The sequence below is a fragment of the Anguilla anguilla genome, chromosome 2 (genome assembly GCF_013347855.1).
Source record: "Anguilla anguilla isolate fAngAng1 chromosome 2, fAngAng1.pri, whole genome shotgun sequence".
Classification (NCBI taxonomy): Eukaryota; Metazoa; Chordata; class Actinopteri; order Anguilliformes; family Anguillidae; genus Anguilla; species Anguilla anguilla.
Window position 1 is genome coordinate 809,124 of NC_049202.1, and position 288,358 is coordinate 1,097,481.

Consider the following 288,358-nt stretch of genomic DNA (forward strand, 5'->3'; position numbering starts at 1 on the left):
GCAACACCTGTATGACTGGCTCATTGGTCCATTGATTGGCTGAAAAGCAGAAACACTATTTTGAGTTCTGTAATCTGACTGGCTGTCTGAAACCTAGCATTTGCGTGTGGGGAAACCCAGAAGCTTTATAAAAAGCCAGTGCACCTCAGCCAAGCCTGTGTTCTGAGTAAATTAAAGAGAAGTCAGGGGAGTCGGTAAGTGCATGTTCTCTGTTACTGTAATAAATGAATGGCTGGGCTGGGACCAGCGCACGGCACACACAGGTCCCCAGGGCTGCGTTTGGGAGCCTCGCTGTACCCCTCGCTGTACCTGCGCACACAAACAGGCTGTTACCCTCGCCTGCCACCTGCTGAGAGGACAGACGGCCGTGCCCAGGTCCAGAACCCAGAGCTGTGCCAGGTCCAGAGCCCAGAGCTGTGCCAGGTCCAGAGCCCAGAGCTGTGCCAGGTCCAGAGCCCAGAGCTGTGCCAGGTCCAGAGCCCAGAGCCGTTCTCGGTACAGCAGAGCTGGGCATGGACGGCGTGTCTGTGTCCACTTCTCATGCCAATGTCTGGCCTAGTTACGTAATTAACCCTAACGCTTACTCAATCCGCCATTTTAGATGCTTTTCTGAGCCAAAGACTGTGCTTGGGTCCCTGTATGAAACGCTTTTTACACTGTTCTAATCTACGAGTGAACCAGTGTTGGTGTTTATAACCAGTTAGCTCATTTCGTCAGGGTAACGGAGCCCTGCAAACACCTCCGCCCCCCCCCCCCCCGGCCCAGAACTCTGCACCTCTGCTGTACAGAACCCTCCTGTGCTGCTCGTCCACACAGTTCAGGTTTTTCAGCTCCATGTGCTGAGAGAATGCACTCGCGGGTCTTCAGGGTGTGCTAGGAAGTGAACAAGAAGGGCTGCGTTGTCTGAAGATGATGGTCTATACAGAGGTGAGGTCTGTTTGTGAAGATGATGGTCTATACAGAGGTGAGGTCTGTTTGTGAAGATGATGGTCTATATAGAGGTGAGGTCTGTTTGTGAAGATGATGGTCTATATAGAGGTGAGGTCTGTTTGTGAAGATGATGGTCTATATAGAGGTGAGGTCTGTGAAGATGATGGTCTATACAGAGGTGAGGTCTGTTTGTGAAGATGATGGTCTATATAGAGGTGAGGTCTGTTTGTGAAGATGATGGTCTATACAGAGGTGAGGTCTGTTTGTGAAGATGATGGTCTATACAGAGGTGAGGTCTGTTTGTGAAGATGATGGTCTATATAGAGGTGAGGTCTGTTTGTGAAGATGATGGTCTATATAGAGGTGAGGTCTGTTTGTGAAGATGATGGTCTATATAGAGGTGAGGTCTGTGAAGATGATGGTCTATACAGAGGTGAGGTCTGTTTGTGAAGATGATGGTCTATATAGAGGTGAGGTCTGTTTGTGAAGATGATGGTCTATACAGAGGTGAGGTCTGTTTGTGAAGATGATGGTCTATACAGAGGTGAGGTCTGTTTGTGAAGATGACGGTCTATACAGAGGTGAGGTCTGTTTGTGAAGATGATGGTCTATACAGAGGTGAGGTCTGTTTGTGAAGATGATGGTCTATACAGAGGTGAGGTCTGTTTGTGAAGATGATGGTCTATACAGAGGTGAGGTCTGTTTGTGAAGATGACGGTCTATACAGAGGTGAGGTCTGTTTGTGAAGATGATGGTCTATACAGAGGTGAGGGCTGTTTGTGAAGATGATGGTCTATACAGAGGTGAGGTCTGTTTGTCGGTTACATGCTGCAAGGAGATAATCTTCAACGGGTTTAACATGGCGAAACTATTAACTGCAGTCACTGCTCCAGGAGGTATTGTTTATTGTCATGCATTTTACCAAATAACAGCTGCTTGCCAGGTTTTTCTTAAAATATTTTTTGGAGTCCAGGAAATAAACTTTCTAAGTGCTGTTCTGCTTTTGCTAACATGTTTTCTGATTCTCCGCCAGACTGTGCTTTTTTATGATTTTATAAATGACTGGGGATGATTGGTAGCAACTTGTAAAAACAAGCAGTTTGATTTCCTAACTTTCTGCGTGTCAGTCATCAGTATTCAGGAGATCAGAAACATAAATCGCATAATGATTCACATTAACTTTTAATGTGTATAATGTGTTAGATGGAGAAGATGCATTCCACTGACTGGAAATGGCAACAGAATTCAGTTCTGCCCGTGTTTTGATTTAACAAATGGCAGTGAGGATTATGTGTATTTATTTATTTATTAAAAGGTGGGTGGAGCGTAATTGATATACAGTCTTACTGAAGTAATTATGTTGATGAAAAGAACAGCTTGTTGTATGATTCACCACCAGCAGAGGGCAGTCTGAAACTGTAATGTGCTCTTATGGTAAGCAGCATGTATTCCTCCCTGTCCTTCACTATACTGTTGATTACAAGGAACAGCTTCTGTCTGGATTTTCCTTAACACACGCAGACACACGTATAGACACAGACTTACACATACACTCAAACAAACACACATACTTACACACACGTGTACACGCACACACCCACACACACACACACACACACACACACACTCATAACCCTGAATTAGTTGCCTTGTGCTCTGACATCAGAAGGCTGAAGTTCAGCCTCCAGTCAGATCTTACAGAAGGCCTTGGCACTGCACGCTTGTGGAGATGGATTGGGAGGACTTGCTCACTTCCTGTCCATGAGCTGTCCTTGTTACTCAAGACGCACCGCAGATTTTGGGCGGCCAGCCGTCTAGTCCCTGAACTGTGACTCCCCTGATGTGGCATCACATGTTTTGGCTTGGGATTAAAGAAAAGGAAATGTAAAGTGTGTGTTGCACACGTAATACCAATGTTACGTGCATCCTGTCGGCCCCCGTACCTCTGCGTGTGTGTGCGTGTGTGTGTATTCGTGCGCGTGGGTTTGTGTGTGTGTGCGTGCGGCATGTATGGAGCTGGCTGCTTGAATAAAACACTTATTTTCAGTGTTGCTCTTATCTTTGCAACTGTTTGAAGAGAGCTTAGGTGTGAGGTAGCTTAGCAACAGGGAGATATCAGTCCATTGCTGTGAAATGAGGTTTGCGGTTTATCAAAATAAACATCACAGCCCTGGGTCAGTCCACTCACAGGACCAGCTTAATGTGGCATGATACTCTCTGACTGTTCCCTTTACTTTGGACCTTGTTCATCTTAAATGATTTATAATTCAATGATCAGATTCCTGACCTGTTTGTTTGTTGATGGGTATTATTCAGTGACTTGTTCCTACATCGCCTTTCTGTCTCTAAATTAACCCTGTTCCTACTTCATGAGCTAAGAGAAAGAACTAAGGGTGAAATCAACTGACAAATTATAATTTCTGCTTCAACTCAGCAACAGTTGGGCACTTACAAATAGTTCTTTTATCACATTGTACCATATTTGGTGATTTGGCATGACCTGCATTCTAGCACAATGCTGCTGCCTACTGAACCAAACTTTTTATCTCTGAAACTTACAGCTAAAAACTACTTTGACCTGAGTGCTTTGCCTTGCTTGCGCAAGCTGCAATATGAAGTGGTTTGAGTTTTTTTCCCCCCATCGGCATTTCCTAAAAATGTTCACACCAGCCGCCCTGCAAAATGATCATCCCTGTTTGCTTCGCAGAGAACGCTAAACTGCTGTGTCTATTTGCATTTCAAAGTGATTCTGCTCCGTTCCGCGGAGGCCAGGATTAAGCACGGCGGCCGTGGAGTCGGTCTGACAGCTTCCGTTTGAAGATGTGAGGTGCCACCGTCTCCGGTAGCAGTAATGCGCTTTACGTAAGTGGATCCGTCCCAGCGTGGCTTTCGCTTTCTTATCCGCTGAAGAAAAAAAATTAATGCTAAAGTTACATTTTCAACACATTGACAGTGGTGCTGCAGTAAAGCAACAAGAGATGTGCTTGCTGCTAAAATAAAAATAATGTTCTCTATACAGAAACCGAATTCGCAATTCTAATATTCAGAAGACATTCCACTTTTGCCTCGTAATTTTGTGAAATCCCACAGAGGCCATTTTGTGGTGGTAACTGTCATCTAATTTACATCCTTCAATTACAGGTTGTCTCGGAGATTAATGCAGTCCAGATCTCGGCCAGACTGAAAGGAACGGCCTAACGAGCACTGTTCAATGGGTGCGACCTCTAGTGGCGACATTCTGTTAGTGCGGGAGATGCTTAGTCAGTTATCTGGAGATTAAGGGAGGGACACGGCCGTTTTTAGAGCCACATATTTCCGTTTCTGCGAGAATCCAAGCCAAAGGTAAAGAAAGTACGAGTGATCTTAGTGTGCTATTTGTAAATGGCAATGTGGCTGGTTCCGTGCGTGAGTATGATTCCATGTGATGTGGTCCATACTTTCAGGAATATGGATCAATGGAACATGAGAAATACTTGCCCAGCTGCCAAAAATAAAATTACAATAATACTGCAGTAGATTTTTTTGTCTCACACCCCTTACCCTAACCCTAAATCTAACCCTAACTGACAACAGGTCTTAATATTATGCTGTTTCATGTCCCTCTGCAAAATACCAGTTAACCTACAGATAAAAGTGTAAATGGTTATAAAACAACTAAAATACAACTATGTTTCTTTGCATGAATTTAAATGGGCTATTTTTTGTTGGGTGCAAGAAAGCATACTGATATCGGGACAGTATTTTAACCTAAGAAACATGTAATATGCCTTAGATATTTTGTAATAGATATGCAACATTGCATAAAACTGTAGTCCTGTCTTATGTCTTGCTTCATTCCAAGTGAATGGAATGCCAGTAGAAATCAAACTGACTCTATTATTTGAGAGAGAAAATTAGACATAACCCAACAGCCCCCCCCCCCCCCCCCCCCAAACTAAATCGAGTCATTTTTCATATTCTTAGCCACTTTGCGGTAGAATGGATCCATTCATAGTCAATGGTGCGATGAAGGAGACGTCGAGGCCTTTATTTTGGACACTCAGACATGAGCCAAGCTTCCACCGGAATGATACGCTGTGAAACGCAATCTGCTACAAAATGTCACCGGGGCGCTCCCTGCGGCGGCGGCGCCGAATGCGCCGGGTGAACCGCGCTGATCAATGACTTCCTTGGAGACGCGGACGACAGCAGAACTGATGACCGCGAGAGACTGACTCAGAGCGAGGCCCGGTCCGACACGTCTCGAGCCTCCTCCAGAGACACGCTCGTGCACACCGCGCGCCTACTAATCACCGCGCGACAGCCACAGAACAGAACATCCGCGAGCATCCGTCTGGATCCCGCCTTCTTTCCGTGGCTGAAGGGGGAAAGTCTGAGGATTTCAGACGGCTATGCCGACAGATGAGACAAGCATTTCGCCAATCAAGGAGATAAGCACTTGTCTTTTTAGACTGAAGCCAAAACGCATAGTTTTAAAAATAATTCCCAACAGTTACTATATTTATGATGTACCATAGGGTTGAGTTTGAAGGCTAACATCCAGAATGTAGGCATGCAACCACCGGTCTATATGTATGTGTTCTGTGAACACACAAAGATTTTTCCTTGCGTTGGTGTGAGCCGGTCTTTACAATGTAAAATAACTCTAGTGACAGTTGTTCACCATGGTTATAAGCCTCCTATAACCTTCCAGACTGCATAAAAGCAATTTTAAAACAAAGGATTATATGATTAATGTACAGCAAAAGCTCAGAGAATCAATCCGATTAGACGCTTGAGGCCTCAGCTTTTTCATACTCAGGGGTTCTGAGTGAAATTCATGTTCATTCATAACCAGATAAATGTGTTTTAACCAAAGTTCATTGTGTACCTCAGTGTGGGGAATATGGCCTCAGTGATCACCACTCATGCCCCTGCTGAGAGCTGGGAGCAACGCTGAGGCCTGGGGTTCGTTTTACTGGCCATTTTACTGGTCGTTTTACTGGTCATTTTACTGGTCATATCCCTTTAAATGTTCCTTTGCTTTCAGGACGGACATGACCATCCTCAACATGACGCTGTATTACAGTGGCTATGTATTTCCCTCATGCGGTATAATCTTGAAAATAAATTTCATGTCAAGAAATTATATATTTGTGTAAAAGATCACTTTCTGAAATTGCCTTAATATTGCTAAGAACCTAGTGGAAAGCACTAATTCACTGATGGTATGTTTCAATGGGAAAGGAAAATCAATAGGGGATGAATCACCAATGTGTCATATGAGTTACATTTCCCAGTTCATCTAGGATTCCTCTCGTACTTAAATCAATTCTACTGCAAATGGCAGTTCCCTTACAGACAATAAATACACCGCATGTATGAAATATAGACCTGTCTAGCCCACTGCAGGACCATATATCCAATCAAATTAACAGGTACTCAAAATAGAAAACACCCAGGGCCAAGTTCAGTTTACATGACATATTTGTGGATAGGGAATAATTAGCATTAAAATGCATGTTGTGGCACATGGCTTACTTTGCAGATGGTCACATCTCTAGTTTAAATTTTGAGTGGGAGAATGTGATTTCCTGCACTCAGTCCTGCCAAGAAACATTGCATTTTTTATAAGTGAGTGTGAACATGAAACACATGTTTAACAGCTAGCTGAACCAAATGGAGAGTGTGCTGTGAACCATAGCCTTAGCCTAATTAGAATATCTGCTCTTATTAAAGTATTCAGTCAGATTTTTCATAGATTAAGTTAATATACTCCATAAGATACCACAGATATAATTCTTGCTTGATTCGCCTGATACCCTAGAATCTCTATCAGCTTTTTGTCTGCAAAATTGTTCTTTCTCCTCAGAAATTGTGTGTAAACATTTTGGGAAATGATTTATTGATAGCTTGGCTGGTGTGTAGTTTTTGAGCACAAAAAGTATAATGTTCGGAAGATAATATAAATCTTTAGTTTCTATATCTTGTGCTGGTATTAGTTATTATTAACAGGATAGGTAATAGGCTTATGAAATCAAGGAGGTAATTGATGAATAAAATTAATTTATAGCTCTGGTGGACTGAAAGGCCAGCATGCATCCAAGTTGTATTTGCCAGATCTTGCTGTGCAAGTTTAAACATTTATGTTTAATGTCTTTTTTACCTTCCCCTTGTGACCAATATAATAAGAGTTTTTATTGGGGGTAAAAAAATGTAAGAATTAAAGTACATAAAAAAGTAGATGAGATTTTCCAGTGGAATGTAACTTCCAAAAATAGAATTCTGGCCTTCACATCAAAAAAAAAAAAAAAAAAAAAAAAACTGACTTTGGTGAAAACAATATTTTTTTCACTGCATACTTTCTGTTTCTCATTCTTGGATAAATTGTCCTTTGTGTATCTGAAGGTACCATTCAATGTGGCCTGTCCTTAATTTGCAAGAAATCTCACCAACTATGAATAGAATAGATTAACTTTAGTCTTACTAAAGGAAAGTTGATTGTGGAATTGACTGTGTGGCGACTGTGACTTTATTGACGGCAAAATCTCTGAAATTAACAAAATGAGTCCGAGCTGAAGGAAGGTCATCCTTGTATAAATGCGTTGCTCAGATTTACAGAATAAGATGAATGCAGTAAAAAAAAAAAAACTAGCCCTTGGACTGAAGTCCAGCAATGTCCACCACTACTGAACCAAGTGTGTTCGTGTAGTGACAGGGTCTTTTCTTGAAAACAAGTTACTTCGAACACCGAAAGCTTATCGTTTAATAGCTTGCATAGTAAACATGATGTGAAAATGGGTAACACAAAGGGGACTTATTTTGCACAAAGGTAATGTAATGGCTCTGAAACTCACATCTGTGCACGTGCTCTTTATTAAATCAAAACAAGACTTAGTCAACATTTCTGGACGATTCCAAAATCGTGGAAAAAAATACTAAGCACGAACAACGTGACGCCGGTGAAGTAATCTTCCTTCATAAACCTCTTGACTCACAACAAACGAATGTCGACCTTATTTCATAGCTCACCGGCTATTCATATTTTTCGACTGCCAAAAAACTCTCCAGAAAACCTACTTGAAACAGAATTTGCACTCGCTGTTTTTTTCCTATCCACTGCCTGGGTGTGTCGTTGGTGCAAGTGCCAACCAATAGTTAAAGCTTTTGTGCAGCGGGGCGGGACAAGTGGTTAAAGTGATCTCAGAATGGACCAAGAATGGGGAAAGCCACTACCAACAATGAAGTGGCGACATCCAGTCTGTGTGAACGTCTTTTCAGCGTGTGAAGCCTATTGCGATTATTTAGTTTGTCTATTCATCTGCACTAAAGCAGACAAACCGCATTTCTGACACTCTGTTAGATACCAGCAGCTGTATTGCCCACACACTAAAGTAATGCTGTATTTAACAGTAATAGACTAATAGTTATGTAGTTTTTCCCCCACCACCATAGCAGCCATTCCTCTACGGATGGCGGAAAAAGAATCGTTCGTATTCGCTGGGGGCCCATCTTCGGCTCGGAAGATCCGGACTCCGTGATTGTTGTCATACAGCTAAAGTTACAGGCACTGTGATGACCAGGTGTGTCTGTCGGAAGCTCCGCCTTGTTTTACCTTACATGGCTATTAGACGGCGACTTGATTGACAGCGAGCAGCAGCTGCTGGGCTGCTGAGACATGGCGGAGCTTGCAGTTTTGTGGGAGAGCTCTTGAAGAGTTGCGGTACTTTGTAGCAGTTCGGTCGGTGAAGGAACGACAAAAAATACTTCAGAAAAGGGCTAATGCAGTTGTAACTGCGTACGATGGAAGCGGTCAAGAAAATGGGGGAAATGTAGGACTTTCGGGACGGTGGGAAAATGTACTGCTGTTTCATAGTGCAGTCAACAGCCTTAGGCAACAAATATGGCTACTTGTGTCTCTTTCAATTTGCGATGAAAAGCTGCTCAACTCGGCCATTCATTACGATGGCTGCGGTGCCGATTTCCTAGAAGTCACCATCTAGAAGAAGTTCTTGCTTGATCGTTTTTACGGTTTTGAAGGTTTCGCTGAAGATAAGAGCGCAGAACGCAGCGAACAGCCATGGAACCTAAGCACAAAGAGTTGTTAGATCAATGCCACCAGAACTTATTGGAGTCCATTACAGATGCAGACCGGGTGGTAGAGTTGTTGGGGAAATCTGGCACCCTAAGCCCGCTGGAGAGGTATGAACTGGACAATAACTGCTCGACAAGCTCGGAGAAAGTGGACCTTCTCTTGAAGATGCTGATGAACAAGGAAAGAGACCATTTTCAGGACCTGTGTGTGGCCCTGGAAAAGACGCACCCACACCTGTGTTCAGCTCTCTTCTTGAACGGCGGGGGACCAGTGGACCATTCCTCCGGTAAGAACCGAATCCCGTAACCTCAGCAAGACCCGGTGCTGTCGAAACGGTGTCCGGGGACGGAGTGTTCATCACCACCGATTCGCGGACATGGCAGCACATCTCCACACAGCTTCTGCTAGGCACGAGAGTACGTGTTCATTCGACATGACTGTGGAGCCAGTGGAAAAAGAATACACGTATTTAACGCGGTCTGTGGTGATACGTAGAATTCCTAGGACGTCGGAAGTATTGAACTGTACGATAATGGCAGCAGCTAACATTACCTGCTAATGTAGGCTACGTGTGACCCCACCTTATATTTATTGACGTATAGGCCTGTGGTGCCTTTTAGGGTGCTTACTACGTTTCTTCCACGTCAAATGTAGATTATGGGAAACGTGTACGTGCAAAATCGTGTTTTCTGAAAGCCAGTACAAGTTTTAGGGCTAAGCCCTAACCTCTTGTGAAAGAATTCAGTGTCATCGTAGTAAGACAAAACTGGCACAATGTATTATTTGGCCAGTAAGTGTGACATGAAAAGCGAACAATACGCTCAGTGTAGCTTGCACAAAAGGCCGTTTTAACACCGATGCCTGGAACCGCTGGAACGTTTATCTGCGAATGATCCGACAGCACAACTGGCGAATAATGTGCCCGTGGAATCGATATCGGTTTGTTGATGCATATTCTGCAAAAGTTGTTTGGCTACTTAAAAAAAACAAAAACAACAAAAAACACGCCTGGAGTTGAAAAGCCTATGTTCCACGTCTTTAATTAGTCTAAAAACGTCTTGACGTGCGTAACGTAAGAATTTGGTATTCTGTTCACCTAGCTTGGGTTTATGCTGATGGAAGTGTAATCTTAAAAGACGTGTTGGTAGCTTACATCAGAGTTTGCTGATGCTAAAATGTATCAATGTGTGCATTGCTAGCTAAGCAATCGGGTTCTTAAAGTGTATTCTGATTTAATCATTTTCCTTTTGGATAAAAATAATACTGGACCCTGTACATCTGGATTTTCTTACTATTTTTCCATTTACCCCGTGGTTGTGCGGTACTGAGAGAGGAGATCATGCCGTCATAATTTCACCCAGGATGCGTGTCGGTCGCTGTGTAATTGCTGAAGCTTGTGAGTCATCCCCCAGAAAGATGTTCCCTGTTGTCTTGGCTTTCTTTGGGGTGTCTGGGAATGAGTCTGCTGGCGTGCAGTCGTTGTCTCTCGTTGGCCACTGGCATGGATAGTTCTGACAATTCAACAGGTCCAGTCTTTGCAAGTGATCATCCTCAGAAACCATCCTTATCTGCAGCTTCCTAAAATGAAACTCAAAGCACCCTAAATAAAAATAAAAAAACAGTTGGGATATGGACAGACATTTATTAGATCTTAAAAACAGCAATTTGTTGATAAATGGGCCAAGTGTGTTTTAAAACGGTAATGATCGAGCAACAAAAAGGTAGCCCGTCGAGATTTCTCCACATCTCCACACACGCATGGAGATGCGCTCACTCACACACACACACACACACACACACACACACACACACACACCCAATACAAAAGTTTATCTTGCTGGCACATTAGCATGGTGTGGTTGTCACTTGTTTTATTGATGCCCCATTTTGTTTCACCATTAATGGGCTAGGTTGGATAACTAAAGCTAGATGGCCATCGCAACCTTTTCGTTCCATTATTTTTTCAGTAAAAATAACTTGGGTTGAGGCCAGTACCTAAATCATGGGTACCGACTAGATTATACTGTGTGTTCATGGGGCTCATTTCTTAAAAGATGCTGCATAGTTGCTCTGATATTTATATTGTTTGCGGATGCATATGCACTGACTCAGTTTAGTGTCAGTGGAAAGCTTGCACTAATCAGATGACCCCTGAACACAAGAACATGGCCTGGCTAGCCATACTGAACACAAGAACATGGCCTGGCTGGCCATACTGAACACAAGAACATGGCCTGGCTGGCCATACTGAACACATAACTTAGTATGTACGAATGTAGTAATGTTACACAACAGCCAACGACAAGCCTTGCACCCTCTCTGTGTTTATTCAGCATTACCGATGGTGGCTCATAAATGAGCTTCTGTTAATTTACTGTTTCTGGATATTCCAGCAGGACTCTGCCTGTTTGTGACGCTGGTGCAGGGTGTTGGATGAGGGCTTAAACTTTCAGCCGTAAGAACCTCTTTGCAGGTCCCTGCTGTGTGTGAACACTACTATCCTCAGTGAATGGGATTAGTGCGGTTTGCCAGCTGAGGAGGCGATAAGTGTTCCCACTTCTCAAATCTTGCCCGTCTGACTCATTTTGTCTTGTCCTGATTTTGTTTTTTTGTGAGGGTCTTGGGGAGTTGATGCAGCCCATCTGTATTTGGTTTGGCAGTGTTTGTTGACACACTCTTCTCCTTCCTGGTCCCTGTGTCAGCAAGTTCCCTTTCAGGTCTGCATCCATTGTGATGCTAAAGTCCCTAATTACTGTCTCGAGATGTGCCAGGATGGACTTTGATAGTTACTGATATGGCGTTGGGCAGGAGTTGCCATAGTGACTAGAAATAACAATTCGTTGAATTGCTGGAATGGATTGTGAGAAGAGACTTTGGCTAATTTGACGATGACCTTTATATTTGACAAGAAATAAAATCATTTTGGATTGCAGTGCTTGGATTTAATTTTCAGTTATTGGGCACAAAGTAGTGAGCTGTTTAAAAGTGTCTGCCCAAGGCCTTACTTCAGTCATTTTTATGTGAAAGTTGCCATTTGTTAATTCGTAATTTGTCTGTGTTTTTGCTCTCCTGCAGTATTCCTGTTCAGAATGGCTGTCCCCTTTCGGCTGTTCCCTGGCCGAGGTGCAGACTCATTAGGGGTGCGGGACAGGGGTGGCAGGAGGCCGCTGTGAAATTTCAGAAGGGGGCTCTAAAATGGTGCGGTCCTCATGCTCGCCATAATGGCGCTCCCCGTGTTCGCGCTTGTCCTTGTCATCGTGCTCGCTTTCTGTTTGGTCAGAAAACGCCGACCGTGGTCGAGAGGATCCAGTGTGGTACCGTCTCAGTTTGGCGAGGGCCGATGTGATTGGCTGTGTCGGGCGGCGTGGAGTTCGGTCTGTGAGGACCCCCCCCCCCCCCCCCCCACCAGCTGGAAACAACATGGGCGTTTAGCGGGACAGGTGGCAGCTCCGTTAACGCTGTCAGTGCTGCGTCAGTACTGCGTCCCGTTAGCCTGGCGCGCTCTGTTTTCTTCTCTCTAAAAGCACAAGTGGAGAATGAACGGGAGAGTGAAGATTGCAGAATGGATTAAGATCGCGCAGGAGACGCGAGAGAGCGGCCAGCGGGCTCTGATCCAGAGAGTGCTCCTCCGCTCACTCAGAAGGGGCTGAAATCGATCGCTTTATAGCTGTGAAGTGTTTGTACTGTCTGTCTGTGTTGGCCTGTCTGTCTGTCTGTCTGTGTTGGCCTGTCTGTCTGTCTGTCTGTCTGTCTGTGTTGGCCTGACGCTTGTTCACGGGTTTAAGTCCTAATGTCGTGCATCCAGCTGGGCACAGGCTTAAACAGACACGTCTCTGCCACACAGACTCTGCCACACAGACTGGCACACAGACTCTGGCATGCGGACTGGCACGCAGACTGGCGCACAGACGGCTCCATGGCTGCAGGGTTAATCATGTGAAGGACTGCAAACCCTGTCCTTTAAATACAGCCTGATAAACTGCCCCCCCAATCGCCCACGACAACCGTGCCCCTCTCTACCAGTCTGAATGTAGTCTATGGTAAAGTAACAACACAGGCTGTGTTTGTGAAGACTTATGAATACGGCTGATGATGTAAAAATGCAGAAGTGCTTCGGTCGGGGTGGTTCAGGGGGGCTCCTGAGTGAAGGGCAGTGGGTTTGTTCGGAGGACTTTGTTTCCAAAGCCGCTGTAGTCTCCTTGGATACCGGTGCAGCAGGTTAAGCATTATTTAAAGACACGTTAAAACCTTTTATGCCCCTCAAAGTTGAGTGATACTGCAATATAAGGCAGTGCTTTTGCTTTTGTGGTGATATTCTTTCATGGAAAGTTTGTTTTTAAGGAACATGTGGTACACATGCCTGTTTTGCAGAAGACTGTTGCAAAATCCCAGGGATGAATTTGTCAGAGGCAATCTGCTTTGGTCAGTTGCCATGTAAATAGGTGTCTGTTTTAAATTTGCTGGATTGCTATCATTACTGTCCACACGCTTGCTTTACAGCGTCTGAGCATCTGGGGGTGCGTTCAGACTCCCTGTGCCTTTAACTGGCACATTGCTGTGGCACAATAACCCTTTTTCAAAGTGTAATTGTAATTTATTACTTTTAAAAATAGTCACACAAATATGTCTCTCTAGTGCAGCTTGTTTTGTTTAAAATGAATGGCCTAAAGTTTGTCCAAAGCCCAGTTTGAGTAAGAAAACTTTAATATTCGAGACGAGGGGGAGAGTCCTTCATTCAGTAATGACTAGTGAACATAACGCCAATAGTATTTGCACACAGAGCGAAACACATTTGCCCTTCATAGCCGAAATCGTCTGGCTAACAGATGATTGATGTGTTCGTACTGCACCATTCCTGGGTGTTCTCAGCATTTCTAGGTGTTCTCCAGACTCAGCACAAGCATTGGTGAACTGGCAGCCCGTCTTTACCCCTCTGCTGCTCCCGCTGTTGGAAGTCTGTTCCTAGTGTAGATTAGCACTGGTTTAGAAAGCAAGACACTCTGCACCAGGCTGTGCTAATGTGCAGAGAGAGTCTCAGCTGGTTCCCCTGCCCCTCGGTCTCTGATGTTCTCATTTGCTGTAACTTTATAGAGAGTGTATCACTTAACCGCTATTAATCTGGCAGGAGACGTAAGGGACTGATTCTTGTGCTCTAGACTGTTTTATAATCTGTCGCTTTTCGGGAATAAAGTTGCTTTGCTGATCAATATCAGTACATGCTAGAGGTACGGCTTTCAGTGACAAATCGAGATGATGCGCCAGGACTGGAATAGTGGTTTGCTCACTCATATGGCACACAGTTCTCACCCTCGTGAAAAGAGCGGGAAAAGGTCAGCTGACGGGATGAACGCTCATTCAGCTGAGTGTTCCGTTTGTGTGGTAAACACATGCAGCAGCGGACCAATCACGCGGTGCTTCAGTCTGCCATAATTATAACTGAGATGTTAATTACTCATATTAGAGCCTAATTAGACCCCATTTACAGGCCTGGGCATATTAGAAGTTGGCATATTGGTTTATTTAGAGGAATTAATGCTCTCTCCGGTGAAGCTTTAGCAGGGTTTGGTCCACAGTAGTGTGAAGGATCCATCAGGCCAATGCACATGCGTTTTAGTCTCAAATGGCCTGAAACTGTTAGCCTAACGTCTTGGGAAAAAAAATACGGGCATATTAACAGGAGAAAGGCCTGAACAAATAGGAAAAGCGCTCCTGTGCCAGTTTCCTGCTGGAGCGGGGCTTATTTGCAGGAGAGCCCTGCGCTGCAGCACAGTGAGCGCTTAGGAGAGACGGTTTGGATGGAAAGCTGTGTGAATATCTATTTCACCCACTTTAACCGAGCCTGTTTACACCCTCCCAGCGTCCCGTCGGAACAGCGCTTCTGCCCCCTTTCACTAGCGTTGGACCACACTGTGGGTCAGACAGTGACAGGTAAATCACCTGGCTGATCTTACTGGGTGGTGTGGTGACAGGTAAATCACCTGGATGATCTTTCTGGGTGGTGCGGTGACAGGTAAATCACCTGGCTGATCTTACTGGGTGGTGTGGTGACAGGTAAATCACCTGGCTGATCTTTCTGGGTGGTGCGGTGACAGGTAAATCACCTGGCTGATCTTACTGGGTGGTGCGGTGACAGGTAAATCACCTGGCTGATCTTACTGGGTGGTGCGGTGACAGGTAAATCACCTGGCTGATCTTACTGGGTGGTGCGGTGACAGGTAGATCACCTGGCTGATCCTGGCCCTGAATGAGCAGTGCTGCCCCATGTAAGCGTCCGCCGCTCGCTCATCACTACAACACCTGTGACTGGCAGGTGCACTTCCTGTGGATCTGCGGCAGGCAGATGCACTTCCTGTGAATCCACAGCTCCGGCCAATCCCGCGGCTCCCTGCCCCTCGGGCCGCCACTGCGCTGAGAAACGGCGCCTTAGCAGGATGTGCCGCCTGGCAGCTGCTGTTTGACCGAACGCTTTGCAAACAGAGAGCTGGCTTTCCGGTCATGACTGCATCACCTGCGCATGTAGGACAGAAGCAGTGCTGCAGCCGTACCCTCACTCTTCACCAGCAGCTGCGCAGCACAGCGTCTTCCCCTCAGATGGGGGAGAACCAGGCGCGTCATTCTGCAGAAGGTGTCACATCCACTGCAGCCTGTTTGTGTGGAAATATCCATCCAGCTCTGCACTCAGACTTCAGGACCAATGCAGGAGAACTAACGGTGGTGTAGCACACACAAGCAGCCTCACACACACACACACACACACAACCACTACCACTCTTCCACTCACATATGCGCAAACACACACTCACACACACACACACAACCACTACCACTCTTCCACTCTCACATGGCGAGCTGGTTGATCTGAGTGAAACCTGGGATAAATTGCTCTCAGAAGCTAAAGCAAGCGCATTACAGTAAAAGCTCTCATACAGTTCATGGCTGAGACGAGTGTATTGATCCATCAATACATCAAATTGGTGAGGAAAAGAATATTGACAGGAAGTGTTTGGTTTTGCCTGCTCAGCAAGATGGCGGTCCCTAGGGAGGAACAGGCAAACATTCTTCCTGACATGAGTATTAAACAAAAACAAAGCAATGCCTCTGTGATTAGTGTTAATTAATTAACTGTAAAAAAACTGTAATCCACAGTTTCTTATAAAAATCTTTTGGAGATTTTATCGCTGAAATTGATGCTGTCTGGGTTACAAAAGTCAAAATTGCCTTTGTGGTTTAGGCATGGCCTCAGGTTCTGGACAAATTTAGGTTCTTATCCCCCCAGAGTGTGTAACAGAGAGAGAAGCTCACAAGTCTGAGAACTGCAAGGCTGTGACCACTAGCTGAGGGAAATTCAGTCTGGGTGAAATGGTTAAGATTGAACTCTGCGGGACGTGTGGCAAATTGCTCCCTTTTATGAAGCTTTTAGTTGTAGGCTGTTGTTTTTCTCCTGTTCACTGCGCGATCCTGCTGAATTCATTAACTCCATTGCGTTAATGGCGGTGTGAGTGTGTTTAGCATAGCGGTGAGTTAAAGGCTGTTGTTTCCCTGGGTGAACACGGTCCCGGCCCAGCCTAGCCATCCACACAGAACTGTGAAAGCTCGCCAACTCGTTACTGATCCCCCCCCCCTTTCCCGATGACATCATCTACCGAGTAACTACCCTGTAGTGCAGACTGAGGCCTTCTTAAAGGGACAGTACCGCGCTAATATTAAAAGTCATCTGATTGGCCGTTTTATTGTATTTGGTTTTCCACAGGTGAAGAAGGTGCATATAATAAAAAGCCTGTGAATAACGATGTACAGACAGTAACATTTTAATACTAATTAAATTGTAATACTTTAATGTCAAGTCACCTCTCATTTCCCTCCCATTTCCATCCTGTAGGATTTTTTTGCTTTTATTTCCTTGTTAGTCGTTTCTCAGCGTGTCGCCTGTCCCTCGGAATCCCGTTTGCATCCTGGGAAGGTAGTCGGAAAAATATCCCCTGCTCTATCGGCAAGGGGGCGTGTCCCGGAGTGCCATGTAGCCCCGCCCCCCGGAGCGCAGTGTAGCCCCGCCCCCCGGAGTGCAGTGTAGCCCCGCCCCCCAGAGCGCAGCGTGGCCCCGCCCCCCGGAGCGCAGCGTAGCCCCGCCCCCCAGAGTGCCATGTAGCCCCGCCCCCTGGAGCGCAGCGTAGCCCCGCCCCCTGGAGCGCAGCGTAGCCCCGCCCCCCGGAGCGCAGCGTAGCCCCACCCCCCAGAGCGCAGCGTAGCCCCGCCCCCCAGAGCGCAGCGTAGCCCCGCCCCCCGGAGCGCCGGGCTGGCGTCGAGCGAGCGCTCCGCTCCCCTTGGCTCACGGCGGTCAGAGGGAAAAGCCTCGCTCGGCCGCTGAATAGATCTGCAGAGGACTTGGCTTCGCCTGCCGCTGGAACGTGGGAGGCCACACGTAGCCCGGCCTCTCTGTGCCGCTGGCGGAAATACTTTTCTGCTTCTTAGGCTGACACCCTCCATCGCTGGATCCAGGTCAAAGATTCTGGGCCGTTTATTCCCTGTTAAGTGTGTTTTATTTCCCCGAGTGAAAGTTTGTGTGTGTGTGCGCGGTGTGTTTGGTGTGAGGTCATGTGATACAGAGCAAGCTGATGCCCATAGGCGTGCACGTTTGCAAACTGAGTGTGTACACCCTGTACTTCATCACAAAATACTTCCCTGTTTTAAAATATTCCTTTGAACAGTGAAGAGCGAGCCAGGCCTGGTGCCAGAGGTGATTAAACTGTGCAGATCATTCCTGCAAATGCACTTCCTGACTGGCTTAACGTACCAGATGTGGGCGTTTCAGCCCACCAGACCAGGCCCCTCCTTCTCCTCTGATAAACGGGGTGACCCCCCCCCCCCCCCCAAACTTTTTCGGTCCTAGAATAAAGTTCAGTTTACACTAAATAAACGTAGCATTCATGGTGCGTCATGCTCAGCTGAATCCGTTGGGAAGGGGACATTAACGTGAAATGCAATGAGGATGGAAGCTTTGCAATATTAAAATATCCAAATGTACCGGAATCGCATTCGGTCTGGGAAGAACTCATAATTCGGGGGCATTTGAGCACAAATGCGATTACGGTCGTCCCGGATCTGACCGGCTGAACGCACAGCGACGGGGTCCCGTTAGCCCGGGGGCTCGCAGGTTAATCTCGCGCTAACCGCGGGGAAAGTGCGTTCGCTTCTGGCTCGGCGGAGCCGGGCTGGCTGCCTGCGGCTCCTGTCAGACTGTGGGAGGCAGCGCGGCTGTTTGCCCGCCGATTGATTCCTGTTCTGGCTGTCTCTCCCCGTGCCTTCGCTGCGTAAATCAGGTCCCGTATTTATCCTGCAAATGCGCGTCTGCCGCATCGTGCTTGGCTTGTCGTCTGAATTTCTTTTTCTTGATTTAGTGTTTTTCTGATTTAAAAAAAAAAAAAAGCTAATGACTAGATTGCGATGCAAAGTCAAAACAATACTTTTGAAAGAACACAATACTAATTAACGCAGCTGAGGAGGAAGACTAAGAGAGGACAAAGACATTGTTCAAGCCAAGATTACTGTATTAGGCTTCATGACAAAGAATATTTGTGTTGTGTTTTTGAATTCCTTTTTCTGATCGAATATTGATTTATGATTCTATGGTAAAATTTCCGTTCTGCAAAAAAAAAAAAAAAAAAGGTTTATATCTTCACACTTTGTGTCTTTGCACTTTTGTTTTTGAACTTTGTAGCTGGCTTGGTGGTGATGGGGGAAGTTGCAGATTTAAAGTTTTCAAATATCTGAGGCTGGGAAAGCCTGGCTTTTTGAATTGTGTGGGGGAAAAATATTTGGCAATCTTGCTTTGATAGTCACCGCATGAAGGAGGCGATCTGGTGTTCTTCCTGCCAAGCTTGGAGGTTTCTTGTTCCCTTTGTGGCTTCTGTCAGTCTTAATAAAGTCAATTTCATTCCTTGGCCAAAATAAGCAGTTGCTGAAATTTTTCTCAGATTATTTTGTGTGGCAGTTGGGCTACTGTTGGAGAGAGTGTTGTTGTAGTGTCGCTTGGTGCCATGTTTGAGTGGTTACAGACAGCTCAAGGCCGAATGTAGCCATTTTGTAAGAAAGCAGCAGATGTGTAGGCTTAGGTGTGTAAGGACACTAAGCTCGCTCTGGTTTTGGGCCCGGTTTGGATGTGTAAGGACACTAAGCTCGCTCTGGTTTTGGGCCTGGTTTGGATGTGTAAGGACACTAAGCTCGCTCTGGTTTTGGGCCTGGTTTGGATGTGTAAGGACACTAAGCTCGCTCTGGTTTTGGGCCCGGTTTGGATGTGTAAGGACACTAAGCTCGCTCTGGTTTTGGGCCCGGTTTGGATGTGTAAGGACACTAAGCTCGCTCTGGTTTTGGGCCCGGTTTGGATGTGCTGGGCCCAGCGTCTTTTGGGAAAGTCTGGCTGTCGGATGGCTTGTGTCTGCAGACTGGGGATTGAGAAGGATTGTAAGATGAGTGAAAAAATGGCGTACCCCTTTCATCTGCCCCCTCTGGTGGATCAGGGGACTGCACTCTGCCTGTGAGAAACTCCTCAGCCTTGCATTGGTAATCCTGATTGAGTTTTTAGTTTCTCCTCTTCTTCATGCACTCTGGCCACTGTGCTGGTCTTCTGTGATTCCAGGCCTAATTGGTGTTGAGCGTCTGGACGCGTGTTCTTGATAACACAGTTTTGTGTTGGTGCTCTGTGCCTAATGGGTGCTCTGATGTGATCAGACTCGGCTCACTTTAAAAAGCTTCAGCTCGCTGCAGGTTGACCTTCTTTTTTAGCGTTAGATTTTTCGCACCCCGGTCCGTCGCTGGGGAATGTATAGCGCACCGCTTTGGGTCACACTAAACGCAGAACTGGCACAGCTCTTTCTGAGATGAATGGCAGTAATAGATTACCCCTTCATATGGGACGGAGAGAGCAGAGGTGGATTTCCTCATTTTATATCCCTGTCCTCTCAATCTCTCACTGCACCTGGTGCTGCGCGGGTTCATATCGCTGTTCTCAATTCCCTCTTCAGACCCCCCCGTGAATTTACATTCCTACTGGAGCACACGCCACACGGAAGCCTTCCACCGTCATACGTGTGCGCGAGCGGATGTTCGGTCTCGCCGGCGGGGTCGGGCTGAATGGGTCGGATGTTTACCGCTCTTCGGGCCTGTGAATGCCGGCCCTTCGCCGCTCCTCCGAGAGCAGAATCCCGCTCTTTACTTCCTCAGTTTGCTCAACTTCTGAACCCTGGAGAACATGGCCGCCGCCAGACAAAGATGCTTTTGTCCCGCGGGGAACTGCGGAGCCAGTTGTGACTCACACATGGAACACACCTTGGTGAAGCTGCTTGTTTGATCCGCACAAACGCCTGTGAGAATCGCGAGGGACTCGCGCGTCCCCTTCAGCGCGCGTTTCAGCTGTTAGCGTAAGCGGAAGTGCTCCTTCACACGCCTCCACACCAGCCAGCTCTTCTTGCTGAAAAATGAGTGCAGTGCATTATGGGCCATGGTGTTTTCTGCACTCCCCACGTTGTGGCCATTAGACTCTCCTTGGAGGGATCAGCCAGCCCAGTGTAGTTCCTCCTCCTCTCTATCTCTCCCGCTGCTCGGTCTGGAACCCTGTCTTCAGGAGCACTACCTGGTCTGGAGAAACCAGGTGGCTCTAAGTAAATTCCTTCAGATGCTCTTTGGTTTGGGAAACATTTAGATTTTTGTCCTTCAGTTCCTAAGTCCTGTGACGCGGGCCTTGCAGAACTCAGCTGAACTTAAGAAGCTCCTTAATGAGTCCCGATCACGTCTCCGTCTCCACGTCGCGTTTCTGAGCCAGGAAGCGCGATGCCAGACCTCTCCATCTCCGTGCTGCTCTGAGAGTGATGACTGTTATAATTACATTACTGTATTATAATGCCTTATTATATGTAGACAGTAGTAATATAAGCAAAGCTTGCTTATGAACACCATGGTCTTGTAAATGCACTTTTTAAAATGCACCTAAAAATGATTTCCACCTTTCCGAAAGCCGGCCCTTAGTTTGGATGCGTGCATTAGCTGATTAGCAGAGCTCGAGTCATTTTCTGGAACACAAACATTTGGTTTTGCTAAGTTTGTGGAAAGTTAAAGGGAAGAAGAAGACTGTGCTGTTGATGATAATCGCTTGCAGTCAAACCGCTGCTCTGGAAGGGGAAATGATCTCATTCTGAGGGGCTAGCTTCGGCAACAGCTGTGTCAAAACACTATTTTTATATCCTTTACGAATTGTAGTTCCGGCTCATGGAATTATCTGAAGGATTACTGCAGTAAGAGTTCTGGAGGCGAAGCTGTTTTTTTGTGTAAAGCCGTAAAACTGCAGGCTTAGGCCCGAGTCATCTCCTGCAGCACAGGCATCGCACTGATATGAAGGGCCGTGGAAAGAACATCTAAAAACCCCTCGTGCCTCCCGCATCCTTACGGGCCCTCTGTGTATAAAGAGTTCACTCTTCTAAAGGTCCTGCCGGCGGCATGTGTACGCAGTGCAGTGTAATTATGATTTCCGGTCCAGATTGAATGACCGTGTCCAAAATTTACAAAGGTCCATGGAATGAGTTTTCCCTTTTCTGAGCTGAGTGACCCTGAACTGCTTTTTACGTTGATTCCTTTTTCAATGTCAAGAATTTGGTATGAACATGTGAACGGCAGAAAAACATAACTTTAGATACCCCTCCAAAAAGAATGGGCTCTGTCACCAGCTCTCCCGTGTGACTGCTGAGCCTTCTCCCCAGCACAGGTCCAGGTATATCACCTGCACCTTTATAAACCACAAACCCTGGTATATTGACATAACGTCAAAGCTCTTAACCTGTTCATTTGTGTGAATATAGTTATTCAAAAGCGACCTTTTGTTTCACAATGTTTCACAAAGTTTGGTTTGGTGTCGGTTAATGTCACAATTTTGTGATTGCTGCAGACGTACTTAAAATATCAGACTGCCAATGTCCTTGTTCTCCTTGCAGCTACTAATAATGAACTATTACATTATAGCCGTAATCTCAAAGCACTGGTGGAAATGGGAGGAACTCTCATGTGTAGCACCTGTGTTTAGAGACCCAACACAGAGGAACACTGGATGAAGAGGAGTGAGGACCTAGTTTTAACGTCTCGGGGTGTTTATACGTGTCACACACATGCTGATTTCTTACATTTAACTGTATGAAGTGACAGAAGGCTTGTTGTGCCTCTTATGAATATGATTTTTGTGTGCCGTGTGTATTTTATATAAATCACAAAAAAGTCACGTTCTGGGGCAGCCGTTGGTAGAAAATGTTGCAGATGCTGCTGCATGATCATATTTTATATTATTCTGGTTTCTGCCTGTGAATAACGCCTTTGGGGGGAAAAAGAAAAACATTCAAACAAGCTGGGAATTTGTGGGAATATAAAGCTGGATTTATCTGGTTTTCATTCACCCCAAGGACAAAAAAAATCGTTGAAGTGTGCTTATTTTATTGTGAACATCAGCAAGATCACTGAAGTCCTGTTGGGAAATGTACAAGTAATAAAGTACCATTATTGCTTTCTTTGGAATCTGGTTTAATGAATTGTTGCAAATTATTAGATTGCCTCTAAATTGAAATTGCTTTTGCATGGTGTATTTTAATGCAGTTTTAGGCAAAGACATGATCTTCTATGACTACCTCTGATAAGTGCTACTACATAGGCTAGGCTATTTCTTCTTAACACGTGTGGTTTGTCCCGACAAGAATCTTGGGAAGAGTACAATGTTAATACGGCCAAAGCTATGAAGCTTCGGAGTGGGCTGTTTCCTTGGGCAGTGTGACTTCACTGATGAACAAGAAGTTTTGGACAATATAACAGTTTCCTTTGAATGTAACACCCCCCTTTCCCCATGTGCCTATAATATGAGGACTTTGGGTCACCCGTATGATGCACCCGACCCATCCCTTTTCACAGTGATTCACGGCAGTGATAGCGGACGCTAAAGCAGCACTGTCCCACTGTAGCAGCACTGTCCCACTAAAGCAGCACTGTCCCACTGTAGCAGTACTGTCCCACTAAAGCAGTACTGCCCCCCTGTAGCAGCACTGTCCTGCTATAGCAGCACTGTCCCACTGTAGCAGTACTGTCCCGCTAAAGCAGCACTGTCCCACTAAAGCAGTGCTGTCCCACTAAAGCAGTGCTGTCCCGCTGTAGCAGTGCTGTCCCGCTGTACCCCGCTCAGGAGCGCTCGGACTGCGACCGCTGTGGGAGAGCTGCGTACAGCGCCAGGGTCACATGCCTTCCCAGAAGCAGCGTGTGGTCGGTTCCTGTGAACCTTGCCCATTGTGACGCTGTCTGGCCCAGCAGACTCATGGGAAACTGCGGGCAGTCGGAACAAAGAACGGCTGATCCATGGGATGCCTCCAGTCCAGAAGCACATCGCTCTCTCTTTCAGGAGCCTGATAGAAAAAAAGGGGGGGGGGGTTTGTAAACTGGGCTCGTTCCAGTTTTAATCAAACAGCAGGCGGGAGCCCTGCCAGCGTGGGTTTGATTTAAGGCAGAGAGATGTGGGTAAACAGAAGCGCTTTTGGGCTCCGTCCGTAGCCCGAGCGCTAGGCCAGCTACGTCAGGGACAGAGGCTGAAGCTGAATCATGGCCGGTCCCCACTACGGCGCTGAAGCTGATCTATACTGAAAAAAGCTTCAGGGTTTGAGGGCATGCGCTAGCCCACCTCCCACATCTGGATTTCCCCTTTTAAAGTGCTGTCCACATTCACGTGCGCGATTTTAATTGTTTCTCAAGATGGTCAAACACGTGTTGTGCTTTCTAAGAGAAAGCTAACATTGCCGGGAAAACCCAGCGGGTATGAGCACACTGCCTGGTGACTGATTTTAACAGAAAGGCCAGCGCGTGGGGAATTGTGTACAGCGTCAGAGCTGTGTGCGCTCATCCATGACCACCCAGAAACACGACAAGCAGGGCGTCGTACATCACGACAGTGTCAGGCTTTCCAAATGAACACAGAGTTGTAACCTCCAAACACGTTTATATCCGGTAACACCAAACGCTGTCAGATTTAAGACTGTAGCAGCTTCAAAGGGTTCAGCTGATTTCAGTGAAACCTTCGGCAACCACAGATTTATTTGAACATTGAAATTCTAACGGTTTACACACTTCATTAAAATTGGATTCTGAGATTGTAACGCTCTTCATTTCTGTTGTCCTCATTTTCCTTTGAAGTGTGAATTTTATCTCAAACGCGTATGAATGGAAGTATAAATGTAACCCACAGATGATATTTTACACAGTGCTTTCCTGTTTTAAACGCGTGTCTTTGAGTAATCATTACAGCCCGTCAGTGCACATTTCCGTTTGCTGCTTCTCTATCAGCGTTCAGTGGAAAGTCAAATAGGGTATAAAACGTGTGCGAGCGCTTCTCTCAAAGACCAAAGTTCACAACGACAAGTTAGGGTTCAGTCCTGCGTCGGCTGAGCGCAGCACTGTCAGCGTGTGACTGTAAGGCTGGGGGAGTGGCCTGATGCTCCACTGCTACCCGTGCTGTTCCAGAGCCATCCTAAATCGCCGTGCGTCTTTCCAGCGCGTCCAGCGGGCTCAAGTGCACAACGGTGGCCCCAGACAATCCACCGGCTGCATCCTGCTCCGATACTTTATTTAAACACGCTATGATTAATTTAGAGATGTGCTTTCAAGACCTGGTTGTTTGTGTAGCCTAAGTGAAGTAATCTCGGGTTTTAAAAATGAATGTGCTCATCTTCCATCCGGGGGATTATTGTATCTGAATGCGGGGGGGGGGGGGGTCGTTCCCTTGGTAACGCTGCTGCAGGTGGGTAAAATGGCTATGCGTCTTCACTGTTGGCCTGAGTAATATGGCTCTGTGTATTTAAGCGATCCCGTGTGACCCAAACGAACTGGTGAAAATTCCCATGCTGCCCTGCTGCCGCTGTAACCGTAGACGCTCAGATGTGATCTGATTTGCTCTGAGCTGATTGGCTGGTGATTAATTAGAGGGCATTATAAGACATCTGCAGCCGTGGAGGCTGTCTGGAGCTCAGCAGCGGTGAGTCTGAGCGCGAGTCTGAGCGTGAGTCTGAGCGTGCGTCTGAGCGTGAGTCACTGTTAGCGGGATGAGTCTAAGCTTGTTCCGGAGCCCCAGGTTTTACCCCCCCGCCCCCCCTGGCCCGGGGACCATGGGGCTTTGAGAGCGGGTCACTGCGGTGTTTCGGGAATGTTTCCCCGGGTGATGCTTCGCCCCGGCCCGGGGCTTACTGGGTGCCAGTTCCAATGCACAGAAGCGCAGACCGGCATATTGGCTGGCCTTGAAACGCCTGTGGGGGCCGGTGGGGGCCGGTGGGGGCCGGTGGGGGCCGGTGGGGGCCTGTGGGGGCCTGTGGGGGCCTGTGGGGGCCTGTGGGGGCCTGTGGGGGCCTGTGGGGGCCTGTGGGGGCCTGTGGGGGCCTGTGGGGGCCGGCGGGGGCCGGCGGGGGCCGGCGGGGGCCGGCGGGGGCCGAGTAGAGTCTGTGGGGGTCAGAGGAGAACCAGGTCTCCTGCTTGGTTTTACTGGATATTAAACAAATGGAGTTCCAGCCATGATATTTTCTCTCTGCTTTGGAGAATAGTTTTTTTTTCTTTATCTGGGCTCCATCCAGGATTCAGATGGAGTCTGCTGCTCCCTCCTCCGTCGCCTTAATCGTTTAATCGCCCTGCAATATGGCTGCTAATGTGTCTTCTCATTGAGCGGCACTGCGATTGGAACAGACTCCTGATCCCGTGCTCCTGTGGGGCTCCCCCTCCATGTCCACAGAGGGGGGGGGGGGGGGTGGGGGGTGGGGGGGTGGGGCAGTGGTGATCAGAGTATTTTAGGGAGGGGTACAGATTTTGCACTGCGTTTGTCTGCTCTTCCCGGTTCTCTGCGTGGGGATTGGTGGATGGGGACCCGTCTCCTAACAGGATAATGATGATCATTACCGGGCCTCTCAGTGCAGCCAGCCTGGCCCGACTCTCACACACCCCTCCGCGTCCCAAATGAGTCATTTTCAGCCTTTTCCCTTCTCTATTTTTACCCCTCACGCCCTCTAAGATGTGCCCTCATTGTTACTCCTGAGCGTCTTCATAGGAGACTGTCTTCGCTAAATAAATCAATGAAATAAATGAGTAGAACTGCTCAGTGGGTCCCAACCGTGTTCCTGGAGATCAGCCATCCTGTAGGGTTACACCACAAACCTAACCAAGCACCTCACTCAACAGCTGGAGGTCTCGTTGAGCTGCTACGGTGTCGGTGATGTGCCGTCAGTCTGATCCATCAGCTGGGCGAGTGACTGCCCTGCTTTAAGCCGCTCCAGAACACGCAGTTCAGTCACAGCGTTTCCAGTGACACGCAGTTCAGTAACAGTGCTTCCAGTGGCACGCTGTATAAAACTGTCCCTGCTGTGGTCCTGTGCGACTTTCTGAACTCCTGTTACTACAGCTCAGCCTCCTGCTCCTGCAGGTAAGCAGCCTGGGCCAGTCAGATATCGGCTGGAGTTAACTGGGCCTGTAGAACTCGCTGCAGAGCCGGGCGTGTTGGATGGGATGTGCAGTGGTTTGGATTAATGTGACTTGCCCGTCTGTAGTAGCGTAAGTACTTCATCCTCAGTGGATTTAAGACGCGTTTGTAACTGCCAGCGTTCATTTACAGAGCTTCAGAGTTTAATGTGCCGTTTCTGCTCTGCTGTGCGGTTTGTGTTTGAGCAGCGTGTCTGTGAGCAGCCTGGCTCCTCTCTTCAGAACCGCTGCTCAGATCCCCGACTGGGAATCCAGTCCTGGAGGGCCGCAGTGTCTGCAGGTTTGACTCCAGTCCTGGAGGGCCGCAGGTTTAACTCCAGTCCTGGAGGGCCGCAGCGTCTGCAGGTTTAACTCCAGTCCTGGAGGGCCGCAGCGTCTGCGGGTTTAACTCCAGTCCTGGAGGGCCGCAGTGTCTGCGGGTTTAACTCCAGTCCTGGAGGGCCCCAGTGTCTGCGGGTTTAACTCCAGTCCTGGAGGGCCACAGCGTCTGCAGGTTTAACTCCACTCCTGGAGGGCCGCAGCGTCTGCAGGTTTAACTCCAGTCCTGGAGTGCCGCAGTGTCTGCAGGTTTAACTCTGAAAACCAGAATTTTCATTTGATGTAACTGTGGAAATGTATAGAAGTTACACTTAACTAATTGTCGACCTGTTGGATTGATATGCTTTTCCCCTTTTGCATTTGTATGTTGAGGAATTCAGTTAATTTTGTCCAATTAATTGATGATGTTAAACGATACTGGAACATGAAAAACCTGAACAGAGAAATCACAAATCACAGTAAAAATTCATAATTTTAGGGGGTATTTTTAGAATGCTAGCATTCCGCTCCTTGTTGGAAACGCTGGTTTAGATGTGTGGGGGGGGGATGCCCTGAGGCCTAGCCTTGAGGCTCTCTTAGCCCGATTAGTGCTGATGCTGGGCAGGTCGTATTGGTGTGGTCAGCTGCACTGTCCTTGCTGAATTATTTATCTGCAGCTAATAGCTATTGATGATGCGCTGGATCTGAGATGTGACTCACAGTGCCGGCCAATGAGATTGCTCAGTTCTACATGCAGTTCATATAGCATAATGGATTCCTCCAGGCTTATTCTTAGATACGGTGGACTGCAGCCACAAGTCGGGTTACTGCAAATATACTTTCTGGCAGTAGAATAAAATATGAAAAGGAAGGATTTTGGTACATAAAGTGTCAAGTTGCATTGTGGGGTGGGGGGGGGGGGTGGCGGATGGAGCGCTTTCGCTTTTGATGTGTTGGGTGTGTTGGGCGTGTTGGGCATGGGCACTGGACATAGGAACGACAGCTCCACTGTGTGGTGGAGAGATGGGGGGCGGGGGGGGTTGTGTTCTTCATGGGGTTGGTTTCTCAGTGGGGTATGTGTGTGTGTGTGTGTGTGTTTGTTTGTGAATGTTTGTGTGAGAGGGTTTGTGCTCTTCACACTGATGTGACAGGCTCTTCCTCTTCCTCAGGGTCTACGTACAGCGTGTTGTCCACGATGCCGTCGGACTCTGAAAGCAGCAGCTCCCTCAGCAGCATAGGTACGTCTGGAGCTCCGCGCTCCGCTGTCATTATACACACACCGCTGTCATTATACACACACCGCTGTCATTATACACACACCGCTGGCTCAGCGTACACACCGCTGGCTCATCATACTCACCGCTGGCTCAGCGTACACACCGCTGGCTCAGCGTACACACACCGCTGGCTCATCGTACACACCGCTGGCTCGTAGTCCTGGCCTTTTAAAGGTCAGGGGAGGAATGACACAGAGAAGCACATGACCAATGACCTGCGTCTGATAACCTTGGTCCTTTATGTGTACTTTTGTTCAGTCAACTTTTCTCTCATCAAATGGCGTTAGTTCCACTTTCAGGAAGGTTTTTAAGCCAGATGAATACTCCTCACCATGGTTGGCATCGATTCTGAGCCACGGGCTCCGTGTCCTCAGGTTCCCTTGCATGCAGAAAGAAACTCTGAAATGCGTGTGTTTGTGCTAATATTTCTGGCCAAAAGAACACTTTAATTGTCCCAGAAAAACTAGCATTAGCAGGGTGGTTTCACGTTCAGCACAGAGAATGGTGAAAAACCACAGAAGAAGAGTACAGAACAGACACAGGATTGGTCAAAAACCACAGAAGAAGAGTACAGTATAGCCCCTGCACAAACAGTGGTGTGGCTTTGTGCCTGCTCTCCTGGGCCCCTGATTAAGCTTAAGGCTCCTATGGCTTCTGCTGGAGGCCCTTTTCAGGTGTCAGGCAAACTTTTAACCCTCTCCATAGCTAGCTGCACTGTTTTAGATTTATGGGTTTGATTAAACTCTTCCTCCTTTGGTGGCTTTAAGACTTTATTGTTGAAGCTCAGTGGCGATGTATCTGACCTTTTGATCCTCTGTCTCAGTAGAGTCTTTTTTGCTGGTTCTTCCTTTGACTTGCTTATCTTTAAATACAAGCTGCTAGAAGCGAATAAGAAATAAAAGGCCAGATGGAGAGAGAGGGACCTTTTTAGTGGAGATCCTTGGTAGATTATCTAATGCAGTGTCTGTGCATGAGTAGTGTGTTGTATAATGCCTGTGTCTTTCTCCGCATTGTCATGAATGTGCTGTGTGGGGGGGTCTGTGCTCTGATTGGCTGGGTGAAAGCGGCCCCGCCCCCTGCGTTCGGTGACATACTCACTGCCGCAGGTACGACCGGTAAAGCCTCGTCCCCGCCCCCGGCGCTGATTGACAACCGGCAGATGAGCGAGAAGCTGGAGACCATCCTGTTCCAGCTGCGCCAGGTGACCCGCGAACGGGACGACCTGCGCAAGAGGCTGGCCCTGTCGTCCCCGGGAACCACCTTCGACGACTGCCGGTACGCACGCGTGGCTCCGCCCCCGGACACGCCCCTGAACACGCCCCCACCCGACACGCCCACAGACACGCCCCCTTCAGCCGGGGCTCTCTTAACACTGCACAGGAACCCCCCGAAACAGGAGTTCTCAGGTGTATCCAACATGCTGTTCAGCTGAGCAAATACGAGCTGCCTGCACCAATATGGGCGTTCGGCTTGGGGCTGTTGGTTCCGGGTTTTGTACAAGCCATGCCCCCCAGGGTATGGTATCGGACAGCTGAATGGCTGCAGTGCTGCGCAGGTGGGAGTGGTCTCAGGTTGTGATTGGACGGGAGTGAGTGTGGAAATCACCGCCATATGCGCCGGGCTCTCCGAGCTCCCAGAATGCTTTAGGGTGTAGTCCTATACTGCCCGGTGTCCCAAACGGAGGGAAAGGGGAAGGGGTCCGGGTTTGGGATGGGACGCTCTGCAGTCGGGTGCTGGTGTCAGACTGGAATATGAATCAAAGCCCAGCAGTGGAAAAGCAGAAGAGCTGTTTATAGTGGGTGGCAGTGTGTGTGGGTATTAAGTGTTTTATGTGAACTGTGTGCACTAATGCCATCATAGAGGAATTTTCCCGCTCTGCGCGGGCTAGATGAGGGGATTATAAATAATGCATGTTTCTCATCCATTTTGCATGTGCAGTTTTTCAGTTTAGACGCCTCGCTTCCATGCCCCAGATACGCTGTGCGCTTTGATTGCTGGGGCTGCTGTCATTAACACTGCAGCTGAGAACAGGGTGGAGGCGCTCTGTCATTAACACTGTAGCTGAGAGCAGGGTGGAGGCGCTCTCATTAACACTGCAGCTGAGGAGGAGCAGGGTGGAGGCGCTCTGTCATTAACACTGCAGCTGAGAGCAGGGTGGAGGCGCTCTGTCATTAACACTGTAGCTGAGAGCAGGGTGGAGGCGCTCTCATTAACACTGCAGCTGAGGAGGAGCAGGGTGGAGGCGCTCTGTCATTAACACTGCAGCTGAGAGCAGGGTGGAGGCGCTCTGTCATTAACACTGCAGCTGAGGAGGAGCAGGGTGGAGGCGCTCTGTCATTAACACTGCAGCTGAGAGCAGGGTGGAGGCGCTCTGTCATTAACACTGCAGCTGAGAGCAGGGTGGAGGCGCTCTGTCATTAACACTGCAGCTGAGAGCAGGGTGGAGGCGCTCTGTCATTAACACTGCAGCTGAGAGCAGGGTGGAGGCGCTCTGTCATTAACACTGCAGCTGAGAGCAGGGTGGAGGCGCTCTGTCATTAACACTGCAGCTGAGGAGGAGCAGGGTGGAGGCGCTCTGTCATTAACACTGCAGCTGAGGAGGAGCAGGGTGGAGGCGCTCTGTCATTAACACTGCAGCTGAGGAGGAGCAGGGTGGAGGTGCTCTGTCATTAACACTGCAGCTGAGAGCAGGGTGGAGGTTGTGTGTGACAGGCCGCGTCGCGGTGTTGTTCTGTCTGCGGGGGCCGTGTCCGGTTCCCCCCCCCCCGTCACCCCCGCGGCCGTACTGACGTGCCCCCCCCTCGCCCCCCCCCCAGGCCGAACTCCAAGCCCAGCCACGATTACGAGCGTCTGAAGATGCAGTGCATGAAGGCGATGGCGGACCTGCAGTCGCTGCAGAACCAGCACACCAAGACGCTGCGGCGCTGCGAGGAGGCCGTGAAGGAGGCCGACTTCTACCAGTGAGTGACATCACCGGCCTTTCAGCTCTCATAGCTCTCACAGCGCGCTGCTACACACTACAGTACACGCTGCAGCACACGCTGCAGCACACTACTATACACGCCACAACATGTCTTAACACACGCCACATAATGCTAGAGCACACGCTACAGCACACGCCACAGCACAACACGCTACAGCACGCTACTATACACGCCACAGCATGCGCCACAGAACCCGACAGCACACGCCACAGCACACTACACTTTTTATTTGGGGACGGGGGGGGGGGACGGGGGGGAGTTGTGGGACGGCACTGAGGTGGGGAGAGCTGGGGTCGACTGAGTGAAATACCTACAGCGATACCGCCGAGCCACATAAACCCCAGACTGCCTTCTGCCCAGCTCCGTTTCCATGGCGAAACGCTGCCATCTTTCTGAGCGCTACACGCTGCAGACGGGCTCTCCCACATTAAGCTCCACAGAAAATTACATTCTGCCCCGAGCAGGGAAAAGCGATCGGAGGAACTTGTGTTTGTAATCCTCTGGTCTGAGGGAGCGCTGTGACCACCGCTCTGCAGTTAAAAATAGCGCCCTGAAGACGCCATATTTACGGGCTCACTTCCCTCCCTCCCTCCCGCCCTCCCGCGTATTAATTTCATAAAAGCTTGAGTGCTCACAACTCGATTTGAAATTCGTGAAATTAAATCAGTGCTGCATAAATTAAATTTTCGAGAGTTCAGAGCAGAAGGGGGAAAGTGCTGTTGGAGGCACAAACTCTTCTTTCTTCCTGCCTTTTGAACAAGGAGAAAAGCATCTGCAATTACCTCTAATCACTGGGCGACCTCTCAGGTGTTTAAAAAAATAAAACAGTTTTGGGTTTGCTTATCCTACACATAGCCAATATAAAACTGTATGTAAATGTGAGCTCATGCATTATGGATTTTTCATTTAGGAATTAAATGGTGTGCCAGAGTCCAGTCTCTCCCTGAAGGAATTCGCTGTTACCAGCAGCTTGTGCTGCTTATTAACTGTGCAGTGCTGCACTGTGGAGTGGAGTGTTCTGTCCACACATTGCCCTCTGTTCAACCACCACTGGTTTGTTTCCACTTTGACTTGAAAGTGGTGTGCAGTTCTTATTGATCGGTGAACTCGCCAAACTGTGCTCTTTCTTGTAATAAATTAGTCAAAGTTAAGGACACATTTTGATGGAATCCCAGCCGTGGCCCGCTGCGGGCCATCTGACTGGGTTTCTGCCGCAGAAGAGCCTGCTTTCCCAAAAATAGGATCGGCGCTTGTGTACTCTGAAGTCACTCAACTCAGGATCTTCACTCTGGAGTGATGTGCAAAATGACTGGATCATTCCAGGTGATCTCCATAGCAACAATGGAGGAGAGGGGCTCAGTTTGCCGACAGTAATACTGCAGGTCAGATGTGACATGGAAATGAGTGTGCTCCCGAGTGTGGTTCCCATTCAGCTGGAAGGTGTTTTAAGCTCAGCAGCAAAACGTCTTTTGAGCGAAATAACCAAATTAATCTGAATTCTAGTAAAGACAATTGCTTCTACCCCACGCACACGCGCACACACACACATTTTTTCACAACTGCAGTGGAGAATGTTTTAAGCAAGATTTAGCCGATGAAGGTAATTTGTTGTTTATTTTTGTTTACAAACAGGACGAGTGGATTTGTACCTGCATCCACACTCATTGTTCATTTTGTAGTTGTTTGGTGCTCTGAGTCAGAATGATTCGTTTTGTATATATATTTTTTTAATGCCCCCCACTGAGCCCATGTGAGGATAAAGAATGACAGTTTGTCTAATTCCACGGCCGCACGCTGTCCCCCTCAGTCTAAAAAAGCAACAGCTGGCTGCCCTGAGCAGGGAGAGCTGCTGGGGGGGATTCAGGAGCTGGTGGGGGGGCAGGGGCAGGGGCAGGGGCAGGGGCTGGGGCTGGGGGTGGGGGGTGGGGGCGAGGGGTGACAGATTATGACAGCATTTAAGCCACTTCCCCAGGCCTGCGTTTACTCTGCAGCACGCTCTAGAAATGCCCTTTATTATACCTCACCGGCTCTTTCACCGCTGGGCCCAAACTGGAGCAGCACTTCCTGTCCATCCGTCTGGGGAGAGGGGCTAGCCCTGGACTGCGCTCACCAGCAGGCCAGTCCTGGGGCAGAATGAGTGCAGTGAATTCATGGCTAAAATGTGAATCCGTAACCGTGGGAACAGTAGTGATCATTCTGTCTGAAAGCTGAAACTGCCCCGTCTGAAGGACGGGGACAGGAGGGTGTGTTTTGAAGTCGTTTTTAACGGCCCGACCCCGCCTCGCTCCACCCCACCCCCGCCCCTCCCCACAGCACGCTGCACAGCCGTCTCCTGAGCGACCAGTCCCAGCTGAAGGAGGAGATGGACGCCATGAAGAGGGACCACGCCCAGCTGGTGCGCGAGCAGAGCCACCTGCAGCAGGCCTGCGAGGACCTGGGGAGGCTGCACGAGGAGGACCAGAAGGAGCTGGCCGACATGAGGCTGCAGCAGCAGCAGGTACGCCTGTTACACCTGTTACACCTGTTACACCTGTATACCTGTACACCTGTTACACCTGTATACCTGTTACGCCTGTTGCACCTGTACGCCTGTTACACCTGTTACACCTGTACGCCTGTTACACCTGTTACACCTGTATACCTGTGCTCCTGTTACACCTGTACTCCTAATACACCTGTACTCCTGTTATACCTGTGCTCCTGTTACTCCTGTTACACCTGTGCTCCTGTTACACCTGTACTTCTGTTATACCTGTTACACCTGTTAAACCTGCATACCTGTTACACCTGTACTCCTAATACACCTGTTACCTGTGCTCCTGTTATACCTGTACTCCTGTTATACCTGTTATACCTGTACTCCTGTTACACCTGTACTCCTAATACACCTGTGCTCCTGTCCTCATATTACACCTGTGCTCCCGCTACACCTGTGCTCCTGCTACACCTGTGCTCCTGTTACCCCTGTCCTCCAGTTACACCTGTCCTCCTATACTGAGCTTAATTCCACCTGACCTCAAATAACTTAATTACCCATTTTTTAATTACACTGATTTGTCACCTTTCCTTAAACTTTACATCAGCAGTCATTTCATCTCATTAGTGAATAGTGGAATACGGCTGTTCAGTGTCTGAAGGGAAATGTGACCTTTGCAGTTGTGAATCCAAATAATAAATGAAGACACAGCCTTCTTCTGCACGTTTGTTCCGGGAAAATGAGTTTTTCATCTTTTGTGTCTTAGTGCTGTGACACCCGTTGTTTATCTTTGAAAATGATCTGCTTGATTTCACTGGGCCTGCTCCGCCCACTCGTTACAGCGTGAAGCCTGAGTCATGCCTCTGAAACATCTGCTCTGATATCTCCACTGATGCCTCTCTGCTCCCAGACACCCACCAGGCATCAGTGTGGCTCGCACATCCTAATTACTCAGTACCAACTGCTCTGCTCTCTGACTGTCAGTGACTGCCTAATATCCGTTATAGAAGAGTGCGCTAGAGTTTGCTAGCGCTCTGTGTGTGCTAGCGCCCTGCATGTGCTAGCGCTCTGTGTGTGCTAGCGCTCTGTGTGTGCTAGCGCCCTGTGTTTGCTAGCGCTCTGTGTATGCTAGCGCCCTGTGTTTCCTAGCACTCTGTGTATGCTAGCGCCCTGTGTTTGCTAGCGCTCTGTGTTTGCTAGTGCCCTGTGTATGCTAGCGCCCTGTGTTTGCTAGCGTTCTGTTTGCTAGTGCCCTGTGTATGCTAGCGCCCTGTGTTTGCTAGCGTTCTGTTTGCTAGCGCCCTGTGTTTGCTAGCGCCCTGTGTGTGCTAGCGCTCTGTTTGCTAGCGCCCTGTGTTTGCTAGCGCCCTGTGTATGCTAGCGCCCTGTGTGTGCTAGCGCTCTGTTTGCTAGCGCCCTGTGTTTGCTAGCGCCTTGTGTTTGCTAGTGCCCTGTGTATGCTAGCGATCTGTGTGTGCTAGCGATCTGTGTGTGCTAGCGCTCTGTTTGCTAGCGCCCTGTGTGTGCGTCTGCAGCAGACTGGCCTGTCAGAATCTGCCGGGGGGTCTGAAAACTCGCTGTCTGACTTACACAGAGACGTGCACGTTGGGTAGCTGGTCTGTGGGGGCCGTATGGTTTTATGGTCTCTTAATGCCAATAAATGCTGGAAATGCAACGCTGACGCCTCCTTTCCTGGATAAGCAGCCTCCATCCCTCTCCACATTCATTTCACACATCGCTGCTCCTCAGTCTGTTAATATTTTGCCATGAGTCATTAACAGATTTCTTTTTTAAAATTGTTATTTTTTTGATGTCACTGTTTGCATCCCTGAACGCGTTCAGTGTTTCTCAGGTTTGTTTGGGCACCTTGCAGCTTAACATTACCATGCTTTAGGGCTGCTTTGTGGAACTGAGGACCGCATCATGCTGAATGGATTCAGTTTGACATTTCACACTTCCACTGCGTAAATTACCCCTGGGGTCCTTTCATCCCCTGAGTATTTCTGAATGGAGTGCAGGTAAATGTGCACAGAGTGCTCAGTGTCACCACCTGCTGTCTAAAATGTGTAACTGCACTGGATAGACTCAAGTGAACAGAACTGCACTAATTTTTAGATGAAAGGTGACTTCACTGGTCTGGCAGCGTTGCTTTAGTTCCTGTGTAAAAAATTGGGTTACAGGGATCAATATAATTTAAACACCCCCCCCCTCCTGTTAGGTATTGAGGGAGAACGGGTCATCTGAGATTCTCAACAAGCTGTACGACACGGCCATGGACAAGCTGGAGGGGGTGAAGAAGGAGTACGACGCGCTGCGGAAACGCTACAACGAGAAGACATCCAATCACAACACGGACCTGAGCCGGCTGGAGCAGGCGGAGGAGGAGGGGCGGCGGCTGCAGAAGCAGATGGAGGTGCTGATGAAGCAGCGGGACACAGCCATCCACTACCAGCAGCAGTACTCTTCCTCACTGAGGAGGTAACCCCGCCCCTAAACCCGCCAATCACCCCCTACACCCTACCCCTAAACCCGCCAATCACCCCCTACACCCCGCCCCTAAACCCGCCAATCACCCCCTACACCCCGCCCCTAAACCCGCCAATCACCCCCTACACCCCGCCCCTAAACCCGCCAATCACCCCCTACACCCCGCCCCTAAACCCGCCAATCACACCCTAAACCCCGCCCCTAAACCTGCCAATCACTCCCTGTACCCCGCCCCTAAGCCTTCCAATCACCCCCCTATACCCCGCTCCTAAACCCACCAATCACCCCCTACACCCCACCCCTAAACCTGCCAATCACACCCTACACCCCGCCCCTAAACCTGCCAATCACACCCTGTGCCCCACCCCTAAACCCGCCAGTCACCCCCTACACTCCGCCCCTTTCATGTGTCCAAGTGTCTATGTCCCCAGCTGCCCGGCTCAAACCTGCATCCTTCATATTTTATTCACTCTTCCATTTCTGCTTTCTGCTTGCGTATGAAGGCCGTTATGTAAGGCCAGAAAGTATGATGATGTGATGTTTTTTGTTATTTTTAACCTTTGTGAAATCTCTGTGGTTTTCATCTGAGCAAGGTCAGGCTAACTTGAGTATTTTTGCTTTTTCAAATCTGGGACGCTGGTTTTTTTTTCTGCCTTAAACTTTTAGAATGTTGAGTCTCGTCCTCCAGGACCCCGGCACATTGGGGAATGTATGAATTATTTGTACGTTGATGGCTCAGCCGGAGATGGGCTGTGTTTGTCTGCTGAATTATTGAGGGTTTGCGTTTTTACCCCATACACCCCCTTCCCCTCCCCCCCCCTCAGGTTTGACTCGATGCAGCAGGAGCTGAACAAGACGACTGCGCAGAACAAGGAGCTGACGCGGGAGCTGGAGCGGCTGCAGACGGACGCCACGCGCTTCAAGACGCTGCAGCTGAAGGCCGTGAAGGACTCGGAGAAGTACAAGGAGGAGCGCGACTCGGTCTTCAACGAGTACCGGCTGATCATGAGCGAGCGAGACCAGGTCATCAAGGAGGTGGACAAGCTGCAGACCGGCCTGGAGGTGGCCGAGGCCAAGCTGAAGAACACCTCCTGCGAGAGGAAGGTGGCCGGGGAGGAGATGGAGGCGCTGCGACAGGTGGGTCACCTGAGCGCTCGGGACGGGATGGGCGGGACAGGTGGGACGGGCGAAAAGGTCCACAGTGTTTAAAATGAGAGCACCGTAGTCATGTGATGAGCCACACAAGAAAGGCCTTCACTCATGAGATTGCTGCTCATTCCACACTGGGAATCACACATTTTTAGCCACACCGACCCCCCTTCACCCCCCCCCCCCCCACGTATAATCACAGTGTGTGAGTCATGGTTTGGGAGCCTGGACCTCCAGCAGGGGTTTAACTGGCAAGTTAAAATCTCAGGTGGGGAATTGCTCCTGTACCCTGGAGGAAGGCTCTGCTTAATTATCTCTGACATTCAATTAATTTAGTGAGCTGCCGTCTGTATAAATCAGGGGTGTCAAACTCCAGTCCTGGAGGGCCGCAGTGTCTGTGGGTTTTCAGTCTTTCACCATGAAGTCATTGATTGGCTTAAGAGGCCACACATCTTGTTCTCTAGGCTTTAATTGGCTGCTTTGAAGGGAAACCACAAATACCTGCAGACTCTGCGACCCTCCAGGACTGGAGTTAAACCTGCAGGCTCTGCGACCCTCCAGGACTGCAGGCATACATTAATTATGGCGAATATGAAATGCTAAGCAATGTAATTTGCCCTATGAGGGCCGCTGTTGGAGGCCGTTGGAGGCCGTTGGAGGCTGTTAGAGGCTGGTAGAGGCTGTTGGAGGCTGTTGGAAGCTGGTAGAGGCTGCTGGAGGCTATTAGAGGCTGTTAGAGGCTGTTAGAGGCTGTCAGAGGCAGTTAGATGCTGTCAGAGGCTGATAGAGGCTGTTGGAGGTTGTCAGAGGCTGCTGGAGGCAGTTAGAAGCTGTTGGAGGCGGTTAGAAGCTGTTAGAAGCTGTTGGAGCCTCTTGGAGGCTGTTAGATGCCGGTAGAGGCTGCTGGAGGCAGTTAGAGGCTATTAGAGGCTGTTGGAGGCTGGTAGAGGCTGTTGGAGGCTGTTGGAGGCTATTAGAAGCTGGTAGAGGCTGCTGGAGGCAGTTAGAGGCTGTTGGAGGCTGGTAGAGGCTGTTGGAGGCAGTTAGAGGCTATTGGAGGCTGTTGGAGGCTGATAGAGGCTGATAGAGGCTGTTGGAGGCTGTTAGAGGCCGTTAGGGGCGGTTGGAGGCTGTTGGAGGCGGTTAGAAGCTGTTGGATGCTGTTGGCGGCTGATAGAGGCTGATAGAGGCTGTGAGAGGCGGTCAGTGACACAGGCCGCCCTGCTCTCCAGGAGCTGAGCTCGGCGCTGGTGGAGCGGGACCGGGCCATCTGCGAGCGGAACGAGCTGCTGGAGAAGTACTGCCACGAGGTGAAGGACAAGGCCGAGGCGCAGAAGGAGCTGAGCCAGGCCTGCAAGGACATCGAGACGGTGCGGGAGGAGCGGGACGTGGCACGCAAGGAGCGGACCGAGGCCATCATCCAGAGAGACCAGCTGCTGCGGGAGTACTACCAGGCCCGGCAGGTAGGGGGCGCCCCACGCACCCGGAACAGCAGGAGCGGGATTTATTTAATCCGTGGCACTGCCATCTTCTGGCCACGTGCTGCATTGCGCTGTGAGCTCCTGTGTGCTGAGGGAAGCTCTGCTTTGTTCTAGGCGGTGGTGATTCCAGCCTTACAATGCGCTCCTGTCTGTGCGCTCAGGGTGGGGGCTGTTTTGAGGGGGGGGGGGGTGCATTAGCCCTGCTTGTCTGACTGTCTGTCCCCGTCTCTGAGGCTCTACGAGCAGCACTTTACTCCTCCCCAAGGACTGCGTCACATCCTGTCCTTTCAGCTTCTCAGACCCACGACTGCCCATCAGCCACTGCAGCGAGCATTTTAAAATAACCCTGCGCTTCTTTACACGTCCTCAGAGCGACTAGGTAGTCGCACAGGCGTGTGACGCGCTGCTCTGTCTGTCCACTAGAGGGCTCTACTGAAAACTTTGTGCAGTTCTCATGTTTCCCAAAATACATTTTGGTACATTAGTTGTACTGTACCTGTATATGTTCTGGTTTGGCGAGGGCCTTGTTTTGAGGTTTGGTGAAGTTAAGTTTCCCCCTGTAACGTGTGAGATGGGGATTTGGGCTAGAAACCCAACCGGCAAAATGACAGAAACGCTATTGGCGGTAAAACAGGGCCGGTGTAAAGGGTCAGACTGAATTCCCCCCCCCTCTCAGAAACAGGACTCGGCCACACTGGACATGGAGCGGGCCACCAAGGAGATGGAGGTGCTGCGGAAGCAGTGTGAGGCGATGTCCCAGGAGCTGCAGGAGGCCGCGCAGGAGGCCGAGGTCGCCAAGTGCCGCCGCGACTGGGCCTTCCAGGAGCGCGACAAGATCGTGGCCGAGCGGGAGAGCATCAGGTACCCGCCCGCGCACCTCAGCACCTGCCCCCCGTCTCTACCTGTGCTGTACCACACACACCTGAGCACCTGAGAACACGAGCTGTACTGCTCCCCTGCTCCTTCTCCTCCATCTTTACCTGTGCTGTACCACACACACCTGAGCACCTGCCTCCTTCTGTACACAAGGTGCCCCACACACCTGAGAACTCTACTGAATGAGTGATTCTTTTCAGGGCGGTGCAGCCCCTGGTGGTTTGTTTATCAGGCAGAGGCGGGTCTCACAGCTGTGTTTTCCGTAAGCATGTCACACATGGTGACATCATAAAGATGGTGTTGCTCTGTTCCAAGACCTTCCACACGAATGATGGAGGCGTTTCTGGGAGCATCGCGGCGCAGTCGTTAGGACTGTGTGACGGGCGCCTGGTTGCTCTGGTGTTCCCCCCCTCACGCCCCCCCCCCCCCCCCCCCCCCCCCACGCCCGCCGTCTCTCCCCCCGCCCCCCCTCACGCCCGCCGTCTCCCCGTGCCCGCAGGACGCTGTGTGATAACCTACGCAGGGAGAGGGACCGGGCGGTCAGCGACCTCGCCGAAGCGCTGCGTAACCTGGACGACACGAGGAAGCAGAAGAACGAGGCGGCGCGGGAGCTCAAGGAGCTGAAGTAGGTCCCCTCCTCGCCCCCCCCGCCCCAGCGTAGCGCCACCTTCCCCTCTGCCAACACCTTCCTGCCAGCCTCAACATTACAGCCGCCGCTGCTGGCTGCTAATTTCATTCATTCTTTTTTACTGTTCCCAGAAGCTGTTACACCCCCCCCTTCATACACATTCATGGCCTGACAGTTTAATGTGCCTGTGAACTGAACTGAGGTCTTGTCTGCCACCCAGTGGTGAGATGATGAATAGCGTTACAGTTCCTCAGGTTGTTCTGTAAGAGTACATTCAGTCCCTTCCGTGCCTGAAACTGGATGCATTTCTGACTGGTGGGGAAAGAACCTTGCAGTCCTTTGGGACTATGCTAGACTCTTCTCATTATTAATGATGGCAGAATTAAACTTAATTGTATGTAAAGGTGTAAATCCATTTTATAAAGTTTATATATTGAGGTTACAAATTGACTGGTATTTAGGTGGATAATCATAATGCCTTCAAATGGCAAATTCATAATTGTGAGGGCAAGGTGCTGGAGCATGTGTAGTCTTGTTCAGGCAGCAGTGTCTGACAGAGACCACCTGTAGCTGAAACACAGGTACAGTCCAAACCTTTCCTGCCTTGCAGCCAATCAAAATGCTTGTTTTTCCTCGAGCCAAACTAAAGCCAAGCAGCGTGAATGGGCGGAGTCAGCTTTAGTTCTCATAATGAGAGCTTCTATTGGCTCGCTCTTCTTCAGCTTTCCTGTTTGTCCTTTCAGAGAGAAGATGGAGAACCAGCTGGAGAAGGAGGCCCGGTTTCGGCAGCTGATGGCGCACAACTCCCACGATTCGGCCATCGACACGGACTCCTTGGAGTGGGAGACGGAGGTGGTGGAGTTTGAGAAGGACCGGGTGAGCTCAGCCGCACTCTGCCGGGTCTTTCTCCGTTTGGGATGCGCTGGCTCAGCTATTAGCTAACGAAGCAGCTCACTTGACATTGACTCTTTAAGCATGTATGTTTATATGAGTGTGTGCATTAACCGCAGGTGTCTGTAATGATGGTTTCTCCGCTGCAGGAGGACATGGATCTGAAAGCGCTCGGGTTTGATGTAGCTGAGGGGGTAAATGATCCATATTTACCAGGCGATTGTGGAATTTTCGTTACCAAGGTGGACAAAGGAAGTATTGCAGAAGGAAGGTTAAGGTAAAGTGGAGAGCTTGCCAAACCCCAAATAAATAAATAAAATTAACTTTCATGGTTCATTAAAACTCCCTGTTTTTTACTCTCCCACAGAGTGAATGATGGGTTGTTTGAATATAAATGACTCTGCTGGTTCATTAAAGCTCAGTGTTTTTAATTCTCCCACAGAGTGAATGATTGGCTGTTGAAGATAAATGACGTTGACCTGACCAATAAGGACAGGAAGCAGGTGATCAAAGCCGTCCTCAGCGGCGGGGGGGTGATCAACATGGTGGTTCGCCGGAGGAAGTCGTTGGGCGGAAGGATCGTTACTCCCGTCCACTTAAATCTGCTGGGACACAAAGGTCAGAGACTTTCATAGTGTGAAGCTCTTCTTAAATGAATCATCTTATTTACTTTCTGCTCCACTGTTTAGCTCCAGCATTTACCTGTAGCGTTCAGCTCTGTGTTGAGCTCTGTGTTTGCCCTGCAGACTGTGGTGTTGGTCTGGAGAGCAGTGTGTTGAGCTGTAGTGTTGAGCTCTGTGTTGAGCTGTAGTGTTGAGCTCTGTGTTGAGCTGTAGTGTTGAGCTCTGTGTTTTCCCTGCAGACTGCAGTGTTGGGCTGGAGAGCGGTGTGTTGAGCTGTAGTGTTGAGCTCTGTGTTTGCCCTGCAGACTGTGGTGTTGGACTGGAGAGCGGTGTGTTGAGCTGTAGTGTTGAGCTCTGTGTTTGCCCTGCAGACTGCGGTGTTGGGCTGGAGAGCGGTGTGTTTGTGGCCTCTGTGGTTCCCGGGAGCCCAGCCGCGCGGGAGGGGTCCCTGACGGCAGGAGACCGGCTCATCGCCGTAAGTACCGCCATCCCGCGCCGCGACCCCACGGCACACCAGCGTCACACCAGCTGCGGTGGCCGTGCGGTACTGACCCTGTCTCCTTTGCAGATCAACGGAATTGCACTAGATAACAAGTCTCTGAGTGAGTGTGAGTCCCTGCTGAGGAACTGCCACGACTCTCTCAGCCTCTCGCTCATGAAGGTGAGCCCTGATCAACTCTCTGATCAACTCCCACAGTGTAGGCCTCTCATAAACACTCAGCTTCCTCAGGGACAGCTCTTTCCTGCTGCTAGGTTAAATGTTCAGCTACCTCATTATTGAGCTTCAGATTGTTTCTGTGCAGAACTTATCTACTTTTTAGACATGAATCACCTCATGGACCTGATAACTCACTCACTCACTCATACTGACTCATTGATTCACTGACTCACTCACTCCCTCGCTCACTCTCACAAGCTCTCTTGCTCATTCACTCACATTTAGCCAAATGAAGATTCTCCACAAGAGGGAGCTGTTGGCACTCTCATGGTACATCAGTGTCACTGTGTTCTTGTTTATGAGAATGTTCAGGCTGAGAGGTTTTTAACCCGATAGTCCTGATTAGAGTAAAGTGTGGGTAATGCTGAAGCTCACAGTCCCCGCCGGGTCTCTCTTGCCCCTCTCTCTGGGGCAGTTCTTCCCGCAGAGCTGCTCGGGGCAGAACCTGTATGAGAGCCTGCGGGACGCGGAGAGGAGCTCAAACTGCCGGCTGCACGCGTCCGAGGTGCACGTGCGGAACTGTCGAAACCTGAAGCACAACAGCTCCACGCAGACGGACATCTTCGACCCGGACGCCGGCGGGGAGGGCAAGAAGCCCCCCGAGGAGGCGCCCCTGTGCCTGCACCCCCTCCCCCTGCGGGCCCCCCCCGAGCAGCCCACCCCCGGGCCCTTCAGCGCCCCCGTCTTCCCCGAGCGCTGCTACGACAAGCGCCCATTCACCTTCGACCCCGCCGCCGCCGACTGCGTCACCGTGGAGACCACGCTGGACAAGGGCCACGCCCAGAAGCACAGCGGCGGCACCTGGCCCAAGATGGTGGTGGGCGGCGGCTCGGGGGCGGAGCCGGGCGCGCACCTGTCCATCTTCAAGGTGCCCAAGCAGAGGAAGTCCATCTTCGACGCCGAGGCCTTCAAGCGGCCGGACACGCCCTCCAAGCTGGACTACCGCCCCGCCCACTCCCCGCAGGCGTCCGCGGCGGAGGTGACGCAGGCCCCGCCCACTCCGCCCACGCGCAGCGACTCCTTCAAGTTCAAACACAAGCAGCAGAGCAGCTCCGCCTCTGACTCCACGGTGACGGCGGGGTCTCCGCCCCCCACCCCCGCCCCGGGGGCCAAGCCCGACGCCGTCGTCCTGGAGACCGGGCGCGACCGCAACGGAAACCACTACTTCCTGGAGGGCGGGGCCGACTGCAAGGGCCTGAGCGGCAGGAAGTCCTGCGAGGAGGACCTGAGCCGGCGGGGGGGGGACGAGCCCGAGGTGAAGAGGCAGAGGCCCAAATCGGCCCCCGCCCTGCGACGCAGGATGACCCCCCTGCAGATCCCCATTGCAGCGCTGCAGGTGCCTGACTGAGCGCTGCTCATATAACTCTGACTCTGACTATTTAACTCTGACTGCACTTATTTAACACTCTGATTATTTAACTCTGACTGCACTTATTTAACTGTGACTTCTGACAGGGGGCCTGACGGGGGTGTGGGTGTCTTTTTGGGCAGGTGCAGAGCTTCTCTAACGACGAGCAGTCCCCGGACCCCGCGGAGATGATGCGCTACTCGCCCAAACGGCCCCACCGCCACAGCGTGGGCTTCGCCCCCCCCGCCTACAACGGCTCCATGGCGGGACGTGAGTGCCCTTATGTCCCGTTAGCGCCCCCCTAATTTAAATCAGACGCCCTTTCTGACAGCCTCCGAGTTCCCCATCCGCTGGTGGTTTATTTACTGCTTGTGTATCTTTGGAGCTCTGTGTAATTACACTCTCTTTGCATTCTGCTGGTCTTTTGCAGTAGGGTTATGTGTGTAAATTACAATGAGCATCAGAGAGTGAGCTTCTTGCTCCTGACGCGGGCAAAGTCCGCATCTGTTTCGGCAGGGCTGGAGACAGTGGGTGGGTGCGTTTGGGCGGGGCTGGAGACGGTGGGTGGGTGAGCGTGAGCGTTAATGCTCTCATTTTGGATTTTTAATCTTCCCTGTCGCCACAGACTCAGCTCACCGTGGCCTGGCCCCGTGCCCGGCGGTTACCGCGGTGATGAGGAACCCCATCTACACGGCCTGGAGCCACCGGGTCCACACCAGTAACTGCCCCTCGGTCCCCAGCCAGATCTGCCACCCCCACTCCCACCCCAGGTATTCCCCCCGAGCACCGCAACCAGACACGGCCTCAAACTCTGATCTTACAGAGCTCTGCTCCACCAACTCCACAACCACACGACTCTGACTTTAAAAACCTTGGGCTGTTCGTTCTCTGTATGTGAAGTGCGTCAGAACTGGTGTTGTCTCTTTGTCCTGATAAAGGCCTTTCAGTCAGGAAAAAAACTGTAGAATTAAATTAAGCGTAACAGATTGGTCGCAGGCCCTTTCCCCAGCATGCGTAGACGCCCACGCGTTGTGTTGTTTCTCCCGTACATCTCTAACTCGGGGAGTAAAAGTGTGGCCACTTAGACCGAGATGCAGTCTAGCCTGCGTGCCTCTCTCTCAGATGAGCAACGCATTTAAAGAAGCGTCAGCTTTTATCCCATAACCTGCGTAATGCCCGTCGTGGAGGTCGATGATGCCAAGCTCACTGTTTTCTAAGAAAGACATTTCTGGTGGACATTGAAATTCTGAGTATTTGTTCAGCGCTTCGTAAAGCAAGTCCACGGAGGTGCAGGGCTGAGGGTTCAGCCTCTTTAGAGTGAAGCTGCAGAGTTCATACTCTCACTGACCCCCCCCCCCCCCCCCCCCCCCCCCTTCCCTAACACAGCCCCCAGCACCAGGGCCGTCTCAGCCTGGACCTCAGCCACAAGCGCTCCAGCGACTTCTCCGAGTCGTCCCGCAGCCGAACTCCGCACAACACCAACTCCCTGCCGTCCAGCGCCAGACTGGGTCAGTGCCCCGCCCGTCCACCCCCTCGCACGCACACACAACGCTCCAGCGCTTTACACACGTTAGAATGTGACCCACTGCTACGTGTCCCTGAGCATTTAGAGACTGTTACTAACCAGCATGTGCGATTGTGAACATATTTGGTCTCAGTATTGGCAAAATAGATTTTTTTAAAAATTTTTTACTGTCAATAATTTGCAGAAATGGTATCTAAAGGGTATTACTGGCATTTAAACAGTTGTTTTTCAAATGATTATTTGACACTGGACTACACGATACAGTGTGTGTTCTGTGAAGTGTGTGTGTGTGTGCATGTATGCATGTGTGTGTGGTCAGAGCCTGTTGTTTATTATGATTTTATTCCCACAGGTTCATCCAGTAATCTGCAGTACCGCACCGAGCGGATTAAGATCCCCTCCACCCCCCGGTACCCCCGGTCCATGCTGGGCTCTGACAGAGGTGCGCTCGCAGCCTGTCGTGTTTCGGCCTGACAGAGAGTGAATTGTACCGGTTCAGCGGTGCTTTTGTGCTGAATGGTTCTCCTGGTTCTACCCCGGTTCTCTGTGGAGTTGTACTGGTTCAGTGGTGCTTTTGTGCTGAATGGTTCTACCCTGGTTCTCCAGGTTCTCTGTGGAGTTGTAATGGTTCAGCGGTGCTTTTGTGCTGAATGGTTCTCCTGGTTCTACCCCGGTTCTCCAGGTTTTCTGTGGAGTTGTAATGGTTCAGCGGTGTTTTTGTGCTGAATGGTTCTCCTGGTTCTACCCCGGTTCTCCAGGTTCTCTGTCCCATTCGGAGTGCAGCAGCCCCAGCCTGATCACCCCTCCTCAGTCCCCCCTCAACCTGGAGACCTCCTCCTTCGCCAGCAGCCAATCGCAGAGCTCCATCTCCACCCTGCCCAGGATATCGGTCAGCCCGGTGCCCGTGGGCGAGCGGCGGAAGGACAGGTGCGCTGGAACACCGCCGGCGGGACGTTTAAATGCCGAAATGAACCGCCCCTCCCCCGCTCCGCTGTCTCTCACCCTGTGGGACACGCAGTCATGTGCCTGGAAGTCTTTCTGGCTGAAATGGCCCTTTGGGTCCTGTGTTATGTAATGCTTTCATTTACAGCAGCCATCTTCCTTCCTGGTCCTGGGGGGCCGCAGGGTCTTCTGGATTTTGTTTTTACTCGGCACTTGATTGGTCAGTTAAAGCAGTCGATTACACAGTTGACTCACCTCATCTGGTTTCTTGGGTCGGTTGCTGATATTGAGGCGAAAACAAAAACCAGCAGACCCTGCGGCCCCCCAGGACCAGGAATGGAGACCAGTGATTTAGAGTGGGGGGGGGGGGTGCACAACAGTCGTAGAGGGTTGGTCTGTGTGTTCTCTCTCTTTCTCTCTCTCTGTCTCTCTTTCTCTCTCTGTGGGGTTTCCTGTGCCACTCTGTTACTCTGATCTCTGCTGTTTTCTGACTCCATCATGTGTTCTCATCCCTCTCTCCTCCCTCACTCGTTCATTTCTGTCAACTGCCTGTCGTCTTTATTTGCACTCGTCCTCCAGCTTCTGTCTTCTCATTCCCTCTCTCCCTCTCTCCCTTCCTCCCTTTCTCTGGGCTCCTGTGAATCTTTCAGATATCTGTTCCGTAACAGATCCTTTCTGAGAATCCCCGTGGCTCCTAGGCCTAGATTCTCCTCTCTCAGAAGCCTGAGGTTTGTGCTCCGCTGGTGTCACAAAGGGGATGTCCCAAAAAAGAGCTTTGCTCACGTTTGCAGTGACCCATCCCGCCTGTGAGCGTTCCCCCAGCGTGTCCCTAACGCATCCGTAACGTCCCCGCAACGTCCCTGTAACGTCCCCGCCGCACGCTCGTCTGACCAGACTCCCCACGCCTGTGATTGGATCTCGTTTTTCCCAGAGGGGAGTTTGCGGTTGCGTCCGTGTGAAATGGATACGCACAAATCGATTTAATTTATGGATCATCCAATAAACATCCCCCAAGGAACTGGAGGAAAACTGCAGAGGAGGGAATTTGGGACATGCCCTTCTGTAAATTAATTTCATTCTTGTAGAAAAAAAAATGCATCCGTATTTTAGCTTTTAGCATTTAGGATGTTTAGTATGTTCGCGTATTAATTAGAAAATCGTATAAAGTGTCCCATTAGAAGTGTGCTGTGTTGTGGCATGTCTGTTCTGCTCAGAATGACTGCATGATACTGCATGGTGAAGTGAGGGATGAAATGAAGGTTTAAACGAGTAAAACCTCATAAAAAATGGCATTTAATGCAAGACTGAATGACTCACTCTGTTGCGTGAGTCGCCCTGTTTAAAATACTCTCTAAACTCAATATGATTGGCTTTCATATTTAACAATATTTGGCCATAAAAAGGACAACCTGCATGAAGGTACATAATGTGTCCTTTTCAGGTGCGTGTGTGTGTGCAAGCGTGTGTGCGCACGTGCGTGCATGTGCGTGCGTGTTACAGTACAGTAAAATGGCGCCTGATTGGCTGAGTGAAGTTGTGCGTGCGTGCGTGTTACAGTATAGTAAAATGGCGCCTGATTGGCTGAGTGAAGGTGTGCGTGTGTGCATGCATGATGCAGTACAGTAAAATGGCTCCTGATTGGCTGAGTGAAGGTGTGTTTCCTCCGGAAGGCCGTACCTGGAGGAGCCGCGTAACGTGATCGTGCACAAGGGCGCCGAGCCTCTGGGCATCTCCATCGTCAGCGGCGACAACGGCGGCATCTTCGTCTCCAAGGTGACGGGCGGCAGCATCGCCCACCAGGCCGGGCTGGAGTTTGGGGACCAGCTGCTGGAGGTACGACCTGCTCTGCTCAGTCTGCTCTGCTCACATTTGACATTTTCTGAAATGCCACGGTCGCAGAACTCTTTCTGTGCCTCTCTCTCTAAAGATTGGCGCAGCCTGTGGTTCTGTAGGTCAGCGGTATACTGCTGTGATTCCCACCTCCAATTGGGCCCAACCTGCGTGATGTTGATTGGTCAGAAGCAGTGACTGACAGTTGGTTTATTAGCAGAGCACATCCCCTGTCTCATAGTCCCTCTCATAGTGCTGTAGTGAGCTATAGAGCCAAATAAGGCTCCTGTACCCCTAGTGCAGTTTTAGCTCAGAGCAGATCTGTCACCCTGAGGTAAGGACAGGGTTAATGTCGGTCAGTTGTCCTGTGCAGTAAGGACAGGGTTAATGTCGGTCAGTTGTCCTGTACAGTAAGGACAGGGTTAATGTCGGCCTGTTGTCCTGTGCAGTAAGGACAGGGTTAATGTCGGTCAGTTGTCCTGTGCAGTAAGGACAGGGTTAATGTCGGTCAGTTGTCCTGTGCAGTAAGGACAGGGTTAATGTCGGCCTGTTGTCCTGTGCAGTAAGGACAGGGTTAATGTCGGTCAGTTGTCCTGTGCAGTAAGGACAGGGTTAATGAGCTCTCTAACGACCGCGTCTCGTTTCCTCAGTACAACGGGATCAACCTGCGCAACGCCACCGAGCAGCAAGCGCGGCTGATCATTGTGCAGCAGTGCGACACCATCACCATCTTGGCACAGTACAACCCACACATGTACCAGCTGGGCAACCACTCGCGGTCCAGGTGGGGCTCCTAGTCAAACCTTTTAAATGTGAACTGTGCTTTTATACATCAGACGTAACCATATGTGTTATTCTGAGGGGTTATTTTCCACGCTCCTGTAAGATAATTACAGTAAGTGGGCAGAGTGGTGTAGTTCATTCCTAACCGTTTCTGTGCTGTTCCTCTAGCTCCCGGATGGAACCAATCAGCAATCAGTCGACCCCCCAAGGCAGTGGGGCCACCACCCCCGACAATCACTCCACCATCGACACCCTGAGCGAGCAGGACGAGGGCACCATGACCCCCCCCTCCAAACAGACCACCCCCACCACCAGCCCCCGCAGCTCCATCAGGTGAGCCAGGCCCCCATTCCCCCCCCCCCCCCCCCCCCCAAACAGACCAGCCCCCGGTCCAAGCGCAGGCGATCCTGATTCGTTCCCGCCGTCCCCACAGGATGTCCTCTGAGGCGGCGCGGAAGGTTCCGGAGCCGCGGACGGTGACGCTGAGGAAGACGCAGGTGGAGCTGGGGGTGCAGATCTGCGGGGGGAACCTGCGCGGCATCTTCGTGGAGAAGCTGGAGGACGACAGCCCGGCCAAGATGGCCGACGGCCTGCTGCCCGGTGACATGATCCTGGAGGTAGGCCGGGAGCGCGGGTCCACCGACAAGAAGCCGGGCTGTGACTTCCTGTTCAGGCCGTCTGCGTTCTCCCATATCAATCATCACTCTCTCACATCTCCGCTCCCACACACTGGCAGGGCTGCATCTATCTATAGCAGGGCTGCCCAAACCTAACACCGCACACCTCATTCAACAGCTAGAGCTGGGCTGCCCAACCCTGCTCCTGGAGATCTACTGTCCTGTAGGTTTTCAGTACAACCCTAACATGGCGCACACCTCATTCAACAGCTAGAGATCTCATTGAGCTTCCAGTTAGTAGAAGGTGTGCCAGATGAGGCTTGGAATGAAAACCTACATGATGGCTGTAGAGTAAGACAGACAGATTCTCGATGCTTGGCTCGTGTGCACTTGGCTCAGCGCCTGTTAGCGTCTGTCCTGCGCAGTGCTGCAGCTGTGCACCCTGGGACAGCCACTCCTCCTGCACCATCTGTCCGCTCAGAAAATCGATGCGGGGGTGCCCAGCCAACCGTGTACTAACGTTAGTGTTTGTCAGTCGAGCTCGCTCTGAGGTGCGGTCGGGTGATGGTCATCTCCTCTTCTCCTGTTCCGCACGCGCTCACATCCCCTCTCCTCCTGTTCCGCACGCGCTCACATCCCCTCTCCTCCTGTTCCGCACGCGCTCACATCCCCTCTCCTCCTGTTCCCTTCGGCAGTACTGCTCGGCCTCCATGAGGAACAGGACCGCGGAGGAGGCCTACCTGGAGATGCTCAAGCCTGCAGAAACGGTCACTCTGAAGGTCCAGCACCGCATCGACGAGTTCACCGCGCTCAAGGACGCTCCTGGAGACGGGTTCTACATAAGGTACCAAACCCGTAGCCTCGTGCTAGTTTAACCCTGTGAAGAGTGGGGTTTTTAAATCTTAATGTTCTAGAACTGCACTGCTTTCAGTCACTAGTAGTGATTGTGACATCAGCATTAGAATGTTCAGCTCAGAACGTTCTAATCACACGTGTGATGTCACGCCTGAAAGGGTTAAAGCATACTCTGTTGTTCACAGCTGGTGAGTATCTCTGGGGAAAGGCTAATTGCTCTGCGTTCAGTGTGTGTTTACGTTGGTGTCGACCACGCGTTTGCCCGTGTCTTCATGTGTGTAGTAGCATGCTACGTGTAATACAAGATGGCTCATTACAAATGTTTTATCTTTTTATTTTTGTTTCTATATTTACTAAACTGCCCATACAACCCATGCTTGCCCCTAGCAGGCTAAGTAAACATTTCAGCATGCTTCACTGCACAGAAATAGCCTTGTGTGTTTGTTTTGGGTAAATGTCATTAATCACATCACAGCTGTCACTGTTCCCTAGTTCTCACTCTGAGGCAATCCATCGTAAATACGTGCTGCCAATCCAAACAGGGATGCCCAACCCTGTTCAGTCTGAGGAAATCCACCATAAATACGATCTGGCAAACCAAACAGTGCCTCCCAACCCTGTTCAGTCTGAGGCAATCCACCATAAATACGATCTGGAAACCCAAACAGTGCCTCCCAACCCTGCTCCTGGAGATCTACTGTCCTGTAGGTTTTCTCTCTAACCCTAACAAAGTGCACCTCATTCAGCAGCTAGAGGTCTCTTTGAACTGCTAATTAGTAGAGTCAGGTGTGCTAAATTAGGGTTAAAATGAAAACCTACAGGATGGTAGATCTCCAGGAACAGGGTTGGGAGCCACAGCTGTAAAAGCTACCTCAGCCTTTCCATTACCTTCCCAGTGCAGCAGTTCATCTCCTTCTCTCTCTCCGTCCCTCCCACGCTCTTTCTCCATCTCTCTCTCTTTCTCTCTCCCTCCCTCTTCCCCTCTCCAGAGCACTTTATGACCGAGTTGCAGAGATGGAGCTGGAGCTCAGTTTTAAGAAGGACGACATCCTGTACGTGGACGACACCCTGCCGAAGGGCAGCTTCGGGTTCTGGATGGCCTGGCAGCTGGACGAGAACGCCCAGAAGCTGGAGAGAGGGCAGATCCCCAGCAAATACATGTGGGTGATGCTTCCTCCTGACCTAGCGTAGCTAAGGGCTGATGTCACATGTACACGAGTCATCAACTTTAACATATGCTGCACATCATAGTCAAAAACCATATAAATGCCACTGTCTCCACCATATGCCACACTCATGACAGCTAAATAAATGGAGCGTGGATAGTCTTGGCTCTCAAGACTTATCATGCACACTCATGTAAATACCAGCTACTCTCTTCAATTTGTAAAAGTCTGTTAGTGCTTGTGGATTAGTTACAATGAGTACTCCTCACTGTTTGGTAAATGAATGACATATGTGATATACTGGCTAACTCGTGAGCGCCCTCTAGCACCGTGCAGTGACACTACAACGGCACTGGAAGGTGCTTGGTGATAGTGTTTGCTTGTGCCACAAACGCACAGCACTCGGCTAACCCTGTCTGGAGCTGAGACTCAACATCCTGATTTAGGCAACGTCCACAATGGTGCAACTGGCGATCAGGTCATACAAATCTTAGGCTGCGACGTAGGCCACACGAAGACTGTATATTTGTGCTTGTGACTCTGTGTACATGACTGTGCCTCTAACTCTACCTGTGACTCTGTGTCTGTGCCTCTGTGTCTGAGACCCAGTGCCTCTGACTCTGTGACTCCGCGCTCTGACGCTGCCCCCGTGCCTCTCTCCGCAGGATGGATCAGGAGTTCTACCGCAGGCACAGCATGTCGGAGCTGAAGGACGAGGGCGGCTCCAGTAAGACGCTGTCGGCCGCCGCCCGCCGCTCCTTCTTCCGCCGGAAGCACAAGCACAAGCGCAGCGGCTCCAAGGACGGCAAGGACCTGCTGGCGCTCGACGCCGTCAGCACCGACTCCATCCCGCTCCTGGACGGTAAGCCTTTCCTATCGCACCGACTCCATCCCGCTCCTGGACGGTAAGCCTCTCCTATCGCACCGATTCCATTCCGCTCCTGAAGCCTCTCCTATCGCACCGATTCCATTCCGCTCCTGAAGCCTCTCCTATCGCACCGACTCCATCCCGCTCCTGAAGCCTCTCCAATCACACCGACTCCATTCCGCTCCTGAAGCCTCTCCAATCACACCGACTCCATTCCGCTCCTGAAGCGTCTCCTATCACACCGACTCATTCAGTTAAAGTGGCGGAATGGCGAGAAGGTTACAGTGAGCTGATGCGTTTGTGTCTCGCTGCCCTATGATTGGACTTTCCACAGTTACCAGACTGGAAAGCTCCTGCTGCCTCTGTGAAAGATCTTGGCCTGAAATCGTCTTTATGGGCCTCTGTTTGCATTGGCGTCTCAAACGTGTCAGTCAAAAGTTTCCTGTTGTGCGGTTGGTTGCAGACTGTGTGAGCCTGGCCTATCAGAGAGTGCAGAAGGTGGAGTGCTCCGCCCCCAGGCCGGTCCTGGTTCTGGGTCCACTGGTGGACGCGGTCAAGGACATGCTGGTGAAGGAGTCTCCGGGGAAGTTCTGCCGATGTCTCCTCGGTGAGATTCCCCTCCTGAGCAAACACAGGGATTCTATTTTCTTTTTTCTGGCAGTCAAAGGATTTGATTATTTGCACATTTATGAATTATGCATTTTGTTGAATGTATTTGAAATGAGTGGTTGTGTGAGTTCAGAGAGGTGTTATTTCTGCGAGCGAAATCTCGAAGGCCCGTTCTCTGGCCCACTGGCTGAGCAGGACATGTTGAAATGTGATTTGGGAAATATAATAAAGTTTTCGCAGAGTGTCTTTGTGGAAGCTAATGTGTGTGTCCTCTGGGTTTGAATTTCAGAAGTGATGAAGGCCTCTCAGCAGGCGATTGAGCGCGGGGTGAAGGACTGCCTCTTCATCGACTACAAGAGGAGGAGCGGCCATTTCGACGTGACCACTGTGGCTTCAATTAAGGAAATAACAGAGAAGGTACACTCTGGCTTTCCACATCACCTTCACTACTCCTGTTTTTAATACTTTTTATAGGCAAGGGAAGGAAAAGTAAGGCTTATTCGTGTGTTAAGAGTACTCATTCACTTGGCCTTATTAGTATGGAAAGAGTACTCATTCTCTTGGCCTTATTAGTATGGAAAGAGTACTCATTCACTTGAACTGACATGTGGCTAAGAAAGTTTTGAAGTGAACCCTGTTGGAAATAAGTCCGCTTTAAATGTCATTTTAAGAATGTTCAAACTGTTATATTCTGTCAAAATGCCAGACCCCTTTGCAGTTAATTTCAGATGTGTGCGTTTTGGGGACACTCTGTGTGTGCTGTCACTCATTGCTCATTGACAGCGTGCTGGACACTGTGCTGTCGTTCTCTCTCATAGGACTGTCACTGTTTGCTTGACATTGCCCCTCACGCCATCGAAAGGCTTCACAGCGTTCACATTTACCCAATCGTCATTTTCATTCGCTACAAAAACGCAAAGCAGATAAAGTAAGTGGCCGCACTCCTTCTACAAAGACATTTGTTTCTGTAAGATGTCTTTTGCGTTTTAAGTGTGTTATTAACTGGCATATGAAAGCTTTCATGCATCATTGCACTGATTTTTTTCCCCCTCCATGCTAATGGAATTTTTTTTTTTTTTTGCTTTGCCAGTTTATGAAATTTTTATTTGTAAATCATTAACACATTATTTTTCCAAAACATCCCCCTTGAGAAAATCCATGTTTTTAAATGGAAATCGATTGACTCTAAAAGGAAGTTGAAAACCAAGATGGTAATGTGGATACCCAAGAACTTAAATTAAATGGTAACGTCTTCTGAGTGGCTATCGATCTGTCTCCAACCCGAAACTTTCTAGTTCCGAATTTATTTTGGACATTTAGGGAGATAACATTTTTTAAAAGTAAAAAGTATGAATAGTTCTACTGAAGCATCAAGCATGAGTGAATATAGCAGATTTTTAAAAAAACAACTTTTGTACTGTCAATTACTGGAACTGCGGCTGTAGCCTTAAACGACGTCCTCGCCAAGTTAATATCTGCTAAGGAAATACATTGTATTACAAATTTGGCAGCTGCTAAAATTTGGCATTGAAACGGGCCTAGAGGAATTGAGGTTTATCCAGTTATCCCCTCTTAGTCTCCCAAACTAATGAAAACAGTGAAACAAATCCGTTTTCCCTCCAAACACTTGAACGCAGTGCTCGTTCTGGAAAGCGCTCGTAGCTGTAGAGTGCTCTCTGCAGTGGTATCCGTTATAAAGCTCGGGCGGGAAAAAACACTGCCGCGCGCACATATCCGCTCCCCAGCCGCCGCGAACAGCATTAATTAAAAAGCAGAATCGGAATGAAATTCCACCACCCGTCTTCAGCCTTTACGGGATAATTGCGATTTAGCCGAAGGTAAACGCGAAGAGCTCCCGTTCTGACACTTTTCATCCGGGCGGGTGAAAAGATAACCGCGGCTAACTGAAAGCAGCTAATTGAAAGCCGCTCTGTCGCCCGAGACGTGCACGCCCTGCGCGTGATTGGTACTAAGCCCGGCTCATGTTCAGCTGAGTGCCGGCCACGCCCCTCTCGCCCTCGCGCTCCCGTGCGTGGGAGACTCGCGCCCCCAGGTCTCCGTTCCGTTTCACTAAAGAGAATCATGGCGTCACCACAGCTCCCAACTCTGTCCAGCTCTCTGAGTAATAATAATAATAACGACAATAACGGATGGTCATAGACAGCCATAAAATATTGATTCTGTTGAATTTATTAAATACTACATACGTGGTTTTTAAATCAATTATGTATTGCATTTCGATGGCGCCTTTGTAGCATTTTAAGGACGCGTGAATTAGTATGGTTGGCCACTGCGGTGAACCCTTAGCAATGCTAATCACCCAACAGTCACCGCTCATATCCGCTAAAGAGAGCATCCCACAAGCATGCGGTTCCACACCGCCAAAGGTCTTTTTTTAACCTTTCATTTTTCCATTTTTGTTTTTATTATGGATGGAGTGCTTTGGCTCTAGTGTCTGGGAGTGATTTATGTTCTGTGGAGTGCATGCTTCTGTGCAGTAGTACGTGTTGCTGTGCGAAGCTGTGCTGGGGTCGCAGAATGGAAAAGTGTTGGTAATTACGCAGTTTCACCGTAAGCTCCGCTCTGATCTGATCTGATCTTCTTTTCCCGCCAAACAGGGAACAGAAAGACCCCGTGTTCCTGCGGGATAAAGTTTCTCAAAAACATTCCAAGGAGCAATTTGAGATTGCACAGAAAACAGAAACGGAATACAGCAAATTCTTCACAGGTCGGATTTTTAAACATCCTTTTTACACACGCTTTACTGTGTGCATGCGGTGTCTGTATGTACTGTAATAAAGCAGTGCTGAGCTTCTTGGCACTTTATTTATTATTTATTAATTCATATTTTTTAAACCCTTTCCCAGGTATTGTCCAAGGCGGGAGTTTGTCCTACATTTGCACTCAGATTGTGACCATTGTTGATCAGGAGCAGAGTAAAGTCCTGTGGATTCCGGATGGATCGCCCTAGACCTGAACCCCGAACCCCGAACCCTGAACCCTGCAGCCTTGTGTCTGTGTACAAATAAAAACACTAAAACCTTAACTAAATGAAGGGGTACAATACACTGAACATACTCAAACCATGATCACTTTATTTACTGCGCTCGATATAACCTGTAACACAAAGCTTAAGTTCCACTTCTCTGCAGCGGTAGATATTCCTATAGCACTGACGTTTTCCTGTCTCTGGTTCTGTTCTTCCCCCCCACCTCCTTCCAGAGCGTATGACTTTGTTAGTGATGCTGCATTTGAAACACTCGTTTACAAAAACAGAATATTTTCAGAGTATTTTTACGTAACGCTTACTTGAATGTGTACTTTTCCCGTAGTGTCCCACCCGCACCCCGTCCCCGGCCCCGTCCCCACAGTCCGTCACCCCAAATAAAACTTTGTCATAGGGATGGAGCTGATGCATGTGCGTGAAGAGTTTACTGGCCACATGGAAGTGCCTTTTCAAACTGAGCGTGTGACAACAGGGTTATCTTGGGGGTTGGGATTAACAGAATAACGTAAAACCGTTCAGTTCAATCCTTTACAGGACAGACCACTGTGTTTTATTAATCTCTGTTTCTGTTTCTATCCACTTAATGTCTAATTAACTAATAACTGGGTCGTGGACCCAGTAAAGTGTAGCAGTTGGTAGTCAGCTCTTAGCAACGATTAGCATGTTTTTTTCTGTTATGTTTTTATTTGTTTGTTTTGTCTCTTTTAATGTATCTATTTAAAAAACATCATCCTGGTGCAATTTTGCATGACTCTAAAACTTTTCCTCGTTTAATCTGTGTTAGTGTTATAGATTTTTTTTTATTATTTAAGTGGGTTTTTTTTAATTCAAGTATGAGGCACAGTAAGTTAAATGTATAAATGGTGATTCAGTCGGTCTTCAATGCAATGCCCCCACCCCTGTATGTGGTGCCAAACTCCAGTATCTCCATTTGTTTTGCTTTTGTTTTGCACTTGTAAATCTGTGTGCCATTCTCACAGAGTTGCATTTAGATATCGGATAATTTTGTATCATGTTCTAGGTACTATAGTTGTACTGTACAAGCAAGTGTACATTTGAGTATATCACAACTGTTCCTAACATTTCATTATTGCCAGGCATACAATGGCCTTTTTGTTTTTACCTTTATTGGAGAAAGTAGATGCTCCTTGTTTGAAAAAGGGATGTGTTCTTGCACAGTTTTTCCAAGAAAAATATGTCCTAAAGTTTGACTTATTGGGTTAAAAAATTAAGAACCTTGTAATTAAAAGTAAATTTAATGTCAAACTGTGGCAGGATTGCTAGCGTCAGATTTTTCATGTGAGGGACGAAGCTTTTCCTAGGCCTGGCTGGATTGACAGGATATACGTGAAACAGACAGGTACTGTTCTGATTGGGATTTTCTTTATTAAAAATATGATTTGTATCAAATGTTAAGAAATTAATGAGAATAAAAGTCATTTTTCTGTACCACAAAACCTGGTTTAGGTATTTGTCTGTTTATTATTAATTTACTAAATCTCTTAGACCTCTCTTCCACTGCACCCGTAGAACACCAGCCTTCCTCTCACTGACGCCCAACAAGCCTCACCTTCTTCATCCTAGATCCTGTTATTTTACAAAGGGACGAAAACCTTGGTCTGCAGTAAATTCTGTCAGTGCATATGTGAATATGTACACACCTCTGTGCTCTCACAACCTTCAACAGCCTGTTTACTGCAGCAGGTAAAGATAAAATAAGTTGGACATTACTGTCAGGGCAGTAATGTTATTATTCTATATAATCTTATTGTTCTATATAATTATGATGAGTTATGATACACATCCACGTGGTGGTTTCATTTTTATTTTTTTCTTGAGACCTTTTCTGCTTTTTATAAAAGTGTCATTTGGATTTTTAAAAATTAAGCATGTTATACATATAACATCCACTAGAAGGAGTAAAGAGCCTAGTTGTTTTGTCAGTCCATCCCCAGCTCATCGACATTAAATATCATTAGGGAAATATGAAGTATTAAGATGATGGTGATGTAAGGATCATTCCTGTTAATTGTTCCATGTGAAATCGTACTTCCTTATGTGTTTATGGTCCATACCTAATGAATCCACATGAACAGTAAAATCATGGGAGATTTAGGAATCAATTTCCTTTCATCCCAGGCTCAATGCAATCCCTCCAAATAGGAATCATCTCCTTGCGTTTTGTTCCATATTTAATTGATTTTTCATATCTAATAAAAGTATAATTATCATTATTAATATTCACAGCATGTGACTGAATTACAATTAACATTTGCAGGCCAAGTGCTCCATCACTTACAGACCACCTGGTCTTGGTGACCTTCACACTACAACCAGGTCCAAGATGATTCGCACAGTTTCAAGGCTTAAAAGAATGGAACAGACACGTATTCTAAAAGCTGAGTGAATTTCAGATAACTGTATATAGCCTAGTTTCCAAAGTCTTTAATACAACCTCGAAGATTGCCAATTCTTATGTCTGAACCATAAAGGCTTAAATGTCGGTATAACTTTTCCTCATCTCTATGACAACCTTTGTGTGAGCATTCTAAACGAGCTCATTGTCCTGCGCGGCAGATCCGAGGCATGCGCGCGCTCATTAGCTCCAGGGGTCAATTTCATATTGGAACAGATGACGGCCCACCGGCAGGGCATTCCAAAAATTGCTGTGAAGTAGCAGGGCCAATTGCCTGGGGTTGGAATACACGGGGTGCTGGAGTGGATAGGCCACTAATGAAACAAATGTATTGCCATGAGTGGTACACACGTCGCCCCTTTCAAAGATCCCTGTTGTTTCCCGTAATTGGTACAATTATTTGTCAGAGTAAAATGTCCAACGAAAAATTAGTAAATCGTATTGCACCTTGTAAGTATCACATCCGTGTTTTTTCCCCCCAGTGATAATCCAAACGGCCATATCGGCGAATTGGCAATCCTGTTTCGGAATAAAAACAACCCAATTAGATTTATTTAACCTATCGTGTAAACCATATCATATGGCACAATTCTCGTTTTTAATAATAATTAGACTCGTTTTATTTTGCGTAATTACGCGCACAGCTGATATAACATTCTAACTGTGGTTTAGGACCGCCTTCAGTTCTAGTTCAATTTAGACTCAAACTTGCAGCTACTCAACAGGTTCCCAGTTTCTGTGCACAATCCCCGTTTCCTGCCTTTGGGTGGTGGGTGTTGACAGCCTGTTTCTTTTGCCTGTTTTCGTTGGCTGCGTCGGGAATAGCCCCACCGATATCACGTATTTTCCCCGAAAATAAGAAAAACATCTTCAGCACTTACGCTTTAAAATGAAAGGAAATATAGCAGGATTATTTCCTTTCAGAAAACACAACGTGCTAACGCATTGTTTACATGCCATTAAAAAACTGGAATTGTTTGGGGCGGCGGGGGAGGAGGAGGGGGGCGGGTGTTGAGCGGATTGTTTCATTATTAAAACCCCCATAAAAAGTGGGACGGTCGTCTTTTATTTTGTATTCTAGTCACTGAGACATGCTGTTAAAGTAGGCAGGAAAATATTTAATCCAGCCATATATGACGTTGTACTGGAACTTTGGCTGATTAAAAAGAGGAATACGGATAAAAAGCGACGCGTCATTTAATAATTATAAAAGTAAAAAGTAATGTAGTAATGCGCCCGCATAATCTGGATGCAATAACATACGAACAGATAGCGGTTCATTGGAATAAACAGATCCGCGCCGAATGCCCATTTTGCAGATAGGCTCCGCCTTCCTACCTGTAAATCTCCATGGCTATCTTTTGAGCAGATCTGACAGCCTCTATCAGCTGGCCGCTGTGGACGGGCAGACGGGACTGAACAGGAGCGCGCGACATTGACCAAAATAACAGTTATCGTTCCGGGGAATAAAAACAAAGCGCCTTATTTCCACCCGATGTGTCAAGAAAGCGGCGAACGCCCGATAGCGCGAGAGGTCTTCGCAGCTGAAAACCCTTTAGGTTATCGACAAGGTGGAGTTCGTGAGAGATAAATCGATTGCCGTTGCCTGACTGTGTGTCTCCCAGATGGAAGAAAGCTAGCTCGCCCAGTGGCTTCGGTTTAGTGTCTTTTGTCAACATTCAAACGCGACAGCAGCAGCCGCGGCTGCGAAATGAAGAGATCTCACAAATGGAATTGTACCTGAAGGTTTTGAAAATGCCTGATTTGACCTAAAATTAATTCCTACGGGCGTCGTTGTAGTGCGAGTTTTAATGCGTTTTGCTGTGGGCAACAGACTAGCTGTTCGGGCTTTGAAGTCAACCTCGCCAGTGCGTCACAGATTTTTTAGAAGCGATCGATCCGTATCGAAGAAAACGGGTTAAATATTATTGAAGGGAGGATATTTGAAGCAATATGGCTGATGCGTGGGGTAGGCGGCGCTGGCCGGAGCTCGCCGAAGCCTCTGGATTCTAGCTAAGGCAAATGGAAACATTTCAGAAGCTATCGGCAGCAGTATAATGAATAGTAATATCAATAATAACAGAAATCCGGAGCCGTCGTCTATATTTATATCTAAGATGGACGTGATCATCCCGTTCTCGCCCGACGTGCCCTGTGACAGCAGTGGCCAGCGCATGTGGTGGGCATTTCTGGCCTCGTCCATGGTCACTTTCTTCGGGGGTCTTTTCATTATTCTTCTCTGGAGAACTCTCAAATACCTGTGGACTGTGTGCTGCCACTGCAACATCAAAAGCAAGGTAATTTCTTTTGTTGTTTTTTTTTTTTTTTTAATAATCAATTTATGTTTTTTACACGATGAAATAATGCTACACTGCCACGTTATTTGTACGGGTGTTTAACTACAGCCCACGATCATTTCATAATTTTCTTGGCTACCACTCTGATATTGGATAGGCCCTCCTTGGATTCCTTTTCTACATAAACTGAATTAACAGGTCATGTTGGCACGTCGTTTTCAACGAGTCACCCTTCCATTTAAAGTAATCTCCCTGCCCAATCTCACGGTTTTTGCTCAGGAAAACACTGAATTAACACTGGCCAGGTTACAACATTCGCATTTGTTGATCATAATTATAACACAGACCATTTAAAATGATATTATAAAGTCATAGCTATATGAAATATTTGAAAACTAATAGGGTGGATTTGCAGTCTTTCGTGTGTGGCTATGGAGACTGAAGCAGCTGCTTCTGATTTTTAAATAGAGGTGCTTGTTTGCTTCTGACTTTGAATCTGCTGGAAAGCCCAACCTGTTGAGGACGGCGGTGATCTCCGCTGCCTGCGTCCGTGCACAGGCCTTATTGTGTATCCTGCCGTCTGCATCCGTACATTTCGTATTGTAGGCCAACATGTTGATGATGTAGATTCCTATTCATGAAAATTACTTCGGATTGTAAATATATTGGGTTACCGGACAAAAAAAAAAAAGGGAAAAAGATGTGAAGCATTTTCATTTGAGGTTATCAGAGGATTCGGTGTTATTGTAATCTGTCTACTGATCTTAACTGCGCACACTAAAGTCATTTCATATAGGGTGCTGTCATCCGTTGGTTACACACTCTAATTGGTGTGGTCTTGTTTTAAGTCAGATTTGTGCATCGTAGCTCTCTGTGTCTTGCACTATATTTTCCGTGGGAAGTTATGTGCTTGTTTTGTGTGAGATCTCTCATCAGATGTAGAATTAAGTCCTATCGTGCTCCCCCAGCGCGGCTCTTGGCTTTCCGGTGTTCTGCTCGAATGGCGTTCACTTCCATACGTCTTTTCCTGTCAGCTTGCTCCTTTCACACAAATGGAAATGAAAAGTGTATCGGTGACTCGCCTTGTTCGCACGGGGGGACTTAGTGCTACCATTACTGTCAATCTGAAACTGTTCAATGTCGCGCCAGATTCTCCGGCGACTGTCTTGAGAAGCGCACGTGCATAAGTGGTGAGATGTTAAGCGTTTCTCGGAGCTGGGTACTGTAGTTAAAACGAAAGGGCTTGGCCTCGACACACCTGTGATCTCCTGTGCTTCATTACCTAATTTAATTCTCAGGTTGAATGAGGTGCGTTTTTAACTAACTGAGCCGAACTGGTGTTGAATCCTGAATCCTAAAATTAGCATTTTGATTTTCTGATTACAGCACACTGCACGCTAATGTTCTCTTTTTAATCATTGCATTCTAAACAATATGTATGGATTAGAATATTTTCTCTGGACAGGAGTGTGTCTTGAATGAAATTATGGTAACAGTTCAAGATAAATGCACTGTTTTTGTCTCTAACATTAACTTTTGTTTTATTTATTTTTCACTTGTTAGCCCAACATTTGTTGCAAAATGGATCCTGGCAGCTGAATGATAAAGCAGTAGTTCTATGAATTTTTTTTACTGGTTTGTTGACTGGGAGGTACAGCAGACATGCTACCCAGGCCCCTCTATCAACACGGGGTCTGTCAACAAGACGAGCTGCTTTCTGGCCTCATACCCCAAAGTCCTTGTGTTACATGAGAGGCCGCTTCAGTCCCTAAAACACCAGTGTGTGTAGATACGTATGTACAGAATGCTAGCTTACAGACCAGCAGTGTAGATACGTATGTACAGAATGCTAGCTTACAGACCAGCATGTAAATATCCTTCTTCTTTGGTGTTGGGGAACATGGGGCTCGTGTGGAATGGTGTGTTCTGATGGTCAGCATTTCAGACCTGCGTACTCTCTCTCTGTCTCTCTCTATCTCTCTCTCTCTCTGTCTCTCTGTGCTGTTATTTCTCCTGAGCTGCGCTTTGGTTTATCAGCTTCTGAACTTGTTTGTATATGTCCTGGCGTTGGTTCTTTCAAGAGACAAATAAGAGGCTTGGAGCAGGAGGAGGAGGAGGAGGAGGAGGAGGAGGAGGGATTTGGTGCAGCTCGGCACGCTGCCTCCTTCATCAGGCCGAGCGCTGCTCCTGTTTGTCTCCATCGCCGTCCCCGACGGGCTCATTTCTGGTGACCAGGCCCCCAAACGAGCCTTGCGTGCTGCTAAAACTGGCTCTAAAAATCTAAGGCCGTCTTGTGCAGACCCGAATCGGCCGTGGGGTTCACACCTGGGCGTGGCTCGGTTTTCAGGTTATTCAGGACATTCCAAATTAGAAATTACGTTCAGTCTCATGCCATTAAAAAAAAAAAAAAAAAAAGAATTCCAATTTTTAGGTGAAGGTTTAATATACCCATAATTGTGAGCAGTAATATTGCTAATTCACTGATTGTGAGCAGTCAAGTTGCTAATTCACCCATAATTGTGAGCAGTAATGTTGCTAATTCACCCATAATTGTGAGCAATAATGTTGCTGACGATGTGTAGTTTTGGGATTTGTCTCATTCATATATCATTTCTTCCCCCAGTTCAGCAAAGTCTGTTTCTCTCTGAACGTATTGATATTCAAGTCATTACACTTCAATGCAACAACAAATTGCACTCCATTTTACTGGTGCTTTGCCTTTGATTCCTGCTAGAAAAAAAAAGCCAACTGGGAATCTTGAATCAATCCGCTCGGCTTTGTAATGCAGTTTATTACCGCATAACAACTTAAAGCGAGCATGGCCTTTAAGCAAGGCCTTTCATTCCTGCGTGACGCAGAATAAAACGAACGAGGAGGCGACTCCAGTTGAAATAGTTTGTTCAGTTGGGGATAAGCCGCCTGGCTGTGGGGGTGAAGTCCAGCCTCGTTGGCGATGCGCTGAGATTAAAGAGGGGTCTTGGGTGTGCCCGTACAGTGTGACGGGGGGGGGGGGGGAGGGTCTTGCTGAAGGGGGTGTATCGCAGGCTGGTGCCCCCCCCATGTTTGGCGTGGGGCCAGCGTGACGGGCGCAGGCCTGGCCGGGGGCTCATGTCCACCCCTCAGCTGTTGCTCTCATTAACAGGGCCCCCAGCTGCAGGCGGCCCCGTGCGGCGTGCCGTCCACACAGGAGGGGCGGCGGCCGGGCTCCTTATACGAGGCCTGCGCTGGGGGGGGGGTCTGGGTGGACACGCCGGGCATCAGGCCGGGGGGGTGGGGGGTGGGGGGTGGGGGTAATTGACATGCTCGTTTGCTGGAGTGCGCTTTCAAAGGCCTTTCTGCCTCTTATTGCGGGTGCTGTGGTGACACTGATCGAGCCTCTCGACTCATGCACGCCCACCTAATCTGTTTCTGAAATGGGAAACCTATTACATATGGGACTGACCTGCACAGTAAGTCAATATATGTTCTACAAGCCATATATTACTGTGTGTGTATTGTATTACACAGCACACATTACAGAAGGCTGCAGCTATATTAAATCTTGAATCCTGAATAACTTTGTTATGGACTCTCTGGCTACTGACTAGTCTCCTTCACAGACGGAAGACGCCGTATCTGACATTTTCAGATCTGGGTAACTCAACGACCCCCCAGTTCCTCCTGCAAGCCCAGAGCAGAGCTAGCAGTAGAACCAGGACGCTAATGGAGCTAGCAGTAGAACCGGGACGCTAATGGAGCTAGCTGTAGAACCGGGATGCTAATGGAGCTAGCTGTAGAACCGGGATGCTAATGGAGCTAGCTGTAGAACCGGGATGCTAATGGAGCTAGCTGTAGAACCGGGACGCTAATGGAGCTAGCAGTAGAACCGGACCTCTAATGGAGCTAGCAGTAGAACTGGACCTCTAATGGAGCTAGCTGTAGAACTGGGACGCTAATGGAGCTAGCGTCTTTCTGACGGCTCATCCGTGTGAATCCGCGAGCAGAGATGGATGCGGCTCTGGTGGTTTCACCTTCGGAGAGCGCAGAGTTAAGTGGCTGTTATGGGAGGTAATGGCGATGTGTTTAGTGGTGGGGGGGCCGCGGGCGGGCCGCGGGGGGGGGAGGGGGGCGGGGTGCTGCAGAGGACGTCCCTCTAACCTTCAGGGCTCTTCTGCACCATGGCGATGCTCGTCTGTCGCCGCGACGACGCTCTGTCCGGCACGTCTTTGTCTCGCTGCTGCTGTCTGTCAGCCGATTGGTCGCTCGGCGCAAAGCACGTCCGCCAAAGCGAGCCGGGGGGTCTGGGGGCTCCAGGACACCGTGCTGTGGACAGAATGCTTTTGGCTCTAATTCTGTAAACACATTGATGTACAGGTGCATACACACACACATGTATGCACACGCATGTACACACACACACGCGTGTCCACAGATGCAAGAACATTGTGTATGACTGCAGTCTTCTGTTGTTACTTTCGTCATCAATTATTAACACATTTTTAAGTAGCGCCATGTATCCCAATTAAGAGGCGAGGCAATGTTGGGGGTATCAAACATGCACCGTGTGTCTGAGGAGGTTTTAACCCTGTAGTGCTGTGGGTCCTACGCAGACATTTTCCATGAGAAATACACACAGTTTACCAGAGATGCCACTAATCATCTGGAGTCTTTCTCATTTAGAGACAAGACGAGCAATTTTATGAATGTCATTTTTCATTCAATCACTTCCATAATATGATGCACTTCAGTTTAGATGAAACATTCACACACAAAGCTTTGTTATGAAGTGTCAGAACAAATGATTTACAGTACCTGAAGAATGGCTGCCAGTCCTGGATAATGTATGGGCACATCTCCTTCCATATGTCACTGCCATTCTGCAATTATTACTTTGTGTCTGGTTTTACACAAATTGACAGTGAAATTTCTCTGTACATATTTGGCCGTAAGGAGTTGTTTGGGGAATTCCTGCTAACAGACTGAGGATGAATTGCTAAAGAAAACCACGGCCTTTAAATGGGTCGATGAACAGAGGAGGCCCTCTTTTGTTCTGAAGCGCCTGCGTTCAGATAAATCAAGGTGTGCAGAAGTGTCTTTACTTCTCACTCACACAGGACAGCCAGTCCTGCGGGTTTATGACGTGTGTCTTGATGTTAAATTGATGAGGATGTGATTTTCGATGTAAAGGTGTTTCCAATTAATGTCCCAGTTTGTCAGATGTGCCGTCACAGCGCAATTGATTTTCAATAATTTATATGTGGCGCGTATTATATATAGAAGTGATATTTTCAGATTGGTATTTCTTAATAATGCATCACAGTGGTTTGATCTGTTGTGTGACCTCACTTATAATGACTGGAGAGAAGGGATGTGGTTTTAGACGGGAGAAATTCTCTCTGCCGGAAATCATCGCACAAATGTCAGTCTGCATCCATCTTCTGAAATGTGTGCGATTAGAATGATCCATTCAGGTTTGTATGGATTAATTTGCTGAACTGACATCTTTAGCTTTGGTACCTTACAGAGGTTATCCATATATGCAGCTGGTCATTCAACCACATTGGGCTGTGCACCTTGTTACATGCAGGTGCTTGAACTGTCTCTCTCTTCACCTGTGCTCCACTTTAACGAGCTGCTGATTACCTGATTGGCTTCACCTGCCGGTGGCCCCACAATAGGCCTGCTGCAGCTGAAGAACAGGAGAGGCTTTTGAGGAGCAGTTTTGTGGCTGGACTGTTCACTTTGATGCAGGCTTGTGGTTTTGCAACAGGGTGCAACAGTAGCCTGGAACTGAACCAGTGAACCGAGCTTCCCTTGATACAGTAGATACAGTAGTGCATGTGCAGTGATGATTTTTATACTGGTGTCACTCGAGAGAGAGACAGAGAGTGCACCCACCCCAACACAAAAATAAATAATTGAACACCTTCACTCTTACCCCTCATGGGTTCCCGGCAAAAACAATAAACTAAGACAAACTAAAGTAATAAAGAACGCAAAACTTGGCGACAGCTTTTCAGCTCGCCGCTGGGATCCGCTGGGATCCGCTGGGATCCGCTGGGATCCGCTGGGATCCGCTGGTCACCTTGGCGTTGGCGTGTGCTGCGTCTCGTCATTTGACAGCGTTAATCGCGCGGGCTGCAGCTAGCTGTAGCTGAGCGCTAACGCTACCGTTCAGAACCACGGAGAGCTCACGCAAGCCCGCCGTTGCTAGCTCTATCGGCAGCGTTAGTTACGACCCTTCGCTCTGCCTCGTCGGCACTCTCTGCAGCAGAGTGGTCAGTGTGCAGTCAGGCCTGACGGGGTGTAAACTGCTGGTTCAGCAGCCCTGTGGGTCCTGGGCAGGTCACAGGTGGATGTGTGCTGAAGTGCTCCGGGTAAAAACATGGATGCAGGAGCCCTTCTGTGGAGCCCAGATCCTGACATCGGTGCCACCTGAGGCGTGTTCCCCACTCTCCTGTAAAGATAGTGAGAGGCAGAAGTCGTTATCTCACTTTGAAGTACAATAAAAGGCTCTAAAAATGCAATTATTTCTTCTTCTTATTATTATAGGGAGGCTTGAGGCAGGACTCTGGATGTCATGCTTTATTGATTTTGATGCACAGCTGTGCATGCCCAGTCTGTCTGTTGGCTATTTTTTCAATATTACTTCTATGTTATAGTGTTTTGTGTTGTGTTTAAGGTACATGTGCCGGTTAGTTTTGGTTATCCTTGTCCGATATAAATAAAGATAACACCCAGAATATGACCCATTGAAAAGGACAATTAATTGCACAATATGAGCCTTTTGAGTCACAAAGGCAGAGCCGCTTTAAGTCATAATGGGAATCGGAATGAATTAAATATTGCGCCAAACTATCATTGTAATATATGTTTTTAGCAGACATAATTTTCCTGGGCCAATTACTCTTAGGTGCTTTTTATCAATTTAGACCGCTAGATGTTTGAGGAACCCGTTTCATTTGAAGCTCAAAGCCACAGCTTCCTGGTTAATTCTAATTCCATGACCGTGACAGCACACTGATTAATGAACACTGATGGGTAATGAACTCATGGGAGGCGGGACGGGGTGATTCAGTGATCTCCTTCTCTTCCCTTCCTGCACGATGCCAAAAAATGACCCTTTCTTCTCCGATTGGCACGGAACAGGAAATGAAATGCAGTCTGAAATGCACGCGGCGACGACATGAAAGCTTAAACCGCGTCTCTGTAGGCTCCGGGTTTGCTGAATTACAAAGGGCTCGCCTTTCTGTGGATCTGAGATAAAAACAACAGCGGAGGAAGGCAGTTTGCATTTTCATCAATGGCGAATTGGGGGCAATTTTAGATAAGTGCGGACATATCCAAGACACTTGGAGGGCATTTATGTCAATCATAAAGGCTGGAATAAACCCGGTATTCTGTGTGTGGGCGGGCGTCCGTGCCTGCGTGTCTTCCAATGAACAGAATCAATGTAATGGTAGAAAACGTAGCCTTTTACGCGCATAAACTTACGTGTATTGTGTGCGCAAGCTGACATGTTTTGCGAGGTATGGCCTTGCATTTTAAACATGCTAAAGGATCACGTGTGAAAACCCCACAGTCACGACATCAGTGTGAGCCTCTGGGCGAGAATGGCACAGCTGTTCTGCTCCGCACGGTCTCCACTGAGCTCATTTCAGCGCGATCTGAGCTGGCGCGCGCGACAGGATGATGGCTCGCCTGTCAGTCACGTCTCCCGGCAGTAATGCCCTCAATCGCAGACCTTCAGATATCCTTCAAAACTCCGACGCTAACGGAAAAGGCGCGACTGAGACGAATCGGCGTTTATATTCGGACTTTTTTTTATTTAAATTAAAGCTGGTACCCCTTTAAGAACTCACTCAGTGTCTCCAGTAGGCCTATCCATAAATGGAGAACGATGAGGCGGGTCCAGGTCGGGGGACCTTGTCGTCTCTTTCGCCTCTGTGGAAACGGGGTTAGGGTTCAGAACTGTTTTAGCCCTCGGGAGAAATGAGCGCAGCGAAACAGCGGTGTTTTCCCCGCACGCGATCCTTACGCTCCTGGAACCAGCTGAGGAGCTGCAGCCTACAGCTGTTGTGGAGTTGCACTTACAAAAGCGATTTGTTTACACCGGTGATGCTTGCAATCCGTCAAGTCAAAATAAGTTGCGATATAATAATAATAATAATTATTATTATTACCATCTGCAAGGTTTTCTACTATTACATTGATTTTTATCCTTGCATGCTGACACGGTAAATTATTTTTCTTGAGTTACCTTTAGAGAGAGGTTGGTACTTGTTAAATAACTGAATACATTCTCAAAAAGGTCTCCTGTCTGCAGATGGTCGATAATGATTATTGTAATTTAATAATAGCGGTTTCTGTTTCGCCAGAGCGGTTTCTATTCCGCCAGAGCGGTTTCTGTTCCGCCAGCGCGGTTTCTGTTCCGCCGGAGTGGTTTCTGTTCAGCCGGAGTGGTTTCTGTTCCGCTGGAGCGGTTTCTGTTCCACCGGAGCGGTTTCTGTTCGGCCGGAGCGGTTTCTTTTCGGCCGAAGCGGTTTCTGTTCCACCGGAGCGGTTTCTGTTCCACCGGAGCGGTTTCTGTTCCGCCGGAGCGGTTTCTGTTCCACCGGAGCGGTTTCTGTTCCACCGGAGTGGTTTCTGTTCCGCCGGAGCGGTTTCTGTTCGGCCGGAGCGGTTTCTGTTCCACCGGAGCGGTTTCTGTTCCACCGGAGCGGTTTCTGTTCCACCGGAGTGGTTTCTGTTCCGCCGGAGCGGTTTCTGTTCGGTCGGAGCGGTTTCTGTTCCGCCGGAGCGGTTTCTGTTCCGCAGGAGCGGTTTCTGTTCCCCTCATTCTGTCGTCGCTCCCTTTTCCGCTGCCTCGTTGTGACAGAGTGCTCCAGCCCCGCTCGTCACCTGGAAGCTTAGCTCTTCACCTTCGCCGTCAGCAGCGAGCCAAGCCCTGTCAATCAAGCCCCTGAGTCGCGCCCTCGCTGTCAGTCACCGTGAGCGTTATAGATCGCTGTGGCAGGACGGGGGTTTCCTGCGCACTGTCGGGGGGGGGGGGGGGGGGGGGGTTTACTATGCAGGGTGAGGCTTTGTCAGTGCAGTTATTTACAGGATGAACTGTAACAGTAGGTAAGGATAGTTGTTGCGAGCAAACAAACTCTAGAAAGGACTTAAAAACTTTTAGGAAATGTTTTTTTCCCCCCAGTCTGCTTTTGCAGTTGGAATTGAATCACCATAGAATGGCTATTTTGGATGAGAAAATATGGATAGGGTATTTGTTTTTCTGCAGGAACATTAAATTTGGTTCTTGCATTGGCAAGTGTGTGTAGTCTCTGCAGAGCAAATGCAATAGTGTTTGATCCAAAAAACTGTAATCGACACATTGGGAGCACAATAATAAGTAAAAATTGATGTTCAACACTGAAAACAAAACACAAAATACTGAATGCTAGGTTGTACGAAAATGTCTCCTCCACACCAAATCACCCAGAGGACCCAATCAGTCCGTAAATGTTTTTATTGAATGCATAATGAGCATGAAGTCCTCTGTTAAATACTGTCAAAAATTCCAGTTCTGAGCAAGTTAGGCTGGAGGCACGGGGGATATTGAAAATGCGTGACAACATAAAGCTTATTGTATTTCAGGCTTGAACATACATCCAGTATTAGATGGGGGGAACTTTCTAGACTCGTAGCAAAGCTCTCTTTAGCCAGCCCAGTCTCGACCACGTACAGGAATCAGCCAGTGCAGCCTGGGGTTCTGTCCTCTGTGGCTCTGTCTGAGCTGTGATCTCATCTGTCTGTGACCCTCTGAGCTCATATCAGAAGGGCTGACTGTCTGCTCTCCTTTAAAGTAAAAATAAGAATTTCTGTGACACTGCGTTAAAAATTCCATCTCGTTATGGTGTGTGTGCTTGTGCGTGTATCTTAGGTGAACAGGGGGATTATGGGTGTATGTTCATGTACTGCAAGAGTCAAATCTGAACAGTGCTAACTGTGCTATGAACGTCAGTTGAGCATTTGTTTCGTCTTTTGATGTAAATTCTGCCAGAGAACTTATCTAAACTTGTAGAGTGAAAGTCACTTTATTCCACAAGTTAATGAAAACACTGCGTACGTGCGTGCGTGCGTGCGTGCGTGCGTGCGTGCGTGCGTGCGTGCGTGCGTGCGTGCGTGCGTGTGTGATGAAACGGAGACATCCAAGATGAAGATGTACTGCCCGGGGAATAATCACACATGAATAATTAATTGGTCAATACAATACTGTGATTTGTTATCTGGATATAGATACATCTGTCTGCATAATTTATGTGTGTAGTTTTTACAAGACCGTTTTGCATTTTGGGCTTGTATTTTTAAACAAATAGCTAAAAATACTTTGGGGGTGTCCAGTTGCACATGCTGGCTGTGGGTGAATTCGGAGAGTGATTTTGCTGATGGAGAACTCCCTCTGTGTCCATACGGACCAAGCTTGGGGAATTTCTCCTGTAAGTGGATGTATAATATTTTCATTGGACCTCATGTGTCCCTGGTGTTGGTCGGAGGGTTGGTGTATTGCAGCCAGTCGCTTGCTAGCAGCTCATAGGCGCGGTTGTGTTTGGTGTTGTGCTCACCTCAGCCTCAACTCAACTCTATGGCTCAGTGGCATTAAGCAGGATTTAAAGAAGCACAGTTTTTCAAATGAGCCACTTTATTTAATAATACTTGAGACTCTCATATGCCTCCATTAAATACTCCCAAATAGCTGATTAAACCCGTGTTTTGCTTTCTTGAGTATATGCCTGAGGGTCTTGTTATAAAAATTTTTTAAAAAAAAGGAAAATCTGCAGTTCCCCTATTAAAATGCATGTCTGATTGGTGCTGTCTAGTCTGGAAAGATGTCACATTTTACATCACATTTAGTCTCAGCAGCAGTAAACAACAGCTGCAAAGATACAGAATCTTGATTAAGAAAAAAAAACCCAACACGCATGTGCTCTGTGGCAGTGTCTCCTGCGAGAAGCACTTTATTTTTTCCTCTCTAGCCATCCTTACTTCTGTAGAGTTGCATTTTCATTACCTTCCTCGGGTGTTATTATCTGGCGTGTGGTCAAGATTGAAAGGAGGCTATTTGGATTGGATTTGAAGCGTTTTAATTTTAATATTTTTGGTTGATATTAGCACATTCATTCAAAAAAGCAGCTGTGAGGGACATTTCAGTGGCTCTTCTCCAACGGGCTTAATGAGTGACGGAAGTAAGAAAGAAAAATGTGCCAGACGGGCGACCTGGATGCTGTGTCACTGAGGGGAGGGAGTGTGCTCTGAGCAGATTCACGAGCTTCTGTGTGTTTTGTGCGGTTAGCGCTGTGGCACCTGATTGGCCGCGGAGGAGTTTTTCATCTCTTGCCTACTCGTCACACAGGGTTAGGGTTAGGGTTGAAGGCACGTTTCCCAGGTTAATGAGGTAGGCAAAAAAGAAGAAAAGTGATCACTGTTCCATTTTATCCAGGATAAATAATGGGAGAAACAAGTTGTACAACAAATCAGCCACCACCTTGACAACCATGGGAGGGAAACTGGACCAAATGTCTTGATGTGAACAGATTTGCAGTTATGGATAAGCATGCACACACACACACACACACACAAATGAAAATCTGTGACACTGGTCTTTAATAACACTTCCTATACTACAGTGTCCCCATACAACACTTCCTATGCTACAGTGTCTCCATTACTGCTGAGAAGCTGAAGTAAATTCGCGAGTTCATGAAGTTCATTTAGTGTTCTCCCAAAGCAAATGCGTGGAGTCAACAGCGTACGGGCGGAAGATGTTTCCAACTTCACTGCAGTGCACTTGTCTGAAGCTGCTGTTGTGAACTGTGAGGATGAGGTGATGATGACTTGCTCTTATCAAGTAGTTTTCAGCCAAGGAGCTCAAAGTGCTTTGGGCTGAAGAGGGGGAACTCATCTCCTCTCCTGCCCGTATGCAGAGCAGACTCACCTTGGTTACGCTCAGAGGCTGCTTTTACACCAGAATGGCGCTTCCACATCGGTTGATGTGTAGGAAATGTTTATTACCTAATTTGATTGAACTATGGCTAATTATGGCACCGAGATAATTATGCTGACAATGAAGTAACAATGTAATTATGATTTGGGTAAAACTGTCTGATTGCAAATGCAGCACCTCAAATAGGACAGTGTCCCTATCACTGCAGAGGGAAGGATTCTCCATATGGCTGCAGAATCTGTGTGCTCCCAGTGATCATAAAGTACAAGCCAGCCAGAGTGGTGTTGGTGACACAGGTAACTGGAGATGTGCAACTAGTGATTCTTATATGCAGAGAACGTTCTGGATAAAAATACATAATGTAAAAAAGGAAATTACATTTCACTCTACTTTATCATATTGTATATAGTCAACCAGATTGCTAAAATGTAGTTTTATATTATGAAATAATGAGATGGTAGGATTGAATTGAAAATGTAGAAATTGTAGGCTTTGGTTGATGTAATGCTATATGCAATATTTCAAAGCGGATTGTAAGCCTTAAATCTGTATTACCATAATGAAAAACGCGTATTTATGGAAGATCTGAAAATGGGGTACTACCTTTTCAGGTGATAGAATGTAAAAAAAAAAAAAAAAAAATTATTTATTTGCTGGTTTAAAAAAAATTCACATCATGGATAGTTTAAGCATTATCATTACTGTGGGCTGGTTCTAAAACTATTATATAAATTCTTGGAGGCAAGAATAGACGGGAATGATATCAACAGACCTGCAGCGCGGCCTACAAGCGCTCCTCATCATCGGCGTGCGTTACGGACAGCTGCAGATCCGCGCGCCAGAGATCATATAAAAGGTTGTAAATCACAGGGCTGTACGGCACTAACGCGTCGCACAATCAGTCATTCCACGCGTGTGCCACGTGGATTCATCGCAAACGGAGGGCTCATTCACTGGCTCTTTATTTCTGAAGATAAACTAATTAACTTGCCAAACTACATCTCTCTCTCTCTGTCTCTCTCTGATTTGCATCGTCAGACCGACACACTGTTTAAATCCGTAGAGGGTAATACACAGCAGATAATTGCTCTGTTCTTTTTTTTGTGTGACGTGTTCTCTACCTATTTATATACGATGTGTGCGCAGGTAGGGGACATTCGGGAACACGTCTGAGAAGCTTCTGTTTGCCGATGTCAGAGCGAGGCGGTAATGACCTTATGAAGCATTTATGAAGAGGCTTTTAGCCAATGACCTCAAAGTACTGCACAGTAAATCAAAACTCACCTACTCTACCTCCTGTATACTGAGCAACCCACTTTGTGATGCAAACAAGGCTATCCACCAATCAGGTGCAATCAAAGACTCTCTGATTACTTGATTATATTGTAGGGCGGAAATGAACTGTGGCAGAGGGCATACCATGCCATAACCCCTGGAGTTAGTCTCTTTACGCTAAAATTGCAATCGTTGGACGCTGAATCTATAATGACATCAGTGAAACAGATTCTTGCGTGAACCTCTTGGCCTGTAGGCGACCCCTCCTAAAGCAGTGTCTTCATCACTGCACTGGAGCCTGACCTGTATATCGGAGCAATATTTGCATACATTGTCATGGTAGACTAATCACAGCCGATAAACCATTGTAGTCTTTCACGCTTGTGCTGATGCAATCCTGACTCCGCCCCCCCTACTCTGTCCCCACCCCCTTCTTCCCCATCGAATGCCGTAGCCACCGCTGCCACCGACACAGTTTGAAAACATAACTGCCCTGTGCTGAAACCCCACAGAAGGCCTGGCATACGGGCTGCTTGCAGGCCTGGAGTCGGGGGGGGGGGGGGGGGGGGGGGGGGGGGGGGGGGGCAGTTCACTGGCTGCTTCTTCTCCGGCGGAGCGAACGATGCGATTCTGAAACAGGGTTTGACAGCACGCAAGTTCAGGGAGCGAACGTCACATCAGCGTGGACTCATTTAGTTCAGTTTGAACGCCTTGTTATTTAAGAAAGCAGCTTTCTGACTGCCTCTGCGTCGTCATATCAGCGGTGTATGATCCACTCAGAACGCTTTTCCTCATTTTATCCGGCTCAAAATTCACTATATCAGTCTTCGTATCGGTAATCGGTAAATTTTCCCTTCTTAAATCGATAACTTATCAGTCTCAAAATGCCATATCAGTCGGGTTGTACACTGCCCAGAATACATGTGTTTTAGTTTAAGGTCTGTTGGTCAAGGCCAACTCTCATAACACAAATGAACAGCAATGGCTGTGGCAGGAGGGTAAAATTACGTGTAATAGATGATTTTGAGTAATCCGTGAATAAGAATGAATAGGAACCACAGAGGAAACAGATTTAAAGGGAAAGCTGTAACGGGTTATTTTGTGTGTGTTGTGACTGAGCACACTCAAGCAGCCGGGGCTCCCTGTGGCTGGCATGGCTGAGGGGGAGGGGGGGGAGGGTGGTGTGTGGCCCGGGACGGCGTCTCCCATGTAGTCCCGCACGGTCCCAGAGGAGGGCTGTCGGAAAGATCTCTGAGTCCGCCCGGCCCGTCCCGCTCATTAGAGTCCCGCGCCTGACTGACGACAGTTAAAACCCGCTGAGCCGCTTAACGAGCCCCGGGCCTCCTCTCACCTGGCGTGAGAGTCACCTGTCCCAGGAGCTCCCCTCCTCCTCCACCCGCCTTCATCATCCCTTACTCATCATCCCTCACTCCTCCAGCCGGCCTTCATCATCCCTTACTCATCATCCCTCACTCCTCCACCCGCCTTCATCATCCCTTACTCATCATCCCTCACTCCTCCAGCCGGCCTTCATCATCCCTCACTCCTCCACCCCGCCTTCATCATCCCTCCTTCATTATCCCTCCATCCTCCACCCCGCCTTCATCATCCCTCACTCCCACCTTCATCATCCTTCGCTCATCATCCCTCCCTCATCATCCCTCACTCATTATCCCTCGCTCATTATCCCTCCCTCCTCCACCCCGCCTTCATCATCCCTCGCTCATCATCCCGCCTTCATCATCCCTCGCTCATCATCCCTCACTCCTCCAGCCCGCCTGAGCTCCAGTCTGTATGAGCTCCAGTCTGTATGAGCTCCAGTGTGTGTGAGCTCCAGTCTGCGTGAGCTCCAGTCTGTATGAGCTCCAGTCTATATGAGCTCCAGTCTGCATGAGCTCCAGTCTATATGAGCTCCAGTCTGTATGAGCTCCAGTCTGTATGAGCTCCAGTGTGTATGAGCTCCAGTCTGTATGAGCTCCAGTCTATATGAGCTCCAGTCTGTATGAGCTCCAGTCTGTATGAGCTCCAGTCTGTATGAGCTCCAGTCTGTATGAGCTCCAGTCTATATGAGCTCCAGTCTATATGAGCTCCAGTCTGTATGAGCTCCAGTCTGCATGACCTTCAGTCTGTATGAGCTCCAGTCTGTATGAGCTCCAGTCTGTATGAGCTCCAGTCTATATGAGCTCCAGTCTATATGAGCTCCAGTCTATATGAGCTCCAGTCTGCATGAGCTCCAGTCTGTATGAGCTCCAGTCTATATGAGCTCCAGTCTATATGAGCTCCAGTCTGTGTGAGCTCCAGTCTGTGTGTAAAAGTCTGTACTCCGCTCCGTTGGGGCACTGGAGTCGGGGGGCTGCTGGCATTAATGGTCTGTGCTGCCGTTTAGGGCCACAATCGCGACTGGGCCTCACAATTCAGCTTTTAGACGTTACTCATTTTAATCGTGTTGTAATCGACCTGTTGTTTTTGCACCGGTTTTATGTGACTACTGACAAATCCCCGCCACCCGGCCCTCCCCCAGTTCACGATTGTTTAGGGCCACCAAAATCCTAGCCCCGGGCCTGTGGTCTGTGGGGTACAGCGTTTAGAGCTGGGGGGGGGGGGGGGGGGTTGGGAGGGTAACATATAAAACCCCCAGCCGTAGGTTTGCGGTTTGAAAGAGTTAGGCGGAATGGCGGAGTGTGTGTGACAGAGGCATCGAGTGTCCGAGCCTCAGGCCGGCTCTACACCATACCAGAGTGTCCTGTTACTCAACTCCTGCATGATGTTTTTTTCAGTCACACCAGGGTCCCATCTCCTCCCCCCCCCCCCCCTCCCCCAAACCAGGGTCACTGCATTGTTGCGTTCCAAATAGAAGGGGGGTATTTTGAACCCGGAGAATGAGGAGTAACTGAACACGCCAGTATCCACGCAGCCTGATTAAGACACGCTGGTATAGCACAGCGCTAACACTGGTATAGCACAGCACTAACGCTGGTATAGCACAGCGCTAACGCTGTAATCGTGCTGTAAATGGGGGGAGAGGGGGACCTGCGGAATAAATGTTCAGTTTGCCAATTACCGATGTACGGGTTTCCATCTCAATGTACACTCTATATCTAAGTCTGTGTTCTACTCAAGCCTCAGGAAGTTTGACTTGATTTATACACACAGTAACAGGACCCTTCCAAAACATAGCTAGCCTGAATTATTTAACAGAATTCTAGTTCATCATATGGCAGTCTCTCTCTGAAGTTAAAGGAAGTACAAATTTGGTTTGTACATTTGGGTTATATTTACTTGTATTTCTTGTATCATAGTCATAATGTATTTTAATGTCCCTTGTGAAGAAATTTTTTTACTATAATATCACATGTAAAACCACACTTTTAAATGATAATTCCCCATTTAGCACAATATATACTTGACACCTGTTGTCAAACAATGTTTGTTACTGTGGTAACATATCTGTTGGTGTGTAATAGTAGTCGAAGGCTCCCAACAAGTTTCCATGGTTGCACTGTGGTCCCAGGGGTCCTCATGAAATCTCTGGTTACTATAATGGCAGACTCATAACACCATTTCCCTCCCAGTGAACACATAACTTCACACCACCGCCGCAGTCACAAGCGTCCACATATCCCCGTTATTCTGCTCCTCTGAAATGTTCCACCAGCCCTAATCTTGGGGAAGGCTTAAAATCACCTGTACGATTCCAGTCCAGAGTGATTTCTCAGCACAGCTGTGCTTTTATGAGGCGAGTGCTTCTCATTGGCTGCCCCTGTACCCATTCTGTCAGATTTATACTTTACTGCCGATATGATCTGATTTCTAATATATTCTCATCAGAGTCACATGAATAGTCCTTTGGAGGGGCAGTATTTGTAGACCATTTATATGATGATGATATACAGGGCATTGCATAAGTATTTTGGGGGGACTGTGTATAAAAAGTGCTGTAATTCCTACACAGATCACCCAATATACCCTCAAATAAAAGCTGACAGTCTGTGCTTTAACCTCATTCATACCGTTCATACTGTTTCCTTTAAAATGTGCTCCTGTAGAGAGCCAAAACAACAAAAATCATATCACTGTCCAAATACTTATGGAGCACACTGTGTATCACAATATTCTTTATGTTTTATTTTTCCGCATAATAAAATTGAATGATTAAGCCAGCACTATTGTCATGTAACATAACCTTGATTATGTTTACATTACATCAGCATGTGAAAGATCAGCACCATGAAACAAAATCAAAACGGCCATTTGCAGAAAATAGTGTGGGGAAAACTGGGAGTCTAAAGCCAAAACTGAGCTGAAGCCAGGACCGATATACTTTGATCCAAACGGATTCCAATATGCGTGATGTACTTAAAAGCTTACCTCTAGTTGGAAGGACATAAAATAGATATTAAGATGGATAAATAGATATTCACTGTTATATAGATGGATTATAGATGGACATAGATGAGTATGCAAAAACGGTTGTGGATTGCTAAAAATAAATCAATGGATAAAAGTCAGTAGCAGTGTTTCGCAATACAGCCATGATGTCAAAGTCCTAGTAAACACTAATAAAGACGATATTGGAAAAAACCACAAAAAAACACAGGAAATGGGGAACAAACAGCAACAGGTAAAGAACAGGAGCAGGTGTGTGGACGCAGGTAAATAACAGGAGCAGGTGTGTGGCCAGTGAAGCAGGTGTGGGGATGGTCATTAGACTCAGAGCTGAACACCCCCCCCCCCCCCAGGTCTGTGTGGCATCTCTCCAGCTTCCTTAACTCCACTGGGGCCACATTTGTTTTGCTTGCAATAAAAAAAGAAAAAAAAAAAAGCTCCAGCATTGGCCAGTCCTGTCGACGGACGTGTAATGGGAACCGTCACTCCTGATTAATCACTGGATGGGACGGGACCCAAAGAGCTGTATCATGTCCCTCGGCCCGAAGCTCCGTCTCTGGACTGAACGATTTTGATCTGCAGCACTGCGGCATGTTTGGGCTGCACAGACTCCTATCAATAATACCTCAGCACAGCACACTTTAATGAGCTATTACATAATTATTATTATTGTTGTTGTTATTATTATTGTTCTTATTGTTAGTAGTTAGTAGTAGTAATATATTATTGTTGTCGTTGTTGTTATTCAAATTATTATTCATATTATTGTTATTGTTGTTGTTGTTATTGTTATGGTGATTATGCTGATTTATAATGCCTATGAGATGCTCATTGAAGCAGCGCTCACAGGCCAGTCATTCTGAGGGATGGATTCATGGTGGCTGAATCTGGTTTCCATGCCTGGTTCTCCATGCGGAGACTAATCGCCCTGTGAGAAAGGCGTTTTGGCTGTGTGTACACAGAGCGCCCGTTTCCCATCTGAGGATGACGGGACTCCACTGCTCACTGGGGTAGTTTTCTGACCAAAATGGCAGCTGGTGCTGAAACCTGACCTTTAATGTAGCAGTCTATTGCGTTATTTTATTTATCATTAGAGAGAGAGGTGTGTGTTATTGTTTTTTAATATTGATGAGGCTTTGCTTTACTGCTTTGTGACAGCTCTCGAGTTATTCCTCTGTAAATGTGACCGCTGTTGCTTCTGCTCTGCTGAATTAAAATGATGTTGCGGAGCACAATAGCAGAGTCCTCCTTAGAGCTGCACACTGCTCCACTGACAGGCGATGCTAGCTCATCTCTTTTGTTTATCTGCCGTGCCTCTGTAAAGAAAATGTGCTGCTTCTTTTCTGTGTAGCTCCTGCTGTCTATCTGTCTCCATCTCCCATTCTCTCTCTCTCTCTTAGTCTCTCTCTCAGTCTCTCTCTCATTCTCTTCCTCTCTGTTTTCCCAGAGTCACACCCACACACAGACGCAGAGTCACGCACACACACACAGTGTATGAATCAGGCTTCTGTTGCTAAGCAACAGGCAAAGTATTTCATTTTAAGAGAAAATCTCCCTTATGCAATTGTCTAGGCTCTGGCTGGTGTGCCATGCGAACCCCTTGTCCCCCCCCCCCCCCCCCAGTCTGTGCGTGTGATTACCGGCACAAACGCATTTTCATTTCTTCGTAGATGAGGGGCGGTAATCTGTTGACCCGCCGGTTGTGCCGCTGCCTCTGCAGATTCCCCGGCTGTTGCTTAGCGGTGGCTGCGCGGGTGCAGGGGTCCACATCCGCCACTTGATCCCGTTTTCACTGTAATTGGTTCCCAAGACCAAGTCCTCTCAGGCTAATTGGCTAGTCTGGGAAAAATGAGCTTACTGCACTACAGGTAGATTAATAACAGCAGTTATCCTCCTGGGAAAAATACACACTAACACTAAGCTTCCAGTAAGCACTTACCTCAGGGCATATACAGAAAAGTGTATTGTATTTCATAATAATAATAATCATAATTACCTTTTTGAAATGTACTTATAATAATAGTAATAATAATAATAATTATTCAATATTTGTTCGTAGTAGTCTAGCAAATGAGGTGAAAATCAAAGCTCAAGATTAGTCTTATACAGTATGTTCAAACATTCAAAATATTCAAATTTTTCTAATCATTCCACTGGAGAGTTAGAGCGCTCTGTGCTGTAACTCTTCGCTCCACAGCGTTCCCCTCTCCCCCTGGCGCTCTGACTGGGCCCTGATCTCCCCCTGGCGCTCTGACTGGGCCCTGATCTCCCCCTGGCGCTCTGACTGGGCCCTGATCTCCCCCTGGCGCTCTGACTGGGCCCTGATCTCCCCCTGGCGCTCTGACTGGGTCCTGATCTCCCCCTGGCGCTCTGACTGGGCCCTGATCTCCCCCTGGCGCTCTGACTGGGCCCTGATCTCCCCCTGGCGCTCTGACTGGGCCCTGATCTCCCCCTGGCGCTCTGACTGGGCCCTGATCTCCCCCTGGCGCTCTGACTGGGCCCTGATCTCTGCACGGCCGAGAGGATTCGGGTCTGCGGTGGACCTCCCTGTCGGGTTCCGCTTGGCTCGAGCCATGCACCCCGTTTCCTGTTCACTTTAAGGGGGCGGGTCCTGGGGAGGAGCCCGCTGAGTGGTCAGGAGGCTGGTCATTTGTACAGCCTGACAGGGGATTGGTTCCCACTGGAGACCTGACAGGTGATTGGTCACCACTGGTTACCATTGGCCTGCTGAGTGATGCCTGTGTCCCCCGATCAGGAGAACATCCCCCGGCCCAGCTGTGGGACTCTGGGAAATCGGTAGGTTAGATCGGTAGGTTAGATTGGTAGATTTTTCAAGTTTTGCTTGAAATATATTGCCTGAGGTTTAGACTCTCTTCATTTAATCCCTGTTCTTTGTTATGTACACAGGAGGCACATAATCTTTGCTGTTGGCTCAGCTGTTTTTGACTTTGACGTGCTATAAGATGTAAACAGTATAACCTTCTCAGCCATTAATAAGGCTGAGTCACATTTGCCTAATCGAATTGGACAGGAAGTATGCCGTATTTGTGTAACAAATGAGATCTTGATAAAAAGCAGGGGTGACAGAAGTCATTTGCAGCTATTTCCTTTCACCTTGATTTGCTGCGTGAGACGTGTCTGGTACTGTGTGGAAGCAAATCCTGCTGAAACCCACTCTTACTGTAGTGCAGTAACACATGAAGAATACACACCTCACAGGACAATGGAACATTCCTCAAAACCAGGGCCCTCTGGAGTGGCCGACTGTTTGCAACCTGAAACGATTACGAAGATAAGTGCTGCACTGTAAGGAATGACTGTGGTCATGTTGACCAGCTCCTTTGATTCTTTAAAAGAAACCACAGGTAGGCCGATGCATTTAATGAGCAGTCCGCTAACGTCTAGCGCGGTTCTTTGTCTTTAATACATAATGCGATGGGACGTTGAGCTTGCCGTTCTGGGCTAATTAACATGCCTTTGCCTGGAGGGGATATACGGAGTATCTGCCGCTGTTATTAATACTTGTTCTAGACAGTTGATGATCATTTGTGGCACGAGAGGGGCAGGGGTTGGCTGTGTGTGTGATCTGTTGTTTTAAAATACTGAAAATGTCCTAGTTTACTCGGCTAATTTTAAGTGTTAGCCATTGGCGATGGAGCCATATGTATGGTCAGAAAGGCGGGTGGTTTAGATTTTTTTTAAAAAGCAAAACCAAAGGGCGCGAAGCTGTGCTGTAAATAGTGCACAATGGCCACAGACATTTATTTTTCCATCGGGAGGGAATGTTAATCATTATTACATAGTTGGCAATGTTGTGCACTTTATAAATATCCTTGTGTGAATATTAATATGCCGTATAATATCATGAACTCAGACCCACGACACCAGCAGTCTTCAGAATCTCACAGAAGCCCAATTTACCCTGTTGATGTGTTTCAGTTTAACGCACAATCTTTGATTTAACTTTAGATTGGATCCATTTGGAATGACAGCTTAAGTAATTATTGAGCACTTTTCATTAGTAGTCAGCAAAATCTTATTTCAGTGAAAGCGTAGTATCATCCATTAATGAAAAATTGGAGAGCACTGTGTATGTTTAACAAATTTAATGTGCTGCTGCTTTTTGCTGTTTTGCTCTGCTTTGTGCTATAACTGGTCTGCTTTATGGAATTCATTGAATGGAAAGTAAGGCGGTTCAATTTCAATCGGAGGATAAGGATTTAGTAGGCCAGTTATTCTCAAAACGCAAAAACACCCTCAGCAGAAGTGTACCAGCTGCTCTGGCTCTTTTTCAGTGGTGTTGAAACCTGTGCTTACTACAAAGAAAGTACTGAAGTGTACACGTTTTTTACCGAGTTTTACAAAAATACCCTTGCGCTGCATGGCAGTACTGCATGCTCCATGGGAATTTGAATCTCGAATTCTCTACGATGACATGATTTTTGTCTGAGTCACAGTTTCTCTTCAAATAAACTGTTCTCCTACTCTTAATGCAGTCTGAAACCCTGTCATGGTTTTGTACCCTATTCTCAGTGGGGATGTCTGTGATTGGCTGATGGCATATGAATGATTAGCCAAACACCAATGGAAACATAATTATCTTTTCCAGATCAATCTTTTCCCATGATGCTTGGTGTGAATATCCTAACAATCTGAGTGCCTGATGGATTGAGTCATTCCATTACTTTTTGCTGTGTTTACAAATCATATATTATTGAAAGAGGCATAGTAATAAAATATTTAGACTGTTTAGACCGTTACGATTGTGCCTTTTAACTTGGCAGCTTCACGTATCCATTATCTCTTAATACAAAGGCTAAGTATTTTTAATCTAAACATCAAATGAATTCTGTTCTATAAGAACAAAACTACCTGCTAGATCAAACGGTCATAAGTATACACATCACACAGCTTTTTCTAAAAAGAAAAAAGCAACAAAAAGGCATTAAAAATTTGACCATGAATAACGCTGATCCCTTCAGTATTATTTTATTGCATCCCATGGCAAAAATGTGGTCCCTATGGGCAAAACATATACGCATCACTTCAGAAGATATAAAAACAAAAAGATCAACACTCTGTTTTTGATTTTACAGAAATTTGTGTCCGTCCTTTCTTTAATCAGACTAATTTTCTGTGAAGTTGCATGAATCTAGCCTCCAGCTGATATTAGCAGACGAAGGGTTCGGTTCACAGATACACATACTCTGTGAACAAGGTCAATGACAACCATCAGGCGCATACTGAACTGAATCAACCATGTTAAATAAAATATTTTAGGCAGCGATCCACTTATACCCCTAAAACACCCCTCAAAACAATGCAAACATGTTGCACTACCTCTGAACCTTATCGAATGGGTGACTGCATTGTGAAAATGCATTTTTGGCGTGTGCCTATCAGAATGACACGCCATGGTGGGGCAAAACTGAGCCAGCTCCAAACCTAATGGGTCCCGCTTTTAGAGTAATTGGCGAACACTTGCAGGCAACTCCTGCACCCTGGAAAACTTTTGAAGCTCCATTTGCATAATGCTTGACAAAAAAATTTGGCTGATTTTGAAAGATTGCAAATGAAGTGCTATTACAGAATTGTTCATCCATTTATTTTATGAAAGCAGCATTGCATTATACAAAGAGCTGTTAATTTAGCTATTTAGGCCCCTCTGCTTTTGCAAGTGGTTGAGATTGATAATCAGTGTCATCATCTTCTGGGAAAAGTAGTCGACTCAATCAAAGCAGAGGCATACATACATATATATATACACAGTAATATGCATTCTACATTCGGTTCTGAAGCAGACTGTTCCTGTCCTGTTGTGATTATGCAAATCAGCACTTTGATTTGTTCAGGTGTCACTGAAATTATATGCCCCCTGTTTTCATTGTACTATTAAAATATCGAAAGTTTATGTTTAATCTTTCTGGTCGTCGATGACTTCTTGGTCTGTTTCCATAACTTCAGTGTCCCCAGGCTATTTGTATTTTTGGCAGTTACACAAGGTATGACCAGCTTTGAAACCTAACTACACATTTGACTGAAATTTAGCATCTTTGTTTTGGATAATGTGCTGTGACATTGCAGAAATTGCAACAGAATTTGACTTGAAAATATGCATAAAATATCAGTATCAGACGAACTATGTGCCGTGCAGCATTCTTAACTTTAAACAACAAGCTTTAAGGATCTGATATATTCTTTATGAACATTTTTGTAAAAAAAAAAAAAAAAAAGAAAGATTTTAATAAATAATAATAAAAAGTTAAAATACATAATAAGCAGCTCAATAAAAAGGAAACCTTGTGATCTATACTTGCTTAAATTGAGGAATTGGCTGCATTTTTGAGATGCATTCCGGTGAGACATGCATTGGGAAATGGCTCTCAAACGCTGAACGGCTGGCTAAGGAATGAACAACATCATTCTGTTAAAGCCACTATAGAGAATTAAAGTTACCATTGAGATCCAAAGCTGAATGATGTCACCTCTAGAGCTGGTTTTGCTGAAGCTTTTGATATTCATGCCATCCATCTCGTTATTTCACTGTAAAAATCAAGAAATTACTGTTAGAATAAATAAAGAAATAAAATTTAAAAAAAAAACACTACAGAAGGACAACTGCCACAGGAAATAAGACCAGAAAGATAACAGCGAGAAGACAAAGTAATCAGGACTAGATTTGCATTGCCATAATTAAGACTTCAAAACAAATTAATTTGAGAATTGTCAAGTCAGTCGAGCGAGCGGATTGTGTTCCTGTTTAAACACATGCTGGCATCACGGCAGAGCTAACATCATGCCTTCATGTGGTCCTTTAACCTCACAGGGCCGGGGCTGGCCTCTGTACGCTGCCTGGGGTGAGTGGAAATTCACTGGATGACAGGGTGAGGGTTTGGTTGGCTGGACCGGCCGTGAGCAGACACACATTTCAGCTTCTGAGTGAATTACTGCAGAGCAGATGGCTGCTTTCTTTTCTAAAGGGAATGTCTCTTTTTTTTCTCTCTTGTGTTCTTGTTTTCTTAGAAATAATAAACTGCATTTTCTCAAGGTGTATTAAACCTTACAGCCTGAATGAAACTGCAAGTTGCTGGATTTGTAAAAAATATCCCTCATGTATGGATGCACTGCAGTAATACACCAATATATATATTTTAAAGCAGCTCGTTTTGTGAATGTACCTCACCGCCCGCCCCCCCCCCCAGTGAACTTGCCATCAAATGAATTCATGAATTAATCATATGGTCTTCGATTATGACAGTGCATGAGATATAAAACCTGCCCAAATGGTTGGAGGCGGAGACACTGTTCTATGTTCTTTGCTGCTGAAGTGTGTGTTGATACATGCGAAAGGTTCACCAACATCAATTGGGCTGAGTTGTCTGGTACCCCTGCAAGCCGTTTATCTTTGAACTTTGCTTTCTCTCAAATTAAATATTTATATGAAAAGTGTTTTTTTTATTTATTAGTACAGACTTTTAAACGTGGCTATTACCGTCTGTAGGACCACTGTAGGGAGCCAATTAGGCATCCTTTAAGAGCACCCACACCTCTCTTACCGTAATCCCCATTCACAGCTATTTTACCGTAATCTCTGTTCACAGCTATTTTACCGTAATCTCTGTTCACAGCTATTTTACCGTAATCTCTGTTCACAGCTATTTTACCGTAATAGTGAAACTATTTGATACAAAAAGTGATTTAACTGACATAATAATCTTTACATGAAACACAGTATTTCACAGAGGACAGTAGACCTCTCTAATCTTAGTTCCTATATGACTTGAAGAGAACATATAACCACTTGTTACTTTGTACTTTGTACAGGTGTCTACATATTTATCATTTTGGCAGGCATAATACATTGTTTAAATGTATTATGATTATGTCCCTATTAGTCTGGCCAAAATGTATTGACTGAACGCTTAGTTAATTATTGACATCACAACGTTGCTCAAAGAGAGTCAATAGTCAATATAAACTAAAAAAAAAAAGATATCTAACAGCAAATGAGTCTTACATCTGCTGGGTGGGAAGGTGATCTTTGATCTGGATTATGGTAGCGATAACAAACAAATGCTGACAGCTGAACGCCAGAACCTGTAGGTTACAGTCTGTCCACTGTTAGTGTGTTTCTGTGGAGTACTCCCACTCTACGGCGTACTCCGCCCACAGTTTGGCGGGCTTTGTGTTGCCTCTGGAGCCGTGCGAACTCGGCAAATCGCTCCCGCTCGAACGCGCGGCCACGGAACGCGCGGCTGAGGAGTTTAGCGAGTTAGCGCACCTCGAACCCGAGCTCGCGCCAGCGATTCAGCGGGCCTGCGCTGTCCTGACGATACCTCCCGGTCTCGCAAACGTGTCACTTTTCACGAGCAACGGCAGCAGCGACAACAACAGGATCCAACCGGTGCCAGGGAGGAGACGCCGGGGGCTATGCTCAGTGCTAGCCTCGCTAGCCTCGTTAGCCCGTTTCATTCGCGGGGTAGAAACAAAGCACGAGAGATGAAAAATGCGTTTTGCGTTAAAACAAATGCACACACCAAAACAACAAAACTAAATTAAGAGCGTCAAAAGAGCTTTGGAAATACAGAGAGGAGGGGATCTTTAAACTCTCTTTGACTGCTGCCGTCTGGAAATAATTATTTTCAAACTGTTTTCTGGGTTTGTGTGTTCACAGTAATTAAATATCTGGCTAGCAGTTAGATCTGGTCGTGCCATCTCATTGGAGAGAGTCTGTGTTCAAGCCTCGCTTGGACCAAATTGAGAACGTTCAGAATGTAGCCTGTGCTCAAGGTATGCTAACACAGGCCTGCCATTTTAATTTCTGAAACTGAATTTTCATTTGCCAGGAGCGCAAAACCAGCTGGAATTTGTGGTCTGGAGATGGAACTCTGACAACCGCTATTAGTTCCTGATTCATGGAAACGGCGACCAAAGCCGACGCTGGTCTCGGCTGGAACAAGTGAAAATCAGTCGCACCCGAAAGGCTCGCATTCGGTAGTCTCTGTCCTTGAAATGAAACCCAGTTTGCTAATAGAAAATTGAGCCATGGCTGCCACATAGTTGTCCTGTGCTTTTCTCAAGCCAAAGGCATCAGAAGCAGAAGGACTTTGCTTGTGGTAGTTTGAGATCTCATTTAGATGCTGTGTGAGGGTACTTGCATCAGAAATAAAGAGTTTTTGGGATATAATCTCAGTTTTTAACAAATTGCAGAATCAAAGCAATAACGTGGTAATATTGGTGTGTTTTCAGCAACACTGGAAATTAAGAGTAGTGTCATGTCATTTTCCGAAGAGCAGACCATCCTACGGGCCAGCTTGGCTGATTTTCTGGTGGTGTATTTCTTGTGGCCAATGGTGGAACGGTGCTTGTGCTAATGTGTGTCTGAGTTGTGGGTAATAATGTTGGTGGTAATATGGCTTTGCGCTGCCTTAGGTGTTTGATGTGCAGACGGATTGTATGGAGCGTGTGCAGAACGTGTGCTCTGTATTGTCACTCTCTAGGCCCCACAGTCTCTGATGTTAAATTTCTTCTTCTGTTGCGGCGGGTACGTGACATTTTGGTTCTGTTTCCTGTGCTAACTAGCGTTCCACCCAGAACTGGGCTGACCTTTACGTCCCATTTGATGTGAAATCACCAGTGCTCTGGCTCAATGGGTTTTATTAGCAAGTCTTTTTCACAGGGAATATGACTTTTTTTTCTCCCTTTCATGTCACAGCGAGTCCGTGAGGTCTCCTGCTCCTCTCATCATCTCGGCTATTTATTTATTTTTTTGTGGAAAAATACCTCAGAGCCAGAATGGGGGAGTGGGGGGTATCAGAATGGGGAGAGGGGGGATTAGAGTTCTTGATACGTGTGCCCTCCAGTGCCTGTTACCGCAGGAGAAAGGCTCTCCCATAAGTGCATTTACAATGCGCCACCATTCAGACCGTTCTCCGGCCATGGCTTGAAAAAGACTTGCTAACGAACCCCCATTGAGCTGGAGTACCGTGACCTTCCCTTAGAGAGTCTTCCCTCACAACGGGAAGTTTATATTTAGCCTAAACCAGTGGAGCTTGAAATCGAGCGTCAATGGTCGCGCTGGTATGAATGAAAATTCTCTAGAAAGCAGCGGTACATTAAGCCGTTCGGTCTCGCAAAAGCAACGGCACTCACGCGCATCCGACTAACTGCCGGTTATTTGTTAGCGGCCGCATCTTAACGGATGTTAGTCTGAAAGTACGTTTGTGCGGTCTTTCGGTACAGTACCCCATTCGTGTTAATATTCATTGTGTTAACGTATATTGTGTGCCGGTACACAAAGACAGGCTTGCGCTAGAAGCGTCTTTGAAAGCGGGCTTTCCAGGAATCACCAGGAAGGGGGTCCTTAGAAAATGAGTCTTATTTACAAGGAAGCAAACGTACGGCTTTGACTGCTTTAGTGGATTAATCTCACATGGCCGATGTCATCTACGATCTTCATCTATGGTCAAATAATCCAATCCTCTTTAGACTAGCGGCTCACAGCGTAGATGGCACATGCAGACTCTGGGGCGAATGTGATCTTGCAGATTGATAAACCTCCTGTGTCGTCGACAGCCTGACGCATTTCAGTGCTTACAGCTAAAAGCGACACTTCGCAAGGGGGTCGCGAGAACAAACCTCCCTCGTTATTACCCGCTTTTTAAAAGATGTTCGGCCTCTTTATTGCTTGTGTGTGCATATCTGCTCATTGGTTTTTCATTCCTGATCTGATCTTCCCACTTCGATGCCCTCAGGATTACTCACGTGCATAGGGTTAATCCACTGCGTCCCAAGGCCCAGTGTCTTATTCACTGTCACGGTTCTGATATTTAGTCAGTGCTTCATGCAAATTGGTCATTGGTTTGACTAAAGAGCCAAATTGGTCATTGGTTTTGACTGTAGAAGAGAGTGTCTCTAATATACCGCAGTTACAAGGTTAACTTCTGAAATGTCAAGGCGGTTATACAATCTTACTGTGACGTGCTTTGTTCCTAACATTGAGTATACTGTATTGTTTTCTGTAAGAAATCTCTTATGCAAAAAATGCTGTTCGTTTCAGCTCCAGAAGAACCCACATCATATTTTGCCGTTAGTCTTTCATTACCAGTGAGACCATTCTATAAATGCATCACAATTAATAGAACTGCACTGTTCTTAATGTTGAACAGCTTAGTTTATTTTCCTTCCGTGAGGGAAAACAGCAGATTCTAGCTATGATTTCCAGAGTGGCTTGAAAGATTTTATTATTATTATTATTATTATTATTATTATTATTATTATTATTAGCGACTGAGCGGAGAATGCAGACAGGAGGCGTGCTGTTCAGAATCGACTCGTTATCTTTTTTTAAAATAACACTGCGATGTTTTATTGGAACAATTTTCCCTGTTGCGCGTCTTGCTACCTTGAACCAGAGTTGAACTGCCAAGCTGCATCGCCCTGTAACCTGACCAGCGGTTAAACGGTAATCCTTCTTTACGAGGAGGCGGGACCGCTGCCACTGAGCCATATGTGCGCCGCGCGCTGTTATCAGATCGACTCGTTTCCCCGTCTCCCTGGTAATGGTTAAAAATAAAAGTCGCGGTGGAATAGGGTATTCCCCGATGGCGTAAAATGAAAGTCGAAGGAACAGCTGCAACAGAGCCAGCTAGCCTGTGTTTTCCTAGCCGGGTACGGCTGGCCTCGTCCCTGTCATTCACATCATGAGCTGCTGCTGCTGCTGCTGGCACTTTAACAAGCCATGCCCAAACCAGGCAGACATTTATTTGTCAGTGCTTTATTTATCATTTGTATTTTTAACATCGAATATACAGTTACGTTAATTACGATAATTGTGTATAATCGCCATTCCCTGTAGAGTCATTATTGCTGATAAATACGTTTATATCAAAATTCAATGTGCAATTCTGTAAGTAGATCATTAATTTTTCTGCAATACACAAAGTACTGTTTTGGTGCCCATATATGAATGAGAGAAGGCAAAAGGCTTCATTGTCGATATGAACAGTGGAAGGGACCCAAATTAATGCTGCAGTTTTTCCTCCCCTGTGTTTTTAAAATGGGTGATGAATGAAGTGGATTTAACTCCCTTCTGCCGAAGCAGGAGACAGCCGCTCGGTCAGAGCCACTCAGCGAAGCGGGATTAACCAGCTACTGCTGGGACACGCGCGCGCACACGCATACGCACGTTCACACACGCTCACACAGGCACGCACACGCATACGCACGCTCACACACGCACAAACACACACAATCTCTCTCACACACGCACTCACACTCAAACAAACGTACACACACTCTCACACACACACACTGTCACTTACTCACACGCACGTGCACACACACACACATGCACACACACTTCAGCTGGCTTCAAACCACTGCAGTAATCCCACAAATGCCTGCCCCTGTGTTCTCGTCCTGCGCTGCCTGCTCAGCCATTCTGAATGATCCTTGCCCAGAGGCTCCCGTGTGTTTGTTAGCGGGAGCTGAGTACGGTTACTCTGCGCATACTCAGATGAAATACTGCCACTTTGCTTTTGCTCACTCAACTTGGAGTATGTCTACCAATGAAGTGTGTGTGTGTGTGTGTGTGATTCATTGTACTAAAACAATAAAAGATAGCAAGATGATGGCAGCATCCAATATTCAGAAAGGACTTTAGTGCTGATTATAGAGGGATGGCGGTGTCATGTGGCAGGTGGAACTCTGTGACATAACAGACCCACTTCCTGTGATGACGCTGAGCTGTGGTGTGGGGTGTGGACAGCGCTCTCTTGGCTGGAGGAGTCCCGTACAGAGAGGGCCGTGTCCGGCCCCACGTGTTTGGACCGCTGCGCTGGAACATGTCCGCACCAACGCCTGTTTTGAAACTTCACTCCCGGTTTGACACGGGCGGGGGGGAGGATGGGGGGGGTGTAAAAATAGCCGATAGTGTCCCACGGCGTGCCGGAGTGCCCGGCTCCTGTCTTGTGCCGGCGGTGAACAGGCCGTCCGCGGCGTGCGACGAATCGGAGAGGAAATGGTTCCCGTTTACGTCGTCTTCTCCGATCCGTTCAGCCGTCCATTTTGGACCCCGTAAATAATTCATATCCTGTTGTGATGCATCTTTTTTCCTTTCTCACTCTTTCTTTCTCTCTCTCCCTCTCAACCTGTACTCTTTCTCTCTTGCTTTTGTACAGTAAGGCTGTACTGCCCCCCCCCCCCCCCCCCCCCCCAAACTTTCACTGTCGCTCCACGCCACGGTCCCCCTCAGCTGTTCCTCAGATGCCCTTTTGAGTGCTCAGTTATGACGGCCTCGTGGAGGTCAAGGGTGAAGAGTTCACGCTGTGGAAAAGAACCGTCTCCCACAGACGGGATGCGCAGGAGTACTAATCGGCCCGGTGGTTACGATCCGCTCACAGCACATTAACCTTAATTTAGCCCTTTTGGACGGGGCTGACAGATTAGTGAAATCCAATACAGACGCATACGTCATTCGATCGCATTCTGGAATTTGATTTGGGCAACACATTGACCTGCGCAATTTGAATGGCACTAAAATGTATTGGCACATTGTGATGTTTGGACTGTGTTTTCAGAGTGTCCGATAGCTTGAATAGCGAGCCTCCCCGGGTTGTTTTGACGGTTTTGTCCCAGAAGGCCGTGCTTCTGTGACGGGGGCTGCGTTCATTCATGTCCTGTTCCGTGGTGTGCGGGCGCATCCTTGCCCCCTGGCTGAGATTTACTGCCAGGCCAAGGCAGAGCACATGCTGCATAGCTGCATTCCAGGACTTCTTTGAAGCAGGGCATCCAATCAGAACGCAAGGAAATTTCCCCCCCCTCCCCCCACTCCACCACCCTCCGACAACATTGTGTGCGGGGTCCGCAGAACACGGCATGTGAACCATGGAGCTGAGTGAGACCACATCTGGTATTCAGCAGGTGCAGAGTACAGGTATTTGAAGGGGGGCGGTTTTTGGTAGTGTGTCTCTGTTATACCCGCCAACAGTTAGAAATGAACCCATTGGTGAAGTACTTTCAGCTCTGTGTGTGTAGAACATTTGATGTCCATCAACTACAAAGTTATTTAATAGTTTATTAAGGGTTTTTCTTTTAAACTGAAGAATCCAATCATCAAAATACCATCCATTTCCAAGTATAAAACATAATTATATATTACATTGTTCATTCTTCAGAGAATTTTTCTGTGAAAGTCTTATAGACAGCAACACCCCATTTACTGGAAAAGTATATCTAGGGACCCAGGGACCTCTCCTGAGTGCAGTTGTAATTTTACAGTAGCAGTAATGCAGGTCCCGTGTACAATATATCCGCTGTTGCACGTTAGTTTGAGTACGCTGCTAAAACCTGCTGTTTATTCAGCTGCTAAACTGCCTCAGTGATGCTCAGCCAGTGTGTCCTACCTTCTGTCGTAAATGAAATCGAAGGCATCTACAAAATAAATCTGAACAAAATGGAGGGCAGAAGATCTGGATCATGGCCTCCTTCCGCTGCTCTCCTGTTCGAGTTCTCGGGCACCGTTGTGCGGAGGAGACGAAACTGGGGCAGAGAATGCCGTTCTCCACTTAACTCGCGGCCCGAGTATGGGACGGAACGTCTTGATCTACCCGAATCCCAAACGGTGACAGGAGAGCCGCGCTCGCGTCGATACTGAAACGGCCGCGCTGCTGAAGCTCGCTGTGCCCGTGCGCTCGGGGGGCGCTCCGCCCCGGGCCCTGGGGCCGAAATGGAAGCGGAGATGCAGTCGAGCCGCCGGCCCGTCGGTCGGGAGGTGTGGGGATTGGTTTAATGAGATAAAGGCCCCGTCGGGGTCTGGGTTCAGCGGAGAAGGAGCTCGCCTCTGCCACCCGTCCCACAGGAAGCCGTTCTGTGAGCGGGCAGACGCGACCTTTGACCCGGCCTTGATTTCCTGTGCAGTGAGTCGTGGCGGTTCTGTCTGACGCACAGCGGGGCCCCCTCGCCAAGCCTGGGAGCCGCCGTTACACACACACACACACACACACACACACACACACACACAGCTTCACACACATCACTTGGACATGTGGTCTGTCTGAGCTGGCGCTAATGACATCCTTCTCTCTCTCCCTCTCTCTCTGTTTCTTTTTTATCATGAGGTTTTATTGTGTTTGTGAATTGGAGATGAATGAATTTAAAAAATCTCCCTCTCCTTTCTCTCCCCCCCCCTCTCTCTCCCCCTCCCTCCCTCTCCCCCTCCCTCCCTCTATCTCTCTCCCCCCCTCCCCCTCTCTCCCTCCCCCTCCTCTGTCTCTCTGTATTGTAGGAAGCACATAAGGTGAGCCACCCAGGAGGTAATAAGGCAGATGGGACGGCTAAGGGCTCGGAGGAGAAGCCCCCGGAGGCGGCCAGCGAGGTGGGCTGGATGACGTCGGTGAAGGACTGGGCCGGGGTCATGATATCCGCGCAGACGCTGACGGGCCGCGTCCTGGTGAGTGCTTCTGCGGTTCTGTGGTTCTGTGGTTCTGTGGTCCTGCGGTTCTACGCTTCTGCAGTTCTGCGGTTCTGTGGTCCTGCGGTTCTACGGTTCTGAGGTTCTGAGGTTCCCCCTCTGTCGCCCACGCGTCTCCCCCGCTCCTCGGTGAGGAAGACTATTCTGTGCTCACGCCCGTCAGACACTGAGACGTTCTGCAGCTCAGGCGCTCAGGCCCTGCTGGGCTACATGGACTCACTGTGGGTTAGACCTCCACTACCAATCCCCCTTTGACTTATAACCCTCAACTCATCTGACCAGTCAGGCCATATCTCTGATTTGGGAATTTAAACTGCAGCTCTCCTACGCTGTAAAGGGACGTTGCATCAAATAACATCAGTGCTCTTTCTCCTTAACTTTGATTAAGGTTTGTAGTGGTTTCATCTTTTCAATTCTTACACTAAATTTTCCTCTTGGATCTTGTGATTTCAGTAGGACTGTGTGAATATAAGACCAATCTTATCCATAGTCAAAAGTAATGTGGCAGTTGGGTCAGCACACCTGCTTGTGATGAAGGGGTCTACTGAACATTGATTGCGGTAAAGACCGGTTTGCCATAGCGGGAGCATGCAGGGGTGTTGAGTAACTGCTGCCTGAGTGATTTATGTGCCTGGGGCTGAGGAGAGGGGCTGAGGATGTGAAGGGGACCTACTGTAGGCTGTGTTTGTGCTGTAGGCCCCTTCAACAGGTTCTGTCTCCAGTGTGGATGCACACAGTCTCATACTGTTAAACTATGGAGGGAATGTTTATCATTATCATTGTTTTCTTATTTAACTAAATTGCTTTTGTAATTGCGCATGAAGCCAATTTGGGTTTTAATGGAGGCCGCATTTTCAGATGTGCAGTGGGAATTGTAGTTTAATGGGCTGAAACGGTGTAGTCCACTCGATGAACGCTGGTTTAACTGTGCTTCATATGGTCCGGAGGAGCACTCTCTCTCTCCCATCCCTGTTTCACAGCAGCTCGCCCGAGGCACGTGTTGTTTTACTCTAAGTCTGTTTGAGTGGGAGCACATGGTTCACACTCCGCAGTGTGTGTGTGTGTGTGTGTGTAAGGGGGGTGCTGGTGTGTATATTTCAACGTGTGACCTGCTCTAGCAGTCAGGACTGTAATTACTTTTGATGAAACTGAATATGCATGTATGTTGTCTTGTTATGGCTCAAGACGTGTTTTCCTTGTTTTTCGCCAGCCGCTCTCGGTCTGTAAATTGCTGTTAAATGCGCAGTCGTTTAGCTTGCTTCTGTCTGTCAGATCACCCCTGGAGGATGCTGGTCACGTTTAGGACAGTTCCGTTATTGTTTCCGGTTCATTGGGTTTAACTCATCTCTCCTCGTCTCGTCACGTCAAATGAAGTGAAAATTGAAACCCTTTCCGTTCAAGGTCTCCACAAGGGGGAGCCTCGGCAGAGATTTAGTGGCACCGCCCCTGTCCTCACCCCCCCGCCCCCACCCTCATCCTCACCCCCACCCTCATCCTCACCCTCACCCTCTCCCCCACCCTCATCCTCATCCTCACCCCCCCCCTCATCCTCACCCCCACCCCCACCCTCATCCTCACCCCCACCCTCACCCTCTCCCCCACCCTCACCCCCACCCCTGCTGTGTGCGTGTGTGCGTGTGCGTGCGCGTGTGCACGTGCGTGTGTGTGTGTGTGTGCGTGCGCGTGTGCGTGCGCGTGTGTGTGTGTCCGTGTGTGTCCGTGCGTGTACGTGCGTGTGCGTGCGTGTGTGTGTGTGTGTGTGTGTGTGCGTGGGCGGGCGTGTGTGTGTGTGTGTGTGTGTGTGTCCGTGGGCGGGGAGTCTTCTGCCCTCTGTGTGGGCTCTTCTGCTGCTTGGCACACAGGAGCCCGCATTCAGTGAGCCGGGCTCGTAACCATAGCAACTGCAGCTTACCTAAGCGCAGCAGATGTGTGTTCCGTGTCCGCTTTGGGGGGGGGGGGGGGGGATTAAAACCTGTCTTCATGGCATCCCCAGGCCTTTTCGGCCCTGTGCTACCAAACGAACCGGGTGAACCCGAAAGGGTCTGAAGGCAGAGGCTGAAGACGGTGTTTATTTATGTTCGGTTTTGTTGTTTTGCGTGCAGTGCGCGCAGGGGTGCAGGGGGCCTCCCGGTCGGCTGCGCTCCTCATTCATCGCTCGGGCTCAGTGACGGCCGCTGAAAGATCACGCAGCGCCTGAAGGTGCTTTAATTACCGAGCTTTCCAAACACACGCCGCTCCAGCCTCATCTCCACAGAGGCTCCACTTACCCGCACAGCACAATGGCAGTTGCATCATGGGTTATTTTTAGCCATTTTTACAAGATGGCAGGCATGGGGGGGGGGGGGGCTTTGGCAAATAGATGCCCATGCAGGGCCTCCCCAGCTGGGGTAAAGCATGACTTCATCTGTCACTCTATAAATGGTAGACGATGACCCCACCCGCCCCCCCCCCCCACCTCCCGTAACCACGTTGGACCAGAATAATACGATGCCTTATTTTGCCAGAGGCCTCCATTCAGTTACCCTGTGTCACTGGAGCCCTGCCCCTGGTGCCGGCCGCATGCCTCTGAAGCAGGTGGGCAGCCGGGCTCATTACAGGCCGTGTGTTCAAGGGAAAGAGCAGGATTTTATTAGCCTACTGCGGCCTTTTGAGAACGTGGAAGTACATGATGCATTATTCACACAATTAAAGATTTAAGAACAGACATTATTTAAAACATCTCACTCTCTCTATCCCCATCTCTCATTCTCTCTTTCTCTCTCTCTCATTCTCTCTCTCTCCCCGTCTTTCTCTCTCTCTCTCTCTCCCCGTCTTTCTCTCTCTCCCTCCCTCTCTCTACCCCTTGTTTTGTAATAGTGATGATAGAGAGGATCCGTGGTCACATGTTTGTCTGGTTGCCTTAGTCTCTTAATTCTGCTGCATATGTATATATATATATATATATATATTTCCCCATTCAGTGGGAAATCCGTCCCAGGGTTCCCCTCTTTTCCTTGCGATGACAGGTGAGCTGATGTCATCGACCCGCCCGCGCCCCGGCCTGCGTGCCTGTAGGGGGTGCTTTCATGTTGCCGTGTTGTAAAGGAAGTTCTATTTATGACACTGAGCCAAAACGGGACCTCCCGCTTGGCCTCTGACCCTTGGCCTCGTAGGCCTGACCTCTGACCTCGTAGGCCTGGCGTCTGCGTTTCACGGAGACGGTAGACACAACGGCTAGAGAAGGGGCGCTGATCCGGGGACTGAGGATTTAATGAGCGGAGTGAGCTTGTGTCAGAACCTGTTCTGTGCATGAAGGGAACATTTAAGATGAGCTGTGCGTGAAAATGTCCCCGTTCAGCTCAGTGGAAATAAATACCCTGTTCAGCGTGTGGTACGCTGGTAGTACTTGCTGAATGGCCATGCTGACCGTTTATTCCTCAAGGTCAGTGCCTGAAATTTAATTCATGTATCAGTTATTTGTAAAGCATGAATTTGTGATTCCATCCAGGACACAAGGAGGAGGAATTCTGAAGGGAACAGCTCACCTCTGGCTTTAACGGAGAGGAAATCTTTCTCTGCGTCGGGTTTAGTCTCAGAGGATCCAGGATGGTCTGTAAGATCTGCTTCCCAGCAGGCCGCTGCGTGCGTCTGTGCGTCCCTGTGAGAAGATGTTTCCTGGGGGCTGACAGTAATTCAGATTTACGCTGCACACGTTTTATAGCCCATCTCTCTGGCTGAAAGGCACAGGAGCGTGCAGTGCACTCGCGGGTAAGACTGCGATGCCCCCGGCTGGGGTTTGAGTTGTGTTTCTAAAGTTTGGAGACCAGTTCCAGGGGCGCTGATGAGCACCCCCCCCCCCCCCGGCGAGGTGTTTTCCACTGATTTTAGCACCGGTGGCGGGCTGAGGAGGAGGCGCATCCAAACAAACCACAGGAAACAGAAAATCTAATCAAACAAAAAACGTGTTGTGATGGCCGTCCGTTAGCAGGGCATTGTGGTTAATATGTAACCTTCTCTCAATCGCTGTCCTAATGCTTCACATCCGTGGGGTGAACTCTGCAGATCAGAGCGTAAGTGTGGCTTAACGCAGCAGGACCAGGCCGTTACATACGCAGAATCATCTCTGAATCTCTGTCCCGATTTCTCTGATTACCCTACACGGGGGAGTGAACTCCACACATAAGCACATGAGTGTGGTGTAAAGCAGCCTGATCAGGCCATTCAGCCCATTTCCCCCGTTAGCCTGCAGTGTAGAGTGAGTCTACTCTCTCACTCATTCTGTAGAGCCAATCTACCCTCTCACTCATTCTGTAGAGCCAATCTACCCTCTCACTGTGTCCGATGGTACCGTAAAGGATTCGGCGTGCTAGCTGTGTGTTCTGTGGCTGGCTCAGACTGGCGTCGTCTCCAGCCTGGCACCACAAGGGGTCTCCCGCGCCATCGCTGGCGACACCCGGTCTCCCGCCATCTTCTGTGGCACCGCCGCGTCTGCCACCTTCTGTCGGTGGAGATGGGGGTTGGGGGGGTCAGGGGATGGGGTGGGGGGGGCGGTCGGGCGATGTGGCGCCTGTGGGCCCCAGTGCCCGCCGTGCCCGCTGTACCACGCATGCCGTGATGCCCGCTGTACCACGCATGCCGTGATGCCCGCTGTACCGCGCATGCCGTGATGCCCGCTGTACCACGCATGCCGTGATGCCCGCTGTACCACGCATGCTCGTGTGCTCCGCTCTCCCGCTGATCCCGACACGCCCGGGGTGACCCGCGAGCTCGCCAAGCCCCCGTCGCCCGCCTGTTTTAGCGGGAGAGCAGCTGCTCGCCACGCTGTCCTGGGGGCGTACAGGGGCACGTGAGCGGGCGGGGAGGGGGGGCACTATGACCACGACCCCCCCCTCCCCCCGCAAGGAAGCGCTTTCATTTCCTGTCACACATGGTGCAAATGCCGTATCAAATGCATGTCATAAATGACTTCTTGTTTATGTCTTATGAACGGCCACATGGGTCACTTTTCTGCTTGTGCTGTCTGGGAGGGGTTTTCTTCCCGCAGTGCAGCCAAGATGTCCTCTCTGTGCTCCTGGAACACGCTGTTCATGTGTTCTGTCTCACGAACAATACATATTATATTGGGTGTCCCTTTATAGGATTTCAGATTTCAAGATAATCTACCAATGAAATCTCCTGGCTGTTTGTTACATGAACAAAGCGTTACCATAAAAGTAATTACCTGCTTTTAAGCTACGTCGTTTGCACTTTCAGATCTCTTGGTTCAAAGTTGAGCAGTGTCTCAAAAGCACAGTACTGAAAGGCTTAAATACACGCTGTACCTTTATTTTTGGCCCTACGCGGAGCGATGTTCGCTGTGCCACTGAAAGATTTTCCATTTTGAGCCCTCCAGATGATTACTGTTCTGTGTTTTAAAGACTCTGGTGAAAATGGCAGCTCTGCTTGTGTAACGGCTTCCTGTTGGCCGCTTTTCGGATGCTGTGCTGTGAGTGGGTTTCGTTTCTCTGCTCGAGAGGGCAGAGGCACCCCAGGGCTTTACCTTAGCCAGCGGCAGAATTTGTAAAATGTCAGTTTGACAGCTGGACAGACATCCTGCTGGTTTCAGGAAGAATGCTCACCGTTTACGAGGTTCGTAGCTGCTCGGGCTGCTCTGTGCTGGAGTGTTTTTGTGCACCTGCAATCCTCCCCATTACTGCACATGGACCTGGCTGCAACCTGTAGGCTCTGGGGGGGGGGGGGTTATTAACATTTCCCATGGGGGGGGGGGGCGCTTATAATTTGAAGTTAATCTGTTGCTGTCAGCAAAATTGTCAACAGCAACACTGCTGCCATAAATCTGGTTTTGAGAGAGGATGACACAATGACTAATTGGCACACTGTGAAGAGACCTGGGGTCCATGCCACAGCACTGCGTCCACAGCACTGCGTCTCAGCGTTAACTGCTGCCCGTTTTCCTGCCTGTCTGTCTCATATCAACCAGCAGTCCATGTGAGCGGCTTTTCTGTGCAGTGGGTTATTTATCCTGTCTTAGAAAGACACCCCAAAACACTGCATTTAATAACAGGGAAGCCTCAGCAGGTAGTATTGCAGGCGTATATAACAGGTCTTTTTGGAACAGGTAATGGATTAGTTCTGACTCTGCACCTTTTTGTGTTTTAGCCGAGCTCCTGTGATTACAGGAAAAGGGCTAATCTGGAGTGATTAGCCCTGGGACTGCGGCCTGCCCTGGAGCGCGTTTCCCCATAGCGGTGACATTCACGAGCTGTTCTCCAGCTAGCCGTTGCGCTGCTGCGTTCTGCTGAGGCTGGTTAGCTAGCCTCTTCGCTATGACAATGATGAGTAGCAGTATGAATACTATTATTAAAATAGAATCATATTATTAATGTCTTTTTTTTAAAATGGCTGTGAAGTATTACGAGTTGCATTCCATACCTACAGACACAGACCTTCACACACTGAATATGGTATACCGGTAATATCAGCGCTAAAGATGTTTCTCTCTTTTTTTTTAAATTGTATTATGTTGTGAATGGAATTGTCAGTTATCTCTGCGTAGCCTAACGCGATTATCTCTGCGCGTCCTCGTCCTCTTCACGCACGTCTCAACCCTAAAACCTTACCCTAACCCTAACCCTAACCCTAACCCTAACCGGCTCCCGTTCAGCGAGCCGACGGCCCTGCTGTGTGCGGCGTAACGTAAAGGCGCCGACGCCGCTGGAACCCGGAGGCGCGGGTAGCGCGAGTCTCGCAGTGGGCGTGGCCCCAGTGCGGTCACATGACCGGGGCGTTGTGGAAGATGAGCCGCGTGGCGCAGCTGACTGAAGCCCGTCGCTCCGTGTAGCCGCAGCTGGCCTCCTCCTCAGATCTGAGCATCGGAACTGCCGTTTCCGAAGCATACGAACCGCTCCGATGCGCTTGGCAAGGAGCCGCCGGCTTCTTTTCTGACACGATAAGCCCTGCAGAATGCCGCTGGAACGCTTGCTGTAGCCCTCCGGTCGTCTCCCATGGATACGGTAGCCTGGGATACGTTACGGGTGACTGGCCGGTCACCAGGAGGGAGCTGACGTGGTGACCTCTGACCTGCTTTGTCCTTGGAGGGAGAAGGCCGGTTGGGCTGATGACGTAGCGCGCTAGCCATGTCCAGGCTAGTGGGGCCGGCCCGGTTTTGTCGGGAGGGACCTGTGCGAATGGAGCCGATTTGGAGGCTTGTGGTTTTTGCTGAAATTTGTCACTCGAAATAAAGATGTGGTTTAGGAGGAGTCCGGGGCGCGCGGGCTATGCGACCCCTGCGCTTACGGCCTTTCCCTCTGAACCCGATACGGCGGTACGAGGGCGGGCGCATGCTTGGCTGCGCGGGTGAAATGTTAGATGGTGGGGGGGCGGGGGGGCAGGGGGCGGGGGGTGCGGAAAATGTGGCGGTAGAGGGGGGTTGTGGCCCTCCCCTCCCCTCTGACTCGACCCGTAGGCCCTCAAGGCTGACGGGGACGTGACAGCACGCCACTGTTTACCCGAAAACAGCACGCGCCCCTCAAACGAAGCAGATCGGTTTCGCACAAATGGGACTGGGCTGCCCCTTCTGACCATGTGACCACCGGCGACGCGACAGCGCTTCCTGATTCTGCGTGTCGGGGAAACGGCGAGCAGGCCCAGGCGTTTATTTAGGAAATATGTCCCGATGAGGACTACTGTTCCAGTAATGAGCTCAGAGGGGGAGGAGCTCTCCATAACATGAGCGGTCTGATGAGCAGCGATGCTCAGAAAATATGTCTCTCTAGCTTCAACAGAATCTTTAATAGGAAGAATATGAAATCCACAGACTTTTTAGTCTGGTGTATTGACATGTTGAAAAATAATGAATTTTAGAAAGGACGTGCAATGAATGGTAGGTCACAGTCGTGTCTGACAGTGCAGCAATATGGAAACATTACAGTAGGTTACTGTAAAGAAATAACAGACTATCATTTTCTGGTGCAGTAAACTAGATGGAATTTTTGTTGCTGGACATATTATAAAGCATACAGTATAGTTCTGCGTTTATGATTTAAAATATTTGAATCTTGCGTTATATGGAGCGCATGTTTAGAATAAGTTTGAAGGGCAGTTGTAACGATACCTAATGCATTTTTATTAGCCCATGGCGAATTCACTGATAGGAGATTTGCGTTGACCGATGTGGGATTGCCTCCTGAATCAAATGTGCACATTTTAATATGCAAACAGACATTCACCTGCAATTTACTGCAGCCCCCCCCCCCTCATTTTGTCTCTCTTCATGAAAGGTCTTTAATTACAATGCCTCATTGACGGTGACACGTTCTTAAACGTTCCATCATTTAAAGACTAATTAGAGCAGACCCAGTGACATTGAGCCACTTGGCAATCTCCCACAAGGTCATAGGACCAGACGGGAAGGTTTTATTTTATAGGCAACATACAGGTAGATTACCTATAACCCTAATTAGATATTGTGTCATAACTAAGCACGCTCCTCATAGTGACCTTGTGGTTGTTTGCCTATGCAGAAAGGGTTGCAAAGAGAGGTTTTTTTTTCACAGGTATTTCCCATTACTACAATAGGTAATTATATCCTGAAGCATTTTATTGTACAAAAGCCTACAAAAGTCTTGCGCTGTGTTATCCCAGGTTTAAAGTCAATTCCAGTGAGGAAATGAATTGAAATGTAATTCATTCATGTAAAAGTTTCCACAGGAAATGATTGGATGCAAGGTATTGCGGCAGAGAGCGCCTGCCAGTCTGTTTGACTTTATTCAGCAGAATATTGTGACTTAAATTCATCATCAGAGGACAGCCGTTCTCCCCTAAAAGGCCTCCATCCAGCGGGCTTTTACAGCTCGCTGCAGTCATCCAAGCCCACTTAGCTAATTACAAGCAAGCCAGACTTCAACGAGCTCAAAACCTTCCAGCCCGTTAAGTAATTAAAAGATTTCCTTGAGTTCCTGGGAAAGACTCTAAAATAATGAGTCTCCATTTTTTTAATGGAGATTGATACACTGCTACATGCTCAGGTTAAAAAAAACCAGCAGGCGTATAAATCAGTGGAATTACACTCACTGTGGCAGGTGGCATCCGCTCGACAGGTGAAGTCGCACAAGACGCATTTTGCGGAGTTCAGTTTGTTCGGTTGCTGAAGTCGTCGGCATGTCTTCCTGGCCATGCTGTTTCCCTGTGAAGCAGTTGTGTGGAAATGTGATGCAACTTAATGACATCAAATCCACTCTCTTCGCTTTATTCATTCTCTGCAGACTTTATTTATGTATTTATATATTTTTGCCACATACGGCCAAACTGCAGTGAGAGAACGTTGATCTGCAGGCTAACACTCTCCAGCAGTGACTGAGCACTTTTTTCGATGTTGGTCTGAATTCTAAGCCAGTGTTAGGGGTGGGCTGTTGGAGCCTGAGGAGTCTGTGCTTGCCAACTAATCTATTGTAAGACACGGTTATCTGCCCTTGGTGCTGTGGGTCTGTAAAAAGTGATGTTGGCTGGTAAGAGAGGCTTGGTTCTGACTCACAGAGAGCAATGGCTGATCTATAAAATATATATTTTCAATTCCAAAACAGTTCAGACTTTTGTTTTTATCATTAGCAGCCATCCCTGTGGCTAACTGTTCTATGTTTGTGATTTCCCTGTCCTGCTTAATTTTGATTCATTTAGAATTTTGAGCAAACACAATGTTCTGCCAAAAAATCCATTTTCAGTGTAGTTGCCATCTGCCATCTCCTCTATATATTCCAGAGCAGTTCTCCCTGTATTATGACAGTCTGAATGGCAGTTAAACCTGGTCCTGAATCAGCTGTATAAGCTGGATGAGCTTTGGATGTGTCCGTGTCTTTGTGTCCTGTGATTGGCTGAGCCTCGTCTCTGTGCTGGGAGGTGTTTGTGTCCTGTGATTGGCTGAGCCCCGTCTCTGTGCTGGGAGGTGTTTGTGTCCTGTGATTGGCTGAGCCGCGTCTCTGTGCTGGGAGGTGTTTGTGTCCTGTGATTGGCTGAGCCCCGTCTCTGTGCTGGGAGGTGTTTGTGTCCTGTGATTGGCTGAGCCGCATCTCTGTGCTGGGAGGTGTTTGTGTCCTGTGATTGGCTGAGCCCCGTCTCTGTGCTGGGAGGTGTTTGTGTCCTGTGATTGGCTGAGCCGCGTCTCCGTGCTGGGAGGTGTTTGTGTCCTGTGATTGGCTGAGCCCCGTGTCTGTGCTGTGAGGTGTTTGTGTCCTGTGATTGGCTGAGCCCCGTCTCTGTGCTGGGAGGTGTTTGTGTCCTGATTGGCTGAGCCCCGTGTCTGTGCTGTGAGGTGTTTTCAGACGGTGGTTGGTGTTGATTACTCTGGTTCAGAGCTCTTCTGAGCGCTCTGACAGCAGGAGCAGGTGACGCTGACTGACCCTCCTGTCTGAGCAGCGCCGGTACAGGAAGAGTTTTAATGGGACGCGGTGCAGTGACACACTGTGTGTGTGAAGTCATTCTCATTTCAGCAGAAATGGTAGCAAAGCTGTCAGATCAAGGTCACAACCTGTGTACACACACACATACACACACAGGCTCACACACACACGCACATGCGCCACACACACACACACACGGGCTCACACACACACGCGCCACATACACACACACACATGCACCACACACTCACTCACACACACACACACACGCATGCAACACACACACGCACACACACACACGCATGCACCACACACACACACACACACACTATTGTGATATTCAGCATCACACACTGATGGAAGGGTCACCACTGTGACAGTCTATATCACACTGTCGCACTGCAGGCATAATCTCAGACTGGTTTTTCTTCTCTTAAGGGAAGGGGGTTAAGGATCAAGTTAGTGTCATATTACACAGATTAAATTGGATTCCAGCCTTTGGGACTCTCTGTGGTGTAATAGCATTAATGCACTGTAGTGACTACCGATGACTGTGTTTCTCCTGAGAGAGTCTGTTGAAATATAGTGACACCTCATGAATACTTTTTACATTTTTTTATTGCTGCAGATACAGATGCCAAAGCAGTTTAATTATTTGAGAGGTCGCCACTGATGCATTTCATTTGATTTTTTTTCAATTGGCAGAGCCCAGCTTCAGAACAGAGTCGCCTAATTAGGAGTACAACTTCTGCAATATCACAGGCGGTTCATTTGCCGTTGGATAAATATGAGGTATCATGCGAATTAATGACTTCAAATATCGAATACTCAATAGTTAGATTTTAAAAATAAACTGTCATTTCAGAACACAAACTATCAACAGCTACTTTTGTTTGGGAATCGGTCTCATATTCAGATTAAGCAGGCTCAGTTCAGTCTGAAACTTGCTTCTTACGTTATGTTTATTTGGCAGACGCTTTTATCTGAAGCTTCTTGGGAAAACTGCGCTCTCATATGATAGTGACTCATTGTCCCAGAGCTTTGATTATGGGCAGTATTCGCATATTTCAGACTGCTGAACAAAATAATTTTGTAACAGTGTTATGCTGAACATGAATGCAGGTAAGCACAGTGACACTGTAGTAGTTATTATTGTACTAAACCATGTCTTTATCGGTCCATATTTTTTTTTAAACGTGCTCTGGCAACATGAAGGCACGTATGTCATGTGAATAACGGAAACTTATTTGAGAGTAATTACAGTAAACACCAGAAGCAACATGATATCAATATCACAAAATATTTCATCATGCATAGCACACCACGTCTTGCCTGCTTCCTCCTGGCTGGACAGGGTGTACGATATACACACAGATATCAGCCGCTGTCATCGCCAGCACCAGTGAAATGCGAGACATGACTGCACATGCTCATTTTATTTGGCACACGTTTAATTTTCTGCAACCAATAAGGGCGCATTAATAGCCTTAAACCCAGTTGTAATGGCACTGTCAGTCAAACGGCGAGTGTGCTTACAGCAGCATCATAATGGGCGTACAGACATTACGGGGCTAAGTGATTTGAGTAGCAATAAGCACATATTTATCCAGGGGTTACTGGAGCGTATCCGATGTCCACCATTACGCAGCTCGTTCTGGAGGGAGTCTGGGCAGTGGGTCAGGGGTCTTGGGTTTCTGATGAGCTGCTCCTCTGGTCTTGGCTCTGTGGGCTGGCCCTGCTGGGTAACCTGTCCTCCAGTGTTGACTCTGCCCCTCTCAGTCTGACCGTTCCCACATGAACAGCTCCTAAAGACTGTTTTTTTTGTTGTTTTTCTGTGTCCGTGGAAACCCACGAGTTCTAAGAAGTGGAGGGCCGACCTTAAAATCGACCTTGCCCAACCCAGGCCTTTTGTTAGCAGTTTTTTTAAATAATTAACCAATTTGTGCATTAATTATTACCCATAACTGTCTATTTGCCATTTACATAACTGCACAAAGTGCATTCAGAGCAACCTGATGTTTTTTTTTTTCAATTAGAAAATAATTTCAGTTGAACATGCAGTCTTGTGAAGTGTATCAGTTGATATTATGTGGACCTTGTTTAAGCTGGCATACTTGCAAACACTACAAATCAACCAGAAGAAAGTTCATTGGAGATTATTGATTTAATGTTATTCCACTTCCTCCTCTATTTGTGGCTTCTCTGGCATCGATTGTCTGTGTTCAGTATATTTAATTTAATATTTAATTACATTTAATAAGCGATTGTGCGGTGCTGGTAGTTTCTCCTGTGTATGTATGCTGGGGGACGGTCCGTGAGGTTATGTTTGTCAGTGCCGGTGGAGAGGTTTAAAGGGCTTTGACCTTGTTTAAGTTGCCACCGTGGCGAATATCGAACGGATATCTGAAGGTCATCATCCTTTCATCCTTGTTCCGCCCCCCCCCCCCCCCCCCCCCCCCCCCCCCCCTCCGTCCTTCTAAAACTGACGAAACGGAGCGTGAAGGTGCGTCTGTTTGAGAGTGAAAAGTGCGTTTAGGTAATTAGCCGTGTGGAGAGAGCCGGGCCCAGCCGGATCTGCACCAGTTCAGCGGTTTGTTCCGCTGCTTGGCCTCGTCTGAAGTTGCATTAATATCGACTTCAAAGTGTTATAATGCATCAAAGGCTGAGCGAGCTGAGGCCCCGCCCCACCCCGCTCCATTAGAGACCGCTGGGCTGCCCTCGCTCGCCCCGCCCCACTCCATTAGAGACCGCTGTGCTGCTGAGGCGCTAGGCTGCTCGCCCCGCCCCGCTCCATTAGAGACCGCTGGGCTGCCCCGCCCCGCCCCGCCCCGCTCCATTAGAGACCGCTGAGGCGCTAGGCTGCCCTCGCTCGCCCCGCCCCGCTCCATTAGAGACCGCTGGGCTGCCCTCGCTCGCCCCGCCCCGCTCCATTAGAGACCGCTGGGCTGCCCTCGCTCGCCCCGCCCCGCTCCATTAGAGCCCGCTGGGCTGCCCTCGCTCGCCCCGCCCCGCCCCGCTCCATTAGAGACCGCTGGGCTGCCCTCGCTCACCCCACCCCGCTCCATTAGAGACCGCTGGGCTGCCCCGCCCCGCCCCGCCCCACTCCATTAGAGACCGCTGAGGCGCTAGGCCGCCCTCGCTCGCCCCGCCCCGCTCCATTAGAGACCGCTGGGCTGCCCTCGCTCGCCCCGCCCCGCTCCATTAGAGACCGCTGGGCTGCCCTCGCTCGCCCCGCCCCGCTCCATTAGAGACCGCTGGGCTGCCCTCGCTCGCCCCGCCCCGCTCCATTAGAGCCCGCTGGGCTGCCCTCGCTCGCCCCGCCCCGCTCCATTAGAGACCGCTGGGCTGCCCTCGCTCACCCCACCCCGCTCCATTAGAGACCGCTGAGGCGCTAGGCTGCCCCGCCCCGCCCCGCTCCATTAGAGACCGCTGGGCTGCCCTCGCTCACCCCACCCCGCTCCATTAGAGACCGCTGGGCTGCCCTCGCTCGCCCCGCCCCGCTCCATTAGAGACCGCTGAGGCGCTAGGCTGCCCCGCCCCGCCCCGCCCCGCTCCATTAGAGACCGCTGAGGCGCTAGGCCGCCCTCGCTCGCCCCGCCCCGCTCCATTAGAGACCGCTGGGCTGCCCTCGCTCGCCCCGCCCCACTCCATTAGAGACCGCTGAGGCGCTAGGCTGCCCCGCCCCGCCCCGCCCCGCTCCATTAGAGACCGCTGAGGCGCTAGGCTGCCCTCGCTCGCCCCGCCCCGCTCCATTAGAGACCGCTGGGCCGCCCTCGCTCGCCCCGCCCCGCTCAATTAGAGACCGCTGGGCCGCCCTCGCTCGCCCCGCCCCGCTCCATTAGAGCCCGCTGGGCTGCCCTCGCTCGCTCCGCCCCGCTCCATTAGAGACCGCTGAGCGACTCGGGGTGTAATTAGCCGGGTCAACGGGAACATCTCGGTGGTTTTTGTTGCGTGAGGTCCTGTAACTCGAGGACAGGCTGTATCACCCAGGAAGAGCTTTGATGTGGGCGGTTTCTCGATTTTAAGATTTTTTTTCTCTCTTTAAAATGTTTCCCTCTTTGGTTGGAGATGGTTACGGTTGTCAGGTCAGAACGAGAGGTGTGTGTTCAGCTGCTGATCTGTTGTGAGCATCTCTGTTATTACAAACAGACACGCACCTACCGTACTATATGTTTAATAATTTAATATTGTGACCACAAAAATAACTAGTCCGCAGTAGAATTGAAAACAGTGGAATAAATAAATATTAGTAATGTGGTCTAGATCTGCGATTAAAGCTCAGGTTGACTGAAGGAGGAGACCGGTTCTGTCGGACGTCCTCATTTAAGCTCGTATTGTGCCTATGGGCCCCACATGATGGACAGTGTCACACATCACGCGCGTATGATTTCCCAGCAGCCACCTGTCTCCTTTCCGCCTGGTCGATCGCTCTTAGTTTGACGTGAGCTCAGAAGCGGGGCATTTATTTAGAAGGCTCCTGTGACTGATTTGTCTGGCTGCCTTCACTGGCTCTGGTCCTTCACAGGGTCTTGTCCTTGACAGGGTCTAGTGCTTCTGAGACCCGTAAGAACACGTCCTCTGCAGTAACTGTGATAGATAAAGTGATAAAATCTTGGGCACTTATAATACTGTACATAATTCAGCAATATATTTCTGTACTGTCTTCAGCACTGGGGCACAGATATTTGTACTTACAGGCCTGCATACAGTATGATGAATTATATGTTTTATTTTCTCATGTTTCTTTCCATGACGTGAATGGTAAACACACTGGAAATATTTCCATTTACCCGTGTTTTATATTGTATAACGATTAGATATACGAGCATGTTGAGCAGATGCTGTAGTCACATTGGTTTCTCGTTTTTGTATATTATTGTATTTCGTTAAATCAGCACAGATTCCCAGTCATGGGGGTTATGTAATGCTTCATGTCTCTTTGTTATGTGGCCTTTGTTGGATCCCGGATGGCATTACCTGTATCAGTGCTGTGCTGTGAAACATTGCTTCTAATGATTTACATTTTTTAAATGGGTGCCTGCGTTGTATCAGTATTTCATTATGGACTTGCGCGCTGCGGTAAAATCCATGCTTAACATGCAAATGAGAAGCACTAGCTGCCAGGTTATTATAACCTACGCGGTTATCATAATTCAAGCTGCTCATTTCTGGGAGAAAATTGAATCGCAGGGTTTCTGTGTGGAGCTGAGAGCCGTTGAGGTTAGTCAGCCGTGGCTGTTATTCGGTCCGGGGCCTCCTGCTTTTCATTCCGAACATTCACTGGATGATCGTGCACTCGCATCACACACGTGTGATCTGTAACAGTGTGGTGGTGTAGAACAGTGGGTAGTGAATAGTGTGCAGCCGTAAGGTCGTGTGTTCGATTCCTAGATAAGGCACAGCCGTCGTACTCTTGAGCGAGGCTTCTGATCAGAACCGTTTCACTGAATTTTCAGCCCTGAAGATTTTAAAGCATCGGGCAGATTGTGATCTGTGTCAGGTGCTCTGCTAAAAACCTAGAATGTTCTGTATTTAGGGCAGCAGTGTAGCATAACGGCTAGGGAACTGGGCTCATAACTCCGTGGGTTTAGGTTTGAGTCCCCAGGGGCCCTGTCAGTGCACCCCTGAGCACGGGATAATCTCATTGGCTACAGGATATATCCAGCTTTATATCGCAAAAAGAATGTAAACTGTGTCACGCTCTCACTCTGGATAAAAGCGTCTGCTAAGGGTCTGAGTTTTAGCTGTAATGTAAACAGGTGATACAGCTGTGAGCTCAGACAACTGTAGGCCCCAACTGTGACTTCCTCAGGGCTTTTGAAGCTGAAAATTTAAATTGGAGATTTAGATTAGAAGTCATTTTTGACGTTGATTAATAGGCGTCCATTTATATATTTATGCATTTCTCCCGAATTTGGAATTCACCAGCTGTGCCTCTCGTTACCATGGTGCCAGTCCTGTCTGTGCATTGCAGCCGGGGAGGGGGGAGGTGGGGGGGGAGTAGGAGAGGAGAGGGGGGGGGAGGTGGGGAGGGGAGGGGAGGGGAGAGGAGAGGAGAGGAGGGGGGAGGTGGGGTGGGGAGGGGAGAGGAGAGGAGAGGAGGGGAGAGGAGAGGAGGAGAGAAGAAAGGAGGAGAGGAGAGGAGAGGAGGGGGGAGGTGGGGAGGGGAGGGGAGAGGAGAGGAGGGGGGAGGTGGGGAGGGGAGAGGAGGGGGGGGTGCTTTTTTGATGTTCCTTCCTGCGAGCCAGCAACCAGTGATCTTCCATTTCAAAGCCACAAAGTGCTACGCTAGCTGTTCCTAACGGGCCTAAGTGTCACCCTCAGATTGTTCTAATAACACTTGAATGTGTTCACACTGAGAATAAAAGTGAAAATAAAGCTTAGTTCTAGAAATGTCCTAGTTTCTATAATTGGGGACTTCTGTGAAGGGGGAAAAAAATATATCTATCATTCATCGTTCTAAAATCTTTCCAATTTGCTTAAAATAGTCAAGCCGCACGAACGGAATTGTTAAATAAAGCGTCAAATGTTGAAAGGGGGGGGAAAGAGGAATAAAAGGAGTGAAATGAAGCCACGCGCTGTTCTCCTCGGTGCTTCCTAAACTCGTTTGATGCTGTGCCCCACTCTGCTGGAGTGCCTGGAACACTTCCAGAGAGGCTGTGAGTCTCGTCTGGGCGAATCGCGGGACTTAAGAGTTTTGTTTCTGTAATGGAAGCCTTTGCATCTCTCTGTGGTCCTGAGCTGTTTGTGTCGCGACTTTGACCTTGCCCCCCCCTCCCCCCGCCCCCGCTTCTCAGCTGGGCAGTGTCTGCTTCCAGCTTTGGGCTGTGATGCGTGTACTGCCCCACTGCATTGTGGGTACATTATCTGATATCATCATATTCAGGTTGAAATGCTATGCGGAGTCTGAAAAGAGTCACTCAAGATGACTGTTATAAAAAGGCTTTTACGTCATAAATAAATGCAGGCCTGAATCTCCAACATCGTTCTGCTGGAGGACAATATAACATCCTATCCTAGCTTTCTGTTACGCAAAGCTCATCCAGATTAAAATGTAACATCATGAACAGTTGCGCATCTTGTTGTACATGTTGTCCGGGTATTAAAGTGAAGTTCTGGAGAGATACTGAGTAAATGCCAGCATGTTCATATCTGCACATTACGTGCTGCACAGCTCAGTGCTGAAACGGCTCACATCCTATTGAGTACTTGCGATTCTGTATGGATTCATATAATTAATGGATCCATATAATTACTCTATCACTGAGCATTTTCCTGCGCGTGGTTTCAAACTGCTACACTCTCTGCAGCCCTGTGGAGCGCGTGGAGCTCAATGAAGCTACGAGTCTGGTGACACCATGGCCTGTTAGCCCCTCCCTCCCCGGTGACACCATGGCCTGTTAGCCCCTCCCTCCCCGGTGACAGCATGGCCGATTAGCCCCTCCCTCCCCTGTGACACCATGGCCGGTTAGCCCCTCCCTCCCCTGTGACACCATGGCCTATTAGCCCCTCCCTCCCCTGTGACACCATGGCCGGTTAGCCCCTCCCTCCCTCCCCTGTGACACCATGGCCTATTAGCCCCTCCCTCCCCTGTGACACCATGGCCGGTTAGCCCCTCCCTCCCCTGTGACACCATGGCCGGTTAGCCCCTCCCTCCCTCCCCTGTGACATCATGGCTGATTAGCCCCTCCCTCCCCGGTGACACAATGGCCGATTAGCCCCTCCCTCCCAGGTGACACCATGGCCGATTAGCCCTCACCCCCAGAGCTGCTGTGGTCAGCAGCTGCATTCATAAACAGTCTCAGAACTGGAGACTCCCCTGCCTGTCTCCTGACCTCCTCCATTATGCGCTGAAAGACCAAACCGGGCCTGGACCAGCACTCCCGCTCCTGGGTCCATGATTCCAGTCCAGGTGCTGCGGAATGCCGCTAGTGAGGAAAACCCCCAGCTGGACGGTTAACCGACCCCCCCCCCCCCCCCCCCCATGTTCCGCCTTTTCATATATTTCAGTCTAAACTGAACATGATTTTTCGTGCTGCTAATTGCTGTGACCTTTCAAAACAAATCAAAACATATTTAACCATGTTTCATTTCTCCAGTTTTAAAAACTCATTCTCTGGGATAGCCTGTTTGTTTATATCTTACTTTCTGTTTCTCCTGTATAGTATTTAATTACCGGAAATGAATCCACAAAACCTCATTAGTACTTTCCACCTTAATTATATATTATATAAAAGTTAATTTCTGGTTACTGAAATATGAGCAGAAGCAATAACACGGGTTATTAGGTATAGAGTGTAACAGACGTTCATGTTTCGCCATTTGGGCAGGGATTCCTTAAACATTTAACAGTACCGTATTTTGGGACGAGGCCTGTCTGTTCTGAAAACACATTAATCCATTTATAGAGAGGACGGTGATGTCATAATGCAGTGTGTGGAGCGGAACACTCAGCCCACAGTGTTCTCTTTGTTCCGGAGATTTCCCAGAGGCCCTCTGACCGACACCAGCAGTGGGAGATTCCACTTCCCCTCCAGCGTGCGGTTCCTTACGTTGCTGTACGTACTTACACTCATTACCTGAACTGGAAGAAAACAGTGATCATACAAACAAATAAAGAATGTTGACGGTGTGCAATCGATGCACTCAATGTGAGAAGACAATACAGCAGTGATGAATCCACATCACACCATCAGAAACACAGGGGAGAAATGCAGATGAAGTCCAGGAGAATCCGAGGAGCTTGTGGGCTGAAAGGGAGCGGGGGGGTGGTTGGGGGGGAGGGGTTTAGGTGACACGTTGCCTGATCAGTTAGGTCAGAGTATAGGGTTATGCTTAATGTGAGGAATATTACCCAGCTCAACTGCTCGACCGGGGTCATCCAAGTCTTCAAATTACCTAAAGACGTGAGGTACACCATTCCCCACTCCTAGAGCTGCCCAACCCATGTGAGGTAGGCCAGCCCCGACCCACCCCCACCCCCACCCAACCCATGGCACAAACCTTTGACTCGTTAAGAACACCTACACTTAGAGCAAGCCTCTGAGGGCGACTACACAAAATCCCCAATGCAGTAATACTAACCCTAACCCTAACCCTAACCCTAACCGCACATGCAGTAATACTACCCCTAACCCTAACCCTAACCACACATGCAGTGTACTGGGCTTTTGCCAGCTGCTTTGGGAAACCCCACCTGTCTTTGGCACAAGGTCTGGAGTGTGGACGTAAACAAACAATGTTCAACATGACATTTACACCTAAGTGCAGGAGCAGTGTGGAATATCAGACACCGAGCTACTTGAGTGATTATTATGCGTGGAAGATAACCTGACGTAAGATTGGGTTTCTGCCGGGGCTTCCACCCCAGTGTTTGGTTTCTCTGTGGATTGGCCTCTGTTAGGACTTTGTTAGTAAACTGAATGAAAATCTAATCCTGCTTTGTTGTTTTACGCTATTACATAGGTGCATGTATTCAGTGAAGCTGAGTTACATTACATTATATTGTAGGCATCTTATCCAGAGCGACTTACACATCTTCTCACACAGCATTCACATTGCATCCATTTATACGATAGGATATATACTGAAACAATTAAGTACCTTGCTCAAGGGTACAATGGCAGTGTCCTACCTGGAAATCGAACCTGTGACTTTTAGGTTACAAGACCAGCTCCTTACCCATTATACTACTGTAAAGGGCAAACCATCTTTAAAAATGCTGTTTGTTTTCTTGTTGATATTTTGCTCACTGTGACTCAGAGAGTCTGTACCCGCTCTTGTGCTGCTGTGCTGTGTACCGCAGACCACAGCTTCTTTAGCTGCTCTGTACCGCAGACCACAGCTTCTTTAGCTGCTCTGTACCGCAGACCACAGCTTCTTTAGCTGCTCTGTACCGCAGACCCCAGCTTCTTTAGCTGCTCTGTACCGCAGACCACAGCTTCTTTAGCTGCTCTGTACCGCAGACCACAGCTTCTTTAGCTGCTCTGTACCGCAGACCACAGCTTCTTTAGCTGCGGCTGCACGGCGGCTCAGAGTGGAAGGGCATCACCACAGCGGCTGACTCTTAATCCCCAGAATTAAACGCTTAATGGCGGGAACTGAATTAGCGGTCATTGTGACGATGAGGATGACCGTGTTTCCCCCTAATCCTCACAGAGGACATTTTGATGTTTTGTTCCTGATGGCACCAGGGACGCGCTGTGGCTATATTGTTCAGTCCCCTTTTGGGGGGGCGGGGAGCGTGATGCTGTAGGCTGTGTGGTTCAGTCCCGTTTTGGGGGGCGGGGAGCGTGATGCTGTAGGCTGTGTGGTTCAGTCCCCTTTTGGGGGGCGGGGAGTGTGATGCTGTAGGCTGTGTGACGTGGTGGTGAACCTCCAGCAGTGATCCTCCCCGACGCAAACACGGAATCCGTCTGTCATCTGCGGCAGTTTCTCCCACCTCCCGCTACGCGTGACCAGGGCCCTGGTTTTCTGGCGGGAAGAATTCGCTTTGTGTGAAGACGAGCGGGAAACTTTGCTCCTCTGAGCTTCCTGTCGTTTTTATCGTGCGTCTGCTCCGGCGTGCCAACCATGATTCGCAAGAAGAGAGAAGAAAGATCTGGAAATCTCTTAAGAGAGAGACTGAGAGAGAGGTAGAGACAGAGAGAGAGAAAGAGAGAGCGCATTTATTTATTTGTAAGGATTCCATTCTGCCATAGAGGAGGCTGTAGCTGTTGGAAATCGAATGTTCACTGTAGTAACAAGCGGACTGTCCTTGAGCTCTGAGCACTAATGTAGAGTCACACAATGAGGATGAAATGGCGAAATGTCTGTCCATACAAGCCACTGTTCCTTCATGTCCTTGTGTTCTTCAGTCAATATGAGGATCCTATAGCTGGCCAAGTCATTATTGCGGTGTATTGATGCACATAAGGTTTGATAGAGTGCAGCTCTTAGTGTAGACAGTAGGCAACAAGCTTAGCTGTGCTGAATAGCTTGAATAGGCCAAACATGCTTCTTTCTCTAATTCATTCTGTGTGTGCTTAGTACCAAAGTCTTGATATATATGTACCGTACAGCCAATGAGAGGCCATCCGGTGACATTCGTGGGCTCATGGCGTATTGAAGAGAACCTTGCGCACTGTTAAACAGAAACAAAAGTGCTATTGCTGAGGGGAGAAATTATGAAGTTTCTCAACTTGTTTCTTTGTTCAGGAGTTTTAAATGCACATGCATTCCTTGTTTTTTGGTTATCAACTGTCACAACTGTCATTGAGAAATTTGACAAAGTATATTTTAATCTAATACCCGAGGGATGTGACCGTTTTCAGCGTCTGTGGCAGAAAGCTGATGTTCTGAACGTGTTCTTCAGTGGGGAAGGGCTGGGAATAGCAGACGTTTTAAGGGCCCAACTGGCTGGCGGGGTCGGGGTCGGGGGGAAGGGCAGGCTGGTGGGCGGGTGGGCTGGAAGGGGGCGGGTTGGGGGAGTGGCGGGCGGGTGGGCTGGCAGGGGGCGGGGTCGGGGGGAAGGGCAGGCTGATGGGCTGGCAGGGGGCGGGTTGGGGGGAGGGGCGGGCGGGCGGGCTGGCAGGGGGCGGGTTGGGGGGAGGGGCGGGCGGGCGGGCTGGCAGGGGGCGGGGTCGGGGGGAGGAACTGGGCATGTTTTGGACATAGCCGCCGCAGTGCTGCTGTGAGAAACGGCTCTTTCTGAGAACGCTCTTCTGCCGCGGTGTTTATTCCAGTTTGAGTGCTTTCTCCACAGTTCTGATTAACCGGCGCGTGACTGTGCTGTGTGATTAGACGGGGTGTTAATAATCCCCGGTCGCGCGCGTGTAGTGTACATTACTCTCCCAGCTGAAACTGGAGTGTGTTGTTTGACAACACGCCGCATGCCTGCTTAAGTCCATTATGGATCTCGCTGTTGTGGAAAATACACAATATCTCACTGTTAAGTGAACGCTATATTAGTGTGACACGGACGTTGCACAGTCTCACACGTAACTGCTTTGTATAAATCATACAGACACCAGAGGCCCAAATCCTATTTGGTGAGAAATAATTTACAATTGCTGTATATAACTCTGATTTTCAACAGAGCGTGAAATATGATTACAAACTTGTCAAAATGGCCGACTAGCAGGGGGAAGCAACAGCACTGTACACTGTGACTGATGCTCAGCAGGTTAACAGCTCAGGGAGAGATGCATACTTTTTTGAAAACCCCGTTATCATATCACCTCCATATGATAACTATAAGCAGATGAGTTTTAGGTACTTGTTCAATTCAGATGGAATTATCTGAATATCATTACAGAATCTCAGTATTTTTAAAAAATACAGACACGATACTGTGGTAAGTTTTAGCGTCCTTCATTGTAACAAGATGTCGTCTGCCGAGCAACCTCAGTTCCATAAATCTTAAAAGTGTCAAAAATAATCCTACCCCATTGACAAAATGAAACAAAAATCCTTCATTCAGATTTTTAATGCGTGCACACAGCATGGGGACAGAGCCAAAAAGACCTGCCAAACTGCCCAGAACAAAAAACACACCGTACTTAATTATAATGGTAATAGAATATTTCAGAATTCTGCACTGCATTGCAAACCACGTGGTTTATAAGGTGTGAGGACACACAGGCTTGTCTGGTCAGAGTAGGCATGGCAGGCGTCTCCTGCGTTCTACAAATATCACAGAAATAAAATGATTACATTAAATGCTAAATTAATTTCACTCTTCACAGAGTGTTCAGGTACATCATAACTGTGAATGTGTTACATATTAATATTTTTCGCAGAAGATGCATTTGGCATACCAATTTTTTTCCCCCCGAAAAACCTCTTGTTACTCAATAATTATCCACTTGGAAAATGAAATAATGGCCATTTGTGTTGTAATCCTGGTCTTCAGTTCACTGTTAGAACTTCAGTGCCAGTTCCATTTTTATTTGACTCGCGGGGGGAAGGGGGGGGGGGGGGGCGAGACTTCCTAAAAGCCTCAGGAAGAACGTCACTGTCTTCTGCCTGACACCAGTGAAGGAACAAGGAAGCGCATATGCTTTCCAACACTAAGGGCCAGATTTAACAGCGTGCAGAGCTTAATCAAACTGGCAGCTAACCCCAAGCCGCTTCCAGTGCCGTGCTTAGAGACTGCATCGTGGAGCCTGTCCCAAGTCATACTGCATCAGTGGTGAATCCTGTACCAATTTAAAGTTCATTTTCTCCTTTATGTGTGCACAGGGGTGCCACCAGGAATTTTGGGCTAACTCCACACCTAACCCTGCCCTAACCCTAACCCTAACCTTTAAACCTAATGCCCCCCCTCCCCATACGGCACCCCCGTGCGTGCCTGTTTAAATTAAAAACTCAGGAAAGGCAAATGACTAACGCAGGGGACAGCCTACACCCCTGCCTCAGCGTGAGCTGAGCTGGGGGGGGGGGGGCGATATGGTGACGCTGTGCACCACCCTGATGCTGATTGGCTCTGGCAGTCAGACACTTCCCCCCAGGCCCCGCCCCCGCCTCGTTCGCCCCTGCGTATCTCTCCTGGCCCGTCGCTCGGCCTGTCAGCGCCGCTGTTCGTTCAGGTTTTCCCAGGGAGCGGGGAGGCGTGTCACTCACTCCCTCTTCATCCGCCTCATTGGACGGGAGGGGAGGGGAGGGGAGGGGCGGGGCCACGCATCTCCGCCTGACCCATCGCTCACACACTAAACGGCTCACACACTAAACGGCTCACACACTAAACGGCTCACACACGTTCCGTAGCGCCAGGCGCTTTGCGTCGTTCCCATTGGCCGTGCGGCTCGGGCGCGGTGGCGGCATCGATCGGCTGGGGCGGGCTGCTCATAACCAGAGTGGGCACGCTGTAAATAATTGATCGCGCTTCCATAAATGATGCATTCGCCAGGCAACACCTGTCTGTGTGTGCGCAGGGAATATAGCGCTGAGCCACTGTGAAACTGGGACTGCGTCTGTGAAGGGTTCCTCAGGGATCCTTATCTGAAGGCCAGCACACACACACGCGCACACGCACGCAGACACACACACACACACACACACACACACATGCACAAACACACGCACGCAGACACACACACACACACACACACACACACTCACATACACACACACATCCACGCAGACACACACACACACGCATACACACGCACGCAGACACACACACACACACACACATGCACTCTCACACACAGCACCAACAAGCTGCCTTCTCCAATATAGGAATGAATGAGAGCGGCCTGCTCACTAAAGTATCTGGAACTCTCAATTTCATTTTCAGCTTGTCTGCGATTTCAAGTAACACGTTTATGGAAAGGTTCCCTTTTCTCTTGCATTATGCATCGGGCGATGGAAGACTTGAATGACAAACGCTGCGACCTATGTGTGGGTAATGAATGCCGTGTTTAATTCAGTTCCCAAACCTTAAAGACATATTGAATAGCGGAAGGACGGAAAGGCCCTGCCGTGTCTTCACAGTGCCCGTTTACGCGCATTGGCACAGTGCCAGTTTACGCACATCGACGCAGTGCCGTTCGGGTTTCAAAGCAGTTTCACCTCACGTGCCGTCATGTGATGTGCAATTCAGTACATGTTTGGAACAAGGGACCGTGACATAAATCAACAGCCCCCTTACATGCTTTGTTAGTTTAATTATTGTGAAAGATGAATTTAGATTGACTAGCAGAGCACTGGTGTTCCGCCATCTGTTGTCCTCCCAGCTCATGACATCGTTCGAGGACCACGATTAGAGGAAAATGTGCCATGACAAATGCAGAGCTCGGTCGTGATTGATGCATCTGTGGCAGCTTCAGTCACAGAGCCGAGGGGCGACGCCGGAATGTTATCTCAGAGACGTGATGTGTGTGTCGTCGTTCCTCTCGGTGAGAAGCGCCTCAAAGCGCGTCAGAATATCCCATGGTGCAGCAGGGCTGCTGGATAGGCACGGCGGAGCTGGTAGGTACGGGGTGAAAGAGCTGCTCCGTGCCCTTGCTCTTTTTGCTCTTTATTACGTGACGCAGTAAAACCGTTGACGGCAGGCTTTAGAAGTCCCGACTTACGTGCTGTTGGTTCAGAGATTCCCGCGGTGCGCGAGCGAACATAAATCGCGAAAAGCGGACAGATGCGCCGATGTGGGAAGCCATAATGGCGTGTGATTACTGATGTGAATTCACGAAAAAGTAATAAAATCCACTTCAATATTTTTATGAAACAAGCATCATTTTTAATTGTCCTACCTCAGTTACAGGCCATTACTGATTCATTTGCTCACCTGTTGCTTTTGTTCAGGGTGAATTGTATGAACTATTCCGTTTTTTCAACGCCCATTTATGTGACTGAACATTCACTGCAGCGTTTCAGGCTACCCTAGCCCAGCGTTCCACTGCTGTACCCCACCCAGTATTCGATCCCGCAGGCCCCACAGTAAAATGGTTATTGTAAAAGGGATAGAGTACACAACCCCATTAAAGTACATGCGGTCCCCACTGGGCTCGTATAAACTCTATTAGTGTTGAGTTAGCACTGAGAACTTGGATGCCTAGTTCCCTTGATTCCAACCAGCTCATGAGTAGCCAGGAGAGAATCAACCATGATTTGGTCTTTGCCGGTTTCTTTAATAGCGGCTGTATTTGTGTGGTACAGTTGGTGACATCTCTAGCAGCAGGAGGTTGTTATGTCGCTGGCATTCTGGATAGCCAGGGTAACGTTCAGATTGTGGCTTTAGCGAGTCGGTTGCCCGGGCTAGCTGGCTAAACCAGTGCCCCTCCAGGCTCGGGCACTACGTGTGCCAGACTCTCCGCGCAGGAAGGATTCATGAACAAGCCTTCCTCCGGAACAGCAATTTATAATGTCCTCTCAGCGCCTGACAGCTGAACGGATAGCCATTTCTACCCACATATAAAACCTGATGTACTAGCTAATGAAATGTGGCATCAAATGTTTTATTTATAAGGCGCTAACGACACTGCGCAAAGTTTCAGCGGCTCATTTGAATGACAAATGGATCTTAATTAGCCCACGGTTTAAAATTGGGGTGGTTTGGGCCATATTTCTCTCAAACAGCCCCGCGCGAGTGGATTCTGCCTGTCTAATTACAGCACCGCTTCATCTGAGGGCGGCTCGCTCTCTCGCTGGCTGGCGGGTCTGTGGCTTATTTCCGCGGACGTGAGGTCGTTTACTCGTTACCTGTTTTGGCAGATCTCCAGACAGCCAACTGCTAGAAACACAAACCGCCCCCCCCCCCCCCCCCTCTACTCTGTTCCCAGAAAGTGAGAAATCTGCAGTTTGTGCGACATCCTTTTGAAGGGCGCCAGACAGAAAGATGCTGTTTTCTTGTACAGAGGTGCGATCCTGGCAGCTGTGACGGCCCTGCTACGCTGTGCTGTAGGATTACGCCGGTTTCCCTCGAAGCTCCTTTTAATCAAACCCCCAATAAGTCACGCGGGTCATCCTGTATCAGATCCATGGCGTTTGAAGCCCGTTGCCTATTTTCCACTGCTCCACTGTAGTATTTTCCTCTGTGTTTATAAATAGGTTATCAGTGTAGCCCGTGCTCGCTGCTTTAATAAAACCTGCACGACAGCGTGCTGCTCTGTCATCGTTTTAAACCCTTTTCCATCTCCGTGCCGAAGATAAATGAGAAATGGAGATGGCATGTATCAACCTGACAGTTTTCTCATTAAGTGGAATGCAAAGCATTAAGACAGATAATGTATTGGCGAACAACACGCTGCTCCAAGTAAGATGTGCGGGGAATTTGAATAAGCTGCCATCTCCTATTCGAGGCATCCTTTAAAATGGATCATGTGGAATAATGATATAATTTCAAACAGGAAATGGACAACATCAGAAAAACTGGAGTTAAATCATTCCTTCAATTACTCCTTAATTTATGGATGGGAAGGCGTCTTTGGAATGACTGCATGTGCTCCATCTTGGAAACCGTGTTTATTTGTTTGGTTAGGAAAGATGTGTGAGAGGAATGACTTTTGGGCCTCCGGGCCTTACAGTATCTCTTAAAAATACAGAAACGGGGATAAAGTAAACAAAAGATTCATCTTTATATGCACCATGTTTGTCTCTGCGTCGGTTTGGTTTAGCCTGGTGCCTAATATAATATTAACACTGGCAGACAGTAGCGAAATAATAAGAGAGACAAATTTAATTCCAGTGCATCATTAATTTGGCTTGTCTGCTTCCAGTAAAATCCTTCTCTGGATTCTACTCAGCTACAAATTCCACTTGACTGGATTTTATGGGCTGTGTTGCCCATTGGCTGTGAATTAAAGTTTCTGAATCAAATGATTTTCACGTCTACAATTCCTCTGCATGTCCAAGTCCAAATTCCATTTAGAGAGCTTCACAATCGGCAAACCCTTATTTTGGTGTATATTACACATCGTGCTGATTGCTTTCTTACTAATATTTCTGTTTTTACATGGTTATTTGTGATCGATGGCCGGTCATTTTTGTTATTTTTATTTTTTGCCTTGAACACCCTTTCCTTGCTCTCTAAGACCGCCATTTTGTGTGGGCCTGTGGGGTAGAAACCCCACCCTGACCAGCACTGCGTCAGCATCCCAACTCCTCGACGGGAAAAGAAAAATGAATAAACGAAACTGCGTTTTCTGTTCTATCGTCAGGTTGTTTGCTCCAGCCGAGATCAATAACTGGCACAGCTGTAAACACAAGCCCTCCAGTTCTAATCATTGCTCACAGTCTGAAGGACGAAACCTTATGGAGGTTTATAGGCAGGCCGTTGTGTCTGTAGCGCGTGGATGGTCTGGCTTGCACAGCGGCCTTGGTGTGAGCGTGTTGCACGGCGCTGAAGCCTGTGGAGACGTCCAGCACTTCAGCGGGTGCCTTTTCTCAATCTTTTACATCAGCTCCGGGACGGTAATAATATAATATCTATATAATAATATTATATATTATCCCTTTAAATCTGTGCGTTTCAGAAGGTTGGCGGCTGCAGGGTGCTCTGGGTGTCTGATTATTGTGCACTGCAGGCTTCCTGGCGAGGCATGGAACACAGACAGATGATTCTGTACACCAGCGGCTCTGGAAGTGACAGTGCCCTTCATTATATTCCCAGGCTCATCTCTGTTTTGTGTTTAGTCATTCAGAGCAGCGTCTCGGTGCACGACAGCGGGGCTTCCACGCATCTCGCATAGTTACGTTTTGTCGCTTTGGATTATTCAGTGGTCTCTAGTGCACTATGCATAGCTACATGCACAAGTGCTCGTTTACTCCCGCACACACACACACGCACACACACACACACACACACACACACACACACACACACACACACGCATACACCTGCACATGCACACGCACACACACGCATACACCTGCACATGCACACGCACACACACACACACACGCATACACCTGCACATGCACACGCACACACACACATACGTATACACATGCACACACACACTCACACGCAGGTGCATTCGCGCACATGCACGCACACACACACACACGCGCATACACATGCACACGCACACTCACACGCAGGTGCATTCGCGCACATGCACGCGCACACACACACACACACGCCGTGCATACACATGCACACGCACCACCCAGGTACTGCAGGCGTAGCTTCTGCTTAAAGATGCTAATAGCGATGTGTCATGCTCACTAATGATGTAATTCATTAATATTTCCCAGAATGCACTCTGTCTTAATTTCCTACTACCACTGTTAAGTATTTGAAATGTTAACAGATGTGTCCTAGCGCGTGTGGTGGGCGCACTTTTAAAAGTTGGTCGCGGTCCAATCAGTGCGGAGTTAATGATGATAGCTGCCAGTTTAATGGTGGGTACAGAATACAGATATCTGTTTCAGCAGCTCCATATATTTTGGAAAAAAAAAAAATTTTTCTTGCAGATTTTTTCCTCCCTGACATTTCAGAATATATGTTGACAATCTGTTTTCCCTGAACATTGTCACAAATGTTGTCACAAGCTTCCCAATATAACATTGGCTTTAAATCATCAGTATAAATGAGTGGGTATGTTGATAAATTTATAATGCTGAACTGTTGATATATGACTCGAGCCTGGGCTGGAAGAATATTTAGACTTTTAAATAAAAGTGCTTCTTCACAGACATAGTTTGGTGATTTCAGACATCGGCAAAACTGACTCCGTAAACTGCATCGCTGAAAGGAAGGATTACGCCTACATTCATTTGTGAATTAAAGACAAAGAGGAATATTCAATCTCTCCTCTGAGAAGCTTATGCCATAAATCTTATGCCATATTTTTAATTAGCTGGCTTTGACAATATTATACAACAGTTTCTTATATGTATTAATGCCCTTTTTTGATGTGGAGTAAGAAGGAGATGTAGATAGGGAGTCAGTAAGAAGGGGTTTCACGATTGGTGACCACATCTTCTAAGCCATTTGAAGTGCTTGAGCACTTTCCAGTCTGCTTCCTCAGCCAAGACAGAGCACTTCTGCTGCCAAAAACCTACTTTTGTGAATGAAAAGTTGGGCGAGGGACTTTTATTGATTTTTCAGAAAATAGCATAGCTGAGGCAAGGTTTTAAAGTTAAAAAAAGAAAGAAAGGTTTTGAAGTTAAGTTTGAAACTTGCTCAATGCTCTGTTATTCTTTAATTAGCCTTTTATGGATTTGGGGCATGTACGATTAGAATTTTTTTATTGGTGCTTTCTAGTTTTCTATCCCTGCAATAGATTGGCAGCTCATCCAGGATGTATTCCTGCCTCTCGCCCAATGAACACTGGGATAGGCTCTGGCAAACCCCGCAACCCTGTCCAGGATAAGTGGGTATAGATAATAGATGGATGTAATATAATAGATAATAATATAATAATAGATAGTTTTCTGTTCTTTCAGAGTAAAACTGAAATGTGTGCCCTCTTTGGCTCTACAACTGATTCACAGCATATTCATTCACAGCACAAAACAGGAAATATCTACATGCTAAGCGAAGTACTGACAGAAAACCCCCACATCTCAGCATTTTAACCGAGTTTAAAAGACAAATTAATCCTCTTAAACTTTTATATCCTGGCCTTTTCCCTGGATTAAACTGATCTGAAGTATAAAAGGGAGCTTACTTAACAAGAGAGAGGGAAAGGGATTTTGTGGGTAAGTGACTTGATAATTGCACACTGTACCAGAAGGTTGCAAGTTCCTATCCCAAATTAAGCCTTATGTAAGTGAAAAATATTGTGATTCAGGGTAAATTTTTAATCTGTAACAGGCACAGACCAGGATCCGTTCACCATTTGTCAATAATTCGACTTGCGATTAGATTTAAGGGCTAAGCCCCTACTTCACAAATGCAGTTTGGTGAGTTCATTGATGATCAGATTAACTCAAACAGACTGTATTTACGGGGGGGTGGGGGGGTGGGGGGAGCCCAGGCCGCAGCGTCCGAATCCTCCAGCCCGCGTATGGGCCCGGCTTGTGGCGCTCTCGGCGATGATGTCACTCAGGAAGCGGCGATGGGCGCACTTCCTCCTCGGCGAGATGGCGTCTGTGGAGATGCCCTTCAGAGGGGAGCCCGCTGCCGCCAGCCCCCCGTCCCCAGACCGCAGATGCCCCTCAGAGGGGAGCCCACTGCCGCCAGCCCCCCGTCCCCAGACCGCAGATGCCCCGGCCGCGCGCGGGATGTGATTACAGGGGCATATTAGATTGGGAGGCTTCCAGACGCGGGTAATGCAGTTACGATCTCTATTGAAATGGATTTCGCTGGCGAGGTAGAGCACGCGAGCGGCGTCGAGGATGTGAGCGTCTCCTTTGGCTGGCAGTCGCACCTGGCTGTCGGAACGACGCTGTTGACCTCCTGTGGATATCTACAGGGGTAGCTTTAGAAGGAACAGACTGGGGTGGGTGGGGTGGGTGGGGTGGGGTGGGGGTGTACTTCAGAAAGCGCTCGCATCGGGGGGCGAACACGTACGCTTTTGGCAGAACAGAAGTGCTTCTGAGGCCCTCAGTAGGAAAGGGGAGACTGTCTGACTGTCTGTCCTGGATGTCAGTTTAAAACTCAAAAGAGCACTTAAGTAAATTAACTTTTAACTCTAAATTTGACGGTTGGACACGCTGATGTCCTCAGGGGCATGAATGAAAGGATTTGCGCTGGCTGAGCTTCCCTCTGTACACGCCCTTTTTAAACAGAGCGACTAAGGGCAGGCCTGCCCCACACAGACATGAGTGGGAGGACGATGCTTCCACGTGTGACGTGAACCACACAGTTACACATCTGACATGCAGATTTCTTTGTGGATTTGTGAACATTTATGAGGTAGCTACACTGCAGTTTGCCTCTCGGGTGCAACAGGCTGTAGACATGAAGCCACTCTTAACACTAATGTGGCCAATGCTGAGGCCTTGGCAGTGTTAAGGCTTGTTTATTACAGTTCTGACATACTGTAGCAGGCAAGTTTGCTAACCTGATCTAATCAGCGAGCTGCTGTACTGGGAAGCCTGTCTAACTAGCTATAGGCTATAATAAAGGCAACATTTTCAAGTTCTGGCTGTCTGATTCCAATAGTTTCAAGTATATAGTGTCCCACTATATGGAAAAGGTTGCATTTTATGTCTTTGCTCTTGTTTTGTGGAACAACAAGGCCTTCCCTGTCAGCACTATGTTCTTTGTTTTCTGTATTTTCTTTGTGGTTATTTTACTTCAGCAAGCTCATCTTGGAATACCAGTTCCATAACAGGAGATGAAATGGCCTTCAAATTGATTTCCGCACACTGTTCATCTGATGATGGACCTATCACTGAGAACAGCGGCCACAAATGTGATCAAAAAATCTTCTGCTGCAGTCCCAGCGGCTGATCTCCGCGGGCGTGCTACGACTGAACGTCCCTTTTGATTTATTTTGTTTTACAGTGAAATCTACCTGGTCAGTCTGGAGAGGGCGGAGCCTGGATCCAGATCTGTGAACGTGTGTTTTCACGGGCGTGGTGTTCGTTCGGCTGTGTAGCGCGTGCGCTAACCGGAGGTGTGCCGCGTAGGATATATTAAGAATCTCATTGCGGAGCGCGATGCAGCCGTAAGGATGTTCTCCCGGCCTAATTAGCATTCAGACTGGGTGTGCTGCAGCGGCGGCAGGCCCAGAACATCAGCCGATAGTAAATACCTCACAGCTGTAATTGGAATGCAGCTGTCTGTTTAGAAATATTCTCTCGTTTGTTTTTAATTTCACCGAGAGGGAAACATTTGGGAACAGCAAGAAGGTGAATCGAGTCTGCTTTGATATTCCCCCACCTAATTTCTCCGTCTTTAATGCACATTTTTAAAAACTTGTTTCTTTTTCCTCAACTGAAACAAAACAGCTTTTTCCCCTTCATTGCAATCTAATGAGCTTTTTTTAGGCATCACAGAGATAGATATCGGTCAAAGAAAGCAATTAAGAAAAGGAAGGCAATTGAAAGTAAATTATGTTGCTTCGATTTCACAGGTTTTGAAATTGGAAGCTTTTTCAGAACAAAATAATGCAAATGGGAAATGGCAAAAATTTGTGATCTAATCGTTTAAAAGAAAAACTTTCCTCATGAGAAGAGTAGCAACAATTTAATGGGTGTTGACCCTAAATCCCCCCCCCCCCCCCTCGTATGAACACTGATTCAGACGCTGTGGCGGAGATGCGTGCTGGTGCTGGTGCTGGTGCTGGTGCTGGTGCTGGTGCTGGTGCTGGTGCTGGTGCTGGTGCTGGTGCTGGTGCTGGTGCTGGTGGTGCTGGGCTGGTGCTCGTGCTCGTGCTCGTGCTGGTGCTGGTGCTCGCACCGTGCTGGTGCTCGTGCTGGTGCTCGTGCTGGTGCTCGTGCTGGTGCTCGTGCTGGTGCTCGTGCTGGTGCTCGTACTCACACCGTGCAGAGAATGACACCTCGCAGAGCTGAGGTGCAGCGATGGAGGTGAAGTCTGCGTGAGAAAAAGTGTTTTAATTTGCAGTCAGAGCTGTGGGTTGTGGAAGTGTTACTGAGTCTTTTTGTACTCCAGAGCCCTGCAGTGATGGTATATTTTTGTATATTTCTGTATGTGCTCCTTTCTTACTACTGGAATGGCTTGGATTGTTTCTTGTCCTGTCTCTCTGGTTTTTAATTTATTTATCATTCATATTATTAATAAAATATATTTCTGATGAGACATTTAGCTTAATTTCTGGAAACCTGCTTATAGCTTCCCTAGACTGTAGATAGCCCCATAACTTTTATCTTATGCTAAAATCCAGGAATGTGCCAGCATTATTATCAAAACTATTTTTTTAAAATTTATAACAATGGTACTTTTAATGAAACTGCAAAAATACAGAGTGAAATCATACTCTGTTTTGGAAACAACAACAAAAGGCATCTAATTCCCTTTTGCTATTACGCTGTTGACACAAAGCTAAGACCCGAACACTAGATTATGGTAATCATTATAACTTGCATAATGTGAGATATGCTGGTGTTGTGTTCTCGCAGAGCAAGGTTGAAGATGAAAAAAGCAATCAGGTAATTAGCTTTTTTCTGCTTGAAAGCCTTTTTATTTACCTCCTGACAATCCACAGTCCCTGGCCCGTACTGCATTCTAAGAAAGCAAATTGTACAGCTGTTTGCTCGGTGATAAGCCTGACTCTGCTCTTCACGTGTGGCTTTTCCACGTGAACGCACACACACACACACACACACCTTACTCAGGTAGCTCTGCTCCTCAGGCTCAGTCCAGGTCCCTGGGTAATTAAAGGCCCTGAATGAAATGTAAGTAGTGCAGTGTCCTGTGGGACTAGGGGTGGGCATGCGTCCAGTAACTGTGCCCAGGGCCTGCAGAGAGCTTAGAGCCCCTCTTGTACACTTGTGGTCATAAAGAAGAAGCTTACAGATAATGGTGGGAACATTGGTTCCATGTTGTGTCACACAAAATGTTTTTTTTTTTGTTTTTCTACATCAACAGCATTTATACTGATATGACTGTGGTCTGTGTGGGAAAGCCTGTTTAACTGTCTGCGTAATCAAGCGGACATTTTCAGGTCCTGACGGTCTGTGTTTAATCTAGTTTTTAAATTACGCAAAAGCTGTTAAGTGGCAGTGTTGGGCTAATGGGGTAGGGAGCTGTCTTCTAACTTCAGGGTTGCAGGTTTGATTCCCTGGTGAGGCATTGCTGGTGCACCCTTGAGGATGTTACTCAAATGAAATTGCTTCAGTAAATATCCGGCTATGTAAATGATTTGTGTTTTTAAAAAGAAATAGCACCGTAGAAGCGCTTTCCAGACACCACTGTAGCTCCTTGTACTGTAAGTTGGTTTTTTATTATACTTGGAAAAAGACACAGACAGCCACTGATGACCTTATAGCAGGATAGAAAAGGCCGTAGAATGGTGTGTGAACACAATGCCTCTTCCAGCCTGGGGGGTCTTTGCGTCCTTTCCTTGTGTGCTGCTGCGCTGCGTGAAGCAGGGCGTGAAGCAGGGCGTGAAGCAGGGCGTGAAGCAGGGAGTGAAGCAGGGCGTGAAGCAGGGCGTGAAGCAGGGCGTGAAGCAGGGAGTGAAGCAGGACGTGAAGCAGGGCGTGAAGCAGGGCGTGAACAGTGACTCTGAACTCTTCGGGTGTGATTACGCTGGTCTCACTTTAGGTGTTGATAAAACGGATCTGTCTGGCTTCCTTATGTCACTGCTACTCTCCCGCGGGCAGTGTTTAATAACAGAGACACACGAGTGCTGAAAATAGCACACAAGGCTGCATTAACATCGTATCGCCTCCCATAAGTCTCTCTCCCCCCGAGATGAATTACCTGATTTTAACCCTTTTAAACTGTAATGTGCAGTGATTCAAAACCGGGAAGGCAGGAAAACATATTTTGGGTTGCGTCACTGTGTTCCAAAAAAAATCCCCTCTGACTTTTATTTTAGGAATTCGAAAATGAATAGCATCCTTGACTGGTCATGATTCTTTTTAATGGATCTGAATGGTGAAAGGATGATAAATATTCCTTAAATCAGAATCTGCAGATATTTAAGAGGAATTGAAGCTACTTCTAGTTTTTTTCCTATCCTTTTTTCAGCTGTCAATCTGTGCGTCTATAAGATTTAGCTTAATTGGTTGCAATCATATTGCTTTCAAATGCATAATCTTAAAAGCAGTTTTAATGAACATGGATAGTGGAGGCAAATTGCTTATTTACTGGAGTGACAGGCTTTTGCATGGTGGGTGTGTAAGAGGAGGTTTCATTTTTTCCACTTGGATTGAGAACTGTGTCGACAGTCCTCTGACTAGGACCAATTTCCAGAGCACAAAGTGACCTTTGGCTGGAACTGCTTAAATTCTGACTCAGACACGGCCATGCTTCAGTTCTGCTCTTTTATAGTTCACGCAGGGCTCACCTTTCATTAAAAAAAAATCTCCACAGAATTGCTGGGCGGGAAAAAAAAAACCGAAATGACTTTGGCTCGAGCTCCCTTAGCTTTGATCCATAATGGCTCTGACTTGTCACTTATTTTGTATGAATGTCTCAGTTTCTTCTACAAGGAATTATTAGTTGAGGATGAATATGTGCAGTTGCATTTGTGGCTTTGGGTGATCTGAAATGCCCCAAGGTGTTTTTATTTGCCATTTTCATTTCCGTCCGTGCATGAGCTCCACGAGAGCTTATGTTGTAATGCAATAATTAGAAATGCAAAAAAACTCTTGGATGGTTTCTGAAATTTTTTTCCCAAATAATAATAATTTAAAAAAACATTTAGTGTATAAATATTAGGAACCACAACAGGACCGAAGGGGAGGGGGGCGTGCTAGCCCCTTGTGGTCAGATGGCAAAGGCTGCTGTGAGCGAGCAGCTTGTCTGGAAACGAAGAGGGCGCACGGAGAGAGGGAGAGAGGGACTGGACAGAGGGAGAGAGGGAGAGAGGGAACAGAGAGAAGGAGAGAGGGAATAGAGAGAGGGAGAGGGTGAACGGAGAGAGGGAATGGAATGAGGGAGAGGGCAAGCAGAGAGAGGTAATGGAGAGAGGGAGGAGGCAAACAGAGAGGGAGAGGGTGAATGGAGAGAGGGCAAACAGAGAGGGAGAGAGGGAGAGGGTGAACGGAGAGAGGGAGAGAGGGAACAGGCGAGTGGAAACAGTGGCAGCTGCTCTCGGCAGGAAGCAGACTTTACGCTGTGGTGATAACAGAGCGGAGTGTGGAGACTGCGCTGCGCTGGTCAGACAGCGTTAAAGCTCTCTGCGTTCAGCGCTAGCTTCTGGGGTTTTACTTTCATACCCATTAGAAGCAATTGGTCAAATTCTTATTATATCCAGGTCACAGTTATTGTTTACGAGTTAGCAACCCAGTTCGGCCTCACCCACCTGCCCACCTACCACCCACCCCACCCCACTCCCCAGATGAAGAACACACACATGCAGACACACAGGATATCAATCACTGGGACCCCGGCCCTAAAATGGGTCATTCCCGGGTCAGACTTGGCCTCGGCACCAAGACGGCTAGGCCAGGTTGTAAAAATGGAGACTGCAGATTAACCCTGGGCTCAGGAATCCCTGACGTGGCTTAAAACTGGCAACCCCCATTCCTCCTCCACAATGGCCAAGCCTCTACAAATGACACGGTCCCAACTCAGTGACCTGTCCTCTGTAAAGTACATTCAATGTTTTTTTTTTACTGGGACAGAGTTGCTCTGTGGAATGTGGAATGTCAGCTATTATGACATCACAGCCTTCTTGGCTGGCCTCGGTAGCTGCTTGAAACTCACAACATGCTGCTGAGAGGACGGAATTCCCTTCAGCGACACACATGACACACATCCGTGTCACCAATATGGCAGCCGTCATAACCCAGGCCTGTCCCTCCACGCAGAATGGTATTTTTCATCTATTACGACGTGGTCTAAATATCCCCTTACCCACAATGTTGATTTTTGTCTCCCAGAAATTCTATAATTGTTACTTTTAAAAAAAACTGAAGACTCCGTTGTTACGTACAGTAAAGATCAAGAAAAAACTTTGAGGGAATCCCTTATGTCACGAACACGCTACATTTGTTTAATAAAAAAGGAATGCCGTATTTCACTACGCATTCAATATAATTCAATTAAAATATAAATTTTAATAATATAGCAGATTGAGGCGGTAACCTTTCCTCTGTTGAAATATCATGCATGCAGTAATATAAAGGATCTTGAGGCAATTCATAAAGTCTTTCATTTCATAATTGTTAACACTTGAAAACTATGAGACATAAGACATGTCAGGATAGGATTATTACTACGTGGCAGTGGAATTAGTGCTTTACAGTGAAGAACTGCCTGCTGTGTTCTTTGACATTTGCTGAAAAATCAATTATTGCACTGAAAGTGGGCTTTTCAGAGGCGCGAACGTTTTCAATAGTCTGATCAGAAACTTCCCCTGAACGTCCATGATGGAGGACTGTCAGTGAGCTGTGTCGAAGGACGCCCTGTGATTGCACGATTCTCTATGGCAGCAGAATGATGTGAATTTGCCGTTAGACCTTTGCATTTACGGACTGGAACCTCACCTGCAGTAAACAGAAATGAGATTGCTGGGTGTGCTGAAGGGATTCATCCCAGGCAGAGTGTGAAATGTGTCTGGGGTTTAGGGACTTTCGATTTTTCTGACAGTGACTCGAATTTGTCCTCGCAAGATGTAATCTTCATTGTGTTCATATCGCCCTGACAACTTGCTCCCGACATATGGATAAGACATTTGTGAGCCTCTGAACGTGCTTTGTGCTGTTTGTAATGCCAGACGGTGACTTTCACAGCTTGGCGTCTCAGAACTCATTCTGCCAGTCCTTGTAAAGGATTTAAAGCCACAATAAAAGAGAGAAAATGTTATAGAATTTAAAATATGTGCTGTGGACTTCAGTGGGTGCAATCTTACATTCTTTAGACTTTAATGTTAAACAGGCTTCACTTTTGCAAGAATCATGACCAATTTATTGTGTCTTTCAGGATAATAAAACTCATTGACAATAACAAGTGAATAAAGGAGGATTAATATCAGTATTTGTTTTCTTTAATACTATTTACTTTATGATTTTGATTGCACTGGGCCTACTGTTTTTCTGTTTGACTTTAAGGCAGGGGTCCTCAATCTTACCCAGAAAGGGCCGGTGTGGGTGCAGGCTTTCGTTCCAACTAATCCAGTTACACACCTGATTCTGCTAATCAACCACTACAGTCTTTGCTAAGGGTCTTGATTAGTAGGATCAGCTGTGTAACTGCTTGGTTGGAACAGAAACCTGCTCCCACACACCGGCCCTTTCTGGGTAAGATTGAGGACCCCTGCGGTAAGGGTAACACACTGGCAGGGATTTCAGGTCCACTCTGATTGCTGAACCATGGTTACGTTTTCTTGCCATCGGCAGGAATTTCCACGTCCATCATAACCGCAATCGTACAGGAAGTCAGCGGTAGCTGCGGTGCTGCGGCTGTATGGAGAGGTTGCTTGAGAAACGCTAACATAGCCTCAGTGAGCGTAGCGCACGGGTAACGAGAACACGTTAGCGGACGGAGTCCCGCCTCAAATGCGCCGCGGTGTCGGTTTTCTGCATTCCGCTTGTTTCAGCGTCGTCTCGGTGACCAGGGGAAGCCCCTGCGCGTGCCCTGGGGGTTTCGCTCTGCCGCGTGCGTGCTTCTGTGAGTGTGGGTGAGTCAGCCACTCATGGAGAGGGCCCCGGGGAAGGGGGGCTGCAGGAGGGGAGGGCCCCTGGGGGTGGGGGCTGCACGAGTGCGCTGCCCGGCGTGGGGCTGGGGGAGATCTCCAGGCCGAGGGGGGCGGTTAAACATGGCTCAGTGCACCCCTCCCTCCCCCGCACCATGCAGGCAGGGGAAACCCGAGTCACCGGCCTGCACCTAGCAACACCGATCTTCACCTAGCAACGCCGAACATGTATGTTCCACTGTCACTGCCCATTACAGGAACGAAATGCCTTGTCATACAAGGAGAAACTGGACTGAATCAAATAGATTGGGACTGTGATTGGGATTGCGATCTCTTTTAACGAATTTGTCGAACCAAAGCTGACACTCTTCGTTTGTCCCCATGCAAAAGGCGTCTACCCGAATCCACTTTGGTTCGATACATTTGAATGGACTTGCTGTCCTAAGGTGCTTGTTCGATCTTGTGTTCGTTCCAGTCGCTATTTCCCGGAATTTGTCTGGTCAGTGACGATAATTTAAGTCCTATAATGTCCTCACCCTGTCGGGTGTGCCGTCTGGCCACTTTGCAGCAGGCACAATGAGGTGATTTTCCTGTGTCTAGCCGTAGAAATGAGGGAACACAGCCTGCTCTGACGCATGTGACGGCGGAGAGAGAGCTGTTCTCTGCTAGCAGGACGGACACACAGTTTGGGTAGCGACGTGTTGTTGGTTAAAATTGGAGCGAACGTGGCAGTTTGGTGTTTGGCGGAAGCCGTGGACCTGCACGTTGTGCCCGCTCTGATCCCGTGCCGGTGAGTCGTTAGGCCAGCGCATGTAAACACTTACCGCCAGTCTGCCTTGATTTCTGGGCGGCCGTGTCGCAATTCCAGCTTCCCCCCGCGGTCCGGTGGAGTCGGCCCGCGGGCGTCGGCTCGCATCAGAGCATCGCCGCTGAGTCTGTAGCGGGAAGATCTGAAATTACTGCAGTCGACTCCACAGCCATTGTTCACTGGCCATGAAGCAGGCCGCTGCTCCCTTACAGACCCGAGTTCAAAGCAAGGGCGCTGGTGTGCTCAGAATTCACAGATGAATGACCAAACCTGGGTCAGGCCAAGATTGCGATTTTAATCACTCCGTCCCCTGTGTAGAGGATCCGGCCTTCTTTGCCTTTTAGAATCTACGCCTGAGAACATCGTGGATAATAAGAGGTGATGGGCAAGAGTGCCTTCATTTTACTCTGATGCCATGCCATGATGTACCATGTCTTTGCGCATAGCCCTCTGATCTCAGAGGCCATCTGTAGATTGATGCAGCTGTACGTTATCGTGATTGAATGCAGACTGTGTGCTGTCGGCAAAGTGTTTGGGTATCCCCTGGCTTTACAGGTTATTTGGAACTAGGGAACAACAGATCGATGTACTTTGTGATGTGAGTAATGTCGCCTTAAACAATCTATATGAGCTAATCACGCCCCCTTGTGGACGCAAACGGTAGAAAAACAAAACCCGTTAGAAAATTGTTCATGCAATAGAAAATATTTCCGTGCTGATGCGCGTACGTGCGGTAATTAAAACAAACGATGCGAGGAGTTTTGTGGATAATCACTTAATGGCTTATCACAATCTATGATGGGAGTATAAATAGATGTTTCCAATGCTTGCCTGCGCTCATAAGTCATGGCGTCTCGTGTAAATGTTAAAGGGGAGGTCGCCGCTGCTACCGGAGACGCGCAGGCACGCTGTCATTCTGACAGAGATGCGCGGGGTTAAGGCTCGCAGTCTGGATGCCCGCGCATACCCGGAGAACCTCCGGCCTGAAATGGAAAGGCCACTGATTAAAAATGCATCGCGGGATTTGCACGGTGGCGGCGGGACGACAATGCGCAGCAACGGTCCAAATAGACCGCCTTGGAAAAAGTAATCAGCTGGCCGCCATCCATTATGCATGTGGTGGACTGGCTGTTCAGGACATCCATTGTGTAATGTCTAAATAGCAAAGACAGGCAGGGTCACGGTGGTGTTCTTTAACAAATTGTGAAATGTTTTTTATGCCCCGTGTGTGCAACCTTTTTTGATCCTGTCTTTATCGCTCTTGTCTTTCTGTCTTTTTTTGTATATGCAGGTGTCGTGGTCATGTACTCAGGGAGAATGGCATTGTATCTGCAATTGGCTCCCTTTGACATTTTGTAATGTGGGAGGAATAATTAAAATATGATATATTTAGTGGCCACAGTGTGACTATATACTATGGCTATAAGTCTTATTTTCTTCTCAGCATGTACAAATTATGATTAAAAAAGAAACATATTTTCAGTATTTCAGATTGAGAAGGTTTCTCGCCCACAAGGAATTGAAAGACAAAGAACTCTTAGTTTAGTGTTTGTGTGTCTTACCTGTTTGTGAACTTTAATCTTAAGGTTAAGGTTCAGCATTTCTGTGTATATTTTTAAAACACATTTTTTCCTTCTTCTCACTTATTATGTAAAATAGGACATCCCACTAAGCACTGTGTTATGATAATGTAGAGTTATGTCTACAAGTGTGATATTGTCCTGGATTCAGACTGTTTATCTCTGTGGCAGTGATGTGTTGCTCGTACCCTTTTAATCACAGAGGTATCCATGCGATGTCTGAAGCCACAATGAGCAAACTTTGTTCTTCTAGTTTTTAGCTGATTCATGAACTGGCCAACTGTCCATTTGTGAGGGAGAGAAAAACTTATTTTTTTTAAATTGTGAGTTAAACTCAAGGACATATGTTTACTGAATTCAGACCAGAGTTTAACAAGTTATGGTGTGGTTCTTTAAAAGCAGCATTATCAGTGTAGAACATAAAGGTAAGAAGAACTTATCAAGATAAGTCGGGCCATTAAATATGTAATTCCGTTTATTAAATTTGTATGTGTGCTTGAATAAGTGAATAAAGTAATAATCATATTGCTTCTCTACAATCAATGTCTAAATGCCATGAATGAATATGATTTTAATATGTCGATTATGTTTGTGAGTGTGTACTTGCACATCAGGTTATAATACCTTTTTGTTATTTTCTGGTGAATATTAAAGTGAAAAAATAAACATCATGGACATATACTGCACACTTTTGTGTTGTCCTGCTGTTACATGTGATTAAGTGAGAAATTATCTGACATGTTCATAACTTATGTTCATAACTTTTGTCATCAGTGTTTCGCACTACAGTACAATAGTAGCTAATGTTTAAGTAGCGAAGCACCAAACGGACTTGCGTTCAGTGTTGAGCGATGTACGCTTCACAGACAGAGCTGGACTGAATGTTCAGTGAAATCAGAGAAGTGTGAGCACTGTGTTCCCAGGAGAGGGGACAAACGGATTACTGAGCATAAGACGGGTCGCTAAGTCTGTGGGTCTCCGTGGTGACCCAGCTCCACCTGTTACCTGCTCCAGTTTCCGGAATCGAACTCTGGTGACGGCGGGCCTCGGGTTGGGTTTCGCTGAGACCCTGCGGCTTGAACCCTCCGACCGGCAGTGAACGCTTTGTCCTCCTGACACCTCTGCCTCTGACCCTGAGTGTGTCCATTCAGCTCTCAGCTGTGGACACGGGTTTGAACACGGCACGGGGTTCGATGGGACAGGCACAACTTTTCACCAAGGGGGGATTTGCACTGAATTTGAAATAATTTTTTTCCTGTTATTAGACAGCATACGCAGATGAAAATAAACATTTGTGCTTTGAGCGTGCCATAATTTAGGACAGAAGAATTCAGGTCTTAATTATTCACTGTCAGCCATTTTGAAATCCGAGCGGGGATGACCAAATGGCAACCAAGAGGAACCCTCTTAATGAAATGACTGTTTTTCCCTCTGAATGACAGCTCTTTAAAAGGGTTGATATTATGTCACCTGTCGTCCGTATGTAATGTATACCGTAGACGGTGTATACAATGCACTGTGATGTACCAGCAGCCTATAGTGTGAGTGCCTGTGTGGCTGGAGGGCTTGAGGGTCCAGGCGTCTCTTGGTTTTTACGGCGTGAAGGTGCTTAATGTTATTAAACCCCCTGGAAAGATCAGTAGCTTATCCTTGGGTCCTTATCACAGCTAACCTCTTTAAGATGGAGAACCTCGCCGACAGCAAGCCAATATGAAATAAAAATAAAAGCAGCAGCAATGAGAGCTTTTGCACAAGCTGCCCGAGGACCCGGACCTTCCCACCTTCAGCGTAATATTCATCATCATTTAGAAGATGATTTAATGCTTTCATAATACCGTAGAGCAAATTGTGTCACATTTTGTATTTATTTTTCTGGAAATTCACGGTAGAAAGTTGTTCTGTGAAATGGCCGTCCTTCGCCATGGATTTGAACCTGCTTTGTCATTTGGGAAGCAGGCCCAAGGTCGAACCACCTCTACGCCACTGAACCAATAATTGCAAACACTTTACTTGAAGTAGGTTTTCATAAAATTTTCATGATCTCTAAGTAAGGACCATAACTCTTTGCAGCTTGTCATATGTGTACAGTACAAAAACCTTATAACAATAGACAGGGCCTACGATTATACAACATGAAAGGCTTATTGCAGTAGTGACGTAATACCTGTAGCTGTACTGAGCTGGGTGTAATATCCATGCGTGTTTCGGATAGCTGTAGCTGTAAGAAGCTGGGTATAATATCCATGCGTGTTTCGGACGTTTCAGAGGCTTGCTATGTACTGCTATGTAACACCAGAGAACTATGACTGCAAGAAAGCTGCTTGACCCACTTCAGGTAGAGTGTTACCCATTGTATTTTACAGGTTTTTTAATCATATATTTTACCCAAGATCAGATTTGACCCAGTGATCACAACTGATACATGTGGTAATTGAGCAATCATGATGCAGTATCCTTTTGCAGATCTCTCTAGAAATCTAAATGACAGTTTGTTTAAGAAGATGTTTTTTTTTGGCTGGACTGCAACAGTGCAACCAGCCCTACAAACGCAAATGTCTGTGACTGAGTGACTGAGTGATCTGACTGAGTGATGAAGTTACACCACTGGTTGGCCGGATCACGTGTGTTAGGTGCAGCCATATACTAGGTTTTGACCTGGTCTGGGTTAGAGCTGAGCTGGGTTGGAGAGCTGAGCTGGGTTCGAGCTGTGCTGGGTCTGCGGACGAGCTGAGCTGGGTTGGAGCTGAGCTGGGTTTGAGCTGAGCCGGGTTGGAGCTGAGCTGGGTTGGAGCGGCGCTGGGTTTGAGCTGAGCTGGGTTGGAGCTGAGCTGGGTTTTCGCTGAGCTGGGTTTGAGCTGAGCTGGGTTGGAGCTGAGCTGGGTTTGCGCTGAGCTGGGTTTGAGCTGAGCTGGGTTTGAGCTGAGCTGGGTTGGAGCTGAGCTGGGTTGGAGCTGAGCTGGGTTCGCGCTGAGCTGGGTTTGAGCTGAGCTGGGTTTGCAGACGCGTGCGTTTCCTGTTTCCTGCGCTGTGAGCGGTAGCTGGGTTTGTGGACGCGTGCGCTTCCTGTTTCCTGCGCTGTGAGCGGTAGCTGGGTCTGCGGACGCGTGCGCTTCCTGTTTCCTGCGCTGTGAGAGGTACCTGCCTCGCCGTGCTCCGTAACGGTCGGTGGTGAATTATTAATCCTGGGCTTTGAGAGAGAGTCCGTCCCCGACAGGTATTGAGTGACTCCAGCCTAATTACAGATTAGAGAACAGAGCCCTCAGTCCTCTGCTCCCAGGCCCGGCTGCATTTCCTCCTTTCTCAGGTTTTATGCAGCTCGTAATGAGGCTTGTACCTTATTTAAAGTCTTCGCAATTCATGCTTTTTTTGTGTTAAGGCAGTGGCTGGAATTCAATCAACTTTGGTCCTTAAATCCGACTGACAATTAAAAGTATTAATTTATGCCAATAAACACCGATCGATGTGTTCAGAAATCAGTAAAACTATGTCCCCCTCCCCCATGAAGTATAATACTTGCATTTTCGGTAAGCCAGATTTAAGAACAAGGGTTGATTGAATACAGTTCAGTGACTGTGTACAAAAAATAAAAAATGTACCAACTTTAAAATTAGTAACGCAAGTCTCTGGTAGAATCTGGACAGTGAACGGATAATGTATTATAAAAGGAAGTGATTATCATGACTGTGTGAGCGATGTACATGTTGGCATGACTGTGTGAGTGACGTACATGTTGGCATGACTGTGTGAGCGATGTACATGTTGGCATGACTGTGTGAGTGACGTACATGTTGGCATGACTGTGTGAGCGATGTACATGTTGGCATGACTGTGTGAGTGATCTACATGTTGACATGACTGTGTGAGCGATGTACATGTTGGCATGACTGTGTGAGTGATGTACATGTTGGCATGACTGTGTGAGCGATGTACATGTTGGCATGACTGTGTGAGTGATGTACATGTTGGCATGACTGTGTGAGCGATGTACATGTTGGCATGACTGTGTGAGTGATCATGTTGGCCGTTCGTGTTCTGATGTGCATGTTGTTCTGATGTGCATGTTGTTCTGATGTGTATGTTGTTCTGATGTGTATGGTGTTCTGATGTGCATGTTGTTCTGATGTGTACTCTTTCTCCTTGCAGGTGGTACTAGTCTTTGCTCTCAGCATCGGAGCTCTTGTAATATACTTCATAGACTCTTCTGAGTAAGTACTTCCCTCTCTGATAATCCATGTTGTTATCAAGGATGTCATTTTACTCTTTACCACTGTTATTGAATACCGTTTCCGTATTGAATACTCTACTAGATTGTCAAGTATATCGTAAACAGACTTTAAAAAAACATGTATATGATTACCTTTTTTTAATATTTGGAAAATGGACTCCTCTTGTAAAGTTGCCATATCGTTGTATGACCATTACATTAATGCTTGACTTGAAAGGGGCCTTAAACAGACACATGTACTGTAATGTTTGCACAAATGCAACTCTGCTTAAGATGACAACCACGTTTTAACCCTTCATAACCCCTGTAAGTCCATATAACCACACTCAGAAGTGCTGGTAGCTTCTTATTACGACTTACAGCATCATAGAGATTTCAGAATCGCAGAGTTTACATCTCTTTGACCTGTTGCGGTAATAAGTGACTAAGCACGTTATGAATTATTGTTAACGTAATCTGAAATTCTGTTTATGGGGTATCATGTATCTTAATGTCATTACTCTTGAAATGCCCATAATAAATTGACTTAACATGATAAAGTGTACTAACGGCTTTGCCATTGGTTTGAAATAAACCACTAGTAAATCTATTTAACCGGAGTGCCTGGTGTTTTCACACGCATAGTCTGCTGTTGGCTTTGTACATTATTAGTGCACTCAATCATGTGCCTGTATTATAAGGACAGAGTATTATATTTATTTTAATATTGTACCGTATGCCAATATAGACGACACGCCAGTATGATCTTCAAGATAACGTGTACAAACTATTGTATAATAGTGCCAATGTGTCAGCTGGAGAATACTGTGCTGGTGTAACAGAATTTTACTCCTCACTGTACTGCGCTCCTCCGCTTGGCTGCATAATTATGACTTTTTTTTTTTCAATGGAGCCCAAGCAACATGAAGCAGTTTCCATGGCAACCGCCACCAGCAAATCACCTTTGGTTTTGTCACCCTCCTCTCCCTCTTTCCTCTCTCTCTCTCTGTCTCTCTCTTTCTTTCTTTCCTCTCTCTCTCTCTCTGTCTTTCTTTCCTCTCTCTCTTTCTTTCTTCTCTCTCTCTCTCTCTCTCTTTCTTTCCTCTCTCTCTCTCTGTCTTTCTTTCCTCCCTCTCTCTCTCTCTCTCTCTCTCTCTCTCTCTCTCTCTCTCTCTCTCTCTCTCTCTCTCTCTCTCTCTCTCTCTCTCTCTCTCTCTCTCTCTCTCTCTCTCTCTCTCTCTCTCTCTCTCTCTCTCTCTCTCTCTCTCTCTCTCTCTCTCTCTCTCTCTCTCTCTCTCTCTCTCTCTCTCTCTCTCTCTCTCTCTGACCGGTGGTCAGTTCCCCCTGAACTGTGCGTCCCGTGGGTTTTTACCGTGTCAGCGGTACACCCACGTTCACATGTGAAATGGGAAGCCCTGTGGCTGGCTGCTGAGGATGCTTTTTGTTGTGTTGTTTGTTTTGTTTTGTTTTTTCTCCCCAGTGATATCAAAAAATTAAAAACGGTGTGCATTCGTGCAAGTCTGCTGTAAGGGGTTGTGCCTATTAAATTGCAATGGCGTGTGCAAAGTGTAAACAATATAACGCGTGCTCCTTTTTATCATTTCACCGCACACTGTGCAGCCCAGGGTAAAAACAGAATGTCCCTTTTTTTATTTTCTTCAGTTGAAATCGCCAGAGACACTGTCAGAATGTAACATCTTTTTCCAAAATGAACACCTGAAACTCAAATTTCTCCAATGGCTTGACTGTATTCATATGTAACCAACCTCAGATGGTGTAATACGTGTGTATTAGGACGTCTGTGTAACATGCTAGCACGTACAGAAATGTTTCACGATGATGCTTCTCGCCCTGCCCTAGACTGCAGGTTTGTGTTCAGAGTTAACCCCAACCTGGGAGGTCATGTGACCTCATCACCACTGTCTCTAATGACCACATAAAATGTTTATGCAGAGAAATGAAGATAAATGACCTAATTCACTGCTTAAATATTGTATGGTGATATATTTCATTGTTCATATATCATTTTAATGATGCCTGACTTGTCCTCTGGTGCATTTTTTTTAAGTATGGAAAAAAAGTCACCATCCTGTGAAATGAATCCATTCATGAGAAATATTCACACCATTTTGGCTCCATAGGTCATTTGACAGCAGCAACTATATTTAAAAGCTAAAAAGAATTTCTATTCCTGGTTCTTTTTCCAATCATGCGTCATAAATACATATTTTAGTCCATCAAGGTAAGATTTGCATGAGCTATTTTTTAGCTTTATTACCCAGTTCTCTATTTTTATTTATGTATTTTTTATATTTGGAGAAAAACAGGATGGATGATGAACCCAAGACTGAAGTGCAAAGCTGGCTTGGCCGTTATTCACACTGTGTTTTTTATTTTTAATTTCACCTGCAGTTGATGCTTTAACTAAATCTACAGTATGATTGCGGACTGGAGAATGCTTTTCATAGATTCATCGATATTAATGCATGGACTGATATGGCTGCCATGTTTGATTTTGTTAGTGAAGTCAGGGCAGTTTTTATTAAATCAAATCAGAATATATCTAGAAAATAATGTCATTGCTTTCTCTCAAAAATGTGATGTCCACCTGTTGACTTTTAAATATTTTGTTACGGGTGATTGTAGGACTTGTGTTCTACACAACGGCTTTCCGTTTCGCTGGCATTAGTGGGCTTCAGGTTAGTCATTCTGATGATCAGCTGTAACCGAGAGGCACTCTAGATTTTTTTTTCTGTGGTATTTATTTTTTCATTGAGCATATTGTTAGCAGATAGCGTAGATCATGTACAGGGCTGTGAACGCCTTTGGCGTGCGTTGCTGATTAAGCACAACGCAGAGAGCTGTGAAATGGTGTTTTGACGCTTGGGGTCTGGGAGGAAATAGCAGCTCTTTTATGGAAGTCCATCTCCTCTCAGTTTCGCCCGCGATACGCTCACCCTGATATACTCGGCTTTCTGGGTAGAAGCTATCGCTGGAAGGGCGTTTGTATTCATCTGCATTCATCCGCATGGCAGAATTTAGGCGATGAAATGTAATAGAACTTCAATGAGGATTCATGCGTCATTAGAGGGTTAGCGCTGTAGGGCTGGGAGTCGGATACACGGCATTACTCAGAGCATAGTATCTGCTTCTCTATTGATGAAACTGAGGCGTGTCATCTTTTATGACTTGTGTGTCTCACATTTATTACATGGGCCTGTCGTATAATTCATATTTAAAATGGAGTCTGTGGGAGAGACATTATTGAATGTTCTGTCACTGTGCAGAATAGCTATCTCTATAAACATGATTTGACTGTATTCAGAATTTTTTATTTATTTTGGCAGCGGGGTGGTGGGGGTGGGGGGTGGGGGGGGGATTGCCTAATTCCAGAACACAAGTTTGGTGGGTGTTTGGCGCCCAAGTACAGATGACTGGTCTGGCACTCAGAGATAGCGCTCAGGGTTTCAACACCTAATTCACATGCAAGCTACCGTTAGCTTAATGTGCTTAATTAAATTTTCAATTTATCTGCATTTTCAAATGAATTTTAATCAGATATAGGCTGAAACGGACACTAATTTAATGCAGAATCTCAACCGCTCACTGTACTATGGCCAATATGAATGAGTAGAATCAGGTGTGCCAGATCAGGGTTGGAATGAAAGACCAGGAGCAGGCTTGGTTTCCACTGCTGTTCATTCTTCACGAAAAATGCACTGTGTCTGAGGTTTTAATTTACCGGAACCAAGTGGCGTTTTTTTGTGTCCACGTGCGGATTACTGCTTCCTGACCCCCTGTTCATTTCACAGGTAAATCTGTCAGGTTAGCAGGGCACTGCTGAGGCTTTCTGTACATCGCATCGGGCCGGAAAATCCCATCGCATGGATGAGATGGTTTAATCTCCATAATGCATTGGGTCAGGCGATGTGTGGAGGAGCAGGAAGGCGCCCGGTTCCTGTCTGTCACCATCAGTCATTATGCTGCAGGAAGTGGCCGGGCCTGTAAATTAGGCCGCGTGCATTAGCAGCGAGTATGGGAATCTCTGCTGGTTTAGGCCAGCGCCCCTGTTTATCGTTGCCTGCATCCTGTAAGTTGAATGGGGGAAAGAAAAAACATTTATCAGTGCATTTAGCAGCTAGTAACAGTGTGAGCCTGGCCGGTGGGGTGGGGTTGGGCGGTGGGGTCAGTAATGAGGCCCAGAAGCTTCTTTCCGGGGTGTGGCTGGCCCCGGCGCTCACGGTTGCACTTCTGTTGCCTCCCCTGCCCACCGGCGCGGCCGCACTCTCTCCGTGAGCGGTCCCACAGCGCCCTGACGAGCTCGTTACAGCCCAGAGCGCCCTGACGAGCTCGTTACAGCCCAGAGCGCCCTGACGAGCTCGTTACAGCCCAGAGCGCCCTGACGAGCTCGCTACAGCCGGATGTGTTAATGCCCCTCGTCCCGCGCGGCCTCTTCCTCTGCTGCATTATTAAAGCGCTGAGCTTCAGCAGGAAGCCAGCGCCACGGCCTCAGCCCGCCCCGTCTGCCATGGCCTCAGCCACGCCCGCGGCCCGCCCCTGCGCCGATGTGGCTCTTAACCGTCGGCCTTGCCTAACACTTTCTCTGATGTTAATAAGTTGGGGGATAATCCTCATTTTCGCCTTTTTCTGTTGCAAGACCGGTAGCACATGCAGGTCCCGAACCCAGCCTTTTCTTAAGCATCAAACATTTTATTGTTCATTTTTTACGATGCATTTTATTATTCGTTTTTATGATACAAAACAACCAAACTCAACAAAAACCCAAAGGAAGAAAAAAAGGCTCATAGAAGTTTCTTTAATCTCTCCCTCATGTTTAAGAAGAAAATCCCAAGAAGCATAAATCTGTCTCCTTCTCCATTTTCAAAAATTATTCTGCACTAATAAGTATAATAAAATTCTTAACTTCATGTAATAAGCTTCAAAAACACTGTTGGTCTGACAGATAATTATACTGGTTCACCCGCATGCTTTCTTACCCATAAAAAGTAAAAAGTTCATATGAATGCATTACTTGAATGAAAACATGAGTTTATATGAGCCAAAGCACACATTCTCTGTCAGATTAAAGTATACTCTGTTAGCATTGATTTCACGCTGAAATGAACACTATGATTATTACAGTCTTTGTACTGCAAACCCGGTTAAACAGGTCATGTGTGCAGGTTTAACCAATGGCATTGTACAGAGTTCTGTGTAGGCTGCGGCATGAAAATCAGTATTATGAGCCAATAACAGTCTGGCATGGACTGCTGTTAGCATCACTGGGAAATTTCAAATTGTCTGGAAAACTTTGTGTCAGTGACACATCCATCTTCCTTTCCCGAGTGAAGGTGGGTCGGCCATTTTGCCTCAGGCAATACGAAATTTGAAAAGCTATTCAGAGTAGGGCATCCGCGGTTTAAAGGGGTCATTTTTAATAACTTTAAAAAAAAAACTTTTTCTCAGGATTGCTCTTGGCTTTTCATTTGGTAATGTGATGCAACCCAGCAGTCAGGAGTCCTAAATAAAGACGTCTCCTGTGGACTGGTATTCGCTGGCAGCACTTAGTCTAGAGCAGGGGATTTTATTATGCCTGAAGACTAAGCTATTGCCTCCTCCAGAACATTCCTCTTATGCATTTTTAGGGCTTAGTAAATTGTTGCGGACCCATTTTTCTCCACACAAAGTCTGAGGAGCTTCCCAGCCATTCATACTCATTCTAGATTGTTCTTGGGCACCACATTTTTGTGTGCCAAAATTGTGAAATGGAGACCTTTCCCTCGTGATTAGTGTTTCCATATTTCAGAATGTCCTAGACTGGAACATTCTGGAGGACCTGGGAATGTAAATTGATCAGGTCTCCGTGAACGAGCCATGACTTCCCAAAGAAAGCAGTCAGTATGGCAGATGAGGAACATTATTAAGTGTTGGATGTAACAAGTAAAACTCTTGCATTTATTTGGACTGATCATGGCTAAACTCTTGCTGCATTTCTTTTCTTCTGAATCGGAATGTCACTGTATTCTGGTCATTAAACGTTTGTGAGATGAAAGTGCTTTATTTGGAATGGAGAATTTCACACATTGTGCTATTATTCTTATACACCGATGGCTCTCTAGTTCGGGAGGAAAGCTTTGCTTATGTTTTATTTTTCTTCTAGCGCCCAGCAGTTTTGCAGTTTTTGACTTTCTTCCAGGATAAAGTGTTTAATTTGTTTGACTGAAACCACGCCACACACCCTACTCACCCTCTAGCACTGATGATTAAAGCTGTACACAGTACCAGCCTGTTCATCTGGCTTTGAAATCAGCTGTGCTGCCCTCCCTCATCAGTACACAAGGCATCCACAGTCAGTCTTGTTTTAAATTACTCATCCAGCAGAGTGACTTGATTCTGTTCAGTGCTGTCTCTCTAGTCACATTACTAAGATGGAATAACAGAAGAGGGCTATCTTATGATGGCAGAAGTTATGTATTAGCTGTGTAGTATACTGCACCATTAATGTCTGCAAACAGGAAACATATTTTTTTGTGTTTACTGGATGAACCAGTCAAAGTACAGTATTTATGTTACTGCACAAGTGTATGTTGTTGATTCATGTAGTATATTTGAGTCATGTGCATTGTGCATTGCAACTGTAAATATTCATAAGCAATATTTCAGTGTTTTCTTTCCCTCTTGACTGAATAAAAAGTGAAATATGCTAATAGCATTGGTCAGAAATTCATTTTGTGAGCATCAATAGATACTTGGATTTATGCTATGATTATCCTGGTGATCTGTGCCTTCTGAGGATAGTAATTTAATACACTGCCTTACAGTGCATGATGTGAGTGCTTTTAATATAAGAGGTAAGATGGAGGAGATTTCTGCATAATGTATGACGGTCTAAGAGGGACACTGACAAAACCTCTACCTCATTACAGTGGTCTTTGCAAAAAAAGTGACACGCCATTATACCGAGAAAAGCACCTCAAATATGAAGACAAAAAATGTTAAGGATATTTTAGTCCCTCCACTCCCTCTTATTTGTCCAGATTCCTAGCAGGTGCTAAATCATTCTTTTTATAGCAGTAGTGTTTTGGCCCAAATCTATCATTGATGTATTAACCAGGCCCTGTTTCACGCCATCGCTTGCCCAGGGGACATACCGCAGGCTCGTTGATGTAGGTTTTTACTGCATGGCAGCCAAGCCACGACCAGTTGCATGCCCTCTCAACTTCCTGTTACCCATCAACACTGACCGCATCGCCTCCGCCTGCTAATACGGCTAACCGAGCTCATGTCTTGCGCAGTGAATGATTATGCATGCGTCGATTACAGAATGTGAAACTGTTTTGTTTGAGATCACCCTTTCCGAAACTGTCCTCTACGTTTTTTTTTTTTTTTTTTTTTACCAAGCGGAGAACATGCTCAAACGGAACTAGCATTAGCATTATATTTGCCGTCATTCGTCAAATATAATACGAACCAAAATGCAGAAGCGAGCATTTTCGTTATTTGACAGAACTGAACTGACTGGTGCTACACCTGATTTCTCGGTTGGCCTATTATGTTCACGAATATGTTTTGTGTGGGAATTTTCTGCAAAATTCCACAGCGAGACACAAAACATAAATATAAAGCTGTCTTATGTGTGTCAGAAGAATATCACATTTCATCTTCGCTTAATTTTTATTTCTTTCTATATTCTACTTACAATCAACATTGTGTTGATTTAAGTGAGAATCAGGAACTACAGTTTGTTTCTATTTTGTTTGTTGATTAGCATGGATATAATTAGATGTGGATGATTAGCATGAACATAAATTGATATCATTTTAAGGTATCATTTAAAAGGTGGGTAATACACTATCTGGTAGATTTTTAATAATATCAAAACTGTATACTGGTTTAGTGTCCATCATATCAGATTGAGGAAGACATATTGGAGAGGAAGGTCCCTGTCCTCTTCTATAAAGAAATAAGAATGTTAGAACTGGCTTTGGAATAATAGTGTAGTTTTATTATACAGTTTTAAACTACCAGTACTGTGTATAAATGTAGTCTGTTCAACTTAATGTAACATCATTTTATTTTTAATTTAGTGTATACCTTTAATAAATGAAAGTATATTACAGCACATAAAAAATCCACCACATGATCAGACACGCACTTACTTCCACCCCAGAAGACATGGAAATAAATGGCTCTGCTGGTAGATCCCTTTCTTTCTGTTAATTAAAAATGCTGTTTTTGCCGTTTTTCTTTAATGGCCAGGTGGTTGTGTGCTCTCGCAAGGTGTAGCTGTTTTCACAATTTTTCTTATGCATAAATATGTTTAAAGTTTATTAAGTTTATTTTTGTAAGGCACAACATTTTAACTGAAAACTGGGTGGTGTTTCACGAAGCAGGATTACTGAGTTATCTGGATTACTGAGTTAGCTGGATAACTGCGCTGAGTAAAACCCGGAACGGCTCTTTTTACTTCAGTCCATGTTCCACGTTCGGGAGCTTTCCGGGTTTTAGCCCCGTTAGTTATCCAGCTAACTCAGTAATCCTGCTTCTTGAAACAGGGCCCTGGATGAATTTAAGGGCTGCTGCCAATCTCCGTTCATCCTCACTCTCTATATTAATAAATTATGTTTTCCATTAAGTGTACAGCATGATGTGCCTACTCCCATATTAGTAATGAATCAGAATTTATAAATAATAACTAGGTTTTCGCCAATCAATAGCAGTCATTTCATTTCTATTGCTGTTTGTATTTTTTTATTTTCCTTTTAATGAATGCTGTTTTCGTTTTTCGATCTATTGTCCTGTCACGTCTTGTTACTGTCGCTTCTGTTGGCTGTTCTGAAGGACTGCATACATCACGAGAAAACAGGAAGTCGATATACATCAACTGATTACATCCGAGAAATTCCATGGGCACTGTATAAATATGCTATCCGTGTATTCTGTGGTATCTGTGAAGTTTTTGTGATTTGCTCTATGTATTGTACTGCATATTGTATATGTATCAGTGTTTTTTTTTTATTTTTTACAAAAGTTATGCATTGCAATGGCTGCTATTCGTTTCTAGTGTGTGGAAGTGTTATCAGTGTGGATTATGTATAAGATCAAAAATGAAATGGATGACTATATGTGACGGTACGGGTGCTGGGACCCAGGCGCAGAGTGGAAAAAACACGAAACTCAAAGGGGAGAAAATTAACAAAGACTTTACTTACAGAAAGGCAAACACACGGAACAGAAAAGGACACGAAGGGCAAAAACACAAACTCAAAAAATATAAATAAGGCAAACAAACAGGGAACAGAAAGGACACGAAGGGCAAAAACACAAACTCAAAAAATATCTAAATAAAACAGAAAACAAGAGGAACTCACAAACATGGGCAGGGCAGAACACAGGCAGGTAGCAGACAAGGGCAGGTCAAACAAAACACAAGTCAGAACAAACACAGGCAGGTACATACGCTTGAAACCAACAGATATCGGGAACAAACACAAGGAACCAGCACCCGAGTCAAGGGAACAGAGAACTTAAATAGACAGGGGTAACAAGACACAGGTGAACTCAAAAAACAATCAAACCAGAAGGAGGGGATAAGACAGGTGGGAACAATGATGGGATAACGAGACAACCAATAATACAATTAACAGGGGGGAACAGGACACAAAACAGAAGTGCCGCCATCTGGCGGCCCAACAGGGGAAACACAGACAGGAAAACAGGACCATGACAGTACCCCCCCCCCAAGGGACGGCTCCTGACGTCCCAGGAGGCCGACCCGGGGAGGGAGTCAACAGAGGGTGGGGGCTAGAGACAGGACTAGGGACTGGACACAGAACTGGGGCAGGAACAGGACTGGACTGGACAGGACAAGACTCAGGGCTGGACTGGACAGGACAGGAACAAGACAAGAACAAGACTCGGGTCTGGACTGGGAAGGACAGGAACAAAACAAGAACAAGACTCGGGGCTGGAGGGGAACTCGGGGCTGGACGGGAACTCGGGGCTGGACGGGAACTCGGGGCTGGAAACAGACTCAGGGCAGAAACAGGACTGGACAGGAACAGGACTGGACACAGGACTCAGGGCAGAAACAGGACTGGACAGGAACAGGACGGGACACAGGACTGGAACGGGACGCAGGACTCGGGACTGGAACGGGACGCAGGACTCGGGACTGGAACGGGACGCAGGACTCGGGACTGGACTAGGACGGGGGAACAGGACTCGGGACTGGGCAGGACCCGGGCAACACGGGGAGACTCAGGGCTGGGCAGGACCCGGGCGACACGGGGAGACTCAGGGCTGGGCAGGACTCGGGGAAACTCAGGGCCCGCACATCGGGCGACACGGGGAAATTCAGGGCCCGCACATCGGGCGACAAGGGGGAAACTCAGGACCCGCACTTCTCGGGCGACACGGGGAAATTCAGGGCCCGCACTCGGGCGACAGGGGGACTCAGGAAACCAGGGGGACTCAGGAAACCAGGGGGACTCAGACAGGGGCAAGGCAGACACACAGGACTGGACTGGGGCGAGGTAGACACAGGACTGGACTGGGGCCAGGTAGACAAAGGACAGCAACGAGACGGGGCACGACAACACTGGACTGGGATGGACAAGACTGAGGGGGAAAGACTGACAGACACTGGCACAATAGGGAGACCTACAAAGACAGACACAGGGACAAGCAGGCGGGGAGGCACACGGCGACACCGACGGACACACAAAGGGACAGGCAGACAGGGAAGGCGAGGGGGGAGCCCAACAACTGACATAGGGTCTGACACACAGGCAAACAAGACAAAACACACGCAGACTGGCACACTGACAGACAGGCAGACAGGCGGGCAAACACGTTGGCTGATGGGCTGACGGCCTGGGGGGCAGACAAACAGGCCAACAAACTGGCTGACACACATACGGGTAGACCAACAGACAAACAGGCGGGCAGACAATTAGACAGGGGGGCCGGGGAACACACGGACACACGGTTGGGAGGACGAACACCAAAGGGAGAATGGACACCAGGGGGAGCGACGAGACCGGGGGAGGGACGACCACTGGGGGGAGGACCGACACCGGGGGAGAGACGACCACTGGGGGGAGCGACGAGACCGGGGGAGGGACGACCACTGGGGGGAGGACAGACTCCGGGGAAGAGGCGACCACTGGGGGAAGCGACCACACCGGGGGAGAGACGATCACTGGGGGAAGGGCGAACACTAGGGGGAGCGAGAACACTAGGGGAAGCACGAACGCCAGGGGAAGCACGAACGCCAGGGGGCAAGGTGTGGACACTAGGGGGAGCGATAACACTAGGGAAAGAACGGACACTGGGGGGCGTGAGAACACTAGGGGAAGCACGAACGCCAGGGGAAGCACGAACGCCAGGGGAAGCACGAACGCTAGGGGGCAAGGCAGGCGGCTTAGCCTGCGGGGCGGCCAGAGCAGTCTGCGGCGGCCCCTGCGGGACAACACATGGGACCGTTGTCCTCTCCGGGGCTCTGGACGGCTCTGGAGGCCTCTCCGGAGCTCTGGACGGCTCCGGAGGCCCCCCCGGGACTCGAGGCGGCTGCGGAGGCTCCCCTGGGGCTTGAGGCGGCTCCGGAGGCCCCCCCGGGGCTCGAGGCACAAGTACAGCCCGAAACTTGGGTGTAGCAGGCGGCCTCTGCGGAAGGGTCAGAGCAGGCGAGGCCTCCGGGGCTGGAGGCTGCTCTGGGGGCCTCTCCGGGGCTCGAGGCGGCTCTGGGGGCCTCTCCGGGGCTCGAGGCGGCTCTGGGGGCCTCTCCGGGGCTCGAGGCGGCTCTGGGGGCCTCTCCGGGGCTCAAGGCGGCTCTGGGGGCCTCTCCGGGACTCGAGGCGGATCTGGGAGCCTCTCCGGGGCTCGAGGCGGATCTGGGGGCCTCTCCGGGGCTCGAGGCGGTTCTGGGGGCCCCTCCGGGACTTGAGGCAGAGCAGGCCGTGAAGGCCGCTCCGGGACTTGAGGCAGAGCAGGCCGTGAAGGCCGCTCCGGGACTTGAGGCAGAGCAGGCCGTGAAGGCCGCTCCGGGACTTGAGGCAGAGCAGGCCGTGAAGGCCGCTCCGGGACTTGAGGCAGAGCAGGCCGTGAAGGCCGCTCCGGGACTTGAGGCAGAGCAGGCCGTGAAGGCCGCTCCGGGACTTGAGGCAGAGCAGGCCGTGAAGGCCGCTCCGGGACTTGAGGCAGAGCAGGTCGTGAAGGCCGCTCCGGGACTCGAGGCAGAGCAGGCCGTGAAGGCCCCTCCGGCACTCGGGGCAGAGCAGGCCGTGAAGGCCCCTCCGGCACTCGGGGCAGAGCAGGCCGTGAAGGTCCCTCTGGCACTCGGGGCAGAGCAGGCCGTGAAGGTCCCTCCGGCACTCGGGGCCGAGCAGGCCGTGAAGGTCCCTCCGGCACTCGGGGCAGAGCAGGCCGTGAAGGTCCCTCTGGGACTTGGGGTGGAGCAGGCCGAGGGCCCTGCCATCTGGGCTGGGCAGGGGACAGGAACACAGACCACAGCTGTAGGGAACCCGGCTGGGCAGCCGGACGGGACCGGCGGGACCCCCGCGGGCCGGACCCTGGGAAGATTGCAAGCCGCGACCCCTCAAAAGGGTCAGGATCCGCCGGCTGATCAGCTGGAGGTCTGGCTGACCGGGAGGCAGCCCGACCACGGCGCCTCCGCGACCGCCCGCCCCGGGCACTGGGAGGTTGAAGCTCCCACCACCCCGATGGCATTTTAAACAAAAAAAAAAAAAAAAAAAAAAAAAACCTCTGCTGGGTCCCAAACTGGCTGGTTCCTTCTGTGACGGTACGGGTGCTGGGACCCAGGCGCAGAGTGGAAAAAACACGAAACTCAAAGGGGAGAAAATTAACAAAGACTTTACTTACAGAAAGGCAAACACACGGAACAGAAAAGGACACGAAGGGCAAAAACACAAACTCAAAAAATATAAATAAGGCAAACAAACAGGGAACAGAAAGGACACGAAGGGCAAAAACACAAACTCAAAAAATATCTAAATAAAACAGAAAACAAGAGGAACTCACAAACATGGGCAGGGCAGAACACAGGCAGGTAGCAGACAAGGGCAGGTCAAACAAAACACAAGTCAGAACAAACACAGGCAGGTACATACGCTTGAAACCAACAGATATCGGGAACAAACACAAGGAACCAGCACCCGAGTCAAGGGAACAGAGAACTTAAATAGACAGGGGTAACAAGACACAGGTGAACTCAAAAAACAATCAAACCAGAAGGAGGGGATAAGACAGGTGGGAACAATGATGGGATAACGAGACAACCAATAATACAATTAACAGGGGGGAACAGGACACAAAACAGAAGTGCCGCCATCTGGCGGCCCAACAGGGGAAACACAGACAGGAAAACAGGACCATGACACTATAGACTTTTAAAAATGTGCAATTATATTTGAATATGCATTATTAATGCCGACTTCTAGAAGCAAACTTATATATTGCATGTGTTCTTACTGGAAATATTTATGTTAATATCATATGGTTTTGGTTACGCTGATATACTCCACACTTGATAGTCTTGCATGCCTAATTACAAATTGGACTGCAAACAGGAAGTTCAATTCTCTGTTAAGGATTCCATGTCATTGCATGGGGCACTATTAACAACTCACAATATTACACTTTCTTCCTCAACTGCATGTTGTGAACATTTCTGACTGTACAAAGATTTTTGGGACAAACAAGTGCTACTTGGGATACTGAAGCAGCTTAACTTTAGACAGAAGTAAAACATATTTTCCATAGCATTCCTTTGGCTGTAAAATTCATGATTTCTACTGTTTATTCAATACACAGATCGGCAAATATGCATTTGATGTCTTCAAGAATACATCTTATCTCTACTTGCCTCTACTGCACAACAAGTTCCAATGGCTGTTTGTTGTCTTTCCATTTGATCTTGAAAATTCAAAATGAGCTCTTAGAAAGGACTTCATAAATGTTCGAGTGTGAATTTCACCAGTAGATGAATCACACATAATGCTCGGAGATGAGTAGGTTTGATTGAATACTCTGAATTCTTTTTGTGCTAGCGCCATTCAGAAGAAAATAATTTTTCAGACACAAAACTAAAAACGCTGTGGGGGCTGTTCAGCCTCCTGCTTTGTGTCTTAAACTTGTTTTAAAAAGTGCTCACCCTTCGACCAGCACTCAGAACATTGTTGTTAATGTCTGCAACCATCAAATTGAATAAAGCATTGCCATTAGTGAAGGACATACGCAGACACTGTGGAGAACCTGCTGTCTTTATTTAATTTGTGGAGGGAAAAAAAGGAATACTGGATGTCTGCAGTCTGATTTCCAAGAAAGTTTTTTTTTTTTTGAAAGCTCTTCTTGGTAGATGCTTCAGCATGTCTACATTTTAATTTTGTCAGCTATATGTGCCATTTACTGTTTTCATGTCACATGCTCTGTTCTTAAGCTGCTCTCACCTCATAAATATGTACAGGATATTATATTATATCATAGCTTCAGTGTAGCATGATGTTGCTGCTGTTGTTTCTGTCAAAAAATACAATATTGGAAAAAGAGAAAGTATATTATCTACCGCAGTGTATGGGATAATATTGTCTGATATCCTTCATTGTCTTCCAAATACAAGCCACTAGGTAAACTAATTTCAATTCATTTACAATATCCTCCAGCACAGTAAGTTCACGTACATTTACTTATGAATGTTTAAAAACACGCATAATGCATATTTACATTTCATCAAATTTCTGAGCATTTAGGTTCTTGTTTCAATGTGCATTTCTGCATAAGGAGTTTAAGTTCGGTCCATGGAAGGGTAAATAAATGAAGCATTTTTTATCACAGTCATTTTATTGGGCTGAATTAAACTGTCAATGTATTACGATTTGGCAATGTACTGCAAACGGAACCTGTGTGTGCTAAATGAGTTTTGTTTGTCTTACGTCTCAAATCTAACAGTATGTAAGAAGGCATTATAATCGGCCTGTCTGAAATCTGTACCTCGCCCATATCTTTTTGTGTCCTGTGACACTTTTAGGTGACCATTTGAAATTTATGGAAACAAAAAAGGGGACTTTTGGAACCTCCTAAAACACGGCGTAAATCTTGGCGTAAAAACGCTGCCCGTGTGCTTACAGCGACACCTCTGTGTTTTGCCAAATGTTTGTAATACAGGGAATTCCTTCAGTTTAATTATTTTCATTTTTGTGCATTTGCAAAAAAAATCCTTGGGTGTATCGTGGACCTGGGTGTGTTGCAATGCTTCTTCAAGCCAGCAAGCTTGTCAACAAATTGCATGTGTAATGACCTGATAGTGGAGCCCTTTCCTGCGTCTGTCACACCTGAAGACCTGTGGTGTAAAAGCAGGAAACCGTTTGAAGACTCTGGCAGGCCTGGGTCAGCTGCTTTCTTCAGTTCCATTGTGGTTATCTACCAAGTCATTACATTTCTTCCATTGTGGTTCTTAGTGCCAGGCACGGGCATTAAGGATGGGACTGCACTAAATGCTAGTATTTGCTATGGCTGCCTGAACAAAGACAATGAACATATACCCTGCATGCTTCAGTTAACCCTTAAAGTACTGCCCCCTCCCTGTGGATAATCAGGCTTGCTTCCTCCTTATAATTATAACTTTTATTCACGCTTCAGATATTGAAAGTGTCACTTCAATATCGGATCTCAAATTGGTAGCTTCTCATCTTGGGCGCAGAATTCGAAATACAATAACTTGCTTACATCCCATCTCATTCGATTTTGTAAATATTGTTCCATATTCCTTTCTGGTAAAGATATGTAATGAAAGCGGAGGCCTGACACTCTGGGGCCTGTTCTTTAAGGGTTAATCAGGGGTATCCAAATGTATTAAAACAACTTGCCTGTACGATGAGTTATGCATGTCCTTTTTTCCTACAGAAAACCGTCTTGATAATAACAATGCACCTCTTATGAAATGTTTCTTAGTTGAAAGGTTTTTTTTTTTCATAAAAAGCATTTCCAGGAATGAAGGATGCATCTATGCAGGTTATTAGTGAGACATTAAGTAAAGTGCCTGGTTTCATTGTGGAAGAAAATGTACAGTATTTAGATGATGACATATACTGTATGTTAAAACATCTTTTCTCCTGTTGTTTCAATAGCCCCATTGAATCCTGTCAGAATTTCTACAAAGATTTCACATTACAGATTGACATGGCTTTCAACGTCTTCTTCTTGTTGTACTTTGGTCTGCGCGTAAGTACATAAAATTCACGATTCCTCACATGGTTAGAAATGTCTTATGGAAAATGGGTCTAAGTAATGTTTGGCCAATTTTGACTTATTTGTTAAAAGTTTTGCTACCCACAACCTCCAGTACCAGACGTTAATCTGGTGACTATTGACAGTTAATTTAACCAGCTCTCCTAACTGTATGTCGGCACTGCATTGCGAATGAAACGCTCCCTCTCTTTCTCCAGTTCATCGCAGCCAATGATAAGCTGTGGTTCTGGTTGGAAGTAAACTCCGTGGTGGACTTCTTCACGGTGCCCCCGGTGTTTGTTTCTGTGTATTTAAACAGAAGCTGGCTCGGTGAGTCTCCTCCTCTGTATTATCTGTGCCCCTCCTCCTCAGTATTATCTGTGCCCCTGTTTGAGTGAGTTTGTGTCCTCAGGCGTGAGTCAGCGTTCCCTTGTCCTTCAGTGTGGCACTTAGTCACTCTGTGTAGACAGTCTGAACGGATAACCGACAGTCTCAGAAAGTGTAAAGAGAAAAAAAAAATCTTAAGTTTCATGTGCTGTTTTAACAAGGAATTATATATTGGAAAAAACACTATGGTGCCACCTAGTGGCTATGAAGTGCGTAACTAACAGAAGCTAAAAATATGTATCTGTAACCTGGCTGTCTGCGTTTTAGAACGACTGAAATTAAAAGAATATCTTTTTATTTTATTTTATTTTATTTACAGTAAATGTAAATGTTTGCTCTTTGTGAGAGATCTTTATGATCACTTCTTAAATCTTAAAAAAAATAAAGGAGAAATTAATCTCTTTGCGTTCATTTATTTGCTTTTGAGCGCGTGGAGCCAGATACTTGCATAGGCTACTCAGGCGTGAAATATAACATCCGCAGAAAGTCAGAGAGACGGATCTTACAGCTCTTTATATATGATTAAAAACCTCAAACCTGTTGGTCGGTTTAATTCAGTCAGTAAATAAATGCAGGGCTTAAGTGTCTCTTTTAAGGTGGTAAATAATTTAATTAAGTTCTTAAGTGCCCCGGTGGAAAGGGAAGACGCTGGACTCCGGCCCCGATCTTCAGCAGCGGCACGTGACTGCATGAGGTTCACGTGACGGCGGAGTCTTTGTTTACCGTTGGCTTTCCAGAAGCTGCAGAGCTTCTGATTTTATTATGCGGCGCAGTGATCATATCTGTTGTTTTCTTGTTCAGAAAAGTACGTTGTTTTGTAAGTGGCTCGGGCCAGTGATTAAAATTTTAAGGGATTTAGCTCCATTTTTGTAAGATTGTTTTCCGTTCTTGTGTAATATAACAACACAAAATTATAGTTTTAGAACAGAAATATTGTGGTATAGAGAGCATTTAACACGTTTACGTTCATGTTTACGAAGAGCACCTGCAACGCCCCATGCTAGTCATTTGAAATGAACATAAAACGGACTTGGCCACACCTGTTGATCGCGTGCCCTACGCATTGCGCCGCGGAATGTTCCGGATGTTCGGCGGCTGCGCTCCTCTCTGGCTAAGAGCGAGTTTCTGCTGTGTTACCCGCGGGGATGCCATTAATGGGTTTGTGCTGTACCGTCGTGGCAGGACAGTGGCGTCTGAGCCGTGTCTTCTCCTGATTGTAACGATTTTCAGTCACTCTCTGTCTGCATCAGCCCCGGCCGTGGCGCTGATGGGGCGCGGCGGTAGTGCGCCATCAGGGGCGGCGGCCCCGGTCGCTCGGTCCGGCGGGAGCAGCGACGTAAAAAGCTTTGGTAATGCACACTGACGCGCGTGTCGGTTCGACAGCATCATACGGCTCCCGCTCGCCGCGGTGCTATGGACTGGAAGCGTTAGCTGCGGTCCCGCACCAGGGGCAATACAAAGGGCCGGGACTCTTTGCTCTGGGAGAGCGTGAGCCCGAGCCCGTCTGTCACTGGAATTAGAGACCTAAGTAGGTGGTTAAATTAGATTTTCATTAAAGGACAGCGGAATTCCACATGAATGTGGTCCTCATGGAAATGATCTTGGGGAAATTGTTTGTTTGTTACCTTGACAGAAGGGCCGGACATTTAACGGCAGGCCCAGCTCGTGCTGTTAAAGATGGGGATTGCATTGTTCTTTTGAAGGCCGTGTTGCTGTTGTGCGTTTTCCCCGTTAGTGGCACTCTGCGATATTGTTGTTATATTTACACTCCGGGGTCATCCTAGTGCCTGGTGTGAACATTACCTGTGATTAACCTAATCCACCTGCACTTTCAATCAATCTCTTCTAAGTCCCAGTCCTGTGTACACACACACACTCACGCACACATGCACACACACTCACACATGGACACACACAAACACACATGCATGCACGCACACACACACATACACACACATGCACGCACACACATTCACACACACATGCACATTCTGTGTCTCTGTCTCTGTCGCTCTCTCTCTAAATCTCTCCATCAGCTTAGCAAATGAGAAACAGGGATTTGTGATTTTAGCTGAAGTGGGAATTAGTCACAGACAGATTCGTCTGAAATCCCCCACCATTGTTTAAATGGATTTTCTGATTGGTTTCTGGCTAAATGTAGCTCAGAGCCCCTGTCCCCCTGTCCCCTCCGCACAGTCATGTGACCTCATACAGACCCAGATTAACAGACCCCTGTCCCCTCCGCACAGTCATGTGACCTCATGCAGACCCCTGTCCCCTCCACACAGTCATGTGACCTCATACAGACCCCTGTCCCCTCCGCACAGTCATGTGTCCTCATACAGACCCAGATTAACAGACCCCTGTCCCCTCTGCACAGTCATGTGACCTCATACAGACCCAGATTAACAGACCCCTGTCCCCTCCACACAGTCATGTGACCTCATACAGACTCAAGTCCTCTGGCTGCGGTGCAGGGGAAAGTGTGGGCGGAGTCAGTGCGTGGGGGGGGGGGGTTAATGATACACCACAGGTTTGGTGGCTTGGTTCCCGCTGAGATTAACTCTGCTGCGGGTTATTGGATGAGCCACACTCTGCATTATACGCGGTGAGAATTTCACAGCTGCTCTGTTCCAGGTGTATGTGAATGAGAGAGCCGCGGGCGACACTGTGCTCACCTGTACGCTGGGGGACTAGCGCAGTCAGAGAGCACTTCAGGCTGCAAGGTGCTTCTCAGGATAGGCTAACAGCAGTGCTGCTGCCCCCTGCACGTTTACCTGAATGGGCTGTAGCTCTGATCATGTCTTACAAAGTGCACAGATTTGCATCGCTGTCTGTGTTAATCAGGGGCTGCACTTTGGAATGCAGCCACAGGTTCGAAACATAGCTTCTCTCTCTCTTCCTTCTCTCTTAATTTCTCATATGAAGAAACTGAGGAAAGTACTGTTGGAACATGAGTCTTTGCCCCCGTCCACTTAACACCCCCTAAAGTTTCTGAAAAAACAGGCTTGTCCTCCATGTTGTACATTTTTATCACAGACCCCTCTGCTGATAACTATATCTGAACCATATTAATGGTTTCTTAACAAAGTTAAGAATCCTCCTGAGTAATTCTTCTGAGAGTCATCAAATATTTATTTCTTCTTATTTAGCTGCTGTCAGCCAGTTTCTGCTCATAAAAAGGGGCTTGATAGGGGGGAAAAGGAATTGAGGAATGAACTGTTGAAGCTGCTCACTTCAAATAGAGATTCATCACCTGAATGACTTGGGCTGCAAATCACCTCTGAGAGGCTGTTGAGGATCTGAACCATGACCTGAGAATGAGGATCCACTACCCAGGTTCAGCTGCCTCATGTTTCTCTTCGCTCAGGGTTTGGATCTGCAGCCAGGCAATGCTGTACAATACCATACAATACAATAAAATGTGATACAGTACAGAACAGAACAGATTAACCATCAAGCCTGTATGCGAATGAATTACTGGTCACGATGACTGGGAGTGAAGCCACTTGGATGCGACTTTGTTTGTCCTTAATATGGGTTCCTTTTGAATAAAAAGCACATAAATCATGAATCAGCTTCAGCTATCATGCATTTACTGGACTGTTCTGGTGTAAACCACGGTTCTCGAAAAATATTGCGCATACTGTATGTGCGAGCTCAGCTGCGCAGTATGTTTGCGTACTACTGTCGCCATCTAGTGGTTATATTAATGTAGTGCTCTTTTATTCCTGCAGCTACCCAGTTATTCGATACCTTCAATAAATCCCATTTAAGGATGCTTTCTGAGCAAAATGTATATTATCTGCACCCTAGTGCATTTTCGAAAAGAACATATTTTTAAAATTCAATTTATGTTTCAGAACAGGAACTTAAAGTTGATCCGGAATATGTTTGCAGACAAATGAAAGTTTGTTTGGTCCAATTACAGCTGCATCAGCACTAGAATTTGATTTGGTTTCACATTTGAACTCTTCCATTGCGCTCCTCCGTAGGATACTCAGACATCACAAACATCAGACACCTCACCGTGATGTCGTTGTTATTGTGTGGTTTGGTACCGATGATTTAAACAACATTTTCTATGTATGTGTGTCTCTCCTTTCATACAGAATCCACACAGGTAGGCCTACACAGTAAAACACCCAGTGTGAAATCATTACGTTACATTACATTTCCAGCATTTACCAGACGCTCTTATCCAGAGCGATTTACCAAAAATTTTAGCATTTTTTTCCCATGGCGAAAGTATCAGTTTATACTGCTGGATAGCAATTCAGGTTAAGTACTTTGCTGTGTCCTCCCTGGGAATCTAAACTATGTACTATAAGGGCCACATGTACTCTGTAAGAGTTCATTAACACTGGACATTTTATGGACATCATACTTCAGGAGATGGCTCCAGCACAGTTTGGTGCTGTGGTTCCCTTTGGCTCTGGTTCTGGTTCTGGTTCATTCCACATGTGTTAGGCCACAGCATCAACAAATTTAACAATGATAAGCTTTACAGTGCAGCATGCACATTCAGAAAATGGCTGAAAATACAGATTTATACTTTAACACGCACATACTGTAGAAACATGTACTGTTAAGTCAAAGCTTCCTGAGCAGGAAGTCTCTCTGACTAGAACGTATTCATCGGTTTACAGACCACGGTTTAATCCGTTTTCATACATTACTTCCCTTCACAAAGACGTGATCCGGCAACAACAAAAAAAAAAAAGCTCTTGTGCATGTAAGTCATGGCAGCAGCGAAAATCTGTGAAAACAGTCCGCAGCTGGGAGTAATCCCGGCTGTGGACACGCGGCACATCGTTCCGGCTGTCGGACGCTTATCCCGTTGATTGAGAAAAGCCGTGAGCACGCGCGCGTGCGAGCGCAGCCGGTTTTTACAGAGCACGTGACCCTCTGCGCCGCTCCGTGGCTGAGAATAACCTTCTGAATGAACTCGCGATATGAGCGCTGTCAGGCTCAGAATGGGCGAACACTCTGCTCCAACACAGCCGACCTGGTCCAGCTCTGTGGAATAACGTGGCTCTCTGCGTTCTACTGTTTGATTCTTGTATACATTCCAAAAGCAAAGCTTATTTTAGAAAAAAAAAATATTTTGTATTCATACTTACCCACAATCTTTCAGAACCACATACCAATTTGTTTTTTATCATAATTGCATAGCTTTGTTGGAACAGGAACTTTAAAAAAGTGATATGCATTGTTAAGTTCAAACAGACACTCACTGTTAGTGGTTATAATTGGTGTTTTTAAAACAAGGCCTTCATGATTTACGGTGTGTGTCACTGGGGGCTAATCTGAATGCCTGCTTTTTGCAAGATAAAAGCAAAATGCTTAATACACTCAGTAATACCCAAAACATTAAAAAGGCCTGTTGTAACTCTCCATGCACTTTAACTGGCTGTTATACACATAATGGTGCCTCATACATGCAATGATTACATCCTTCACAGTTTTCAATTTACTTTTTTTCAAATAAATTTTTATCCCTTAGTTTAAAAAAATATTTTCTCTTGATTTAAAATGTCTTGCAATGCTCATAGACTTGTCCCAATGCAATTTCTAATTGGGAGAATTCAGACATAGCTACTGGAGAGACAGGGACATTTAATAGTAATGAACACATATTAATAAATCCCTTTCATTAAAATGATGCTATATATTGAGGTTTTAATTACTCATATTTAGGTGACATCTTTGGGATTTGTTTCTGGAGCGCATTTTCAGCTACTAAAAAGAAAAGCAATCAGAATTCAGTCGTGATTAATTGTGTATTATTTATACTGAGAATAGTTCAATAATTGCAATAGTGCTTCCGCTCTAAGTCGTACTTTGCTGGCGGTTGTAAAACGTGTGATTAGCTTTTTTTTTTTACTAAATGGAAAGAGGGAAAATCTGCGGGAGGAACGGTCCACAGATTACAAAAATAAAACGAGAAAGAAAAGCCCTGATTGTGTGGCAGTAGATGAGGTGTGTGGAGCCTGTGGCTGCTTGTCTGGCCCGCCGCTCTGTGGGCGAGTCCTAAAGGAGCTTAGGCTGTAATATCCTGATGGAAAAGGGCTTTTTAAGCTGCAGTAGATGAATGATCAGGCCCGGGACTGCACGCGTGTCCCCGTTACCTCCGCTGCGGACGCTGGCGGCTGAGCCCGCCGTCTCATTTCGCCGCTGCGCTCCGGCATGATCACCCCGCCACTCGCGCGATCGCGGGCGGAGAGCGCCCCGCTTGGGGATACCGTCCCGCTTGGGGATACCGTCCCGCTCGGGGATACCGTCCCGCTCGGGGATACCGTCCCGCTCGGGGATACCGTCCCGCTCGGGGATACCGCCGTTCAGCTGGCCGCCGCGGACGCCGTCGGGACGTCCCGCTGAGCGTGTCCGGAGCGCGCGCCGCCGTCTCCACGGTAACAGCGCGGGACGCGGGAGTCGCTGGTAGGAGTTCTGTGGCCGAACGTGCCGGGACAGGGGGGGTCCTGGCGTAGGACGGGCGAGGCATGATCCCCACCAAGATGCTGGTGTACCGCGGGCCGGACGGCGGCACTCACACGGAGGTCGTCCGGACCACCAGGAGGCGCAAGAAGTCCTGCGGGGAGCTGTTTCATAACGGGTACCGGGTCAAGGCCGGGCACCGGCAGGGGCAGGGGCAAGGGCAGGGGGCGGACAGGGAGGACCAGGACAGCTTCCAATCCAGCCTCTCCTCCTGCTGCCGCCTGGTCTCGTACTGGGGTAAGGACCCTGGGTTTGAGGCACTGGGGCTGCGGTGTGTGTGCGGGGAGCAGTACCTCTCTCTCCACCCACTGGGCTCTCTGCAGCCACCTGCGGGCGTGGCTCTACCTGCGGGCGTGGCTCTACCTGTGGGTGTGGCTCTACCTGCCGGTCCTGGCTCTACCTGGTGGCATTGCCAGCGTGTGTGAAGAGCAGGCGCTCAAATCTTTCCTGACGCAGCGAGGGTTACAAACTAGAGTGTGTTTGTTTCATTTCAAAGCCTTCACTGCTTTACTGCGTCTCTTTTATCTCGATAAATAGTCACAAACTTAACAGCTAAGCTGCTCGCTTGCTGTCTGTTTGCACCAGCGGACCCAGTGCAGAAAGTGGGTTTGGTTTTAGTTAATTTTTTCAAGGGATGCCTTGGAACAATAGACGCTCCGGCACAATTTATGAGACTGGCAGTGTGACGTGGTCGTGTGTGTGATCCTGTGCAGTGGGCACGTGTTTGTGTGTTCATACAATGTTGTCTCAGCGCGTAAGAAGTAGGCCACGGGGGAAGAAAGTCGAATTTGCACTTTATTTTACCTGTGGATGGGAACGTTGTGCATTTGTAAGTCTTAGCTTGTGTTCTGCTTAAAGTGGGGAAGCTAATGGCATAGAGGCTGTACTAGCAATACCACACCAGGATCCAGGGAATGTGTCCAGAAATGTGAGTTTTAATTATGATGTGATTCATTAAAAGGCCCAGACAGTTTCCTGCCCTTTCGGCAGAACCTACCGATCTTTGTCTGAGAGACAGAAATCATTAGAAATGGGCTGAGCGGCACAGGCTGATGTGGACAGGGACAAATTGGGTCTTACGCAACCTCTTCCTTTGATAAGCCAGGTTTTGGTGAATCATTAAATCCACAATCTTTTCTTCTGCATGCATTCAGAAACAACAATAATAACATTGTGTGCAGGTTTTTGAGCACTGTTTTGTCACTCCCACATTTTCATCACACCCACATTTTTTTATTCTGACACCCTCCTTTATCGCGAGTAAAAAGCTGCTTTGTGTGCTTTTTTCAGTCTGAACATTTCTGGGCTGAAGAAGATGTTTTGCTCAAGCTGCAAGGTGGACTGGCTCAGAACATATGCTTTGTTAATCAGAGAGCACCGGTGCTTTGTGAACTGAGTTGTTAATGAGATTAAAGTAAAAGGCACTCCAACACAAATGAGCAAGACTGGTGCTGTGAAGTGATGTGTGTGTAATCGTGTGCAGTGGCACATGTTTGTGTATTAACACAACACTGATGCCTTTTCTCAGTGCGTAAGAGCTGGCCACAGGTACATGCTTTAATAGAGGAAAGTCGATCAGCGTTTTATCAGGTATCATGCGCCTGATGAATGGACTTGGAAATCTGTGCACTGCGCGGATCACGGTTGAGTTGTTTTGATTGGTGCAGCAGGGTCATGTGACAACGCCAAGCTCTTCGTGCCCGTGGCTTGTCACACATGGGCCCGTGAACCTGTGACGCCAGTTTTTCTGTTCTAACATTTTCCAAATAGGTACAATTTTTGGGTATTACGTCACTGAAGTTGCCCATCCAGTTGTGTCTACCCCCCTGCATGCAGTCCAGTCCAGGTTTCAATTTTCTACTCTTAAAATGAAATCGAGGCGGTGCAGTGGGTAGCACTGTCACCACGCTCGGGTTCGAATCCCGGCTGGGGCCTTTCTGTGTGGAGTTTGCATGTTCTCCCCGTGTTCGTGTGGGTTTCCTCCGGGTGCTCCGGTTTCCTCACACACTGCCTCTCGCCCGATGCATGCTGGGATAGGCTCCAGCACCCCTTGCGACCCCGCCCAGGATAAGCGGGTATAGCTAATGGGTGGATGGACACGGTCTCTCTTAATTGTGATGTTTCTCCTAACCTTAGTGCTTTTTATTGTGAAGTTTAGGTTCCTTTTAAACTATTTTTGAAGCTTCTTCTGGTGGGGCTGTGTATTTTTTTTTCAAGAGAAACAAAATCAATGAAACTGTTAAAGATGGATGAAAATATGATGTTTAGCTCTATGTAGTTGATTTGCTTCTGAAGGATTGACACGCTTCTTCATAATATTCATATTGTAAAATTATTGTTGTTTCTGTTTGTTTCCTTCCCCACAGGTTTAAGGTTTCTAAGGGCCTTAAGACTGATACAGTTTTCAGAAATTTTACAGTTTTTGAATATCTTAAAAACAAGGTAAGTGTGTTCCCGTGTCTCTAGTATGTCTTCACATTCATCTATGTCTTATTTATTTATTTATTTATTTATTTATATTCTTTGCCATTTTTCTTCCATTTTCTCCTCCAATTTAGTCGTTATACCAATTCCCCGTGTGTATCAGTCCTGGTCGATGCGTATAGAATATGAGCTGTGTTCAGATTTGTTCAGAATAGAATGAGTTCATTCTTTTTTTGCTTTTAATCAACAATATTGCTTGAAAGCAGGGACACCATCGTAGCCTAGCGCACTGCCACAGCTGCTTGTGCCAAATCAGTTCCTCTGCCTATTTAATAACAGAATCAAGGGGCAGGAAATACAATTATTTTAAATTTTAATTTGGCTTGAATCAGTTGGCTTCTTATGCCATGGAGGGCAGTCAAGCAAAAGCTCTTTATCCCCTTTGGGCTTATTTTGGCACTTAATCTTGGAAATAATATCCTGATAAAAGAAAGATTAAATGCATTCTTATCTTACAGCGTAATAAACCTATAATGGCATAGACTGAGTGACTTATGTGTTTGACACTGATGTCTTACCTTTTGTGTGCACAGTTTATATTGTAAAAAATATTTTGTCGTTTTTACATCATCAACAATCTCTGCAAACATTTTTAATTTAATGATTTACGTTTTTAACGTTTTTTATTTAACATTTTTTTTGATTGTATACCTTACAATGGAAGCGTCATTATAGAGTTAGAGGTGATCACAAGAGAGATAAGCAGCTTAATATTGTGTAATACACTAATTAATGTACTTACAGACCAGACTACACTGTGCTGATTCTTAAGTGTAAATAGTACAGTCTCCGTTTTCGCTTTCAAACAGCAAATTTCTCGAAGGTCTGGCAGATCCCCATGACAGAGGCTTTCTGCAGTCTAGATTAAATCAAGGATTCTTCTATAAATAAACAGCTAAAGAGTAGATCACACTTGATTTTTATTTTGTGTGTTTTTCTTTGTGAAAAGCTGTGCTCATCATGTGTCAGTCCTCTACCCACAGTCCTCGCTGCCTGGAATTAAACCTTCGGCACAGATGTCAGGAAGAGCTTATAGCTCAACAAAATGTTTCAGAATAATCCTTTACTCAATTTAGTCTGATGGCAGTGAGGACAGAGATAGCCTGCAATGAATGAATGAGTGAATGAATGAATGCATGAATGAATGAAATGCTGTAAATGGATCTAGAAATGATGCAGAGGTTTGTTATTAAGGACAGTGTCTTGAATTCATGTGTTGAAGCATAACAACCAAGCCAACATGAAAAAAATGCCTAACAATGAATATTCATGCATCCCCTTTGCCACCCAATAACTTTAAGCAAAGATGGACTAGAGTTTTTGTTTTAAAAGATACCCCCTTCTCTGCTCTTATACAATATCTTTATGTAGGTGGATACAGTCGTTCATCTTTTTATTTAGAGAGTGAGTGTCCTCTGTCCAAGAGGAAATTATAAAAAGAAAATCCTGTGCTTTAGCCACTATTACAAATGCCTAAAAATCCAAGAAATCCCCTTTTCGGTTACTAGTGAAGAAATGAAAATATGTCCTTGGGTCTGTGTACAAATCTGCAGTAATCCACCATTTCTGTCCTTTTCCTCACCTCACCTAGTGTCACACTCGTGACCCATTCCTCCGGTGCAGATTTAAAATGAATAATCATGTGAATCTTAGAGCGGGACGTGTGATCATTCAGAGCTCGTAGTGAGGCTGTGTGTACCCCGTACCTGGGCACTGATCAGCTCGGGATGTGTGCTGCTCGCGACCTCATCACTGCTGCTCAAACGGGCTGCTCTGTGTCTGCCGTACTGATGGAGGAACGTGCTCTTCTCCCATCTCTCCTACAGCAACTCCATCAAGCTGGTGAACCTGTGTTCCATCTTCATCAGCACATGGCTTACGGCAGCGGGCTTCATTCATTTGGTAAGTTGACACTGCGGGAGAAGAACAGAAAAAAAAAAAAAAAAAAAAAAACGACAACATGCACTTCCAGTCTGTGAGAAGCCATTTTGTGACCGCTGTGTTGGAGTTTTTGGTAGGCTCTTATTAAGGCATTGGACTTGGTGACCGGTGTGCTGTGGATTTGTGTCTTACACTAGATGCTTCTTCTGCAAGTGTATGTAAATTTTATGCATTGTAAAATTAAAGTTCAGTTTGAAATTATGTGCAGAAGGGCATTTTGCGGAGAAGAAATCTGCCACTAGATGGTAGCATAGCCATTTTGGTCAAGCAATCCTATGTTTTGGTTTTTAGCAAAGGGTATTTCATGCCACAGACCAACCAGGAGTTTTCAGTACACCTCATTGCAGTCTTTCAAAATAAATACATGTTGGTAATATACCAATGTGAGTTTGTACCATATGGACTCATCGAATGACCTGGTTAGAATTTTTAATAAACTGATTTTTTCCCCGCCGTGTGACAGTATTGATTACCCTCCAGGTAAATACTGTACCTTTTAAATACTGTCTGTTCCAGGTGGAAAACTCAGGGGACCCTTGGGAAAACTTCCAGAATTCCCAAGCCCTTTCCTACTGGGAGTGTGTGTACTTGCTCATGGTCACCATGTCCACTGTGGGATACGGAGACGTTTATGCAAAAACCACCCTGGGGCGCCTTTTCATGGTCTTCTTCATCCTCGGCGGTTTGGTAAAATGAGTTCGCTACCCCCTCCCCCCGTGGCCCTCCTGACCCCCCTACCCCCCTCAAACCCCCCCTCCCCCCATCTCTCCTCACCTACGTTTCCACACCTGCAGTCACTGTAACTGTAGGCCACACACACACACTCACACACCTGCTAATGTAAAGCACATTTACTCAGAGAGCTCTGAAATTTCTCTGAAATACACACACAAACCCAGGGAAAAGCGTTTATAAAACACTACTTGGTATAATGCTTGCTGTGCATGGCCATGATGTACTTTAAAATTCCCTGGTATGCTTTTCCAAATATGTATTTAACAGTTCCAGATAATTTGACATTTTAATACCCTCTACAGATATCTAAATGCCCTCTACAGATATATAAATGTTAAAAATGATACGAATTTCACATATGCATCCAGGGTGCTTTGTTACTGTACTCCCTGTTTAGTAAAAGCACTCTGGCACTTATTATATACTATCCATGTCTCGCCATCTTGCTGATGCTACTGAATCACATGACTTGTCATGCACGGTACACCCCCTATAGGTTCAGCCAATGTTATGCGCATTCCCTGCAGATTTCCTGTTATGATGTCAGCACTGGGGGAGGGATAAGTGGGATTATGTTTGTTACAGTTTTGGGATAAATGCTGTTGCTGTTTCTTTAAAGCAGTGTGCGATTTCAGGAAACCCCGCCCCCTCAGGAAACCCCGCCCCTTCTGTGTTCCTTTCCCAAATTCCAACAAACACAGCGTCGGGGAGATGTGCCATAGCCCAGTCTGACCGTCACCGTGGCGACCGCCCACCTTCAGGCCTTTGAACTGTCTTTACGCTTTCTTGAGGTTGAAGCTGAACTTGCAGTCCATGAAAAAAAAACAGAAACTATGTTTTAGGTCTATTTAATTAAATCCATCTTAGACATGGTGGGTTCAAACATGTAGGCCTACCAACTGGAAATATGTCCTTATTCATCACCGTTTCCATAACAACAGCACTGTATGTTTTTTTTTGTGTGTGGTAAGGCTTCTTGCTAATGTCAGTTAGTTACTTGACATTATTTTTTATTCTGTATTTATTTACTTAGCATCGAGAGCGCAGTTAATTTAGCTGAGCGTGAAAATGTCGTAAATCACCCGTCTTAAGCACATTAAAGTCAGGATTAAATATTGTGCTTGGAAACAATGGGGGACTACGTATGCCAGGCCTTTGCTGTGTTCTGCGTAATGAAGCTCGCATTTGCTTATTTGTGCAGTGAGGTGAACACTGAAGCAGAGAGAGAGAGACAGAGAGAGAGAGAGACAGAGAGAGAGAGAGAGAGAGAGAGAGACAGACAGACAGACAGACAGAGAGAGAGAGAGAGAGAGAGAGAGAGAGAGAGAGAGAGAGAGAGAGAGAGAGAGAGAGAGAGAGAGAGAGAGAGAGAGAGAGAGAGAGAGAGAGAGAGAGAGAGAGAGAGAGAGAGAGAGAGAGAGAGAGAGAGAGAGAGAGAGCTGAGCACAGATTTCAGTGGGTTATTTAATCAAGCTGCAAAACGCATCCGGCTCCTCTTTACAGAGTCTTAACGCCTTCAGCGCTGTGCACGGTCAGACTGCGCTGCCCACATCAACCCGACACGCGCGTTTGTTGGACAAAACATGGCACATAGGGTTTTTTCTCCCCCTCTTCATAACTTTTCTTTTTTCTGTCACAGAATGACAAGAAGTCAGCTGTGGGAAAAGTGTTTATCTGCTTTCTCCCCCCCAAAACGAATATCTGAAAAACTGGGGCCTTTTTTTCTAGGAAAACATTTTTGGATATAATTTGTTGAAAATTCAGTTTCCACTTGTTAACGTTAATGGACACCTTTTATTATTATTTTTTTGCATTTAAGCTCTATGTAGCATAACACAAAACACATTCACACGGCACCTCTTTAATTCCCCAGTTTTTTTATTTATATATTTAAAATATATTTAATTATATTAACACATAAAAAAAATTTCTTTATCAATCTCATACTTTTTTTTCTCCAGATCTTACGGGTATATATTCTAAGAATGACAGGCTCCCCTTTGGCTGATCTTTTTTCAGTCTTCTCTTCTGTCTCCTGTCTTCTCCTTAGGCCATGTTTGCCAGCTACGTCCCTGAAATCATAGAGTTAATAGGAAACCGCAAGAAATACGGCGGTTCCTATAGCGCGGTAAACGGACGAAAGTAAGTACTCCGCGGGCGGGGCTGTCTCGGTCGCGGCAGAGCGCAGTCTGCATGCCGTTTCTTCTCTCTCTGTCTTCACGCATGTAGGCCATGTTCGCTCGCTACGTGCCCGAAATCGCCGCGCTCATCCTTAACCGGAAGAAATATGGCGGGGGCTATAACTCCACTCGCGGCAGAAAGTAAGTCAAAAAGAAAACCCCCCCCCCCCCAAAAAAAACGAGGTGTGGTTGTGTGACCCAGTGACATCCTCTCCGCAGGGAGGCTAAACTCTGACCTCACAGGAACGTCCTTTTTGTTTGCTGTGATGTCAGAGTTTAATATATAAATATAAGTCACACTGTGACTGGAGACCTTGGCCATGAATAATGTGTACATGTCATGCTGCTGCTACATGTTTTGTGTACGAGCCGTCATTGTGCTTTTTTTTTTTTTTAATTTAACGCATATATACGACTGCTGCTTTTTTAAATTTCACGTGAAACTTCAGTTCTCACGAATATTTGCTGTTCTCTGTGCTGCTTTGATTTAATGTGCTTATTCATTTGTGTATTGTGTGCTGCAGTCCTTTGCAAAGCTATGACATTCTCGCGTCTATGATAGCCATTGTGACATCATTAGTGTCGGCCCAAGATGAACACGTAGATTGGCTGTTCAGTCCTTGCCTGGGTGAATTCTGAAGATTTAATAGCAACTTTAATCATTGACACCATTTTGTTCATAGGTCGCTCTGGATAAGAGTGTCTGCCAAATGCCTGTAATGTAATAGGTAATAATCACAGTAAAATATCCAGTGTTAAATCAACTCTTACAGAGTACGTATGTTCCCTACTGGACTCTGTTGGAGTTGAATGAACATTGGACATTTTATTTTGGATTTTTAAATAATATTGAAGTATTTTATTCTTTCAAACTGGCCTTTTCAGTGAATTTGCCCTGTACACGTGTAATATCAACTCTGATAGTTGTGGTATCTCTCAGTTCTGTCCCTGTTGGAGTCACAGTAACACCGATAGAGCTGGAGATTTGCTGTGCGTTGTGTCTGCTTCAGTTTGCTTGGTGTATGATTTCCTGCACGCTCGTTGTGTCGTAAGCTCCTGCAGCTTTTGCATCTGCATGCGGCTTCGCTGGTGCTCTATCTTCACCCCGATCGCACCCCCCCCTCGCTGCTTTCCCTCCTCACATCTGGCCCTGATCTTCAGTCAGCCCCCCCCACACCCTCGACGTCGGGACGCCTCGCAGACCTGGCGACCCTCTTAGCGCACACCTGGCGACTCTCTCTTAGCGAACACCTGGATCGCGCGCGGCCCGCCTTCCTGCATGTCTCCCTTCTCCGTGTCTCCTCTCTGTCGACGGTGTCTGTCCATCCGGTCCGGTTCATTCTAAACATCTCTGTCACTGCTCTGACCTTCCACCTGCTTTCTCACATGAACCCTGCGTCAGTGCACACATACACACAAACTCGCACACACACGCATACACACACACACACACACACGCACTCACGCACTCACACACACACTCACGCACTCACACGCGCACACACATGCACACACACACACACACACACACACGCACTCACGCACTCACACACACACTCACGCACTCACACGCGCACACGCATGCACTCACACAGGCACACACACACACACGCGCACACATACACACACACTCACACACACACACACTGCACTGACTGATTAGCATCCAAACTCCTGCAGCTGGTGCGGAGTCGCTGCATTAATGGCTCGGCAGACGGGCCCTTTGGTCACGAAGCAGCTTTCATCGTGTGGCGTAAGAAGGGCGCGGGGAGTGCGAGCGGCCATTAGCGCCCTTTTGTTTGAGGCTGTTTGCCTGTCAGCGGAGGAAGATTGATGAGATGTTATGCTTGGCCCGAGTCGTGCTTCGGGATGTGCGGTTCGGCGTCGAGCGAGCGTGCCGTCCGGGCGGCCGAACGTCACTCCCCCGTCGCATGTGATTGCAATTAGAGGAACGCAAACCTGCAAGTCTGCAAGCCAGGCCGACACAGGCCGCATCCACACATAACTTACCCGCAGCTCGCAGTCTCTGAGCTAGAAAGGGCTAGTGTACTGCAGCGAGCGACTGAAATGGAAGAATAAAAAGAAGTCTGTCCGGTCAAAAAAATGTCCTGTTGAATCTTTGCTTCAGCTCTGTAGGGAGTATACATACTGTGCACTGCTGAACAGCTCGTACAGCTACATTACAGTCCTGAATATAAATATACACCACACCACAAGCATTCTGAGGTATAAACTGTGTCTTCACTCTAGGTAGAATTATGCATGCATATCATTATTGATATGGAGTATCTGCTTTTGCAGTGTATAATTTCTATTTTTATGTATTTCTACCAAAGTTAAGTTAAATGTGGACAAAAAAGTTGAAAAAACAAAAATCAGCCTGAATTGTTTATTGGAGATCACATATAATGTCATTGAGGATGCATGTATACATTTCAGTATTTGTAGAAATTTAATATTATACATATTCTTCACGATATTTAATTTAAGCTACTGAAATCTATGTATGCATCATGGATAGAGGTGCAGTGAATAATAAATAAGTAATTCAGCTAGTTTTTCTCAATATTGTGACTTGTAAAAGCTTGACTATCAAGTTTCATTGTTATTTCATTCGTGTATATTACCCTCATTGACCAGAATGGTCATATGAGGTACAGATCTGGGTCCCCCGCGGTGTCACGTTTGGTGATGTCTGCAGGTTGAAGCATCTGGACTATCTCACTAGTAAAGGTCAAAAACATGGTTTGTAAAAACCGTCATTTTTTCTGTGAAAAGGTCTCTGATAACTACAGACACAAACCAGGTTGCTGATATTTCTCAAGAGAATATGAATGTGTTCCTCTATGGAAACAATTTTAAACACAAAAAAATTGTGACTCCTTGCCAACTTTTTGCAGTCTGAGTTCCTTCATACTGTTCCCGACATACAAGTATTTCTCCTGTTCCGAGTTCACCAAGATAAAATATTATGAACTGAAACCGGACAAGAGAATGATTAATTCATTCCCCGTATGAAAATGAGCGTGTGCATATTGTTAATTTAATTAAAAATGAGGCAGAGGAAAGCAGGCTTTCATCATCTCTCTGAAGCTGTCACACAGCACAGGCATGTGAAACACACAAGGTGCTATCCGTGGCTAACACATACTCAGGCCGCTTAGAATCCTGGCCCAGCTTCCCACACATCCAGGCCTGGAACCAGGCTCTTAGGGCCACACTAATCACAGCAGTGCAGATACTTTTTATACCTTTGAGGATCTTATTTTCTGGCTCTTTCTTCTCGTATTAGGAAATTGCTTTTACATACATCAGCTACAGCACTTATATCAGCCTGGTGCCAGGATTTTACTATTACCAGATATTGCCTTGGCTATTATCAGATACATCAGATATGTACCTTAGCTACAAGTATGGGTTAGGAATTCACCAAACTTCTCACCTCTTTAATGCAATAGTGTACATTTATGAGGGGCAGCTTGCTACAGCAAAAAGCCAAATATCATTCAGAATTATGTGAATATAATATGGCACAAAATACACATATACAACTCTATATTAATACACTGATATTAGTCAATTAAAAGAGAACATTAACTATAATATATAGTGATGACATCTTTCATCTTGCAGGCTAATGATTCTACAACTCATAGTATGAAAGTGTATATACTTTCAAAGCCAAGGGAAACAGAAGTACAAAAAGGATAGACTGTGAATCAAATAATAATATCTCCTGCTTTGTGGAGGCTATTAAATGAGAAAATCATGATTTGTACAGAATGTTTTATGATATCCATTCACTGCGCTATTTGGGCTTTCCACTGTGTTCTGAAAACTAGATGCCTTAAGCTAGGGGTATTTGTGTAATTTTGTTTTATTATTTCTTTTTTTTAAGCATTTAATATGGGCATACCCAAGCACATACCCAAGCATACTGCTACAGGAATTTAGTAGAATATATTAGACAAGATAACTTATTGTGCAATTTAAATTAGACATGTGATTATTTCCTTTGGCAAATTATTTTTTTAAAGTCACTTTGGATAAGAGCAAGTGCTGAATGAATGTAATAAGTTTTCTCTCAGTTTCTAAATGTATTTAAAAGCGCCCAATTCAGTATATGTAATCTGAGGGTTCTATTATTCCATGACGCCGTTTGGAAAGTTAATTTTGTCCATTGCTAAACCGTGAGGGGATAAAATGAACACTAGCGTTTAATTGGGAATCAAAGTTAAGGGCATGTGTTGATTTAATGTGGGCCTAGAACATACCCAGCCTAATGCTGAGAAATGCATTCATTTCCCTTCAGCCTGATTTGCTGTACTGTTTTAATGGATTCCATGAATAGTTTAGACTACAGCTACGTGTGAGTGTAATTAAGAAAAATAGTAATCGCTAAATTTAAAAAGGGATTCATAAAGCGGATTGCAGAGGCTTTTTCGGATTGATTTTCTTTAGCCGGACAAAGAAGCACAGAGGGCTTTGTAGGGTTCAGAAGGGGGTGTTGATGTGGTCATACATGGAGTTGGCTCTGACTTTAACAGAATGAATCATTGAAAAATGTATCATTCCAGTAAGGTTTACTTTGACAATGGCACAAATCCAGAAGTTTGAACCACACATTTTATGATTGTTTTGATTGCGCATGGTTTTTTAATGTTGGTGCTTACTTACATGATGTACTTAGGTCATAGGCAGACATAAATAAATGCAAATAAATTGCTACAATAATGACTATTGACTGGAGTGGCTAAATAATTTATTAATCTTAAAGAGAAAATTATTTTCTTATGTTGAAATTGAATGAAGAGTTTTGGTTTTGCAAATGCTGAACTATCCATAAACATTTCAAGCTGGGCCGGAGAATGGCTCTCCAGGGCTAGAAGTAGAGACCCTCTACATGTTTAAGACTAGTCTTGACACAGTGCGGACACATATGAGAAATGATGATGAACCTAGATGTGCTGAAGGGCCTGTAGTCTATTTCTAAGATGATGCCACTGACTGTATTCTCACTTTGCAAGCTTTTCGATTCCTTGCGTTTTTGCTGGTTACTTTTGTGTTATCGTATCACTGTGTCGTTGGGATACAGTGTGTAAATAGTTTTGTGTGCTATTGTTATTGTGTGATGGTGCTGTTATAAAATAATGTGTCAGATGTATTTTGACAAGTACCCGTCTAGTTATGTAAGGAAATGCATGAAGGACACACACAAAAGAAAGAAAGAAAGCCTCCTTGCGTACAAAGAAAAAGAGACAAATAAAATAAATTAACCACAGAAAAACAAAAAGTTTGTGGTGAAGAAATTTGAGCAGTAGCGCAGTCGCGCTTCAGCCATGAACATGGACGCGATGTCTTTGAGCTACGCTGCAGGACCGAGCGAGCGTGCAGCCGCGGCACCTCCAATCCTGGGACGGATCGCCTCTTGTCACACCCGGTTGTAATTGTTTTCTCTCTAAAGACACCCTTTTAAATTTGAAATAATACACGCGGCTCTTCGGGGTGAAACGTGCTCTTCTTCGGTAGCCGCGGATACGTCAGCCGTGCGCACTCACACCGTCTGCTCTTCTTCAGAAGCCGAAGGTTCCGCAGTCTCCGGGTCATCAAAAGAGGAATCTGTGAGAGGCTCTGCAGCCGATAGCGCCTGACGGCAGCCCGCAGACGCTCAGCGTTTACCCTCTCAGCAGAAAACCGACCGCTTCTGCCGCTTGGCTCCTTTCCTAATGATCTGTTCGCTATTCAGAGCCAAAATAGCCCCCATTATGTTTTGACACACACCTGAGAAATAACAAACTTACTCTCACTGCCGTGGCTGCCAAACAATACGGAATGGGTATTTTCCTAAGAGAGTGAGAGAGAGAGAGAGAGAGAGAGAGCGAGGCTTCTGGGAGCGAGCTGATGTTTCAACAGAAACGTGATTGATTTCTTCTCGGGAACATAGTCATCAAAATCAGCCGCAGTAGTTCATCAGTAATCCAGCATGGAGATGTTTAATATTCTGCACGCCCAGACGGCTGGATGTCAGGCTGGTAATTGCCTGTTGGCGTCGTGCTTTGGCTCCCATGCAAAGCACAGTGCTGTTGTTTTGCAGATTGTCTTACGAGTTTTCTGGAGCCATTTGAGCACTCGCCTCAAAGACCAGTTCAGTTCCCCTCAGTGGAGCTCTAGCGTTGCCCCCCCCCCCCCTTTCTTTAAACTTTGGCCTGCAGAAACACACTTGAGGCAGTACTGTAGAACGTTGTTTCTGTATGATTATCTTACTGGACCACAGGCAAAATTCTTAAAGTAGTCGTTTTTAGAATATACTGTAGTTCAATAAACCATTGTGAAAACTAAGCAATGAAAGGTAATGAAGATTGGAACTTCTTCTTACATGTTAAAGTATAAACTGTAGCATGAGGGGGAAAGAAAAGCCTCCCTGAAAAGGCCAATTAAATAAAATGGCCGCTGCCTTCTCTCTGGTTAATTACCTTAAAGTATATGCTGTGTGTAATGTTGCTTTAGCAGAATGTTTTACAGTTCTTTAAATTATTGGGATAGATTTTTTTTTTGAGCAGAGGCACTCTTGCATTTTATGCGATTGTCTTCTTCGTTAGGGAGGACGACTCTTGATAGCATTACCACAATTTTAGAGAGCATTTAGAAAAATGCACAAATGACGTTAAAACACAAGACTTTCCATTTTCAGTTATCTGATAATTGCAGATAACAGATGACTGCGGAAACATTGGGCTGATGTTGTAAAAATGTTTTTTTAAATTTTTTATATGGGAGCATTAATCGCACACAGAATGGAATGGCTGGAATTGTATTCTACGACCTGACCCCTGACCCCTGACCCCTGACCTGCGGCATTGCTTTTCACATGAACATCAAAATCATTGTGGTATGCTTTTTTGACTAAACGGTAGACTGAACCTGAAGAGGCCCATTTGGTGATAACACACCATGAGACAGGGAATAGCCTGTTGACCAGTACTCTTCCTCCCTAGGTGGTATTATGGAACCCTGGGACACAGTTGGCTCTGTCACACAGTCATGATTGGATTGTCAGGCCACCATCGCCAGGTCATATATCTAGCCGTGTGTACCACACCAGAGGCCTTCTGTTGTTCATTCCTGAAGCCTTTGAAATGAGCAGAGGTCACAACCTGCACTGTACGCTGGTATAAAACCTGTTTATTCAGGGCTGCAGTTGTTAACCACTTGAATAGGCTTTGACGGCAAACACAACAGGCCTTTCTGTTTGGACTGGCCCAAGACCAGGTGCCCGAGGAGAACTCTCTCTGTGTTCCACTGCGAAGCCCAGCTCTGAGCTTCACCTCTGTTAGTAAATCAAACCGAGGCCGTGATCAGAGGACAAATGTGGGGTCACAAACTCTGTCCAGAAATACACCGTTCTGAATCATCTGAATATTGAAAGAAAAAAAGAAAAGTCTAAAAAGTGACTTCTGAGAAATCCTGGGACATTACGGGTGGGGGGTTGGGGGTTGAGGGGGTTGGAGGCTGTAGGAGGCTGTAGGCCTCTGCCAACACCATGTGCAAACGATCTGAGAGCGGATTGAAGTGTGTACTATGCGGGCGAATGTAATTCAGACAGCTCTGATTTGAGTGCTGAGACAATGCCAGTAATGTCTTTCACTGTTAACCACGGCTGACATTTCCTATTTGCAATTTCACATAAGAGCTGCGTGCTGAGAAAATACGTGCTTTCAACAGAGCGCTGGAAAAGAACTGTCACGCAAAACCAAGACACGGTTTGCATTCAAAAGCCATTTGTTGACATATATATTTCTGACTTTGCAGTGAGACAGGGTTTTATTACTTTCTCTGCTAAGAAGGCTGCTATTGTTTTGTGTATGTCAATCACAACGTATTTAATTTATCTTATAGGCACATTGTGGTCTGTGGTCATATAACACTCGAAAGTGTATCCAACTTCCTGAAAGACTTCCTACACAAGGACAGGGATGATGTCAATGTAGAAATTGTTTTTCTCCATAAGTAAGTAATTATTTTTTTATCCCAAGATTTAACTGTCAATAACCACATTGTTTTTTAAGAGATAAAGAAAATTGAATAATGCAACTGTAACAATAGAGAGCAGAGCTTTGAAACCTATATTTGCTATTGTGAATTCCTATGATACATTTGATGAATGATTAAATGTATAGTTCATGTTGAAAAACTTTTGAAAAGTGAAATTACATGTCGTAAAAATTCAGTTTTACATAAAGGAAAGCTCATTTCTTCACCTGAGCAAAACTGATTGCCAAAAAAATAAATCCTTATCCTCTGTTTTTCTCTCCCTCTTTGGCAGTATTTCCCCTAATCTTGAGCTGGAAGCCTTATTCAAGCGCCACTTCACTCAGGTGGAGTTTTACCAGGGATCTGTCCTGAATCCGCACGACCTGGCCAGAGTGAAGGTAACGGTGCGATCACCGCCTCCGTCACACGTGTCCGTCACACGCGTCCGTCACCGCGCTCGTCTGCCGTGAGCGCGCTCGTCACAGGGGCGCTCCGGAGAGAGAGCGGGGTGAAGCACGGGCCTCCGTGGCCTCAGGCCCCGAGAGAGACACGGTCCCTAGCGCTGTGTGAGCGCGGGAGGAGGGAGGAGGAAGAGGACGGCTGCTCTTCTTCGGCCGACAGGTTGTGTCCGTGCCGTTGACCCTCTCTCTCCTTGTCTCTCTCTCTCTCCCTCTCCCTCCGTTCTCCACCCTCAGATAGAGTCGGCCGACGCCTGCCTGATCCTGGCCAATAAGTACTGTGCAGACCCCGATGCCGAGGACGCGTCCAACATCATGAGGTACGGCGTCTCCACGCACCTTCTCTCAGCTCGGTCCGTATGAAACGCCGCCGCGCGTTACTGTGCTATACGCCATATACTATAAGCGCTATACGCCATACTATACGCGCTATACGCCATATACTATACCCGCTATACGCCATACTATACGCGCTATACGCCATATACTATACCCGCTATACGCCATACTATACGCGCTATACGCCATATACTATACGCGCTATATGCCATACTATACGCGCTATACGCCATATACTATACCCGCTATACGCCATACTATACGCGCTATACGCCATATACTATACCCGCTATACGCCATACTATACGCGCTATACGCCATATACTATACGCGCTATATGCCATATACTATACGCGCTATACGCCATACTATACGCGCTATACGCCATAGCGCTATACGCCATACTATACGCGCTATACACCATATACTATACGCCATATACTATACGCGCTATATGCCATATACTATATGCGCTATACGCCATATACTATACACGCTATAAGCCGTACTGTGCTATATGCCATATGCTATACGCGCTATACACCGTGCTGTCAGCATCGCTGCACTGTGGCTGTACTGAAGGTGAAACCGGCTCCTGTCCTTATTATAGTTTCTATAACGATGAATAAAAGAGTGAAGGATGGTTGGGCTCCCTTTAGGCCTGAAGGAGGAAATGATGCGTGGCTTTCACAGGAAACCAATACGAACAGAGTGAGCCAAGGAAACAGCCAATCAGATGTACACACTGAACACTAAATATAATTGCGACAACTGATGTGCTTTTCACCAGAATGGCAGCATTTGCCCTTTGACCCTTCGGTTAAGTTGCATGGGAGCTGAACTGCACAGCTGCAGGGAAACCTATCCGTGTGGATTTGCCGACGTCAGCTAAAAGCACATGAATAGCAAGTAATAGGCCAAATGTTCCACAGTAATGCTGTCAGTGGATAATATATCAACTGCTGGAGTGCGGGCCCACGGTGGATGTTTGGAGAGCTGATTCTTGTCATCTCCTTCAGATGGGAAAATGAAGTGTGAATGAGGTTTGCCAGGGCTAGGCTACGTGGCCCGCTAAGCGTTTCCAATCACAGATGTTTAACTTGGAAGTCAGCGAGAAAAACAAAAAAGGAAAGAAAAAAAACCTCCCCAACCCCCCTAGCCCTGAAGGAAGGAATTAGTTTCAGTTTCCTTCAAGACACATGAGAAGTGAAGAAATGCGTTTCAAAAGTTTGTTAAGATGTAATTGAAACAACGCTGTATTGTGAATTTCCAGGGCAACACACCAGTCGGCATTTGGAAAAGTTTATAGCATTTTCTCAGAGTAACGCACTGTTGATTCTTATCAGGGCTGGGGGGTGATTCAGCACTGCTGTGGGCTGCTGTTTATATGGCCTGCTTCACAGTCTCATTTTATAACACTGCGCTCTGGTTTTATAGAGTAATCTCCATCAAGAATTACCATCCAAAGATACGAATCATCACGCAGATGCTGCAGTATCATAACAAGGTAAGAACAAGGGCCATACTCCATAACCACTTTCATTATGATGATCTCACTGCATTAAATCATTTTTTAATGTTCTTTCTGGTCATTATCTTTATTCAAGGCAACAAAATAAACATGACCCAACACTTACTTTAAGAGTCTATATATACAAGCAAAATACATTTCTGTTTTGTACAAATTCCTTTTTTTATGTGTGTATGAACAGATACAAACCTCAGATTGCCAAGCAGCAAGCATTGAGTGTTTTTGATTATGTATTATTGTGTGATGATACTTTCTACTGTAAATATCTAATGCGTGACATTAATTCATAAAGCCAAACTCAAATGTACCACTGGTACTTTTACAGAACACACACATTGGGTGTTTAACGATTAACAAAAAAAAAAAAACTACTAATCAGCTAATCAGTTGTTTTATTTATGAGTGCTTTTCAGCAGTATAGATGATGGACCTTGACCAGTGAAGTCTGACCCATGATGTTGAGGTGTACATCTCATAATCCCCACTTCTCATTCTTTAGGCCCATCTGCTGAACATTCCGAGCTGGAACTGGAAGGAGGGGGACGATGCCATCTGCCTGGCCGAGCTGAAACTGGGCTTCATCGCCCAGAGCTGCCTGGCCCAGGGCCTCTCCACCATGCTGGCCAACCTCTTCTCCATGAGGTCCTACATCAAGGTGAGTTCATCCTCAGTGCACAACCTCTTCTCCATGAGGTCCTACATCAAGGGGAGGTCACCCTTCATTAAGACCGTTCTGCTGCTGGCCGCCGGTTCGCTGGGCCTGCTGGTTTGGTTTAAACCGCACCGAACCGGGGAAAGACAGCCGTGCCGTTGTGTGGTTCTTCCTTTAGCTGGGTTCCAGCGCGCATATCTCCAGCCAAATTCTTTAACTTGGAGTCACTCGAACCTCGAACAGCGTTTGACATGAGACCCCCTGTTAAATCAGGACCTGGTGTTCTGTCATCATCCCCACCGCACGCATCTCCGTAGGCAGTTTTTTTTTGCGGTATTATGATGCAATTTAGCGTATGGCTCAGCACCGCCAAAGAAGAGAGAAATTAGTGGTCTTGGTCTTTGACGTTTGCCACCCGAGAGCACTCTAATGTAGCGGTGAAATCTGAACCATGTGTCCGTTTCTACGGTCGCAAACCAGCGTCTCAGCCCGCTTGAATTTTTAACTTATGGCACATATTTACTCGGTCATGTTCTGAAGTAAAAGCAGTTGGGGAAAATTCACTTCAATTTAAATAACAAGAGCATACACATTTAGGGAACACACACAACATTTGTTGCGAATGCAAAACATTTCCCGAACGGTCAGCATTCATTGCGAATCAAAAGAGAACTGCCGTGTTTATTAAAACATCTTTTTAGATAGAGGCATTGCCTTTATTGACACCGAGCCATTTATATTAATAAGTCACATGTCATATTCTGTTATTGTTTATCCACTTGTGTGTATGTGTCATAGTTGATCAGGAAACGTTTAAAACAGCACCCAGACCTCCTGGTCTCGGTAGTGTTCCCATGACTGAGAGACACAGTACTAAGATGATGAAGACGATGATGGTTAAGCGTACAGGACCGGCCTCGGGCTGAGGAAGGGGGAATAGATTTTACACATATGTACTGTATCAGCACGCTTTTCAGAAACCCAGTCTACAAAAAAACACTGTTTCCAGGCATAGCCATCCTGGAGAAAACAGTATTTTAGGCAGTAGAGCATTTGTGTGGGAATATGCTCATTTCAGTTTTAGCTCTGGAACACGTGTATTATCCGCAGTAGTTATCCTTTTTATTTAGAGCTATTTCCTATGGTGCATGAAACCTGGGTCTGTTGCACTCAAGGAGAGAAGTGTTCATATTGCCAGCTTCTGGAAACACAACATCACTTTACAGGCTGCTTTGGAGTTACTTGAAGTGTGTTTTACTGACCGTGAACCCCCAGACACCCGGATACCAATCGGTGCAAAGCCGGCTAGTTATCAGAACTATAAAATATTCTTCAATGCATGTGAAACTGTCCTGGCCAATCAAAAACATACGCTAGATCTGAAATTTTATCAACATCTCCAGAAAATGAGCAGTACTTTTTAAGAATGTGAGAGCTACCTAATTTTATCGAATTTTGTAGTTCTTTGGTCAGAATTTTGAATTTCTTTGCCCCGTTGAATATAAGACACATTGTGAAGCAAAGTAACTGGAATTCATTACATGTTTGACTGACATTTTACTTGCAGTGCAATGGTTTATTTAGACTGCATGTACAATGGTTAATTTAGAACAAAAACGTGACATTTCAAGAATCCAGTCATTGTATTTTTCAGTACGAATAATACACGCATGGAAACTTTCACATAACTTCTGGCGAGACATTAAACAGATGCATGATGCCAATATGAATTATAGCATGCAGCTTTGATGAAAATGTTCTAGAGGGAGCCATTTGGTAGGGTTACATTTGATAAATTACACAGTAATTAAAAAGTCCTGTAATCATCTTGTCTTTTCCCATTTATTTTTGTGCACCATCTTCAGAACTTTAAACAGTTCCTAGAACAGGGAATCCCCTTGTGCATATCGCTATAACAGTCTTGGGGAATTTTATAAATAAAGAAATGAGATTTCACGCTCTGTAATACACTGGCTGTCTGACATGAATGGGCTATTTATCCTGGGTATTCGGAATAGAGGTCGCATTTAAACGTAGGGTTGGAGAAGTCGTTGAAAATTGGGTCAGCGGGATATCTTTAACACATAACGGCATGCCGTACATTAAGGACACATGCAGTAGCCTAGATGTGTGATCTTGAGTCGCCGTAGAGTGAGGCCATGTGACAGCTTTTCACGGATGATCTGAGCGGGCTCACGGGAAGTCGACCAGAAGGCCACTCGGGGGTGTTAATGAGATGAACTTGAAACGGGCAAGCGGTTGTTAGATCTCAATAGCCATCCCAACGAACCGACGTTGCAGTCGGCGGATGATAACGGAAATGTGCGTTGATGGAGTTGGCAGCGGTGTCAGCGGCGGCTTTTGTGCGGCGCGATAATTGCCTCACATTCTTGTTAACCTCTCTGCTGCGCTTTTACTCAACATTTCCTACGCGGCATAAAGTCTTAATTCCTCCGCTCACAGTCCTGAGAATAAATGAATCGAGAGAGTGTATGAATGCGGGTGTGTCGTGTATACATAGCATATGTGCAGCCGTCTTTGTTTTTGAGGCGCCGAGCAAGTACGATCACGAGAAAGATTGGCTACTACATAAAAAGTAGCTTTCCATCCCTGGTTTTTTTTTATTTCTCAGTAAGTGAATCAGAGCGTGTTACCGTTCGGATTGTCTCAAATTCGAAATAAATGAGCGCAATAAAACGTAACAGGATTAAATAAAAGTGTATGCTGTGGTAGTCATCAGTCCAGAGGAACTGGGAGAAATAATTGTTTAGAGAGACAGGCTAAGGAGAACGCGACTCAAGTGCAGAATACAGATCTGCACTGACAGGAAGTACACATTTGTACGGCATAATTTGCCCGAAATAAGTAAATGCCATTTCCTTAGCAATAAATGACAAGCCTCCTCCATCTATTAGAGCACTCTCAAGATGCTTCAGAAAGGAAAAAAACTGCTTGCTCGTGTGCAATTGCTTTATTTCAAGACGAAACAGCAACCTTTTGAAGAGTTCAAGTCTCTATAATAGGGTGTTTCTGAAACGCGTTAGAGCAGGGCTGTCAGTGTGAGCACGAGCACTGGCAATGCTATAGAGCTTAATGGGATTTCGCCTTATCAAAGAATTTCATTCCCCCCACGGTAAGTATTCAAATGCCGGCAATGTGAACTGGCATCACCCCATATGCAATTAAACATGTCGCGCGCCTGCCGTATCCAGGGTGTCTACATTCTCCAAGTACTCAAATAAGCGTCCTGCGTCTCTCAGCACTAACGCATTTGTACATATTTGCATTGAAGTGAAATCTTGTTACCTGGTAATTCGTAGTGCTTTAGGTATTTTAACAGCCAGATTATTTATTTATTTTGTTTTATTTTTTGTATGTGAGTTAAAGTGCATTGGATGAACATTTGATTATATTTGACACTGTCACGTGAAATTGAGAAATGAACCTGTTCACCCTTGCATAGGTAAGGCTTTGTGGCAATACCTTAGGCAGGGTTTGACACTTTCAGAAATATTTTAACGACATCCTGACACACTTATATAAGTTGACAAAATTTAAGATAGCGTTGACCTTTTACATGTTTACTTGGCACCACTGAGTGTAATTTCATTATTTTGATTATCAGTGTTTTGCCCTGAATCTATGAACAGGCACTGACATATAGAAATCAGAATATTTCAGCACATGGAATACTCAGTTATGTAGGTATTAATTAGTGGCCGAGGATGATGTCACCTTTGTTGTTTTAGCATTTAAAAATATAACGTTTTTCAGATTGAAGAGGACACGTGGCAGAAGTACTACCTGGAAGGAGTAGCCAATGAAATGTACACAGAGTACCTGTCCAGTGCTTTTGTGGGCCTTTCATTTCCTATGGTTTGTGAGTAAGTACACCTGTTTTACACCTATTACTCTGCTAATCTCGCTCTCTCTAAAGCACGCACACGCAAACTCAGAAAACACACTGATTTACACAATATAGGCCTACATATGGGCATACACACACACATTTACAAGCACTGTTCACACACACACACACACACACACACACACACACACACTCATTCACACACAGACACGGCTAAAAGTAAACATAGTATAGTGAGGAGGTTAAGCTATGATTAAGCGATCACACTATGATCTGGGCTCAATCATTTGTCCTTAACTTTGAAATAAGTGTGGAGTCTTTGGTTACAGGACGTCACCCTGGTTAGATGAACACATGGTTCCACATTTTAACATGTGCCATTGTCTCTTCCCCAGACTGTGCTATGTGAAGCTCAAGCTCTTGCTGATTGCCATCGAGTACAAGTCAGATCAGAGAGAGAGCAGGTGAGGGTTTCTGTGTGTTCCCACATGAGCTGCGGAAATGGACACGCGTTCATTTCCACGGTAATTTTAGTGTCAGCCTTTATTTATTTTACAGATTTCCTGATCATTATTACTTCTTATAAACACAACACCATTTCATTGTTAATGATATGCGTGCCGCTTCTTGTAAACCGTGCAAGCTGCAGTTTGGTGCTGTGAGCCTTATCTGTGTTGTTGGTTTTGAGATGCAGTACGTATTCCTGTAGGGCAGCTCTAGCTGGCATCTGCAGTGTTTATTCTGTGATGGTGGTAGCTCTTCTTTTAGATATAGTCTTTCCACACGCTTGGCGACAGCATGCTCGACTGTGTGGTCATGTGATAACCGTGTGCCCTGTCTGATTTCCCACAATGTGAGGTTTTGAAGCAACATTGGCGAACTCTAAAAACAATCTAATGTTCTGCTCCTATTTTATAGAGCACTCTGTTTTAATTGGTTAATGGGAAGCCATGGAAATCTCAGTTTTGGGGGATCAGCATGTGTTGATTTGCAGTGTGGTCTCAGTTTTTCTAAGCATGCACGTTATATGACTGCTTTTCTTCTGTTTTCATAACAATGATGCCATTGCTGAGCCCAGAGGAAAGTGTAGATGTGCATGTGTTAGGGTTCTCTGTGATAGTCTTCTGTGGCGTGTGTGTGTGTGTGTGTGTGTGTGTGTGTGTGCGCTTGTTTTGGCTTGCCTTGTCTTCTACAGTATGACTGCAGTACATACTGAAAATCCTCGCATGATCCACAAGCTGACCTGCTCACAGAGCTCTCTGTGTGACTTTTATCTGGGCTCTATGACAGTTACAGCTGCAGACGTGACCAGCTGTTCCGTTTCATACGTGCCACGGTCTCCACGGATACGGTCATTGATGATTCCTTCTCGTGGGGGAGCATTAATGAGCAGGGTCCTGTCCTGTCTCCGTCTAATTAATGGGGACTGATACAGCGCTCCTCTACGGCCCTTTCTGCACTGGCTTTTCTATCTTCAATCTGATTGGCTGGCAAATCCCCTGTTAGTTTTATTGTAGAATGTTCAAAATCACTACCTTTGCCATGGCATTTGTGTTGCTTTAACATTTTGATTCATGCAATATGTCTAATATTCAATATTCATGATGAAGTGTATTTAAATTAAAAAAAAAACATTTGCAAAAACATTTTTTAAACACATGTGCAGGTGTTAACATGCTGTGCATGTGCAGGTATTTAAAAATGCTGGTATGTTTACTTTGGTTTTTCTTTCTTCCAAAGCACACAATAAGTCAGAGTTCACACATATATAAAAATTGAGACTATACATTCAGAGAGAAGGAATTCAGGAAAGTTATCCCGTATACAGGACTTTTGAAATGAGCACCTCAGGTTTTTCCCGATTGAGTAGGAACTGTTCATTCCCTTGCATTTCATCAAGTACTAACATACTTTAGGGACCTGGAGGCCAGACTAACAGTTAAGCACAACTCATCTGTTTGATTCATTTGTGTCTTTGACTGCTTCAACCTAAACCCACTCCATGAGAGAAATTTTAATTACTCCACACCGGGAAAATTAAAATGTGACCTATCCCGCTGTTGTGCATTCTGTCTGTTCCTTATTGAGGCTGAAAAGCCAGAACTGTTCTGCAGTGATACAGCTGGACGAGTTTTCAGACCAGTAGTAGTAAACTGTACCTTATATTAGCGTAAAAATTACAGCACACCAACATGTCACACCATGTTTGTGCGTATCATTCCTCTTGATTAGAGACTGGAGTGTGGGTGGTGAAAAGGGACTGAATTAAACTCACGGGAACTCTTCTCTTTTTCAATTGAGCAGCACCCTCATAAACCCTGGAAACCATGTCAAGATGCAGGAGGGAACTCTGGGATTCTTTATCGCCAGTGATGCCAAAGAAGTCAAGAGGTAACCCCTTCCTCGTTCAGAGAGAGAGCCTAAAGAAATGCACAAAATGGCCGATTTGGCGGAATGACTTCAGTGGGGGGTTTTATTTTGTCTTGCTACATGCTTCTGGTCTACTTGCTCTGCTTCCTCTCGATGTGGAGGATGTGTGTGTACCGTATGAATAAAAAACAATGCTGAAAAGTGCCTTTTGGTGTATGCCAACCAACACATTAGTGCACAGTGTGTGACTTCACAGCAGATGAACTCTCAGAATTAGACTTGTGTTTTTGTAGATTGCCGCACAAGGCCCATTGCATGAATACGGTTGAGATGGAAGGGTTTGTTCATCTGCGTACTAGTTTTTTCATGCAGAAAATCCATATACACACGCAAATGAATAATTAAATTTGGCAGATTTCATTAGGATCGGATCTTTTGGCTCCGATATTGTGAGGGCTAATCCAATTTGTGTGAATTAAGGCAATTGTCAGTTTTTTTGCAATGTCTTTCTTCAGGGCGTTTTTTTACTGCAAAGCTTGTCACGATGACATCACAGACCCCAAACGGATTAAAAAATGTGGCTGCAAACGGTGTAAGTACATATTCCTGCCTAACACTTCACCATCATCTGTTTCATGCAGAAAGCATATATGCATTTTTTAGTAGTTCAAAGTGCACATAGATGTACACATTTTAGGAAGACAAATATTTTTTCTTTTAAAAGAAGTGCATTTATTTGTCACATTTGCCACCTAAAGTATCAGGTACACTGTGATTTGCATCATTCTGTAATTGTTTTCAGTTTCAATTTCACATTCAGTGCAAGTCCCCGAATGATTTAAAAAAAAAAATATTCTGGCTGTGACATTTGTTGGCTAAAAAAATTCACAGTTTAGGTAAACAAAGTTGAATGAGCCTTAAAAATATAATGGCCTGGCCTTTAAAAGTGATTGTGTAAACTGTAAAGGAATAAGACGGGATATTTCTCCTGAGGAAGCACGGGAGGCTCGCGCGCTAACGGCAGTGAGACCGCGGCGCTCTCGTGGCTGGGGAGAGCGGTCCTAAGACAAAGCAGCCTCGCGTCAGCATGCTAATGACGCCACGTCAAGCAGACGCAGAAGCGAAATGACGTGATTAGCCAGGCTGAAGAAGGAGTCTGTCAGAACCCGACAGCTTCTGTTTGAAACGGGCGGCGCTAATGCTCCCAGTCAGGTGGAAAAACAAAGGCGCGTCTCCCGCTCAAGCTCTCCCCGCTTCCCGGAGCCGCCGAATCGCAGGGGCAAACACCCCATTGGCCCTATCATTGTACCGATAACATCAACCGCGCGAGCGCTAACTCCACGCGCCTCTGTTCTGTACTGCAGATTTGTCGCTGTTCTGATCAAACGCTGCAGTATGCGCAAGCTGGTTGGACAGAAATATACTAAGCACTCGCAATTTCCCAAATTCCTTTAGTACAGCGTGGTTAGGCAACTTTGGGAACAAATTGGGGAAAATTACATAGGATAAAACTGTATTTACTAGGAAACCAGCTGTCTCTATTTAAAATATGAGTGAATTTCATTGAGGACTATAATTATGTTATTTATTCTCCTAAAACATATAACACGATCTATCCCTCTAGTTATGCTCAGGCTATTTTCAGTTTAAAAATGTTGTATCATTTTAGGAATTAGACCAAGTGAAATAACTTATTAAATGAAAATTTATTAAAAGCCATTTTATTTTGGATTAAAAAGGGCAGCATTTTTCTGTATTCATTCCTAGCAAAGCTACCTTTAACTGTAACACAGGAATATCACGTTGTTGTTACCTGACCTACATAGGCAGTTGTCCAGACCAGTTAGGCCCAATATTAATAATTCAGTTTATGAAACTCAGTGCATCCTTAAAGGTCACATAATTACTTTAAGCAGCCTACTCATAAACAGTTTCAGACAACCTGAAAACTCACCACCTTTTTTTCATTTTGCTTTCAATTATTTATAAAGAATATTGTCATTTTAAACATGTATGCTAAATATTTCTTGGAGAAGTTTCATCCCTCCAGTACATGTGGGGGAAAAAATATGTGAATGTCTCCAGTATAATGTTTAGCCTAATTGTATTTTTGTATAATCCCACACTTCTCTTGTGATGTGATGTTCTTGTTCAAATTTAATTTGTTTTACTGATGTTAATTTTGTTGTTGTTTTTTCACTGAAGTTTCAACAGCTTGGCAAAATGGAGAGAAGTGACAAGCCCATCACTGTTGTGAAAATTTATGTTTTATGACCATTGACCTTTTTTTTGATGTATTTTTTTTCCTTGCTGCCTTGGAACACAAAACTATGTATTTAACCTCTCACTGATAGTGATAACTTGTGAGTAAAAACGGGTTCCCTTTCGCCCAGTCCAGTCCAACTGTCTTCCTCCAGCAGATAGTTTATATCTATGTTGCATGTAACCGATGTAGCTACTGCATCCTTCCCACACCTCATCTCTGTGCGGCCCTCAGGTCAGAAATAATAGTTATAGTACATAAATAATACCAACAGAAACCAGAATTTCATAACTCAAAACCTGAATATTAATAAACCGTCTGCGCGTTAAATCTCAAACGACGGGCACTCTTTATTCACGGCATAAGGGGACGGTGCTGTACATAAAAATTGGCCTTGAAACTTATGTGCTCATGCAAGTTAATTTTCCTCTTTAGCCGGTTTAGGTTGAAATCATGTTGCTGGTGCTGCTTGTGAGTGGTAAACCACGTAAACGCGGGGGTGGAGGGGGGGGAAGAAAAAAGAATAAAGGAAACTGGTGACAGTCTAAAATGTCATACACAGAGATTGATATTGCTAACATTAGTCACGGGTTCAAGGGAGCCAAGGGGAAAAGCGAGCGACTTGGGCCGTTTCGATTCATCTGCCTGCTGTCAGAACCCATTTTGCACGCTGCCGTATTCGCAGAGAGTGGAAAGTGTTCTGTGGGAAGTTTCTCAAACTCGTGAGCTTAATGAAGAGCGTCGCCAAAACACAATCAAAACAATCTGGTCCCCACTTTCGCGTTGAGCCTCTCCCAGCCTTGGTATTTTGCATAGCTTCTTTCTTGTATATAGGATCATCAGAACTTGGCGAATTGAAATGACAACGTCCCCATTTCAATTCTCGACAGTAGCTGGGCCCTTTTTTTTTACTTCTCAGATTAACCCATGCTGTTGAAGTAGCGCCTTTACAGTAACCTGCCACTAGATGTCCTCATAGTTCTATTGTTTTCTTACGTGAATTATGAACACAAAAAAATACAATAAAATAAACTTGTGGGAATGCTACCAGCAGTAGCATGTTTATTTCATTGAATAGGAGAACATTTCTGATTTTCCCAACCAAGTGTCTAATTACAAGGCTTGACCCAACATTTGAATTTTATATGACTTTTTCTGGGTAATGTATTTTTGTTTACAAAAACAAATGTCCTATGTAGACATTAAAAAATGAAACAAATTGAATAATCCCATGTAATTTATTTGATACGTTTAAATATGACCATATCATAACTAGATGTATACTGCCAGAATCTTGGGAGCAGTACTGCTTTTGTACCCATCAGCAAGGGTTCCCAGCTTTATAAATGGATAACAGGTAAAATATTGTGTCAGACACCATGGAGAAGAGCACCTCCCAGGCATATAATTTATTGCAGTATTATTCCTCTAATTTGTTTTTTTAAATTTATTTTTAAACTTTTATTTAGGTATATATATGCGGATATTCATATTGTAACATTAATTATTCGGCACTAGTATGTAAAAAGGAAAATAAAATAACGACATTAAATTTGGCACTTGTATGTATTTAGCAAAGGGAGAATGTAACTGCTGGTAGCATTCTGTATATGTGAGGTTTATTAAGAACCATTAATCTCTGAGGATTTAGGGTTGGGTTGCGTGTGACATCATTTCAGTCATGTGACATCATTCAGTCTTGTGTCTCATTCCCTTATGTGTTATCTCTGACTAGCATTACAACATCCTGTGCTGTTTCAGAATGTCCAATGAAAAATATGCACAGTAATGGAATCCAGCATGATCTTGAATATATCACAGTTTCACTGCTCTTGTGTGTGATTGCTTATACTGTTTCACCCCTGACAACAGCTGAAACGGTTCCTTATTAAGGGTCAAACCACTCTGCTGCATGCTAACGATCGCTAATTCCAAAAAAAAAAGAAAAAAAAAGAATTATGCATGGTCTTGTACGAACAACAGTCCCTGAGGTCTTTGTTTTAAAGTCATGTCTTGTGCCCTTTTCCCTCCTGAGAAGGGAGCTTAAATTGGCCACTTAATTTGAGTTCATTTCTGCAAATGAAATTCAAAAAGCCCCCTTTCCCCCAAAGATTGTATTTCTTTATAAAGTGCCAGAGCTGATTACGGTCGGTTTGTGAATCGGCACCATGAGAATGAATACCAGAGACTGTTCCTCCCGAGCCTCTGGCTGTTTCACAAAAGTGTCCCTGTGTTTCCCAGGCATAGCCGTCCTGTTTCCTCTCAGCTGCGCTGAAAACACGCAGTATCTCAGAAATACGAGGGAGTCTGCTCAGTGCTCAGATTATTCCGTTATTCTTTGATTAAATAACGCCTGGATTTTTGTCCTTAACTTTGACTCAGTTAAATGTAAGATGTCTGCCCATCTTCACGGGTTGCAGAACTCTTAGAAATTATGGACATCTGCACTCAGCTGTGTATTAAGGGTAAATGTAAATGGCAAATTGCATCCAGGAAAAAAGCATCTTCAAGGACTAATGGTGATTGAATCTAGGAAAAAAGTATATTTGAGGAGAAGTGTTGCTTTAATCCAGGAATAAGTATCATAGTCTACAGAAATACTGATAAAGTCTTTGTATGCAAGAATGTGCAACTCATTAGCATATCGTTTTAAGAATTCTGTCTAGATTTATGATTTCATATGAAAGCAATCGATATCAAAGGTACGATAAGCTGCATATAATGTGTAGATAAAAACATATATGTCAATAAAAAAAAGACATGTTGGAGTAGCCAAAGGGGACACTGTTGTGAAACAACAGTGATAAAGGTCTCTTCAATCAGGACGTAATGCAGACTTGTCCTTCATTTTGTATGAGCCAGTGTTTTTTTTCCTAATGACGCATCACGTGTAGACTTAGTCAGTTGATCGAATGAGCCAAAAGTAAAAGGCCTGAGTGAAAAGGCCTAAGACACGAGCACTTTGTTCATAGAGGAGAAGGACAAGAGCACTGCGATCTGGGTTGAGAGCGGGCCTTTGTGTAGAACGGAATGTATAGCGCCATGCCATGGACGGGGCTGCTGCATGATGGGAAACAGGTGTGTGCTCCAGGAGGAGCCGAAGGAGAGATCCTGAGAATGGGGTTTTCTGCTGAAGACATCACCCATCCATCCCCCCCTGAATGTGCCCCCCCCCCCCCCACCCCCCCCCACTCTCATGTTTTCAGCTCTTGACCTGTCGGTATTAACATGAATGGCCTTAGAGCAGAGCTTGACCCTGGAGACCCTATTTATTTCCGAGCCATGAGGTGCAATGGAGAAAAAAATCCTTGCCAATTAACAACTTTCTTAGTATTGTTATTTTCTGAGACTGTTCTTGTCATAGTGCTACTGTAACATGCATTTTTCTGTCTTCTGAGAAAAAGATCAGGCATTCAAAAATGTGCATTTAAAAAAATATTCTAACAGTGCTTTTGCAATGGAAATGAATCCCACTGCGTTAGAGGATGCAGGGTCCCCCTGACATTTGACCTCTTAAAAAAAGAAAAAGAAAAAAAGAAGTGATTCTCCCAGCAGGGGTCAAGCCTGTGAAAGGCCTCTTCTAAGGCCTGCACTTTCTCCCCTCTGAAGAACATCCCGACTTCCCCTGGTCCAGCTTTTCCTTCTGCCATTAACCAGCTTTTCCTCTCCTCTCATCCCAAACCCCCGACTGTAGCCAAGATGTCCATCTACAAAAGAATGAGGCTGGCATGTTGTTTTGATTGCGGCCGTTGCGATCGAGACTGCGCGTGCATGTCAGGCAGTGTACATAGTAACGTGGACACCCCCCCGAGAGCCTACCCGCTTTCCTCTGTCTCTGTAAATGACTACTCAGCCAGTTTACGTGCCTGTAAGTCCCGACACCCAACACATGCCGTTCCGTGTCTGTGGCGTGTTGCGTGACATGTGACGTCCTTCATGTGCTGTGCGTTGTGAGCTGAGCATCCACAGTTTTTGTGTTAATTTGGCAATTTCAAACGGGTTTATTTAACTACGATTTGTTTTTTAGTGCTGTTGTTTTTTTGGGATATTTTTATTTGGGTGCCAGTGGTGTGGCTTCGTGCTGCTTAAGTAGGTCTTAGATTCGGCTGAAGCATGCTCTGTCAGTGTTGTGCTGGTGATGTTTGGTGTATAAAGTATATTGCCTAATGTTTGGTAAAAATGTTGTTCCTTGAAAAGAAAATGCATATATTTATTTTTCTTGCTTTGGTTTGAGTATTGGGACTTTTTTCTTGCTCCACGTTTGATCTCTTACAGTTTACTGGATTTGCTATCATTTATTTATTTATTTATTTATTTAACATGTCAGTGCGTTCTTTGTTTATGGATTTCCTTCTAAGTCCTCTTTGAATGTTGTTGGGAATAGAAGATTTTAGGATGTCCATTCAAACAGTAAGTTATTCTGTTATTATTCTACAATATAATCATTTGAAACAGCAGTGCAAGTTGAATTAATTTAGTATCTAGCATTATATTTGTTTTATTGGCATTTTTGATGCTTGAATTGTAACAATAGCCAGCTAACTTGTATCTAGCCAAATAACGTATTTGGAATATTGTGTCAGGTCGATAGATTTATCTGAAATTGTGGTATAGCATTGTTGGCAGAGTTGTCATTGCTCAGTGTGAGAATGTGTGGTAGACACTGGTTTCTTATTGGCACACAGTACAGATTTATAAGGATGAATAAAATGTGTCACCGGATTAGTTGGTCAGGACTACAAGCTGGTTTGCATTCTCTTTCCCAAAGACGGTATCCACTATGTTGCCAGTTTAGCAACTTTATTCATCTTTTTCAGGTATCCCAAGCAACATTTACTCAGAGTAGCAATAAAATGCTATGACCTTTCAGGGTTTACCTGGTGACTGTGTCTCTGAGAAGCTAGAGGGTAGCTTTTTCATATGGCAGGCCTAGCTTTTAACCGTAGGCCGACACTCTCCTGCAGTGCTCAGATAATGTTGTCAGACCTCTCGTTTAATTGATTCTGCCATTATACTGTAAGGCCATTTATATGGGAGGCTGCAGCTCACAGATTTTAAACTCTTATTTTTTGCTTACAGTGAGCGAAGTGTATTTTCTCTAAGCGACCTTCTGAAAAAAAAATTTAAATGAAACGCGTGCAGTTTGGTTTTTTACACGATAACATCCTGTACACAGAGAATATATTTTGCAAGAGCCAAATAAAAGGGTAATTTGTAACGAAGTTCGCCAGTTGAATTTTAATATATTTGCTTTTAATTTTATTGGGAAGCTTCTTCCACAAGGCATGAAATCAGACTTGAGCATGACAGATTCTGATGCAATCGCGATTATACTGCAATGCTATGACACTACCTGCTGTAGTTTTATTACCCCCGGTGTGAATTTAAAAGATAGGCCATTGTTTTTCTCTTTGTAGTGTCACAAAGTGAGATCACAGGTCCTGTGTTCTTGCACTTGGCTTATGCCCATTTGAGAATCCAGCGCGTGTAAAAAAAATCTTTTTGTCTCCGGATCAAAATGTTGAGTCACAGAGATGGAAAAGTAGACATTCTCATGGAAAAGCAGGTCTGTGTATATTTTTATTTTATTTTCCTTTTTATTTTGAATCTCCATGGACTTTGTCCCGCCCCCCAGCCCCTCCGGGGTTTTCCGCCGGGGTCAAGCGGAAGTGACTACTGCGGCAGGCCGGGAATGTTTGGAGCAAACTGGAGAAGACGCCATTTTAGTGGTGCGGAGGGAGTCGAGCGTTGTGCCTTATGCGGGCTGACATGGAAATTATGTTTTCGTTTTCATTTCTTGAGTGCTACTGGTTGTCACGAAACTCGGGCTGACAGTTCCTTACCACCAGGCAGCCGAGTCTCCCTCTCCCCTCCGCGGTGCGGGACAGATGCTAGCCAGTTAGTCCTCCGACTCGTTCCGTGCCCCGCGATCGCAAGCGACAGATGCCAGGGCCAGCGTGGGTCCTGTTTGAACATTTCTGTCACCATCGCAGCCCTGAGCTCCGGCTGTGACCTTTATCGTATGAACTGGGATGAGAGAGCGCACTAATGAACAGGCCAGCTCTTGATCCTGAGCAGGCTCGGAGCAAATTCCGCTAACTCTGACTCCCCTTTCCCCAAGCCCGTCTGCATCAGAAACACGCCCGCCATTTCCCTGTTCAGAGCCTGTGTCGTTAGGCCTTTTCATTCCGAATATTTGGCCTGTTGGAGAATCTTTCGTCTAAAAAGTAAAGGTTTACACTTTTGAGGATTACATTTTGGTAGAATAATTGGATCATGTGTGGTGATGTTAAAAAATAAAATCATTCTTATCTTGAGTTGTGTATGTTCAATTAATTATAATTTCCAAATAACTATACTATATGTGGAAACATGCTCATTTAAACAAATAAATACCTTTCTTTTGGCAGTCCAAATGAAGGCAGCCAGTGCGTTTTTGGTACTATAATGAAGCAGGTTTTAGGTTTGTAGGTTGTGTTGAGGATTCGGCCTCTGCAGTTCGTTCTCCCTCTGCGTGTGTTAATTAAAGCATTCATTTATTAACCCTCATTCTTTCTGGCATATTTTCCTGTCTTGCAGGCACCCTTCTCAGAAGTGTTTTAATACTAACAGGTTTTTTTTTCTCCCCACGTTGCCAACTTTGCGTTTGCTATTTGTCTGCAACATTTTCCTCCCTGTAACCAGTCATTTTTTTTTTTTTTTTTGCATTTTTCTCAGCTAAAAATAATTATAATGGATATATCAGATCAAGTAAGTTATTCATTTGTTTCTCTTTCCTTTCTTGTGGTGTGTGTTTACTTTCCTTATGATCCCCTTTCTGTTTTTATCATATCATGCTTTTATTTATTTATTTATTTTTGCTTGAAATCCACTGTTATTCACAAGTAATAACAATGGGCTCTTGGTGCAAATGTGCCTTAGCATTGGCTACATGCAATGCTATGTATTGTTCCTGGATTCAGGTTTATATTGTGTGGTGGTGTTTTGAGCAGTAGGTGGTGCTGAAACTCCAGGGAGAAATGTGTGTAGGTACAGTGTGAGGTCTAAATAAAACGTGTGTAATAAAGATTTCAGTTTGAGTAGCTTCAGCATCACTCACTTTTCACTCTACCGTGGCCATACAGTAAGTTTATGTTTACATCATTATGCAGGTAGAATCTTTGTCAAGAAAAAGATCTTGGTTATTTTTGACATGCAGTGCAATTTTTATTTTTCTCAGATTAAAGATTTCCCCTAATGCATTGCTTAATATGTTCTTAAAGTACTCAATTATGTATTTGTTATTCATATCTATACATTTGTGTTTGCATTCGTGCAATACACTTAATCTCTTTTTGTTATTGTATAGTTAATTGTATTTGTTAACTTTTTTGGCAATAGTGCATGAAAGAAACTCTAGAATTATTTTTTTTTTTAGAAGAAAGGTTATGGTATAAAACACATTGCATGCTCTCTTCATATTTGAAAACCTATTTTCATAATGCAGTTGTAAAAATAAAAAAAAGCTATTCCACAGAAGCATTCATGGGCGATACAGGAAAGATGTACAGATCTAAATGATGTTATTATATATTTAATTATATTATTCTCCCGGTGTACAGCCCTGCTAGATAGGAATCGCATTACAAACATGTCATTAGATGTTGGGAGCAGGAGGAGACAGTTGCCGTCTGGATTACTGTAGATCCGCGGTAGAGCTGCCACACTGCATGCTGCTGAAGTAGCGCTGTGTATCTCTGACAAGGGCCAGATGAACCCCAAAGTTATCAGCACGGGGGTTTAAATCTGTGCGGCAGCTGACGGGGCCCATAATCATCTTTATATTGCTCAGAGCTAGTTTTGGGAAAGGGGGGGGAAACAGATTTCTTTTTTTTTTTTTTCCCTCGATGCACGGGCCAACAGCCTCTTACCTTTCATGCAGCCACCAGATTTGAATTACAGTGGCAGTAAACCTATGCAATTTGCTATGAGGTGTGGAGCTGGGCTGGTGGTTGTTGTTTTTGGATCAGATACTACCTATACATTGTGCCTGCTAGTGCACTAAGGAGCTTCTGTATGTCACTGTGTGCTCACAACACAGGTGTCTTTTGTGAGCTTGTTGTCTTGGTTTAACTAAGGGGCACTCCAGGCTGGATTCACCAGCCTCCCAATCTGCAGCCTTCCATAGGTAAACAGGTGAATGGAATAAGTAACCATAGAGACTTGTACCCCCAGTGCACAGCCCTGTAGCATCAAGCCTACTGTACTATTCGCCCTGTTTACACAACCTTGCGTGATTTTACGTCAATATTGTTTTTATGGGACCAAGTTTTAACAGGGTCGTGGCTTGTGTGATAGAATGTGTTCTCGCGTCTTTTGTGATGAAGGGAGAAATGGTTCTTTCTCAGTTCTGTACTCTTCCTTTTTTTTCTTTTTTCTGACAATGCGCGGTGACTTCTGTTCTGTCATGACTGTTTTTCTTTGTGGGGAGAAGAATAGGGAAGGAACGGGAGCAGTCTTTTAATTAATTCATGGTTATTATGAATAGCAAAGTACGTGTCATATCCAACATTTCAGTTTAAGTGTACACCAAGTGGTTAAGTGGTGTTTAATAAAAATGAGATGTCTTACTTGATTATTAAAAAGTGACAGTATCTTTTATGACACAACTAAGTAACTTTCAGACCGTAAATAATGGTTGAAAAGGAAAATAAACCGCAGTAAAGTGAAATTGACATTATTTTGCATTTAATCGCATGAATTGTTGGTCTACCTTATAGAATTTTTTTTTTTTTTTTTTTTTTTTTAAGAATCAAAGGTACAGCTCAGGCCCTTTAATGTTTTGGCAGAACGTCCCAAGAGCAGCGTGCTACATTAGCGCCCGTTACTGAGTAAAAATGTTTTCACGTTGGCAGGATCTGTGATCGGACAGTTTTGTGGCGGCGCACTTCCTAGTGAGCCAAAATATGGCTGCGTGTGTTCTCTTGTTTATATTTTTTATTATATATATATATATATATATATATTTATTTCATTTGTGTTTTGTTGTTTGGCAGTTAAGGATGAAGCTAGGCCGACTGATCAGAACTGCTTGGTTAAAGTGGGCGTGGCTAACGCTAGCGCTGGCGTGGCTAACGCTAACGCGAGCGCGGCTAACGCTAACGCGGTGCACAGAGCCAGGCCCTGCGGTGCGGCGGGCGAGCCGGTGCCCCTGGTCAATAACCGCAAGGGGAGCCTGCTGCTGCCCGCGGAGCCCCCGCTGCGGCTCGGCTTCACCAGGCCCCGGGAGGCCGGCCGTCTACTCAGGGCCTGCAGCCTGCCCGTCAAATACCGCTACCCCGCGCGCGGTCACGGCACACGTAGGTCCCCCCTCAGCTGGCCGCGGTGGCGCCGCTGAGCATGCGTGTGGCGGAGCATGCGTGTGGCGGTATGCTGCAGTTGGGGAAGGTGCCGCATGCGCACGCAGTTACTCACTAACGACCCCCCCACGTGTGTGACTGTGACCCCCCGCCTTCCTGACCAACCTAAATATGCTACAGAGCGCACTGGGGGAGGACAGGCCCCACTGCAGGTACTGTTTCCCCCGGAATGTCGGTGTTAAGTTGGGGGCAGAGTTTACGTGTGTTCACACTAAAACCAAAGCATGACTCTTATTTTACATGGCGTATCACTAGTCCTGTAAGCTTAGTGTTTGTGTCTGGCGTGCCCTCTCTCTAATGGCCCTTTCTCCTGGTTGGAGTCACAGTCTCTCCTTGCACACAGGGCAGCGTTGTGATTCGCTGTGCTGTAGGTATAATGGCTGGTGGTTGGAAAGTGCTGTACTGGCTCTCCAGGATGTCAAACGCTCCCCGTTTTGTGTGGCCGCGGAAGTTGTTCCGCCGTAGAGTAACTGACTGAAGGGTCAGTGGGCCGTCCATAAATCACCCCCCGCCCCCCGCCCCCCGCGCGCGTGGACCGGGCCTCATTTACAGAGCCAAGGGCAGCAGGCGTGAGATTAAGCAGGTCCAGCAGCCTGAATGCGTTTATGGAGCAGAGCGGAGGACACAGGTTTCACACCGACACGTTTATGGCCTTGTGTGCAGTTTCATTTCAGAAAAATAAATAAATAAAGGGTTATATTTCAGTGTATTGAAAGTACTGAAAGATTAGAATGTGTTTATACTTAGCCTATTTAATGTGAATTTATATACAGTATGAAATAGGTACTTAAAATAATAAAACAACTGCATGTTGACTAATTGTTTGTTGAACACGTGCCTGTATGTTCACTAATACCAGAGTTTTAAGTGCGAATTAATGTGATTTTAAAAATAAGAGTCATTTCTTCTGTAAATCTGTTTTATCAGTATAGAAATGTGCAGGGATGTTACTAGGTGTTTTTAAGGATGTTAGTTTTTTTTGGAAAATGAGTTGCTGATACTACGGCAGAATATTCTGAAAACCTTGTGTATAAATTCTATTCTCCATGGTCTGAAGTCTGTTTTTATTTGAATATTTGTGGAGCCTTCTAGTTTTGAGTGTAATTTCTGTGGTTTGCTCAATGACAAATTGATTGTTCTCTTACCATAAACGTGGATGTTGCCGACAGCGTTTTGGATAAAGTTTTGAAACTCAGTAATGGGAAGAATTGGTAATGCAAAAGAAAGGGGCTTTGTATCAGGTGGAAAGAGTGTGATGCTTTGCAGGGAAACACATGAATAATACATTATATTATTTGATTTTGGAATAGTGTTGTGCTGTAAGTTTGGATGCTGATTGCGCAGTCAGGTGACACATTGGACTGGAAGACCAGAGCGGGTTTATTTTTCCACCTGATTGAATTACTTGTCTGAGCGTATTATTTGGCAGACATAGTGTAACTGACCTTCTCAGCATGTTTGGCGAATTAACTAATAATATATGTGGTTTTTATTAGTAAGCTGGCGTTTTTTTCCTGTGCTGTTTCAGCATGAGCTGGGCATCCTGGGTAAGGCCTGTGTGTGCAAACAGGCCCTAAACAGAGTGATTTTTGGGTTTGTGATAAAGGCCTCTATTCATTTCACTCAACCCAAACCCATTAGGTCATCAGCGTACGATAACAAACTTTACTGAGTTACTTTCTCCTTTATTTTTTCTGCAACGCTTTTGGTTGTGCTGTTGCTGCCAGTAGCCAGAAATGTTGTGTAAAGATGAAGGAGGGGAAAAACCAGCACGGGCAGAGAGTTTAATCAAAGCCTACGGACAAACCTTAAGTTTAATACTGTGTTTGAATAGAGGCCGTTTGAGTAATTTTGCATTTTAAGAGAAAGCCGAAATGTCAGTTTATGCTGTCAGTAACTTTCTGCGTCAGACCATGTCTACTGACAGTGGGGGCCTGCCATATTTGAAGTTGGCATGGCGATGGCATCTCAGAACACAAATGCACTAGGGCACCCTCTCATTCTGATGGAACAGCACTTAGGTACCTGTAAAAAAATTTTTTTTAAATAGTTTGTGGATGGTGTGGCCAGGCACAAATGGCACTCCATGTTCCCGTCTTGCCCAAATTAATCCATTTCCCTACTAACGTGATTTGAGAGTGTTTTTGGAGGGTTCAGGGGTGGGGCTGGGGGGCGGGGCGGGGCAGGGCCTTAGGCTTTTCCATGTCAGGTTTGAGTTTTGGTTTCGGTGTTCTTTAATGTGTGATCTCCGTTCCACGCTGCAGTCCCGGCCGTTGACCATGTGACCTTTGCGTGTGTTTGCAGTCGAGGAAGAGCATCCATCAGCGCTCTCGCCCAAAAAAAAGCAACGCAACGGCGGCATGAGGAACTCCCCAAACTGCTCGCCCAAAATGATGAGGTAAGGAGACTGCTTTGAGGAACTCTCACAGGCTTCAAAATGAGACACGGAGAATGGGTTGTGTGTGTTTGTATGTGCGCGTGTGTGTGTGCAATGGTGTGTGTGTGTGCACGTACGTGCATATGTGTGTGTTTGTGTGTGCATGGGCGTGTGTGTGTGTGCATGGGCATGTGTGTGTGTGTGTGTGCACGTACGTGCATATGTGTGTGTTTGTGTGTGCACGTGTGTGTGTGTGTGTGTGTGTATGTCTTGGGTAGAGGCGGGTATGGGTGGAGAGAGAGACAAGGGAGAGCCCCTTTAAGGCTGAAGCGTTTATTCTGTCAGCCTGTCAGCAGTTAATGACAGAGCTGAGATATTTCTGTCACGAGGAAGACGATGAAAAGCTGTTTGAGAAAAATACTCTGGCTGTAAAGCCTCGGCCGCCACCCCGGTCCCGTCCGCGTGTCCTCCTTAAGCAGCAGTGGCACTAATGACAGCGGCAGCCAATCAGAGCGGCTCCTGCAGCCACAGCGCCCCGGGTCATTCCTCTATTGTGGGAGTCCCAGAGAGTGCCGCGCCCGGTACTTAGGACCGCCGCGCGCGACGTAGCGTCCCAATCAAAAACGAACTCAGATATTACCTTCCTCTTATCCTGTCCCGCGGAATCAGGCTGCCGCTAATTGATTCTGACTGATAAAAGGAAGGGAAATGCAACACATGTGGCCGCGATGTGAAGTATAATAAGCACGGATATAAAAAATGCATTTGAGAAGTTGCGCTCGGAAAATACGGGGCTGCAGGCAGCGTGTTCTGTAGGGCCGTCGACAGCCGAGCCCCTTCCTCTGGAAACAGACCCGTGTGTTTACGCCATGACCTCTCTGCGTATAAATACGTTGTTTATTGAAATCCCAACCACTATATAGCATGAATACAGTGATCAGTGGTAAACACAAACTGAAATTCATTTAAGATATTGTTTTGAATGAATTTAAGTACATGTAAAGGAGGCAGTTAAATTTTATGATACTGTACGCAGATCTGTATCTGATTGTTTTAAATATGAAACCAGGGATTGTTTGGATATCTTTAATTTGTCCGATTACTGTAGTGGTTTTTAAGAAAAAGCGATACACAAACTAGTTTGAAAAAATGTCTGGATTTATCATATTGCCCAGGCAGTTATGATACAACAAAGTTTTTCTATTTTTGTAATTGAACTGGAACATTCAAATACATATAACATAGATAACATAGCATGTTATTGTCTTGCTTTAGTCTTTTTTGATTTTAGGCCAGTCTTCTTGGGGGTTTTTGAAGTAAATTGATTATTAAACCATTCCTTAAACGGACATGTTTTTATGTTTTCTGTGTTTTATGTACGTTGGGGGAATAATGACATGGCGAGCCTCACACCAGTGTAGTCATATATATTATTTAAGGCTCCACAGATGTGATAAAGGACTTGAAATAATCCCTTTCATAAGATATATTGTTTTACCAACCTCCAGGGGTTCCAAACCATTAACCATATAAAGGTTTCTTGCCTCTTGAAATATATTACACCAGAGAGCTTTGTGCAGAATGCCCATGGTAAAACTCAAAGGAAACAGCCATCTTCTCAAACCAAATATGTGTGTGTATGTGTGACTGTGAGAGAGAGTATGTGTGTGTGCATGTGTACGTATGTTTTCGTGTGAGTGTGTGTGTGTGTGCGCGCTGTGTTTCCAGCTATCTGAATGTTTGTAAAGATATTAAGTGTCATCCCTAAACTTTAAGGAGAAAATCTGTTTTGTGCAAAGGGGACCATCCCCACTTGCCATGTAATGAATGCATCTTGTCTTTGATCTCTGAGTTATAATAATTATTGGGAGTTATTTACAGTTTTGGTGTGCTTCAAAGCGGTGTCAGAGTTTCACTGCTTTAGGGCACTTCTGTATTCTGAGGGCTCTTGGGTACTGAGATGACAGGTCCTCTGTACGAGGTGTAGGATGTTTTTTTTTTCTTTTTTCCAAGTCATAGCCCTCAGCTAAACATCAAATTACCAAACATAGACCTGCCTGCTTCTACACAAATACATTTCCTGTAGATATATTATACCATATATATTAAATACTTCAGTGTTACAAGGTGCATTTTATGCACGATAGAAAGTGATTGTTTGAGGTAGCCTTAGGGATACTTTATTCTACAAGCAGGGGAGGAGAAAAACAGTGTATATTGTATCAAGTAAGGTTTTCACAGGCCGCGGAGCCTCAAGGCCTTTGTAAATAAGTAATGATCAACAGATTGGCTGTGGGTTTTTGAAAAGCATGCCTTTGTCAGTTTGCATGATGGGGGAAATTTTCAAAGCGAAGCCCGCTTTCATTGCCTGCCGAAGAGGGATTGAGGGAGCGGGCCCGTCCCAGGCCGGCCCGTCTGCCGAGCCGCGCGCGGGAAGAGCTAAACGTCTTTTGAAAAATCAACCGAAAGCAGAGCAGCTTTGAGGGGAATTTTTTACCCAGAATTCAGCTGCTTCTCTGAGCCTTGCTGTGTGAATTTGTGCATAGAGCAGCTTCACACGTATTCACTGTAAACATGAATCAGAAAGTGTGTGTGTATTCTGTAAAATGCATGTGCTACGTACACACAAAATAGGAAATAAATAAATAATAGTGATTTTATTTAGCAATTCTGATGCATGAATACTAATACAAAGGTGATATATTCATGTAATGTTTTAGATAAATATTTAGATAAATTAGGTTTCTTCAGTCATTTTGGAGTCTGGTGGTGTTGGTTGTGTAAACACAAATAGTGTGGGACCTGAAAACAAAAGACTGCACAACTAGGAAGACTGGCTGTTTGTGTGTGTGTGTGTGTGTGTGTATGTGTCTGTGTGTGTGTGTGTGTGTGTGTGTATGTGTATGGGTGTGTGCGTGCGTGCGCGTACATGTGTGGGAGGAGGGTGCGGGGGCAGGGGTGAGGTGAATAAACAGCCCAATAAAACAAGCCGCTACATAAATAAAGCGATTCCCCCCGCCCCCGCCCCGCCAGAGCAGCGGGTCCCGTCTCGTTCCCGCGCACAAAGAGGAACTCTTCTCCTGAAATTAACTCTGTTCCCCGGGCCCCTGCGCCGGGCCCTGGGACGCGTCTAATTGCGGGACGTCGCAGCGCATTAGCTCAGATCCCCGCGCCGCCGCCGCGGCACACGCGTGTCACGTCCGCTTCCCCGGAGCGCGTGCGATCCGCGGCGGCGGCGGCGGCGGGTGACAGCCCGTCACGGCTGACAGTCTGTGAAAGATAGCTGCGCTGGCAGGAGCGCCCAGCGCCCGTCTCCGCGCTGACGGGATATGGAAGTGACAGAGGTCCTGGGAGTGAGTGCGGAAACACGGAGCTCATAATGAAATATTCAGCCGGGGTGTAAAAGCACTAAATGCTCGAGCTGTTATTAGCACCTGCGCCTGCTGATTTTTTTTTTGACGCGGTTTAAAAGAAACAAAACCAAAAAAAAAACTTGATATTTGGTCATTTAAAAGGAAAGTGAAATGCACACGGGTAGGTGGGGGAGCAGTAGGGGTGTGTGTGTGTGCGTGAGCATGTGTGTGTGTATGTGTGTGTGTGTGTATCATTATTTTGTATTTGTCAGGTAGCAGAGCAGTAGTAATCAAATTAAATGTGTCTTTTCTCAAATTCTGTAGTTCTTTCGTGCATTTGTCCACTATTGATAAATATTACACAAAATGGTAAAAACGTGCTTCTTTAAAGTTAATTCACGATACGTTATGTTTTATATAATACATACAGTAGTAAGGACTTTGCTGAACCAATTGGTAAAAGACACCATTGTGCAGAGTACAGTATATACAACATATCAGGGATATATTAATCGGTGTGGATTTTCTTCAAGTTTGTGTAGCATTATACACTGGAGATCAACATAGACTCAGGAATAATTATCCAGCAGAACTGGATAAATAAATACATCCACATAACCCAGTATCCAGACATATAGCACAGTCACGCGGCCCTCGTGGATGTGTGCAGAATAACGCACTTAACAGCAGACGCGAAACGCCGTTGTTCCACTTCAGGAAGCAGCCAAAGCACTTCCTGTTAACCGTTATGGATTGTAAAGGGTGTGCATACATATTCCACACACTGTAAGAACCCCTGATAGACTGAGGAGGAGGCCCCAGTTTGTCTGCTTTTGGCTCAGGTGACAACATCCGTCACCTCTGGAAAAAACAGTGCATCGGAGCCAGGGTCATTAAAAGACTTAATCAGAGTTAAAACAGGCGCTGGCCTTCCACACAGCCCATTAAAAGCCTGGCTTTGTTGTGCTTCTCGTTGATATCCAGGTCATTAGCGCTGACGCTTTTGTTTCTGTGTGGGGTGGGGTTGGGGGGAGGTGGGGGGCGGGGGGGGTGGGGGGTGGAGTACGGGGCATGCTAAAGGAGGGAGACGGTTCCCTGAAGCCACTTTACTGAAAGCGGGCTTCACAGTCTAGCCTTAGGCTATATTACCTTAAAGGCAGCCATTTTGACCTGCTCTTCTCTGAGCCTGAGGTGATGCAGCTTTCCCTGACACCATCATACATACTTAAACTGCTTCTTTAGGTATAATTCAGAGAGCGCCTGTGTGGGTCAAAGAGATTCATTATTGATGGACAGAGGAAGATAAGAAACGCATTTTGTTTCTGGGTCTGTTTTCTACAGTTCAGATAATCGTATTGATTATGGAAAAGGAATACAGAACATTTGTTTAGATACTTTTTAATATCTACTCTATGCCAAATACAATGAATGTGATATTATGTGAGGATAACTCCATGATACAAATAGTGCACATATTTTGCAATGTTCAGTTAAATGAAGATTGCCTTTTGGCATAAGACATCATATTAACACTGTGTATGCTATGCATTTAACTGTCCTCAACATGAATAGTATTTAACCACAACCTAAAATAAAAATAGTGCATTGTTATGGTTTATTGAAGGGTTGTGTCCTGCTTAAAGACCTAGCCTGGTAACCCCGAGGTCATAGGCTAAATTCCATGGTACTTAACCAACACGGTTTCAGTAGAAACCCAGCTGTGTGACGTTCAGCTGTATGGGAAGCATGTTGGTATCCATGTGGAAATGTACAGCATATCAATTGTGATGATTTGCATTTAAATTAAATGGGGAACTTAATAAAAGTAAAGACAAAGAATAAAGATATAGAATGAGAATAACAAAAGAATGGGACTGTGAAATAGAGAAAGAAATAAAGTGCTTATTTGCATAAATTAGAAAGGCTTTGTCTTAAGGTTTCACACCTACAATCTTCTGTATCTTTCAGACAAAGTGGAAAATGTAAACTGTATAAACCATGCCTGTGGTAATAATGCAGTAATGTTCAATAATGTATGTATGATAGATTGTTCCACCCCCCCATTGCTTCTGGATCATTGTTTACATGTTAACATGAGGTATACAATTAGTTGTTCTTTAATGAACAGCCAAAATTGTCCTGTGGGATCATTGTATTGTATTTGCTTTTGGATTTAGTTACAGAGAATTGGCGTTTTGTATTGCTGTATGTGTGCTGTTAGGCTTTAAATAACAGAACCCTGGGCATAAAGGTGTACCTGGTGAAGCCGCCATCACCCTCGCTGGTGGGGCCTTCTTTATGGTCAGAACCAGACCGCGCTGCTCCTGCCTCTGACATAAATGAGCCTGTTTGGTCTGTGCCTCAGAACCAGACCGGGCTGCTCCTGCCTCTGACATAAATGAGCCTGTTTGGTCTGTGCCTCATAACCAGATCGCGCTGCTCCTGCCTCTGACATAAATGAGCCTGTTTGGTCTGTGCCTCAGAACCAGACCGCGCTGCTCCTGCCTCTGACATAAAGGAGCCTGTTTGGTCTGTGCCTCAGAACCAGACTGGGCCGCTCCTGGCTCTGACATAAACGAGCCTGTTTGGTCCTGACGCAGCACTGAAACTTTAATGGCCCTCAGTTTGGAGAGCAAAATGCGATTGGGCAAATCGCTGAAATATTTACAGTGCGGCCTGTTAGAGCCTTTATGGCGGAGAGCGTGGCGTCAGGAGCTGTACGCGGTGAAGGCGCGTGATTGGCCCTCTGTTCTCGTGCCGGTCAGTCGCCGTGGCGCGGGGCGCTTTCCGTCCCGTCCTGTCCGCTTCGCTGCTGATGCTGATGTCAGCGTTCTGATGACTCCGTGTTTGTGGCAGTCTGAGAGATGGATAGTGACAGGAGGGAAAAAAACAGAAGGAGCCGTTTCATTTCATTTCTTCAGTAACTGAAGCGATTTGTTTACATCTCACACATTTTTAATATCATTACAACAATAACATGTGTAAATATTGCAGCTTGTTTTAAAGTATTTGGTCTTTTTGTTTAAAAGTCAGTGATTACAGTATTTACAAAGGCAGTATTTTAAGTGTTTTGTTGTAGTAAAGTTGTTCTTTGCTGTGATTTTACTGGATAAGTCTTGGAGATATTGAACTATCAAATGAATATGAAAAATGAAAACGAAAGAAATATATAAATATATTTGACACTACAATACAGATTTTTCTTTTTTTTGTCTGAACAGGCACGACCCCTTGCTCATTCCAGGAAACGAGCAAATCGAAAACATGGACGTGAACGTGAAGAAGTACGACTCCACAGGGATGTTCCACTGGTGTCCCTCCAAAGACATCGAGAAGGTTATCCTGGTGGGTACGGGGTCAGGGGTCATGGGAATTGTGCCAGTCTTCACACACTGCCACGGAGAAACACAGCACAGTACGGCAAATGCTGACATGTGGCGATGTGACATTTAAGAACATAATCGCTCATCTCCTGCCCTGTTTCTACAATCCGCCGTGCTTCTTCCATTGTTTATCAGGAGCCTGAAACCACGCTTGCTGTTAGTTTCGTTGTATTGTGCATGTATTTTATTTTATCCAGTTCACACAAAATAATTAATTTACTTTAATTAGCAAAGTCCCTCATTATCATTTCGTCCCGTTTCACTGTTTTCTTTTTTTTCCCTCCTTCCCTCCTCCAGACGAGGAGCGAGGCGGCCATGACGGTTCTGAGCGGCCACGTGGTGGTCTGCATATTCGGGGACGTGAAGGCGGCGCTGGTGGGCCTGCGGAACCTGGTGATGCCCTTGAGGGCGAGCAACTTCCACTACCACGAGCTGAAGCCCATCGTGTTCGTGGGCTCCCTGGAGTACCTGAAGAGGGAGTGGGAAACGCTCCACAACTTCCCCAAGGTGTCCATCTTACCTGTGAGTACCTGCCACGGGGTCACCTGACCTGCGCCTTTTCATTCTGAAACCAACCTGAGATCAGAGGTCATATGGTAGGGGACACAGATGCTGATGTATGGTCATACTAGTATGATTTAATGCAAATTCCAGTGCTACAGTGCTAGAACCTCAGAAAGTAAGTGATTTATTTTAAGGTGAAAGTGTTTGTCTGTATTATGTACACCTGTTTTATCATGGTGTAGTATGTGTTCTTCGGTTCAGTGCACGGCTATCTTCTATGTAGATTTGATCATTTTGTTTTGAAAGCAGGCCTTGTTTGGCAGTTTGGAATATTTATCTTAAAATGCCTTAACTTTACTCCCAGCTGTAAAGTCTGTTCCCTGGAGATGTCTTCTTTCATTTACAGAACTTTTCAGATTCCAAACATACAGAATAAAATAAAAATGAATGAAATTGTGAACTACAGTAGCTAATGCCTGGCCTGTCTGTTAAACATTCCACTTTACACATATATGAAACGGTGTCAGTAGCCCACAGTCTGTGACAGAGTCTGTATATGTGTGTGTGTGTGTGTGTGTGTGTGTGTGTATATATATGTGTGTGTGTGTGTGTGTGTGTGTGTGTATATATATGTGTGTGTGTGTGTGTGTGTGTGTTTATATGTGTGTGCCTTCCATGTAATTGATTGGCAGAATCATTTTGTCTCCCCCTTTTCTGCGATATTTTATAGCAATATAAATGAATTCCAGTCTGTTTATGGAAGCAGCCAAATCCACATCTATAGATTTTCAATCATGTTTGCCAAGTGCGTGGCTGCTTGTGTTTAAATATCTATTAAATATATCAACAGCCCATTATCCACGAGCATTCTGTGTAGCTGGGGGAAAATGTAGACGGTTTTATCCGACATATTTGCCTGCATGTGTGTGTTTGGTCTTAAATGAAACTGATGGAGATGTTACTGATATCTGTCTATTTCTGAGTCACAGTCATGTAGCTGTCTAACTCTGAATATATTATTTTTACAATCTGATGGAACAGCACGTCAGGCTAACTGGCTCTGCTAGTCAAAGCACAGCCTCAAATGTGCGTATGTGGGGGGAGAAATTCTTAAAAGAATTGTTTTTGTTCATCTCTATTGGATGCACATTCATTAAAAAAAAAAAAAAAAAAAAGGCAGTAAATCTAAAGCTTGAAACTAAATCTTCACAAACACACTCCTTTTTTGGATTTTAATCTGTGCCGGGGATGGTTTGTGTCGCTGAAGTGAAGCTTGTGTAATGTAAATAAATGGCTTGGCGTGTGCACGGCGAGATGTGAAGTGCTGGCAGTGTGCCTGCTCTCCCCCCCCGTTAGGACGAGCGCGGCTGAATATTAAAAACAAACCCGAAACGCTGCCGTCAGCACCGTCTACCCTTTAGATTAGTGCCCGTCTCCCGTTTCCCAGCGCGGACTGAGATCTGCTGAATGTCACACCGTGAAAAAAAGAAAAGGAATACTCGTTAACTAATTTCCCAAAGCTCTGTTCTCAATATTTAATTTGTTTTCCTTTTTTTTCTTTTTTTTGTGCTGAAGGGGACGCCATTAAGCCGGGCTGATTTGAGGGCTGTCAACATCAACCTCTGCGACATGTGCGTTATCCTGTCAGCCAATCAGAACAATATCGACGATGCCTCACTGCAGGACAAGGAATGCATCCTGGCATCACTCAACATCAAGTCTATGCAGTTTGATGACAGCATCGGGGTCTTGCAGGCTAATTCCCAAGGTAAGAACTGGCCTATCATACTTCACTGCACTGCCTACAGGGGACAGGACCTGGCAAGAAGAATATCCCTCATTGGGTGATTTAAAATACCTCGCATCAGCTTGACAGTTAAAGCTGCTGATTACTCCTCAGGTTTTTTACAGACAGCCAGCCTTCCCTGTTTTTTTCCCCTCTGTGCCGTCATTATGAATAAATATTATCATAAAGCATAACTGCAGCTGGCAGCTGGTTTAACCCAAATTGAAGGGGAGGGTGGGAAAGTGATCCATTTACATGCAACGCCTCTTAGATCTCCCAGCCTGGCTTTGCGCATAGACAATGGGAGCTGAACACACACTGTAGCCATGCTACGCTGTCACCATGCTACGCTGTCACCATGCTACGCTGTCTCCATGCTACGCTGTCACTATGCTACGCTGTCACCATGCAACGCTGTCGCCACGCTACGCTGTCACCATGCTACGCTGTCACTATGCTACGCTGTCACCATGCTACGCTGTCACCATGCTACGCTGTCACCATGCTATGCTGTCACCATGCTACGCTGTCACCATGCTACAGTGTCGCCATGCTACGCTATGGTGTAGCCATGCTACTCTGTCGCTGTGCAACACTGTTGCCATGCTACGCTGTCGCCATGCTACGCTGTCTCCATGCTACACTGTCGCCATGCTACACTGTCGCTGTGCAACACTGTTGCCATGCTATGCTGTCTCCATGCTACGCTATGGTGTTGCCATGCTACACTGTCGCCATGCTACGCTATGGTGTTGCCATGCTACGCTGTCGCCGCGCTACACTGTCGCCATGCTACGCTGTCGCGTGCTACACTGTTATATGGCGGTCTTTAGCGTATAGCGCTGCCGTGTGCTCAGCTTCCTCTGTAACTGAAATACGACCCTGAAATAACAGTCGTTATGATCTATGCTACTCTGAGCCATTAGCATCTGCAGCCACAGCCTTGTTCCAGACAAATTGAGCTGAGCAGATTGTTTATAAACTCAGATAAACACGCAGCCTCTTGTGCCCGTCAGGGTGTGTCATCATTAGCCCAACGCTGTAATCCGTTAGCACCCCGTTCCCCTGCGCCATTCATTAAGAAAATTTCCCTTCCTGTAGCTTTCTCCCCTAATGCCCTTAAGACTTTGATACTCGTTTGAAAAAAATTAATCAAAAGTGTTCAATGGAAAGCCTCATAGTCATTTTCTTACAATGTTTCTTTGTTTTGTTTTTAAAGTGTAATGCTTTTTTACAGTTATGTTTTTCCCATTTTAAAACTATGACTGAAGATGATTGCTATTATCTAACTATGTAACTATTATTATGTAACCTATTGCAATTTAAATTATAATTTGATTTGTTTTAATATAGAAGGAAGCATTTTAACTGTTCTCACCTCAGGGGCAGTCTATATGCCTTTCCTCCTTTCAAATAAGAATCTTTACGGCCATCTTAAGTAAATGTTACCCTCTGAGAGATGCACTTGCTATGTGATGAATCTGATCGTAGGCGATTGATCACCGTGTCTCAACAAAGGTGTTCAATCGATGCTTAAATCCCAGGAGCTCCAGTAACAGGGCGAGATCCGGAGCAACAGGTGCGGATGAATCCGATGCACAGCCTGGTCACTGGGGGCAGATTCGCTGGGGTTGGGGAAGTGTGGGCCTCAGAATGGCCTGGGGGGGGGAGCGTTTCCACGGTGCCTGCGTTTGGAGCGCAGGAATATCTCTGTGAATCAATCGCTTGATAAACGCTCGAGGTTACTGGACAAAAGCTCTGTAGTTTTTTTTGTTGCTCTGGCAAGAGAGCCTTGGGCAGCCCGAGCCCCCTTTACCAGACCGAGCATTTTTAAATAACCCTCACTACCCAGACCTATCTGGAGTGCTTCTTCTTCAAGTTCACGTTTTTCCAGTTCTTCATTCAGAAGAAGTGCTGAAATAGTTAGCGCTAGTTAGCGCTAGTTAGCGCTAGTTAGTGCTAGTTAGTCCAAGGCTGTCCAGCCATGCTGTGCTGCTGCCAAATGTCCTGACAGAAAATGACTCTTTACAGCCTTTTCAAAACTTTGTGACCTGAATCCATTCCCCGCAACGCGCTTGTCACCGTAAAACTACAAGCTTGCGTTTTCCCCAAGTCAGCATTAAATGACGGATGTCAAAACAGAGGCTATGTATTATGCATTTACAGTACCGCAGCATTACTGATTTAAGGTGTTTACTTGTCAGCTTGGAGAAATGCAAAAATGTCAGGTTGTGTGTGTGGGTCCCCGTGTCGCTGGTGTGTGTTCCTCACAGAGCGTGTCGTGCGTCCGAGTGGCACTTTTTCCGATAAAAGGTTTGCGCGGTTGCACTTTACCACTTTTATGGGAACAAAATGACCAGCATGTAAAATTTATACGGGGTGGTTGATGGAAGGCTATAAATGCTAAATAAGCTTCTGCTGGCCCTAAAAGCAGAATGCACGTCCCTATTGCAATATTTAGGCAAGTATCTGAATAATTTCTACCTTTCTGCCCATTCTGTACCTCAAACTGGCCACCTGAAAATGTACACATTTCCGTTAATTAAATGCACACTACGTGTGTTCAGTGGTGTGCAATGGCTGTTCATCGTGTTGCCAGCCACGAGGCTGTGTGTGTTCATCTTGTTGTGAATGGACACAGGCGCAGAAAACGAACGGGTTGCTGGTCCCTGTTTGCAAATTCAGCAGCAGCATTGCGGTCTTTCAAGTCTTATCGACTTCGGCGTCTTTCAAGACTTTCACAGACACAAAGCTGCCGAACATAGCCTTACGTTTAAAGGTCAATAGAGAATTACAGCAGTTTTTATTTTTTGATGGTTTACAGGGCCTATTGTGATCTCTTTGTCTATACTGAAAAGCTGTACAGTTTGTGGTAACAATTGATTTCCATTGTGCCTTTGAGCTCTGGGGTTTAAAGACTTTTTGACATCCATGTCGAGCATCTGATGGATCTGTAATGGGATTAGTTAGGGAAAATGACTGTTTTCAGTTTTTCTCCTTAATTACAGCATTAGGGCGTTTCAAGTAAATGTTATTTATTTAAACCTGTTTGACCTTTTGCCCCTAGAAGTGTAATAATTTGTGGACTATTTGAAATCCATATTTAATTTGAAATCCAGCAAAACTATCATATTGTTGATGTGCAGGCATCTAAGCATGACTTTCTTTCCTTCTTTACATTTTTTTAACAAAGGTTTCACTCCTCCTGGGATGGACAGGTCGTCCCCAGACAACAGTCCGGTTCATGGGCTGGTGAGACAGGCTTCCATTACGACAGGAGCGAACATCCCCATAATAACTGAGCTAGGTACGCTAACGACCGCCTCGCCTCACACTTATTTCAGCCTCAAACACCGGGGGTTCGGTCCTCCTTTAGGTTGGCTTTAATGTTTGTTTTTAAACTTTTGTCTGATGCATTATGTTTTCTGTGTAACCACACTTTTTCAACCCAGCTTGATGATCCCTGCCAACCTCTCTTAGTGCAGAAAACAGAAAAAACAGTTTCATTGAGCTGCAGTTATGAACGAAATGTTGGTTGAATCCTTTTGTCTTAAAACAAAGTGTATCTATTGGTCTGTATCTGTATTAATACCTGCTTGTTGCTTAATACAGTGGCCAAATGTGTCATGTGTGGTATGTGCTAACTGACTACATTTTGAAACTGTTGCGTGAAGTTCTGGTTATGAATACGAAAATACAAAATACGAAAAAGGAAGAAATGTCATTTAGGGGCAAAGAGGAGTAAAAAAGCTGCCTTAACAAAAAAATAAATAAAATGGAGTAGCAAAGTGGGTCCCTTTATTAATAACAATGCGTGTGACAGTAATCCCAGGGCAGGAGGACTCATGAAAGTTTCAGGTCTCAGCGGGCATGAAAAGCGCTGGAGACTGGTCTCTGTAGCTCTCCCCTGACCCAATTACAGCACATCGTACAGAGAGGGACTCTGAGAACAGGGAGAGCAGGGTCTCATCTGTCCTCCCCCTCTGGGGGGGCTATGCTATCAAACCACGGGAGGGACAGCGGTGCCCGATTCACAAGTTCAACTGTGAATTTAGCCTCTGTTTTTAACATTCGCATTTTCTTTGAATTGTGCCAGAGCTCCAAGCGTCAAAGAAACTGAGTTCGCAAAGCATTGTAGGAAAAGAAAAAATGGAAAATGCATACGGACAATAAATGCTGTAGAGAATCTGGGAACGCTAACAGCCTTGTGTGTTCTGGAGGTTCCACAGAAGCTGCTCATCAGTTGTACTGGGTGAACCCTTTCAGTGTGAGCGGTGTATAAACGTCAAGTTGGAGACAACTGAGAGAGAAAAGGAAAGGCTTCTTTCTAAGAATTAACTTTCTTAAACGGATAAAATCATTGTATTTTTCCAATAAAAGAGCTGGAAGTAGCAACTTTGATTGTGTAGGAAAGCAGGACTTAGGTTTTCTTTTTATGTAGCTTTTAGTCATACTCAAAGGCTTGCAGTCCCTACATGAATTCTGGTGGGGTTTTTTGTTCTAATACTGTAGTTCTCCAATCAACTCTACAGTCTTCGGCATGGTTAACTTTTATTCACCTGTATCAATAACTATTCCCCCTGCCTCCCTTCCCTGTGCCAACACTGCATCGTTAGCCAAACCCGGCAAACAGCCTTTGGTTTCATTCAGTCAGGACAAAAACGTTGGAACCAACATTCAAATGATAACCGAACTGGGTAAGCCTGCCTCCGCGGCCTTGTTCTGCAGTGTCTTATTCTCTCTCTCCTTCATCGGCTTCTCTTGATTTATCTGGCATCTGGCTGCAGTAGAGACCCGATTCCATGACATCACTTTGAACACATTTTATTCTCCGTTCTGGTTGAAATTGACTGTCTTGTTTTGGCCTTTTTTTTTTTAATGATTTTTTTTATTATTTATAAATTTTTTTATTTTTTGAGCATTGCTAGGCCTTTGATCACGTCAGTCTGTCCTCGTGGCTGTTTCCATAGCACCTCCTCCCAGCACCTCCTCTCAGTTCCTCCTCTGGCCCTGGTCCTTTTCATCAGCACCGCCGTGTCAGTATGACAGACGCCTCATCCTGGCTGCTCGCAGGAAGTCTCGGAAGAAATAAAATTTCAAAAACAAAAACTCCAGATCAAAACCTTCCTTTAAGCTGTTTATTTTTATTGTTTTCCGAGATTCCTTGCGAAGCGTAGATGCTCTATTGAAGCCATAGCACACAAAGAAAGCTTTATTTTTTGACGTGCTTTTCAAAATGAAATAGGATTTTGGTGTTTTATTGGAGAATAATGTCCATTGGTGCCAGAAGTTGCTGGAAACAACATTGAGGTAGACCGTGCCACGGGCTCACGAAACAGTCTAGAATGTTAATTTGTTCTTTTTATTTGAAATAAGTATGGGGTGAAATAAAAGAAATACATTCATTCTTTTCTTGAGTCAATCATCTGGGCTTCATACCCCTTTGTAATAAAGCAGCTCGAATCTGCATGCAGGGCATTATGCTGACTGACAAAAGAGCTTCAGTTCTCAATAAACGCCCTCACCATTAATTAATGTAATTATTCAATATAATTTTATATATTTTATATAATTTAATAGAATTATTAATGTGTGTGCTATATGTCCTTGCGAAGTATGGTACAACCTCAAAATATGGAATGCTGTTTTTTAAAAGGATATACCCTGAAACGCCAGTAAAGATATATACTTTATAAAGAGTGTATTCGCAATATAAACACTGAATAGCAAGCAGATATTCAGTAGCATATCCCAGCTGGTGAAAAGTGGAGCTCATTTCCTTCCTTTAGTTTCAGCTGCAAGCTGTGGTAATGCATGGCCGTGCACCAGCATGATTTACACGAACGTGGGATGTAACTTTCAGCAACACAAACTGATTATGGTTGGCAACCAAATCCTGACTAAATATGCCAGTTTTTCCTCATGTGTTGCCTAGACCAACAATTGATAACAGGCAGAAAAGAAGAAAAAAATACTCATGACAATTTATTCAAAAGCCAGATTATTAACGGTTGCTGTCATGTTTTGACAAACTCCCCGAAAATTCCACGTTTAGTGTAAGCATACCTCTTCCACTCTTTCAGTGCTTGATAATAACATTCCATACATCATTAAAACGAAACGTGCACGGGAGTGCGGGTAAGGATCCCTGTTCAACCTCCAAAGTCAGACTCCTCTGCTCATTTTACTGGCGTCGTTCCCAGCCACGCTGGGACTTCCTGTTGATTTTGCTGTGCAGTTTTGTGACTCAGATGAAGGACCTGGAGCAGGTTCGCCTCCTGCTGTCACTGGAGGAGTTCTTGCTGAGTGTTTGCTGGTTTTTCGGACTCCTCTGCCGTGTTCAGACCCCAGTAACCGCAGCGTTGCCTTCTCGTGCCCTCTGCAGTGAACGACTCCAACGTTCAGTTCCTGGACCAAGACGATGACGACGACCCGGACACGGAGCTGTACCTCACACAGCCCTTCGCCTGCGGGACGGCGTTCGCCGTCAGCGTGCTGGACTCCTTAATGAGCGCGGTAGGTTACAGAAACAAAGATATGGGACATTTCTGTGAGCTTAACGTAACAACAAGCTATACCGTTCATTGATGTGCACAGAGTTGAAATAAAATACCATGGCAATATGTCATTTTTATTATTTACATATAAAGAAAGACATCAATTTCTAATTTATATGGAAGTAGTACTCAACAAACCTTTTCACTCTGGCTGTATTACATTAATGTAGAGAATATATACATGATATTAAGAAAGGGAATAGCTTATTAGAATACAATACATTTATTTAAAAAAATATTTTTTAAACAAATGTGGCAGGAGGTCATCTGAGTGTGAGAGGAGGGAATTCCTGATCTTATGAACATTACACAGTATGATTCTGGACTTTGATGGTGATGTTTGTGATTGAGACGGGTGGAGTTGTGATGCATATCAGGAAGTGCCACTGCATTTGACATTTAGAAAAATAATACGGAAAAAAGAAAGGATTTCTGTTTCATTAACAAAAGATTCATCAATACTAATTATTTGTTTAGCCGTTATTAAATCAGTTCTTTGTGGTACTGGTGCTGTATTTTTCAGCTCACTGTGCTCTGGCCCTTGGGTAATGAACTCATGTGTTTTAAGAGCGCTTTCTAAAGCTGGAATAAAGGAATGTAGGCAGTGACCTCACCAGTGCCCTGCTCTCAGCCTGGGGATATAAACATCGACAGCCAAGATCACGTGCAGTACTGTAGCGCAAGAAAAAACTCTAATGTTATTGAACATATTCAGTACATGGACAGAACAGATCTCGTTCTTGCACAGTTAATCGCCATAAGTATGATTCCCCCATTCAGCTAAAATGTGATTTTTGAAAACGTGCAAAATCTCATTCACACATTTTGAACAGAGCCACATTATCCTTGGTATTCGGTGTATTGTTTTGAATGAAAGAGTCACTTGGACACACACACACACACACGCCACAGTTTTGAAACCTTAGCTTTACAATCCTATTCACTTAACGTCACACGGAAAAGGGTATATACTTTTTCCAAAACCACCGAAAATGGGTGCAGCTCTTGCAACAGATGATCTTTGTTCATTCAGTTTTTGCAATGCTGAAAAATGTATAAAGAAGTGCTGGGATACCCATGGCGATAAGTCTTACTCTGTGACAGAGCTTTCATTCCTGTACTTGTGCGCATCACTGCAGGAGTAAGAGAGAGCTCAGTCATTATATCCAGTGATGAGAGCAGTCTGCTGCTTGGCTTCTGTGAAATCTCAAGTGAATGTGAGAGGAGAGATGACTTATAAATGTTTATGAGATCAATTTATGTCTGCAATGCCAGTCTGAGTCATGCGTCCCCGAAGTGTGTCTCTCAGCCAGCTTAAATGTGTGTTTGGAGAGGGAGCGCCACATTCACACTGGCAACTGCAGCCAGCCAGCTGACATTGTGGATTATAGTCAAGTCTCTTAAGATGAAGGATGGCCCATGTCTGTTGAATTAAAGCTCCCTCGGTAGCCAGTAGCTAGTTAACAGCTGTAAATCCACTGAATAACACCTAGTAGTTAGCAAGATGTCATTGGTAGCACATTGGTCAATTTTAAGTATGGTTCTGGTATATTGACATTAAAGTGTCTGACCTGGAGGAGAGAGCCTGGATGTTCAGCTGAGACTAGTTATTTGCCTCTCTGTTGTTTGTCTGCGGAAGAAACAATAGCAAGAACTCTTGTACACGTCTACAAATTTTTTTCACCTGCTTGGAAATCTGTTTATCATCCTACGAAGGCGCACACACACGTTATGCAGATAGAGCCCTTGGCTTGCTGTTCGTATTGAGCAGGTGAGATGGGGACTCCGTGTCCTCGAAGGTCAAACAGCCTCTGGGCTGGTCCGCCCGGCTGGTCTGCCCGGCTGGTCCGCTCGGCTGGTCCTGCTCGGCTGGTCCGCTCGGCTGGTCCGCTCGGCTGGTCCGCCCGGCTGGTCCGCTCGGCTGGTCCGCTCGGCTGGTCCGCCCGGCTGGTCCGCCCGGCTGGTCCGCTCGGCTGGTCCGCTCGGCTGGTCCGCTCGGCTGGTCCGCTCGGCTGGTCCGCTCGGCTGGTCCGCTCGGCTGGTCTGCCTGGCTGGTCCGCTCGGCTGGTCCCGCCCGGCTGGTCCGCTCGGCTGGTCCGCTCGGCTGGTCCGCTCGGCTGGTCCGCTCGGCTGGTCCGCCCGGCTGGTCCGCTCGGCTGGTCCGCTCGGCTGGTCCGCTCGGCTGGTCCGCCCGGCTGGTCCGCCCGGCTGGTCCGCTCAGGTTCCACCGGCAGACAGAAGTTGGGAAATGTGACGCTGCACTGATCAGACAGACCTGCTGGACATCCTGTCATCCCGGGGGGGGGGGGGGGGGGGTTAGTTTCATGAGCCCGTCCTCATAAAACGTGTCATCAGATGGATTTTCGAGTTTTCGAGTGTCACACTCGATGCTTTAACAAGGCGAGCGCTGAGCGGGGCTCCTTCTAATGATTAGTCTGACGTGTAAAGGGGGGGGGGGGCACCAGGCCTTTCATCTGGAGGAGATGTTAGCCGGGTTTGAGATGGGGGGGCGGAAGGGGGGGGGAGGGGGAGACAAAGAGCGCTTCTCCCCCTGTGATGGCTTCATTTGTCCAGCTTCCAGTCTGGGTGAGGTTAGAACAAAGCGGCCTTCAGGTGCCGCGCCCGCACGCTGGACGCAGGTATTGGCTCCTAACAGCCGCCACTCATCCATCATCCCGCCAGGTCGTCCTGTCAGCCTCCCTGTCGCCGTGGAGACGTGGCTGCACGACGTGGAGATACATAAATACATCTAAAATGCCATTCTATAAGCTACAGAAAACTGGAGCTGCTAGCACTCATTGATTCCCATTCTGCTATTAAAACATGTTGAATCAATTTTTTTTTTAAACCTTCCACATATTTACCGCATTTTTTTCAAATTAGCTGGAGAATGTATATCTGTTTAGAGCATAGGTACGGTATTGTGTTTTTTGTGTGTAAGTTCTAAAAAGAAGGTGCTAGATGGCAGTGCTAGACTGATCATCCGCAGACCTCACCTTTAGAGAGCACCTGTGTTACTGAGGCAGAGGGGGGGCGAGAGCAGCACAGAGGGTGACATCACACGAATCACACAGACCAGCGTGAGGAGCCTTCTTTCCCTGGCATGTCAGTGCAGTGCTCCAGCGCAGGCTGGACTTGGGTACTGTCTTCATATCAGATATGGGAGGTCATATCAGGTTCAGAATGAGTGTAATGTTTCAGGATGGAGTGGATGGTCCATTGTTTCCAGAGAACAAGATGCAGTTCATTTCAGCCAGGGGCTAGTTTGTAGACATGATGCATTATTCTTTTCTGTACGTGTAAATAAGGTTAGAACACAAACAAGTAGAAAAAAGCATGCAGACACAACGTTCTTTCACCACTTACTTGTTGTAGATGACATATCCTCTTGATTTAAAAACTAAAATCAACCGCCTATAATTGTACACAAACACATAGCTGCTGAGGTTTATTCCAGGTGAGTGAGAGTAGAATTTAATTAGCATGGAAGGAGAAGCTCTGGCTGTCTGCTTGCCTTTGCCATGCTTGTATAGTGCTGTGTTTTTACAGTGATGTAGACAGACTGTTTTTATTCATGTGTTATATAATAAGAAGAATATAGCTGCCGCTTGAAGTGTGTGTTGTGGTTTGAAGTTCCGGTGACGGCTAATGGAAGTTAAAAAACCTGCAGTAATTGGGTTCCACTGTCTGTGTGCTTCTCGCAGAGAGAGCGATCAGACGAGACAGTTCTGGGTGCAAACAGCAGAACTGTGGGTAACTCGCAGTTTGGATTTTCTTCAGGTTGTGACTAATGGGTTGTTTGCTTAAAGATTTTCTTTTGTGTTTTTTTTTGTGTTTTTTCTCTGTGCAGACGTACTTCAACGACAACATCCTGACTCTGATCCGGACGCTGGTTACCGGGGGGGCCACCCCGGAGCTGGAGGGGCTGCTGGCGGAGGAGAACGCGCTGCGGGGGGGCTACAGCACCCCCCAGACGCTGGCCAATCGGGACCGGTGTCGCGTGGCACAGCTGGCGCTGTACGACGGGCCCTTCGCTGATTTGGGGGTGAGCGGAGATTCTGAGAGGAGCTGACCGGGCCTGCTGTTCTGTTCTGCTTTTACTTATGGGGGTGGGGGGGAGAGGGAATGGGATGCGAAGAAGCCGGAAACTGAGCATGTGTATCGCAGTGGGCTTTGATTGTCCCATCCCCTGTAGAACAACAGGCTCTTTGACAGCGCTGTTTTTACAGGTTTCTGTGTTATTTGTGATTTATTCTGCGTTGCAGTAACCTTATGCTCTATAACAACAGAACTAATAACAGAACCGCTCATTTTTTGATCAGGAATTAATAGTCACGATAGTCGGTTTTTACATTGCTCAAAAGCACATTGATGATTGTTGTCCAATTAATCTTTTGTGTTGATAATAATATTAAACTCAGTGCATTTATGCACAATAAGACTATCTTGTTGGAAAAACTGGTAACAATTGTAAAGCAGAATGCATGAAGCATAACCATGTTTTGCTCTGACTTTGAGCAGAATCTGACAGTGATCTGCTACATATTATTATTATCATCAATAATATTATTATTATTTGTTTTTGCAGGACGGTGGCTGCTACGGTGACCTGTTTTGTAAAGCATTAAAAACGTATAACATGCTGTGCTTTGGGATTTACCGGTTACGAGACGCCCATCTCGGCCCGAGCCAGTGCATGAAGCGGTACGTCCTCTCCGTGTGGCCCCGTGGGGCCCGTGGGATAGAGCACACGCGCGTACATTCCTATACCACCACTGAACCTGTAGACACACTGTATGGGTGGGTTCATGGGTGTGTACTCACATATATAGAATCTCAGAGGTGCAAAGCTCAGAGTTACTCAGTTAGGTCAACCAAATGGGATGTGAAGCACTTATGCCTTATCAAGCTCTTTGTTATCACTGAACCAAAACGAGATCATTAAACCAAAAAAACCCTCTAATTTACTGAGATCCTGATTATTGCTAGTTAGATTTTTGATTATTACCTTGGGATTATAGCCTAAAAAAGGAGAGCTGTGATAAGGATACTTGTAGTATAGGAGGTTACTAATGCATGGCAGCTGCTTGCATCATCACTTTGCATAAAAATGCCAGTCCAGATTTGCTCCACATGATCGCTGTTTATTTTCATATGTTTTACTGTTAGATATTTATCTGCTTTTCCCTCTCGTTTACCTTGCACAGGTATGTCATAACGAATCCGCCCTATGAGTTCGAGCTGGTGCCCACGGACCTGATCTTCTGCCTGATGCAGTTCGACCACAACGCCGGCCAATCACGGACCAGCCTGTCCCAGTCCTCACACTCCTCCCATTCCTCCAGTAAAAAGAGCTCGTCCGTCCACTCTGTCCCCGCCGCCCCCAGGGCCAACCGCAGCCGGGCCCGTGAGCCCAGGGACAAGCAGAAGTACGTGCCCCTGTAGAGACGCTCCGCCCTGTGTGTGTGTGCGTGTGTGTGTGTGTGTCTGCGTGTGACTGTGTGTGCATGTGACTGTGTGCGTGTGAGTGTGTGAGTGTGGGTGTTTGTGTGTGTGTGTGCGTGAGTGAGTGAGTGTGTGTGTGTGTGTGTGTGTGTGAGACCGAGAGTGTGTGTGAGTGTGCGTGTGTGTGTGTGTGTGTGTGTGTGTGTGTGTCTGCGTGTGACTGTGTGTGTGTGTGTGTGTGTGTGTCTGCGTGTGACTGTGTGACTGTGTGTGTGTGTGTGTGTGTGTGTGTGTGTGTGTCTGCATGTGACTGTGTGTGTGTGCGTGTGTGTGTGTGTGTCTGCGTGTGACTGTGTGTGTGTGCGTGTGTGTGTGTGTGTCTGCGTGTGACTGTGTGACTGTGTGTGTGTGTGTGTGTGTGTGTCTGCGTGTGACTGTGTGTGCGTGTGAGTGTGTGCGTGTGAGTGTGTGAGTGTGGGTGTTTGTGTGTGTGTGTGTGCGTGAGTGAGTGTGTGTGTGTGTCTGCGTGTGACTGTGTGTGTGTGAGTGTGACTGTGTGTGTGAGTGTGACTGTGTGTGCGTGTGACTGTGTGCGTGTGAGTGTGTGAGTGTGGGTGTTTGTGTGTGTGTGTGAGTGAGTGAGTGAGTGTGTGTGTGTGTGTGTGTGTGTGTTGCTTCCGTCGTCTCTTTCCACTCACGAGAGACTCTGCTGTGCCTTTGTGGTGCTTCCTGTTTGGGCCGTGGCCGTTTGCATGTGACCCTCACTTCGACTTAAACACTGCATCGACCGTCTTCATCACCATCATCGTCTTCATCTTCTTCATCTTCATCATCATCATTGCCCGTGGTCCCAACGCTCTCAGCTGTCTTAAAGGAACTTAACGGTCCAGCACCAGTGTGTTCACACAGAGTTAGCTTAAGGAACCTAAAAAATGTGACTGCATTATTTACAGGTAGATATTACTGATAACGATACAATGGACAGCTATGAGATAATGCTGCTAGACTGGAAGCAACAGTTTCTGTTAATGCAGTCACACTTCTCAGGCGTACAGTGGTATACACACTCAATAGCACTTCTAAGAAGGTTGCACTGCACAGTGTTCTGTTCATTTGAACTCAGAAGTACCTTTCAAATGATCACATTGATAAAATACTCTAATACTGAAGGTTTTGCTCTTTAACCGAATCATATATTTGTTGTCTATATCTGTTGCTCTGACATCGGTGTTTATCGAATACTTAAAACACTGTGATGCTTGTGCTTACTATGTATGCTTAGACGTGTAAAATATTAAAAGTTCTAGCCTGAAAATAAAATACTAGGTTTGACAATATAATTAATAACAGACACCATGAAAGGATTGTAATTTCTAAGCTATGATTAATCTCTTTAGCGAGCATGCCTAAGATGCCTTTTATTTACGATTGTATGTGTTACTGTCTGACACCTTTTGATAGATTTAACAAGTCAGTTGAGAAAATGTCTAATTCATGTGAGCTGCACTTGGTGTATGACTGTCGGAATTTAAATGTTACCTTTCAACTTTTGTGCAATAATATAATTAATTAAAGGCTCAGTTATGTGGCTAATTTTTCCACATAATATATGATTTTTCTACTTTTACTCAAAATGACAAACTGAAAATGACTGGCTCAGATCAATGCACTGTCCCAAAATTCAATACAAATTAGTTATTGGATGTCTTGTTATAGGATCAGTTATTATCCGTATGTTTTCTTTTATCAATGTGAGCCCACTTTACCAGAAATGGGCTTGTACTGTTATGATCTCAAATAACTCTCAAATGAAATGGAAGTGCAAGTTGAACTTCTGCCAACGATTTACCAAAACAAAAATGAGTGAATTAGTTTTCACTGATCATGTGGTGTAAAAGGTGCTTGACCACAATTCAGAGACGACCGTCATCTTTTGCAAGCATGCACCCATACTATACAAACAATTTTTAAAAAATTTTATTTGAGTATGTGACCTTTCAAAATACTGAAATTGATTCATTATAGCTATACTTGAATTTGTACTCATGGAGTACTGTACTGGATAAGGCAATTATAAAAGTTAAAACACTGTAAGAAGCATGCATTAAACAAATATGGAATAGTTTATTTTCGGTTTCAATATAAAATCCTGCCTTCAACATAATTTCAGTATTTTAAAGGCTAGCTGCAATTTGCTAATTTACTTCAAATGAAGATTGCATGTAATCTGGGAACAATGTGCAATGCTGTGAGTCTGAAAAGAAAGTGATATAAAACTCAAATAAAATATACTCATATCACACAAACCACAGTGTTTAATCTTCTGGCCTGTAGAGTGCTGAGCATGGGGTGTTTCTGCGTGATATGTCCATCACGACTTGCACATACTTATGTGTTTAAATATACGTATGTGTAGGAATATATGAACTTGTACATGTAAAGGTTTACATGCATTAAGATTCATATATTTATAAGTAGACGTTCTTGGAACACAGTGTTGGTTTCAGCCTGGAAGCTTAAGCTTGGTTTCTAAGACCAGAGCATTTCTCCTGACATGACCAAAATCTTACAGACCGAATGTTATGAATAATAAGAACAATAATAAACGTAATACACGCATGCTTGCTTCCTTGCAGTTCCTGTGCTCGAGATGCTTCTTCTAGAATGCCTCATATTGTCAGATTTTACTGCAGGAGAGCCACAGAGAGTGATTTACTCCGGAAGTAAACATGGTAGTGTTCTGCCGAAAGGGGAAAACGTCGATATGTGTCGGGTGTTTAACGCAAACGGAGGAGGCGGAGTTGAGGAACAGCTCGGCATTTCGTATTGGCCGATGCGTGATGCAGGAGCGACGGAGGAGGCGGAGTTGAGGAACAGCTCGGCGTTTCGGCGTTTCGTATTGGCCGATGCTTAATGCCGGAGCGATGTTGTCATTTTGGCGCATTAAAGCCGAGGGGAGGGTGATGCTGGAAGCTCGCGGGCGTAGCTCCGCCGGTTAGCCGCGTGCGGGCGGCCGAACTCCAGCGGCAGCTGTAACCTGAAAGGGGGGGGGGGGGGGGGGGGGGGGGGGCTGGGGGGGTTTGGCACTTATTTGTCTGACATCACAGAGCAACAGCATCTTATGAACCTCAGTGGGACTCACACACACACACATTCACACACACACAGACTGCTGTGAATCAAACAGCGACACACATCGCTCTGAACCGCAGTGGGACACACACACACACTCACACAGACCGTTGTGAATCAAACAGTGACACACACGCTTCGCTCTCCCGCCTCAGAGTGTTGAGCCAATCGCGTCGCTCCCTGCGGGCGGTGGTTTTTTTCGGTCGCCGTGTTTGTGGTCGCGCCCCAGAGCTGTGACCTCTTCGCTCTCTGCGATTGGCTCGCCCCAGATCTGTGACCTCTTCGCTCTCTGCGATTGGCTCGCCCCAGAGCTGTGACCTCTTCGCTCTCTGCGATTGGCTCGCCCCAGATCTGTGACCTCTTCGCTCTTTGCGATTGGCTCGCCCCAGATCTGTGACCTCTTCGCTCTCTGCGATTGGCTCACCGCAGATCTGTGACCTCTTCGCTCTCTGCGATTGGCTCGCCCCAGATCTGTGACCTCTTCGCTCTCTGCGATTGGCTCGCCCCAGAGCTGTGACCTCTTCGCTCTCTGCGATTGGCTCGCCCCAGATCTGTGACCTCTTCGCTCTTTGCGATTGGCTCGCCCCAGATCTGTGACCTCTTCGCTCTCTGCGATTGGCTCACCGCAGATCGCGCTGCGGGCGTCGCCCTCTTGTGTGTTCCCTACACACAGGGGATTTTATGATGTTGGTTTTGAGGCAGCCCCGTTTCAGTCTGCAGGTACCTGCGCACCGTTTTAACACTGATGTACGCTTAAGGGCTTGAAAGACAGTCAGTAAAATTCACAGTCCTTTCGAGTGTGCTCCTTAAAGTGAGGTCGGCCTACTGCTGATTGCAAACTTAGGTTAATATGCCACAGATTTCTCTGTGTACTAAACGCAGTACACTACGTACCCAAATATGACTGGTTGAGTTTTGTTGACTTTCAAATGCTCTTTCAAATGGCTGGTTCATCTCATTATGTACTTGTGATTGGGAATGATTTATTCTGCTTATAAACTATAGGCCCATTGAAACGGCCTCAGAAGTGACTTTAAACCAGCGAACCCAAAGCAGAGGAGAGGATGTGGTCATGTCAGTGAATATGTGTTTTTTAGACATTTGTCATTTGCTTTAAATCCTGTTAAACTTACTTAGACTGCTTCTTTCTCTGAAGTGCAACAAGGATGAATAGAATGGGCCCAGGTATGACTGAAGTTAATGATTATGCATGAAGTAGCAAATGCAGTGGATTTGAATCATTACTTTGTCCTTGTGGGGGAATCGCAATGGAAAGGGACGGTGTGGTGTTTGGTAGAGTCATTCTGTATGTCCTCACTTCCTGACAGGAAGTGAGGTGGCTGTTATTGCTGCCATGCTGTTGCATTGCCTGAGACCACCCCAGCACTGCATGTGGTTCATCATGTTTGTTTGGTCTTTTATTTCCCCTCTATACTTTTCTTGTTTTAATTTAAATCAGGATGAATACTTTTTTTAAAGAAAAAAATGGTCTGTTCTTGTATTTTTTCACAGATTTACTGACATTTATATGTGTTCTTACAATTTATGTGTTTACTTGTTCAAACAAATTAGAATTTTATCTAATAATACAGCACTGAGCAACATAACCCCATATTCACAATAAAATACATCCCCCTCTCTTTACAAGGAATTTTATGATCTAGAAAGAACCTAGAGATGAAGCGTGCACTTACACGCGTGCATACTCTAAACTGTGTACTGTATAGTACAGTAAATGAGGATGCAGAGGGAGTGTGCTCAGCCAGCAGTGTACTCAGGGGGAGACCGGAGGCACAAGCAGAGATTTTTCACCCCCCAGGCACTGCCACACTCACATCAAACCACCGCGCTGCTGCACTGAGCCCTTTGCATGCAGGCAGTCACACACACCAAGGCTCACACTGAGTTACAGCACACACAGCTCCTGCGAGGGGGAAGTGGACTCATTTTACATCCTGGGATACTTTTTAAAAAAGGCCAAATTAAGAAAAAAATCCCCACATATTTCTTCAATGGAGAAAATATAGTTTTACTCAATGTTTTTTTTAAAAATATTATTTTCCATTATATAACCACTGTTGTCAAGCACACATTCATAACCGTTTCTTCCTTTGCTATACCACATCATAGTAGTTCTGTAGATGTGCTGGAACTTGTTTTAAGTGTTAAAACATGATACAAATGTACACAGGAACACAAATTTTAATCGAAGCTCTTTGCTGCACTCATGGAATACAGTGAGTGAGTGTATGCCATGGGTGTGGACTGCAGGAGGGCTCAGAACAATTAGGACCGAGCCACTTAAGGCTGAGAGTATAATAGAGTAAGTGTGTGGGCATGAAGGGCATTGGATCTGATGTGAATGTTTTTCCCTCCCCTTTTTTTCTTTTCTTTCTTTCTTTTTTTTTTTTTTTTTTGATTGCTTGGCTGTCTCACAGAAAAGAAATGGTTTACAGATGAGCCAGAAAATGCCTGCCCAAGGAACATTCAGATCAAGCCCATGGGCACTCACGTGGCCAATCAAGTCAATCAATACAAATCCACAAGCAACCTGATTCCACCAATCAGAGAAGTCGAAGACGAATGCTGAATGGCAGGCATGACACTGTCGCTGAAGGATGAGGAAGTGACGGTGTTCGCACTGCGTCGTTCCTTCGCTTACTCGAACCACAGACCAAGGATCAAGGATTACCCTGCGATCAGGGACGTAGAACGGAGCCGACCTGCCTGTACACATTTAATATGTTACCTCCATACATTGGACAGACATTACTTTATAAATTATATATATATAATTATATATTATATAATTATATATATAATTATATATATAGACAATCAAATAAGAATTGTACAGCCCATAGCACTTTTAAATTATTTTAATTTAATAATTTAATTATTTGAGGGGAAAAAAATTGCTTCCTGTGATTTTTTTCTTTGCAATACTGCACCGTGTATGTGACCCGACTCCATAATGGCCTGTTTTCGGAGAATGAGGGTCACTCCAGCGAGCGTTAGCTGAGACAGCTTCCGAAGAATGTTAAAATCCAACCGTAACGAATGGAAACGTTTTCTTATGCATATCCCATTTCTACTTCTTTTACCTATTTGCACTAAGGAAGTTGTTTTTGACTAAGAGTTACCCCCCCCCCCCCCGCCCCCCCAGCATTTCATTTCCAGTTGTTGGATGCGTCTGTGTTCTTTTGTTCTGTCACTGTTTGTCCAGCTTCGAGCTTCCTTTTGTTGTCGAACCACAGCTTATCAAAACCCCAGATTCCCCCCGCAACTCCAACACACATGCATTACAGTATCATGGATTAATCTGACTTCATTCAGTCATTAACGATGTCCTTAAAACTGCTAAAAAAAGAAGCTAATATGCATTGTTTGGATTTGAATCCAGTGAAGTCTGTACACATCTGTTGAAGTTATAATAAGTGAAAATGGCTGATGATAATGTCTTGTCGAGCAGATATAATCTAGTCTTCTGTATACTTCTGTGTCTTGGAGCCTTACTCGTACTGGACCTTGGGTGTGGTTTCTCAGTGTAACCCGCACACAAATCAGAGTGTGATATTTATATTCTCCAAGGAGACCGCTTCTGACCAGGTTTTTGAAGCTATTTTTCCGCACCGTATAAATTGCCAGTACATCTCGGATCGATGCTCTAATATCCCTTCGGAATCTCGCCTCTGTCAAAGCCCCTCCTTGAAAATGGTTTGCAGACTTCAGCTGTTTACAACTTCCAGCAATCTCTTTGCATAAACATCTATCCGAGCTGACTATGGCCATGCTTCAGTGGTGGCCTTTTAGTGGGGAAACTAACGGAACACCGTACACCTTAAACACACACATTGTTCCTGCCTGTGGCCCAAATATGACTGAGCTGTTCTAATTGGGGAATATTCAGGGATACAGTGACTTAATGCGAAGCAGCTATAAAATTGGTTTCATATGATTGCATTGCATGTAAAAAAAAAAAAAAAAAGTAGTTATTAAAAATGAGGAATGCGAGATTGCGGTTTGTTGCAGCGTAGAAGTGCAGAAATGTTTGGATGCCACGTATTGCGTGAAGTGGGCATCTCTTGTTCTCCTTTGGCTGCTGCCCCAGACTGGCACAGGGCTGGCATGGAGGCTGATTAGTGCTTGGATGTTCTCCATGACCAGTTTCTGATGCCACACCCCCCCCCCCCCCCCCCCCCCCCCGAGGAATGTTGGGAAAAGAGAGACACGGTGACAGGTTTTTCCAAAACAGCTCAGTCATACGGCACATGGGGAGCGTCTGCAGCATAGCGTCACATTGGAGTCATTCTGGCGCAGGCTGTGCGCAGGCAATCTGAGGGATCAGTTCACTCACAGCAGCGCAAGCTTTTAGTGCTAGAGGACTGTCTTTGACATTGAACTGAATTCTAACTTTGTTGGATGGGAACTTAGTTTCTAGCAAAATGCACGCACATATGCACACACACACTTGTTTTATATTCATATGAGCATGAATTCCATTTTGTACGTATTTTTTAAATGCATTTTAGGAAGACTTTTTGAATTTACAGGCTAAAAAAAATACGTTTCACCATATACATGCTATAACTGTTTAGAGTAATTTGAGTCTAGCTTTTATCAGATCGATATAACACCAGTCTCCATCGCCATGCTTTTTTTTTTTGCTTTTCCCTGAGCTACGTAAACACACGTACACAGTGATAAAAACACGTAAATATTGAACACCCACGTATATGCAGGCTTGTGTCAGTTCCCAGGCTCTGTTGAGGAAAACCAGTTCAATATCATACGGTTTATACCTTGCAGATATTACTGGCTGCTTCCGATTGTTTTGGCAGTGATATGAATTTAAAAATATGCTTAGTGATGCCCATTTCCTCTATTGGCAAACAGAAATTAAAAGGAATTATGAGTGATAAAGAATAATTTGGCATGCATACAATTTAAAATTCAGCATTAAAGGAACATAATCCAAACAAAAAAACATTTAGAGAAATGCAGTTATTTTTTGCCCTTTAGATTGCTCAGAGCTACCGCTTATGTGTCACATTTTCCATTAATGATATTTGAAGCAGGTTTTACGTAAGAAACTGTTCTGCAGATCGCGCCACAGAAATGGCATTTGAGAATTCCCGGGTCAGGAGCAGGTAGATAACTAAATCAGTTTACTGCAAAATGCTGCAGTCCGTGGAAAACGGTAATACTTGGCGGCAACATCTGCTGTGTACATTCTGTCCGTTATAGAATACATTTTTAAATCAAAACAAACTCAGCCTTCATGACGGTCTACTGCGTGTGGTCATCTTCAAGCTGCAGCCACATACAGTAGACTGCACACTGGAGTGAACTTTTTAATTGTGATTACATGTTGTTACAATTTGTAGCAAGTAGACTTTAAAAAAAAATGTGAATATAACGTATGTATAATTGGATAGTCGATGCACTTGCTAGCCTGAAAATTGACCATTTAAAAATTGCATTTGCATTAAATTGGAAAATGAAAGTTAATTGTGTAATATGAAATGAGATTATTCCATTGTACTGTACTTCATTGTTCCTTTTCCTGTAATGAAATCCAGTTGTCAAATTGTTGTGCAAAACATAACCATGTCTGTGTAGCTTCTCAAATGTTTCATTTCACAAGAGGAAATCAGTCTACTATGTGGATTATGTGCAAATGCTCAAATTATTACATTCCATACTGTACACTTAATTACATGTTACTTTAACCCATTGCTGGCCTGTCTGAAGCTCTTGTTATCTGTTTATTACATTTATGTTAAAGGATCTGTGCATTTGATCACTTTCTTTAAATTAAAAAAAAAAATTTAGTTTCCCACTCAGACACTGAAACACTACAAACGTGCAGATGTATGTGCACATAACATTTTATGAGAATATATTTCATTTAGATATATATTTTTAATAACCAAAGATAACTTATTTCCTAAATTCAACCACTTTTACCCACATATAAGTTCATTTCATTTGATGTTGCGGGAAAACCACTGTTGTGTGCTGTACGTCTGATTGGTCTGCTGTCCTTTCGAACATGGGGTATGTTGCCAATCAGTGTTACTTATCGGAAACACCACCTTGTATGTTTTTCTGTGTGTCATTCAGTCATTGGTAATGTACTGTCGACAGGAAGTCGGGGGCATCAGGGTGTGGCGTGTGGCACAGAGAACATCCAAGCCTTTAAAGCCTCTTTGCCAACACAGTGCCAGGCAGCGGGCAGTAGGCCAAGGGAGAACTCCTCAAGACCCACTCCAGCGAGAAGTGGCATCAGCGGTGTGTATTATAGCTGCTTATAGATCCATTTGAGATTAAATATGCAATGCATCACATGGAAAAATACATATTTATGGCTGCTGGATACACTATGATTCTTATGATTTTATTTTATTTTTGTTGAATAAAAGGGGGACCTGTACAAAACGAGTGTGTAGACTTACATTACATAAATGACTGAATGACACAATATGAGCACAAGGCAGCAGACCTCATGATGGACATCAAGTTCATGGCCTCATTAGTGTAATCTGGAAATTATATACTATTCTTCATGTGTTAATTATTTCATTGATTTGCCTGTCACCTATTGGCTGATACTTGTCACATGAGCTCCTGATCTTTTACCCTTCACGCATTGGTGTTCCATTGTTGCAAACTTTTCATTTGTCAGTGTTAAAAGATTGATTTTTTACTTTATGTTTATTTACTGGGAGTTGTAAATGATTAAACAAACAAACAAAACAAAACAAAAAAACATATCATTTGGGGTGTATACGTCTTAAGTCAGCATTCAAATTCTGAAGCCTGGGAAATTTGCCTTGAGTACGTCCTCATTGGAAGTCTGAGACGCGTGATCATTACAGGAAAAGGAGCTTGATGCAGCAGTCTTTACCTTCGCTACAGCCAAGGGATCGGTGGAGAAACTGATGGTGCTGAGTTGATCTACCTGACTCTGTCATACGATATCCGCTGATAAATATATTGTCTTGTACAAAACGTTTGTACATAAATTGTACATGGTTTCATTTTGTATTTTCTCAGATTAAAATTGATGTATTTGTGTTCTAAAAGTTGATTTGTTGTCTTTTGAAAGCACGTCGTGTTCGCAGACTGTGACGCACTGGGGGAAACTGAATGTACTTTTTTCTTTGAGTGAAAATCATATTACTGATTACTGTAAACCCTTCTCTGCAAACTGCCTTCTCTGGAATTCTGTCTTATTTTAATGTGTTATGATCCAGGCATACGTTTAATCAATTCAGTATACAGGTATGGTTATAACAAAGTGGGTCCAGATAATATTTTATTCACATTGGGGGAAAAACACCACTTGAACTAATTATATAAGATTCAATCTGTTTTACACAGTTCTACAAAAATGTAAAATAAATTAATAAAAGTCCAAAACAATCTGTAAAATCCGCAGGATATACGGTATCTTATGAGGCTGAATAAATAGGAATCATCAGGTCTGAAACTGAACGACACGTTGAAAATGCTGCAGACCGCAGGCAGCTCCATTGAAATCTCACGTCAAAGGGCATTATATCGCAGCAAACTTTCTCCGCAGCCATCTGAGTTACTGTATTGTTCTAAAACCCACACATGTCAAATTAAACATTAAAATGTCCTCCAGCATTACAATACAGGCTTTCTAAAGCCAGATGTCTGAGGGAAGAACTCATAACATTATCTCTCTACCCACCACAATTACATTTCTAAACCAACGCTTTCTGCCAGGTCATATGCTTCCCGGGTAAGAGGGGTTGAAAAGATACCACTAAATTCGTAAATAACATCGAAACGGATGGAAAGTGTAATTCAACAGGACAGCATCCTGAAGGCTGGGGATCGGGCCAAGTTAAGTCCTTCTAACTCCGTGCAAAGGTTATTTTTAACAGGACCAATTAACAGCAAGAGTGGGCTGAGAAGTAGCATAAACACTTCTTGAAATAACACTTCGAAATGTTATCAAACAGAGTTCATAACATGTATTTAATCTAAAGGTTGCCTGAAAAACAGAATTTCTTATTTTCAGTAATTTTGACTCTATACAGCTGAATAGAAATGCAGTCTGCCAGTCTACCTTGGGTGGGTACTGCAATAATGACCTTTTGTGAGAGAAACAATTTCCAAATAATGCTGCTAAATAATACTGGAATGAAATGGAACATCTGTACTGACAGGAGGTGGCTGCACCTTGAGTCACACGTCTCGCCCATGAAGATTTAAAAACAGATAAATAAATAAAATAAACGCATTGATACAGGAATCAGCATTGGTACGTGGATCGTCAAGAGGTAGGCTACAATATATTGCTGTGTTGATATCTTGAGCACAGCCCAGCCCTAATGCTAATTCAGTCACAGAATTCAATGTATGTAGCCTTTCAAAACATAGTGGGAAAATGGCGAAGGCATCTTTGTTTTCATGGTGCTTACGAGCCTCATCTTATCTACAGCCATGACCGTTATATTAGCCAATCCAACGAGGACATTTAGAAGGGTCAACGATCCGTCTGTCCCAAGTAAAGCCCATATTCACCCACCAGCCAGCAGGGCTTTATCATCACACACAGATTAGTCCTGATTTAGGTTGTGTGACACGTTATTACTTGGCCATCGCGTAGGCCTGTCTAGTTGTCAAACGGGGGGGAATCATATTTGATGCCAATCAATACCTCTGCAGCGGATGCACAGCGTGTTGTAGCATGTTAGCCGCCACTTAGACACATTTCTGCTTCCGCGTGAGGTTCGGTGAGCAGAAATACGCTGTGCTACAATAATCTGGTGCGGTGCGTTGTCTTCATTGTAAGAGAATAATACCTAAACACTCCGTATTAAGAAAAAGTATTGTAAATACACGTGACAGGAAACATCTTACAGGGGACAATTACTGCAGGTTTTACTGTCCCTGTCAAAGCAGAAATGGCATTCTTAAGTATCCAGAATGTTGTAGCTTTCCTGCGTCAGAACGTGTTGTGTTTGGCAACGCTTGGGACAGCGTATGGAAGCTATGGACGGCATCTCATGTGCACTATTTACTCTGCAGTGACCTAATTGTTCAACACAAAGGAGATCTCATGCAATGAGAGTTGCCACACAGTAATGCTGATTCCTAGTCCCCCTTTATACCATAACCATAATCTTATTTCATCATGTAAATATTTGATTTAGAATATTTTATCTGCATCCCTTTTTACAAATATATTTACGGCATTTGCAGAAGTGCATTTTCTGGGTATACCGGCTATATTTGAATTTTATGTCATCTCTCTTTATCCACATTTGAATTGCCTGTGAAACTGTCCCATTACAATGCCTCGCTCAGTAGATGCTTTTAATAGACTTAAATGTTTATTGAATATATAAAAATGTATTAATTAACGAAGAAAAAAAGCATGAAAATACTGAACTCCCAGCAAGCAACAAAAACTGTAAAAGAGCAGCATTTGCGTGGAAAAGAATATTCAAGGAGGCTAGCAACCTTCCCTAAGAAAGTCATTTGGATGTTCCATGGTTGACATTTTATTAATTTGTAATGTCTAGTGTTTTTACACCAGACAACAAGTCTTTTTTTAGTGTCTCCGAAAACTTACAGGCAGATCATATAAACCCCTTGAGTATATCATATAAATCATATAAATCCCTGAGTTTCCTAATTAAGTAGGAGAATCATCATCACCGTCATTAAAATTATAATAACCATAATAAAGGCAATAATAAATACAATAATAAAATTGTAGCCACTCATTATAAATATGTCCATTTAAAATAATATAGATAAGGCCACATGTGTCTGGTCACACATAGAGACATAATAAACATTAATATTCCTGTAGGGTAGGATAAAATGAGTTTCGCTGATATCCTTCTCTCATTACAGGAAATAGATCACTGTATAAAATCATGGCCCTCTGACTTTTTGTTCCAACTCAAGATCAATGCAGTTTAGGGCGCCAAATCACAGATGCACATGTGCCCCAGATCCTCCTTGAATCGATTCTAACTTTATATTTCTTTTGGTGCTGGTGATGATGATGTTCCCCGTTGCATCCCCAGGATTAGACCAGGTCAGACCAGGTAAATAAATAATTTTGTGAAAGTGCAAATTGAAAAGGCGGCGTGACGCTGGCTGCAGCGCTGGACTGCGGCCCGACGAGGGAGGAACACTGACAGCCGAAATTGACGGCTTGTCAGCGCGGGCTGGCCTCTCTGTGAGGTGTTTTCAAAATGATTGATTTACAATAAAGTGGCTCCTGGTGTGTGCAGTGAGGCGGCGCAGCCTCCGATCGATCCGAGCCAGACATTGATCAGCCGTTTAACGAGGCCGTGTTTTCCAAGGGAGACCATGCAAAGCCAGCGCTGTCCTGGCCTCTGCATAAAGAAAGGACATGCAGCCGTCACTGCACTTCTGACAAAGGCTTTTAAATCCACCCATCCCACATTAAACAACAAAAAAAACTGAAATCTAAAGGAAACGTGTGCTCAGAGAATGTAAGTTCATCAAGAGGGTGGCTTGTCTAAACTGTGGCGTTTCTGAGTCGATGTTGTGTGTCTGTCAGCATGTCCTTCTGCGTCTGCAAGGGGAATGTAGGCTGCTCAACCATGCCTTTATTTATACACGTCTTTTAAAAAGACCTATAACATGCAAAAGGAATGTTTTTTTGCCTGAATATAAAACTGTGGCACCCTTGTAGTTTCTAAGTGCATGTATCGGTTTTAGTTTGTGTGTGAATAGTAATATTAAGTAAATTGATAGTTCGATAAAATTGATAGTAAAATTAAAATTAAAATTTATTTTACTGGAAAAATATCAAAATATAAAGGATATAGTCTTACAGTATGTCCAAAAAGGGAAAGAAATTTAAACATGCAGAATCAATGAATTACCCTAGCAATAACCGTTACCCTAGCTCCTGAACATAACCCAAATCATGGCTCAACCCAAATGCTTACTGTATTCTGAAGCCTAATCCTAATCCTAAACCTAGCCCTAATTCTAACCCTAAATCTCATTTTAGCCCAAGGAGAAATGTTAAATTAAAATTTTTCTATTCAAAAGGTTTATTATTCTATTAGAAAGGTCAATGCTGTGCTGGAGCCTACCCCATCATGCAGTGGGGCGATAGGCAGGAATACACCCTGGACAGGTCATTAATCCATCACAGGGCACACACACTATTCACTCACACACTCATACCTATGGGCAATTTAGACTCTCCACTTAGCCTAACCTGAATGTCTTTGGACAGTGGGAGTAATCTGGCGTTTTTATTAATTTATTTAAATTATGCTGTGTAGTTTGCACATCTATGGAATAAATATGGAATTATCCTTTCTACAATCTCCTGAATACACAGGATTCATCTAGAAATGTACATTTGCATCAAGGGTACTAGCACATCTTTTCTGTGTCAAAAGAGAACTGTGACTGTCACCCATTCCAACTGCTTTTTGTATCCCACATTACGTTTTTCTGGAATTTGTGTCTGTTTCACAGTCCCAAAATAAACAAAACCTTTAGTGAACACTCCCCACAGCCCGCTTCTGCTTGAGCAGCTATCAGATAACTCAATTGCTTAGAACTACAGTCCAGCCATACAGCTTGACCAAAAACAGTATTATCTGTGGCTGACGGAATACAAGTAGTGCATACAGTATTCACCTAGTTACAGTATTCACTTCACACAAGTAAGCACACAGTGCATACACTGGTCTCCCATCCCTTAGTTCATATGAGGAATTAGCAGAAAACGCTGAGGTCATAAACCAGATGAATGAAAACTGACGTGTGTAACAAATGACCTGTGATTTTTGGCGGATATTTCTAGATTTATTTCAGAAATGTACTGCTTTCCATCCAGTCATAACTGGCAATAAAATAACTGCAGGACATGGATCATGCCATTTTTGAAAGAGTTATTCCAGTAAATAATTTGCTGAAACAAGAAACTGCACAGGAACAGCAGTTATTAAACTCCTCTTAATCTCAGATATAAAAATGACACTCCGAGAAGCAGCACTTAATTCTGCATTTTTAAAGAAACTGCGTTGTTTGTGTCCTCTCCATATCCAGCGCAGGGTTAATTAGACGCTCTGCGAACAGCGTCTCCCGCCGACGCGTCGACAGGAAGCGCTTCGCCGCTGCCCTGTAGGATCATGTGACGGGGGACACTTCGCGGCGCCGCAGATAATTGTTGATGAAAACAGTTTCCACGTTCTCGCCCGGGGGACGCTGTGCCCCCCCCCCACCCCCACGCGCTTATTAACGGTTTTACACGCCGTGTCGCAGCGGGGGACCGCCAGCGTGCCAGCAGCGTTTACCGTCTGACACCTCGGCTGCACGGAGGAGCCGCCGGATCCTCTGATTACCCCCCCCCCCCCCCCCCCGCCCCCCCCCCCCCACCCGACAGCCTCATCACTCACCGCTCTCTCCGATACACACGCCATCCTGTCCTTTATAAACAACGGCCTGCCGCCATGAAGCCTTACATTTACGTTCATATATAGTATATACGTGTGTGTGTGTGTTTGTGTACTGTATATGCATATATACATCAGGCCTAGAATAATTGCCACCTTTGAAAATGAGTTTTAAAAAAAAGCTGTTATTGAGTATTTTTAAAATAAAAAAAAACAATAGGTGTCAAAACTATTTGAACCCCTACAATAATTTAAAATCAAATAAAAAACTTGTGTATTTTGGTCCTCCATCAGTTCCAACTTCACCAGAGGACTCAGAGGAGGTAACACTCATGTAAAATCCCTTTGTCATCCATCACCATGGGAACAGCCAAAAACCTGTTGAATCAAACAGGCTGTTAATAAACACAAATCAGGTAATGGTTAAAAAATGTACATGGTTTAAAATACCACTGTTATGGCAATAATAACAATACTAAATTCTGACATTTGGCACAGGTGAAAACTTCGGCGCTCTGCTGCCTGTGGACCAGAGGACCAAATCACAGGGGTTCCCCTAATTGTGAAATTAGTTTTTTGGAAATAAATGTGCAATTTGAAAATATGTTACTTTGCATGATTCCATTGAATAATTACAATATTTTCCACATTTCCACATATTATAATGTCAATTTATCTCAGTAATGGTGTTTTTTTTCTGGGAGAGAAAGAGGGAGGGAGGGAGGGAGGGAGGGAGGGAGAGAGAGAGAGAGAGAGAGAGAGAGAGAGAGAGAGAGAGAGAGAGAGAGAGAGAGAGAGAGAGAGAGAGAGAGAGAGAGAGAGAGAGAGAGAGAGAGAGAGAGAGAGAGAGAGAGAGAGAGAGAGAGAGAGAGGTATTCATTATTGCTTCAAAATGCCCTAAAATGTATCCACACAGTGCCAAACATAATGCATGCAGGTATTCATACTGTCTGCAGCAAAGCAATTTGGTTCTCCCGACCCACTCCACTGACAAGCAGACAAAAGGGGTGAAAAAAATGCGAGCCGGTTGCCATTGTTACACCCCGGACCAATCGGTGCCTCAGCAGGTACCCCTGCTGTCACACAGGCAGCGTGCTCAGGAGCAGGCTCAAACCGCCGCTCCGTCGCCGCGGCGATAATAGTTTCCATGACAATGCGGCGCACTTAGTGCATCAGTGCCAGCCCAGATAAACAGCGATCCTTTACCAAAACAAGAGGGTCATTACGGCGGCTTGTCAAATCAATGTTGTGAGTGTCCCGGCTGATTAAGCCGTCGCCACGGCGCCCGGCTCTGACACCGCGTCAATAGCGCCGGGCCGCCACGGGCCCGCCGCGGTCACATGACCAGCGCGGAACGCCCATCAGTCAGGGGGAGAGAGAGAGAGAGAGAGGCTGAACTAATGATTCCCTGTGCTGCCTGTTAGAGAGACATGACAACTCAATCCTGCTGACTGGGGGGGCGGGGCGGGGCGGGGGGGGGGGTGACCTCACTGCTTTATTTGAAGCTGAATTAAATTGACACGAGCAGATAATCTTTACCTGGGTGATTAAGAGAATTAAAACAGAGCCACAGAGGGGCCACTGTTTCGCTGCTTTCTCCATTAAAAGCTTATTTCTTATTTAATCTGTTGATTTGTTTTCTTTAATAAGGCTTACTTGGACATGATTATGTTGCCTTGTCAGAGCTGATCCCATGACATGCATATATTTCTAACATTACAAAATGCGCTCCCCCCTCTGTCTCGCTCTATCCCTCCCTCCCTGTCTCTCTCATACACATACACACTCACACTCACTCAGACACACACACACACACACGCACACACACACACACAGACGCACACACACACATAAAATTCCCTGTAGTAATTACTTGCTAGTTGCACATTTTTGCAAATATACAGAATATATATGAAAGCTGCAACATCCTATATTTAATAAACTAAACATTGATTCATGTTTGTCTAAATATAATCCAGTATTGTATATGGTTTTAAAAGATGAATTACGCAGCAATGTAATACTAATGTACTGCACTGTTCTGAAGTGTGTGCACATATTTTTGTTAGTGTTGGTGCTCACGCAGTAATATTTTGCATTATGTTTTGTTTTTGTTTTTTTTTTTTGAAAGAATGTAAAATGCATGAAATAATCAGAGGAAACAGTGGGGAACAGTTGCACATTCATGCATAATGCAAAACAATGTTTTATTTAGAATCGGGGCGTTAATTGACTCGTCTAAATAGCGCCCCATCCCTCGGTGCTCAGCTGGGGCCTGACAGTGTTAAGCTGCTCCCAGTCTTAAGGGCCCCGCCAGCAGGCCGTGTAATGGGTATAAAATCCATATTATCAAGGAGCCGGAATTAAACGCCATTTAGCACGACCATTGGGGAGCTGCCTAATTGGTGGTTGTAAATAAAAAGGTATGGCTTTCACTAATCTTGATTTACGTTTCATCTGACAAGGAGACGCAGATGGACATCGGCTGCAGGAAGTCAATCACCCCTCTGGAAAACCTCCTGCAACTGGGCGGAGCTATCAGATTTCTTTTTCCTCTTATTTATTTATTTATTTATTTATTTCAGTAGCAGGATATTGAGTGAACTAAATTGAAAGAGCATTGGCCATAACCATCAAGGAAATTATTGGGGGGAAAGAGGTAGTATATGAACTGCTCGTATTAAATTTCATTACATTACTCTAATGTAAATATGTTTATTAAAATCAAAGTTTTTTTATGTGCATGCACGGGTTTACAATATAACTATAATACTATACTCAGCTGATGACTGGTGGGGCATTTCTGCCATCTGTGTCTCTGGTGTCTGTGGAAGTGAAAGTTCAGTTGGCTTATTTATTTATTGGCCTATGGGTGGAATTAGGCCCTGTATATTTTGTTACAGTTTTGGCAGCATTATTTCTGGAAAATTACTGCACATAACAAACCCACCACTGAGAATGAGAAAGGATCTGCAACCTGGAGAGAATCAGAGACCATAAACCAGTCTGTTCATCCTTCTGGACAGGTTTGTCTGCAAAAAGCAGTTATTCACATCAACATTTATAATTATACACTCAGTAATAGTTTTATATTAGTAGGATTAACCTTTGAACTAATTTTATATTCTATGTATATTCTATTTAATTTGAAATCCACCCCTTTAACCATGGCAGTGGTTGAAAGATACACACTCGGGAATATTATCATGATATTTCTCCTTCTTCTTATTTTAAAAAAGCATTATTCATTTTAATTCTTACTGAATTCCTTTTCAATATTAATTATTCACCTTTCTGTAGAAGTACATAAATAAAAAATGCCAATACTGATGCACAGTGCGCTGCACGCTGTCATCGTAAGAGCCCCAAACATGCCCCCAGTCGTGCTCCAGCAGGCTACTGCCAGCCCAGCCTGGTTTTTAGCAGCAGTGCAATGCCACTTAGGGGTGCCCTGAGGGCAGTGTGGTATATTGCCTGAGACATCTCTCTTCAGGCTATAAGCACATCGCCTACATCGCTGGAAAAGCCAAATGTTTACCCAGATGTTGCAGGCTTTTAGAGCACAGAGCACTGGCATCAGCTCGTTCTGCCACGGGCCATGTATATTTTGCATGAGCTCGCTCTTTCATATCGAAATGACCCCCTTCACCTTTGTCTTTTTTCTCCTCTCTATTATCTCTCAATTTTTTATCAGCACAAAAGATATCATCACCAGCATAAAGACTGTATAGTCTGTATAACCTGAAATAGCATGCATCTACATGCTGTTTGTTAAACAATTGTTGGGTTTATATTATTATTATTATTATTATTATTATTTGCAATGTGATATTTCCCAGTGCTATGTCAGATAAAAGATTTATAAGATTTCATTTAGTTCAGTAGTACCCGTCTGGATCATTTCTGTCAAAGTTTAGGGAAATACTCAATCAGTCATTCCTGATAATGTCAAGATAATTATCTTATTTTTGCATAAACCAAATCTGGCAACAGTCAATCAAGCACAGTTGTAATCTGCCCTAGTCTTCAGATCTGATCTTTTAAAGCAGAATTACACAGTTTAGGTTGAAGAAGCTGAAACAGGCAGTATTTTTCACTGCAGATGAGCATGCGTGAGTGTTGTGTGTGCATACGTGCATGCATGCATGCATACATGCAAACATATATGCGTTTACACGCACACATCCAGGCATGCAATGGCTTCTCTTTGTCTAACTATATTAAGCAAATACTGCCTGCATGAGGTAAAAATTAAATTACCATAGTAATTCACCACAGGTCACCTCAATATTTGGTTTTCAATTCAACACCGTCCATAAATTTTTCTAATTTTGTAAAAACATTCTAATTTAATAAATGACACAGGGCAAAAGTGCAAAGATGCTGTATGTCATGTCTGCACATAATTCACTATAGAAAATTAATATGGTGCTGCTTGTCCTATGACCTCTACATTTTAGGCATATGCATGTGCATAGGATTGAGTGAACATGCCTTATAGGATTCAGTGAATGTGTGTTAACGTCACCGCCGTAAGAAAACATTCTGAATTTGTGATTTTCTCACTTTTACTGCAACAATGATCCCCACGTGTTTACCGACTTCAAAAATGGTAGTCCTGACAAATTGGTGTAACTTTTTCCACAGTATTCCTTCCTGACAAAAGCAGCCCTCTATGGAGTCGACTTCTCTTTGTGGGACACAGTGGCCATGGAGCCAGTTTACAGGGACTCAGATCTGATCTTTGCAGACGTATCCCAGAGCGCACTGCAGCCGGATACACGTTTCATACAGCAGGCGGCGAGGCGTCAGAAGAGCCCGGCGCTTCCTCCGCACACGCGTGAGGCCCAGCATCTAAACTAAAGGGCAAACAGGAAATTCAGTCCCACGGAAAAAAAATAAAATAAATAAAAACAGCTCATCAACTCGCAGCATGAATGTGAGAGCAGAGCCCAGGCCTCTGAAACGCAGAGGCATAACTGCAGCGTGAATGTGAGAGCAGAGCCCGGGTCTCTGAAACGCAGAGGCATAACTGCAGCGTGAATGTGAGAGCGGAGCCCGGGTCTCTGAAACGCAGAGGCATAACTGCAGCGTGTTGCTTGCCAAGCGGGTGGTATCAGAATATTTACGTTCCGATTTCACATCCAAACGGCGGTGCCTCCGGAGGGCACCCGTCTCCCCGGCAGTGGGCCGGCACGGGCGCTCCCTGACCCTTTCCATGCTCAGTAAATGTCAGAACTGCCGGTACTTTCTTTTTTTCCTCTCTCGGCTTTCAGCATTTAAAGTCAAGCATACAAAATCGAAGCTGCGGGCTAATTTAATGTTCAGCTGAATCAAAACGAACAAAAGGCGGCTTACTGTATGCTTCATCCAACAGCCTCAGAGAACAGGATAACTACATGTTCTTACAGTATTTGTGGCATTACATTGTAAACATACAAGGTTATAATACATTTTTTTATATTTCCAGTAACAGATTTATTTAAAAACACTTTTTGAGAGACGCTTCCCTTGACTCACCAGGTAATGATGACACGGTGGTCTAAATTCAAACCACAGGACCTATAAGAGCAAGAACCTAAGTACAAATCGGTCAAGCAGATAAAAAAAATCCTATAAGGGCTTACATAGTAACATACCGTGGTGATTTTATTTTTATTTTACACATACTCTACTTAATGATATTATGTAAAATCTATAGAGTGCAGCATATTTCATTTTGACTTTGCGCTGAGGAGAATCTGTGTAATGGACGCAGGACCTAAGTTGTGGGGACCAAGGCAAGTCGAAGCCAGTGTGTACTTAAAGACAGTTCTTTTAATTTGGCACTGTACTCTAAAATAATCCATAAATGGTTAAAGTGCAGATTCTCAGCTTTTATTAAAAAGTATGTTTATGCATTTTGGTTCCACCATGTAGAAATTACAGCACTTTTACTTAAACATAGCCCCTTTAAGAACTTTTTATAGATAGCCTCCCAATGTACGAAAGAGTACAGTAAAGTAAAATGTGTTTGCTGAAACAAAATATTTTAAAATTTTAATTTAAATGTTATTCAACTGTAGGAAGGATTACTGGAAAAAAAATACTTTGAAAAGTGAATTTTTGATGTACACCTGTAAACCACATTAATAAATGGGCCATATGCAGATGTTTGACTTTTATAATCTTTTGTGGTTTTGGCTGTGCTGCTGCTAAGCTATCTGACGTTGGCTGTGCTGCTGCTAAGCTATCTGACGTTGGCTGTGCTGCTGCTAAGCTATCTGACGTTGGCTGTGCTGCTGCTAAGCTATCTGACGTTGGCTGTGCTGGCACCAGCCCGCCCTGGAGTGATGTTTGAAGGAGGCCCCGTTTGCACACGATGGCGGTGTTCACAGGACCGCAGAACGTGCGAACCTCCGAACGTGGCTGAGCGGGGCCACACCTTCTAACCGATGGAGCCACTCACGGGGGACCGGGGGGGAGGGGGGGGGATAATTTCAGTCGCTCAATTAATTAATACTAAACAAGAAGCCGTTGCCATGGCAGCATTAACACCGCCACTGGAAAACACACTGTTGTTCTGGTGATTCCGGGGCGTCCCACCAGGACGGGTAAATTAATTGTTTAAAAAAAATGAAAATATAAAATTAAATTCTTAATTAAATTCAGCTCTCCTGCGCTGGCAATTGCTAAATTAAGCAGTAAATGCTACAGCACCTGTAGCCTCACAGGACTGCTATGAGCGCTAAATTGTTATGATTAAAAATAAAAGATTACTTTTTTGTTTTTTTTTGGATTTTACTGTTATGCCAAGGCGGAACAGCATACAGTTTAATTTCATGCTACAAAATTAGCCTCAACTGCTACCAGATGGCGGTATCCACTGCATTTTCCCCTCACCTCAGCGCAGTAAAGCTGATTTACACCTGCGTGTTGTTATTTATTATGATTCATTTTCCGGCGTCCACACGTTTGAGGTTAATAGAAATGCCAGCATGTTCGCTGATTTACTTAGTAAAATTTTTATCCCAAGGTTCAGGTTGGATGATTGGAATTGGTAAGAGTTACAGGGTTCATGTATTATGTAGAGGGAACTGACGTGACCTTGAGCAATCACGGCGTACGCATATATTCCGGCAGGTTTGACCTTCGCGAGGCCTTGGGCTGTGTTCGATGTATTTAACAGTGTCTTCCACCGCATCGCTGACATTCCGCTCAGGTTGAACTCACGTCGTTAGTTTACAGAGAAATAAGAAAAAATAAATAAATTTTATGTGAATGAGCAACACCGGAATACATTTTTCATGTAATTGATTTTAACCCCGATTCACAGGAAAAATAACCTTATTTTCAGAAGTAAAACTGAGGGTATTTTATTGTGTTTGTGAGGTCACTTTGAATATTTTTCTTCTATTTTACAAAACTCCATGTGCCTTGGACTCCAGTTTCAGTGAGTACACTACAGTAGACAGTGCACATTTAATTTCGGAATATCGGATTAAAGTTTGAGCAAAAAAAAAAGATTTTTTTCTTCTACACAAATCATTTGTTTCATGAATTTATTAATACCCTTTCTGATTGATTATATTAGTAGCGTGACCAGCAAATACTTGTCTCTCGTAATTCTGTCTTTACAAAGATATAAAGTAAAATGGCAATCTAACTTTGTCTTTAAGAATGCTTTCCTTTTGCTTAATTCAAAATGTGTGTGCGCTCGTGCGTGTGTGTGTGTATCTGAGTGTGTGTGTGCGCGTGTGTGCGCGTGCGTGTGCGTGTGTCTGAGTCTGAGTGTGTGCGTGTGTGTGTGTGATGAGAAATGCCATATTGTATTACTATGTATAATGAAAAGTAATTACAGAGAGAAATGAAAGCTGCTCCTACTGTTAGAGGAAATGATAGGGGAATACTGGTCTTTTTTAAAGCATGAGGTCCATTTTGATATAATTGGTTCTAGAATTATTTATGACATTAATTGCCACATTATCGACTGCCTGTCAGCTCCTCTGGCAGTCGGTCCATCTTTCTTACTGGGGAGAGCTAGCTCAGCCTAAAGTAGACTGACAAGCTAATTATACCATCTTCCCCCTCAGTGACAAATGTTGCTAATCTGAAACTATCCCGGAAATAAGACTCTTTCTTCTCCACTCCTCCCCAGTCGGCTAGCGCTGATATCTTCAGGAGCAGGGCGCGGGTACGAGCTCTAAACGTCGGGGGGGGGGGGGGGGAGAGAGGGGGGAGAGGGGCTGGTGTGATTCGTTCACAATCTCACTTCATCCCAGACGGAGTCAGCCAGCGCTATCCGTGTAGGCCGTCAATCACCGAGCCGGGCCTGCCTTTTTCCCGCCGAATTTGCATGGGCTCCTGTCGATCACTCAGAGAGCGCGGCCTAATAATTGATGACTTTGAAGGAGTGCGGGGTTTCCCTAAGTTCCTCTGACACGCAGTCATCCCCCGCTCTGGTACCACAGTGTTTCTGCACAGCGCTCCGTATAAGAGGAACGGGGTGGGGGGGGGGGGGCGAAGGGAGGTGCGGGGGTGGGGGGGTCTGTCCGCTGTCACATGGAGACACAGCCAGGGACGCACTCCTCTACTGATCAGTAACACATCCCCCGGCCAGCCGAGGTAGAGCCTGTGACAGCGACAACAAATTCACACCGAGCTTCACAAGCGGGATGGGTTCAGGAGGCCCGGCTCTGCTGTTATATCCCAATATGACAATAATGAGAGGGTGGACATCACCACAAACCTGCAGGGTCTGATCTCATATTTAATAGACAGAGTACATATTCAAACATATAATAGAAATATAAAATACACATCCACACACACACACACACACACACAAATGTGCCATACACAATCATTCTTTTTGTCCATTTCTATGGCTCCTAACTGATTTTGACATGTTGCCTGCCTGGTACATGCACACTAAGAGAGTCCACAACTTTCTTACCCAAGACTCTGATGAGGTCATGTGATCTGAGGCACAGGCCTGGGGGGGGGGGGGTGGGGGTGGCAGGATTCCAGGCTGACGAGCGGTGCGAAGCCTCCCTGCCCCTTGTTTTGGGCGAGGCACGCTTCCTGTGCATCGTCACAGGACAGGGTCAGGAGGGGTCGCTGCCTACAGGTTGTTCTGTCGCATACCTTAATTAGTCATCCCCGCTGCACCCACCCACCTCCACACACACACACACACACACACACACCGGCGCGTCAGCGTGCGACTGGCTTCCCAAACCCACCCCCCCACCCCCCCCACCATCCGTCCCACCCCCCCACCATCCGTCCCACCCCCCCCACCATCCGTCCCACCCCCCCGCTCTTCATAATGTTGTTTATATTTATGAATCTTCTCAAAATGTGCGGTGACGAGCATCCAAAGTGACACGTACCAAACTCGGGCTGCCCCCCCCCCCCCCCCCAGACTCGGGCTGCCCCCCCCCCAGCCAGGGAGCCCGGCTCAGGCGCTGTCAGCTCCGCCCGCATCAGGAGCGCGGGCTCAATGGCGGCGTCGGTGACACATGTCACAAACTTTTAAATGTCTGCTCTTTTCATCACGCTGCCTCTGCAGCCCAGCCAGGGGAGAGATGACATTTCACGTTAGTGAGGGAGGGTGGGGGGTGGGGGGTGGGGGGTGGGGTGGGGGACTTCCTCTTCCAGCCTCCTCCAACTGTCAGTCCCAGTTTCCTCTAAACATATCAGAACAGCAGCAAATAAACCTTGTCGTCTGAAACGCTGGCACTAGCGGCCGGTGAGCAGAAGCCGCATGGCGGTAAGGGCATAGGCGCAGGTTCTCATTGGACGATGCGCGGCACATGATAAAATAACGGGGGGGTAAAGGGGGGGGAGAAAAAAAAACATTACGGCAGGCTATCTCTGACCTTTCCTCCGGTACCATCTCCTGAAGACTGATGAGCTGGGCTTGGCCTACACATGGTGTCCTTCACAATCAGATCCATCTGAGAAATCCTGTCTGGGATGATCTGGCTGGAGAGCTTCGAGCTCCAGGACAATTAAAGACGTGGCAATTAAGAGAACTGGGCTGAATCAGGCAGTGTGTCGCTTTGACGAGGAATACGTCATGTAAATAAACATAAATATGGATGACATGTCATTGCTATTTTTTATTACACAAATTCTTTAAGATTCTGAATTACATGACAATTAAAAAAAAAAAGTGTAATTTACTTTTATTTTAAGGGAATTATCTATTAATTACCATGCTTCAGGGTATGACAACAGTTAACCTGGCAACAATACAAATTTGACAATAAATACAGCCATATATTTCAGTTTCTATGGAAAATACAGTTGTTAAGATGGTGAAAATTAAAAGCATTCCAGTAGAGTAAAATGATCAAAAATTTGTTTGACAAAACAAAACTGATTTCTTAATGGGGAAACATGTATAATCTCAATGTCTATGTTGACAGTCATTGCTGCCACGATCAGTTCCATATTGGTCAATAAATGTCTGAAAGGCTTCTATGACATCACAAAGCAATCATTCACACCACCATGTCACATTCTATCTGTCACTCCCACGTCTCTTGTCTGCCTCGTGGAAGCAGCCAGCCGCTCGCTAAGCTACTGTGCGCACACAGAAGGGTAAATACTGAGAGTCTGCATGCATATGGCAGGGCACAGTAAACACAGTGACACATGCGACATGATACACCACAGAAAAGAAAAAAAATGTGTCACAATTTCCAAATGGGGTATTTAGTAAAGGGATAATAGTACAGGCAAAACAAATGCTACTTTAATTCTGTTGGGTTTTTTTTTTTTTAGTTCTGAATGTAAATTAAGCTTGACATGTAAGTGGTGCATGTGAAGTGATGTTGTTTCAGGACATAGAAGCTATAATAAAATGCAGATGAATTTTAAATAAGCAAAACAACTGTGATATACATGCAAAATACATTTCAGAATTATTTTTGAAGAGATGGCAAGCTCAAATAAAATTTGTAGACAATAATTTTTGATTTTCCTAAAAGATACTTCTTATGTTAATCATAAAAGCAAGGAAAAGCTTACTAATCATACAAAGGACAGTTCTGTTATTAAATAAAAAATATTTAGGCAAATCATATTGCATTATATATAACTATATTCTTGCAAATGACATCACACTGGTGGAAACACACATAAAGAAAATGCTCTTTGTTGAATTATTTTGTATGAAAAGCATGCAAAAGGTCAGAAATGCTTAAGGTGCCTTTCTCCCATGGAATGGCCGTCGTTGCGCTGGAACTTCTGCTCCGGCTCGGAGGACACCGCTCAGGCCCAGCGCGGACGCGGGTTTGACCTTTGACCCACCGCGAGCGGCAGTCGGGCCAGGCAATCCATCACGGCGCCCCGTCCTGTCAGAGCAGGCGGTTGGCTGCAGCTGTCCGTCAGAGCGGTGGAAGGGGCCTGCTTACGGCCAATCACGTCGCTCGCTGAGTGACTGCTCAGACCGAGACTCAGGGACGGACCCGACAGCATCGGCACCGTCAGGAGACGGCACCGGAGGGCCGCGTTTGGGCCGGTCAGGATGAAGGAGGTGATGAGCGTGTTTCTCTTCTCACTTCATCCCGTTTTATACATTTATTTCTCCATCACACTCTCTTTTTTTTAAATGAAGTAGTCGTGAGTGGCAGGCTGTCTGTAAAGAGCCAGTCAATGCAAGTGAGTGTTTATTCATGAGCTGGCTGTGTAATCTATTATCCCCATAGATTACACAGCAAGACTTCAGCACAAAGCATGTATTATATCCATGAACAACCACCACTGCCACAACAACAACAATAATAACAATAATAATATTAAACTCAAAATTACTGTTTGTTTCAATTTGAATCTGCATTTCCATCACTGAACTGAAAAGCAAACAATAAATAATAACAGCTTTCAAATAAATAAATAATATAAAGCTTTCACAAATACAAAAATACAAGTTTTATTAACTGTATTATTGGTTTTCTTTAATAATTGTCTTGTATGAAGTATTGCTGTATAAGGATTACATAAATACATCTTCATTTTCAGGCACTGTACCAGATGATGTAATGCTGCATTATTGGCTTGATTGACAATTATGTACATATGCAATTATGTAATTCCTTCCAAATGTATTACATAAAGACACATTAATAATTTGTACCATACAGAAGATTGAATTATGCTCGGGAAATAAAATTCCAAAGTTAAACAGCTGTCAGGGGAGAAAACATGCTCCTTCAGTCTAAGAGTACAGAGAACTAAAAAGACTACATTTCGCCCAAGGACAATGTCTAGACAGTCAAAAGTGGGGAGTACCGCTTTGTTTGGCTGAAACATAAAAATATGTGAGGTTCAGTCCATGAGGAAGCAATTATTACAGCAATCAATGGATAAAGGGTCAAGATCTCTGCTTTCTGCAGAGAGATACACTTCAGAAATGGGCCTACATCCTCCAGTCTGGTTTGGCAGAATATACTATATGTAAGATGAGCTCATCCAAATTCCCTATAAAAAATAAAAATAAAAAATACATATATACAATCCTCTGTGCTATCAAGAGTAGGATGGATTTGTCACATTTCAGCCCAGTGATGTGACTCCCCCAAAATAGTCATAGCCAATCAGCAGATCACCTCAACAAGACAAGCTGGCTCTGGCCATAAACCCACAGACTGGGAGAAAAAATTATAACCTGTCATTATTGCAAAGCTATAGCTTTGGATATATATTGGATGATGCACAGTTTGTAATTTATACAGTGAAAATGCTTTGAAATGTTCCCTGAAATTAATACTTCATTGGATTATGAGGATGTTTTGATGGGAAAGCGTTTGAAAATGCTCGATCGACCACATTTGTGTCAGATGCTCTTCACATCCTTGGCCCTTATTAATATTATACAACTGCTTGTGGAATTAATATACAATTTAGACAATTACGGGAATATATTTGATGCATTAATGGACATCCACATCGGTTTTGACCCGCAGATGCAGCTAAACACAATTACTCTGAAATGCCTCCCTGTATTTGATCAATCCTGAGACATTTAAAGAGAGAGACATTTGACCTTGAGCGTGAAGCCAGACGTGCTAATCTGATGCTGCAAAGCGCAGTGGGTGAGGCCCCATTAGCATGTTCTGTACCGTGCGGTGGAAGTGTGCACTTTGCCCAAGGCAAGCAGCGCCCCTGTGAACCATAGACGCAACACATACCACTAACGATCACTCGGAATGAACTTCCGAGCGCTTTCTTTCAGAGATGTCTTTTGAACTTCGCACCCGAGCATAACCTGCAAAAAAAAAGGAGTCGGGTATCACCAGGCGTGCTGAGGCTTTCTCCGCTGCGGTTGAACAAAAAGCACAAAGACGCAGGACTGTCACGGAACACACGCAGCCAATGAGAGCTGCTCGCCGAATCCTGTGGACTTTCTGTCGGTGCCCGATGAAGGAGCCGAGGACGCAGGGGTGCCGAGCCCATCGACGCACCTCTCAGTGCGGACAGTGGATACCCGCATTCGCCCCCGTTGGTTTTAAACAGACATCAAGCGCATTAACTACAAAAAAAAAAGGGGGGGGGGCGACTTCAAAAGGAAAGGGGCGGAGAGACTCTGTCCCCGCGCGTGGCAGTTCGGCAGCGGTAACAGGATCTGAAGCGACGGCGCCAGGGCGAGCAGGACAGGCCCCCCAAACTGCACACAGTGACAGAAAGCGGAGATGAGGACAGAGATACTGGTGCCATGTTAGAGGCGAGCGTATTCAAACGCCGTCCCGCCTGTTCTGAGCAGACGTGACATCGCCTCTCCTGCTGCCCCAAAACCCCCCCCAAAACCCCCCCCCCCCCCCCCCCCCCCCGCGCGCCCCCACAACCGGCCGGCCTGTGAGGTGTCATTCCCAGCTCCAGTCCCCGTGCGGAGCAGGGCACCAGCAGGCCTATGCTGTCAGGCCACAAGGGGGGGATAGAGAGCCCGGGGTTAGCCTCAGTCAATCTAAATTTGGACTTTGTCAGGGAAATGTGCTCATTCCCCCCCCCCTCCCCCGACCCCCCCGACCCCCCCGATGTAGCTGAGCTACTTGAGGTGATTCGAAGGCTGAAGTGTGAGGAGCTGTCACCTCGTATAAAATCTCTGGGCGAGCAGGACGGCCCGAGCCTCGATAGCGCCTCTCGCCCGGGCGTTCGACGCCCTGCCGGGGGTGGGGTGGGGGGGGGGGGGGGGGGTGAGTTCCAGCTGCAGCTGCGGGCCCGGGGGAGACGGGCACCGGGGGCTGGACTCAGAGCCGCTCTCCAGACCTCCTGCAGTCCTCCAGCGGTTTCATCTGAGGAGCTTCTCCCTTTCCGCGGAGATCAGGGGCTGAGACACTGCGCTCTGCTGAGACTGCACTCGCACCATCAAACCAGGCCTCCACTGCAGCTTAGAGAGAGAGAGAGAGAGAGAGAGAGAGAGAGAGGGAGAGGGAGAGAGAGAGAGAGAGAGAGAGAGAAAGGAAAAAAGAAAAAAGAGAAATCCTTGGTGAGGTTATTGTCTCAAATTGTAAAATCAACAATTTAAAATCTCATAATTCCATGCACACATGCATTAGGTAGTTCATATTTTAAATATGTTTCTCAGAATGTGCGTGGATGAGTCTGTACTGTACCAATATATAGCAATGTTGTAGCTAAATGGATTAAAGACCTTTAATCATTAACCACCTAATATTTTGGCAGATCTACATTTGTACTTTCTCCAAATGTCAGGAAAAAAATCCTCACATAAGGAACAATCGCATGGGACTAAAAAAAAAACAAAAAGAAGGAAAAAAGAAATCCTCGAAGGTTTTATGAAAAGCAGACGACTCCGGCGTTTGCCTCATGAGCCTTGGTGTCGTTGAGAAGCGCTGGCAGCTTCTGAGTTTCTTACGTTTTTCTAGAGCTCTTCACGAAGCCCGCTAACCGTCATCTCCACAGATGGAGGAAAAGGGAGGCCGAGGAGATCCACCACAGCACACAGAACTGGCCCCTGATGTGTGGTGTGTAAATGCAGAAATAAGAATGGGGAAAAAGTGTTTCATTGCCTATATTTTTTAGGGATCCTACAAAGTTTCCTAACCCTAACCGTAGCTGGACCCTAGTTTGAGCCCTAAACCCTAATTGAAGCCATTGGTACCTTTGAAAACATCAAAAACCCATTTAAAATTGATGGAAAACGAGGTAAATATCATGAATACTATAATACAAATGCAAAATAATATGTATAAGGTCATTTAAAAAACGAAAATGTTCTCCCTAAAAAACATGCATTTATGAGCCATTTTGTATGGTCATAGGTACACATGCTACTAGAGAAAATTTTTGGTTCATTGAAAAATCATTAAAAAACCCATGTCCTAACCTTTCTTCAAGCTGCGAAACACAACCGTGAACTTGCCTCAACCCTCAGACTTACCGTTTTCCTAACCCTAACCCTAGTTGAACCCTAGTTTGAACCCTAAACCCTAATTGAAGCCATTGGTACCTTTGAAAACATCTCAAAACCTATTTAAAATTGATGGAAAACAAGGTAAATATCATGAATACTATTACACAAATGCAAAATAATATGTATGAGGTCATTTAAAAAACGAAAATGTTCTCCCTAAAAAAACATGCATTTATTAGCCATTTTGTATGGTCATAGGTACACATGCTACTAGGGGAAATTTTTGGTTCATTCAAAATCATTAACAAACCCATGTCCTAACCTTTCTTCAAGCTGCTAAACACAACCGTGAACTTGCCTCAACCCTCAGACTTACCATTTTCCTAACCCTAACCCTAACCCTAACCCTAGCTGAACCCTAGTTTGAGCCCTAAACCCTAATTGAAGCCATTGGTACCTTTGAAAACATCTCAAAACCTATTTAAAATTGATGGAAAACAAGGTAAATATCATGAATACTATCATACAAATGAAAAATAATATGTATGAGGTCATTTAAAAAACAAAAATGTTCTCCCTAAAAAAACATGCATTTATTAGCCATTTTGTATGGTCATAGGTACACATGCTACTAGGGGAAATTTTTGGTTCATTCAAAATCATTAACAAACCCATGTCCTAACCTTTCTTTAAGCTGCTAAACACAACCGTGAACTTGCCTCAACCCTCAGACTTACCGTTTTCCTAACCCTAACCCTAACCCTAACCCTAGCTGAACCCTAGTTTGAGCCCTGAACCCTAATTGAAGCCATTGGTACCTTTCAAAACATCAGAAAACCCATTTAAAATTGATGGAAAACAAGGTAAATATCATGAATACTATAATACAAATGCAAAATAATATGTATGAGGTCATTTAAAAAACGAAAATGTTCTCCCTAAAAAACATGCATTTATTAGCCATTTTGTATGGTCATAGGTACACATGCTACTAGAGAAAATTTTTGGTTCATTGAAAAATCATTAACAAACCCATGTCCTAACCTTTCTTCAAGCTGCGAAACACAACCGTGAACTTGCCTCAACCCTCAGACTTACCGTTTTCCTAACCCTAACCCTAACCCTAAACCTAGCTGAACCCTAGTTTGAGCCCTAAACCCTAATTGAAGCCATTGGTACCTATGAAAACATCTCAAAACCTATTTAAAATTGATGGAAAACAAGGTAAATATCATGAATACTATTACACAAATGCAAAATAATATGTATGAGGTCATTTAAAAAACAAAAATGTTCTCCCTAAAAAAACATGCATTTATTAGCCATTTTGTATGGTCATAGGTACACATGCTACTAGGGGAAATTTTTGGTTCATTGAAAAATCATTAACAAACCCATGTCCTAACCTTTCTTCAAGCTGCGAAACACAACCGTGAACTTGCCTCAACCCTCAGACTTACCGTTTTCCTAACCCTAACCCTAGCTGAACCCTAGTTTGAGCCCTAAACCCTAATTGAAGCCATTGGTACCTTTGAAAACATCAAAAACCCATTTAAAATTGATGGAAAACGAGGTAAATATCATGAATACTATAATACAAATGCAAAATAATATGTATAAGGTCATTTAAAAAACGAAAATGTTCTCCCTAAAAAACATGCATTTATGAGCCATTTTGTATGGTCATAGGTACACATGCTACTAGAGAAAATTTTTGGTTCATTGAAAAATCATTAAAAAACCCATGTCCTAACCTTTCTTCAAGCTGCGAAACACAACCGTGAACTTGCCTCAACCCTCAGACTTACCGTTTTCCTAACCCTAACCCTAGTTGAACCCTAGTTTGAACCCTAAACCCTAATTGAAGCCATTGGTACCTTTGAAAACATCTCAAAACCTATTTAAAATTGATGGAAAACAAGGTAAATATCATGAATACTATTACACAAATGCAAAATAATATGTATGAGGTCATTTAAAAAACGAAAATGTTCTCCCTAAAAAAACATGCATTTATTAGCCATTTTGTATGGTCATAGGTACACATGCTACTAGGGGAAATTTTTGGTTCATTCAAAATCATTAACAAACCCATGTCCTAACCTTTCTTCAAGCTGCTAAACACAACCGTGAACTTGCCTCAACCCTCAGACTTACCATTTTCCTAACCCTAACCCTAACCCTAACCCTAGCTGAACCCTAGTTTGAGCCCTAAACCCTAATTGAAGCCATTGGTACCTTTGAAAACATCTCAAAACCTATTTAAAATTGATGGAAAACAAGGTAAATATCATGAATACTATCATACAAATGAAAAATAATATGTATGAGGTCATTTAAAAAACAAAAATGTTCTCCCTAAAAAAACATGCATTTATTAGCCATTTTGTATGGTCATAGGTACACATGCTACTAGGGGAAATTTTTGGTTCATTCAAAATCATTAACAAACCCATGTCCTAACCTTTCTTTAAGCTGCTAAACACAACCGTGAACTTGCCTCAACCCTCAGACTTACCGTTTTCCTAACCCTAACCCTAACCCTAACCCTAGCTGAACCCTAGTTTGAGCCCTGAACCCTAATTGAAGCCATTGGTACCTTTCAAAACATCAGAAAACCCATTTAAAATTGATGGAAAACAAGGTAAATATCATGAATACTATAATACAAATGCAAAATAATATGTATGAGGTCATTTAAAAAACGAAAATGTTCTCCCTAAAAAACATGCATTTATTAGCCATTTTGTATGGTCATAGGTACACATGCTACTAGAGAAAATTTTTGGTTCATTGAAAAATCATTAACAAACCCATGTCCTAACCTTTCTTCAAGCTGCGAAACACAACCGTGAACTTGCCTCAACCCTCAGACTTACCGTTTTCCTAACCCTAACCCTAACCCTAAACCTAGCTGAACCCTAGTTTGAGCCCTAAACCCTAATTGAAGCCATTGGTACCTATGAAAACATCTCAAAACCTATTTAAAATTGATGGAAAACAAGGTAAATATCATGAATACTATTACACAAATGCAAAATAATATGTATGAGGTCATTTAAAAAACAAAAATGTTCTCCCTAAAAAAACATGCTTTTATTAGCCATTTTGTATGGTCATAGGTACACATGCTACTAGGGGAAATTTTTGGTTCATTCAAAATCATTAACAAACCCATGTCCTAACCTTTCTTCAAGCTGCTAAACACAACCGTGAACTTGCCTCAACCCTCAGACTTACCGTGTTCCTAACCCTAACCCTAACCCTAACCCTAGCTGAACCCTAGTTTGAGCCCTGAACCCTAATTGAAGCCATTGGTACCTTTGAAAACATCAGAAAACCCATTTAAAATTGATGGAAAACAAGGTAAATATCATGAATACTATAATACAAATGAAAAATAATATGTATGAGGTCATTTAAAAAACAAAAATGTTCTCCCTAAAAAACATGCATTTATGAGCCATTTTGTATGGTCATAGGTACACATGCTACTAGAGAAAATTTTTGGTTCATTGAAAAATCATTAACAAACCCATGTCCTAACCTTTCTTCAAGCTGCGAAACACAACCGTGAACTTGCCTCAACCCTCAGACTTACCGTTTTCCTAACCCTAACCCTAACCCTAACCCTAGCTGAACCCTAGTTTGAGCCCTAAACCCTAATTGAAGCCATTGGTACCTTTGAAAACATCTCAAAACCTATTTAAAATTGATGGAAAACAAGGTAAATATCATGAATACTATCATACAAATGCAAAATAATATGTATGAGGTCATTTAAAAAACAAAAATGTTCTCCCTAAAAAAACATGCATTTATTAGCCATTTTGTATGGTCATAGGTACACATGCTACTAGGGGAAATTTTTGGTTCATTCAAAATCATTAACAAACCCATGTCCTAACCTTTCTTCAAGCTGCTAAACACAACCGTGAACTTGCCTCAACCCTCAGACTTACCGTTTTCCTAACCCTAACCCTAACCCTAACCCTAGCTGAACCCTAGTTTGAGCCCTGAACCCTAATTGAAGCCATTGGTACCTTTGAAAACATCAGAAAACCTATTTAAAATTGATGGAAAACAAGGTAAATATCATGAATACTATAATACAAATGCAAAATAATATGTATGAGGTCATTTAAAAAACAAAAATGTTCTCCCTAAAAAAACATGCATTTATGAGCCATTTTGTATGGTCATAGGTACACATGCTACTAGGGGAAATTTTTGGTTCATTCAAAATCATTAACAAACCCATGTCCTAACCTTTCTTCAAGCTGCTAAACACAACCGTGAACTTGCCTCAACCCTCAGACTTACCGTTTTCCTAACCCTAACCCTAACCCTAGCTGAACCCTAGTTTGAGCCCTGAACCCTAATTGAAGCCATTGGTACCTTTGAAAACATCAGAAAACCCATTTAAAATTGATGGAAAACAAGGTAAATATCATGAATACTATAATACAAATGCAAAATAATATGTATGAGGTCATTTAAAAAACATGCATTTATGAGCCATTTTGTATGGTCATAGGTACACATGCTACTAGGGGAAATTTTTGGTTCATTCAAAATCATTAACAAACCCATGTCCTAACCTTTCTTCAAGCTGCTAAACACAACCGTGAACTTGCCTCAACCCTCAGACTTACCGTTTTCCTAACCCTAACCCTAACCCTAACCCTAGCTGAACCCTAGTTTGAGCCCTAAACCCTAATTGAAGCCATTGGTACCTTTGAAAACATCTCAAAATTTATTTAAAATTGATGGAAAACAAGGTAAATATCATGAATACTATCATACAAATGAAAAATAATATGTATGAGGTCATTTAAAAAACAAAAATGTTCTCCCTAAAAAAACATGCATTTATTAGCCATTTTGTATGGTCATAGGTACACATGCTACTAGGGGAAATTTTTGGTTCATTCAAAATCATTAACAAACCCATGTCCTAACCTTCCTTCAAGGTGCTAAACACAACCGTGAACTTGCCTCAACCCTCAGACTTACCGTTTTCCTAACCCTAACCCTAACCCTAACCCTAGCTGAACCCTAGTTTGAGCCCTGAACCCTAATTGAAGCCATTGGTACCTTTGAAAACATCAGAAAACCCAATTAAAATTGATGGAAAACAAGGTAAATATCATGAATACTATAATACAAATGCAAAATAATATGTATGAGGTCATTTAAAAAACGAAAATGTTCTCCCTAAAAAACATGCATTTATGAGCCATTTTGTATGGTCACAGGTACACATGCTACTAGAGAAAATTTTTGGTTCATTGAAAAATCATTAACAAACCCATGTCCTAACCTTTCTTCAAGCTGCGAAACACAACCGTGAACTTGCCTCAACCCTCAGACTTACTGTTTTCCTAACCCTAACCCTAACCCTAACCCTAGCTGAACCCTAGTTTGAGCCCTAAACCCTAATTGAAGCCATTGGTACCTTTGAAAACATCTCAAAACCTATTTAAAATTGATGGAAAACAAGGTAAATATCATGAATACTATCATACAAATGCAAAATAATATGTATGAGGTCATTTAAAAAACAAAAATGTTCTCCCTAAAAAAACATGCATTTATTAGACATTTTGTATGGTCATAGGTACACATGCTACTAGGGGAAATTTTTGGTTCATTCAAAATCATTAACAAACCCATGTCCTAACCTTTCTTCAAGCTGCTAAACACAACCGTGCACTTGCCTCAAACCTCAGACTTACCGTTTTCCTAACCCTAACCCTAACCCTAGCTGAACCCTAGTTTGAGCCCTGAACCCTAATTGAAGCCATTGGTACCTTTGAAAACATCAGAAAACCCATTAAAAATATATGGAAAACAAGGTAAATATCATGAATACTATAATACAAATGAAAAATAATATATATGAGGTCATTCAAAAAACGAAAATGTTCTCCCTAAAAAACATGCATTTATGAGACATTTTGTATGGTCATAGATACACATGCTACTAGAGAAAACTTTTGGTTCATTGAAAAATCATTAACAAACCCATGTCCTAACCTTTCTTCAAGCAGCTAAACACAACCGTGAACTTGCCTCAACCCTCAGACTTACCGTTTTCCTAACCCTAACCCTAACCCTAACCCTAGCTGAACCCTAGTTTGAGCCCTGAACCCTAATTGAAGCCATTGGTACTGTTGAAAACATCTCAAAACCTATTTAAAATTGATGGAAAACAAGGTAAATATCATGAATACTATCATACAAATGCAAAATAATATGTATGAGGTCATTTAAAAAACAAAAATGTTCTCCCTAAAAAAACATGCATTTATTAGCCATTTTGTATGGTCATAGGTACACATGCTACTAGGGGAAATTTTTGGTTCATTCAAAATCATTAACAAACCCATGTCCTAACCTTTCTTCAAGCTGCTAAACACAACCGTGAACTTGCCTCAACCCTCAGACTTACCGTTTTCCTAACCCTAACCCTAACCCTAACCCTAGCTGAACCCTAGTTTGAGCCCTGAACCCTAATTGAAGCCATTGGTACCTTTGAAAACATCAGAAAACCCATTTAAAATTGATGGAAAACAAGGTAAATATCATGAATACTATAATACAAATGCAAAATAATATGTATGAGGTCATTTAAAAAACGAAAATGTTCTCCCTAAAAAACATGCATTTATGAGCCATTTTGTATGGTCATAGGTACACATGCTACTAGAGAAAATTTTTGGTTCATTGAAAAATCATTAACAAACCCATGTCCTAACCTTTCTTCAAGCTGCGAAACACAACCGTGAACTTGCCTCAACCCTCAGACTTACCGTTTTCCTAACCCTAACCCTAACCCTAACCCTAGCTGAACCCTAGTTTGAGCCCTAAGCCCTAATTGAAGCCATTGGTACCTTTGAAAACATCTCAAAACCTATTTAAAATTGATGGAAAACAAGGTAAATATCATGAATACTATCATACAAATGCAAAATAATATGTATGAGGTCATTTAAAAAACAAAAATGTTCTCCCTAAAAAAACATGCATTTATGAGCCATTTTGTATGGTCATAGGTACACATGCTACTAGAGAAAATTTTTGGTTCATTGAAAAATCATTAACAAACCCATGTCCTAACCTTTCTTCAAGCTGCTAAACACAACCGTGAACTTGCCTCAACCCTCAGACTTACCGTTTTCCTAACCCTAACCCTAACCCTAACCCTAGCTGAACCCTAGTTTGAGCCCTAAACCCTAATTGAAGCCATTGGTACCTTTGAAAACATCTCAAAACCTATTTAAAATTGATGGAAAACAAGGTAAATATCATGAATACTATCATACAAATGAAAAATAATATGTATGAGGTCATTTAAAAAACAAAAATGTTCTCCCTAAAAAAACATGCATTTATGAGCCATTTTGTATGGTCATAGGTACACATGCTACTAGAGAAAATTTTTGGTTCATTGAAAAATCATTAACAAACCCATGTCCTAACCTTTCTTCAAGCTGCGAAACACAACCGTGAACTTGCCTCAACCCTCAGACTTACCGTTTTCCTAACCCTAACCCTAACCCTAACCCTAGCTGAACCCTAGTTTGAGCCCTAAGCCCTAATTGAAGCCATTGGTACCTTTGAAAACATCTCAAAACCTATTTAAAATTGATGGAAAACAAGGTAAATATCATGAATACTATCATACAAATGCAAAATAATATGTATGAGGTCATTTAAAAAACAAAAATGTTCTCCCTAAAAAAACATGCATTTATTAGCCATTTTGTATGGTCATAGGTACACATGCTACTAGGGGAAATTTTTGGTTCATTCAAAATCATTAACAAACCCATGTCCTAACCTTTCTTCAAGCTGCTAAACACAACCGTGAACTTGCCTCAACCCTCAGACTTACCGTTTTCCTAACCCTAACCCTAACCCTAACCCTAGCTGAACCCTAGTTTGAGCCCTAAACCCTAATTGAAGCCATTGGTACCTTTGAAAACATCTCAAAATTTATTTAAAATTGATGGAAAACAAGGTAAATATCATGAATACTATCATACAAATGAAAAATAATATGTATGAGGTCATTTAAAAAACAAAAATGTTCTCCCTAAAAAAACATGCATTTATTAGCCATTTTGTATGGTCATAGGTACACATGCTACTAGGGGAAATTTTTGGTTCATTCAAAATCATTAACAAACCCATGTCCTAACCTTCCTTCAAGGTGCTAAACACAACCGTGAACTTGCCTCAACCCTCAGACTTACCGTTTTCCTAACCCTAACCCTAACCCTAACCCTAGCTGAACCCTAGTTTGAGCCCTGAACCCTAATTGAAGCCATTGGTACCTTTGAAAACATCAGAAAACCCAATTAAAATTGATGGAAAACAAGGTAAATATCATGAATACTATAATACAAATGCAAAATAATATGTATGAGGTCATTTAAAAAACGAAAATGTTCTCCCTAAAAAACATGCATTTATGAGCCATTTTGTATGGTCACAGGTACACATGCTACTAGAGAAAATTTTTGGTTCATTGAAAAATCATTAACAAACCCATGTCCTAACCTTTCTTCAAGCTGCGAAACACAACCGTGAACTTGCCTCAACCCTCAGACTTACTGTTTTCCTAACCCTAACCCTAACCCTAACCCTAGCTGAACCCTAGTTTGAGCCCTAAACCCTAATTGAAGCCATTGGTACCTTTGAAAACATCTCAAAACCTATTTAAAATTGATGGAAAACAAGGTAAATATCATGAATACTATCATACAAATGCAAAATAATATGTATGAGGTCATTTAAAAAACAAAAATGTTCTCCCTAAAAAAACATGCATTTATTAGACATTTTGTATGGTCATAGGTACACATGCTACTAGGGGAAATTTTTGGTTCATTCAAAATCATTAACAAACCCATGTCCTAACCTTTCTTCAAGCTGCTAAACACAACCGTGCACTTGCCTCAAACCTCAGACTTACCGTTTTCCTAACCCTAACCCTAACCCTAGCTGAACCCTAGTTTGAGCCCTGAACCCTAATTGAAGCCATTGGTACCTTTGAAAACATCAGAAAACCCATTAAAAATATATGGAAAACAAGGTAAATATCATGAATACTATAATACAAATGAAAAATAATATATATGAGGTCATTCAAAAAACGAAAATGTTCTCCCTAAAAAACATGCATTTATGAGACATTTTGTATGGTCATAGATACACATGCTACTAGAGAAAACTTTTGGTTCATTGAAAAATCATTAACAAACCCATGTCCTAACCTTTCTTCAAGCAGCTAAACACAACCGTGAACTTGCCTCAACCCTCAGACTTACCGTTTTCCTAACCCTAACCCTAACCCTAACCCTAGCTGAACCCTAGTTTGAGCCCTGAACCCTAATTGAAGCCATTGGTACTGTTGAAAACATCTCAAAACCTATTTAAAATTGATGGAAAACAAGGTAAATATCATGAATACTATCATACAAATGCAAAATAATATGTATGAGGTCATTTAAAAAACAAAAATGTTCTCCCTAAAAAAACATGCATTTATTAGCCATTTTGTATGGTCATAGGTACACATGCTACTAGGGGAAATTTTTGGTTCATTCAAAATCATTAACAAACCCATGTCCTAACCTTTCTTCAAGCTGCTAAACACAACCGTGAACTTGCCTCAACCCTCAGACTTACCGTTTTCCTAACCCTAACCCTAACCCTAACCCTAGCTGAACCCTAGTTTGAGCCCTGAACCCTAATTGAAGCCATTGGTACCTTTGAAAACATCAGAAAACCCATTTAAAATTGATGGAAAACAAGGTAAATATCATGAATACTATAATACAAATGCAAAATAATATGTATGAGGTCATTTAAAAAACGAAAATGTTCTCCCTAAAAAACATGCATTTATGAGCCATTTTGTATGGTCATAGGTACACATGCTACTAGAGAAAATTTTTGGTTCATTGAAAAATCATTAACAAACCCATGTCCTAACCTTTCTTCAAGCTGCGAAACACAACCGTGAACTTGCCTCAACCCTCAGACTTACCGTTTTCCTAACCCTAACCCTAACCCTAACCCTAGCTGAACCCTAGTTTGAGCCCTAAGCCCTAATTGAAGCCATTGGTACCTTTGAAAACATCTCAAAACCTATTTAAAATTGATGGAAAACAAGGTAAATATCATGAATACTATCATACAAATGCAAAATAATATGTATGAGGTCATTTAAAAAACAAAAATGTTCTCCCTAAAAAAACATGCATTTATGAGCCATTTTGTATGGTCATAGGTACACATGCTACTAGAGAAAATTTTTGGTTCATTGAAAAATCATTAACAAACCCATGTCCTAACCTTTCTTCAAGCTGCTAAACACAACCGTGAACTTGCCTCAACCCTCAGACTTACCGTTTTCCTAACCCTAACCCTAACCCTAACCCTAGCTGAACCCTAGTTTGAGCCCTAAACCCTAATTGAAGCCATTGGTACCTTTGAAAACATCTCAAAACCTATTTAAAATTGATGGAAAACAAGGTAAATATCATGAATACTATCATACAAATGAAAAATTATATGTATGAGGTCATTTAAAAAACAAAAATGTTCCCCCTAAAAAAACATGCATTTATTAGCCATTTTGTATGGTCATAGGTACACATGCTACTAGGGGAAATTTTTGGTTCATTCAAAATCATTAACAAACCCATGTCCTAACCTTTCTTTAAGCTGCTAAACACAACCGTGAACTTGCCTCAACCCTCAGACTTACCGTTTTCCTAACCCTAACCCTAACCCTAACCCTAGCTGAACCCTAGTTTGAGCCCTGAACCCTAATTGAAGCCATTGGTACCTTTGAAAACATCAGAAAACCCAATTAAAATTGATGGAAAACAAGGTAAATATCATGAATACTATAATACAAATGCAAAATAATATGTATGAGGTCATTTAAAAAACGAAAATGTTCTCCCTAAAAAACATGCATTTATGAGCCATTTTGTATGGTCATAGGTACACATGCTACTAGAGAAAACTTTTGGTTCATTGAAAAATCATTAACAAACCCATGTCCTAACCTTTCTTCAAGCTGCGAAACACAACCGTGAACTTGCCTCAACCCTCAGACTTACCGTTTTCCTAACCCTAACCCTAACCCTAACCCTAGCTGAACCCTAGTTTGAGCCCTAAACCCTAATTGAAGCCATTGGTACCTTTGAAAACATCTCAAAACCTATTTAAAATTGATGGAAAACAAGGTAAATATCATGAATACTATCATACAAATGCAAAATAATATGTATGAGGTCATTTAAAAAACAAAAATGTTCTCCCTAAAAAAACATGCATTTATTAGCCATTTTGTATGGTCATAGGTACACATGCTACTAGGGGAATTTTTGGTTCATTCAAAATCATTAACAAACCCATGTCCTAACCTTTCTTCAAGCTGCTAAACACAACCGTGAACTTGCCTCAACCCTCAGACTTACCGTTTTCCTAACCCTAACCCTAACCCTAACCCTAGCTGAACCCTAGTTTGAGCCCTGAACCCTAATTGAAGCCATTGGTACCTTTGAAAACATCAGAAAACCCATTTAAAATTGATGGAAAACAAGGTAAATATCATGAATACTATAATACAAATGCAAAATAATATGTATGAGGTCATTTAAAAAACGAAAATGTTCTCCCTAAAAAACATGCATTTATGAGCCATTTTGTATGGTCATAGGTACACATGCTACTAGAGAAAATTTTTGGTTCATTGAAAAATCATTAACAAACCCATGTCCTAACCTTTCTTCAAGCTGCGAAACACAACCATGAACTTGCCTCAACCCTCAGACTTACCGTTTTCCTAACCCTAACCCTAACCCTAACCCTAGCTGAACCCTAGTTTGAGCCCTAAGCCCTAATTGAAGCCATTGGTACCTTTGAAAACATCTCAAAACCTATTTAAAATTGATGGAAAACAAGGTAAATATCATGAATACTATCATACAAATGCAAAATAATATGTATGAGGTCATTTAAAAAACAAAAATGTTCTCCCTAAAAAAACATGCATTTATTAGCCATTTTGTATGGTCATAGGTACACATGCTACTAGGGGAAATTTTTGGTTCATTCAAAATCATTAACAAACCCATGTCCTAACCTTTCTTCAAGCTGCTAAACACAACTGTGAACTTGCCTCAACCCTCAGACTTACCGTTTTCCTAACCCTAACCCTAACCCTAACCCTAGCTGAACCCTAGTTTGAGCCCTGAACCCTAATTGAAGCCATTGGTACCTTTGAAAACATCAGAAAACCCAATTAAAATTGATGGAAAACAAGGTAAATATCATGAATACTATAATACAAATGCAAAATAATATGTATGAGGTCATTTAAAAAACGAAAATGTTCTCCCTAAAACACATGCATTTATGAGCCATTTTGTATGGTCATAGGTACACATGCTACTAGAGAAAAGTTTTGGTTCATTGAAAAATCATTAACAAACCCATGTCCTAACCTTTCTTCAAGCTGCGAAACACAACCGTGAACTTGCCTCAACCCTCAGACTTACCGTTTTCCTAACCCTAACCCTAACCCTAACCCTAGCTGAACCCTAGTTTGAGCCCTAAGCCCTAATTGAAGCCATTGGTACCTTTGAAAACATCTCAAAACCTATTTAAAATTGATGGAAAACAAGGTAAATATCATGAATACTATCATACAAATGCAAAATAATATGTATGAGGTCATTTAAAAAACAAAAATGTTCTCCCTAAAAAAACATGCATTTATTAGCCATTTTGTATGGTCATAGGTACACATGCTACTAGGGGAAATTTTTGGTTCATTCAAAATCATTAACAAACCCATGTCCTAACCTTTCTTCAAGCTGCTAAACACAACTGTGAACTTGCCTCAACCCTCAGACTTACCGTTTTCCTAACCCTAACCCTAACCCTAACCCTAACCCTAGCTGAACCCTAGTTTGAGCCCTGAACCCTAATTGAAGCCATTGGTACCTTTCAAAACATCAGAAAACCCATTTAAAATTGATGGAAAACAAGGTAAATATCATGAATACTATAATACAAATGCAAAATAATATGTATGAGGTCATTTAAAAAACGAAAATGTTCTCCCTAAAAAACATGCATTTATTAGCCATTTTGTATGGTCATAGGTACACATGCTACTAGAGAAAATTTTTGGTTCATTGAAAAATCATTAACAAACCCATGTCCTAACCTTTCTTCAAGCTGCTAAACACAACTGTGAACTTGCCTCAACCCTCAGACTTACCGTTTTCCTAACCCTAACCCTAACCCTAACCCTAGCTGAACCCTAGTTTGAGCCCTAAACCCTAATTGAAGCCATTGGTACCTTTGAAAACATCTCAAAACCTATTTAAAATTGATGGAAAACAAGGTAAATATCATGAATACTATCATACAAATGAAAAATTATATGTATGAGGTCATTTAAAAAACAAAAATGTTCTCCCTAAAAAAACATGCATTTATTAGCCATTTTGTATGGTCATAGGTACACATGCTACTAGGGGAAATTTTTGGTTCATTGAAAAATCATTAACAAACCCATGTCCTAACCTTTCTTTAAGCTGCTAAACACAACCGTGAACTTGCCTCAACCCTCAGACTTACCGTTTTCCTAACCCTAACCCTAACCCTAGCTGAACCCTAGTTTGAGCCCTGAACCCTAATTGAAGCCATTGGTACCTTTGAAAACATCAGAAAACCCAATTAAAATTGATGGAAAACAAGGTAAATATCATGAATACTATAATACAAATGCAAAATAATATGTATGAGGTCATTTAAAAAACGAAAATGTTCTCCCTAAAAAACATGCATTTATGAGCCATTTTGTATGGTCACAGGTACACATGCTACTAGAGAAAATTTTTGGTTCATTGAAAAATCATTAACAAACCCATGTCCTAACCTTTCTTCAAGCTGCGAAACACAACCGTGAACTTGCCTCAACCCTCAGACTTACCGTTTTCCTAACCCTAACCCTAACCCTAAATGTGCTTAGCTGTACCCTAGTTTGAGCCCTGAACCCTAAATGTGCTTGGACATGTTCGTAGGGCCCCGCATTGCTGCTTGCAGCTAAATTTTATAATTAGTTTCATTAATGATATGTTTAATTAATTATTACTAAACCTAAAAGTGAAAGTGTGTGAAGTGCAGTGCTCAGATTTAAGGTGCTAAGCAGACTTAAACACATTTAAATATGCACAAAAGGCAAAAACACATATTTCACTGCCAAGAATAAAAATAAGAATACAGAATTATTTAAAAAGCAACATTTCGTTAACAGGCTTCAATCACCAGCTGGTTTTCTCTCTTAATTCATATTTGATCTAATATGCTGGACTTGGGTCTAAAATATAGCACTATACTACTCCTGTGATTCTGAATGACTTCTCCTTCCAAACAAAGGGAAGAAATTTCAGAAACTGGTCCGAGTCTCCTGAAAATGTTTTTTTCCTTTTTCTTTATTTATTTCCCCTAGATATCGCACTAAACTAGAGAGACGAACAAAAGCCGGTCAGGCAGTCTGTGTTTTTCATGGCAGCTATCAACACGCAGCCAGAGCTCCAGGATGCAGAGTCTCAGTGCTCTGGCTCTAACAGAGCCATCGGGGAGAAGGTTCTGGAACACGGAGATGAGACGTCTGCTCTTCCTGGCCTGAGGGACGGGAGGAGGACGGGGGGTGGGGGGGTGGGGGGGTTGTGTTGAGTGTAAACTGGCAGCGGGGCTGATGTGTGATAGAGTGCAGCTCGGTGTAAATACACTCCAGGGCCCCCCCCCACCCCCAGCACAGCTGGGGACCAAAGTTGTAATTTACAACAAAAAAAAGAAGAAAAAAAGGAAACAAAAAAAAAAGATAAGAGGACAAGTAAAGAGAAAAAAGAATGGACGGGGCGGGGTGGGGGGTGGGGCAAATTGAGGAAATGTGTGGCGAAGCACTCTGGAAATTTCTGGAAATATTGAGCAGCTTGTTCCCGAGTCCACAGGAAGTAGCCGATGAGACAACGCTCACTAATAAGACTCGCTGTGTTTGGGATCCGAGCCATTCAGCCTGCTCTGTGTTTGGGATCCGAGCCATTCAGCCTGCTCTGTGTTTGGGATCCGAGCCATTCAGCCTGCTCTGTGTTTGGGATCCGAGCCATTCAGCCTGCTCTGTGTTTGGGATCCGAGCCATTCAGCCTGCTCTGTGTTTGGGATCCGAGCCATTCAGCCTGCTCTGTGTTTGGGATCCGAGCCATTCAGCCTGCTCTGTGTTTGGGATCCGACCCATTCAGCCTGCTCTGTGTTTGGGATCCGAGCCATTCAGCCTGCTCTGTGTTTGGGATCCGAGCCATTCAGCCTGCTCTGTGTTTGGGATCCGAGCCATTCAGCCTGCTCTCTGTTTGGGATCCGAGCCACTCAGCCTGCTCTGAAGCCACAGAGAACATTCCTTTGTTCGGGTCCCGTCTGAGACGCATTTAAATCCCTGCGCACAATTAAGCAGCCATTAAGCTGACAGATTAGAAGTGAACTCCAAGCTAATGTTTCCATTATGTGTACTTTGGCAGTAGAACAATCCACACTGTGTTCCTCAGATGTCATCTCCTGTTTGTAGCTGGAGTATGTCTTCACCTTCTTGAATGACACAAACCTGAAAACATTATTTCTGCAGTACTTTAGATAGTGGGGACTGCTACAGAGGCAAAGTTAGAAAGTATTTGGTTTCTTTGCTTCCCCTGTTCAGCACACCACACCAGTATTTTAGGTGCACAATTTAGATGTCTACACATCCTTATAAATGTTTACAGACATCAGAAGAACAACTGCATGGACAGAATAAAAGTCCTGAGACAGGACAAGGCACAGACAACCAGAATTCAACCTGAGAGCCAGAAATTAATTGAAAAATATGTAGTGTACCATCATTCTTTTTCACTTTGTTTTCTCTGGCAATTAATCTTATGTGTCCCCCAGATTTATTTTCAAATTAATGAAACTTAAATTAATAAATCCTTTTTTCCCTTTTGTTTAAAAAGTACAGCGAGACGTGTGAAGTGGCGCATTGGGTAGCCAATTGTAGAGCCATGTACCAGTCCCCCCCCACTCTGTATGGACTCAATCCCTCGCCAAAAAAAACTCCCAGGTTGTGAGGCCTTCGCTACCTGTTACCCTCTCCTCTCTATGTTTACCTGCCAACTAGACACTGAGCAGCACAGCACGGAAAACTGCGTCACAATCGTTTGGAACAATCGTTTCAAAAAGTGGACAATGTCTTCAACCGGACTCCCCTTTCATCCTCTCCCCTTAAGGAAATTAACCTGTAATGATGATGATGATGATGATGATGATGATGATGATGTTAGCATCCACAACCACAGTAGCCATGGGGGTTTTGTGCCGCTTTTGGACATGAGCACACAGGGTCCCTGTAAGACAGGTGTCCTCACTAACGCCAAAATGGGCGGACGGTGAATTGCCAGGGCCCAGCAATTCGGACCGTCTCTTTGGCCGAGAATGAGGGGGGGGGGGGGGCAATGCTCTCCCTCCTCTGTGACTGATGGAAGGACGGGGGCTAAGATCGAAAATTGAAAAACAGGCGCAGGCAAAGCTAACGAGGCCTTCTGTTTAACTAGATCCTTCAGGAGGAGAGGGGGAAAAAAAAAAACAAATTAATCAGCGAGCGGGTGAAGGGGGTTCAATGATTACATTCAGCATACAATCAGCTTTTCCCTTTTCCAGGGCCATCAATATGTCAGGGGAAGACACGTCCGGAGGAAGCCGCTCTTAACGTCAAGGTTATCTATCCTCCGCACTGCTCCCCCTCGCTGCTCCCCCTCGTGCCGGGCCGCTACTGCACGCCGCCCGCGTCTAACGTTTTCATCAACTCCACAATCAATCAGGCCCGCAATGCTGAGCAGAGGAATCAATTAACAACGCAATTAAACTTTCCCTATTATCTCAAGGGCTGCAATGATACATACAGGGGGGCGAGACTCCCCCCCCCCCCCCCCCACCCCCCCAACCCAATATGAGAGTGAATTATGAGGTTAGCTGGGACGCGCGCGGATCCGAGCCATTATTCCGGAAACAATATATCTCACTGTTGGTTTATCTGTCAGGGCTACCGCCCGGTGATGTAGTGACTGTACGCCACAATGGATGTGGATATATCCATGTTTTCTTTTCTGCTCATTGTGAGCAACTGGAAAGGAAATAATACAATCTTTTTAAATGAGAGGACTATAATACAGGGGGAATAAAATGAACAAAGGTGCCCTTCAGGTGAACATTGTTCCATATAAATACGAGATCCATGAATACTGAACAACAACTGAAACCCTTGATATAATTAATCTGTTCTCCGAGTGATAATGCACACAATTACACATCTTCATTACGATAAATCACAGAAGCGGCCTCACCCTTCTGCGAGCCCACTGTAGAGTTAAACTTTGCATCAATGCAGATTCTTGACACTGCACAAAGCGCTCCATAATGCAATCATTAAAAATAATATTTTTTAAAATTGAAACAACAACAATACATTTTCCTAATGGAATTCCATCCGACTGTTCATGTCTCTCAATGACAGATCCACTACAGAAGCCAAGGAAAAAGAAAAAAAGAAAATACCTTTGCTTAACCAAAAAAAAAAAAAGCTTATTTTAATAGTGGTTTCAAAGGGATGTTCTACAAATGTTTCCATCCAGGAAGATCTTGTGAGTTAATGGTGCAGCCAATAAATATTACTCACCACAGGGAACATGTATTCAAAGTGCAGATGTTCTGTTATTTCTCTCTCTCTCTCTCTCTGTGATAGAAAAGGTTATGGATGCTGAAGAAATAAATTTGGAAGTTATTAAATCAAAAGAAGTCTGCTTTATGTCACGGCGGTGGCGTGTGTTTGCTTGGCATCAGATCAAATGCGCTCGTCTGACGCATTCTCACAAAACAATTTCTAGCCCAAAGGGGCTGATAAATTGTGTACACCAGTGAAGGTTTTCTGACACCAAAGTGTCTGTCAGTCAAAAGTATTGAGTTCAAATGTTGCTTTTGTTACCAGGCTTTTCCATGAGCTCAGAGGTAAGATGTCACACAGAAGGAAAATTACAAAAATGAATTTTTATATTTATTTCCAACATCGTCTCGATCATTCTTACGCACCTTAACCATTGCGCCCCGTGTCAGTCATCCATCACGAACCTCAAAGGAAAGTTGAATACAGAGCTTATAAAGTTAAGCTGACATTTGTTCTCTTCCAATAAAAAAAATATTTAGTCCATTAAACATAAAGACCTGTCATTATGATGTATGTTCCGGGGACAGCACTCCCGTTCCCCACCGATGTTTATTACAACCAAACAACTGCAGCGCCTGCATGTTTTCAACTTTACTGTATTGATTAAACTTTTAAATGGCTGCCATATTACCCTGGGACATCGGGAAGATTAATTTGCGTCAATGTTCATCTGTAATTCATTAGCCATTTATACCGCGCGACCACATGGGTTACCACGGAAACACGGCCCATTTTTCACTCTGCAGAGGCCCGGGTGCCGAGGGAAGATCGCGCTGCATACAGAGCGGGAGGGAGGGGGCGCGGAGCGGGAGGGAAGGGGCGCGGAGCGGGGGGGGAAGGGGCGCGGAGCGGGGGGGAAGGGGCGCGGAGCAGAGGGGAAGGGGCGCGGAGCGGGCGGGAAGGGGCGCGGAGCGGAGGGGAAGGGGCGCGGAGCGGGGGGGAAGGGGCGCGGAGCGGGGGGGAAGGGGCGCGGAGCGGAGGGGAAGGGGCGCGGAGCGGGGGGGAAGGGGCGCGGAGCGGAGGGGAAGGGGCGCGGAGCGGGGGGGAAGGGGCGCGGAGTGGGGGGGAAGGGGCGCGGAGCGGGGGGGAAGGGGCGCGGAGCGGGGGGGAAGGGGCGCGGAGCGGGGGGGGAAGGGGCGCGGAGCGGGGGGGAAGGGGCGCGGAGCGGGGGGGGAAGGGGCGCGGAGCGGAGGGGAAGGGGCGCGGAGCGGGGGGGGAAGGGGCGCGGAGCGGAGGGGAAGGGGCGCGGAGCGGGGGGGGAAGGGGCGCGGAGCTGAGCTGAGCGCGATTCGGTGGGGACAGCGCACGCAGCCCCGCCGCGGGCCGGCGAGAACGGGAGAGCAAGCGCGCGCAAAAACAACCGGACCTCTTCGCTTTCCTCTTTGCCGTTATTTCATCGATCGCCGCATCTTCTCGTCTGCTTATGGAAGGTATCGTCAGACCTGACTCGTCAAAGGGCATTTGGGCAAAACTAATGCATCTGCTGTGTTGTTGTTTTTTAATGTTTCTTGAGAAACAAACAAACAAAAAAAGTCTAAATGAAGGAGTAGACAGTATAATACCAACACTTATCAAACTTGTAAATAATGCTAAAGACAGGTTCTCAATAGGTATTTGCCATTGGCCATTGAAACATATTAAATCGCAAAAAAAAAACAAAGAAAAAAACATAAAAACCAGTATTCAGCATACCAGGATTCAGTCAATTTATGCCCTTAGCTTTGATACACAAATAAATAAAAACTAACGCAACTGCACAACAAACAGAGAATGCGTACACACAGAATGCTTACACACAGAATGCTTACACAGTAAACTAGAAATGAGAAGTTCAAAGGTGCCTCCAAAAGACCTGCCCTGATGGATGATCCTGAAGAGAAATTAAAATCGGGACACGCCAGGATGATCTCCACCCACACAAAAACACAGGCGCACACACACACAGACACACACACACACACACACACACACACACACACACACACACAAACAATGTAGCCACTGAGTAAGCAGATGATGAGCTCCATACTGGCTTAGATATCCCACAGCATTTAACACATGGAGTAAGGAGGAGCAGCAGGCGGCAGCTAGTGCAGACAAAGAACACCAGAGTTATCACGCCTGTGGCAGCCTAGTGTTCAGCATCTTAATACTGTGCATCAGATTTTTGACTGATTATTGGACTGATTTCTTTCGTAAGGTAATTAGCCGTGTAATAAGCGGGATAATTCACGAGGAGGTGGTCTACAGACCCGACAGGTAGCCACACAGTCAACTGTACCAGGCCAAGGAGGAGACACTGGTGAATATGACCAAGCTATACAAGATCTCACAGAGCTCCCAATGACCAAGGATAGACCAAGATATCCACCCACCCCCCCACTCAACAGCCACCTCTACAGTGTGATGCTGATGATTTGCATATTGGCTTTCTTTGCAAACACTGGTGTTCTGAAAAGGCAGCCTAACAACTTACAGGGATGTCCTTCCTTTGGGTGTTCTGGGAAAAAAAAAATCAAAGAAAGCCCACCAATCATATGCAAACAAAAGTCATCAATCAAGCACCTGCCAGCCTGTCCCGTGTGGGGTCGGAGGTGGCAGCGAAGGAACATCTGGCGGGGCGTTGAGCGATCCGCCTCCTCCCCGAACTCTCATACAGACGCGTGGCGCTCAGGCGCGCGGTGCTCAGGCGCGTGGTGCTCAGGCGCGTGGTGCTCAGACGCGCGGTGCTCAGGCGCACGGTGCTCAGACGCGTGGTGCTCAGACGCGTGGCGCTCAGACGCACGGTGCTCAGACAGGGTTCTCCTGCTGGGCACGTCACTTTCCTCATCCTGCTTTGGACTGACCTTCATTTCAGCGCCTCGCTGGTGGTGAATTCCGATTAGAAATTTTATTCAAGAAACTCTGTAAAAATTTTTATATTACCTGGATTCGTCTCACAGCCACATACAAAATCTTCCCTGAGTTAGGACTGCTTGAAAATATTTTTAAAAATGTGTAAACATGATTATTTTACAATCTCTATATTGAAACAAATGTATGTTTTTGATTGGCCTAGCCGGTGAACCTTGAAGCCTTTCAAATTTGAGCCACCCATGACTATTAAATTGTTTTGGTGTACAGAGCAGCAACGTTGAGTAACTGTCCTGGGGTTTGTATGTTCACAATCTACTAGGACCATCGCTATAGCAGTCGCAAGTACCTCCATTGTTTGATTTCTCTGGTTAACAGCACCCCCGCCTCGAAGTTTATGTTTCTGAAATCAATCTAATCTGAGTGTTTATTTTATTAAAAAAATCCACTTGAACCCAAAGCCCTGAGATCGTGCTCTTTGCATATTAGGCGAGGTCATGGAAATGAACAGGCGAGGTCATGCCAATGAAGAAAGCTCTCAGGAGTCCTGGAAGGGAGACGGCATTGTGGGAAGGGAGGTAGAAGCACCATAGAGAGAGCTTGTGCATAGAGTTTTTATGACTGAATATCCATCAAAGAAATGCCCAGTCCCCACATTCTGTCAAATGAAGACCCAGGTCTGGAGAATTGCGGACACCGGACAGTAATTTTAGCCGGATTTCCAACAAGCCCTGTAACACAGGCCAGGATGATTCTGCACCCCAGAGGGCATGAAGCATACGCTCAGCATTTCGTTGAATAACAGTTTCGTTTCATTTCGTGTGTTGCTCTCAATCTTGTTTCTGCTTTGTTTTAAATGTATTTGAAAATCTTTTACGGCTACACCTTTTATGAAAGAAGGTATTATGTCGGCCTTGTGAAAATCCAAAGAGCTTAGATCTCTGCTTGTAGTTTGATTTTGATAGAGACCAGATTCTTTTTCCAATATAATTTATCACAGCTTAAGCCTTCTTGTTGTACTGGCACTGCTCCTCAGGTATCTGTTATACCCTAACAAACAGACATGAAAGGAAGCCTATGGCTAAGGCTATGCAGCACTGTTTCAGGGAATTTTTTAGTTTTTTATTATTTATTGTTTGTATATTTTATACATGATGGATAAGAACCTGTGCACTCTGCTTATAGGTCATGATGTTGGAAGCTATCGGTTTCAGGGAAATGATAGCAAAGGTGCCCAGTGTCACCCCAGCTCTGGGGTGAAGTGGCTCTGTGAGCTGTGAGTTGATTTATTGATCGAAGGTTCAGCCTCAGGCACTTGATTCATAACCCGTACAGTCATTTTCGCCATAAGCAGTTAAATTGATTCAGTTCAGCTCATCCCTGTTCTAAAAAAAAGGAATATACTGAGAATATATTGAAACAAAATATATTAGCAATATACACAACGTGGGCAAATGTACAACTTAATCCTGCCTATAAATATTGCAATTTTTTATGCTTCTGTGAAATATAGTTATTATATTTTTGAAGTCCTCAGATTTAAAATATATTGTAGTATATTAATCGTCTGTAAGGTTGATCTGGGCATTTCTTTCACTTCCTAGCCACTCTTTATATAGATGGATCTTTATTTTGAAAATAAGCAAAATGTGTGAAGAAAACAGAAATAAGCCCATAACCACATTAACATGACAAACATTCATAAAAAACTATTTAATTTGATTAACATGAATACTACATGAAAGTATTTCTGTGCAGATTCCTCTGTGTAGTTAGACCTCAGTGCATAACCATGCTAACAGGAGTTACTCGATTGGATTGATCTCTTACGTTAGTTTGATATGTAAATGTAGCTGAGGTAGCTGTACTTACACATTGATTTTAAGCTGCAATTACATTGGTGGAGATGCTATGCCAGTGTTCCATTAAGTAATGCAATGTGTCATCCAAGGAGCTGCTTTAACCAATGAATATCATTCAAAATGGTGTCCCTCAGATCCTCCCAAATCTGTTGCAGGGGCAATTGCTTAGTAATGATGTGATTGAACACGATGAGACGGACGGCTCAGAGATGATTTAGATTATTCTGTCTGGGATTTCCCCCCTTCTCCCCCCCACCCAAAAAAAAAAAAAAAAACCCTGACATTCCTGATAAGACATCTCTTAAACTCCTGCTTTCAGGGATAACCATCTTGACAGGTGCAGGGACGCGTTAGCTACAGTATTTCAGGTGGTCACCAGTTGACCAGAATTAAGCACGGCCCCCATCCCGGTGGAATGACAGTGCTCATTAATGGTACCCTCAGAATGGATATGCACTGATAAAGGCCTATCAGTCTTTGGAGGAAATTGAATTCTGGAAGACATAAATTCTGACTGTGAGAGATCACAGTAAGAAGCTAATTTAAGGGAGATTAAATTAATTTCAATGACATTTATTCTATTTAGAAGTCAGTACAAGACATACAGTAGCTCTGGTGCCTTGAGATAAGGGGATAGTAATTTAAGGCTGGAAACGCCAGTAACGGTCTGGAAGGCTTAGCCCTATTGCCACAGCTTCCTTACAGCCTATCATGGGGAGACGTACAGAGTGGCTGACATCTATTATTTAATAAATGGATTCTGAAAATCTCTCTGTTTAGTGGGATAATTTAATTGACTGTTGACCCCCTTCCCTCCCCACGCCGCCCCAGACAGGGGGCTTCAGCAGTTTTTTTGTGAAAGTATGAATCGAGAGAATCGAGCGACGGCGTTTCTCACGAGCGCGGCCGCCGTTTATTTGCATACATTACGAGGCTGTTGCTCTTTCTCATTCTCAAGACAAATGCACAAAATGGTATCATAATGGCCAGATTACTGAATGGATGGGCCCTTACACTTTCTAATTACAGCGCGTTGGAACATAAATCCCGTCCCTTCAGGACAGACTCTGAGCGTGTTATTCAGCGATGTTGTACAGCGCCTGAGCATCACACAGTCCAATGTATAGTAAGTGTGTGGAAAGGCTGTATTTCAGTAGGGGAAAAAAAGGCTTTGAAGTGACTGTTCAGGTAATTTTATTCCAGGTGAGTTCTTTTCTTCTGAGAGTGACATTAGCTTGTTAAAAAAAAAAAGAGACAAAAGTGCTTCATGGCATCAGCAAAATAAATATCGAACAAAAATCTGGATTCAAGATTTATGACTCAATTTGGTGAATTTAGGAGAAACCTGTTTTCCGGTGTATTTGCAGGAGATTATACCTGGCTGATTATACAGGGGGGTGAAGCCAGGCAGAATCATAACATGGGGAATCGTACTGTGGCTACCTGCATGGCTGTGATCACTGTCCACTAAATAAAAAGTCCCAGGAAACCATGTGCCACAGATCTGGGGGGGGGTGCGGAGGGAGTGGGGGGGGGGGGGGGGGGGGGGGGGGGGGGGGGGGGAGGGGGGACGGAGGGGGTGGGGGGGGAGGTGGGTCAGAGGAGTACCACTCCCCAGGTGAAAAGACCCGAGAGCAGGCAGGTACAGGTTCTCAGTGGGTCTCGGGATGGGAGAAAAAGCATCCAGGTGAGACACCTGTTTTGCACACGCTCAGTACAGCATCAGAACCAGGTTAAGCTCCTCCTCCGAAGCATTTATCTGTCCTTCATAATATGGCTTTGTTTGTGTGTACAATACAGTAATGGCCTGTGCAGTACTTAACTACGCAATGATGAACAGTCACTTGCACTGGTTCAAACAGATATAACATTAAGCTGGTAGTGTGTGTACACACACACACACATACACGCACACTTAAATAATATAATTATTAGTAATTTTTAAAACAAAGGTCAAATAACTGTGCCAACACAGTATGTCCTCATCTTACTAAGGACTTTGGTTCATTCTCAAAGTGGAATTCATAAAAGAAAAGCAATTATGTTTTAGGTCTTTAGAGATAATAGATTACATTCCTCATTACCCATATTTCTTATTAAAATTAATACTTAAGACGCGCTGTTCAACCCTGAAAAATGTGGAAACTGCCAACAATTTCAGTGATTTCAATAATGGTCCAATTAATTGATATTATTGGGAAGTTAGCCACTGAATGTTTAATCTTCATGAAGGACTTCAATAACGGAGCCCATTATATTACTCATACGAAAATTATAACCTTTCTGCTAATTAGTTCAATGTGACATTGGATTCAGAGATGAAGTAATGATATTATATTATGCAGTCAAACTGATAGATTTCCACTAAACAGAAGAAAGAAGAAAAAAAAACCCAGCGCCGTGCTTTTGACCCGATGGTAATATTTATCCTTATTAGTTATGAATGTAAATTTAAGCCGTGCATCAGTGAGGACTTTGGCGTGAGTATGAAGTCATTATGAAAGTGAGGCGCATTATGCCCTCGTTTGTGAAAGAGGAATTGGATGCAGAGCTGATTGGATGCAGAGCTGATTGGATGCAGAGCTGATTGGATGCAGAGCTGATTGCGCATTCCGCAGGATCATCTTCCCTCGTCACACAGTGAGTAAGAGATCCCAGCGAGAAACAATGACCCAGTTCTAACTGCGGGATAATGACTCTGCCCGTTAGACACTCCGAAACTCCCATCAGCCTCTCTGCTGTAAATATAGGCAGTCCATGATCTTCACATTCACACACTGAGCGCACAAAATGAATCGTCAATACAGCAGGCCAGGGGACCTTCCTGAGAGCTGTTCAATTTCCACTCCATACCAGACCTTGTCTGTGTCTCATAAATTAGTCTGTTTTCTTTTTAACCTTACCTTTTTTTGGTTGTTAACGAATAAAGAACCACATAAAACAACAATAACGGTAAGAAATCCGTGCCGCTGCAGGCTAACGCTAGCCGGGAGAACAGGCAGCGCAGCTTCAATTACTGTGTGCCGGCTGCTCTTAACACTTCTGCGAAATACACAAGCTGACAGGTCCCGAAAGTGACAGATATCAATACTAATCTGCCAGGCCTGCCTGTGACTCGACCCTCAGACGAGGCGACGTGCACCTGCCAGGCCGCGGGACGCCTTCCCCTCCACCAACACTTATTACCCGGCCCGCTAAGTGGTCCGTGCTATTTTTCCGGCTTCTCCATTATTTTATTCATTTCGTCAGCGGCTCCTCGAGCTCGATATCTGGGCGCCCGGAGGGGCCACCGGCGTCCGTCCCAGGACGCTGATGCGACATGACACGGTGGCAGAAAACAGAGGAAGAGGGTGGAAATAAAAGAACAAGGGATCAAAACAACTGTGGCTCCCTTCCACCCGCACAGGGGGGCTCGCCTATCAACACCAGCAACGGTTCGCTGCGAGCCGGGTGTCACTGTGATTGAAGTGTTCATTCCGATGAGTGCCGCGTTTGACTGGAAGTTATCCGTCTCCCGGCTTAATCCGAAAGGACGGGGTAAGATATGCCTTGCCAGTAGCTTCGCTTCTTCTCATTTTTCACTTTAACTTTAGTGTACCCTTCGCTAATGTGACGGAGCCTTCCCCATCGCATGGGAATGTAAATGTTAAACACACACACGCACGTACACACACATGTACACACATACACACACACACCTCTGCAGATATGTATGGTTTCTGAATATACAAGACCAAATCTGCAACTCATTCAAAGTAACGCACACCTGCATGTAAAAAACAAACATTTATGAATGCAGAAAAAATCTGATTTTTTTTTGTTTTGTGACAAATGCCACACTAGTTATATACAAGGCTCACATTTTTTGCCACAATATCATGGGTTCTTTTGTTGTAAATGTGAAGGCAAAATCAATTATTGACATTCAGAAAATATGCATGTTATTCTGGCACCAAACCTGCCCGTCAGACTTTAGTCTTACCCACAGATAATAAAGGATTTAGAGCAAGATGGTTTCGACATCAGCTTACTGGTAGAAAACAGAGAGAAGCTGCACCAACCACAAAGCACGTTGGTAAAAAACCAGTAGAACAAAACCAAATGTGATTGGTGGATGCTGCTTCTTGTCACAACCCACCAGGAAGTAGAGTCGAAAAGTATCAATCACTCTCCGCAAGGTTGCATTGGTCGTTACCCAGGCACGACGTGATTGGTGGAGCTCCTCTCTGTTTACAACCAATAAGGTGATGCCATGACCTCCCTATCCCTATTTTATTTCCCCTGGTCTGAGCACATAACTTAGGCAAGCCCCCCCCCCCCCCCTTTTTTTTTTTCTTTTTTTTAGCTATACAACCCCAGGGACTTCAGATGAACAGCAATTCTTTGAAATAAATGAAATATTAAAAAAAGCGTGCGTCAAATCGTGCGTTTCTGCTCGCCTGGTTTTGGCCCCTCCTCAGGAAACAGGGCTCAAGCGCAGGTGGTTTCCATCGACCCCCCCTGCCCCGCCCCCCCCCCCCGACCTCGGCCCCCCAGGGTTAAAATGAGTCATGGGGCGTGTGGGCCAGTAAGATGGCAGCCGTACTGGAAAGAAAAGATATGAAAAATCATAAAATTATACAAGCAAAAAAGAGGATGTTCACACTGAACAGGGAACAGATCTTTTGGACGACCTCAGAGACCGTTTCATTGCCAGCCACCGTTTCTGCTGCCTCAGCAGTTCTCTTCCTCTGTTCATCCTTCTTGCAATATGTATTTAATAACTTAAAAACGTAATGTCACACTAGCATGCAGATGTAATTAGAGAGGAAAGCTAGGTCGTTTATTTGCAAGGTAGCTGATTACAGAGCTGGGGAAAGCTGGTGGGCGAGTTTGTTTTTCCTGAAACACAGTCCAGCTGAAATAAAGTGACATTACGCACTTGATTTTAATTTGTAGAGACGGACATAAAACTGGACACATGAATAATATTCAGTATGTGAGTGAAGTAAAACAGGAGGTCAATCTCGGACGGTTTTGAGTGAGGCTGTTCTGGGCTGAGCCAGCATCTTAGGACCTCAGTTATTTTCCATGTTGAATAATTTTACATTTGATTTTTGTTAGATTTTTGTTTTTTGAGATAAGCTCAAGGCATACCCTACTTTGACCTCATCAACTTTACCTCTTCATTTCACTTCCTATAGTAGACTTGTTTTAAAAAAGTAACTGCAATTCATATAAAGTCTATTAAGTTGATTCTGTGTACCAAAAGTTAGCCTCATTGAAGGCTATGTAACTGCACATAATTTGAATAAACTCGCTGCTGAACCCTAGACAGTCAGTGCCGCTCTTGGTGTGCGACACGGAGCAGCAGTTTGGGGAACTGGACCGAGCGTCCCAGCCGAAACGCTTCCGTTGTGCCGTTTGAGATAAAGGTCTGCATTGCTTTAGTAAATTTCCCGGCGAATGGTATAAACGGAGAATGCGCACAGAGAGAGAGGCGTAATTTTCCCGCGTAATGGGCTCTGCCAAGCAAACAAATGGCGCGGTGCGGAGCGGGCTGGCGGAGTTTGAGTCGGGTTTAATTGACCGGTGATACACAATCGAGTGCGTCCTCTCCCGAGGCCCATAAGTGAGGGAGAGGGCTGTGTTCGGTTTTTCGGTGCGACGTCCCTCGCAGAGGAAACACGCCTTGCCCCCCCCCCCCCACCCCCCACCCCCCCGCCATGTGCGGATGTCCGTGAGCAGGCAGTAAAGAGCAGACCCAGGCTGACGGAACGCGAGGAGGAAAGCCATTATGCAGCACAGTGAGCGAAATCTGTGAGAATTAATACAGATGGTGTGGCCCCACAGGGCCAGTTGCTGCGGCGGGGGGGGGGGGGGGGGGGGGGGGGGGGGCGTTGCCGGGGAGGCGATGTCGAAATTTTTTGGCACGCCGGCTTCCTCCCTCCGCAGATGGATGGGTTTACTCTATCTCTGCTCTTTACTAATTCATACGGCGTTAGTAAAAATGACTTTTCCTCGTCCAGTTGGCCGGGGATGAAAGGCTGATTAACAACGAGACGTTCCTGGAGAAGCGAAAGCCCCTTCTCTCTCTCTCATCTCCCCCCCCCCCGCCCCCCCCCCCCCCCAGGCCCCTGCCCCCCCACCCCCCCCCACCCCCCCCCCGTCACCGCCAGGCCATCCTCCACAGCGCGCACATCTCTGACAGGTAGAAATAATAACGGTCATACATCACCGCCCCGAAAGTCCAATCATCTAAATCTTCCCTCGCCACGGCCGCAGAGACTCAATTATTTTATTGACATGCAATCTTCATAAGGGGAGAAATATTGTGCATGTAAGGTCACTTGGTTATGAAGACATATTATCATATTATCTGCATGAGGGTTGTAGGGCTTGGACCTCACAAAGCTAATTATAATAGTACATGATACAGAGCTCAGAGCACATTATGCGCCTGGCTGCATGACTAAGTCCCAGCTGAGGTACGGGGGGGGCCTGGCGGGGGGGGGGGGGGGGCGGGGGGTGGACGGAATGAAATTCGAAACCGATTGTGAACTGGGAAGTGGTCTTAGGGCATGCCCGCGATGGAAGCATTCTATTATTGGCTGGATATTAAATACCACCATGTTTTATTTGTATTCCTTATTCCTGCCTATACCTAACAATATGCTTTCTGTTGTTTAGGTGGGGTGGGGGCGTTTTTTTTCAATTCCTGGCAAATATTGTGAATTAGACAAAAATGTATAATATTTTTTTGCCGCACGCAGTTTAAAGTTCAGCAAATATCCGTTTCTTTTGTGCAGTGACACGAAGGGCCCTGCCGCCCAAACGTCACTCTTAGTTAGCGGTTCCAGGATGGCGGCCCGTGGCTCTCTGCCTCTCCTCTCCCAAGGTTATCTCAGCATCAGCCAGCCCGGGCCAGCATTTGAATTACACAGGCCGTCCACAATAAGCAGTCCTTATTACTGCTATTTTTTTTGTCATGGTAAAAAAAAGTCACATGCACTGCTTGTAAACAATACTATTTTAGCACTACCTGGTAGTAATAATAATAATGCTTGTTGGATAGCTCTGGTCTGCATTAAATGCACATAAATAAATAAAAATGAAAGGTAGCACAAACACAGAGGTGTTAATGCGGAACATGACCCTCTGCTAAGCTGATGAACGAGCAGGTAGGCCCCCGTGCACAGGTACGCCCTTCTCCTTGTCTCTCAGGAAAATAAAAATAAAAAACAGAATTACATGATCAGCACACACAGCCCTATTCGAGTCGTTTTCACTGCGGCTTCTTTTGTCCCGCCGCTGGAATCCCCCAGAATCCTCCCTGCGCACGCTGATGCCATTCAGCGTCTAATGGCTAATCTAAGCTGCTAAAAGCACTGCAGTTCTCCCCCGATCCCCAAGGGCGGGCATAAACATAATGGTGTCAAGTGGGAAGCCATTTTCCTTTCTTCTGGAGGCCACCGTATCTCCAGTGATTCATAACTTTGCAGAGATATTGCGCACGTGTAATGATTGCTTTTGTCTTATGATTCCAGCATATCATTCTCTTGTATTCCTGGGCAAGCGTAGTGTAATATCCCTGAACTGGAATAGTTTATCTGTTCCATAAAAAAGGGAGATGGTGAAGGCTTTTAGTGGCATCAATTTATCTGAGAAGAGATTCACCCTTAAATATGCTCGGATTCACTGAATAATGCTGCAGATACAATGTGGACACAAAGAAATGCATATTTATTATTTTAAGTTTTTCTTTTAATTACTCAAAATATCATGTACTAAATTGAAATAGAAATGTTTGTAGACGTAAAGAGAATGATATCTTATTGGGGGGGGGAATAACTACAGTATATGTTCAGCTAAATAAACAAGATCAAAACTGTCTGAGGATGGTCCAGTATTATAATCATATAATGATCTGGGGTACAAATACATATGCAGTGAAGCATTTAAGCGATGACTTAGTTCGTTGATGTTACTGAGGTGCTGTTGTCAGAGCAGCGATTCCTGTTATCCTGCCTAAATTCTTGCCTCATTTAAGGTAGCTAGCTATCTAGGCTATCTGTCATTTAACTGAACAGACCCTTAACCTCTCCAGCTCAGCTAATGTGTAGCACGTTTTCCTGAGCACAACAGATGTCTGGTGCTGAAGTTTTGGAGACTGAAAGAAATATGAGAAATTAACATGATTTTCCACTTAAAAGGAAGCATATGAGTTATTTCTGACGCCACTCAAAACCTTCATTGGTCAATATTATGACATACCAAATTATAACTTAGTTTTATTAGTATTTTTTCACTCGTACGAATGCAGAATTATTTTAATTTTCCTACAGGTGTTTGGTGCTTAATTGGGAGATTTTCTTTCCAAAAGCTTGAGGCATAATCATCAGCTGTCAAGATGAATCCATCAGTCCATGAGTACCACTGCATCTGAATGCACCGTTTGGTCATTGTGCCCATTTAAGTCCGTATTCATCGACAATAACAGAACGCTCAACGGAGAGGACAAGGCCACCTTCCTTAAATTACCACTTTTTGAAGCCTGTTAGCTCGCAGCCCAGAGGTTAACCATCGAGTTTAATTTCCTTCGGTGGGCTGTTTTCCGTGGAAACGGGAAAGCCGCGCGCGAAACCCCCTGCCTCCTGAAACCAGCTGCGGAAGCCTGACCCCTCCGATCCAGTCCACTGAGTCATCTCGCCGCGACATAACATGTCAAAAGTGATCGGCCAATCAGCTCCTGACAGTGAAATAAGTTGTCTCGTTGCATTAAAATGATGGGAGAAATCTATTCCTCTCTGCGTGAAACGGAATGGGGGAATTGTTCTGACAGATTAAAAGGCCCGGTTTTTAGACTGAAGCGCTTTTAAGTGTCTTTATTTGATATGTGATATGCTGAAAATGAGATTAGTGAATGAAAGAAAGGAGAAGAAATAAATAGTTATCACTTTTAATTAAAATGACAGCCAAAGTTTAATTTTAATCTACTTGGACATAGGCAGGTCAACACAGCAGACATCTTTGTTCAAAATGAGGATAAAAGGATGTGGTTTCTTCAGTATATATGACGGAAATCTTTAAAGAAAGTTTGAATGTTTCTTTCAAATTCATAAGAAACTCCCTCTCCAGCAGTGCCCCAATATGTTATCTTTATCTTCAGATAACATAACTGAATGCCTAATGGGGGGGGGGGGGGGGTCCACCACTGCCAAACTCCAAGGACTGTCTGTGCCAGTAAAAACTAGAGCTGTAGCGTACAGCCAGACCTCACAGCGTGGTGTTTTTACTGTGTATCACGAGCTCCAATTGACCATGAATCATTGCAAATTCAGCGTGTGAGTGAACGGTGTGGACAGCGGACCAGCGCAGCTCCATGTAATGGCGGATGAATCGCTTCTTCTGCTAGAACGAGCACTTCACTGTTCAAATAATATCGGGGGGAAAGTCAGAAAAGCAGTTAGGCTAGTTTTCTGTAGCCCGCTAACTGCTACTGTTGCTATGTAAAATTGCAAGTTCTTATTTTCGGTCAGCCTCCCAATGTTGTCATTTGCTTGCTCCATAAACACTGGATAATAGTTATGCGGGCCTACATTAATTTTCATAAACTCAATACCACCAGGCTATGGGGCAGTAGCCTTAATAATAATAATAATAATAATAATACACTGTTTCATACAATAAAAATTTATTTTCTTTTTTAAAAGGCATACTGACGTTATTTGCCTTTGTGTTGTCAGAAAATAAATAATGATTTGGTAGATTTTCTCTCTGCTTCCAGACCAGTCAGAAAAATGAATACGAGTCAGAAAAATAAAAAGCACTAAATGTGGCCCCTGCACCACAGTTTGAGCTCCACTTTCACACACAGACATTTGAAACTTTGTGTCTTATTAAAATGATATTGCACTGAGCCGTGTGGTTCTTTCTTCCCCCAAAAAAATGTCAAGTTGCTTAACATTTGTCATGACAACAACACTGTTTAATTCATAAGGGCTTCAGAAAGAATTCCCCCCAAAAAGAAATTTCGGTTGTTTGTTTCTAACGAGGCTGACAGAGGGACCCCTCTCAGGACCCAGAACTGCGCCCCGTGAAACAGACACCCCCAACCATCTGGCTCGCCCGTCCCGCTGTAAATCTGAGTGATAAACGCCGCGGTTTTGAAATGCCGGGGAGAAATGCAGACCTGGTCAAGTCCTGGCACAGCTAGAAACACGCTGGAAATACCAGACTGCGTCTCAGATGTACAGTGTTCCTGGCAACAAATCACGCTTGTGCCTGAATTACGGTCGCGCGCTATTAGCAATCATTTTCAAAGCTCGTTATGACACGAGCACGGAGCATACGCTTGTGTGATATATGCCCTGTGACTTTTCAGCAGTGGGCCAGAGGCATTGGGACCCAGACCAAGGCGCTAGGCAACGCCCCGTATATTACAGCTCCTAAAAATGGGTTTGTCCAGCTCGCCGGAATGCGTGTCCTTCTCTGTCACCTTAAAGCATTCCTCTCCCTCCCAGACGCCAGATAAAACAAGCAGAAATAAAGCATTCTGCGGAGTTTCGATTAAAAGCGATATAAATTACACACTTCATTTATCTCAGTCCCAAGTCTTGAATTTCACCAAGCTGCACAATTAGTGACACTGTAAAATGTTTCTGTATTCTATATTCATTTAGGAATAACTAATTCAGCATACGATAAACGTATTATACATATATAAATATCAGCGATGTGTGATATGTAAAAAAAATCATGCTTCCGAATAATTACAGCTTTTAAATTAGAAGTTAAAGTAAGATTAGAAGTTAATGATATAGTATTATTTTTACAGACATTTTGTATAATCAGCAACAGATGCATAACTGCACCCTCAAAGCGACTAGGAAAGCAAAACATCAAAACAGGAAAGCAAAACAATCCTGACTATTTCCCTAAATTTAGTTCAAATAGAATTATTCAGAAGAACAGCTGCCATCTTAGCTGGGGGTGAAGGTGCTTTGTGGACGGAGCTCGATCTTAAAGCCGTTCTGAAGGGGTTTAAATGGCAGAGGAAGTTGCGTCCAGCCTGTCGTTTTAATCGAGCCCCCTCCTGAATGAATCCACAGTTTTTCAGCTCCCCAAACACCCGCTTTCTGTCTACCTCCGGGAAAAAAGGGTCTGATCAATTTCTGAGCGGAGATGCACATTCCTCGTTTGTGGAGGTTTTGTGTGAAACCATGACTCTCTCTCTCCTCATTAATCTCCATATTCTGCTGACTCCGAACCCAGGTCCTCCTGCCAAATGATTCCTGGAAGCATTCTCTTCATCGAGGGGAAATAACAGCATTCCCTGCACCGAAAAAAGCCTTTTTTCTCTCTTTTTTTCCTTTACAACAAAGCACACATAAAATACTACAGAAGTTACTCTATCTATCTATCAATCTGTCTGTCTATCTGTCTGTGTGTTTGTCGGCCAGTTTGGATGTTTACACATTATCATCTCAACACACATACTACACAGATACAACAAACAGAAGTAGCTGACCTTTAAAGATCCTTAATGTTTCAGTAAATACATTTCCCTCAAACTACTGTGGGTGCATCATCGCAAAAATAAAATGTGCATAAGCCCCCAATCAATCAATAATCTAGAATAAGCAAAACAATCAGCAGCATGGCATGATCTTGCCCCGTGTTAGGAAGCCGTGGTGTGGAGTAAGGCTCTGGGTGAAATGACCTGGAGTGGACGTCCCTGTGTGTCCAGCAGTGAGGTTCGATGTGAACATTAACCGCACATGGAAATGAGCTGTGGTTGGATTAGCATCTCTTCTGTCCAAACATCGCAGCACATTCCTCTTGGAAAAGGCCAGGATGAGTGCTCTGTTTGAGAGCGATGAGTAGTTTGGGAGAGATTTGACTGCTTTTGTCATTATGAGAGAGTATGGGATACTCTGCCCAGCATGTACCATGTGTGCCTTCATAGTAATATATTTTTCATAGATCCATCCATCTATTATCTGTACTCGCTTGTCCTGGGCAGGGTCACAGGGGGTGCTGAAGCCTATCCCAGCATGCATTGGGCGAGAGGCAGGAATACACCCTGGACAGGCCGCCAATCTATCGCAGGGCATATTTTTTCATTGATGTGCACTATAATTTTGAAATCAAATTTCATTATAAAATAACATCAAGAGAACCATATCAGGACAGAGCCTAAGAATCATATCATGACAGAGCCTAAGACACATATCACGACAGAGCCTAAGAACCATATCGCGATAGAGCCTAAGAACCATATCAGGACAGAGCCTAAGAAACATATCAGGACAGAGCCTAAGAACCATATCACGACAGCCTAAGAAACATATCACGACAGAGCTTAAAAACCATATCACTACAGAAACATAGACAAAAGCCACCTCATCAGGCAGTGAAAAAAAATTGTACACACGCACACACACATGCACAGATGCTCACAGTTCAGAGCTGGATTAGGGTATAAGGCTGGTGCAAAGGTTAGGGTAGAGGCCAGACAAGGTTTAGAAAACATTCTCTTCAACAAAATTGTCTTCTTAGCATAATGCTGTTTGCATTTGCCTTTTTACTGTCAACAAAACTGTACAACTACAGTGGGCACGCATCTGAAATGAGACGAAGCTTATAGGTTTATGTCAAACAAAATGTCCACTCTAAAAGCGATTATAATATTTTAAGACGCCAG

The 288,358-nt window shown here is 45.4% G+C and overlaps 2 protein-coding genes across 27 annotated transcripts; both read left to right on the forward strand.

Moving 5' to 3' along the window:
* The first annotated feature begins 8,144 nt into the window (after nucleotides 1-8,144).
* Nucleotides 8,145-57,421, forward strand: dlg5a (discs, large homolog 5a (Drosophila)). Of its 3 annotated transcripts, none has more exons than XM_035405239.1 (34): nucleotides 8,145-9,290; nucleotides 27,994-28,062; nucleotides 29,208-29,376; nucleotides 30,918-31,061; nucleotides 33,399-33,582; nucleotides 35,780-36,039; nucleotides 36,873-37,185; nucleotides 38,430-38,660; nucleotides 39,355-39,539; nucleotides 40,054-40,179; nucleotides 40,926-41,058; nucleotides 41,223-41,350; nucleotides 41,516-41,691; nucleotides 42,068-42,171; nucleotides 42,265-42,357; nucleotides 42,830-43,750; nucleotides 43,906-44,032; nucleotides 44,388-44,532; nucleotides 45,149-45,270; nucleotides 45,640-45,729; nucleotides 46,046-46,214; nucleotides 46,880-46,957; nucleotides 47,900-48,062; nucleotides 48,710-48,843; nucleotides 49,011-49,175; nucleotides 49,276-49,459; nucleotides 50,155-50,303; nucleotides 51,304-51,474; nucleotides 52,146-52,342; nucleotides 52,812-52,955; nucleotides 53,247-53,374; nucleotides 53,776-53,885; nucleotides 55,576-55,685; nucleotides 55,825-57,421. In XM_035405239.1, exons 1-34 carry the CDS (start codon nucleotides 8,990-8,992, stop codon nucleotides 55,926-55,928), a joined length of 6,027 nt encoding a protein of 2,008 aa, XP_035261130.1. In that variant the 5' UTR covers nucleotides 8,145-8,989; the 3' UTR covers nucleotides 55,929-57,421. The 3 variants fall into 3 exon arrangements, with proteins under 3 accessions (XP_035261130.1, XP_035261132.1, XP_035261133.1); XM_035405241.1 differs by having other exon boundaries at nucleotides 29,223-29,376; XM_035405242.1 differs by lacking the exon at nucleotides 46,880-46,957 and having other exon boundaries at nucleotides 8,990-9,290.
* Nucleotides 57,422-59,460: 2,039 nt separating this feature from the next.
* LOC118219574 (calcium-activated potassium channel subunit alpha-1) lies at nucleotides 59,461-232,396 on the forward strand. 24 transcript variants are annotated; one of them, XM_035402823.1, is made up of 34 exons: nucleotides 59,461-60,677; nucleotides 93,590-93,754; nucleotides 139,326-139,387; nucleotides 141,620-141,628; nucleotides 146,529-146,552; nucleotides 155,532-155,625; nucleotides 155,850-155,961; nucleotides 164,883-164,958; nucleotides 166,827-166,902; nucleotides 167,458-167,628; nucleotides 169,727-169,818; nucleotides 177,753-177,863; nucleotides 178,180-178,285; nucleotides 178,583-178,665; nucleotides 180,122-180,191; nucleotides 180,715-180,870; nucleotides 184,642-184,751; nucleotides 185,131-185,199; nucleotides 187,040-187,126; nucleotides 187,621-187,697; nucleotides 189,460-189,468; nucleotides 193,063-193,236; nucleotides 201,071-201,164; nucleotides 207,718-207,841; nucleotides 208,177-208,401; nucleotides 209,959-210,151; nucleotides 213,363-213,476; nucleotides 214,786-214,866; nucleotides 216,555-216,685; nucleotides 220,577-220,771; nucleotides 221,315-221,430; nucleotides 221,934-222,155; nucleotides 226,460-226,488; nucleotides 227,742-232,396. In XM_035402823.1, the coding sequence occupies exons 1-34, from the start codon at nucleotides 60,438-60,440 to the stop codon at nucleotides 227,891-227,893; spliced, it is 3,849 nt and encodes a 1,282-aa protein (XP_035258714.1). In that variant the 5' UTR covers nucleotides 59,461-60,437; the 3' UTR covers nucleotides 227,894-232,396. The 24 variants fall into 24 exon arrangements, with proteins under 24 accessions (XP_035258714.1, XP_035258715.1, XP_035258721.1 ...); XM_035402824.1 differs by lacking the exon at nucleotides 189,460-189,468; XM_035402830.1 differs by lacking the exon at nucleotides 226,460-226,488 and having other exon boundaries at nucleotides 59,462-60,677.
* The last annotated feature ends 55,962 nt before the right edge of the window (nucleotides 232,397-288,358 follow it).

Excerpts from the sequence above, each read along its gene's own strand:
- dlg5a (XM_035405239.1), top strand. The coding sequence starts at position 8,990 with ATGGAACCTAAGCACAAAGAGTTGTTAGATCAATGCCACCAGAACTTA. Across the intron at positions 29,377-30,917 it reads ACCACCTTCGACGACTGCCG|GCCGAACTCCAAGCCCAGCC; the intron begins GTACGCACGCGT and ends CCCCCCCCCCAG. Across the intron at positions 31,062-33,398 it reads AAGGAGGCCGACTTCTACCA|CACGCTGCACAGCCGTCTCC; the intron begins GTGAGTGACATC and ends CCCTCCCCACAG.
- LOC118219574 (XM_035402823.1), top strand. The coding sequence starts at position 60,438 with ATGAATAGTAATATCAATAATAACAGAAATCCGGAGCCGTCGTCTATA. Across the intron at positions 193,237-201,070 it reads CTCAGCCAGTTTACGTGCCT|TCGAGGAAGAGCATCCATCA; the intron begins GTAAGTCCCGAC and ends GTGTGTTTGCAG. Across the intron at positions 213,477-214,785 it reads CCCCATAATAACTGAGCTAG|CCAAACCCGGCAAACAGCCT; the intron begins GTACGCTAACGA and ends CTGCATCGTTAG.